This window comes from Mauremys mutica, chromosome 10 (assembly GCF_020497125.1).
Source record: "Mauremys mutica isolate MM-2020 ecotype Southern chromosome 10, ASM2049712v1, whole genome shotgun sequence".
NCBI classification, from domain to species: domain Eukaryota; kingdom Metazoa; phylum Chordata; order Testudines; family Geoemydidae; genus Mauremys; species Mauremys mutica.
In genome coordinates this window covers 46,188,370-46,476,727 of record NC_059081.1, presented here as the reverse complement: position 1 = coordinate 46,476,727, position 288,358 = coordinate 46,188,370, and the positions used below count along the sequence as shown (strand labels likewise).

Below are 288,358 nucleotides of genomic sequence, written 5' to 3'. Positions count from 1 at the left end.
ATGGTTAGTGGTATTCCCCACTGAACTCAACTCCTGTGATGGAGGGACACAATGATTTTTCGAGCAATTAGATAATGCTGTCCATAACTGTTTGTAAAGAGTTAAAGTAGCACTGGTGAAAGTTTTGCAAATGAAAAGTTTTCTAAACAGAATATGAAAATAAAAAATGTTATTGAAAGCATTTCTGGAAATATTTCCTTTAATGAAAACCAGGTTCCAGAAAACTCAGTTTTTATCACCTTTTCAATGAAGGTTTTGATAATGGTTGTGATCAAGAATATACCTAAGAAATAGGTCATGAAAATTTTTTGGGAACAAAACCATGGACTTCTCTGAGCCCTGTAATACAGAAAGAACTCTGATTTTTTTAAAGTGTCCTTTATGTTTTAATTTTTCAACCAGCTCTAAGCTACAGATGTTATCAGTTATTCTAACTGGCTTGAAATGTCTAAACATTAACAGAAAAAAGCACAGAAAAGTAAAGGTTGGTTGGTTTGTACCCATTACTGCTTCTCTGTGATGTGTAAAGATCACCTAATGAAAAGATTCCCAAACGCTGCTATCTGCATGCCTTTGCACAGTAGGTATGGGGGCTTTACGTCCCAGTTTTGCTGGAAGACCTTAAAGGGAAGCACAGGTTGTATCTTTCACAGATTTTTCTCCCAATTATTTATTGTCCGGAGTATGAATTAAACTGATTTTTATAAACACCAACCAAGGGATTTTAAGAGAGACTGAAAACCTGGTTCTGATCTCACTTCCCCAGGTTTACACACTAGTGCAATTCCGCTGACTTCGGTTGACTTATTCCTGATTTTAACCATTAGAAGGGAGAGGATCATCCTTTTCCCCACTCAGAGGACTGGGAAAGCTGTAGCTCAGGTTTCTGCCTATTGTAAGTCACATTCCAATGCAATTCCTCACAGCATGGTCCAGTGGATAGGACCAAGTCTGGAGATCTGAATTCCATTCCTGGCTCTGCCATTTAGCAACTGTGTGACCTTGGGCAAGTCATTTCCGCTCTGCTCCACTTCCATTCTGTGTCTGTCTGGGCTCCTTGGATTGTAAACTCCTTGAAGCACCATGGGCTCTTACAATGTGTTTATATACTACCTAGCTTAACAAGGCCAGTCACACACATGAATATTAATTACTAATAAATAATTAATACTTAATGATTCTAGCATTTACTTTGCTCTCCACCCAACTAAATGCAAGGTACAAAGGAATTACGTAAATTTGTTCTTGTCATTAAAATATTCTAAAATCATCAAAACTCTGATTTGAATCTACATTGTACCAATATACAGAGCACCTGCTGAATTCACTAGTAAATTAGTTTAATTAGCAAGGAACACAGTTTTTATCGTTAGCCCTAAAATTATTATTATTGTCCTTGTCAGTTTTAAAACAATGTGTTGACAGCATTCTGTGAAACCAAAGAAGAAGCTGACTTTGATATGCCAAAAACTGGCCTCAATTATCTAGACTCCTGTTGATTTTTATGGTGTTGTCTGGGACTCTTCGTGTGTATAAAATTTTGCAGCTCAGTTGACAGTATAAATTAGGCAGCATAAGGAGATACAATGATGCTTCAGGACAAACCAAGTTTAGACGTTAATTTTTAGTCCAATCTAACTGCAAGGGGATAAAAACAGTGCATGAGAATTGTTTTAACTTGTGAAAGCCATGAAATTATAGTAAACTGACTACATGCCTTATTCAGTTCTACATGCATTGATCAGGATATGTAAGTGAATAAAGACATACACAGGGATGGATTTTAAGTGGCAGGGTGCTACTTTGTTAAAATTTAACATCAAAGAGGGGCACTATCTACCCATCTCCCCATACCACACATCTAGGTGGATTCAGAGTCGGGTTTACAGGGCATCTATCATCTAGCCCATAACTCAGGGTAGATGCTTCACTGCCCAGCCCAAGTATTCAGCTTGCTCTGCTGAATCCTCTCGCCTTCCCCCCGCAAAGGGGACACACGGTACCAAAGAGAGATCCAGTGTTCTAGAACTTCAAGTCTCCCGTTTGCCATAGACCTGCGGTCCATCAGCAAAATCCCATGTCTTTTATTTTCTGGTCACTGGCCCTTTAAACCACACTGTATACCAGCCACAAGTTGTGATTAACTAACACTCATACAATTCTTAACATTAAATTCCTAAATCCTATCCTTCTTTAACCTAAGTGACTCCATGATGCTATGAGGAAAGCAAAAAACTGACTAGGCCACAGCCAATTTGCCCCCAATGGAAAAAAAATATCTTCCTGACCCCATGAACAGATGGGCCTACCCAAAACAGCCTGAAAAGATGGTTCCTACACTACATAACTATAAGGAGGGAGATTTACACAGTTACACTAGTACAAGTGTGGGCTTCACTGGAGTAACTCTGGATTTGGTAACTGAGATCATAATCTAGCCCAGCATGATTGATTTACTTTAGAATTTCACTGGTTTGACAGAGAGTGAAATCTGACCCATAGCAGACAATAATACAAAAAGAAAGACTGAATACATATACAGTATCACAGGAACTTCAAGTATGAACTTGACAGTGGCAGTTACCCCACTCCTTTATTATACAATTCAGGGGTGTCATATTTTGATCATCCTCATCTTTACAATTTAGACAAGACTTAACTCTCTAAGTTAGCTAGTTCACCAGGAGCAAGGTACCACTCTCATTTAAGTTTCCTGGCTGTTACTCAATATTTACCACTTAGTCTTTTGGCAAGTGTGTTGAGTTCCAATTAAAATAGCTCATGCAATTTACTACTGCAGGAAAGGTTTCCTATTTATTTGCAATGAAAGCCTCATGGGATCGGCATGTGAGGAGTCTACATTAAAAATTATGATGCATTGCTACAGTGGAACCCTCCCTGCAGCATGCTACCATGTATGGCAAGCAGTGGGGAGGTTACCGTACATCAGGTTTTGAAATCTTCACTGGGCAGCGTTATATTGAGTAAAATTGTAATTCAGAGTAATTTTAACTGTCAGTGAAAACACTTCCTCCCCTCACCTCCTACAGCCAATAACTTATTTCCCCACCACCAAAGAAATAATATCTGTGCTTTCACAACCAGCACAAACCTTTTAGGATTATGGCCTCAATCCTGCAACATAGCATGTTCCATTTTTCCTGGATCTGGGCTCGGTGTCTCGGTTTAAATGTAGCTAAAATGTGGGCTGTAGTCCAAGGATTAAAGAAGAAATCCTGACACACATTTGGCACATCTTTGTTTCCCATCATTTTAATCAGATTCATTTAAAACAAAGATTTACTCTGAAGTTGGTGGCTTTGTTCTAATCTGTCAGCCTGTAAAGAGATATCCGCTCAAGACAGTTTATTCTATGTATTTATTTATTTTTAAATTTGTACAAAATTATTTACTAATGATTAAAATTAAAAACAGCAACATACTTATTCTGGAGATTGATATAGGACAGGGGTGGGCAAACTTTTTGGCCTGAGGGCCACATCGGGTTTCCAAAATTGTATGGAGGACCAGTTAGGGGAGGCTGTGCCTCCCCAAACAGTCAGGCGTGGTCCGGCCCCCGCCCGTCCGCTATCTGCCCCCCCCTTCTTGCCCCCTGACAGCCCCCCTGGGACTCCTGCCCCATCCACCCCTCCCTATCTCCTGACTGCCCCTGGACACCCCCCATCTCTGCCATCCTCTCATTCCTGATGGCCCCCCCCAGGATCCCTGCCCCATCCAACCACCCCTTCTCCCTGTCCTCTGACTTCCCCCGGAACCCCTGCCTCTGACTGCCCTCGACCATCCTATCCAATCCCCCCTCCTTCCTGAACGCCCCCCCGGAACCTCTGCCCCCATTCAACCCTCCTGTTCCATGCCCTCTGATTGCCCCAACACCTATCCACACCCCCACCCCCTGACCACCACCCCGAACTCCCCTGCCCTCTATCCAACCCCCCTGCTCCCTCCCCCCTTACCACGCTGCCTGGAGCACCGGTGGCTGGCGGCACTACAGCCGCAGCACCCAGAGCACCAGGACAGTCAGCCGTGCCACCCGGCTGGAGCCAGCCACGCCACCGCACAGTACAGAGCACCGGGTCAGGCCACGGCTCTGCAGCTGCGCTGCCCAGCAAGAGCTCGCAGCCCTGCCACCCAGATCCTTGCACCAGTGGCACAGTGAGCTGAGGCTGCGAGGGAGGGGGAACAGCAGTGGAGGGGCCGGGGACGAGCTTCCCAGGCCAGGAGCTTGCAGGCTGGGCAGGAGGGTCCCACGGGCTGGATGTGGCCCGCGGGCCGTAGTTTGCCCACCTCTGATGTAGGAGGTTGTTTTATTAGCTACTATGGAGTGTTTCTCCAGAAATCTGCTGCACTCTTTACCAGTCAATTTCTGTATGGGTGGTGGAGACTCGATGTAATTTCCTTTAAATTCTACTGTATTCCAAAAGCTTGGCATTCAGAGCTAGTATGCAGCAGTCCATTGTCAGTGGTATCTCTTCCGGAATACCAAAGGAGAGAAGATACCTTTTAACTTTCTACAAACTGTTGACTTGTGAATCTAGTAAGAAGCAAACTTTCAACAAATGTATAAAAATAGGCCAAAGCTACCAGTTAGTAAGCTACTTTTCTTTACACTGACTTAGTCTGTTCTTTCCAAGGCCTAACAAGTAAAAACATGAGTAGAAGATGTACATTCAATTGTTTCTCTATAATCATTTACAAGACTTGCATGATTCCAAACTGCATTTTAGGAGGCCCAACTCAGCACTTAGGGTTCTCTCTGGGAGGTTATTTTCACTGGTTACATAATGTCCAGGTAATCAAACATGTACCTCGTCATTGTAGCTAGTACATGCTTTGAACTGACTCAGGTGACTTATGTCACTATAGGCTATTAGATTTCTTCATTTTAGATGCTCAGTTCCTTAAAATCACTTAGTCACCACTTAGTCAAATCACTTGACTCCCCTGATTTTAAATTTGACAACAGTACTGAAAAGCTGGAGATTATAAATCAGATTCTTATCTCTGTGCAAGTTCTGCCCAGTAGCAGTGAGAGGCCCAACCTCACTGTAAGCTAAAGGAGAAACTCTAACCTACTTCCCACATCTGACCACTGAGATGAGGTGGTGGCTGGCATAGGAGGCATCTACACTGTATCTGACAAAAGACGCATGCAGTGGAAAATACAGTAGGAAGATATAGAGAGAGAGAGAGAGAGAGAACATAAGAAACGGGTGTTGCCATACCAACTCTAACAAGACTAATCAATTAAGGTGGGCTATTATCAACAGGAGAAAAAAAACTTTTGTAATGATAATCAGAATGGCCCATTTCAAACAGTTGACAAGGAGGTGTGAGTAACAGTAGGGGGGAAATTAGCATGGGGAAATAGTTTTTACGTTGTGTAATGACCCATCCACTCCCAGTCCTTATTCAAGCCTAATTTAATGGTGTCCAGTTTGCAAATTAATTCCAGTTCTGCAGTTTCTCGTTGGAGTCTGTTTTTTCTGATGAAGTGGACTTTAGCCCATGAAAGCTTATGCCCAAATAATCTGTTAGTCTCTAAGGTGCCACAAGTACTCCTGTTCTTTTTGCTGATACAGACTAACACGGCTACCACTCTGAAACTGTATGAGACAGTTTTTTCACCAATTGATATTTTATTGGTACATGGAAATTCTCTTCTGGCTATGATGGTGATTTGTCATCCACTGCACAAAGTGGAGGTAGTAGACTGAAGATTCCAGCCCTACCAGTCTATGCTAGTTGATTAACTCCATCTTGGAAACAAATTCCAGGAAACAGATGTCACTCACTTTTAGAGCTTGTCTACACAGTGACTTAGGGTGTGGCTCAGTAGCCTGGCATGCACTAAATCATCATGTGGACCACTTATGCTGTCTCCCTGCTTCTTTTTCTTCAACAGCCATGGCCCCCAATCTCCTTTTGCTCTTACTTGTCCTGGCTGTGCAGACTTCCTCTCTCCTGTTTTCTCCCTTGCCACATCTAGCACATTTCTGTCCTGAAAACCCAAGAAAAAAGGAAGCACCATTACAAATGCCTCTGTGTTTTTTTGCAAGGTGACTTGCCTTTCCATAGTTCAGACAGTGTTTTCTGAAAGTTCCTCAGTTCAAAGATGATATCACATGTATCCTTTCCTATGACACCAAAGACACAGTGCTCTGCCTGTTCATTTATGGCCCTTTAAAGACTCCCACACTTTCTCTGGGCTCCTGCTCTGCCATTGACATATCACATTCCGTTTTGGAATGAAACGGCCAAATTTTTAAAAAAATATTGCATAGATTAATGGGCTGACTTGGCCTTCGCTGCTCTTGCAATTAAGCCTTATTCACTTGCAGAAGAGTGAACTTTGGCCTTTCCTTTCCCCCACAAAATGAGTCAGTTTCTGACAGCTGTAAAGAATCAGAGAAAGTGTCACTTTTTTCTAACACTGAAAAAAGTTTACTAGGATAAGAAAAATTGTATTAACCCAAGAGTTTCTGCTTAGCTCCTTCCTCAGCCCCTCCTGCCTGGCTTCCTGCAACAGATTTAAAGAGACAATATATATATCCTCACATAAGGGGGGGAAGAAATGAACCAAATTTGCTACCTTTCCCCCAATATATTTTTGCCAAGAAAAATCTCAGAAATAAAGCATTTACTGTGCAGAAATTTCTCAACTTGCTTAGTGACCTTAAAAGCAGCAAAAAGTCTTGTGGCACCTTATAGACTAACAGACGTTTGGGAGCATGAGCTTTCGTGGGTGAATACCAACTGCACCCGACGAAGTGGGTATTCACCCACAAAAGCTCATGCTCCCAAACGTCTGTTAGTCTATAAGGTGCCACAAGACTCTTCGCTGCTTTTACAGATCCAGACTAACACAGCTACCCCTCTGATTAGTGACCTTAATTAAACTTGCCCTCATCCTGTAAATTCGATACACAGAGACAGCTCCCTAAACATCCCAGGTGGATGGGGAGACCTCAAGGAGCTCCTCTCAATCTCCCCAACCAACCAGCTACAAACCAGTTCTAGGGACTCTTATTTAAATTTTAATTTTATGGAGGTCTGTGAAAAACAAACAAAATTATTATTTGGTAGAATATATGCAAACATGCTGTCAAATGCTGCTGCATTTCAGATTTCAAAGCACGTATGTTCTCGTGCTTCTTGTCACATAATCTAGTCTCAAATAAAGGCATCAGTAATTTTGACTTGATTACACTATAATTATTCAAATAACTTTATTTTATGTTCTGGACTAATTTCCATATCTGTTGTTATCATTAAAAGAGATTGTTATAGATAATGTACCTAAAGTATTTCCCCTAATTGAACATTTTAATTCTTGAACAATAGCTGTTGTAACAACAACAATCCAGTTTAAAGGCTACTTTGGTAATATAACTGTAATTATTACAAATAAACTAAGGCAAGCCACAATAATAGCAGAACAGAAAGATGAGCTGCAGACAGCTAACTTTGGCCTTTTCTTTCCTCCCCATTCCCTGCTATTTCCTCACTATGAGCCAATAGGCAGTGTTGGAACTTAGCCAGGTTAGCTCATGAAGTAGACTTGATGTTTTATAAAAACTATATCTCCAGGGCTATAGCACAAGAGGCCTTGGTCTAATTGTCCGTTGTACTGCTGCACTTCATTGAAGATGGACTCCCAGCTGGACCTCCCATCAATCAGTGACAGGGAGCACTGCCCTGCATCCTGATGCAACATTTCCTCCTCTGTTTAAAGTGGTGCTGTGTGCAGCTAGGCTATTTCAGGGATATGCTGCAGCAGGACAGACAGATGGAAAATATAGAGATAGGTGGAGCAACTCACAAGAGAAAATGTGAATAGGTTAAGGAAGAGGAGGGTGGGAAAAAACACAACAAGGATTTAGGAGAAGACAGACAATCTGGAGAGGGTCAGAGAAGACTGAATGTGAGATGAGAAGAGAAAACAGAGAATGGGAGGGGTAAAGATAATTTAGTAGAGGAGGGCTGAGATAATGGAATAGACAGGGCAAAATAGAGGAGAAGAGGAGACAGGAGAAGAGGACAAACAAAGATGGGAAAGGGAAGCAGATAGAGAAAAGAAAATTTTTAAAAGAGGCAGAACTACAAGAAAAGAACAAAACCATCCCAGCCAGAATAGCACATCACCACCATCACTGTCATTATGCAAGGCACTGCATTTGTCTCTAGGAAGGAAATTCAGGCACCTGATGCCGGAGTGCAGGAGAGGATGGACACACTTGAATCAACTGACGAAAGGCAAGAGAATGAAATACAATGGAAGTAAAAGGGGGCAGGTTATTGTACTTCCTTGATATTTAAACTATGAGCTTTTTAGGGGAGGGACTGTCTTTTTCTTGTATGCTGATATAGGGTTCAGCACAAAGGGACACAAAGCTGACGTGGTCTCTAAGCACTACTGAATACAAATAATGCAAGTAAAAGGATTTCATATTACATCTGTTTTGCAAACAACTCACTTGGGGAACTATTCCATTCCCTCAACTTCCTATACAAAGCCCCCAGCAAATCTAACTGCTTCCCTTAACAGTTTTTCATCTTATCTCACTTTCCCCTTTCCATGTTTCTGTGTGAATTATGGACCAATTAGTACACTTTCCCAGTTAGGCTGCAGAAACTCCACGTGTATCTCAATGCTGAAACTGTGTGGTGCTGAATTTATAATGAACACCTTTCCCCTGGCACTTAGTGTTACCGTTTTTGACTCATCCTCAGGACAAAGGAATGTTGGCAGGAACCATAATCTGCCATCAAGACTGTAGCTTCCGATTACTGTGCTATGACGTAAAAATCTGTTTTATATTTGACTTTTAGAAAAATATAAAACAAAAAAGTGAGCAGAAAAAAGTGAGCAGTTCCTCCAGTCATATTTTATCCCTAGCTCTACTTTAGAAAAAATGGATCAAGTCCAGAAGGGCCCGCTCAGTCCTTCATTTATTCGACAAAGCACATTAGCCATAGCCAAGGATTGGCCCTAACTACATAGATCACAGGTCAAGTGTATGGGCTCATTGGCAAATCTGTGCTCCCACCCCCACCCCCACCCCCCACACTTTAAATAGCACTCTGGAGACCCTGCAGACTGAACACGAACTTCAGATTCTTGCATTGAAATCACTTCTTTAGCACATAATAATAAGCTCGTTGCTGCCATTTCTAGTTTTGCTCCCAAAATCACTAGTGCCCTTTTTGTTTCCCAGCAGAATTTTATTCACCATTATGACTTTTCCCAGCAATGTAACATTTCTGAATAATTCAGCATGCTCTGCTGCAACACACTAGTGTGTTATCAGACATACCTAACACTGGAGCCCAGAATATCTCTTCTGACCCCAACACCTATACTATACATTTGTCTTCCTGTAGCACCTAGCACAACGAGTATGTCTTCATTGCCATTAAACACCCACAGCTGTTCCGTGTAAGCTGACTCAGGCTTGGGCTATGGGGCTGTTTAATTGTGGTGCAGATCTTTGGGCTTTCTTCATAGGTCTCTACAAATGCAAATACTTAGAAGAGAACTAACAGAGAGAGATCCCTCCAGCCTTTGTTACTAACCATTTTTGTTACTCTTCTCTGACCTCCCTCTGTGTTGTTAATATCTTTCTGGTAACGAAATGCCCAGAAGTTAACGCATATTCCAGGTGCAACTTCATCAAAAATGTAGAGAGGGTATCCTTTATCTTTCACAGAAAGGGCCTGATCTAAATGGAATGGAACTACTCCCAGTGACTACAATGGATTTTGGATCAGAAATACTGCATGTCTATACATATGAATGTGTCCCTAGGTAAAGTTGTTCATTTTTACCTATCAAGTCTTAAATGGTTGAGATCTGACCCACCTTACTCTCCATGCAGTACTACTGCAATTCACACTAGTGAAGATACTTGAGCTGGAGTGCCCTTATCTTAAAAGAGAGAGAGGCTGCTGGCAGGATGTTCTTTATAAGGGGTCTATGACTTTAGTTTGAAATAGACAAAAAAATGTACCTGGAGAGCACGCTGCAAAGCCAGCTATTTTCATGGGCTCTGTGCGAGGGAGAAGGCACCCAAGGTTTGTATTTAAAGGAGAATCAGTACTTTTGTTTGCTTAACTTATGGGCTGAGAGGGGAGTGCTGGTTTATGTCCAGCTTCTGCAGGAAATGTATGTTTAATGTATATAAACGGCACTGGGCATAGGATAGGCACTTTAAAAAAAATTATTATAAATCCAAACAAATAAATAGGCAGCATGAAATTGCATTGGCCTTTTATGCTACCATATCATGTGGCAAACTCACCTACTCTCAAACCAAAGGCCTCTTGCAGCATCCTGCTTTCCCAGCGTCTGCCTCTGAGTTTGATTACTAGTAGATTTTCCAAGTTAAATCTCTTTTTTTCTGCCTATACATTAACTTACAAGGTCCCTTTATACTATTCTGTCCTCTCTGCTGTTCACCACAATTCTTATTGTAGCATCTTTTGGAAATTAATTAAATGTGCTGTTTATTCTCCTTCTAGCCCATTAATCAAGAAGTGAAATAAAACCAGACATAAAATTAATCCCTGGAGCACCCTACTAAATGCATCTCCTCAGCTCCACCCATTGTCATTTACCATTCATTACTTTTTGTATGTGGTTAGCCAATTATCAAGCCATATAATAATATCTGGAAGCAGAATGTATATGAAGTGAGGGAGGAAATGCCAGTGAGAGTTCTACCCACCTATGCAAAGGGCTAAATTTGATATCCAATTTCTATTCTTGGAATACTCAGTGGCTCACAGTGTTGCCTTGGGTGAATCATTCAACCTCTCCATCCCTCAGTTTACCCATCTGTAATATGGGTATGGGGCGCATGGATCAGCATTCACATCGCACTCCCCGTCAGTACCCAGCCCAGGTCAGAGAAGCTAATGATCCAACCGATGGACCAAATTCAGTGATGAATCCTGATCACATGCCACCTGAGGCACGTTGTGCATATGCTAAGAAGAAGAATATGGCAATAATAATTCTTAATTACTGTGAGGCTTAATTGGTTAATGTTCAAAAAGTACTTTGAGATCCTTGGGTAAAAGGTGCTATATAAATTCAAAGTGGTACTACAACACTCATAACGAGTCTTGTTTATTTTTAATCTGAATCTCTCCTTGCTCAAGTTCATGTTATGCCTTTATCTTTAGCCTGAACAGAATTATTCCAAGCTCACTATATGCTTTGCTAAGTTCTTTGTGTACCATAATTTGGTCTCTATAGTCTGTTTTTCAGGAGTAAATTTATTCCATTCTCAATGACTATGGCTTCTGGACTCTTTCCAACACTAAAATGTCCTTTCTTCAGCCTGGTGACCAAAACTGTACACGTTAGTACAAAGGAATCCTAACAAGGGCCTTATGTAATGGGATCAGCAATCAATAGTTTATTTCCTTGTGACTGAATCCTCTGCTTACATAATTCGACAAGCTTGCACTCCATAGAAGGATGGCTGCATTGCTTTTACTGGCCAGATACTGAGCTGATGCAAATAAGCACAATGCCTCTGAAGGCAATAGAGATGTGTCCATTAACGTGAACTGAGGATTCAGACATTCACAGAGTCTCAAGCCAGAAGGACCATTAGATCATCTAGTCTGACCTTCTATATATCACAGGTCACCATAACCACCCAGCTACTAAACCCAACAATCAAAATAGACCAAAGTATTACAATCTTCAGGAGACTAAGGGAATGACTTTTAGCTGGAAAAATAAATTAGTTGTCCTTGGGATACACCATAATGCAGAGAATCATTTGCACAGTGCAGAAGATAACTGAAACACACCACTTTGTTTAATTCATTCAGGATTGTACTGTCCCTCCCTCCCCCTCTCTCTCCCTTCATTTGGTTATGTAACTGTTGCTTTCCCTCTGTTACTTTAAGGTCAATTAGAGATCAGCTCTGTGACTGCCTGGTGAAACAGACAAGCGTAACTAGGGCAGCTAGTCCAGGTGATATTACTCCGTAACTGGAAATAGTGGGGTTGAGCAGAACTTGATAAAAATGCTCGGAGTTCACAATTCAGAGCTCAGAGTGCTATCTTGATTTGGGTGGCAATGAAAGTGCTATCAGGAAAATATTTACAAGGACATTGTAATATGTTAGCAACACAAGCTCTGGATTTACCTGTCTTAGCAGTCACACATCCCTAATCAAATCCCCTTAGCAATGGCTGTGTAGTACTAACACATTTGCCAAACACTGCCTTCTGCCATTGTTACAGTCCAAGGCTCCACCTCACTCAATCATCAGTGATGATCATGAGGAAGCAGTTCACCAGCACAGTGCTACCCTGGCTCTTGGTGGGTGGGACTGGTCTTCCTGGGAGAGACAGTGACTTTCGTATCTTTACCCACACATATCCCTATTCAGCAAATTACATAACCATTAACCACTATGGAATTAAGCATATGCTTAAGCTTTGCCTATGCTTCTATCTTCATGGAAGATATTGATATCTATGGGCAGGCATGGATACCAGATATTGCAATAGCTACACCATCAAGTATTGAATCTGTATGCTGATGCCTTAAAAATCCAGTACTATCTTAGAGAATTTTGAAAAAAGATTTCACTGGGGACAATTTGCTTATCCATCATGTATTTTCCAAATTCTGCTTTGGTATTGCTAAACACTTTGTATGGAAACAATTTTTTTAGAAAATTCTGTATGCAATGTTGCATTTGATTGGTTTGGCTGAGCCACGAGCCTGAAGCTGTGCACGGAACTCTCCCTGCAGTCACCTGTAGTTCTGAGTATGGACTGATCAGAGAAGCGAGCCCTAGAAAGCATGATGCCACAAATACATTAGGCAAATTAACAAATTAACTTCTAAATCTAGTGAACGCAAACAAAATTAACTCTCAGAAACAAAGATTCTGTTTCAAAGTAAATATCACCTTTTGGGTTTTTTTAATTAGAAAGTAGAAATACTGATATTTTGCATCCTTCCTGCAGAGTAAAATATTACACAAGAACCAGGACAGAAGGAAATTTTGAAGGAAAAAAAAATCCTTCTCTGAAAAACCTCAGACCAGTTTAAGAAAACATTACTGAGATTACTGACAGCCCTAGTGACTGCTTAGTTACAGTGTATTGGTTGACAGTTCTTCCTGAAACAAGCCACAAGCTAGAAGAATATTTTAAGATATTGCACTAGCAGACCGGGAAGTCAGATCTACCGAACAAGCAAATAAAGACCTTCTGCAAGGTCCCCTTTTCTTTAGACAGCTTGATCTCATCTGCGGTCAGATTCAGCAATGCTTACTCATGCTGAATAGTCCTGATCGTGATGAACAGCCCCACTAGCATTGCTGTTCATTCGGGGCTTCCATGAGACAACTCATGTGAGGAAAGGCTACTCAATAATTATAATTTTCTGATGAGAACAGGAACAGGGGAGGATTTACTGATACAAACTGTCACCAGTTTTGCTTGGAATGTAGGCATAGTGCACAGGTCTCTACAATGAAAGACAGGTTTTGCCTGAGAAAAACTGCTCATTACCCTAGAGACAAAACACACTAACACATAGACCAAAAAATGAGCTCGGGACAACAAACTAGTATAACCCCTTCCCTAAACAGCAACAGCCACACAATGGTCAGCAGCATCGATCCCAGGAAAAACAATGCCCTACTGAAGTGAGAAGAACAAAGGAGAGAGAAGTGCAGATCAGAATCCTTTATAAGACAAATAAGCTTCCTATTTTTCCTACATTGAGGGAAACGGTGATTTGTGGCTGCTTTTAACAAAATTGTAAGCATGAACTAATACAGCTTTATTCAGCTAAGAATTTAGCTAAACTGGAACAACTGTTCGGAAAGCACTTTTCAACGACGAGGAAGAATTCATCAGTTTGAGGAATGTTCTTGGAACTAGGCCCACTTTCTCACTTCATTGTTTAAAAGCCAACTTCTGAGCTAAAATTCACATATGCAATATGGTCTGAAGTGAAGACCAGCAATCCTTAGCAATCCCAGCTAGCCCAAGAGTATTCCACATAAAGCAAGTTGCTGTCAGCTCTTTAGAGGTGTAACAATTAATAATAACTTTTACTATGCAATATTTACAACTGTAATAATAAAGCCCACAAAAACAACAATATAAGTAAGAAACACATTCATGAAACATAAAGGAACAACTAGTTTCTGAAAAGGAACATTAAGGAAGTTAATAGGTGAAGAGTATAATACACTAGAGTCTACTATAAGACAAGACAGGGTGAGATTGGAGGAGAAACAGGGAAGGACAACACTTTAATTGCCTGCTCCTCATCAGAAATCGAGTGCAGGATTTAGTAGGTTGCTATGCTACTTTGAAACCAAACAAAGAGATTTCTGACTTTACTAGACAAAACTACACACTCCAACACACTCCAAATCCACTAGCACATCACAAGCCCCCGCCCCTTACCACTGAAATGTTATCAAACTTGGCATATACCCAATATCCCACCACCATTGAACAGGAAAGTGTGGGAGGATACTGAGGCAAAAGCTTGGCCTCAGAATGGCCCATTGACACTAGCAGGACCCATACATGGCCATCTAGCCCCAAAGAAAAGCCCAAGAGGGAAAGAACCACCAACTAGGGCCATAAAGCACCTTCTGTTTGGTTTTTTAATTGTAATTTTTATTAACAGTTTGTTTTATCTGCACTTGTTAAATGAAGTGAGATGGAACTGAGAGCAGCCCCATATATGTTGCTGTTGGGCTTGCTGATGAATGGCAGGAGGTAGGGGACATGATGATGTTCACTTCTGTTGTCACCTAGAGCCTGGTCCAGTCAGGTTCTGAGCACTTCTTTATGGGAGCTGAGGGCATCAGCACCTCCTAACTTGAACACTAAGCAGGGTCTGTCCTTTACAAGGACACCATATGTGTACACAGACTGTGGCTTCCAATCACACATCTGCAGATACAAACTGGCGCTTTTGAAAATGTAGCCCTGTGTATCACTTCACTTCATGACAGAGCTCCGCTGTGTATTCTGCACTTCTTTTACACATACAACTGCCACTGGGAATTACTCAAGCAGCACAAATGCAGAGTAGAATGCAGCAGAGATCGGGAGTTGGCATGCACATTGGAAAGGAGAAACGTACCTGGTTGTTTCCTTGATGTTCGTTGAGCGTTTGTTTCTAAGGATGCTGTTGCTTAATTATATCAGCACTTACATGGCTCTAATTGGGCTGTGGATTTAACCCTTCTCCAGGCAGAGTGAATGAGTTACACATGCATTTTGAAAAATCAAACCAGGAGACTCCTACCTTCACTTCATGATCCAATGCTATTTTGATTAAATGTTTGCTCTTTTCTCTAAATACCATAGTGCACCATTTTTATAACAATTATTACTCTAATCTTTGTAGTCACAATAGTAAGCTTTATCTATAAGTATGTTCTGCTCTGTTTTATTCAGGTTCTGATAACATGCCCATCAGCCTGGTATCTGAACACCTAAGAGAAGACTTAGGGCTTGGCTACACTTACAAATTTGCAGCGCTACAAAGCGCCAGTGTAGTCAAAGCCCCAGCGCTGGGAGCCGCGCTCCCAGCGCTGTCCGTTATTCCCCACAGGGAGGTGAAGTACGGACAGCGCTGGGAGAGTTTTCTCACAGCGCTGGCGCTTTGACTACACTTGAGTCTGAACCCCTATGACCACTTGGCCATCCTAACACTGGAAACAGGTTGGCTGTGCCCAGGAGTCTCTCTCAGTGCAATGCTGGGATTCAGATAACAGAAAGGCCCCTGTCTCAAAGGGTTTACAAATGTCTCTGAAACCCACACAAAGTGAATTAAGGTCTTAATAATATAAGGAAAATGCTAGTTTCCCCTCCTCCGGCCTTCCCAGTATATCTTGTCTACTCTCTCTCTCTCTCTCTCTCTTTATATTGTGAGCTATTCATGGTAAATGATGTTTTACAGGGGGTGAGTACACAGTCAGTACTTAAAAAAATGTATTATTAACAATCATTACTAATTAATTAATAGACAACTAATTTGCAAGCAATGTGGAGATGGTTTCTTTGTTACATCCTAAGATGAGAGTGTTGAAATTTGGCATGTATCTTGTTACTTGCACAATTTGTATTGAGAGATTTTAGTAAAATATTAGTTACCACTTCATTATTTAGCTTTGCTACCTCATAATCTATTATGCTCATTTTTCATTTGAGAAAGAATAGGGTTTGTAGGCCTTGCTGAGTAAGTTTTAAGGTGGGACTCAAAGGAGAATAGCGTGCAGGTATGGCATACTCCGTCAGGGCATAAATGATGTGGAAGATGACAGTGACATGTAAGTAAGAGTGAAAGGATGACACAGAGTGGGGAGAGGATTGGGTTGGTCATGCAAATTGGGCAGAGTGAAAGGGACAAAGGGAGAAAGGGAAAATATGAGAGCAGAAGAATGGACAGGAGCTAAGTTTTGCAGAGCCTTGGAGGCAAAGATAAGAGTCCAGCTTCTCACCTGGTGTAAATCCACTGAATGGAGTTACATCCATTTACATCAGCTCAGAATCTGGCCCAAAGAACTTACATTTTATGTGGATGGTGATGCCAGAGTAGTGAAGGAGTTTGTCCCTGGTTGTCTGTTAGAACTGTCTGAAATGTGAACCATGTAAAATATGTTCAGACTTTTAAGGCCTGGGGAAGGATCAAGATATAGTTCAGACCTTTGCTGTTGCTATTGTTTAGCTGGGGACAGTTTTCTGCATCATTGGGTTTACAGTGTAGCAGTGTATTAATGTAGAGACATAAAGGTTACCTTTGCAACAGTGACATATTGCGGTTTCCTTTGCTACAGAAAGGGTGAGACGCCTCTTGTTATTTGTTGGGGGCTTTTAAGGAAAGTTTTGACATTACAGAAAAAAAACCAAAATCTATGGAAAGATCCTAACAATTACAACAAACATGGGTTTCAATTCCTGGGAGTTCTCTAGTCCCCTGGCAGTTACTAACGTTAACCAAAGTGTGTGACAATGGGAACAAAGTGGGCAATTATACAGAGGAAATTTGGCAGGTAGCGTAATAAAATGTTTTTATGTCAACAGCCCTGTGTACCTTTTTTCCATTAATATGAGCCACAACAAGAGCCTTTCTGGAAGGAGACAGACAATGTCCAAATGTTATCTAGCAGATTGAAATCCTGCTATAATCATATCCCCTTGGCCCCAGCAAAAATAAAAAAATATTAACTTTGTGTTCAAGGTGCTGAATTGCATAAGCCACCAATGCACTCTGTAAAAAAATAAAAAAGGCAAGGAAATGAGCAATTACATCATTCAACAGCCTAACACTCTACTCATCAGTTCCCCTTCTCAACCTCAGCTACCTGCCTTCTACCCCCGATATGTCCACCTGCATTCTGAGCAAGGAGTGGCCCCCCTTGGACTCCAATCATCTTTACATGGTGGATGTATTCTTCTGTTTGGATGGTTAATAGAGGGCTTGTGCGGCTTTCATAACGTCCACTCCTGAGGCATGTTTAGCAGCAAGTTTCCCCCTGTTATGGTGGGAGAGGACAGGGATAGGGAGACTTACAGCTGAAGGGCTTTCAGAAAAAGAGTTTCCAGCTCCACTCCTCAGGTAGCCTCTCCCTCCTGTTTCCCTAGCAGGACCAGCTCTAGGCACCAGCAAACCAAGCATGTGCTTGGGGCGGCACATTTTCAGGGGCGGCATTCCAGCCTTTTTTTTTCTTTTGCTTTGGGCGGCAAAAGCCTAGAGCCAGCCCTGGCAGCAGCAGTGTGTCGTGCGTGGGGGGCACCATGGGGCCACTGAAGTTTGCGCCGTGGGGGAGCAGTGCCCGCACCTCGTGGCTGGGCCGGGCAGGCTCCGAGCGGGGGACACTCGGGCTGGAGGCTGCCCCGCAGGGCACATGGAGCTGCCTGCAGGTGCCACAGGGTGGCTGCCCCCCAGCACCCCAGGGGGGGACTGTGGCAGGGTGGCCAGAAGCAGCAGCAGCAGCGGGGCCGTAGAGGGCGGGGCGCTGCCGCTCTCCAGGGCTCCGCTCCCTCTGGGGCTATCCTGCCCCGGCTCCTCAGCCCCCTGCCGGGGCAGTCCTCCAGCTCTGCCCTCCCAGGTCCCGGCCGGTCCTGGAGGCGGGAGCCCTGCCTGGAGGGACCCTGGGCTGAGGCGCGACTCAAGAGCCTCGCTGTTTACCCGGACACGCCAGCCCCGGACTGGCTGGAGGCGAGGAGGGAGCGGGCAGATTCAGCACTGGTTGGGGGAGCCCAGCACTGGGGCAGCAGGGGGTACAGATGGGGGAGGGCTCCGGTCGGGGGGGTGAGAGCCCAGAGCTGGGGTGGGGGAGCAGCCAACATTTTTTTGCTTGGGGCAGTAAAAAATCTAGAGCCGGCCCTGTTCCCTACAGGGGAGTTCTGGCCTAACACATGCCACCTGAGCAGGTCTGTCACATTCGAACTACAGCTGTGAAGGGTAAAAACCTCCCAGAGAGGTAGTGGGAATATATATGATGCACAATACAGCACTGTTGTGGGGAGCCCAGGCTGTATGTGCTGAGGCAGCAATGTATACAGACTGGGCTCCTCCCTTGCTCTGCTGGTCTGCCCTCCAAACCCCTTTATTCCTCTGTACTCTCACAACTCCTCTCAAGACCCTCATTTTCTCCAGACAGCCCCATCTCTCCTTCATGCCTCTCCAAGCTCCCTGTTTCACACCTCCTGCTGGCCAACCTGCCTCCCTGGCTCACGGTGAGCGGATCTAGTGAGTCAGGAAGGAAGGTTGAAGCAAAAGTAGCGGCTGGAGCCTGACAGCTCTGTCAGCTTATCTTGGCAAATCTCATTCCAGTTACGCTAGTAAGGGGAATGACACTTTAAGTGCACTGTGGCTACTTTGAGCCATTCCAGTGATGCAAGAGCTGTAAACCCAGGTTATGTGGCCATTACAGCCAGGATGATGGCTGCTTTGTGTTGCCAGAATGGCCCAAAGCAGTGGAAAGGTGGAGTTTGTGAGGACTATGTATGTTTAGCTAGAAGTACTCGAAGAAATATAAGGAAACATGGCAAAACTTCACAATGAACATTTTTAAACATTCCCTCTACAAAAAGTTAGTTCATATTCACTTTAAAAATTATAATGCCACCTCGATTGTCCTCTGAAGAGTTTTTATGCCAAATTTAAATACAAAATTCAATCATTCAAGTATGAAACAAAGGACTTTTATTCCTGCTTGAGGAGCAAATTTCAATGCATCCTTGACTATGGAGTCATTGCTGATGCCTCCATAATTAAAACTAAAAGGGTAAATATATAGTAATGCTAATTTTTGGTATGCACAGTTTTCTAGCATAATAAGTCAATTGTTTCAGGCTGACAACTATAACCAAATGGGACAATTTTAAATAAATTCTCTCTCATCTAAGTAAGAAGTCAGTCACATCTAAGATGATGTTTTTATCTGTTATACTGGGGGGTAGAGGGCAGGGGGAAGGATTGCGGGTTATCTGCCAGGCTTGGCAAAGTAAACTTAAAATGTTCCATAGACACCAAACCTACTAGAAAATAATGGGTTTTGTGCACATGCTTCCTATTCACTCAATACACACAGCAGCAACATTATTTTATAAACCTTTAAATCAAACAGGCAAATAATCTGATTATATTTATGAAAATAACAGTGGCTTTAATGTAAGAGATTAAAAGATACTGACTATTTATTTAAGACCATTAGGACTACTACTGAATAGACAACCCCAAACACTGACTAAAAATTGAATACTGTAACATATTCCATTTCGGTTTTTTGCCACAAGAAAAGTGGCAGGTCTGTTGGGATCCCCCATCCTCACCCACTCATAAGGCCTGTGGCATAGTGCGAATGCTTCCAATGAGGATACCTCTCTCTGAGTAGCTTATCAGTTATAGCAAAGGGAGCTGGATTGGGCCCCTAATCAGCCACAGAAGGTTTCTGGAAAATGACAGTAAGAGCTATGTTTCCTCCTAGAAACACTAAGCATCCTGACTCTACAGTCTTCCCCTTGGGAAGTTAGTTTTTGATTTCAGGATTTGGTCTTGATACTTGCATTCATATTTTACCAGTAAGAAGCCGGTCCGTGATGCACTACAAAAAACCAAAAGATATAGGCAAGCAGTGCAGGTATTAAATTGAATCTGATTGCATTTTCCTGGGTTTCCCAGAAGCACTTCACCCCCATTAGTGCTGTGTCTGGGAGCTCACAATGGGGAGTTAGAAAACACAACATTTTAAAAGGATTTAATAAAATATTTATAGACTTGTTTCAGGATTATAAAAAAATGTATTGCCCTTTACATTGCACAATTGATCTCCATTGTCCAATCCTTTGGTTCTATCAGGAATTTTCTGTATTATCAAGGGATGGGCTGGATGATCTAATGGGTCTTTTAAATGTGCTGGGCAAAATTCAGCGATGAGTCTAAGTGTAGCAAGGAATGTTTGTTGCACTAACTTAGACTCGCACCCACCAACCAATATATAATTTACATTCCCATCTCTTTACATATCACCCCTGATTTGCCTCACTGAGCTCAAAGAAATCTAAGGGCTTCTCAACACTTACAGCATTGCAATGGCACAGCTGCAGTGCTTAATGAAGATGCTTCCTGTGCCAACAAGAGAGCTTCTCCCATCGGTGAAGATACTCCACCTCCCTGAGAGGCGGTAGCTATGTCGACAGGAGAAGCCCTCCCATAGATATAGTGCTGTCTACACTGGGGGTTAGGTCAGTATAACTATGTCGCTCGGGGGTGTGGATTTGATGTACATCAATTTAAAGGAGTCTAAAATGTAAGGGAGTCTCATATATCTATGGTTTCAGAGTAGCAGCCGTGTTAGTCTGTATCAGCAAAAAGAACAGGAGTACTTGTTAATTTTGTTAACTTATTAATTTTGTTAAATTTGTTAGTCTCTAAGGTTCCACAAGTACTCCTGCTCTTTTTGCTCATATATCTATCTGTCCCAAAAATTCCATGTTTCTGCTATAAAACGTAGCTACAATATATGCATGGGTGTACAGAGCAGGGATAGGGAGAATAGAACAGCAGGCAGTGGCTTGCATCAAAAGCAATCTTGCATTCTTGTATGACAATCCTTATTCCCCAGCTCAGAAAGCTCTTGGTGGGAACTGATGTTTATAGGACACTATTGCCCTGTGGGTTGAAAGAGTGGCCAGTACTAAACCCCCATTATTGTATTCTGTTAGGAACCAGTTCATTCGATGGATTCAATGCATCCCCTGGACAGTCTCTTCAGATCAGTGCCCACACAGAGAATAAAGCAGCCTTCCCCAGCAGATCTCTGGAGGGGCAGCAGATTCCCTGGAGGGAAAGCACTTCTGTGGGTGCAGCCCAGAGGTACAGGTGGTTACAAATTGCAGTTCCTGCACCCACAGTGGTGAATCAAACTCATGGCCTTTCCAGGGCTTCAGATGCCATGATTTCAGAAGTATTTATAATACTAAGGCCTTTTTAAAATAGATCCAAACTGAATTAAATTTGCTTGCAAAAAAAGCACAAATTGTTTACATTTATATTCACTAATATGATTACAAATCATTCAAATAAATTCTTTAGAATGGTACACTTAGAGCTGACTATGTAAGATAACTGCAGTAGAAAGGAAATCTCCTCATGACTTCTGTGGGAGGGGGTGGTCAGAGAGGTTGAAGAGAATGATAAAGTAAATTGCACCATCTGCTGGACATTTCTTCAGCTGGGATATAGAAACTAACTCATCATACCCACAAATATGCTCGGCCCTCTTCTCTGTATCCAGAAGTCAGACACCAGCACTCTCCTGAAATACAGTATTTGTGATCTTCTGAGAGAAATCTGAGATCAATCTGAGAGGAAAATTGTTCCCTTTGTTTTGGGATTCATGTAGTTAGCACTGCCACAAATAGACTTAAAGCTAAGCAATCATGCACAGGTGTTACTCCTCTCAAGACTCAGTCTGGTATAGCCTGGTATAGGTAAGGCTAGGCAAATGGTACAACCCATGCTCACTGGTAACATCTTGGTACAGCAGGAGCCTATGAGGCCCATCCACAGCTGGCCAGTTAACCTTTCTGTTCAGCAGTTGTATTTTGTAGTGGTTCCGTTCCCCACATCCACCACCAGTGCTTCTCTAGCTCCTTCTTTAACAGGTTCATGACTGCTACTCTTACTGCTGCCTTTGGGTGTCCTTTTGACAAACAGTTATAAGCAAAACTTTGGCTATGAAACCTGAAACCATTCAACCCTTCCTCTGGTTTTATAACAGATTCAAAACTTTGCTCAAGTTTACCAAAAGTTTTGCTAGAGTTTGCAGACACTGAATAGAGATGGGCTCCAAACACAGACCTGATAAAGCTTTAAACAACTTGGCTCTCAGCTGCTCAAAAAACACTTATTTTCCGGTTCAGCCATCAAGTTCATCTGAGGTGCTCAATCACCCAGTTTTAAATAAGGCAGAATGGAAATGGATTGTTATTTTCAACTTGTTTGGCTGTTACATCAGTTGTAGGTCTGGCCCCAGTACACAAACTTTTAACAGAAATACAAGTCGCCGTAGCGCCTCTAACTCTGAAAAATGCATCTCTAAGTGCCTGTGCATTTTGTCACCTCCCCATTACCACGGCTAAAATGCTTTCTCATTGGGTCTGAAAAGACTCAAAAATGGGATGCCAGCTTGGCATGAATAAGCTACTCATACTGTGTCCTCCTTTCTTATATTGCCACATGCTTTTGGGAAGCAGATACTACAGGAAACTTTTAACCAAGGAGGCAGAGACAATTGGTGCACGCCAATAGTGGGGGGTGGGGAGCAGAGTGAGGGCAGCCAGCTTCAGCAGTGTTTCTGAACATTGGCAGTCCATGTGAGCATGCTCAGTACAAGCCAAGCAGCAAATGGGGGCACGTGACCCCCGCATGCATCCCACCCCCACCCTCATTGCCTCTGCAAGGAGGGAACAGCAGGGTGTCCTGTAACCAAGGATGGTAAGAGGAGCAGAAAACTCCATAAAAAGAACAGGAGTACTTGTGGCACCTTAGAGACTAATCCACCAAGACATCACCGTGTAGATTTAGTTTACCTGGAAAGTGCTTCAGCACTACAGTGACAAGTGCTATAAAAACCTAAGGCAGATTATAGATTGTTGAGAGGTTAGGGGTTTTCTGTAATTTTTTTCCCCATTTACTTTTCTTGTTCCAAGCCAGAATCATTTTTCTTGTCCTATTATAGAGTATTAAAGTAGTTTGTATCTTGTTAAGGGAAAATAAACTCATCTTTCAAAAATTCCAACTTTAATGCTGGCTGTGAAATCCCATAGCGGTGACTTAACTGCGAGTAACAATCCTGGACAAATGCGTTTGTCAATGAATGTTGGCAAACCTGCTTAATCTCTCAGGAACCAAAGTACTTTAAGATGCCTGACTTGTTATCTGTAGAGTAAAATTTTTATTTTAGTTTTCTAGTTCCTTTTACCTGAGAATGTCTCAAACCCTTTATTTTCCCTGTCCTACTGTCTCTGCTTGTGGTTACTCACTAATGTCCCTGACTAAAATGCCAAACTGTCAAGTGACCATACAGACTGCAGCAGGGGTGTCAAAGAGCACAGCCCACGGCCAAAACTCCATAAAGTATTCATCCAGCCTCTGCACTCTGCAAAATGCAAAGTTTCTGTTTAGAGGCAATTCTAGCTCTAGTTCCAAAGAAACCCTTCCAAATATATACAGCTGTACTTGTGACTTAGAGCCTGAAACACCAGCTCTAAGGGAGGCGTGAATGTTCCCATTTTATATTAATGAAGTGTTAACTCTAATGACCAATGGTGATGTTTCAAACCAACCTGATAGCTTTCTTTGACAGGGTAACAAGCCTTGTGATAGACGTGGTATTTCTTGACTTCAGTAAAGCTTTTGATACTGTCTCTCTTGACCTTCTCATAAACAAACTAGGGAAATTCAACCTAGATGAAGCTACTGTACGGTGAGTGTATAACTGGTTGGAAAACCATTCTCAGAGAAACAACAAGGAGTCCGGTGGCACCTTAAAGACTAGCAGATTTATTTGGGCAGAAGCTTTCGTGAGTAAAAAATCTCACTTCTTCAGATGCATCACTTTGTTTTAGGATGACCAGACAGCAAGCATGAAAAATCGGGATGGGGGTGGGGAGTAACAGGAGCCCATATAAGAAAAAGACCCAAAAATCGGGGCTGTCCCTATAAAATCGGGACATCTGGTCACCCTACTTTGTTCCCAGAGAGTAATCAGTGGTTCACAGTCATGCTGGAAGGGCATAACAAGGGGGGTCCTGCAGGGATCAGTTCTGGGTCCAATTCTGTTCAATATCTTCATCAATGATTTAGATAATGGCATAGAGAGTACACTTATAAAGTTTGCAGACGATACCAAGATGGGAGGGGTTGCAAGTGCTTTGGAGGATAGGATTATAATTCAAAATGATCTGGACAAACTGGAGAAATGGTCTGCAGTAAATAGGATGAAATTCAATAACGACAAATGCAAAGTATTCCACTTAGGAAGCAGGGCCGGTGCAACCATTTAGGTGACCTAGGCAGTCACCTAGGTCACTGGCATTTGGGGGGCGGCATTTTCTTCGGCAGCGACCGCAGCGGCCGGATCTTCGGTTGCTGCTGGCATTGAGGCGGAGGGAGCTGGGGAAGGGGAGCGCGGGGAGGGCCATCTGCAGCAAGTAAGGGGGGGGGGCGGCATGTTGTGGAACTCCCTGCCCCAGCTCACCCCTGCTCTGCCTCCTCCCCGAGCACGCCGTGGTTGCTTCACTTCTCCAGCCTCCCAGGCTTGCGGCGCCTAAGCTGGGAGAAGTGAAGCAGCCACGGTGTGCTCAGGGAGGAGGCGGGGCAGGGGTGGGGGCGGGGCAGGACAGGGGTGAGCTGCTTCACTTCTCCCGCCTCCCAGGCTTGCAGAGCCAATCCGCTTAGGAGCCGCAAACCTGGGAGGCGGGAGAAGTGAAACAGCGATGACGTGCTCGGGGTGCTCGTGCTCAGAGCAGGGGTGAGCTGGGGCGGGGGGGGCCTCAGGGCAGAGGGTGGGGAGCTGCCGCAAGGGGGCACCTCAGGGCAGAGGGGGGGAGCTGCCGTGGGGGGGGCACCTCAGGGCGGGGGCGCGGAGGGGGAGGGCACAAGGTGGAAGTTTCGCCTAGGGCGTGAAACATCCTTGCACCGGCCCTGTTAGGAAGGAACAATTAGTTGCACACATAGAAAATGGGAAATACTTCCTAGGAAGGAATATAGCTGAAAAGGATCTGGGGATCATAGTGGACCACAAGCTAAATATAAGTCAACAGTTTAACACTATTGCAAAAAAAGCAAACATCATTCTGGGATGTATTAGCAGGAGTGTTGTAAGCAAGACATACAAAGTAATTCTTCCACTCTGCACCGTGCTGATTAGGCCTCATCTGGAGTATTGTGTCCAGTTCTGGGCACTACATTTCAGGAAAGATGTGGACAAACTGGAGAAAGTCCAGAGAAGAGCAACAAAAATAATTAAAGGTCTAGAAAACATGACCTGTGAGGGAAGATTGAAAAAATTGAGTTTGTTTAGTCTGGAAAAGAGAAGACTGAGAGGGGACATGATAACAGTTTTCAAGTACATAAAAAGTTGTTACAAGGAGGAGAGAGAAAAATTGTTCTTCTTAATCTCTGAGGATAGGAAAAGAAGCAATGCTCTTAAATTGCAGCAAGGGAGGTTTAGGTTGGACATTAGGAAAAGCTTCCTGTCAGGATGGTTAAGCACTGGAATAAATTGCCTAGGGAGGTTGTAGAATTTCCATCAATGGAGATTATTAAGAGCAGGTTGGACAAACATCTGTCAGGGATGGTCTAGATAATACTTAGCCCTGCCATGAGTGCAGGGGACTGGACTAGATGACCTCACAAAGTCCCTTCCAGTCTTATGATTCCATGTCTCCATGCGCACTGCCTGGGCACCAGAGACACTGGGGGACAGAGAACTAAAAGGGGAGATATTTTAGTTTAGGAACATTGGGGGAGTGTGCTACCTAGTATGCTTGCCAGTATAGCCTTTAGTCATTAACAGGCATTGTTAATATTGCTAATCATTTTAATTGTTTATATTTTTACAGATTGTCTATTTTTAATCAAATCCTTACAAAGGGTTCACTCAAGGGACTGGGAAAGGGTCTCAGAAGGGGCAGCCTGCCCAGCAACTGTGACACCAACCAATGCCAAGCAATGCCTGGTAACATAGGTTTGCAAATATATTTCCATACTTTAAAAAAATGCACCCATCCAAAATATTTCTCTCTTATACCTGCCTTAGAGAACAAGAAATTGCTTTTGTTGGCTGAGTTCTCCTTCAAAGGAAAAAAAAAAATCGTGTTTTCCAAGGGACCCAACACTCACTGAAATCACAGAAAACCTCAAACTGACTTAAACTGGTGCTGGATCAGGACCCAAGGTGCTGCGGGGAATAACAGACTTGGACTGTATTGCATTACTATCTACACTCCTTGGAACGTACCTCTATTTCTGAGTGTATGTTTACACTACCTGCCAGATTGGTGGGCAGCAATCAATCCAGCGGGGGTCAATTTATCATGTCTAGTCCAGACGCAATAAATCGACCCCCGAGCAGTCTCCTGTCGACTCCTGTACTCCACCACTGTGAGAGGCACGGGCAGAGGTGATGGGGGAGCGGCAGCAGTTGACTCACCACAGTGAAGACATTGCGGTGAGTAGGTCTAAGTACATCAACTTCAGCTGCATTATTCACATAGCTTAAGTTGCGTAACTTAGATCGATCCCCCTCCCTAATGTAGACCTGGCCCTTGTTACAGACAAATGTTCTACAATCAAAGGCCATATTTAGGACCCTTTCGGTCACACTTTGGTTGTCCCTAGGGTAAGATAAACTTATTGTGATAAATCTAGGGTTCCCACAAGAGAAAATTCTATATATCAATACACTAATGAAAAAGTCATGAACTCAGATTCTGCTCTAAGTTACACCAGTGTAACTCTGGAGTAACTCTAGCTTACCAAATGGTAGGTAATTCTTGTAAACCAGAATAAAAACGGTATAAAAACTGTTGTTCTGTCTCATAACATTGCACCAATTCTAACCATTTACCCATAAAAATGTGGTTAAACAGCTGATGTGACAAAATTCATTATCTTGTTATCATGCAAAACATGATGAACGTTGTAGAATTTTGGTTTTAGTTTAAAAGTACTGAAGACAAGCTAATCGAGAATCATCTCTGGGATGGTAAAAACTTCCTCTCAGTCAAGGGCCTGGTACAGGGCAAAAAGGTAATAAACCAAATGACTTTTTTTTTTAAATGTATTCCCAAACTTCTATTATTTAATATTCAACGTGACCTAGTTTTGGCTGAGAGTGCCTACAGATTACCAGGAGGTAAGAATAAAAATAACTCAGATATGGGACATGCTGTTATCCTGAGACTGACTCATGGACATTAAGGACAAGGACAGACTATTGCTGGCAGATCAAGCAAAAGGAAACAAAACAAAAAGGTAAATGAATCCAATCTCACTACCCTGCCCCAGAGTGCTGTGCACAAAGTAATTTCCCTCTCTCCCCTTAGCAGAAAGAGTTTCTCACTGTATTAGAAACACCTACTGTTTCCAGCTAAACTACAGATTAAATAATGTGATAATGCCTATGATTTTTGTGAAGAGTGTGCTAGGGATGATAAATCAGTTCAGAAATTCCCAGAGCAGTTTAATTAACCATCATGTTCAAACGTTTCTTATCCAGAAGTAGACCAGGGTAACAAATAAAAAAAACTCATAGTCTCACTTGCTGAGGTTATATTTTTAGAGGAACCAACACAATCTCTTCACAACATACTGTACGTCTGTATTCTCTAGCTCCCTTCTTTAGTGTTTTAAATGACCCAGTGAAAACTATCCTAGCTGCTGAACATTTCTGAAGCTGTGTGAGTTGATTTGGGCTCATTTGCACCTGCCAAACAGTGTTTAAAATTCTCAGTTTTCAAATGGAGTTGTTGATGCAATTGACAGGCAATGGTTTTGTAACTATAGTTAACATTTGGTTTGTTACAACATTTGGAAGACTGCCCTTCCTGTGGGAACACAAGGGGGGAAAGGGAATACCAGAAGCCCTGTGCAGACCACAATTGGAAATGCTGTGTTTGTGTTCCTTGTATAGCATCAGAGTCATAGAGTTTAAGGCCAGAAGGGACCACTAGATCATCTAGTCTGTCCTCCTGTATATCATAGGTTACCAACATCTGCACACTAAACCCAACAACCAAAATGAGACCAAAGTATCACAGCCCACTGGAGACTAGATTGTGTGCCACAGGCAGAGAATAGGAGGGACCAAGATGCACCAGTGCTCAAGGCCCCTGCAATGGCAGGGAAATGATTAAGTGAGATATACCCAGATAAGCCTGGCAAATGACCGCACCCACATACTGTAGAGGCACTATGCAGCCAGAGAGTCATGACTTGACCTCGAGAATATGGCTGAGGCCCAGCCTTCTACTCCCTCACCCTTGCATCAGCTGAAGGTCAACAGCACAGGAGTGCACGATGAACCACAAACCTCAAAAAGGAGCCAATGGAGTTGCTGTATGTTTACAGTAGTGACATTGAAATTGGAGTCTGACCCTTGGCACTCTAGATTAGTTACCAGCCAGAACTTCCTTTGGGGCCCAGTACTGTTCCCACTGACATCAATAGGAACTTCTCATTGACTTCAGTGGAATCAGCATCAGCCCCACTGTGAATCCATGCACTGGCTTGGCAGTTCCATTAATGTCAATGAGAATTATCTGGAAATATTTTAGGGAGGTGAGCTTAAACGTCTAAGGCCTTAATGTAAGCAAGTGCAGCTCCACTGATTCTGTGTTGCATTTGGCCCTTCATCTTTAAACAGCACGATGGAGCTCTTTCATATGTAGAAGAAACTCTGGAAGCTGGCTTCCCTCCAGGACACTTCCTTGTTGATCACACTTCATACACTATTCTGAGTGAACAAAAACAGAGATTCAATATTGTCTTACAACAGAGGGTTTGTTTGATTGGTGGTGACAATGGTTCCAATATAAAGAAGGCATTGACAGATGGGAGCTTGTTGTGCACATACATTGCTCTGCCTACTGCTTGAACTTGATTATATCGTTCCCTCATTGAGGAAGACAAAAGAATATGCACGCTAACTTTAGTTATTGCTGCAAAGTACGGCAAACTCATACAAAATGTAGAAGGAACATCTTTCTGTAGATATCCACAGAGTTATCTTGAAGTGAAACTACCCTTTACACATTAAAGGTTATTAGCATTTTATATACAGTTAGTGTGTATAGCAGCACTTGCTAGCCAATAAAGCAGCACTTGCTACCTCTTTAATCATGGAAATGTCTTTCTTCCTTTCCACAGTACTTTAACATAAATAAATACATAAAAAATCAGTCATATAGTCTGTGATGGGGCAGGTGACACCTGCAACAGCCGGGCAAAGGTTAAGGAATTCCTATGGTCACAATCAGCACCAATAAGCCACACCTGTGAGGCTTGTCAGGCATGGAGGCAGGCCCTTAAAAAAAAAAGGAGGAACTATGTGCCAATGGATATAGCCCTCAGAAACAGTCAAGGCTCTCAGACTGAGGGTTCTGTGGCATTAATTGACCTATGGCTTGTAAACACCACCTGTCCCTAAGCCCCATGAGGAAGAAGACAGGCTGGGCTAATTCTCTTTTGTGGAAGTTCACCTAGGCTTAAGCCCCAACCTTTACTTGCATTAAGGAGAGGAAATTGAGACTGCCTGTGGGGCTTGAGAGACTGCTTCCCTCTCCCTAGCCCAAGGAATAGGAGGTGAAGTATTTTTGTTTTGTTTAGGTTACTTTATATTCCCCCAAAGGAGGTGGACTCATTAAAAAGTACAGCCAGAGGGTTCTATTCTGTATCCCAGAACCAGACCACAGAGTTGTGCCTAGAAGATGACATAAGATGTAAGTGAGGTACCTACTCTCACCCCGAGGACATGATCTTGAATTGTTAACCTTTGACGGTCTTTTGAGTAAGTACTGTATCTAGAAACTGAGCACAGATATGGACACCGTAAGGATCTAGTCTGTCTTCATATATACAGGGGCAGCTCTAGGAATTGCGCCGCCCTAAGCAGGGCGTCACGCCGCGGGAGGCGCTCTGGCGGTCACCGGTCCCGCGGCTCCGGTGGACCTCCCGCAGGCATGCCTGCAGATGCTCCACGGAAGCCGCGGGACTAGCGGACCCTCCGCAGGCACGTCTGCGGGAGGTCCACCGGAGCCGCGGGACCAGCGGACCCTCCGCAGGCATGCCTGCGGGAGGTCCACCGGAGCCACCTGCCGCCCTCCCGTGGCACGCTGCCCCAAGCGCGCGCTTGGCCGCTGGGGTCTGGAGCCAGCCCTGCATATATGTACACGCTGCTCCTACTGACTTGATGTCTATGCATTGATCTGTGGGCAGAAATTGGCCCCTAGTTGCAGTGTGAGATCACAGAAAAGCCAGTTTTGAGGTATGCTTTATTCAGATAGCAGGACTGATTCTGTTCTAATTTACAACTGTGTAAACAGAGAGCAACTCCACTAAAATCAATCTCTTTTAGCTGGGTGTAAATCCAGTGGAACTCTAGTGATTTGTAGTGGAATAATGAAGGGCAGAATTTGGCCCTTAATTACAAGAACGATAGCAAAGTCAAAGTGGCTGAGAGTTTTGTACTATGAAGAAACAGACATTTACATTAACCTGTTGATTCGTGCATGGAACTTTGCAGGTGAATAAAACCCAGACTGTTGTACTGCAGCCAAGCATGCACAAGGAGTAGAAAGGACACAGCCTGAAGGATTAAATTCAGAGCAGGGCCCCCTAGAGCAAAACCTTTTTCCACTCAACTGGCTTAAATGGTCAAGGATAGAAAAAAGAACACAAAATAGGATTGTCTTATTTGAACTACCACTTGCTCCTCCTTCTCTGACCCAGTCCTGAGGCTTAGAACAAAATGGAACCCTGATCTAACTGCCATCCAAAACCTGACCAACAAGCCTTTGAAATACCACATAACAGCTTCTTTAATCACTTTCTTTCTGGTTCCTATCATGTCTGCCTCATATTACCATCAGAACCATGCTGGGTGGAACATGCCATCATCACATTCACAACAGTCTCCATTTGGGGGCCCTTAGAAAGGAAATGTGGTCTAGTGAATAAGGCACTGGCCTGGGACTTAAGAGACATGGGTACTAGTCTTGGCTTTGCCACTGATCTGTTGTATAACCTTGGGCAAGTCACTTCATCTCAATGTCTTTGTTTCCTGTTCCTACCTTGTCACTGGCATTCCTTTTGCCTCTAAGCTCTCTGAGGAGAGACATCTCTCATTACTTGTTTGTACAGTGCTTACCACAATGGGCACCCACTCCCAGCTGGAGCCTTTAGGCACTACTGTAATACATAAACTATCAATAATAAAAACTATGCAAACACCAAAATGAATTACTAGCCCAGGAAGGAAAGGAGGACATCTGTATATAAAATATTGTTACCACAAAACCCAGAAAGTATATCATCCTAAATCATATTGTTTGATCAAACTGCCAACAGAGAGCCCACAGCTACAAACTGTCTGTGCACGGAGCTCCCATTGAAAAGTCAGCTCCTGAAGCTTATAACAGCTCCTGAAGCTTATAGCTTGTACCAGAAACAAGCTTCCTGAGAGAACAGCTTATTAGCAGGAATGAGATTCTCAGTCAGGCTTTCATTAGGCATTTCTAAGAATTCGCATCAGTTCATAGTTTTGGATGCAGTTAACTTTCAGGGTGGTTACAGTGTCCATTCATTCACATTTCTATTAGTCAGAGGCACCAGTAATTGCTTCATTTACTTTCTGAATGCATTATAATCATTTTCTGTCCAAAAACCTGTTTGAGCCTCAGATGAGTGACCACAATGGCCACTGGGTATTATGGCTACATATCTGAGAGCAGAATTCCACCAGGGCATTTGTCCCCATATTAAACCCTCTCTTTTAAGGGCTCTAGTACTGAGTCCTTAGTAGTGACAAAATGTTTTTTGTTTTTTTTTATTGAGAGGATTCCCCTTCACTAAACAGTATTACATTCACAGCACAACACAGAGTGGTTTCCCCAAAGATACCCCTGTGCGTTTTCCTGATTTCAAAATCAGAGAGGGGGTGGGGGGTGGGAACCTCATTCTGACCCAGGCAATGGCTAGTGTGTCTTTTTCCTTACATATACATAGAAGCAAAAAGAAATGGGTTACTGGCTGGTAATTGTCTTCCTCTAGAACTCACAGCTACTAATATGTCACTTTCAAAAGAAAGAGACTGAAGCTTCAGGCTCTTTAAATACACAGTAAATGACCCAGTTTCTTCTCAGATTTTGCTAAGAGGCCAGTCTGACACTCTCTGTTTCTCTCTCCTTGTTTTTAAACACTCATAAATAAATATGATTATTATTATCCTGTCCTGAAGGGGCAAGAGACTTAATATAAACCATTCCAAGATCTCCTTTAAACACAAAACGAGGGGAATATATTCCAGTTTGCCAATGATTGCTTTCTCCTGCAGTCTCTCAGTAGTCAATGCCTCTTTTTTCCCTTAAATAGGTGCAGAAACACATGGTCTCACTGGCAACTAAGGCCTTGTCTCCACTACAAAGCTTTGTCGGCAAAAGCTGCCTTTAGTGGACAAAACAGGGGAGGGGTACACACTACAAAGCTACTTTTGGTGGAAACAAAACCACCTCAACAAGAGGTATACAGCTTATTGCAGCAAAGTTAAAGCAACAAAGTGCAGACACTGCTGTTTGTTCTGTTGACATAACTGGTCCCACCAGTATCCCACAATGCCTGCCATGACCGCTCTGCTCACAGTTTTGATCTCTGCTGCCCTGCAGGCATGCGCCCCTCCGCTTTCAAATCTCCCTGAACTATCTGGCAGCTGAGCTTGCTGCTCCTGGCACCTGAGGAGGCTGTGGGAGAACTCGGAGGGAATCACAGAACCATACACAGAACATGGAGGGAATCAGGCAGGCAGAGTGGGCTGCTTTAGGAGAGACTGCTGTGCCGAGCAGAGCTGGGGGGCTGACCCCCCTGCCTCAGGATCAGTCAGTCAGCCTGCTGTCTCCCCCGCCCCAGGCACACCACTCTCCTCTCCTTCCCCCACCCCCTCCCCCACGCACACACTGACAATCTACTAGGATGCCCCTGGAACTCATGAGATGCTGAACCTGCCCAATGAGGCATTGCAAACCCTGCCCAAAGCACCCTGTGGCCAGTTGCACAGTGCACTGCTCTCGGTGTCGATACAAGAGCTGTTCATGTGAATGCACTCTGCTGACACAAGGAGCTAGTGTGGACATGCAACAGCGGTTTTAATTAAAGCGCTCTAATTAGGCACCATAACTTTTGCCGACAAAACTTTGTAGTGTACACAAGGCCCTAGTGCAGTGGTGGGCAACCTGCAGCCCGCGGGCAGCATGTGGCCCATCAGGGTAAGCTGATTGCAGCCGCAGGACATTCTGCGGACTTTGACTGTCCGCAGGCACAGTCCCCCTCAGCTCACAGTGGCTGCAGTTCACCATTCCCAGCCAATGGGAACTGCAGGAAGCAGCAGGCCTGGGATGGACAGCAGCATTCAAGCAGCACATCACACAGCACTGAGGAGAGGAATAATCCCTTGCCAAGGACATTGGGACAGATCCTTCATTTTACCAAAGTGCCATAGGGGATGCCTCTCACATTTCTCAAACTGCTGCCTCTGCTGCTGCGTTTATTAACAAGGCCCTGTATAGTCCATGGTAAACGGGAGACAATTCTGCAGCATGGGGAATCCAGACTATATGGGGCCCTGCTCAGTAAGCAAAGTAGTGTCCCAAACTGCTTGACTAGTTGTTAAGCACATGGGAATGATGCAACTGGAGTTATGAACTGAAGAAGAAGATGGAGGCTAGGGATCTGTTTGGTAACAGGCACAGCACTTTCAATTGCAGCATAGCAATAGTTCTTCCAGGCATAGATTAACGGAAACGTTAGCAGCCTGTATATTTCCCACACAATACAGGGTGAATCAACTAGTCTTCATCAAACATCAAATGATCCAAGAAGCAAGAGAGCACAGGGCCCCAGTTTTAAAATGGATTGTTCCCCTGGCCCCAATACTTATACAGGCGAGTCTCATCTTACGCGGGGGTTCCGTTCCGTGGTTAGCGCATAAAGCAAAAACTGTGTATAATCAAAATTACATTGAGCTGATTGGCGGGCGGAATTGTCCGCACTACATATACATTATTAAAATTGTTGTTTTTCTCTTTTTGTTTTGTTTTTGCCAACCACTTAAAGCTGAAATTGCGCATGTTAAATGCGCGTAAGATGCGACAGATCTATAAACTAATCACTTTAGTCTAGAAAATCACCTCTGTTGTTTTGCCTCAGACAAGTACAGTACAGTACAGTACACCTTTGTCAGAAAATGACAATTTGTCAAAACAGAACTTTTTACAGAGATTTATTTGTCCAGTAAGAGAGACCCTCCCCCAGCCCTGAATAGGCCACAGCCTGATAGTTAAGCTACTTGCTTCAGATGTGGGAGATCCAGCTTCAAGTCCACTAAGCTGCTGGCTATTCTGGGGTGGGACTCTTGTTTTTTCCTCAAAAGGTCTCATTTTCGTTCCAGTGCAGAACAGAAACAAATTTCAAAATTGCAACATATTTCACCTCATTTTTTTGCAATATTTTCCACTTTTTTGAAATGGAAACTTTATTTTCCAGCAGCCCTAATGTGAAGTGAGCATTATAGTCTCAGTTCAGTTTACAGCTAAGAAGTATGTACACTACAAGAACCTTCCACAAAATTGGTATTCTCAGCAGAGACACCACAGATGGAAATGGTCATAAAGACTGAACTATCCACTCTCCTCTAGTCCTTGCAGAACAATGCTGACATACCTCATCAGGGATGCACTAAGAGGTTTGCACTGCTGCTGCTCATACTATATCTGTTCTGAGAACAGAGGATTTCATCATCCATGAATGGCAATGCAGCACAAAATTCACTAAAATAATTAGGTCACTCACATGTGAATCTTTTTTCTCATACAGTGCCATCTTTCAGTCACCATTAGGGCTCTATCCTCCTCTCAAATACATGGCAGCTCATGGCCATATCAAGGTTTTTGTTTCTCATGAGCATCTTCAGAGAAATACGGTGATCAGTCCTGTTTGTTTTCTGTTTCTAATTTGTGTTTCCATAACATTCTAAGAAGTTTGCTCTATTATTTAAAACAAAAAGAGGGTTTCCCCCCTCTCATCCCTCATTTACAACAGGAATCTTTTGGCCAGATTCTCAGCTGGTGTATATCAGCATAATTCCAGTCAATTCAATGAGGTTACCTTGATTCCCACCAGCTGAGGATCTGGCCATTAACCTCCAATATCTAACAACATGCCTGATGTCCCTTCATTATGATCTACTTTAACTTCTCTTCATTTTGCCAAGAGTATATGTACCAATGGGTGGTATGAAGTGAGAGGTCTTTCACATGTATGTGAGGAGGAAAGTGACCTTAACTCTTGTAAGTTTTACAATACATATTCAACTTTCTTTTTCTTTCTTTCACAGCCCAAAGAAAAGGAATGATGTTCGTAGGATTTGTGTGTTTCCAATTCAGCCTATCGTTGAATCCATTCATAATACTAACACATCCTCCAGTTTGATAGTGGTACTTCCATTTATTTTGAGTTCTTCCATAAAGTAAGCACTGCCAACCAAAGACCATATGAGCATGGAGATAATAATCTATTTATCCTATTGGCTTGTAGGAGACACCATTTCTAAATCGAAGTGCATTAGATCATGGGGCAGGAATAGTTACTGAAATGATTTAAGAGTGAAATGTTGGAGGTTTATAATCACTCAGTCATTAATATTTTTCTCTATTGATATAATCTGTGTGTGCTTCTGAGGCATAACTCTGCTAATATATTTGATTTCTAATATATAATCAAATTATTTGTAGTCAGCTGGCAACAGAAATTAAATGTGGAGTTTTCATGGTAGTTTTTTTGAGCCCCTACGAAGTGTTCCTCAGCTGACAGCCAACAGAGCGTGCTCTTAAATTATGCACGGGCACAAAGAAGGAAAGAAGCAAAACAGAACCTTACAAGTTTCTGCTTCATTAGAAATAAAAGACATTAATGATTGTTAGCCCAAAAGCTGAGTACACTGATTAACTTTTAATCATCTTCAAAAATTCCAATGACATCCAGGGTCCAATTTTTAAAATGTGGGTCCTAAGCCTTACCCACAGGTTTCTTTGTTAACTGTTGCAACAGATCCGCAAGAGCAGAAAATTGTACATTGTTTTCTTGCACTGTATTTTTATTATAACTAAACTAGCAACTTTTCTTTCTCAGAGTCCCTTTAAAACATAACAAATGGGAACACTCCATGCTGCTGAGTGTGACATTTTAAATCAAACCTGCGTGCAAGTAAAATGGCACAATGAAACACTTCTCAGCATTTAGAAGATATTTATCATAATTTAGGCCCTGATGCAGAAAAGGCACTAAAGCATGTGAATAATCCAAGGATTTTAAGATACGTATGTGTTTAAGTGTTTTGCTGGATCCAGGTATTGATTGTGAAGTGTGGCTTCACATTGTTTGCTTACATTAATGCCAATTTTGGGTTGTTTGAAAGACCATGAAAATTATAATAAATTTGTATTTGTTAAAAAACAACAAAAGTGCTTATAATGACACACTGCACCAGGCCTGGGGTGCTAGTATAGCCTCGAGCAGCAATAGAAGGCATCACTCCGATACAATTAAAAAATAAACATACTGACAATTCATCTTCAGCTTTGTTTTCAGGTTGATCAATGCAGTCCATTCGTTATTCATGAAGTAGGCCACACATTTTTTCCATGGAACAGAGCTTAATAGACAGTTAATTTATGACTGCCATGAAGGCTTATCTATCAATAATGTGTCTGGTTATGAAGGTCACAGGACAGGAATATTCTTGCAGAAGCTGTAATAAAGCTATTTTATTCCATAGATGTCTTTTTTTTCCCCTCACTCTTATTATTAACACCGGGTGTCTGGCTGGTGAGTCTTGCCCACATGCTCAGGGTTTAGCTGATCACCATATTTAGGGTCAGGAAGGAATTTTCCTCCAGGGCAGATTGGGAGAGGCCCTGGGGGGTTTTCACCTTCCTCTGCAGCGTGTGGCCTGCTGGAGGATTCTCTCCACCTTGAAGTCTTTAAACCACGATTTAAGGACTTCAGTAGCTCAGACATAGGTTAGGGGTTTGATACAGGAGTGGGTGGGTGAGATTCTGTGGCCTGCATTGTGCAGGAGGTCGGACTAGACAATCATAATTGTCCCTTCTGACCTTAAAGTCTATGATTCTTTTATTAATTATTTGTTTGTGATAGAGGTGGGTTAGGAAGACATGGTCAATGATTTTTCCTTGTAATATAGCGTTTAAATATCTAATCATTAGATACTACATGGGACTCATAACTTTTGTTCGTAGTTGAAATGCACTCTGAAATGCTCTTCCTTGACACAGTCCATTGTGCTTCCATTTTCTCTTTCCAGGTCCTCCTCAAAACACAGTTCTTCCCATAAAAGATGTGTCCATAAATTAACAACAATTAAAACAGTAATAAATGTGGAACTCACAAAAGGTGATACATTTTGCAACTAGTTCTTGTGTTCTTTAGTGCATCCCATCCTTCTCTTCTTATATATGTGATCTGTTTAGATAACTAGATCTTCAAAGCAGGCATTTTTTTTTCTTTTATTTGTCTGTAAAACAAAATCTAGTATCATTTGGCACTCCATAAATAATAATAATAATGAAAAAGAATACAAATTGTTAAAAATGCTAAACCTGAATCCAAAAGATGGAGATCCACTAAGTGTGGGAAGCACCACTCTACTTGCATGTAGAGCAAGTGTTTGTTACCAGACCCAAAAAAATAGCTGCAGAAAGCTTTGAGTTAGGTGACTTGTAACAGAGAGGGGAAGAGGGGGAGAGAGAAATTGAATAGGCCTGATCCTGATTTCATTTACACCAGAATAACTCTTGATTTTTACAGGGGTGTGGGTATGATGTTATTGACATGAACTGTGACCGTATAGATCATTGTTGCAACCAAGGTCATATAGTTGCACAAAGGAGGTCAGGTAAGGTGTCTATAGAAAGGTTGTAATTTGCTGGTTATGATTATGCTGTCTGTATGCGATTCATTTTTGTATTTGAAGTTATGAATATTGGCTATGTACTTGTATCTCAATGCGTTTGATTCAAAGTAGCCTCAGTGCAGCATTTGGTCAGCTTCTTGAGAAAGGACTATTCTCAGTAAGTGCCCAACCAAGAAATACTTAACTGACAATGGACTTTGGGAGATGCCAATCCACATCTGAGCTTTCCTGGGACTGTTCAAACCAACATATAAACAATGGTGTCGGCCTGCAAAAGGCTGAATCATTCATGGACATGTGACTTGCCCAGGTGGCTACAAATTCCATCTTGTTGCTGTGATTTTGCACAGAAGAACAAAGGGGTTTGCATCCACAAGAGAGAGAATATAAAAGGCCCTGAAAGCCCCTCCATTTTGTCTTCAGCTGGCTCAAGAGATGGTCTCTCCACCCCAAAGAGATGCCTGAAAGAAACTGGAATAAAGGATTGTAACTATGGGGGTGTGAGTGATTGCTGGACCCAGGCCATAAGCTACAATGTTGGTCTGAAAAGGAGTGGGCCCAGACTAGGAAGGAGTCTAGTTTGTGAAAGAAGTTTATTGGAACATCTCTGAGGGTGAGATTTCATCTGTAATCAGTTTCTTAATGTATTAGGCTTAGACTTGCGTGTTTTGTTTTATTTTGCTTGGTAAAACTTACGTTGTTCTGTCTGTTATTACTTGGAACCACTTAAATCCTACTTTTTATATTTAATAAAATCACTTTTGCTTATTAATTAACCCAAAGAAATTAATACCTGGGGGGGAGGCAAACAGCTGTGCATATCTCTCTATCAGTGTTATAGAGGGTGGACAATTTATGAGTTTACCCTGTATAAACTTTATACAGAGTAAAACGAATTTATTCTGGGTTTAGGCTCCCAGAAAGACTGAATACTGGGTGCTGGGAAAGTCCCTGTTAACTAAGAGCTGAGTGAATCTCAGTTTCAGTGAAGTGAAGAGGAATGCAGAGAGGGGTCTGTGCTGAAGCTGACTGAAGTGTCTAACTCAGCAAAACAGGAGTGGAGGGAAGGCTCTTCTGGTAGGGGGGTTTGTTCGCAGTGGTATCCCAGCACATCTAGTGACAGTCTTGAAGGAGTTTCTGTGACCCAACCCATCACAGTGGGTGAATGCAAAATCTGGCCTAATACCTTTAATTTTCCATGTTTTGAATTATGGGGCAAATTCTGTCTTCATTCCATTTCCACCTTTGGAATTACACAGATTTAACTGTAAGCAAAATATACTGTGAGGTAGTTCACTATGGTCACTCTTACAGAGTGAGACACCCTCTGCTCTCAATGGAGACTTTGTTTGTTCTTTCTTTGTTTGGTGGTTTCTTTAATCAATAATAAAAGTTATCCAGGATGAAATTAATTGTTTGGTGTTTGTATGTGGAAACACAAAATAATCACCACTCATGGAGCATTTGGGGCTCAGTTTAGAAGAAGACTTACCTGTGTAAAGCCCTGCAGGATCATGTAATAGCACCTTGATAATTGACTTTGTGCTCTTTGTTACCATGTTTAGGGCCAGAGTTATCTGTCTCCCATGCCTACAAATATCAGAATGTTATGACTGAATATACAATTGTCTTTAGATGTATTTCCCAAATAATAACTTCTTCCCATTCCTATATCCATTAAACATTTTGGAATTATATCATTTTACTTGTCTGTCTATGTCTGTTTTACTGAATAACTTGCCATCTTGAATCCGTTCTATATTTAGGGGTTTCCATGGACTTTTAGAGATATTGAAGGTGAAACTCTGCACCTAGTTTAGGGGTCTAAGGACAGGTCACACTTAAAACACTGCATCAGGGCAGCCGCACTGATACAGCTGCGTCGCTGTAGCGCTTAAGTGAAGACGCTCCTACACTGATGGGTGAGCTTCTCCCTTGGGCGTAGTAAATCCCCCTCTGCAAGAGGCAGTAGTTATGTTGATAGGAGAAGCCTTCCTGCTGACATAGTGCTGTCTACACCAGGAGTTATGTCATTATAAGGGGTGGATTTGGGGCACCCCTAAGCGACATAGTTGCACCACTATAAGTCTGTAGTGTAGACCTGGCCTGAGTCTCCACTCTGTAACAGTGTAACAGAGTGGAGGCTCAGTCCAAAGGAATGGAACCTTGGCCCCGTTAAAGTCAATATCAAACTTCCCATTTATTTCAATGGGGCCAGGATTTTAAGAACAGCTGAGAAGTAGTTTGAGAACCGCCACGTTCTGAGAGATAAATATGTTGGAATCCTTTGAATATGTTCAGAAGTCTCTCTCTCTCTCTTTCTCCCTCTCCCTTCTATGGATTATATCTGCCCCCTTTCCGTGCCCCCCCTCCCCCCATGACATCAATACACTTGCAAGGAAACCATGGCTAAAACCAGTAGAATTCATCTGAGGCCACATTATCCATAACTTAGCTGGTGAAAACAGAAAAACTTAGTCTGAAGAGATACATTGAGAAAATCTTAACATTGTATTCCATATTGACCTGTTATACAGCACAAATTATTCTTTGAATGATTGTCAGCTTCCTACATAATACACAGTAGAGCCATTGCTTTGTATTTTGAAAAACACAAGAGACTTTTCTTTGGAGATCAGTTTTCATTATAGCATCATAAATGAAGCCTGCCACTTTTCTAAATGGGTAATTGTTGACAAGAGCCATTTAAGCTGTCACACATTCTAATAAATAGCCATGCACTCTGCAGGCTCTTGGAAAAAGAAAAAACCCAACAACAAAGACAAGAAAGCTTTTAGGCTATGGAGGAAGCCGAGCTGTCTAACTAGGAATAGCTTGTTTCAAGGAACAGGCCAGTGCTCTAAATAAGAGTAATGCCAGCCCACAAACACAGTGGGACAATTATGCGCTGCAGTGAAAAAGAGATAAGTTCAAAGTGTGCATCAAGCTCACAAGGACAACTGGAACTTTGCTGATACAACTCTCTTAGCTATAAAGCACATTCTACAAAACTGACCTACAGGAGTTCTTTGAACAGCTAGTAGGACTGAAAATTTTCTATCCACTTTTATTGTCTGCTGCTGCCAAGGAGTGCATCAGCTCAAAATAAAAATGTCACACAATATGTCCTTCAGCATCAGATCACCAAACTGTTCTGTGTCTCCCATGCCTACAAATATCAGAATGTCATGACTGAATATACAATTGTCTTTAGATGTATTTCCCAAATAATAACTTCTTCCCATTCCAATACCCATTAAACATTTTGGAATTATATCATGCATCCAACGAAGCGGGTATTCACGCATGAAAGCTCATGCTCCAATACGTCTGTTAGTCTATAAGGTGCCAAAGGACTCTTTGCTGCTTTTACAGATCCAGACTGACACAGCTGGATCTGTTCTGTGATACTAGCAACAAGCACCCTTATTATTCACAGAGATCAGTGCTTTCAAACTGAAGAGGGTTTACTCACTCAACAGTGGCCTCAGCTTATTGTTTAACTTTAAAGCTCAGGACATTTCCAAGTGAAGAATACAGTAATAGCTTTCATTTTCAGAATCAACATTAGTTTACTGCACCATTGGGTGAAATCCAAGCATTTAGTCAGGCTTGTTTCCCTTGCTGCCTGGCTTAGCACATGTAATGAGAATTATGTCTTTCACGTCCATGCCAACTTGAATACATTAGATGCAAGAATAACAGAGTCAGCACTATATCAAAAGAGACAGCACTGCAAAAAATAATCTAATGCATTCTTACCCAGGTGGCATTCAACTTCCAAATGTTAGGGCTAATGAACCATAAAGAGCTAATGATAGACTAGATTTTTACAGTCATAAAGCTTGTTTGGTTTAAACTGTCACCCAACACATTTTTTAAATTTTCCTTGAGAACGCACCCTATTCTGTATACACTGGGTCTTGTCATCACATCACTTTGATAACACAATTATATCATAGCTTCTCTCTGTTACAGTATGTTCAGTTTGCAAAAGGAGACAAGTGAAGTGCTACATGAAATAAATTTATGTTCAGATGGATTTTCAGTGATCTTTCAACTCCATCTCTGCATATGTAATTTTGCATACACACATCATCCCACACTTACAAAGCACTAACACCTCTATGCATAGGAGATAACATTTTCACAAGTGGGTTTGGCACATAAAAATTCTATTACCTGCACATACACAGGTGTTGGAATCTATCCTCAGCACCTGGATGTGTTATTGCAGGAAAAACACACATGTAGGTTCATGCACATGTAAGAATGCATGCACACAAGAAGCTAACATCTGAAGATCAAGTCCTTTTTTTTATGGCTGGCAATAGGAAAACAAAAATGGAAATAGAAAAAAAAGGTTTTATTTTATTTATATTCTATGTTGCAAAAAAATCTTTGTTTCCGTTTTTAGAAAACCCCAAGCTCTAGCCTTGATTTTAAAAACTGCACTCATTTCATGTTTTCACTATTCTTACATGGTCTGATCCAGTCTCCCATTGATTTCAATGGTAGCTGAGTCAGGCACAACATCCTCAGTTCAGAAAAAGGCACGGTCTAGTAGTCTTAGCATAGGACTGGTGTCAGGAATTTATGCATTCCAATAACGGCTGTGAAATGGACTTGTTTTGTGACCTTGGACAAGTCACTTAACTTCTGTGCCTGTTGCTTTAATGGCCGATCTTCAGCCAGTGAAGAATTCCCTATGGCCTTTGTGCTGTTTTAGGTTACACGGTGGCCATTTTGGCCCCGACCAGGATCAAGAGAATGGAAAGATATCTCAGAACCACCTTTTCCCAGCCCTACCTCAGCTATCCTAAATATAAACTCAACACTACGTGTAAAAGCAGTTCAGCCAACAAGATCTAAGCCCTGATTCAGCAAAGCATTGCCATGCAGCAAAGACAATGGGACTTAAGCACATAGCTGAAGTGAAGCATGTACAGAAATGTTTTGCTGAACAGGGTTGGATTTAACCATGTATTTATTTGCTTCCCTAAATTAGGGCCCTTGTCCCCAGAGTGGCTGCTTATAGTTGAACACAAATCCCAATTGGTTATAATACCGGTGGTCACCAAGACAATGTTATTTAGTGACATTGTCAGACTATTCTATAACATTAGTGACATTTAAAGTCTTTTATGTAGGAAATAAACTACAGTAGCCAACAATTCATTTCAAGGGAGCTGAGTGATAAAATACACCAATTTTTTATTCATTAATATTAAAATACAGTAGGAGAAAATCTAGAAAGTATTCAAAATATGAAGACATAAAAAGTGCTGCTGTTTTTTTAAAAGCTGTAGTTTGACTTTTTTAAATACAAGTGACCTTCTGTAGATATTATACAGACTCATGTCCTGCTGAATGAGGACAGTTTGCTGCCTTTATATGGCATTGCCTGTTCTGATACGCTCTGTCAGCATATGAGTGTCATCTTTCCCTTGTTTTCTAAAGCTTGTTTCTCTTTTCTCTTTGCTTTGGTTCCTTTCCCCTGATTTTTCTCGCATAAATCTGAGCACAAATATAAAATATGATTGTGCAATGTGCTGTTGGCATTATATTCCACTTACCATGGTAATTTTTATATTGTAATGCATAGGTCTGTTGATTTTTCTGCATACAATAGAAACATTTAATCAAAAGAAAGTACCTATTTATTTTATTTTAAACATAGCTGATATCCACATAAGCAGGATGATGCTATGTGTTCCAATTAATAATTAGTTTCTCTGACTCTTGCAGTCTAAAATGAGGGAAGAGGGAAAGAAGAAATAAAAGAGACAGATTACTGGGCAAGAGCCAGCATTGTTTAAAGACTCTATGAGGACAAGTTTCCCAGCAGATGTGACACAAACCTTCCATATCACTGACACATGCTACAAAATAGGGCAATCCCACACTCAGCCTACACCCACCCCATATACTGCAAAAGAAAGAAAAACCTCCCTGTTCACAAAATTTCCTCTTGCAGTGTCACAGAACTGAAGTGCTTGTTGAAGCTGTGTAATAGTCAATGTTATATTTTGAAAACTAGTACTTATTTCAGTTATACTTATTTCAGTTATGCTTATGTAAGCAACGTTAGAATAAGGCCTGTTGAGAACTGAATATGTACTTAGGATTCCAAGCAAACACCTGGTATAGGAAGCAAACTTGTTTTTTAACTGACATGCAAGACAAGGAACTGTAACAACTGTATGAATCAAGAAAGACAATGGGTCAGATTCCAACCTCCAGTACACCAGTAGATATCTAAAGTAATTTTCTACTTTGATGTAACTAAGATCAGAATCTGTCCCATTTTGTCAACGGTTTGAAAATTCTGCTTCTTCTAGGACCCAGCACAGAGGAAAGCAAAATGTTCTTCTAATGCTTACAGGAGTTTTCCTTGAAAAAGAAATAGCTTTGACTGTTCAATATTTTGCACCACTCAATGAGCCATAGGGTCACGCCTTGCAAGCAATGATGCACAGAGTCCTATTAAAGTCAATGGGATTATACACCCAGAGAAAGCATATGCATAGGAGTAAATAATTGCAGGATTTGGCTCATAATGGTGAAGGATATATATCTAGGAACCGTAATCAGCACAACAATTGATGATAAATTCACCATGGATGGCTAGACTCTGATTTGGACCAATATACTCTATAAACAATAATGGATTTTCTGTTTCCAAAGAGACACCATCTATTTTGTACTTCAGTTTCCAGTAATACTGTAACTGTTTCACTAAGACAATATGCCTGGACTTTTCTAAGAAGCAGCAAAAATAGTGAATGTCATTGTGAGTTGCTGAGGACTAAAGCAAATTGAATATTTTTTTTTACTAGCCTCAAATGTCAGAGTTTAGTGAAGACAGTTTTGTGATTTGATTTCATAGATATTTGTTCCCTATGAGATACTGATTGGGAGATTTATATTTTCTATTGCACTCTTACTGGGGGCCTGATCCTGTGAAATGCTCAGTGTCTTGAAGAATTCGGTCCTGAGTCCCCCTCATGGCCTTGGATAAGCAAAGGAAGAATACACACTGCTAAAATCTAACGAGAGGAAATATAAAGCTGAGTTTCATTATCATACTGATTACATTATAGAGTGTTATGTGTATACATAGTGAATGATTAATGCATTCTGTGAGTAAATAAGAACCATTAAAGGCTCTATTGGAACAATAGCAGGCATACTAATTATGTTTGCCTATATCCTTACTACACTATCCAAACTTTTTACCACCAAATTCTGACCTGTTTGTTTCAATCTTTTTTACTTCTGCCTAAACAGTGGATGATCAGCCAACTGAATATCAATTTAATACCACTGCTGTAACTTCTGAAGTCAGTGGAGGAAGCCTGGAGTTAGTGAGGTCAGGATCAGTCAGAAAGTGACGGGTCTTCCACATTCTTAACAGAGAGAGGTTAGATGGGGTCATATAGTGACCGAAAAGGGCGAGGGCAAACACCCAAATTTAGGCAACCACTTTATAAAGAACCTATTCCAGTCACTGCTGGAATTCCATGCTTTCACCTTGCATTTACCTTTGTCAATACCCATTTTGCCCCTGAGAATCTCGTTTTCATTTTCTTAGGTCTGTGATCAAAACCAAATTGCCACCAAGCATAATTCGAAACCTGGCAAATTTCTCATCTGCAGCAGACACTTGAGATATAAAATACTACAGATTTTTGATCAATATCCAAGACAGTCTCCTGCAAAGCATCAAAACCTTGGGTCATGAGCTCATTACTCTTTGCAATCATCTTTGCCAACTTTTCAAAATGCAAGTCCCCTCCAGCGATCAAGTCCTGCAAAGTCTTTGATGCGATAAACTTTCCTCAGGTACAGATGGTACAAAAGAGAAGATTTGCTCTTGTCAGCTGCTGCTGCTTTACTTTAAGCATCATCCCAGGGAGAGAGATGGTAAATATATAAAATGATCCCTAGAGAGTGTTGTAAAAAGGTGAGAGGAATGCAAAAATGTTAATGGAATTTCATTTCTGCTTTTCACTGAAATTTCAGTTCATCAAAATATTCTGACCAAATACAAATATGGACCTTAGACATTTAAATCTAAGACTGGGAATACCTGGATTCTCTGGAACAATTGACTCCCCTCAGACATTTTCTGATAAACTGTTGATAACTGAGTATCATGTGGTTTACTGGGGGTTGGGTAAGACCTTAACCACTGAGATTCTTTCTCTATTTTGTGAACTTTAAAAAGCCCTGTGGCACTTTTCATAAGAGTGGGCGTTTGCCCCTGTGTCCTGGATCAATAATGACATTATTGTGCAGTGTGCTGAGCACCACCTGGCTACTATTCTTCTGCATTTTCAGTGGTGCTATATGTATATAGCTCATGATTTCTCTAAGTTAAAAGATGCTATATCAATGTATGACTATTGGACTAGACTTGTGTACAGAACCCCCCCACCCCACACAGAAGGGACTTAAGTCCCACTCCCCACACTCCATGACTCCTGTGAGCTGCAAACAGGGAGTGAGTAGAAGCGCAATGGGGGTATATACATCCCACCTCCCTCTCTACATACAGCAGCTAAAGGATAAATAGGATGCTTACTATAGCCATATGCCACATTAACTTTTCAGGCTTGTCTGCACTGAGGAATTCCCTAAGAGAGGGAAATGCCAATTGGAGAGATGCACTAGCAGGGAGCTGGGACAGAACCAAGGAAGAGGAAGGATAGTTGTGTAATTACTGGACTGTAATTCTGAGAAGTGGGATGTAATTCTGAGCTCTACTGCAGAGTCCCTGTGTGCCCTTGCACAAGTCACTTAAGCTGTCTGTGTCTTAGTTCCCCATCTGTAAAATGAGGTTATATTATTATCCCTTCTCTCATCCTCTGTCTTGTGTATTTAGATTGCAAGCTTTTCAGGGCAGTATCTGCCTCTTGTTATGTGTTTGTACAGTGCCTTGCACAATGGAGCCCTGATCTTGGTGAAGTCTTCTAGGTACTCCCATAATATTAATAATAATAATGGGGACCTAGAGGCAATCTGGAAGCACTGAGCCTTTACACAAGTACCCATGCGCCCCAGTAGGGCACTGAGCTCCATGCAGTTCAGAGATTCCAAGGCCAGAAGGCACCACTGTGATCCTCTAGTCTGACCTCCTGCATAAACACAGGCCAGAGAACCCTGGCAGGCCGGGCCAGTTTGTTTACCTGCCACATCTGCATGTTCGGCCGATCGCAGCTCCCACTGGCCGCGATTCACTGAGCCAGGCCAATGGGGGCTGCTGGAAGCAGCGCGGCCGAGGGATGTGCCGCATGCCAAAAGTTGCCATTCCCTGCCATAGAACTTTCCTAGAATAATTCCTAGAGTTAATTCCTAGAATTTTCCTAGAGAAAAAAATATCCAATCCTGATTTTAAAATTGCCAGTGATGGAGACTCCACCATGGCCACTGGTAAATTGTTCCAATGTCAATCAACTGTTCAACTCTGCCAGACACACAGTAGTCTGTCAGGGCGGGACTGGAGTGTGTGAAAAGTCATTGGTTTACGTGCTGCTTAGCACCAATGCAACTAGCAATAAAAGTATTTAAATAGTTTCAGCTGGATTGAGAGATGCAGCTAGACTGTGCAGGAGAATCTTTCAAAATATTTTAGTCAAAACAGTTTTCCTTCAGAAAATGCCATTCTGATTAAACTGAAATCTAATCAATTTTAATGACCGTTCATCTCGAAACAAAATGGAGACAAATTTCAGAAATATCAGTATAGGATGTTTGAACATTTTCAGAGTGGAAAGTTTTGATTTTTTATTTCTGTGGTGTATTGAGGACTGTTCTAGAGAGATCTGCATGGGTTGTGGAATGCAGTCCTGGTTTCTTTTGTTGGGAGGGAGAACCCCTAGATCACAGAAGATTGAATCTATTTCCCTATGTTAAGTTCTCCTCACACCTTCTATGGGCCATCTTAATTATCACTTCAAAAAGTTTTTTTTTTTCCTCCTGCTGACGATAGCTCATCTCAATTGATTAGACTCTGCCTGTTGGTATGCATACTTCCACCTTTTCATGTTCTCTGTATGTATAAATATCCCCTGTCTGTGTGTTCCATTCTATGCATCCGAAGAAGTGAGCTGCAGCTCACGAAAGCTCATGCTAAAATAAATTTGTTAGTCTTTAAGGTGCCACAAGTACTCCTGTTCTCTTTCCACAAGAAGAGTTTTCTGGTCCCTACATCGATATTTCCATATAGAGATAAGATCTGACCTATTATTAAAAATTATAAGTCCTCAGGATATAATGAAAAAGAAATGTATCTGCACTCCTCATTGGCCAGACAGATTCCCCAAATCATCATGTTTGTATATGATGTGCTGCTTATGTACACTCTTTTCTTTACATCTGTTGTAAAGGTCATGTAGCATCTTCTTACCTTTACCGGCCCCTTATTGGCTTGATCATATATCTACCATAATTCAGTGATATAGGATGAAAATAGTCTGACATTCCATTTATAGGTACTGATCCCTTTAAATAGCAAGATAGGCTTTGCTTACTATTCCAAAGTCAGCCTGAGACATAATGGAAGTGGATGTGATCAGTGAAGGTCCGTGAATACTCTGACACAATACAAAGGGGAAAACTTTACATGCACATTGAAACACCCTTGTGAAAGGCCATGAAAAGGGCAGTAACAGTCAGTGCCTTGGTGGTTGGCTTCTTCTATTTTGAGTACTATAAATAAACACTTGTTCCAGTAAGTAAAACTGTTTCTTTCCAGCGTTAATCGAGACCAAGTTGTGAAAGAAATCACTAAGTACAGTGGAAAATTCATAAGGCATCCAAAGTTGCAAGCCAGAGGTGACAGACACAGCTGCTCATTAGTCTGGATTGTACCCTGATATGTCACAAAAAAGATTTAAAATATTAAAAGAAAGATATCTGCTGCCAACCCATGTACCATGTATCTGCTGCCAACTCCGCTGTACCTAGTGAGACAGACCTGTTTGCCAACCTCAGTTTAGAATGTGTTAACACCATGCAGTGGAATCTTACAACTTCACATACAGTGTTGCCACACATATTTTATCAATACACCAATCAGCAAATTATGAATTTTCAAATGATACATTTAAAGGCATACTATGTACAAAGATTATTACAACAGAGTATAAGATGTGAATACAGGGGTACACTCTGTCACACCTTTGCCTTACTGCAGCTCTTTTCAGTTCTAAGATTTCATAGATATATATGTGTCAAAGACTGAGACCTAACTGATTGAAGCAAATTCTGATTGGACTTCATGTGCAAGAATGTGTTGCTGCAGAATTTTCAACACTTTAGCTGATTCACTCCTGTCAGGTTTTGCTTTTAAATAGCTACCAATTGGTACTCTTCTTTGTTTGTTTCCAATAATATAAGGAAAGTTTGCTATATTAGGTTCAGTGGTGCCAGACTCTTTTTGCAGCTGGTGAAATTATGTGTCAGTGCTAAAGCTAAAATTAAGTTCCCAGATTTACAGCTAAAAATGGTGTGCCTTTTTTTTCCATTAGATTGTGAACTGCAATAAAAGCCTATGCTTTACTTATTGAATTTTTCCTTTGAAAGCATTTAAACTTTTGCTTATTAGCTGGTTATTGAACTAACAACTTTCCTCAGTTATATACATTCCCAATTCATTTTAAATTTCCTACAAAGTTCACAAACGCTAGCTATTTTGGGCCCTGATCCAAAGCCATTGAAGTCAAAGAGAGTCTTTCCATTGACTTCTCCAATGGGATTTAGATCAGGCCTATGGTGAGTGGACAAAAACAATTTAGCCTTTCTAGAGACCAGCCTTTAAAGGAAAGCCAGTCCCCTAATTAAATTCATGATAGGTGAGTAATCAATCCATAACAATAGACATTATTAAACACCTGAAAATTATTTCATTACTTCAATGTAGGAATTAATTTGGTTTACGTATTGAAATCAAATGCTTTTTTCATCACAAAGAAATTTTCTGGTTCTTAAATGCTTCAAAATATAGTCACAAATAATAGTAGTAGTTATAGTTTCTATTGTAATTAAAATGTAATGACACCAATCAGGGATCAGGGCCCCATCTTATAGGCACTGCACAAACAAACAATACAAGATATAGTATATCTATAAACAAAATGGTCTGCATGCTCTGCATTTGCAAAAATTAAAGCTGAGTCACCATGGTTGCCCTCTCCCAAGAATGGAACAGTTCCGTGGCACATGTACTAAACATCCTATCTCTGTTCCTTCAAATCCTTCCTTAAGGCACTTACCTTCAAGAACACTTTCCTTTCATCAGCAATATAACTGCCACTCCTGATGTCTTGTCCTCTGTCTTGTCTATCTTAGAGCGTAAGTTCCTCAAGACAGAGAACATCTTTTAATCCATGTCTGTAAATTGCTGTATACACTTCTGGCACTATATAAGTGTTTCCTAATAGCAATATTTTATTCAAGAAAAAATTGTGCTTCATTACATGATTATTAGCTCCTAGGAACTGATCTTCAGAACTGGCATCTGAAGACAAGACGTAACTAGCAACAGATATTAAGCAGATCTATATCCCAACCTTTGGTGGTTAAAATACTGCTCACAGAAAGCACTGCTACCAAGAGACTTTGTAAAGCCTTTGTCTAAGGCTGCTCTCCTTGGGAAAATGTGGTGCTTCCTTCCCTAAACAACTAAACCCCAGATGTATTTTCTTTTTTAATAAAATTTACCTTTTTTTAAGAACAGGATTGGTTTTTTGTGTCCTAAGAGGTTTGTGCATATGTTGTTTAATTAGCTGGTGGCAATAGCTGATTTCCTGTTTTCTTCCCTGGAGTGCGGGTGAAAGGGCTTGAGGGTACCCCACAGGGAGGAATTCCCAAGTGCGCCTTCCTGGGTTCAAAGGGGTTTTTTGCGTTTGGGTGGTGGCAGCATCTACCCATCCAAGGTCAGAGAAAAGCTGTAACCTTAGGAGTTTAAAACCAGCCTGGAGTGGCCAGTATTAATTTTTAGAATCCTTGTGGGCCCCACCTTCTGCACTCAAAGCCTTGACAGCTATCTTCAAAAGGAAAAGGACTAGATGCTGTTTGCTTTTGTTATATGAAAGCTGAAACTCTCTTTTCTGGATGCCAAAGACTGGCTGTGCTGCCATGCCCCTCCAGTTCATCACTAGGCAGAACGGGGATTTTTCTCCTATCAGAGAGAAAATTGGGAAGGAGGAAAGCAGTGGTACCATTCCAGGCAATATAATTTGTAACACTCTGATTGCCAACAGTTCCCATTTGGCACAACACAGACAGTGCTTCAGTGATTGAATCATGTTGTGGTTCTGATTGCACATGAAGCAGAGTAATGAGGATAGAGAGAAAGTTGGGGGGGGGATACAGTTATGTCATGTTTGTCCGCTTAGAACATTACTCTCTTTCAGCCGATGGCAGGTCTGAAAGCAGATAAAATGTTGTCCAACCCCAATCATTATATGTATTATGGTACAATGATAGCTGTCATTATATGTATTAATGGTAGCTGTATCATAGTTAAAGTTTAATTACAAAGTTAAATTTTAACAGAAGCATTAAACCTTTATTTGTAAAAATCGTACTGAAATGCCAAAAAAACAAAATGGAATATAAACTCAGAGCGCTATTTGAATTTTTCATGGCGGTTTGATGATAAATGAATTGATACAGAGAGAATGAGAGAGAGAACGGAACCTATCCTTTGGCCATATTGTTGCAGCTCATGTGCTGATTCCTAGAATATCACACCAATATAGAAGGGCAGTCTTTGTCTATAGAGAATTTTATAACTTTTCATCATAATGGAAAATATGCCCACCAAGCTTACCCTGCCATAGTACAAACACCCTCACTAGCTTCCAGGAGCCCAAAAAAACAAGAGAGGCACTTTTGTCAAATACTCCAGTAAGTTTGGGGAAAGTTCCTTGAGCTAGAATAGAGGAAACTAAGAGCTCAAATATCACCTCTTCTTAATGGAGTTTAAATTCTCATGCAACGCTTCTTCACCCATATTATTATGATAAACCCAAGCTTATTCACTACTACACCACATTGCCTTTCAGAACAACAAGCCGGTTAGATTATCACATCTTTAAACCCGATGCAGCTCACTCTTCTCCCAAAGCCAGGGATAGAATCCAGATTCCTGATCACTTATAGTCTACTGCTAACTAGTAAATAGTTGTGTGATGTACAGGAAAAGCATCTGTCAAGACTTCCTGCAGGGGCTGGTATATAGCAGGGCTAGCAATTACTCCAGCAGCTCAGCTAGTACAGAACTGAGCTAAAGTGGAAGAAGATAAACCCTGCTGATGATGTTTGTGCAGGGAATGATATGGTGGATGTGAGTTGCATAGTGAGAAGACCTCTTCAAAAGAGGTTCTGTTACTGAAAAGCAATGATAATCTGTAAATTGTGCTATAAATCACCAAAATGACAATATGAAGGTGGAAAGGCATGCCTAAGTCTTTCCCCTTCATTCTTATTTCATTTCTGGCAAGATTTGGGGTGTGTGGAGTGAATCTGCCACTAGCCCTTGTTTTTGTTTTTTTAATTTTTCCCTGTCTTGATGATCTTTGGACAGGGACTGTCCTCTTCTGTGGTTGAAAAGGGGGTGGCACATTTTGGGTTCATTGCCATATGGTCACATTTTGGTCTAAATAAATAAATTGTACTATTTCTAATAATAATTGCATAGCTATTAAGACAAACTAGTTGCTTCATAGTTAAACTTCCTGCGTAATTTTACCTATACATTATCATGATAGTGTATATGGATTTAATCAACATACAAAATCTAGATTTCTAGATTTGTGCCTGCCTTCCCCTAGATTCACCTTTAGAAATATGCTGTAGGCCTAGATGTGTTGGGTTGTTTGTTTGTTTTGTTGTTGTGTTGCGCGCCCCGCGCCCGCACACACTACACCTTGAGTGAGAAAACAACAATTTCAAACCTCAGGGTTTGATATTTCTTCCTAGCCTAAATGAGAATTGCACTTGCTGGAAGTAGTCATAAAGCTTGACAGAAATGTGAATTTGCTGTATATGAATAACATAAAAATAAATGTGTGGATTTGAATGAGTGTAAGAAGGTGTCTAATTTGGCATTAGTAAGCATGAAGTAATGTCCCATTCAATATGCATGGAAATTCCATTTTTAATAATGTAGTCATTTGAAAACAATAGGGCAATTAATGTTTATTTGACTGTTCTCTAGCCTGTGCATAATGAGGCTGACCCTATGTGCAATTTTCACTTCACTATCTTCAACCTGCAAATGAACATGTTCTTATGTTCATGAGCACAATTCAATTACAAAGAAATAGAAAATGGTCCCTAAAATCAATAGCCTATTACAGTACCACTATGATGGGTAATTTCAGCTCCCTTTAATGTACTGAAATATGAGACTACGTGCTGTTGTACTATGTGCTTGGAAATTCATATGGGCTTCAGCCTGCTCCTACTGAAATCTATGACAATACTCTTGTTCACTGCAAAGGGAGCAAGATAAAACCCCAGGGGACAAATCCAGTGCGACACTGATCATCCTGAATTCTCCTTGCCCTTACATTTAGTTTAGGATGTTTAGTTTGGATCCTAAGTATGGAGGACATGTATTTAGCACTCAGGGGCTTAGAATATAGAGGCAGATGGTTAGAATGCAGAGGATGGAGATAAAATCATGTAAAACTCAAAAGAAGTGAGAGACACAATATAAAAATAATAGAGTTAAAAATATTGACGATATTTTTAAATATAATTGTAGGATGAGCTATAATCATAATGAAAACACTATTGGAGGAAAATGTCCAGTTAGATTTCAAACATTATTTCTATTTTATTCAAAATGACAAAGAGAAGAATATGCACATTCATGTAATCTCATCATTTAACTCAAAACAGATGTACATTTCCAATTATATATTTTTTCATAACTCAGTTTGCTGATCAAATTTGATGTTTTACATACCTATTTAGTAGATTTAGTGCCAAAAAGATTTTTTGAGTCTGGGTTTCTTGAAGACTTTTAGAGTTCCAGTGGGAAATTATAGGATGGTCTTATGAAAATCAATTTTGATCAGATACAGTAAGTAATATTTAAGACTTCTGGAAAAAAGATGCCTCATTTAATTCTTCTTTAAGGTAAGATAGGAAGCCGCAGAGCTTTTTTAAAAATAGGTATATCAGGCTTGGGGAAAACTGAATATCTTACTGAAACTGAAAGAGAAGTGCAACAAGGGAGCACTGAAAAGAGGAGGTTGCCTAGTGATCAGAGCAAGCCTGCTGTCACTGAAATCAGTGGCAAAACTTCCACTGATTTTAGTGGAAGCAGGAGGAGGCTCCAGGTTTATTCTACCTAGATTCTTTGAAGCCAGGATTTTCAATTCTACCAAGTTTAACTTAGCCCTTCATCTTTCTGTGGAAAATACAGTTTACGGCAGTTTGCTGTGTGGGGGTCTTCAAGATGTAACTAAAATCCAAGTTCCTTTCTTCCCTGCAATGACATTAAAGATCACATGACACTTTTCATAAAAGTAAGAAAGGAAGAAAACAGTAAGCCAACATGTTTCCTCTCCAACTAGCATATTGTGCACCAAAAAACCAAAAGACTACATTTTATTACTCATAGTTTGTCAAAAGTTTTTGAAAAATTGGAAAAATGAAAATATCTAATTGCTTTTGTGAAAATGAATTTTCCAAACAGGCCATTTTGCAACCATAATGTCAACCAGCTGTAATCATAGTGAGGTGCCATGCATTCCACAGTAAAGTGGACCTAACCTCTGTAACAGTCTTTGGAATGCATGGAGCAGACTAGAAATTCTGTAGTATTATTTAATTTTAAAAATGCAGCTTTATAATAAACTAAAAATGAAAATGAGAGGTAGGACTCTGAAGAGTAGCTGTGTTGTTTGCAGATTAAATTCAATTAATTTTACCTTGCCCAACATTATTCGCATTCAGTGTACTACAGATTTCGTAGAGACAGTGCATAGTTGCACTCTAGAAGTTGTAAGGAAGAAACTGGTGGCACTGGCATTTGTGCAGGAAGGTTGGGTTTGTGAGAAGTGCATTAGTGGAATGTTTCTACTAAAATGAGCAGCAGTTAAATAGTTAATATTGATCGATATAGTGCCATCGTTAGGTTTCAGAGTAAATAACCAATTTCGATTAATGGGGTGGTTCACACATCCGAGCTATTATTTTAGGCCTTCTACAGGCTCCGACAAATATCAGTGCATCAGTTTATCCTTGGTTCATGTTTGCAAGGTTATCTTTGCAACCATATGGGCTGGAAGGCCTTTTTTTTTTTCTTTTTTTTTTAATTTACAAAGGAAGCTGAGATTCTGGAACACAATTCTGCAGCAAGGAATGGATTTTGACAGAATATACGAGGCTGTGGTGGTCGCTGGCAAGATGTTAATTAAATGGCAGACACACAGGAAAAAGATAATGTCCTTGCAAAGGAGGATTCTTCCTACTAAGGATAAAATTCACCCCTACTATGAACAAAGCCTGAGTAAATGGGTTTCTGTGGAGAACTACACTGGAGTTGTTGGGAAGTGAAAACAACCCTAAGCCTGAATGTAAGAAAAGACAGCAGGATGAAACTAAAAACTGCTCAAAGTGGCAGTCCCCATGGAGTAGAGTCAAAACTATTCCTGGACTGCTGTGGAGACAGCATAATTGCAATAGGGGTTTTTTTTCCTAAAAAAAAAAAAAAAGATATCTGAAGATTTAAAGAAAAAGGGTCTTTTCTTGCTATAAAAAAAATATATTTCATCTACAAAAAGCCAAATTTGCAAATCCACTTACTTCATTGTCTTTGTATCATTATGCCAGGAGTGAATTTGTCTTATTTGAGGTAAAAGTCCATTTATATATTTATGAAACAATGACAAAACCCCTCTCTGGTGGCTTTCAAATAATATCAGGATATAGTCTGCTGAGGGCATTTTATAAGGTCGGATTCTGATGTCCTTTCTCAGGCAAAACTGCCGCTGGCTTCAGTATGAGTTTTGCCTCTTGCATGGTGGTAGATTTAGCTTTATCTGAGGAAGCACGGTACATATGCATCAGGCGATGATATACTTTAGTTGCGTTTAGCAGGAGACTGAAAATGTTTTACAAACTGATTATGTTGATATTATTTATGCATTCATTTTTAAAGGTCACTTCACTAAACTAAAGACTTTCTATCAGACTGTTGTTGCCAGTACTTGGCTCATCATTGTTGAACTTGTAACAACTTGTTTTCCTCTTGGGAGGCAAAAACCTCATTCATAAACATTAATACCTACAAGCCTGACAGCCAGTGCTGTTAGTACTTCAATGCTTATTAATAGTTATGTACTACAATCGAAGGCAGGCCTTTTTCTCTTGTCTGATCGTCTAAAAATACAGCTTTACCAAAGATGCACAAATTTGCCTGAGGGCTAACATTTGTACTTTATGGATGAAGAATGCTTACTCCATTGACTGTTCCCATTCAATTCAAGGTTTATAACCTGGTTCATTAATCTTGTGGTAAAGTTTGTAAGTAGTTCAATTCATTTTACTTAAATCTGAGCAGCATGGTGAGGAATCCTGGGATTTTTCCCTGTTAACTGTAAATACGTCTCACTGCTATATGTTGTGATGGCGATAACAATTGCTTTGTACACATTCAGTTTGGTCTTGAGGGAGATGTTTTTGAGTTGCCAGATGTTTCTGAGTCTTCCAAATGCAGTGTTTACCTTTCCGATTCTTCTTCTTATTTCCTCGGAACTAGTACCATCTTGGCTGATGGTACTTCCAAGATATGTACTTCCAAGATTCTCCAATTTTAATTTCTGTCCCTGTAGTCCCCATTAACATGACTTTACACTTCTTTGCATTATATCTCAAACTTATACATGGCAATTTACCAAGAAAGATTTGCAAAAGCTGGATGCATTTCATCACAAATGTCTGATAAGAATATTGGGAATAACATATTGAGATAGGAAGACGAATGAAGAAGTCAGAAAAATTATTGGACAAGGCACCCTCTAACAAACAATCTACAAAAGAATACATCAGTGGCTGAGACGTGCTGAGAATGGAAAAAGAACACTTAGTCAATACCACCCTTGAATGGAAGCCCGAAAATGCAAGAAGAAAGAAAGGAAGACCATGAATAACATGGAAACTAACAGTTCTGAACAATATCAAGCACCTCAACATGAAATGGGAAGATTTGGAGAGAAGGGCAGTTGACAGGCAAGGATGGCAAATGTGGGTAGCCCAATGTGCAGCTAAGCATAGGCTGGACTAAAGTCTAAAGTAAGGTCTAACTGTAAATATATTTGGATGCTAAGTAACTCAGCATGTCTGCAAACTTGTCTTTCTCCTCTGGACATCTGGTATCAAATCAGACTTTTTTATGATGCAGTTGGTCTGAAGTCCAATCCTGTGTGGCTACTTTACATACATAATTATGACTTAAGTTTATAGAGCATTATTCATCCAGAAGGATCACAACGCATTTTACAAATTGATTTACAAAGCACTGCATAGGCCAAATCTAACCTTGGTCTTTATTCTAAACTTACGCTGTTTGCAATGGAAATTCTACATGAAAAACAATGGAAGAATATGGTGACGTGTGCATGTGTGTATATATTACTTCATGTACCGCTGAAACACAGCTACCACCTGTAGGAATGATTGCAAACTAAGAGCACACAGAAACACTTCACGACTATTTAGGAGAGGATATGAAGAATATCTTATATAACAGAAACTACAAAGAGAACATTTGGAGGATATGGACTACCCACACTGGAATTTTCCGGGATACTGAGGTTAACACATCCCTAGGGCTTTGAAAAATTAAAAACAAAACAAACAAACAACTCTATGGGATCTTCAATTACCACAGGTGCTCAGGAGCTTGGTTTTAGCGCTCACCCAAAAAACAGCACCAGTTGCACAGGGCTCCCTAGGACATTAATTTGATACTGCCTAGGAGAGAAAACTGCCACTTGCTTAATCACCAACACTACTTCCTGCAGAAACTAGGTGATTTTCGGAGGTCTCCCATCCACTTATTAACCAAGTTTCCCCTGCTTAGCATATGAGATCTGGAGAGATCACATTCCAAGATAGAATAACTGCTGCCTATTAAAAAAAAACCCAAAACACAACAACAGTGGAATAGCAAGGGCATTACAGGTCATGTCTAAGGTGCTTTCGTAGCACTAATCGGAGAGGCCTACCTTGCCCAGCTAATGCTGTTTACTTTATCTAGCCAGAGCTATCTGTACCTTGCATCACAGGCACAGAAAATCCAAATTTTTTGGAGAGCACATAATCTATGGCCTAATGGCAGCCTGTATGAAAAAATAAACATCCTGATGGCATTTCTTGTTTCTTCTTCCATTACTAATCTCGTAGTATAGCACAGGTGCCATCTATGCTTTAATGTAGTTTTTCTACACACATAGGCCATGGCTACACTTGCAAATTTGCAGCGCTGCAGCAGGGTGTGAAAACACACCCTCTCCAGCGCTGCAAATTGCGGCGCTGCAAAGCGCCAGTGTGGTCAAAGCCCCAGCGCTGGGAGCGCGGCTCCCAGCGCTGTACGTTATTCCCCACAGGGAGGTGGAGTACGGACAGCGCTGGGAGAGCTCTCTCCCAGCGCTGGCGCTTTGACTACACTTAGCGCTTCAAAGCACTGCCGCGGTAGCGCTTTGAAGTGCAAGTATAGCCATAGCCAAAGTTGTACTGCTTGAATTGTTACAGGAGGTCCAACACCCCCCTCCCCCGCCCCCCACACACACCAGTATGCATGCAATTTTATTGGTATAAATGTGCTTATACTGGTATAGCCATTCCTATACCAGCATTCCTGGTATAACAGCATCACTGTGTTCACATTAGGGGTTGTACTGGCATAACTATATCAGTAAAAATATAAATCACACCGCTAACTGGAATAGTTACAGATTACAAAAACTGTGTAGATCAGACCTTACTTTGAAACTTGGAATATAAATTCGCAGACTAGAAGTAGTAGTTTAATTTTTTTCTTCAAATAAGATTGGCCTATTTTTACCTACTCCTAGGTAGATAGCATATAAAATTCCTCTTAGTAAAAAGTTTTACTCCATTTTAATAGCGAACATTTGCATGCTACTAATCAATAATGTGTGCACAAAGGTATACATTTGAACAGCACTTATCCACATTAGGGCAGCACTAACTGCTAATGCACAGCAGTACTTTTCAATACACTCTATATTGCGAGGCAGTCATAAAATTATAATGGATCCACAACACTCATTGCAGGTTATTATGTATGTTGTCAATGCTTAACAGCTGTGCAAAACTGCTACATTGAATGGGGGACAAAAGAATCACCAGAATGGGCCTACTCACTTATCAAATCAAAAAATTCTATAGATATTTCAAAAGGTATTGGGGGAGGCAGGAGGGTTGGTTGTTGTTACACTTGTTTAGTGCTGTTAACAATATTTTAAAAAATAAATTACATGTAAGAAACATATTAAGATTTTATTTAAACCCAAAAAATTCCAAACTTAAACCTTATCTTGGAATTTCCTCATTCTTCATTGTCAGTTCTTGAACAGTGGTTTTTAAATTGTATTTTCGTACGTAACAAACAAAACAGTTCAGGCTAAGCTATCCAGACCTATAACCATATCAATAATGATATTCAACAGCCTCCCCATCACACAAACTAGCAATTTCAGTGTCATATTCAGGCAGTCCCTCTTTCTAGGCTCTTACCTGACCTGGTCACTTCATCCTATGTGTCATCTCTAAAATTTGTTCTTTACTTTCCAACTCTATCATTAAAATACATGCCCTTGCCTTTGCCACCTCTAATCTACTGAAACTTTGTCTTCACATCTCATCTTGCCCTAATCCACATCATACAAAATGCTGCTGTTAAATTATCTTCCCCTCCTGCTGTTCTGACTTTGTCATTGCTGTTAGAGGGCTTTCCCTCCCACTTCCCTGGTTCTTGTCACGCAGACAGCAAGCAGCAAAAGACCAGAAGTCCAAAGTGCAGACAATGCGATGTTTATTGGGGTTAATTTCATGCAAGTATGATTCCAATTTTTTTTCCACCCACTTCCTGATTGCCCTCAATTTATATAGTAATCTCAGCTATACCTTACCCAATCATTTTACTGAAATTTAACTAACCAACCCTAACATATTGCAACATAATTATCTAACCATTTATACACCACTACCCTAATTAACTTACACGTCACAAAATTAATTATACAGCAGACAGAAACAATTAGAGAACCAGACAGATGAACAATAGAAAAGTGGGGGCCATAAAGATAAAACAATACACAAATGAGGGTTTCACAACCACAACCACTGATAAGTGATTTCTTGCCAGACAGGATGCTATCAAACTAAGTTTTCTTTAACCCTCTGAAGATCTCTTTCTTTATCTAGTGGTGGTGATGGGCACTATCAGGACAGGATCATCTTCTTAACAGCCCAATATCACCTTATTTCAATGTGACTGGTTTGGGATGTGAGGATGTGACGGTTCGCTTCCCAGCTTATGGCTTCCCCTGCTGCTTAGCCAAAGGCCTTAGCCTAAGAACAAGGCCCATACACAGGCGGACTGTGATTTTGATTCTTTGTTTTTTATACCCCTGTAACTAGCTAAGTCAGAGGTGGGCAAACTACAGCACGTGGGCCAGAACTGGCCCGTCAGAGCTTTGAATCCGGCCCACGGGATTGCCACCCCCTTGGCGCCGTGGGCCCTGCACCGCTCCCGGAAGCGGACGGCACCATGTCCCTGCGGCCCCTGGGCGGGGAGGGGGGCCAGAGGGCTCCGCGTGCTGCCCTCGCCTGTGGGTACTTCCCTCAAACCTCTCATGGGGAACCATGGCCAATGGGAGCTTCGGGGAGGTGCCCACAGGCGAGAGCAGCGCATGGAGTCCTCTGCCCCCTCTCCCCCAGGGACCATAGGGACGTGGTGCAGGCTGCTTGCAGGAGCAGCGCAGGGCCAGGGCAGGCAGGCAGAGAGCCCGCCCTGGTCCCAGTGCATGCCGCTGCCACCCCGGAGCCACTACAGGTAAGCGGCGCCAGGCCGGAGCCTGCACCCCAACCCCCTGCCGCACCCCACACTCCTGCACCCAACCCCCTGCCCTGAGCCTCCTCCTACACCCTTCCCCCCAATTCCCTGCCGGACCCTTCCTGCACCCCAACTGCACCTCGCACCCCCCTGCACCCAACCACCCTGAGCACCCTGCTGTACCCTGTACTCCTCCTGCACCCCAACCCTCTTCCCTGAGCCCCCTCATACACCCCACACCTCTCCTCTGCCCCAACCTTGCCAGGAGCCCCTTCCTGCACCCCAACCCCCTGCCCCCACCCTACATTCATGGCCCTGCATGCAATTTCCCCACCCAGATGAGGCCCTCAGGCCAAAAAGTTTGCCCACCCCTGAGCTAAGTGATAAAAATACATCTAAATTCTTAAAGCATAGGCCTTTGCAGGCAGGCCTGAATATCTATGTTCCAACAATTGCCCCTCTGAATCCTTTCACTGAGGTCCACTCACTATAGGTATTTATGTTTCCCATCCTCACCTTCAAGGCTCTACTAGATCTGCCATGGCTATATTTCTGCTTGGGTGGAATTCCTCCTCCTCCTCCTGTTGTTGCCTATGCTTGTCTCATTCCCTCTTCTGAGTGCCCTTTTGTATTCGTTCCCCTCATTTTTGTGCCTCCTCCCATGCATCTCCCTCCCTTGTGCACCAAACAGCTTCCCTCTCATCATTCAAATCACTGCACGCACACTTCTTGTGTGAGGCCATCAGTTCTAATTTGTGGGACACTGTTAGTGTCTTTCTTAATTGGTTGCAGCTACTATGAGGGCAGGTAAAAGCACTCAAGGTGCATTTGTACACCTGATGAATGTTATTTCTCTCTTGGCACCTGCTGGCAAAATCTGTATTAATGGCCTTTCTAGTACTTTAAACACAATTTTATAGAACTAAAAGGCTTTTTACCAAGAACTGTGCTTATACTATTTTAGATTATCTAAAAACTCTTTGCCCAAGGCACTTTACAAGCTACCCATATACACTACCACAAAGGCAGTTTATTTTATTGAGCTAGAGAGGTACGGAGGAGGGAAAAGAAAGGACTAGAAGTGGACAACCCCTTACCCTTACAAAAAGGAATCATGGGAGCGCTGATGTGTTTGAACAGTGCCTAGCACAATGCGGCCCTGGGTGGTAGCTGTAGGCACTCCTACAATACAAATAAATAATGTTCACTAGACAAAAACAGCATCTGAGCATAAGAATCTCTCTGGAAAATTAATAAATGAGTAAACTTAAGTGAGGTTCCAGACACAGTATAGTTCAAGCCTAATATTTAGACACATAAGCCATCCCTTGTAATTTGTTTGCTACTTGGGGTAAGAACATTTCTGTTATATATACACTGGCTCTGTACTTTCCTTCTCTTTTGGCCACGCCATTGCTGGTCTAGAGGAAAACTTATTACATTTCTTTTGTAAAAGATGTGCTTTTTTCTTCTGGTATTGTTTACGCACATAAGGTTAACAGGACATATACATTGGTACATCAAGATTAACTGCTGTTGTGTGAAGTTTAACCTCCAATTCAATTATAAAACTTGCAAACCAGACAGTTCTAAAAAGCTGCCACAAGGTGGAGATAGTCTACAACATGAAGTAGAAATTGTATTTTCAGTTAGAGAAATAAACACATACATACTACAGTTAAAATAACTTTTGATCATTCACATTTGTGTTCTATAGTTGTTCATCTGGGCAAAAAGTTACCAAAATTGAAAGTTACCTAAAAGCAGGTTGTAAATTTTGGGATGAGAGGTGGTTACGATCTCATCTATTACCCAGGAATGAACTTGCCTGCAAAAAGGACACTGCCAACTAAATTGTTCATGAAATGGATATGAAATAGCAGAGGCTACAGGACTCTACTAATGAAGAGTTTAAAACTGTATAGAATTAGGACATAATAGTAGATATGACAATCAAGCCTTTGACTAAGCTGACTCAGTTGTAGCAGGAAAGATTAAACAATACGTTGAATATTTATGAAAAAAAATGTTTAAAATTATGGCCTTGGTCCCACGTGGGTAGATCTCCCAGTCAGCACAAAGCCCCATTGAAGTCAATTGAGCCAAATACATTTCAGTTTGCAGGATTGGGGCCTAGGGGAACCTGACATTGAATAAGAACAGATTTTTAAAATGTATTAAAGCTAATGTTAACATTTTAAGGAGAGAGTGTCTGTACATCTGGGTATAATGCTTAAGTTACCCAAAAGTACAAAGTGTGGTTTAAAAATTATAAGATACCTATAGTACATAATCCACAATATCCAAGATTAAGGTTAATAAATTCAGTAGTTCAGTTAAAGTATTAGCATCCGAATTATTCAAGTACATCACTCATAAAAGGTCATACTAAGAGTAGCTTGTAGTAGTTTTACAAAATGGCCCCTTAATTCCAGGTACAATGCAAGTCAGCTATCTGTACCTATACTTTTCCATTATAAAGCAGTAGTACTAAGTGCACAGGACAGGAACAACTCCTAAATTTCTAATGCCAGTTCTCCTGTAACTCACCCTCTGGCCTTGACAAAAGAAGGCTGGAGATTTTCAAAAGCACCTATGGGATTTAGGAGCACAAGTCCCCAGAAGTCTCTAAATACTTGAGAGAGAAGGTGGGTGAGGTACTCTCTCTTATTGGACCAATTTCTGTTGGTGAAAGACAAGCTTTTAAGCTTACACACAGCTCTTCAGGTCAGTCTTCAGAATGTCACAGCTAAACACAAGGTGGAACAGAATATTTAGTGTAAGTAGTTAACACACATATTCAAGGTACAATGGCCCATTAACATCCCTGCAGGACAAAAATAGAAACCAAAAAAGAGGAGCTAGTGGGTTAAAGATTCTTTTAATAAGCCATAAATTCTGTTTTATACTAAGACCATGACTTTCAGAATCTAGCAAAGTTACCAATTTAAGCTCCCAGGCTCATTTTTTGAAGTTGGTGTTCAGGTTTCCTTTGAGGAAGAGGACTGAGAGGTCAGATATGGAGTAATTGTTTTGTGAAAAGTGTTCACCCACAGGTAATATGGTGGGTTTTGTTTTTTATTTTTCTGTGAGTTCATTCAAGAATGTGATGATTGTTGGGGCATTTAGTGCACACATGTAGTGATAGGCATGTACGGGACCCATCGATATCAAAAGCTTGTATCTTTCAGCAACAGAAGCTGGTCCAGAAAAAGATTATCTCACCACCGTCTCTCTAACATCCTGGAACCAACAGGGCTACAATACTCTAAATGTTCTAGGCATTTTTGATCCTCCCCTTGCATTTCATGCAGTGTTTTGAGTGTGTAAGACATTAGATAATTCTTACTATATTCATGATGAGCATTCCATTTTAAGTGAGCTAGTCTACAAATAAAATGAATACAGCTACTCAGCACACCATTAGACACTATCTGGAGAAACATATTGTAACAAGCGTGTGATACAACTCCTAGTCAGTCCAGGAAGAACCTAGACCAGCAACAGAACAGCAGAAGTTAGACAGTAGAAGCAAAGTGTATTGATCCTGAGCATGTTTTCTCCCTGCCTACAAAGAGAAGTGAACCAATATCCAACATTCCTAAGCAGTTTTAATGTACAGACAGCATCAATGGGGGATGGAGGGTGGGGGAGTGTGTGAAGGTGCCAGTCTGGGCAGAAAAGTCATCCTAAACTCCATGAGAAATAAGACAAAAGAATAGCAGCAGTCAAGAAGCTAAAATCTGGTACTTGGAACAGTGTGAGCCATCAAATTGTTCAGCAGTTTAGTTAGTGAACAAATGATCTTGAGCTCTAAGTTCAGTGAAGGGAGGGTGAGCAAGAAAGGAGATAGAGCCGAGTGGAACACTGGAGATCAAAAGTGAGCAGCTAAATACAGTACACCAAGAATTCTGTGGAAGTCATGGGAGTCTATAGGAGGAAAGATTGTACTTTACCAGTTGTCACAAAAAAGTTTCCTTACCTGTTTTCTGTATGGGCTCATCTGTTTAACAGGCTGTTTGGAAGCTGGGGCCAGAGAGAAGGTATTGCATTTTGAGCAGGTGTATTGGGGACTGCAATTAAGGAGCAACTGGAACCCAACATACTGATTAATAGACAACAGGTGATTGCTTGCCCCTTTTGTTTAGATTCCAACAAAAGGACAGCTCTTTACTAGGCACCAGCTATTATACACAATACAATGGCTCAAAAGGAGCACAGGGCTGGTCTAGTTAAGCAGATGAAACTGCTTGTATAAAGGTTATTTAAAACTAGCTTTGTGCACTAGTTTAACTATATGTTGGCACTTCAATCAAATTAGCTTGAGTCAATTAAGAACAAGTTTAAGCTAAACCACCATAAGCTACTCCTAAACTACTAGTGTCTCTGCTGTGTTTTGCACTGGTTTAAGTCAGTTTAAAAGCCAATTTATCTTAAACTGGTGCAATACATATTTAGACAAGGCTTAAGACTGCATATGTTCCACATGGTTTTATGTTCCCAATTTTGCGTAAGCTCTAGGATGTACCATGTATAGTTGGTTTCTATTTGGGAGTAAGGACACATGCACCTACTTTGATATACTCTGGAACCAAGTACAAACTGCTGAGATACAAGTATCAGTGGTGCACTGAGCCACATCCTTCCCCAAGATAAAGGAGTTGCCATCAGCTGTAGAACTGAATTCTGAGGAGCTATTACTAGAGCCCAATACTAATTGAAACATGTTAAGCTTATTGAGGGGAAAGAAATTTCCTCTAAAGCACCTTGAGAAAGGGAAATTTACAGAGTCAGGATGAAGTTTGTAACTGTGTGCAGGAGTAGTAGTGTATGGAGGCAAGATTTTTCCCTTTGAGTAAACGTAGAAAAAATAAACTGTATTTAACCACATCTCAATCTATGATCATGGATCTCATGTAATGTAGGGTGAAGCCTCCTCAGTACCAAATAGGCCACCTCTCAGGAAAGTCCTAGGTACAGAAGGAAAGTATGTTGGTAATTCAAAAGACAGCATTCTACCCTTTGATTCACTACTCTGCCAACATACCAGAAATACCTTCTTCATTAGAAAGTCTTATCATGAAAAAGGCTCTGGCCCCATGCAGTACTTAGTTTAGTCCTTGTTCTGGCCAAGTTACAGTTTAGGAATTTTTTCCACTTGCCATTGCAGTTGGATATTTTTAACTGCTTGCTTCAAACGGTAGTGTGCTGAACATGGTGAGAAGCAGGCATGTCTTGTGCACTCCAGGGGAGGATGTAATTTAATCCTGGTGAAACATACAAGTTTGTGTAGCATATTTTTTATCTTTTCTAAATAAAGCATAAGGTATTAATAAGTGGTACAGTGCACTACTATATTAGTTTCTTAGTAGCTGCCAATTTAAATCTTAATAGTGTTACTAATTCCAATTTACGCAAATTAAATTCACTCATTTGGTTTACTGGCTACCTCAACCCTGATACAGTGCCATGTAAGTTCAGGTGGTACATGCAATATGCCTGGCTCAAATCTGTGAGACAAATGGGAAGTTCATGAACACATGGGTCACGCAAGCTTTTAAAAGAACTCAACTTGGCAAACTCTTAATTAAATTTTATTAGGAAAATGTAAGTTAAAAAGTTTAAAAGGCTGTTATGAACATTTAGAATGGGATTCCCAGATGAACTTTATATAAACAGAGAAGTATTAAACAGCATCCAAATTAAAATTTAACATTCATTTTAAAATTGGTAGCCCAAGAAAAATCCCTTATTTTACTAGAATACATAGTGTTCATCCTGCAAAACACTTACCATCTTTCCAGAAAAGATTAAGAAACATTGTTACATTATTGGGAAACAGTGAACTGAGTTGTCATTTATACATTCTCACTTTACTGGAAAGTATAATTAACACAATTCCATAACTTATAGCAAATCAGTACTGACTTTTTTCCTGAAGTCATGCAATCACTAGAGCACAAACAGCAAGAGACCACTTGTATTTACACTGATTAGTTTAAGATTAACATCTTAAAACGCTGTGTACATTGCCATCATTTAAAGTGCAAACAATGAATGCTGAATTCTCCTCTCAGAAGGCATAACTGGTATGAAGGGAAGCTGAAATACTGCCATGAGTGGTTATACAACTAACCAGGAAGCTGGCAGTTTATTCGTAGCCCTGTGTTTTAGTGTAATACTTTCCATTGCTTATTACCAGCCAAACATGTATTCCATAGCTTTAGATACAATACTTTCATCTTTCCTTGGGGTTTGTCTGTCAGAAACCACCTAGAAGAAACAGAAAACACTTGGTCAGCCAGCATGCATTCATTCTATTGACACACCCGAGCCCTTAGAATTACTATGACTGTAAAGCTGGGCATCTATTGGTCTCAACACAAATTCAACTTCTTGGAATGAACAGATGAGGTAAGAAGCTGGCCTTCTTAAAAAAAAAAGTCATTCTGAAAGCCTATCCATCTGTCAAAAAGCTATGTAGGCAAGTTTGAAAAAAACTGCCTTGACAAGTGGGAAAGGAGCAAAGTACAGGTGGAGATGAAAAATGAGTTACGTCTAGAACGATGTGCTGATGTCCCCACTACTCAGTACAGAAACTACAAACATGCATTCAGTGTGTCTTTTCGCTTGGTTGTTTCTGTTGCAGTTTACCTTGAGAAAGTCAAGAAAAATACAAATTCCTTTTTTGGAAATCTGCTTAAGTATTTTGTAACCTTTGTCGCTCTCTACCCTCTCAGAATACCTGATAGTCACTAGTGGAAGCTTTATATGCTGTTGCAAGAGGTCTCATTGTAGAAATCCTTGGAGTACTTGCAGGCTGCATCAGTGTGCCTAAGGTTTTTGTCGGTGGCGTGAAGACTGAAGACATGGAGGATGCAGAGCCTCTGTCAAAACTTTCCATCACACTCTTGAAAGAGAGGGGGAAATAGGCTATTTAAATGTCAATAAACTGTAAGCAAATACTAGGTGCATATCAGTTTAATTCCAGTTAATGCAGTAACTGGATTTGATCTGACAAAAAGTAATAACCCAGTAGCTCAAGTTGGACCAGGACTCTAATAAAGTTGCCATTATGTATTCAATGAAGAGTATGTAAGATATTTACAGACAGTGTACCAGACACTGAACTACCAGTACATGTTCTACAATGAACATTAATGCACAGAGCAGCAGTAAGAAAAATGCTCATTTAAAAGAACTGAATGATGCTAGTATAAGCTAGTGGTGAACTAATGATTTACTAGCCTTCGAGATAACATCATGACCAAATCTGAAAACAGTACAGACAACAACATGATTTTAGTGATTTATAAATAAACTAAAAGCAAGTCTCAACAAGCTTGTAGTGGGTCCAATTTTGGGTGTTAAATACCTAAATGTTATGATTCAAACCTGGGTAGTGTCAACTCAACCCTTCATCCTTCCATGAGTCTACTGCCAAACAATCCTGGGTTATCTGTAGAGTTAGTGATCCGATGGCTTTTTCCAGAACAGAGGTTTATATTTTGTCTTTCCAAAGATTTTTTTTTTCCTCCTTTTATTTTTTGATTCTGCAACACAAGACAAGCTTCTTGACAGCCAGCCCATTAGAGCTGGGGCAAGAATAGGTCTCAGTCCTGTTTAGAGGATTTTCTGAGCAGAATCGTTCGTTCGCCTACTCCCATTCAGTTGTATTTCCCCAGTCCTACAGTATTCCTGCTCATCCCTCACCCCCTTTAATCTGGTATGTAGGTTAACTCTTCGCTTTAGATGGTTTACAGCCACACTTGAACCCCATTACATCTGACAGCACAGTCAGCTCAAGCAAGTATATAGATAAGACTGCCAAGATAGCCAGAGTGCTGCAGGAATTGACATTTAAACAGGTAGGCGTGCTTTCCTCTTAGTGTAGAGGAGACAATTACAAAGTGTGTCTGTACTGTTTTGGATGGGGATATATATAGTTGCCAAAGTATATATGCTAGCCAAAGACTCAAAAAGAATAGTAAAAAAAAAAAATGTTAAGTACATCAGAAGCAGGAAGCCTGCTAAACAACTAGTGGGGCCACTGGATGATCCAGATGCTAAAGCAGCGCTCAAGGACAATAAGGCCATTGTGGAGAAACTAAATGAATTCTTTGCATCGGTCTTCATGGCTGAGGATATGAGGGAGATTCCCAAACCTGAGCCATTCTTTTTAGGTGACAAATCAGAGGAACTGTCCCAGATTGAGGTATCATTTAGCGAAGGTTTTGGAACAAACTGATAAACTAAAAAGTTGTAAGTCACCAGGACCAAATGGTATTCACCCAAGAGTACTGAAGGAACTCAAATGTGAAATTGCAGAACTACTAAATGTAGTAGTTAGTAACCAGCAAAGTGTTAATCCTAGTGAATCAAATTCCAACTCGGGTAAATGCATTCTACTCAGCTACATTTCCCCTGCAGTTTTAGATGAATTAATATACCCACTTCACAGCCTTAAGTGTGGTGTAACACTGCTGTACACCGTTCTAGTTTCCATGTTAAGTACTCAGATAACAAAGGACTCTACTACTGCAAATTACTGATGTATGCCACCTGATTTAACATATGAACCCTAACCCCCCCCCCCCACCCATCTACATGCTTCTGGAAAAGAAAAAGCAAGGAAGAGACCAAAACAAAGATGCCTTGTAATTTAATTTGTCATTCCAAACAGAATGGATGGCTAACTTACTTTATCTATACAAGGCTTGACTCCGATCATGATAGATTCACCAAAAATCCTTCCGTCTTTGCTTAAGGCTTTCCGGGCTTGCAGTTTGGACTGATACCGAATATGCATCCAGTTTCCTGTATTGGACATCTGTCTCGGTTTTGGTTGGAAGTAGTGAAATTTAGTATTTGAAGAATGAACAAATTACCATATGTTTTTAGGAGATAGTCAACATAAGACTTACCACATGCTTTAATATGTTTCCATACTGTGCAAACTGTAGTAGAATATAGGAAGCAGATGCTTGAGGAAACCTGAAAGCAACAGACAAGATACTCAAAATGCTGTTCAGTGAGAAACTATTATAAAACACACCAAATATTCTATAATGTTTTGCTGAAATATATATCCTTGGCAGAATTCCCAAAAGTACATCATCAGCCGAACTGTTCTGAAACAGTATTTAAGATAACAGAATGTTCTAGATCTTATTGGCTCATCATCATCTACACTTTTGCATGAAGAGAATGATGTGCAGATTTCCTAAGGAAGCCACTTTACTGTTTAGCAGATGTATTCACTTGCTGTCTCCTGGCTTTGAGGATCGAGTCCTGTGATTGCTAGTACTCCAACACAATGTCCTACTGCTGCTTCTTTCTGGCCTTGCACTCCCCACTCTCACCCACTTCCTAAGAAGCAAGTTAAATTTCAGTGTACTGTAGTGTAGAAAATTAAAGTAATTAAAACTCATACATCACTGAATACTATATGTATAGTTTGTACATCTATATGTACTGGTACTCAAACAGAATAGCCAAATAAGGACTTTGCCATTAGATTTCTTAGAAAAATGCTGCAGATCACTCACCCAAATACAGTTACCCAGGTATCATCGAGATGGTCTTCTGAGGTTAAAGAATCCCCTTGAGTGTAGAAAGGATCCAGCTGAGCAGGAGACAGTGTAGTCTTTCTGGGCTGTCCAATACTTGCAGGACTAAATACACCTGTGGCTGTTAAATTGAAATAGGATTGGTTTCAATAAATTGCTATTGTAACTAAGCTAGTCAGAGTAGTGTAGAAAGCTAGGCACCTAAGAGTATAAATTTGATATCAAGATTATTTTAGTAGGAAAAATTAGGTGATTTATTTTCATAAACACAGTAGAACAACATTAACTCACGCTTCAGACTAGTGAAATTTGAAAACACGTTGCTAAGCTCTGTGACTGAGCTACTTACCACACCTTCGTTGGCTGCTGCTAGAAATGGGGCCAAATCCTGATCCTGCATCTACTGTGCAGAGGCTACTGTGGGAACAAAGAACCCAGCAGAAAGCTTTACAAGACGCCGCTGGGTTCATACAAGGAAATGAGGAGGCTTTAGAATGGTGGCACCAAGTCTCATCCTCCATAGTATTGCTTAAAAGCAGCCACTTCTGCCTCTGTGTTCAATACAGCAGAAGGAGTTCTACCGCATAGTTCTTGTTCTGGCTGCAGTATTGTAACAACAAACAAGGCAGTACTTTCCTGCTCACATTTATCGCCTGCAAGCGGAAAGAATGCTACTTATTTGCAAGGCAAATTTACAAAAAAAGTGAAAGAGTTCAGACAGAGTTGGCCCTCTACCATGCTAACAGAAGTATAGCAAGCAATTTGACAGGATGTCTACCTGTTCCAGGGGTTGCTGGCATAGTTCCAACCAATGGACTCTGCGTTACAGAATAGCTGGGCTGCATTAAAATACAGAAAAGTAACAAATCATAGTTGCAGGTACATACTGACTATGAAAAGAAAAGACCAGTTTTCAACCCAATTGTTAAAAATCAGGAGAAAAGGTTAAATTTTTGCCCCAATATCAATTTAAACCAAATATTCTTCTGCTTGCAGCTAGTGAAACAATTGTGCAAACCCATTAAGCGGATCCTAACATGCTATAATTCATATAACCTAGTAAATTCCTTGTATATCCAAATAACCCTCAATTGGTAGATAATGAATGAATGTTTATCCTTGTGGAATAAAGTGCAATTGACTACAGGTCTTCTGACTAAGTATCTAACTCCTATTCTTTTACACAGTGAACTCCCCTAGTAACTATTTCACATTGGGGAAACATTGTGAATAGTACACTGCTTATAAATTTGTTCATAAGGCAGTTGCCATCTAGACAGCAACCAATTATCATAAAATAGGGACATTTATGCACACCACAGATTGAGGGGCCTCTGAACTACTCAAGTAAAAGTCAGCTCTCCTATAAACAGCGATGTTTTGCTAAGAATGAATAAGTATTTTGCATCTATACCCAAAGACCTTTCATTATTTTGAAGAGTTAAGTAAACATAACTCACTGCAACAGCTTAATAAATATTCACAAAACATATCAAATGAGAGGCCTCACTTGTGTCTATCAGTTCTTTAAGTTAGTATGTCCCCTTCCCTTCACTCAGTTGTAAGCTTCGGCAACATCTGTGGTATGACGAGAACACTCAGTTGGATTACCGACCCCTGAATGACTTTTACCCTATGCTAGCTATTCTCTTCTTTACCCTCTTCCAAATTGAAAGAGAGGATTCAGAAGTTTGACATTTCCTTTTGAGACACCTAGTTTTTTAAGTAAGGGCTTCAACAATGCACTTTCAACATTAAAGGCAGCATGTTTTTTCTTAAATACAAAATATGATTAAGAAAACAGAAGTACTTTTAAATTTAACAGGCGCTATTAACTATAGTGAAAGAACTGGTATGCATTCTGGGAAGTCTCCAGCCCTTCAGTCTACATTAGTGGCTTCTCCCCTTCATAAAATAACTTATTTTCAATTTAAGATCCTTATGCCAGAAAACATGCCTATGTTCTATGCAGAATCAAGTACAAATCAATAGAGTTAAGTCAGTTCTCTTTAACAGAAGAGTTTTCTAGTGAAAGTATTTGCTCTCTTATTACGAATCAAGAGGCTGAGTGACAGGTTACTGAATTGACCTTCCAGAAATCTTACTTCTGGCCTGTTGATGATGGCCTACTTCAGAAACTGAAAGTTTAACCAGGCATTTCACTCAATAGAATTTAACTGAAAAGCATGAAGATGACTTGCTATTGCTGGCAGTGCCCCATTGCTGCGACAGAATGCTGCCATCTCATTTATGCTAATTTTTTGTTGCATTATTGATACCCAAAAAAAATTAGAAATATTTTGTCTTCCTGTATTTTAAGTCTTAATTAAAGTGTGACAAACATGTAAAGATATGTAACTTCTGGTCTGATGGAAGACACGTGACTGTTTTGTTTCAAGAGAAATTCCTTGATTTCATATTTCACCTTCCAAAGTCATATGGAGGAAGAGAGAAAAAACTAAAGGAGATACATGCTAATATTGCAGTGCTTGTCTGTCAGATTAAGGTAACCAGACTAAAGTGAAAATTGAGTTAAGTTAAGATTCAGGAGCTGAAGCCCCTCACTAACCAGAGCATGAGAGGCATTAAACACTGAAATAAAAATTGTATGAATCAAATGCCTGCACTCAACCTGGGAAGTAAAGACATTCACTACCTAAGTTAACTCAAGTTTCAGTTTAGCTTTGCAACTAACCTTTAAGATTACCACTTACTGGTTTTCTTGAGGTTAGAGGTGTAGATCCAAGTCCTGGACTAGATAATTCATCATATATACTTCTAACAGGGGGAGCACCACTTTTATCCTTATGTGTAGGAACTACTGGTTGTGGAGGAGATCCACCTGCAACGGAAAGGAGCAAGTAGAAAGCCTATCATTTCCATTTACTCCACCAGATTAATTTTGAAACTCTAGCCTTTTGACATTCAAACACTTAGCAATCATCTGATCACAGACTGTCCAGTTAGTTTAATTGTCCGCCCCACCCCTCCCTCGACACCTAATTTCTGTAAATTAAGAACAGACTGTTCAACCACTTGTACACTTGTTTCAGAATCGGCTAGATCAAAGGGCCAGATTTTGACACTATCACTCACTCTGAGTAGCACTAACTCCTTCAGTTGTCCCATTGAAGTAAATGGGGCATTTTACAGAGTACTACTCAACATGAGGAAGGATATCAAAACCCAGTCCCTAATAATTACCCAATGGTCTTCCAGTGGCAATGCATTTGCTGCTTATAACATTTAAAGTTATACAGAACACAGCATGAAAAAAATACTGTATGGCACAACACTACAGCAATAGGGGAATATATCCAATAACTACAAAGATTATATGACACGAGTTTTGATTACTACTATCCACTCACAGAAAGTGAAGTGACTTTAAATTGTGAGTTCTGTTTTGCATTTCTGTGGACATTGTCAGAGTGTGGTCTATGTACTTTGTCAGAAAAATAGTATTAATGTACAAGTGTTAATATTAAGCTCGTAATACAAACATCCCAACCCTAATTTGTCACTTGGTTTCATTGTTGATGCTTGGACAACATATGAAATGCTAGATGCCTAATGTATCTGGATATAGTACAATAGCAGGATTTGAGGACTGTTTGCACTAAGATTACCATAGTATGAATGTACAACAGGATAATCACAGATTTTTTTTATTTTTTTTTAAATAGTCATGAACTACACTACCTAAAGACGTAAGACTACTCTCTAGGATCAGTTTATAACAACTGCACTGATTTTTGCAATGTCAAAGTTAGAGGAACTTCTAAACCGAAGGCGGCACTCGAGCTGATTTTAAGTGGCACTCACACTGCCCGGGTCCTGGCCACCGGTCCAGGGGACGCTGTATTTTAATTTAAAATAAAGCTTCTTAAACATTTTGAAAACCTTATTTACTTTAAATACAACAATAGTTTAGTTATATATTATAGACTTATAGAAAGAGACCTTCTAAAAATGTTAAAATGTATTACCGGCACACGAAACCTTAAATTAGAGTGAATAAATGAAGACTCGGCACTTCTGAAAGGTTGCCGACCCCTGTTCTAAACCCATCTAACCCAAATCATTTAGATGTTCCTTTTCATTTTCTAATTTCTCATGTTATTTAACAACTATATTTCCAGTTACCTCTTGCTGTTTTATGGCAGAGTAACAATGTAGTATTCGCAACAGTCATTTTATGTTAACCAACTGCACTACAGCATGAAACAGAACACATCATGAGAGCTTAATCAACAACAAAGGGCCACGGGAGATTAAGACATCTATATGAGTAATCATCAAGGATTTTGAAATGTTTAACTGCATGCACACCTTACCTATCTCATTATCATTGCTCAAATTATCTCTTCCCTCCAATTGGTAACATTTGTGTTAGGTCATAAATTAGACTGTAAGCTCTTTGGGGCAAAGACTAACTGCCTATGAATTTATACAGCATCAACCAAAACAGGACCACAAATCTGACTGGAGCCTCTGGGTGCCACCACAACACACGGATATAGTAAGAGCAGCTCAAGAAATTAAACTGATTTAAAGAACCTTGATGCACCCAAGAGAACATTTACATGGGCATGCTCAAGAGAATAGCTGTGCATGTGGAACTCGGTAAGTCAATAATATCTAAACTAAACTTCTATTGCTATCCAATTCAAATATATTTCTCAATCCTGCACTACAAGACTCCCTATGAATGAATTATTTGTGAGCTGCAGAAAGCAGTGGGTATATCTATACATCAATTGAGGGGTTTGATGAGGTGTGTTCCCTCAACAGATAGCCAGCCACGCATGCTCTGAGGACATCAGGCAGGATTGTACTTGGGCAGCTAGTTCAAGACTCTGCTTGTACTGTTGCAGCCACCTTTTTTTTTTTTTAGGTGCTTGTTCAAGCAGAGCTAGCACATATACATCTACCTGAGCTGGGAATCACACTTCCCAGCTTCTGGTTAGACATACTCCGAAAGTCCTCCAATCATTTATACTTTAATAGCTCAAAATGTCCAGAAGTTGCTATAAAGAACAAATTAATGCCTCCAGATTACTCATCTCTTAAATTAACCCAAATTTAAGATGACATGTTCAATCTTGCCCCATTTTGGGTCTTCCAGTTAGACTATCTGATGGCTTGCCTCCAACCATCCCTCAAGACTTAGATGGAAGCCCTACTTTCACTGTCTTGTTGGGTGTCAAATTTGTGGCAATTTATTCTCTATTGCAGTAACTCCTAATTTTGGAGGATTAAATTAAATCTACATTGTTATTCTAAATTTGTTTTGGTAATTTTCTGAAGAGTTTGTATTTTAAGAAAATCAGGAGCCCCAAGTCCTTAACAGACAATGCAACATAAACTGCTGAAATTTCTATTTATGAACACTTTAAAAAAGCTAATCAATTAGTTCATTAGCTGAAAGTTACAGCACATTTCAGTCCAAAGTGATATTTAGACCAGTTATACTGAAATATTGACACAATAGCTCAAAGGGGACAGAACATGTCAGTACTGCATTCTGCACCTTTAACCCCCTCCTCCATAATGGAACCTTTGCCCAGTGGCACTAGCGTGCTACTCACACTATACCCATGCAGTTGATTCAGTGAAACAAATATTTCCTACTTCATCTGGGACATTGAATACATTGATTTAGAGATGTAGAAGCTGGTAAGTGTGTCTAAGGAAGGAAGAAAAGCTGACATAGTATTGCATTCCTCTGGGTAAGAGCAGAGAGAGGGGTAAAGCCTCTTCCACCCACCCAGATGTCAGGATGGAGAACAGAATCATACAATTTTCCCAGTAGCCAGGAGGGAAAACAGTAGATATACATTACTCACTACATGCCTATGTAATCAGTAATGCCTATGTAATCAATAATTTTCCCATATATGCCCAATTTAACTTGACAGCCTTCATCTAATGGAGCTAACAGGCACCTCACAAAAACAAACAGTCAGAGACCCCGACATATTCTGAAAAGGATTTTTAGTTCTTCCCCAATGACAGTTTTATCTATGTACAATTTCTCAAGCAGATTTACTAGTAATGTCTTCCTTAAAAATATAGTATTTTAAAATCAAGAGTTTCCAAAAGCTTCATTTTATTTGTGCTAGCACAACAGATCACTGCTTTGATCAAACAACTTCCCAACTAGCAGAGCAGCTACTTTTACCAGCAATCTACCTGTGGGAAACCAAACTCCCTTTAGTATAGATTGAATTAGGGATGTAAACAATATAATTTTAATTGTTTAACTGGTTAACCAGTTAACCGAGGCCGCTCCAGCTGGCCCAGCTCTGGCCAGCCTGACGTAGGCAGTAGAACTACCTTTTTGACTGCATGATGGTGCCATCTGTAAGAAGCCTGCTTAAGGTCTTGATCACTCATACCTGGTCTGCAATTAAAATTTAGGTTAACATAGCTATGGTGCTTAGTGTTGTGATAAATCCACCTCCAATGCTGACCGGCATAGTTACCTAACCTCTGGTGATGGAGATGCTTCCATCAACCTAGCTACTGTCACTTGGAGAGATGGTGTTCCTAAAACTACAGAAAATCCGTGTCACTGTAAGCGGTGTCTACACTACCACAGCATGCCAGCATAGCCATAGCTATATCACTGTAGTCCCCACAGTGTAGACATACTTAAAGGAGTATGGGAAAAAGTGAACTAACTGACAGCTGAGCATCTTGATTTACTGGAATCTTCTAGAACAAATACTCTATGTATATCTTTACTTGTGTACCACACCATCAATCCACATGACTGTTTACAATGTACATTAAAACAAGATAAATATATGGTTACTTTCCTGAAGATTTTACACTCTAAACAAATTTACAGAAATTAAAAAGGGAATATGGGAGGGAGCATCCACTCATTAAACCTCCTTCCTCAGAGGAAAGATCCTCAGCCATGTAAGCCTCTCCCTTAAACAAAAGTATCATACCTATTAACACTTTCCACAACACTTCCCCCACCTTCAACAAAGCAAACAACCAACCCTCATTAAATACTTGTGTAAATAAACCCCCACTTTTTTCTTTTCTGAAAGTCAAGCTAATTCCATTTCTTCATCCTCTAATAAGATTTTTGCTACTCTAGCTGGCTGAGCATTGAAAACTCCTACTCCTAGAAAGGCTTCAGATGTTTGTCAAATCAGTTATTGGGTTTTTTTGGATAATGTACCCTCTGACCAGGAAAGCAAATTTGATCATACTTTGCTAGAGCTATTTATGCCAGCAGTATACTATTTCATATCGACAAAAATCCCTATGTGCTATAATTTTTATTTCTCAAGTTGCTTTCACTTTACCAGTTACATTAATTAGCACTTTAAAATATTTGACCATTTATGACCACTTAACTGACCAATTATTTTTGACAAGTCAAATGTCCAACCTCAGATTGAACCTATGCCAGCAGAAACTCACATTATACTTCTTGAGGAAATTTTGTTAGATTGAAACAGTCATAGTTAAATCACCATGAAACTTGTTCAAAACTTATTTGCAATAATTGGCTATTCAAATTAATTTGAGTATGTCTAGGGCCATCTTTAGCAACTACAGTTTGGAAAATGATGGAGACTCAAATTTGTAACAAAAAATCACTGGACTGGTAAATCAAAGCTAGCCTTTTTTTAAATAAAAAAAATACACAGCTACTTCTACAAAAGGCTTCATAGTAAAATGTATTCACCTGTAAGTAAAGGAGACCTCATTTCCATCACACCAACAGAAGGGCCACTTAAAGAGCGAGGTTGTGGAGTCATTGGAGCTGGTAAATCGCCCATTAAAAATCCAGGTAGGAACTGAGCACCAGCTCCTGGCTTTGGAGAGGTGGGGGAACCAAGAGTCATTGGTTCAGCTCCTGTATTAGTAAAACAAAATTTAAGAATCTAGAAATGTTCGTGATTCAACATACCGCAGTTCCTAAGGATAAAGAATTTGTCTGATGGAAAATTACAAGAAAGTTAAAATTAGTTCTGTGAAATTGATATGAAAGAACTTTCCTCATTACGGATTTACTTTTATAATCAGAAACAATACCAGCTAAACCTGCATGTTCAGTGACCATAGCAGCTGTTATTTCTTATCACTTTAAAGAAATAATAAGCAACTTTACATATTACTTTCCTCCTGCTCCTCGTTTCATTTTGCAGCACAGAGCGCTCACACTGCAGGGAGGGACCCAGGAACTTCCAGGGCCTAATGCCAGCCCCGCTCCCGGCCTCGGTGCGTCGCCCGGCCCAGTCACGTCACTGCACAAGAGACAGTCGCTGGGGGCCGGCGCTGCTGTAGCTTGTGTGCAGCTTCCAGCCACGAGGGAAGCGCTCCTCGGCGCTGCGATCCCGCAGCCACGATGGGACCTGCCCAGGCCAGCCCCGCAGCCGCTCTCGCACCGGGGAGCCACAGGCGCTGCCAGGCCTGTAGGCAGCCGCACGGCAGCGCTAAACGCCGGGACACGGGAGAGCCGGTGCGGCCTTGCGATACCGTCACGGGCCAGGCGGAGAGCGCGGCCGGGGCCGTGCAGCGCCGCACACGGCGGGGAGCCAGGCCGCTGACACGCCGGCCCCTCCCCGGCCGCGACTTGCCCCGCACCACCCGCCGCGGTAACAGCCGGAGCCGCCCCCAGCCCCGCGACACCCTGTTTACCGGCCGGCGGCAGCTCCAGGGCGAAGGCGGCCATCACGCTGAGGGCCCGGAACCGCGGGAAACAATAGCAGCAGCCACCGCCGCCGCGGCGAACACTTTCAAATAGAGCGGAAATTCGGCCCGCCGCGGGGCGCGCTAGGTGCGTCACTTCCTGCCGTGCCCAGCAGCCATCTTGGGGAGCGTGACGTAGGGGCAGGAAGAGGCGTGGTGACGGTGGCGCGCTCAGACATTCGCCTCGTCCCTAGCCACGCCCCTATCCCTGCCTCTGCCTCGTGCCCTGCCCTGACCCTGGCCCCTCGGCCGCGTTACACCGGCGAGATGCCCCCTGCTCCGAGGTGGTGAGACCCAGCTCGCCCCCATCACCCCTTGAAACTGTACCACACCCAACAACCACCCCATGGCCACCGTGAGACTGTACCACACCCAACAACCACCCCATGGCCACCGTGAGACTACCACACCCAACCACCACCCCATCGCCACCGTGAGACTGTACCACACCCAACAACCACCCCATCGCCACCGTGAGACTGTACCACACCCAACAACCACCACATGGCCACCGTGAGACTGTACCACACCCAACCACCACCCCATGGCCACCGTGAGATTGTACCACACCCAACAACCACCCCATCGCCACCGTGAGACTGTACCACACCCAACAACCACCCCATCGCCACCGTGAGACTGTACCACACCCAACAACCACCCCATGGCCACCGTGAGACTGTACCACACCCAACAACCACCCCATGGCCACCGTGAGACTGTACCACACCCAACAACCACCCCATGGCCACCGTGAGACTGTACCACACCCAACAACCACCCCATGGCCACCGTGAGACTGTACCACACCCAACAACCACCCCATCGCCACCGTGAGACTGTACCACACCCAACAACCACCACATGGCCACCGTGAGACTGTAGCACACCCAACAACCACCCAGGGGCGGCTCCAGGCCCCAGCACGCCAAGCACGTGCTTGGGGCGGCATGCCGCGGGGGGGCGCTCTGCCAGTTGCTGGGAGGGCGGCAGGCGGCTCTGGTGGACCTCCCGCAGGTGTCCCTGCGGAGGGTCCTCTGGTCCCGCAGCTCCGGTGGAGCATCCGCAGGCACGCCTGCGGGAGGTCCACCGGAGCCGCGGGACCGGCAACCAGCAGAGCGCCCCCCCGTGGTGTGCCACCGTGCTTGGGGCGGCAAAATGGCTAGAGCCACCCCTGCAACCACCCCATGGCCACCGTGAGACTGTACCACACCCAACAACCACCCCATCGCCACCGTGAGACTGTACCACACCCAACAACCACCCCATGGCCACCGTGAGACTGTACCACACCCAACCACCACCCCATGGCCACCGTGAGACTGTACCACACCCAACCACCACCCCATGGCCACCGTGAGACTGTACCACACCCAACAACCACCCCATCGCCACCGTGAGACTGTACCACACCCAACAACCACCCCATGGCCACCGTGAGACTGTACCACACCCAACAACCACCCCATGGCCACCGTGAGACTGTACCACACCCAACAACCACCCCATCGCCACCGTGAGACTGTACCACACCCAACAACCACCCCATGGCCGTGAGACTGTACCACACCCAACAACCACCCCATCGCCACCGTGAGACTGTACCACACCCAACAACCACCCCATCGCCACCGTGAGACTGTACCACACCCAACAACCACCCCATCGCCACCGTGAGACTGTACCACACACAACAACCACCCCATCGCCACCGTGAGACTGTACCACACCCAACAACCACCCCTTGGCCACCGTGAGACTGTACCACACCCAACCACCACCACATGGCCACCGTGAGACTGTACCACACCCAACCACCACCCCATGGCCACCGTGAGATTGTACCACACCCAACAACCACCCCACCGTCACCGTGAGACTGTACCACACCCAACAACCACCCCATCGCCACCATGAGACTGTAACACACCCAACAACCACCCCATCGTCACCGTGAGACTGTACCACACCCAACAACCACCACATGGCCACCGTGAGACTGTAAAACACCCAACAACCACCACATGGCCACCGTGAGACTAACACACCCAACAACCACCACATGGCCACCGTGAGACTGTAACACACCCAACCACCACCCCATGGCCACCGTGAGACTGTAACACACCCAACAACCACCCCATGGCCACCGTGAGACTGTAACACACCCAACCACCACCCCATGGCCACCGTGAGACTGTAACACACCCAACAACCACCACATGGCCACCGTGAGACTGTAAGGGAGAGGGGATGTGTGTGTTAGTCTCACAGGTGTATGAGGTCATGCAGGTTTCTGTGTGTCTGTTACAGTCTCACAGGATTCAAGAGAGTGCTCTGTGTGTGTGTGTGTGTGTGTGTTACAATCTCATGGAACGTGGGGTTATTGGGTTGCTGTGTGTGTGTTAGTCTTCTGGGATTGCTGGAGGTTACCATCTCAGAGGAGGAAGCAACAGTTGCTGGCTGCATTACAGTGTCACAGAGGTTACTGGGGTTTGCTGGGTGTGCAGTTGGGATGATGGGGGTAGTCAGGCGTGTTACAGTCTCACAGAGGGTGATGGGGTAGCTGGATGTGTTATTCTCATGGGGGTGATGGGTGATGATGGGGGAGTGTTGCTGGGTGTGTTTGTCTCACAGGGTGCTGGGTGCATTACAATCTCACTAGGATGATGGGGGGGCTGCTGAGTGTGTTACAGTCTCACAGGAGGTGAGGGTAGGTTGCCTGGTGTGTTTCAGTCTCACGTGGGCCATGGGGAGGTTACTGGGTGTGTTACAGTCTCACGGTGGCCATGTGGTGGTTGCTGGGTATGTTACAGTCTCATAGGGGTGATAAGGGTTGTTGGGTGTGTCACAGTCTCATGGTGGCCAAGTGGCGGTTGTTGGGTGTGTTGTGAGGCTGTAACACACAGAGCAAACTCTACCGAGACTGTAACACACATACAGCAACCTCTCTCATGTATACCCTGTGAGAGTGTAACGCACACAAATACCCCCATCCCATGAGACTGTAACACACACACAGCAACATACACCACATTCAATGATGTTATCAATCTTATATATGTGACTAGATACTGTAAGTGACTGTTGAAGGGGGAGTTGCGAAGTTGCCTTGTGGTTGGGATTACATCTGGCTTACCTTGTGTGGGGGCGGAAGGGTAACCCTACCTACACCCCCTCCCCCAGGAGATGAACATCCACAACAGCCTCTCCCATACCCAAGACTAACATGCACAGCAAACTGTCACCTCTGCCCTGGAAACTGTAACACACACACGACAAACACTGTGAGTAGGGTGACCAACCCTCCAGGATTGTCCTGGAGTCTCCAGGAATTAACAGATATAGACTCAGATCTTGCAAGTGAGTCCACTCTTGAACCCATGTGAAGCATCACTGCCTTCAGTAAAACGTCACATGGGCCCAGGGTTCCACTCATGTAGATCTGCTTGCAGGATCAGGACCATGGACGTTTAGGACAAAATAAATCCTACTGAGCTGCGAGAACATTGCTGACATTACTGATAATATGCTTGAGATACACTTTCTGGTTTAGCTTTTGATAAAAGCTCCTACTTAGATTAGTTTGCCAAAAATATACATACTAATACTGAGACACTAATACAATGGCCACCTTTTAAAAATACCAATACCTACTGCTTAATATAATTAAATTTACTGTGGCATTTCCTAAACCCATTGTAGGAAATACTGCAAGTCAAGTTGCCGGTGCCCAAAGGCAGGCATGTTATATATTTATAACAAATCTCCCAGCTGTCCCTCATTTTACATACACATTTATACTTGACCCACCCAAATCCTGTGTTATTTCATTTCTACTGCAAATTAAGAGATCAGAAATGTTGAATCATGAAACCAACAATACTGCCTATGGTAAATAAATTAATCTTTTAAAGCCTTTCACACCTATTTATTCTTGAATTTCTCACTTTGAGTGGTTTGTCAATTATGAGAGCTGGCAGGATAATGACGAGATGAAGAACTTTCAAGAAAAAATTACTTATTGTTCCACCATCCTGTCTCTTTTAGGTATCTCAGCTTTAAACTTCTGTTTTTGGCACTGCTTCTTTATGTCATCTCCATCTTCAGTTTTAAACCAGTTTATATTACTGGTTAGAAGGGGTGTAAATGAGGGCAGTATTTTGTCCTTGTTCTGTGAGGAAGTGTACATAACATTGTAGGTTTTAAGTCTTTAGCCATATTCTGGGGCTTACAGAGTGGACAGCTTCAGGGGAGTGCACATTAGAACAGCACTCTTTGAAAAAGTAAACTCTTTTTTGAGCAAGCCTACCTATACCATGTGTTGCAAGAGATAAAGAGGAAGAGGTAAGTTTCCCCCTCCTGCTTTGGAGACTAGTATCATTGAAAGCTCCAGCAGGAAGCACTTCCTTTATTCTTAAGGAGGCTTGTGGCTGACCCCTGAACAGGATGCGAGGGAAGAGAAGGCTCCTTACTGTCTGGCCACCCCACAGAATTCAATAAAAACCTGTTTACCTTGCAAAGTCAACTTAAGGAAAAAAAAACAGAGGCAGTTTGTTATAAGAACAGTTTATTATCTAGATTTTATAACCCGCTAGACTGGATAAAGGTTGGACTTGGTATTAAAGTAGATGGGGCCACTTTATTATGAAAGCCTGCATTTTATTTTCTTTTTCTATTGCTACCTCCACAGACAGTTCAATGAAAACCTACCATTCTGTTCCACCTGATGTTTCAAACAAATCAGAACTTGTTTGATCATTTTCTCACCACTCTGGGAAAAATGTGTCCTTGGGCCAAATCATCTCTGAAGTCAATGGAAGACTATCAGGGAAAAAGCCGGTCTCTTAGCAACTGAATGTCTGGACCAACTACTGTAACAGTCTATTTAGACTAAAAAGCTGAAGAATGAACTGTGGGGGAAAGGAATTTAACCTCCCCTCATACATAGATATTTAAATTCAGAAATGACCATTTAAGGTATGCTATGCCAGCACATTTGTTACAGAATAACCACACAGATAGTTGCATGCATCTCTCTTATTTTATCATTTGTGATCATCTATGCTTCCATTTGCCTTTTTACTGCACTCTTGATACTTGTGAAGCTGCTCCATGAAGCCAGGATTCGGACAGATAGCAGGTCTTGCATTTTTCACCCAAGAAAATGCCCTAGCAAAATTGAGTCTTTCTGAATTAATTAAAAAACCAATGATGATTGCGGCAGCACGAGAAACTCCTGCATTACAGTGAACCAGCACCACTCCATCCTTCAAGAGAAAAATGAAACACATTAGTAATTTGAGATACTGTTTTACTACTGTCTATTATACAGGCAGTGATATATTAAATCTGTCATTTCCTACTGTTTATTTAGGTTTATTAAAAGCACCTAGCTCTAAGCAATTGTATAAATATCAATACCTACAAACAAGGATAAAGTGCCCTAAACATCTTGCAGTATAGAAATATTATTACCACCATGAAAGGCTTTATAAGAATACTTCTGATTATAGAGAAGTAACTGGAAAATTAACTTCTGAAGTGGAGCAAGTATCATGCAGTAAGCTGGCAAGTATCATTTAGGAATGAAGTGGAAATCGTAACTGGAAACCTGAAGGAGGTCATTAAGTGACACCCCGTTTCAGGTAACTTGTAAATGATATGTCAGAAAGAAAGAACACTATGTGACACAAAAGCGGATGGGGCAATGTTACCTTCCTTTATCCTAAGCTATGTAAATAATTAACATGATAGATCTGGTGGAATAAGCCAGAACCAGGTTTGACTATCAAGGCATTTTCTCTTCTTGCACTGTTAAAGTCAATTACTATATTTTATACAGGCCATTCAACATATAACAATTAGAGAGGACTTTGATTATCTGTAGAGCCTGCCAAGCTTTTTAATAATTCTCGCATGAGATGTGACATCTTTTTTCCCCCCCTCTCTACCCTGACATTGCCTTAATTCTTGTAGAAAAAGGAATCAACCTAAACCAGAGCAAAATTCTGTTCCTAGACTTGCTATGTAGATCTCAGTTCTGATTTCCTGGTCTCACACTTCTGGAGAAATGAGATCAGTCCAGTGCATGTACACAGAACAGAATATCAGAAATGAAAGCTGCCTATTTCTCCTATTTCCTACTTTTGTTCTTTTACAGGAATTTTGACATGCAGTTAGGCACTGATTCAGCAAAGCAGTTAAACACAAAACTTATGTCTATCCCTGTTCAGTAAATATTTGCTGAATGGGGATGGTTTGCTGAATCAGGACCTTTGGTTACAGTTACTAACGTGTGCTCTATTTTTATGCTGAATTCATAGTTTACTGTGTTTCACTTTTAAGGGAGGGTTCAAGGGACAGTAGCAGGCTGAGGTATCCCTGACAACTGGAGGAAGCCAGCAAAAATCCCACTGATTTCCAGGGGCACTGCCAAACTCCCTGTTTCTTCTCTGGTATGTCAAAACTCTGCCTCCCTAATAGATGAATTCTGGAAGCTTATAGAGCTTTCCTTTTCCCCTGCAGGTTTTACTCCTGGAAGAGGGATCTGGACCCATGTTAAGACTTGCTTATCAAGAAGTCACTCATTGCTCTAGATCGAATTAAGAAATACTGCACTAAAAAAAAAAATCTAGTAGATAATAGTAAACAATATTTGATCACTCTAAGAAAAGCATGATTGATGTGTTTTTGTTTTTTTAACCAGAGGAAACTGTTTTAAGTTATTGCCACATACCCAGGATAACTAATAGTATGAAATGTTGATTTACCAGCATCTTAGCTTGCTCAATAAATTCAAAACATTCCGGGAAATACGATGTGATGTCAGTCTCAGGGAGATCCAGTATAGAAATATTCTTGTATATAAAGTCATTGGGGAAGGCATTTTCAATTCCATATGCCACATTTAGGATATGAGTAACCTAAGCCAAAAAAAAGGTAGTTTATGACAACAACAAGCAAAATGGACAAGAACAAAAATAGCATTATCCATTAAGCAGACATCAATTGGAACATCAAATAGTAGTACTCAATTTTATTCAGACATTCTGTCTGTGTTTCTGATTTGACTATCTTTTTGAATCCACTTAAGATTTTATATATAGTGTTAAAATGTATAAAGCAGCATTTCAGTTTTCTTCAGTCCATCTTAACAAAAGAAGAATTAAGCATTAGGGTAATGATGATTTTTCAAGAAGTTAACTTCTGAAAATGAATCTTTGAGAAGTTGTTGTTGCTACAGGTTAAAGTCTGCATCTTAGGTTATCTAGTTCCTTTCATAAAGAAGGCACCCAAAATCCTTTGCAAACTACTTATAGGAATTCCCTCACTTATCACTGAAACATAGCCACCTCAGGGGTGGAAATGAACCTACTATTTAATAGTGCATAGCCAGAGTATGTAACAGATAATGAAAGAGTATGAAGAATTCCATATCCAATAAACTACTAAGGGAATTTTTAGGCTGGTCGAATCTGATTAACCAAATTGAATTTGTCAAGACTGACACCTTGTAGAAAGGAGCCATGGGATCTTGAATGACTATGAGTAGGCAAAAACATCCCAGCTGAATTTGGAGGGGGCCCAAATTAAATTAAGACTGTGAGGGTCTTCTGCTCTCTGGGTGTGCTGACTGGTCCCCTACCAGACCTTTGCCTGCTAGCAGTATTAGGCACTCTGGGGAAAGATCTGGCCAATGGGCCTTCACCCTCATGCTGAATCATATGATGGAAGAGCTACTGCTTCCCCTCACAGGGATGAAGAGAGAATATCTGTTGGGCAGGGGATGAAGAGAGAATATCTGTTGCCCACACCCTAACTACACCAGCTAGCATAAGGGTTTTAAACAGAAGAGGGGGACAGCAGAGCACAGGAGAAGAATAGAAGAGAAAATTAGCTGCAATATATTAGCCAGCCCTACAGCTGAGGAGGCAACACCTCTATCAGCAAAATGTCCCCTAGCATTATGCTGGGACATTGGAGAACTGGTTAACAGTGTACTTATTGAGTCACCAGCATTGCTTACTGGAGCATGGGGCCTCATGGTGCAGCAGGTGCAGACTAGGCAGGACAGGGAAAAGATGGCCTTATGCCATTTTTGCGCTGTCTGAATTCTGGCCTGGCTGGAGACTACTGTAAGTTATGGCAAGGTGGCACAAGGCTATCCATAAAGTCCCTATACTGCCAGAGTATTGGCCTGCAGCAGGGGAATCCCCCTGGAGTACATTCCACTCTCATTAGATCACCAGTGATCTAGAAAGGGACCAAAGTTGGGGAAAGACTCAGGACCATGTCGTCCCCCACCCTTGAATATCTCCCATTCAAACACTGAGCAGGCTCATTGACCCTGCTTAGTATCTGAGGACTGATGAATACACGGTTTGAAATGCATATAATCTGTTCTATAATAAAGCAAACTTTAAACCACAGCTAATCTTGAAATTTCATATTTCTTGTGAAACCCACAAACACCCATCACATTGTGTGCATGGATCAGATGCAAGCTTTGGAGTAGCAACATTAAATTAGATATAAAATATAGCTCTTTTTAAAGGGAAAAGTCAGAAAACTAACATTCTCTAATGATTAAAAAAGCATTCTCACTAGCAAATGCTAAATATAAGACAGTCTATAGTCATTGTTAGGCAGTTTCTTACCCCATATTTTTTCATTGTCTCCAGATCCTGAGCAGCATCTTGTGATCCTATAAAGAGAAGGGGCTCATTATTGCATTATTTGCACAGAGCTGTCAAAATATAAACAAAGCAAATACCCTACTTAATTTTAAAAGAAGTTAGCTATTTGTTTTTCCCTGGGGACAATGAGTTATTTTTAATAATGCAATCTAAATATGTTTACATTGTGTATAGTAACTTCTCATCTGAGTTTAATAAATCCAACTTTCCATCTGCTTAACTGGATAAAAACAACGTGAGCAAGAACGCAAGAGGGCAAGCATGAAGAAAGTCATATTATGAATGCCAAGACAGCAATCTCTTGGAAGGAACTTGATCCTGAATGGTGCGGTGCTGAGCACTTTATGAAAGATGTGTATCGGCGCCACCTCCAGTTGACTTTCGTGGGAGCTAAGCACCCCCCTGGTTGGTACTCAGACCCTTCCAGGAACAGGCATTTAACAGGGATGCAAATTTAAATTCAAATACGGACTCACCTAGCAGCAACCAGGGCTTAATAACGCCAACCTGCAGGTCCAAGCTAAGGTCTTGTACGTAACCACAACCGAACCCATCACTTGGCTCTGCTTCTTCCACCACCTGCATTCGGGCATCTTTCCATGTCTCTATCATTCTCTTCCCCGTTAAAGTTGTTACCCTTGTGCATTGCTTCTTAAGATTCTTCCTAGAGAAGCTTCTGATTTCCTGAGTGAGTGAGTGCATTACATGAGCAGGCACCTTAGTTCCAGCTAGCACCTAACGCAGGCAAACCTAGCAGCCTGCAATTCTTCTCAGTGAAGCCAAACTCCTTCTCTTTAGCCTCTGGCACAGTCTGCACCGAGCGAGCAAGCGAGCAAGCGCCTTGCTGCTTGGAGCGGGCAGGCAGCAGACAAGGCAACCACCCTAAGCCTCATTGTTCTAAACCGGCTGTGCAAGACAGCTTTTGATTGGCCATAGAGAAGCGTTCCCCGATTGGTTTACAATCTCTTCTTCCTGCTAGCTGGCTTTCCAGCTGTAGCACTCCAGGCACCAAGGAAAAAGAGCTCTGGGCAATCATGTTTTGATCTGACCACGCGTGTTATTTGTCTGTATTCTAGTTGTGTTGGTTTAGCTGATTGTGTCGACTGCTACAGAATTGTTATTTGTAAAATAATTGGGGAAGCTGTAAAACTGGATTGTGATTTATAATGTTTTAATTTAAAATATTTTCAGATGAAGTCAGGGCTTGTCAACATTGCAAGTCAACACGCTTGGGGACTGAACTCCGTTATTTACCTGTGTTACAGAAAGGTGGGCAACAGCTAGTTGGGAAGTGATTTTTTTTCCGTGAAAAATGTTGACAAGCATAGGGGAGGAGATCATTGTGTTGACATTTTCCTACAAAATTGTTTTTTGGAAAACTCTTTTCTCCCCCCTCCAGGTTTTGGCAACAGAAATCTATTGTTAACAAATCAGTTTTCAGCAACATAAAGCCAAAAACTTTTGGGCAGTCAAGCAACATTTTTTTATTTGAGTGGAAACTTTAGTCTGACTAACTGGTTGCTGGAGTTGCAGTTCTTTGTTTTCCAAGAGAAACTCAACCAATTTCTTCAAAAATAGCCATTTCACGTGGAAATTTCCTTTTTGACAAAAGCCCCATTTTTTGTCCAATGAAAAATTTTGACCAGCTATGTATGTGAACTTCCCCATACTGCCCCACCAGTCTGTAATCTGCCTGTCTTTAGAATATCATTATGTTTAATTTGTTGTTGTTGTAAATGGTTGGCTGGAGCTATATTTTTTGCTTGTATGCCCTGACTGCTAAGATGTGTGTTCAGGTAATTTGTATAATTTAGGGGAGAAGTTCTTTATGACAGTGTGTGGCCAAGGATGGTGCAAAAAAAGAAAAAAAAAAGCTTGCAGAAACTACTAGTGTTAATTTGCAGAGTAACCTGGTGTCAACCATAATAATTTAAACAGAGTCTTCACTGCAGCTCCAACTATAGTAATTGGAAAAATCCCATGCCTACAGGAAAGAAACCTTTAAGCACCAAAATGGAATAGTTATGAAGACTGATTTTATATCTCAGTATTTCTCTCCAGAATCTTATGGAGCAAACACCAAAAACTTGAGCAGGATGGGACTCTCTTGCTTACAGCACTGGTGTAATCATAATGAGAGATAGAAATGGGAGCGGTAAGGATGTTCTCATCTCTGATCTCCCCCTCACTCACTCTCATACGCACACACTTTCAGGCATTCTGATTGGAGGGTATGTTTGTGGAGCTGTTCTTCTCCCAGACAAGGTTCCACACCATTGTTTTACCCATGTATTTTAGTTGGGCGAAGGTAGCATTTCAAATTCCAAACTGATTCAGGAAATAGGGACCTAATTCGGCAATGCATACTCAAGCAGGCCCTTTGAAATTAATGGAGATCCAGGAGTAGGGCTGGAGCTGGACATTGTCTGTCCTAGGAACCCCTATCTCCAAAAGCTCTGCTGGGGGGGGGGGGCTGGGTTGGAGCTGCATTGGTGTTTTGGCCCCTGGTCACAGCTTATGTTGTGAGGTGCCTTTAAAGGGATAGAAAAAAAACCTTTGGTGAAAGGGGTTGGGCCAGAAGTGCCCCTAAAAAAAATCAACCCATGTGACCTATGACATCTGCCTTGTGTGCGTGTAAGGCCTATTTATGTGAGTTAGAGTCTGCAATATTGGGCCCTAAATCTTTTAAGCCTCCATCTTTCTGACAGAACTAAACAAAAACTGTGCAAGTGTTTACCATCCAGGCTTAACATCTGATTCAGAGTCTCCATTTTGAGTAAAGGTGTTTGAGGCGGGGTTAACATAAAATCAGCTAATCCCTAGCTGACTAATTGAAGGCATATATCTATGTACTGAGGAATGTGTATAATTGCTGCAGCTGCTTTAGCCACCAGATGTCAGCACTACACATGAAATTGTTTGCTGTTTTTAGTTTACCGAAAGGGATGAATGTGCTGCAAAGTGTATGTATGTGAACAATATATTTGTCATGCTCTGGGATCTGCATCATGAGCACTGGAGTCATACAAGATGTGGTTGTCCCTATGGTAACTATTTCAGCATTGAATGCATCTGTGAACAGAAGTCCATAAATAATCCAGTAATCCATACCCAGTTTTTGCAGACAGATGATCTAATCCTTTGAGGTGCAGAGTACTTTCTGCAAGATGATAAATGCCTTCAACTCCCATTGAAGTCAGTGGGTGTTGCAAGCATCTTGCAAGATTAGTCAGTTATTGTGACAGAGAGAAAAACAGATTTCAAAAAAGCCATCTTGATGTCTTGGCAGATCCACAAAATTGATAATGGACTTGTGTAAACCTGCAAAGAGAAAAACATATCAACAATGAGTATTGTTGGCAATTGTGTAATTCATATTTGTTTCATTTTCATATAGGTGGCTCAGTTTCACTGTTACATTTTCTAATGGTGGATTTTCTGTCTGTGTGTTTATAATGACATTAAATCGATTCTATCTACCTGGTTCAGTAGATCAGTGAAGCAGAAAAGACAGTTTACAGAATTGTATAGAGTAATTGCACATCTAATGCTAGGGCAATATTGAGGGAAATTCAGATAATAAAGAATTAGAAGGAATTCATCCCCTTCTAATTTTTTGAACTGTGGCTTGCCCAATGTGCTGTTTGACCCAAGACAAACTGTTAAGACAGAAATGTTAAAACACAGATTAAAAACAATCAAAATATATTAAAACATCTTAATTTACCTCAAATTCAATGTATATTTTTGCAATATTAGATGGCTTTGTACTTTGTCTAAAAATAAACAAATCATGTAACTACTCCTTTCACTGCAGAAATACTATTTGAGTTTTCAACCCCATGAATGTTTCTGACTCATGCAGGCTAAAGATTAATGACTGTGTTTGAATATTTTCACCTAATGGTAGGTTTTTATGTTCATCATAGGTACAGGCTCTACTTCCCTTTGCATGATGGGACATAGTATTTTATAAAGCTGATGAATGTGTAAAATTTTGTAACAGCTGAAAAGTTTGTGAAGTTTTATAAATTGTACTAAATTTATATAATAAAACCCTTAACATTGTCATCATTAGCTATTTAAATGGCAGTGTTTCTAGCCCATCATTTACTGGCCAGAGTATGAAGGGTATTGGAGCAGGTTGTTTTTTAAAGCCCATGGTGGTCCAAAACTTTCAAATAAATTGTCTACTTCAAGAGAGCTCTCTCTGGAAAGAAAACCATTTTTTAAGGCTCAGTAGCCAGCCCCTGCTCCTGGTGGCAGATTAAGGTATACACTGTAGAAAACCCAGTTTCAGAGGTCAAATTTAAAAGGAGTACTCAAATTTAGTAAAATGGAGCACTGAAAACCAAGTGTCTACCCTCCGGTGAGCCATCATGTCTCAGTCCTGAATGCACCAGTTGGCATTCAGCTCTCTTTTCCTGAGAGCAGAAACAGTTCATTAACATCAGTAATGTGGATTTTTGGAATATTTGGGCCTTGCTATCTAAGTGGAAAATCATAAGGACAGAAGAGTCTACTTCATTGTTAGTAAATTCACAGAGTGAAAAAGGACCTGTACAAACAAAGGGGCATATGTTAGATATTAGTCTCTATTTAAAAAAAAAAAGGCAAATAAAACTTCTCTAGATGACCATATGATCTTATTATTATCACGCTGATACTTCCCTCCCTCAGCTATTCCCTGTGGTTTTCATCTCCTCCTGTGATCCATGTCTTCATTTAGGGCCAGATTCTCCTGCCTTTACTCATTATGAATAGTATCCCATCAGTGTGAATAAAGGGGGCAGAATCTGAGCCTGGGATTGTAAATTCTTCTAGACAGAGACTCTGCACATGATTCTTATCTCACACTGGTGTAAATCAGAAGTAACTCCCCTGAAGTTAATAGAGCTATACTGATGTAAAACTAGAATAAGGGACATCATCATGAGACTTTCCAAGTAGCTGACTTGGAAAAACCAGCTATGCAGTCTGAAGAATCAATATGGTAGATGATTAAAGTTTTCTGTACACACAGAATTAAAGAGCTGATTCTCCTCTCACTTATGACAGTGTAACTCCATTGAAGACAAGAGGGAAATCAAGCCTAACTGATGATTTGCCTATTTGAAATCTTATCTCTTGTTATAGGTCCTGAGGAAGGACCATTCCCCATGGAAAATCCTTTTATGTATTTTTAGGGAAGTGGAAGGAGTGGATTAAGACTAAATAGGTCCTACAATCACATGTATGGTATGGTATGTTTAGTCTTGAGAAAAGAAGACTCTGATGGGGGACCTGATAATCATCTTCAAATACGTTAAGTGCTGTTATAAGGGATGGTGATCAGGTGTTCTCCATGTCCACAGAAGGTAGGACAAGAAGTAATCAGCTTACTCTGCAGCAAGAGAGATTTAGGTTAGATATTGGAAACTTGCTAACTATAAGGATAGATAAGCACCAGAATATGCTTCAAAGGAAGCTTGTTGAATCCCTGTTGTTGGAGGTTTTTAAGAACAGGTTACACCAACACCTTTCAGGGATGATCTAGGGTTGCTTGATCCTGCCTCAGCACAAAGGGCTGGACTTGATGACTGATTGAGGTCCCTTCCAGCCCTACATTTTGCCCATCAAAATCAATTAAAAGGCTCCCATCAACTTCAATGTGTTTTGGATCAGGCCCTTACTGAGTGCTGACAACATGTTCAGTGCTGTACAGGCCACCCATTAGACAGAGCCCTTCCCAGAAAAAAATACAATCTAATTATTTTGGTCTTCTTTCACCACTTTCCACAGTACACTAGTTTACTTCTAAACGCTCCAATGACACGGTCTCTGTGTTCTGCTAGATACTTTCATCTCACCACAGGTAAGTGAGCACCAGTACATCGTCTTGGGGCTGGGGAGCAGTTCCTGTATCTGTCTCTCCACTGTTACTTAGCATGATGTCATTCAGGTTTGGCCCTTTGGTGTGATGGAGGGGCCACTGGGTCAAATTTCATTGAGTGGCACTGCGACCTAGAGCACAGGGTCGCAGAACCACTTGGTTTGAAGGGCCCAAGGCAAACTGCTTCCCACCCCCCAGTGACTCTCCCCCCTGCCAATGTGCATACATTAGACATGCACCATGTGTAATATGTGCATGGTTGTGGGCACCATTGTATGCAGAAACATTTCAAGTGCGATTTAAAGTATTTGGAAAGATTTCAAACCATTAAAGGAGTGAAGTCCTGGAACTGCCTTCCAAGGGGAGTAGTGGGGGCAAAAGACATATCTGGCTTCAAGACTAAGCTTGATAAGTTTATGGAGGGGATGGTATAATGCGATAGCCTAATTTTAGCAATTAATTGATCTTTGATTATTAGCAGGTAAATATGCCCAATGGTCTGTGATGGGATGGGATCTGAGTTACTACAGAGAATTCTTTCCTGGGTGCTGGTTGGTGTGTCTTGCCCACATGCTCAGGGTTTAACTGATCGCCGTATTTGGGGTCAGGAAGAAATTTTCCTCCAGGGAAGACTGGCCGAGGCCCTGGAGGTTTTTCACCTTCCTCTGCAGCCTTGGGCATGGGGCACTTGCTGGAGGATTCTCTGCACCTTGAGCTCTTTAAACCACGATTTGAGGACTTCAGTAACTCAGACATAGATTAGGGGTTTGTTACAGGAGTGGGTGGGTGAGATTCTGTGGCCTGCATTGTGCAGGAGGTCAGACTAGATGACCATAATGGTCCCTTCTGACCTTAAGTCTATGAATCTATGAATGAATCTATGAAAGCAAGATTTCCATAAAGTTTAATAAAGTTGTCAAAGCACATGGGACACTTGAAGAAAATCAGGTGATGTGGCAGATGGTGATCAGAACACCTACATCCACCATAAGAACAGTGATCTGTGTACAATGACATATATGGTGAGTCAAATTGTGAAGTCCTGGCTCTCACAAAAGTCAGTGATTTCAATGAGAGTTTTGCCTAGGGCCTAAGAAAGGATTTTAGAATTTGGTCTTTTATTTTTGCTAATACTGTAAAAGTTTATGCATCATAATAAATACTTATAAAGTTCTGTGAAGTGAGAAGGCACAGCCTTTCAACAGCTACAGTCCTGGGTTCAGTTCATGACATGGGTCAAAGATGATGTAAAATATTTTAGCCTTACACTAGTATTTTTCTGAACACTATACACAGAACCTGCTGATGACTGGGTACTAGACTTCTATATCAGACGATCTATATCTCATGAATGGAAAAGCTAAGATCTTGCAAGTTGGGTCTGTTAGGTCACATATGATCCCATCCTTCCTGTACAGGAATGATCCATATCAGAGAGTGGAGACACCATGTGATTCAACTCACAGAATTTCTTTACCATTTTTCCATTGGGGGAAGGAGCAGGTGTACAGATGCTGATCCTGAGGTCTCAGGTTCCATTAGTCTAACGGCAACTCCTTCACACCCAATATATTATAAATAACACACACGGTTTTTCACAGTGTTACACCTGCAGGCCATCAATTTTGTAAATTATACAAGACTATTCAATTGTCTTTCCAAATAAAAAGTGAACATTACAAATTGTAAGGCCAAAGATGAAAGGTTTCTGAAAAGTCTAGATCCAGCAGAAAGAATCAGTTTCAGAAGATCATCCACTTGTAACAGTTAAAAACAAAATGGTATAAATCTCATAATTAATTATTTTAGTTTCTTTACAAAATAATAAAATATGTATTTCCATTTCACACATTGCTTTTTATCCAACTGTGAATTTTGATGCAAAAAAATCAGCCGTTCAATTAAATTTATGAAAGCAGCATTAAATTTAGTTCTTCAGTATCTAGTGCTCTATTTAATATACCCATGTATGCAATCATATAACATTCCTCCAGGGAATAAACCACTAGAATATCAGCACTTTTTAAAATTAGAAACTCAGTCTCTCTGCAGTATAATTACAGTAGTTAGATTACCAATAGCAATAGTTTCTGCAGCTTATTGGAGAGAAAGGTTATCTAAGATTCTTGACTAACAAAGATGATGTATCAGGAAAAAAAACCAAACTGTGCATGGTGAACTAGCTTTTTTCTTTTAACACAAAATACTGTGTTTAAAAGTAAATAATAAAGCGTGTAAAATCAGCAAAAATTATGTTAGAATTATTACAAAGTAAATCTTAGTAAAATAGAAACTTAGAGTAGAATATAATTGTTTAAAGCAGGGGTCGGCAACCTTTCAGAAGTGGTGTGCCAAGTCTTCATTTATTCACTCCCAGCTTTTTAAAAATATTTCAAATGGTTGCTATATTATTGGCCTGAGTCCACAGAGATCTGGTCAATTCCCTCTTCTTGCAGAGGAAACAACCCAGGCTTTCTGTTGTGCTAATCTAATGGCAGCCCCTTGTGAGCAATACATGCTGGAGGATTTATCCAAACCACAGGACGCAGCCTGTAGAATAAACCCCAAAATCTAATCAATACCACAGTCTCAAACAGGGGTCCCACAAATTTCCTCCTGCCAGTGTATAATTCTTGGTTTCTACACCAGGGTCAGTCCTTTATGTCCTTTTTGGTCAGGAAATCCTGGATTCTGACACTGCACAACGCTGTTGGTGGTCACCAGGACTTAATAAGGGTCTTTCCAGCATAGAGCCAAAACAGTCTTTCGCTGGTGGAGCTTTACATTAATCCAGTTTCCTGGTTCCAAGAAGTGGCAGGCCTCCTAGGGTCTTTGTGTAGTTTGTCTTTACCTGTGAAAAAAAGAAACCTAACACATTTCATTAGTGCCTGTCAGCGATTTGCAGACTTTACAGCTGTGTGGGAACATTTAAGCCCCCCCCCTTGTCTTGGTTGTTAGCTAAGTCTTAGCTGAGAGCAGTGTCCTGAAATGGGGCTAATGCCCTATCTTTAAACTCAGCATGTTAGCTATTTTTCCTCAGTTAACTCGTTCTTCTTCCTTTTTCCTGTTTGGCTTCTTTTAACCTACAAAGGAAACTTAGCCTTCACTTATACATCTTTTTCTAACAATGAACACATATACATTGCCTTTATACAGTACATTAGTCTTATTATTTAAAGTTTGTCACATCTATCCTTTTACTAAAATAACTTTCGTCAAAGCTTTGGGACAACAAGCTAGGACAAGCACACCCACTTTGATGAGTTTATTTCATAGAGCCTCTAGTCCAATAGTTTCCCACCATCCCCAGCCCTCTGGCTAGAAATCTGAGATAGCCAGAAGGATCCAAATATAATATGGGGAGTGGGTTAACTTTCCATGTCCTTGCTTCCAAAAACTATTAGTATGCAAGTTTTATTAACAATTTTCAATTAAAAGATTTGGCCAATAAAGTTTCTCTTTCTCTTACTTAAGGAGATGTATTAGACTTTAGTATATCACATTTTTCCCAATTTATCCAAGCACTTTGTATTCCAAGTTGAACAAAACAAGTATCTGTATTCCAATCCAGACCATCCCATAAACAAAACAATTTTGGCCACCAGACAGACACCACAAGACAGAACATAAAACAAAACATAATTTTTACTGTGCCATCAAAGGCATGGTATGTTGAATGCTGTTCAGCTAGCATCAGTTTTCTCTGATTATCTGAAAGACAAAAACAGAAGTCTACCCTTTCTGGGCAATCAATCATCACTGAAAATATACAAATACCTTAGTTGATTTCAGGCAAAACAGGGGAATTACCCCATATTTTCATATATATGTTTCATAGGCAGCTTAAGTCTCAGTGACTTCTACTTTATCAGTTAGATAACTTGCATCAATACAGATGCTTCCTGACTTGCTTTGTACTTTTAACTCCTGCTTTTAAACACTGAAAGAAAACATCATCACTTATAGTGCCTTTAGAACCTAATAAGATTTCAATTACATAGCACTATATAAACATTTTTTAGATAATTCAACTAAATGGGTCATAACCAAATGATTGCAATCTAATAATTTCTTTGCCTGAATTTATTTACAAACATTTCAAAGACACCAAGAATTTTTCTCTTTAGCATTTTTACAAAGTTCAACTGCTGTTCCCTCCAGCAACTACGGAGTTAACTTTTCACACTGCCTTAAATCACTCACTTGTTTTCTCCAACAACCACTTTTCTCAACTTAAATCACTATTACAAGTATCCTCCTGGATATTTGAAATCCCCATGTTTATACCTATTTACTCCTTTCTTCCACTAGACCCTCAAAAGTTTCCAACCCGTTTTCCAATCTCTCCGTCTGTTGTTTGCCTGCCTGGGCCCGATCCTTCTTTTCTAGCTGAACCGTTCTTTCCCTAGACACCAATTTGCTCCACTGCCAGTTTTAACTAAGGGGGGGTTGGCTTCTCAACTAGCCCCCACCCTTCTGGTCTTTTTCCCTAAAACATTTTAACTCACAAGACTACCTAAGTCTTCCCTTGTGAGGCTTGCCACCTGGGCAAAACACATGGCCCACTGGTGTTTAATTATTTAATCTCCCCTTGTAGCAAACACACTACTATTACGGTGTATGCTGAGCACAAATAGTTAAATTTTGGCAAGTCCCTGAAGGACTGGTACTTGCTTAACCAGGGCTTCCTTTTCTAACTAGAAATCCTGTCTCAAAGCCTGCAACTTGCCCTGAGCGCAGGTTTGAGTTGCTGTCTGGGTCATGATCTATGCTCTTAATTGCTCAATTCTAGTTATCAAGTACATATTTGTTCTTTTTCTCCAACTACTCTATTGCCCAGTCCTGCTGCAACTGGGGGTAGAACCCCTTTCTAGTTCTCAGACTTACTGCAGCTGAGAGTAGGCTCACCTTTAATCATGCAATCCTCAACATATAACACCAACAGTTCCAAACAAAAGAAACACAACATAACAAAGGTAAAACAAATAGATGGTGTAAATTCTATAGGGCTCCCCCATTCTCAATTACTCACCAAACTGTGACAAATCTGTTACCAATTTATCTACTGCAGGACGTTGGGGGAGGATAAAACACACCATATAACCAAACCCCAAAGCTTCCCCAAGCCTTAAGCCACTTTAATACTCACACATATCCAGACTGGCCACGTCTGTATATAACATTCAGAGAAGGGGAATAGGTGGACAGGAGATTATTCTGTATACAGCTTATCCAGTATTTCCAACATGCTTCCACTCTTGGGAGAGCTGTTCTTTTACACCCTGGAATCTCCTGCAGTGTCTCTTTCAGAGATCCCAGTTCAGGTCACCAAGCCATACCAGCTCTGGGATTGCAAAGACTGTTAAATCTCACTGAACAGTTAAGCTTTGCAAATGCAATCTCAGTTCTGTAACTTATATTACCTTTAATTTACCTCTGTCTATATTTTCCCACAGCCAGCTGGGGCTAAAAGCAATTTTTCTTTGTACTTAACATAGTCTGACCTAATACACAGAGCAGCTCTCTCTTTATCTCTGGGCTTAGCAGAGTTTCAAATTAACCCATTCCTAGACGAATTGCTCACACCGTGTCAGAGGCTTTTCCTTTGGTAATTAAAAGCTCCTCTGAGATATATGATCTTATCTAGATTGAAGGTACCTTCTAATGGACATTGTTTAGATGGATTTTTACGCGTGTAAAGATTCCAATTCTCTAAATACCTGCAGGTTTCAGGACCATAATGTACGTACATGTACTATGACTTACACACACAAAGAGGGGGGCTGTCCGCGCTAGCGGCTCATAAACTAAGAATCTCTCCCTACAGGTGGGGGGAGGGAAGATGGGTTCACACATTCCTAGACCCAGGCAGCTTCCTCGCCGGACGATGCCCAGGGCTTGCGTTAGACTACTCCTGATCATTAGCATTTGCTTCACAGGTTAATTTGCTAACAAAACAAAAGTAATTGAAGGATCATGTTGTAATTAAGTGATCCTTCTGGTGGCCACCTTTCTGGCTCTCTAGTTGATATTGAGGCCAGTCAACTGTACAGAACTTTTTAGTTTACCCTTAATCATTGGATCCAAACCAAACACTTTCCAATTTGCTAGAATGCATTCTGGGGGCATACACCATGCCCTGCCTGTACTCCATCCCTGCCCCATACCTATGGGAAGACACTGGGCGTCCCCAGGTCTTAACAGGCAAACAAAAGGTTAACAGCACTGAACTGTTCCTACCTTTTCCACAGGACCGGTTCCTCACCGTCGCCCGCAGCTGCTTCTCCACTATCTGAGCGCGTTGCACCGTTGTGTCCTCCAAGGTCAGCCTGACGCGTCTCTGCCGAGGCCCCCGGTAAAAGCACCGGTGCGCGCTGGGCATCGGCTGTGACTGTCGTCCACCGGCCATTGGAGGAGTCCGGGCAAGGCATAATTTTGCCTCGAGCCCACCCAGGGACGCCAAGACTGTTGCCGGCCCAAAAAGGCCTGAGGCAGCAAACAGTGGTTCGTTGCCCGGTGTGCGTCGCACTAATTATCACACCAGGGTGGAGAATGCAGAAAAAGTTTATTTGAGCTCAAGTAAGGTGCCAGGGAGATATTTACCATCTCAAATCCTGCACACACAGATACAAGCTGTGTGTGTCTTCTTATACATGATTTCAACAAGGCATCCTCATTACCCCCACTAGTCTCCTCCCCACTCCTATACAGTGTATAGTTAACAATTAAATCATCCTTGACAGCAGACAATTCATCTCGTAACTTTTCAAGGCTGTTACCTTGGTTTACTTCTGAATTTATTACCTTGTCTCCCCTCCCCTCTTTCTAAACTAAACAGGAGATAGTAAAAAGGGGCCCTATCTTCTGGTGTCTTACACTGATAAGAAGCTGTTACACATTCCATTCTCAATACTAGCCTGGGAGTTCAATTAGAGTTTAATATGGAAGCACTTTGGACAAGCATAAAATAACTTTGGTCCATTCAGGCCTGGTACAGAAAAGCTTCATTAATACTGTGGTTTTCTACCCTCCTGAGTTATCTAGGGATATGCCTAATGGCACCAACACTCTGATTTAAGATTTTGCGTGCCAGTAATACATGTTAACATTTTTAGAAGACCTCTTTCTGTAAGTCTATACTATGTAACTAAACTATTGTATGTAAAGTAAATAAGGTTTTTAAAATGTTTAAGAAGCTTCATTTAAAATTAAATTAAAATGCAGAGCCCTCCAGACCAGTGGCCAGGACATGGCAGTGTGAGTGACACTGAAAATCAGCTCACGTGCCACCTTCAGCACATGTGGCATAGGTTGCCTACGCCTGGTTTAAAGTTCAAGTTCATGTTTGTCTTCGTTCACAGTACTGAGCAGCTCCAGGTTGAGTTATTACTCATAATAGGATGAGCTAGTAATAGAACTATACGTATTAAGGATGCGAGCCTGTTTTCAGCTCTATTACCACAGTCCTCTGTGCTGTGTGGAGCACATCAACTTCAGGGCCGGTGCAACCATTTAGGTGACCTAGGCGGTCGCCTAGGGCGCTAAGATTTGGGGGCGGCATTTTCTTCGGCAGCAACTGCGGTGGCCGGATCTTTAGGCAGAGGGAGCTGGGGCAGGGGAGCACGGGGAGGGCCGCCTGCAGCAAGTAAGGGGGGGGTGGTACACAGGGGAACTCCCACCCCAGCTCACTCCTGCCCCGCCTCCTCCCCGAGCACGCTGTGGCTGCTTCACTTCTCCCACCTTCCAGGCTTGCAGCACCTAAGCTGATTGGCGCCGCAAGCCTGGGAGGCGGGAGAAGTGAAGCAGCGACGGCGTGCTCAGGGTGCTTGTGCTCGTGCGCGGAGCAGGGGTGAGCTGGGGCGGGGGGTGTGCCTCAGGGTGGAGGGGGGGGATGGGTAGCTGCCGCAGGGGGGGCGCCTCAGGGCGGAGTGGGGGATGGGTAGCTGCCTCGGGGGGCGCCTCAGGGCGGGGGGGGGACGGGGGAGGGCGCAAGGTGGAAGTTTCGCCTAGGGCGCAAAACATCCTTGCAGCGGACCTGATCAACTTCAGTGATGCTGTAGTAGGGTTGAATCTGGCAACACTTGAATGGGATGCTGCAGGAAGCAGCGTTGGAGACTTAGTAGATGTCCTCTCCAACACATTGCTGAGGAAGAAGATGGGAAACTGGTGTGTTCTAACTGCTGCTGTAGGTTCTATCTTACCAATGAGATATAGAATCATAGAATCATAAAATCTCAGGGTTGGAAGGGACCTCAGGAGGTCATCTAGTCCAACCCCCTGCTCAAAGCAGGACCAAACCCAACTAAATCATCCCAGTCAGGGCTTTGTCAAGCCTGACCTTAAAAACCTCTAAGGAAGGAGATTCCACCACCTCCCTAGGTAACCCATTCCAGTTCTTCACCACCCTACTAGTGAAAAAGTTTTTCCTAATGTCCAACCTAAACCTCCCCCTCTGCAACTTGAGACCATTACTCCTTGTTCTGTCATCTTCTACCACTGAGAACAGTCTAGATCCATCCTCTTTGGAACCCCCTTTCAGGTATGAAGTGACCTAAACCAGAGGTCCTGAACACTTATAGTCATTACTTGTGGGTAGGGTTGCCAACCCTCCAGGTTTTGCTGGGAGTCTCCTGGAATCGGGCTCTATCTCCCAGAGGCAACTGAAGCCAATCTGGGAGATTTCAGGCTGCTAAAAATCCGGTGGTGCAGTGGGGCTAAGGCAGGCTCCCTGCCTGCCCTGACCCCATGCCACTACCAGAAGCAGCCAGCACATTCCTGCAGCCCCCTGGGGGGGCAGAGGTCTCCATGCGCTGCCTGCACGCCGAGCACTGACTCTGCAGCTCTCATTGGCCGGGAAATACAGCCAATGGGAGCTGTGGGGACAGTGCCTGCAGGCGGGGCAGGGGTGGGCTGGGGCGCACAGAGCCCCCTAGCCCCCCACCCTCCCCCAGGACATGCTGGCCGCTTCCGGGAGTGGCACGCGGAGGGGACAGCGCGCGTAGCCCCCTGGCCTCGCTTACCTTGGGTGGCTCCCAGTTGGTGGGGCTAAGGCAGGCTCCGCCCCAGCAGCTCCCATTGGTCGCAGTTCCTTTTAAATTTGGGGTAAGTTAGACAATAGGGGCCTGTTCACTGGCTTTGGCTAAAACTCTTTTGGACCATTCCAGTGGTGCAATGGGACTTAAAGTTAACTTAGAGAAACAGCTGAGGATTCCTCAGAAATAGGGAAATTCCTTGGTTGTCCAAAGCATGTGTAGTTAGTTCTAAGTGATCCATTTCTCCCCACTCTCACCACATCCATGTACGAGATGTTCCGTCGTGGGAAGAGGGTTATTACAGAGGTTGAAGGGGCTGAGCTGGAGTATACTGTTCTCCTCTGTGCTAGCAGAATTGTCTCTAGGAAGTTTGATCCAGCTACTGTAGGTTAGAATGGCTCTGTGGCATCTCTAACTAGTTCCAGCCAATCGTGAGACTAGGAGAGGTGGAAAGATGATTTCTGCTCCCCCCGACCCAGGCTTTGCCAAGCATTGGCTTGGTGCAGTGAGGATCCGGTCCTGGATGTCTAAGGATAAATGGAAAGTAATTTTGTAAATGCAGGTCCCAATTTGAAAAAAACAAGCAAAACAACACACACAGCCACAACAATGTGGATTTTGTGGTTGTGAAAGGTGCTAGCTTGATCGTTATGAAACTTGAAATCCTCCATAGAACCACAAAACAGGTACAGCATGGTTAGCTCCAGTTAGATTGTAAGCTCTTCAAGGCAAGGATCCTGTCTTTGTACACATATCTACATTTATGGAGCTATGTTAATAATAATAAAATAATAATAATGGTAATATGATAGTAAATGCTTGCCTATGCTGACTTGGCCTGGAAGGACCAGCTCTGTCGGTGAGAGGATAGGTCACCCTCCATGCTCATCCTTGGCTTCTCTGCCAATCCTGCCAACATAGTGGACATTGTTGGTGGTGCTTTTGTGCAGTGGTCACTTGTCCTCTAAAAACTTAACAGAAACTAACAAGAGGCCACCAAGCAGCTTTCAGATGGTAATAACTGTCAGTCACCACCAACTTGGACTAGATACACTAAGGCTACCAGCATGGGCAGAAGTGGCTGGAATGTTTTTGTAAAATCCCTAGTATAGTCGTGACTTTAAAGGGTCCTACCCTTACAATAGCAGGGGCTTAACAAAACAGAGAGTGTGTATTTGTATACTATGATCTGCCTTTTTGGAAAAGGATAAAAATAATATGGCATTCTGCCATTTTGGGGGGTGTTTATTTATGCTTGCAGTTTTGTATTTGTGACTGCATGTATCTGGTCTCTGCCATTTCCTAGAGAAAGCCCAACGATCCTACTACATCTAACCCTAGGAATCAGCAATGTGGGACAAAAGGAACAGGAAAAATGAGTCCTCCCAGCCTGCCTAGAGAGGCCTTTCTGGAGCAGCCATCTTGGAAACTAAACAGACCTGGTATTCCAAGGGCTAGAAGGGCTAGCAACACCCAATCAGAGCCAAGAAGGCGCAGATAAAGGGAGTTGCAGGGCCTTAGCAGGGCAGTCCTGGCTGGGACCAGAAGAGTCTGGATGGATGCTCCCTCTTTAGCCAAAGGAGTGTGAGGCTTAGTCATAGTTTATCTCTAGCCGCACTTGCATAGCTAAATTAGCAGGAAGAGAGGTACCTGAGACCGTTGTCCCCGGAATAAGGATGAAGATAGAGGAGCCCAGGAAAGTAGCAGCAAGAAACTGAATTGAGCTGCTGTTTATAGTGCCCCTGGGCTGGACCCCGGAGTAAGAGGTGGGCTCGGGCTCTTCTCAGGCCACAGGTAAAGTGATGTAAACACAAAGAAGGACACAGGGCTTGTCTGGAAGTCCAAGTGAAGGACTGAATTTAAATAACACAGAGCCAGGGATGAAGATCTTAGTGAGGGCAGGTAGACTATTCATTTGTTAGACTCTTTGCTACTCTAGAAGAGGTTGATTTTGACCATGTGATGGCTGAGCCACTGAAGATGAAGGAAGCAAGATCAACAACTTACAGAATTTCCAAGAGCAGGAAAAGGACTGCAACAGCACACCCAGCTGCAAGGAGGCTTTCAGCAGGTGAGCATCCCCTTCACAGTATTTGTAACAGACATTTAGTTTTGAAAAGTACTTTTAGCTGAACCATGTCATTGATGTAACATTTGTAGACTGTGCCAAAGTGGGGATTTTCTTAATGCTTTGCATGAATACTGTGTGGGCCTCAGTTTCCCCTGTGTATCGCACAAGTATTTAGGTGGTGGGTGTGACGGGTGTCCCTCCAGGGTGCCACCTGGAACTGGGGTACCACTGAGCCCCTTGACCCACCAGCCTGGGCTCCCTCTCACACTCTACTGTTGTGACAAGCTACAAAGCCCTCCAGCCTGCACTTTCACCAGCATACATACAGATAGGGACACACCCAGCTGCAGTTACATGCAGGCTCTCTGACCAGCATAGGAAGGCTACAGCTAAGGCAACTCCCAGCTCAGGCATGCACCCCTCTTGAGTGTAAACCCAAAATTATACCATCTTGCAGTGCACAGGGAACTGTACAGCGTAAGCTCATAAAATTCGCCCCCTCAATTCGCCGGCTCAATGTGGAGAGGCATATGCAACAGCCTTTGCTCCTGAGTTATGATTCCCACACACTTCACTCCGACTCCTGGTTTAGCTAAAGCAAAAACAAGTTTATTATCTACAAAAGATAGAGCCGCCTCTGGCTGTCACTTATAATCACTTAAAATCTATGGGTTTTGCTGCCCCAAGCATGGCAGTCAGGCAGCCTTCGGCGGTGTTTCTGCGGGAGGTCCGCTGATCACGCGGATTCAGCGGCATTTCTGCGGGTGATCTGCCAGTCCCGCGCCTTCATCATACCTGCCGCCAAATTACCGCCGAAACCATGGGACCGGCGGACCTCCGCAGAAACGCCACTGAAGGCTGCCTGACTGCCACCCTCACAGCGACCAGGTGACAAACAGATCAAAGCAGATTACCTAGCAAAGTAAGCGTAATATACTAAATAGATTGGATATGAATAGCAGATTCTCACCCTAAGAGATCCAAGCAGGCTGCAGATTCTTAAGGGGAAAGCTGCACTTGCTTTACAACTTGGAATCCCAGGTATTTCATTCACAGGCTAAACATCTCTTTAGCCTGGGTCCAGCATTTCCCCCAGTTCAGTCTTTGTTCCTCGGGTGTTTCCAGGAGTCTCCCTGTGTGGATAGTGAAGAATCCCAGATAAAGTCACTTCTTGCCTTTTACAGCTTTTGCATATGGTGGGGACCCTTTGTTCCCAAAGCTTGGTTCCCAGACCAGTCTGTGGAAAAATACTGACATCCCAAGATGGAGTCTAGAGACATGTGATCTCATCACATTAGCAGCCATTACCAGGGCTGCCCGAGGGGAGTGAGCGGGGGACGGGACAAGTGGGGCAATTTGCACCAGGCCTCAGGCCCCGCAGAGGCCCCCCATGAGAATATAGTATTCTATAGTATTGCAACTTTTTTTTTATGGAAGGGACCCCTGAAATTGCTTTGCCCCAGGCCCCCTGAATCCTCTGGGCGGCCTTGGCCATTACTTGGAGGCTGTCTGTAGCATTCTCAGGAAGGCTCACCAGGTGGGAGATAAGCTCCTCCTAAGGCCTATTGTTTTTTCCTAATGGCCCATTTTTCCTAATAGGCCCTTCTAGATCCACTATCTAGAATGAAAGCATCTTGTCTAGTGGGTGTTACCCAGGTGTAACTACATTTGAAATACAGTTACATAGTCAACATTCATAACTTCAGACACAAAAATGATACATGCATACAAATAGGAAAATCATATCAGCAAATCATAACTTTTGCAATGACACCTCACATGACTCATCTTGCATCAAAATACATCATAATTGTGCCATACTCATATCATATCATAATAGTATCACTGTGAAGAATATGGGGTACAGTGTCACAGTGGGACAAGGGTGTGTGATCATTGCAGAGACCCTAAAGGGCAGATCTGACTGCCTCTAGCTGCCTGCACACAGATAATAACTGGACACTGTATCTTGGCAACTGATGGCCAGGGCTCCTCTGCAAAAGCCAGCCAGCTGAGAGTTGGAGAAAAGAAAAAGGTGAAGACCAGGTGACCTGTTTGTCTGGGAAAGAGACAGGGTAACGGGACATGACTGAGGGTGGGCTGCTGGAGGCTAGTCAGTCTTTTAGTTTGGGACTCAAGAGAGAGAGCCTAGGGCTCTGGATCCCCCTTCAAGATGGACTTTGCTGAATGTTCCTACTTTCTGTGCTAACAAGAACTGGTCTAGCTATGTTCCAGATGACTAATATATCCTTCTGTTTTACAACACTGGCTCACTGCTGACTATGAAATTGGGAGTTTATGGTCCCCATGGCCGGGGAGCACGTAAGTCTTCTCCAAGTGTCCTATTCAGATAGACTCACTCTGAGGAGCTCATGGTGTGAAAAAAGGGTGCTGACTGCTCTGAGGTCAGACTCTCGAGGTACTGAAGCCAAGGAGGTTTGCTGTAATGAGAGTGTGCCCTGAGGGGAGACACACTACAAGAGGGTCCTGTGTGAACTTCATTCAGAGCTGTTCCAGAGCACCCAGCCTGTGCACCTGTGACATAGACACACACTGGTAACTGACCACCCAGCTATAACAAGGACAGCAGTCTAAATGCCAGGAAGTTTTTGTTATTATATTTCAAATCAGTTCTTGGCTACATAATACAATTAGATCATAATTACCATTTCCTATATGGAAGAGTGAAACTGGTGTTTTTCCTCTTGCTACATTAAAATGTCATTATATTCTATGCAAGTGCTCTGTCAAAACACCAGGAGAATCAGTTTGAAAACCTGTTATTTCTGCAAAACTGATTAAGATACAATGGTTTTTGTTCTTGCTGCTGATATCCTGCCCCTCCCCTGATGTTATGACTTTCCTACAAACAGGAAAACAGATAAAAATGATAAAGCATATGTCTTATATGCTTTATTTATATATATTTAAAAGGAAGCTTACCCTTACCATTGATCATGCACAGCTTCTGTAGCATTAAAGATGTTAAGGTTTAGCCATTGTTAGCATTTTTTAAATGTTTATTAAGAAAACATGGGAAGCAACCGATGGCCCTTTCCAAGATTCCTGAAAATAAGAAGTTATCTAACATTTAAATTAGGTCTTAAGTTACAAGCAGAATAGAATCTATTGGCAGACAAAATATCTGGATGGTAAGAAGGAACTTTCCAAAGACTTGATATAATTATTAATATACACAAAACACTGACTTTCAGTTTATCATGGATATAACTGTGACTGTGAGCAACTGGTATTGACTGAAGAATTACTTTATGAAGGTTCCTAGACAAAGTGGGAAACTGGAGAGACTGTAGAGGAGAACTGAGGCACACACAGAATAACCAAAGAGGAGACTGGAGACTCAAATAAAGGTCAATGAGGAGAGGTCCAGATTAGCTGATGAATACAATGAATGAGAAGAGTGGAGGTGGACAGCTAGATAACTCCCACAGTATCATTGCAGAAAAAACCAGGAGATGACCACAGCATCTAAGGACTTATCTGTACTGTAACGTTACATTGAATTAACTTTAGTTTTTTCACATTAAAGTTCCTTGCATGCACAATTTTTTAAAAATAGAATTATTTGGCATTGCGTCACGGTAATTAATCTTCTTTGGAAGAGAAGTAATTCTATTTTGCAGTGAGTTTGTATGGATGCATTCCTAACTATTCTGATTCTAGTAGTCCTCCCACTGCTATTCCATACTGCATTGCTTCACACCTGAATTGTCTCCAGCTGAAGTACCTGAAGGCAAGGAATAAGAACCGGACATCCAGTAATGCTTTCACTACCTGTCCATACTATGAGCATCTGGACTGAATTTTTGCATCTGATGAAGTGGGTTTTAGCCCACAAAAGCTTATGCCCAAATAAATTTGTTAGTCTCGAAGGTGCCACAAGGACTCTTCGTAGTTTTCTACAAAGCATCCCAGACACCATGACAAGTACATTAGAATCCATGTATTGGATCTGACCAGGAGGAGATTTTTCTGGGCAGCCATGAACTGTAGATTTGAGATTACCCGAAAGCCCCCTACATACAGCCATATTGAAAATGATGTGAAGGAAAGGTCTACCAACAGCCAGCCTCAAAATGCCACAGAAGGAAACTCTACCATTAAGTCTTATTCACTGTGTTATAATACAGCTGTAAATCTCCCTATTTAAACAACTTTTTTCTGGGTACCAGCTCTCTTCTGACACCTGCTCAGTTTTTAACACTCCCCACCCAGTGTACTAAAAATGGTGTCTATGCTGGAGCCTTAGCATGGTATTATTTTCTAAAGTATCAAATCCCACAACCATCAGCCAGCTACATGTGTAGCCCCAGTCCACTGTGGCTCCCCCTCACCCACTTCCCACTCAACATGTTGGCACTATGTGGGTTAAAAATCAGTCACATTCTATAGCAGGCATGTTTATTATAGCAGCAGTGTCAGAAACAGAAAAAGCAGTAGAAAAATGTACTTTAGGTTATAGCTGTAGCAGTGCACTAAGATTTTAGGTATAATTAAATTTTACGGTAAATTGCCAAAATCAGGAGACAGAGGCATTCCAAAATTCATAGAGATTGCAAATCATTTTTAGTTATCTCCTCAGAATTGTTAATTCTTTTTCTTCAAACCAATTACTGCAAACATTTGTTTATTTTTTTAGTGCACTTTGTGCTAATCTAGAGGTATTATAAAAGAGAATTGAAGGCAAAGACAGTGCTCTATTTTGGCACACACATTGCCTGGCAATGCAGCTTTCTTGGGGCCACTCATTTAGCTAGTGATTCCTTTCCACTCCTACAAAGGCTGCAAGAGGATACCATCCTGGTAAATAGCAATATTGTATATCTTCAGGGTTTGCTCATTAACTTTGGTCTCCCTGGAGATGGAGGAGAACAGACTAGAAAGACTTCCAGTGCACCATGTACTGAAAAGTCTCTTTGCAAGCAGCCATGTGTGACACTTTCATCATTACTGGAATCGGAGCCTCCTAAATGCAAGGACTCTCCAAAGATCAAGGATCCTCAAATAAGTCATCTTTGGTACCATTTTATTTAGGGTTCCAGAAAAAAGCATACTGATCACCCATAAGTACCACCCTTAGTACCACTAGACATACTTACCCCTTAGGAACAGTACCCACATTCATCAATTCTGACCAGGTTTTTCTCCTATTAGAATCTTTGTATCATGGAAGAGCCCAAATTCCCTCTGCTAAGGGGTACCAAGAGGTATTTTTTGCTAGTACCAATATACCCTCTGGAACCAGCTTACCCTCAAATCATGACTCAGATGCTGGTCCTGACATGGTTGCCATCCCCTCTGGGCTAATGATCCCTGGCACCGACACCTGTAGCTCCATTGCTCGACACAAGAAGAGACACTTCCTCAGAGTCCAAAGCTGCTGTCCAGGATGCCACCAACTTTCTGCCTTCTTCCCTCAACATATTTCCAGGGGACAAGTAGACAACGTATTTCCCCCCCAGTAGACAACTGACCATCAGTCTTGGAAGTAGCACTCCTGGATTCTTGCCCCTTTCCCTTATGTACCACCACAATGGGCTTTTGGGAAACATTGGGCCCCTTATGATGACCCATTCTATAGGGTGCCCTCACATAAGACCACCCATCAGGACCAGCAGCCACTGCCACCTAGAGACCCTCTTCCTCAAGAACAGCTTCCAGAAGAACAGGAGCTTGGACTAAAGGAGACCATCTAAAAGAATCTTCTTTTTACCAAACAAGTATGATGCAGCAGTCAGATGGCTGAACAATCTAGGTATTGATATGTGACACATACGAAAGCTGAAGACCAGATGAGACAGTTATGCCCTATAGTGAGGCAGTGTGGCCTCCCTCTGAGCCAGAGCTGGAGATACCACACTCTGTGCCCAGATGTGCAGAATCAGGCCGGCTCACCCCTCCCACCAGAAGTTGAGAGGCAGGACAGAAAGTATAAAAGGTGGAGCCTCCAGCTCAGTTGGAGCCCAGCCAGGGAAGGAGGCAGATGTACTTTGCTTGCTGCAGGCCACTGCTCTGCTGCCAAGTCAAGACCACAGAAGAGCTGTTGAGACTGCTGCTGGCAATCTACCTCAGTGAGCCAGCGGACACCCATGGAGCTGAGGTACCAAACAGTGGTGGTTTCATTGTTCCCTGAAGTCAGGTCAGCGTGTTTCGGGCAGATCCCTGCTGACCCAGTGGTGGAACACTCCGCCACTGTTAGGGCCCTAGGCTGGGATTTGGTGGAGTAGAGTGGGCCCAGGTCTCCTTACCCCATGCTGTCAACTCCACCCCTAGGGTGGCAGTCTCCCCACTATGGGCCCAAAGACCTGCATTGTCTGCCATCTGCCAACACTAAGACGACAGGCTGCTTGCTTGCTCTGCCCCTGCCTGAGGGCCAGAGCCCATAGGCTGTTTGGTGCTCCACGCCACAGAGAGGACAGACCACGAGCATCTGACTTGCTAATTGCCCCTGATATTAGGCAGTGACCCTGGTGACATAGTGAGGTAGTATGGCCTCCCTCTGACCCAGAGGGAAAGGAGAACTGCCACCGCACTACATGTCCCCTCTGCCATCCTTCAGTTCAAGGCCTTTCAAGACCTCATGAAAAGGATAGCAGAGGCCTTGCGGATTCCATCAGAGGAAATACAAGATCCTCAGCACTCCCTGCTGGATATCTTACATATCTCCCCACAGGACGAGACTGTCTTGCACACTGTCAGGGTTCCCTACCCACTCTGAACTCTAGGGTACGGATGTGGGGACCCGCATGAAAGACCCCCTAAGCTTATTTCTACCAGCTTAGGTTAAAAACTCCCCAGGGCACAAATTCTCCCTTGTACCTTGGATTAGGTAACGCTGCCACCACCAAGTGATTAGACAAAACTCAGGGAAAGGACCACTTGGAGTTCCTACTTTCCCCATAATATTCCCCCAAGCCCTACACCCCCTTTCCTGGGGAGGCTTGAGAATAAACAAGATGAGCACAAACCAACCTTGGGTTTTTTTAGACCACTAAAAAACCAATCAGATTAAAAAAAACAGAAGTTTATTAGAAAGAAAAAAGTTAAAAGAAGCACCTCTGTGAAATTAGAATGGAAGATAATCTCACAGGGCAGTCAGATTCAAAACACAGAGGATTTTCCATTGGGCAAAACTTTAAAGTTACAAAAAGAAAACCAGTAATACACCTCCCTCTCAGCACAGAGAAAATCACAACCCAAAATAAAAGTAAGCTAACGCATTCCTTTGCTAGTATTTACTAATCCTAATGGAGTTGGATTGCTTGCTTTCTTGATCTGTCTATGGCAAGCACATAGAACAGACAGACAAAGAACAGATCAAACAAAGCCTCCCCCACTCCCCCCAGATTTGAAAGTATCTTGTCCCCTTATTGGTCCTTTTGGTCAGGTGCCAGCTAGGTTACCTGAGCTTCTTAACCCTTTACAGGTAATAGGATTTTGTGCCTCTGGCCAGGAGGGATTTTATAGTACTGTATACAGGAAGGTTGTTACCCTTCCCTTTATATTTATGACACACACTAATGATGTTCTATTGCCACCAGCCTGTATTGTACAGCAAGCGCTAGTAACCATACCACCCACATGTAAATAGGCTGATAAGAAGTACTGTGTCTGGCCAAGAGTTCAGGGTAACTTTTCTCCTATCCCTAACTCCTTGGTTGTTGATGCTGTCAACAAGAGAAATAGACAATATCATTCTAGATCAGGGGTCTGCAACCTTTCAGAAGTGGTGTGCCGAGTCTTCATTTATTCACTCTAATTTAAGGTTTCACATGCCAGTAATACATTTTAACATTTTTAGAAGGTCTCTTTCTATAAGTCTATAATATATAACTAAACTATTGTTGTATGTAAAGTAAATAAAGTTTTTAAAATATTTAAGAAGCTTCATCTAAAATTAAATTAAAATGCAGAGCTGCCCGGACGGGTGGCCAGGACCCAGGCACTGTGAGTGCTGCTGAAAATCAGCTTGCGTGCCGCCTTTGGCATGTGTGCCATAGGTTGCCTACCCCTGTTCTAGATCAACCCTCTCCAACAAAGACCTTAAGTGTTTGGACTTGGTTGCCACAAAAGCTATTCTTCAGCTGCTCTACCGTTCAGAGTAGCCAACTATCAGCCTTGATGGCAAAATATGAATTTACAAATTATACAATTTTTTTTTAACATATGCTTCAAGTCCAGAGGAAGCAGATTCAAGCTCTCATTGCAGAAGGCCAGATGATTGCAAAGGATTCTCTTCAGGCTTCTCCTGATGAGGTGAACACAGCTTTGCACTCTCTGGTAACTGCTGTAGTCATGCATCAAGCATCATATCTGCAATCCTCTGGCCTTACAAAACTCTATGGAAGACCAGGGTGGGGACATGGGCTGCAGGCTTCTCTCAGGCACCCCACTCAGGACAACTGGAGGGTCCATGGCTGCCCACAGTGGCCTGGGCTCCATGAGCGGCTCTTACCACAGCCCAGCTCCGGCTTCCAACCTGGCCAGGGGGCAGGACCTTGGGCAGAAGAGAAGAAGCAGGGGGCAGGGCCATAATTCTAGCACCAGTAGGCCCCCTGCTTCTACACAGGTTCTGGCGCTTCTGTGGGGGCTCCCCATGGGCCAGGCATTAATCCATGACTGGCTCTCGCCCTTTTCACTGCCAGATCTCCCTGAAACTGACCGAAACACCGAGCAAGAGATCCACATTTCCTAAGAAGGGATCGTAATCTACAGTGTCCTCTCAGTTGTCCACTTCTTTTAAGCAACCATTTTGACCCTTTGGTGGAAGGTCACAAATCGCTCTCTGCTCTGGATCATTTGCTGCATCTTTCATCCACCCTAGGGAGAGTCTCCAATTTCTTGCGTTCCTGGGAGCTCCTCACCTTGGACAGATGAATCCTAGAGGTGGTTTCGACAAGCTATTCAATCCAGTTCACCTCCAGCTTTCCCTCCCACCCCATCACGCCATTCTTTTTACAGACCCTTCTCACTGGGGTCTCTTAAGTCAGGAGATACAATCTCTCCTGCTTTTAGGGGCCATCAAACTTGTTCCACTTGACTTCATCGGAAAAGCGTTCTATTCCAAATACTTCCTGGTTCCCAAGAAAAAAAGAGAGTGGAGACCAATTCTGGATCTCAGGACTTTGAACACCTTTGTCCTCTAACAGTGATTCAGGATGGTAACCCTGGCAACAATAATTGCATTAATAGATTCTGGGAATAAGCTTTATACAGGGTAAAATGGATTTATTTGGTGTTTAGACCTCATTAGGAGTAGAGCATCTGAGTGTTAAAGACAGGAATACTTCTGTAAATTGCTTTCAGTTAAGTCTGCAGCTTTGGAGCACATGGTTCAGACCCCGAGTCTGTAATGGAACAGACTGGAGTGTCTGGCTCAGTAAGATGGGGTGCTGGAGTCTCAAGCTGGCAGAAGCAGAAATAGACTTGGCACATCAATTTTCAGTTCCCAAGGGGGTTTCTGTGATCCAACCTATCACAGTGACCCAAGCATGTCTTGATGACATCTAGCAGAAGGCACAGAGGTATATAGAAGTACAGAGACCTCATAGGTTCACCAAAAGAGGTCATATAAGATTCCTTCTGAAAGCTTATGTTACATTGGTCATTATAATTGTTGTGATAGATTAGATTAGACAGCTATCTGTCTTGATGATCAATGTAATATATATATATAACGCCTCACATATTTTCCATGTATTAGGTATGTAAAATGTTAACTGGTTAACCAATAAGTGTTAGTCTTACCGGTAATGCATTCAGTTACCATTTAAATGCCTAATGTGCACATTAAAAACACTGCAGCAATACCATTTCATAATGTATGTGGAACTAGGTTCTGCATTGTTAGGAGTCGGCAACTGACATCACACTTTGGTAGTGATAAACCTTCAAACAACATAATGTAGGTTATCACAATTTTGGTAACTACTGTTCCATAGTGAAGATGGAGCAATTGAAAAAAAGTAATGCCTGGAATCATTTCACAAAAATAACAAAAGACACCGTTAAATGTAAACAGTAATACAGAGCTGAGGTATTATAAAGGGTAAACTCATAAATTGTTCACCCTCTATAACACTGATAGAGAGATATGCACAGCTGTTTGCCCCCCCCCAGGTATTAATACATACTCTGGGTTAATTAACAAACAGCACCGGAGCAATGCTGAACCATCTGAAGCTGAAACATCCCTCTGTGAAAAAGAAGGCAAAAATCAAACAACACTGACAGCATTTGTTTCTGGCAATTCAAGAAAATACAACACACAACATGATGAAAAACTAACGGAGTTGTTGAGCACCTTGATCGCTACAGATATGCTGCCTGTAAGTATTGTTGAGGGTATAGGTTTTCGTGCATTGATGAGTTTTGTAGAACCTGAATACCATGTGCCTATGAGACAGACTATAACCTCGCAACTAGAGAGAAGTGCTATGAAGACTGTGTGAAGTCAGTCTGGGAAAAATTGGAAAATGCCATTAAAGTAGCTTTCACCACTGACTGCTGGACATCATTAACTACAGAATGGTACATGACTGTCACTTGCCATTATATTGAAAATTGGGAGCTTCAATCCGCAGTTCTACAAACTGAAAGTATGGTAGAACAACATACAGTGGAAAACCTTACTGAAAAATTAAATGCTACAGTGGAAAGATGGGGTCTGGCAGGCCGTGTCTTGCTGTGCGTACATGATAATGCAAACAACATCGTGCTCACCAACACCTCAAGATATGTTACATGGGAATCTGTCAATTGTTTTGCCCATACTTTTCAGCTAGCCCTAAATGATGAGTTTTCTTCAAGTAGTGTGGATCGTGCTGTTGCAGCTGCAAGTAGACTAGTTGCACACTTTCACCACAGCACCATGGCTGCAAAAGCACTCGAAAGAAAACAAACACAGCTTCACCGACACCGTCTGATCCAGTCATGTACAAGCGACACCGTCTGATCCAGTCATGTAAAACATGCTGGAATTCAGTATATGACATGTTCGAAAGACTCAGTGAGCAAAGGTGGGCTGTAACAGCTGTGCTTTCAGATAGCTCTGTAACAAAACAATCTGATGCCCAAGTGCTTCAACTGCAAGTTGAGCACTGGCAATTAATAGAGGACATCTTGCCACTATTTTCCACTTTAAAATGCGCTACAGCTGCCATGTCTGCTGAACAGTCAGTGTCAATTTCAAATATTTATGCAATTTGCAAGTCTTCTCCAAACTGACCTCAGAAGCAAAGCTCCTGTCAAAAATGGAAAAGTTATTGATTTCAAGGCTGCTGTTCATCACTCTCTAGATTATTGCATGAAACCCAACGATCCTGCCAAATCTGCATTATTGCCTCCTTGTTAGAGCCACACCATAAACACATGCAGTTTCTTTCACCTGTTGTCAGATCGCTGCTAAATCAAAGCTTCTGCAACTTGCATCGATGTCAGAAATAGAAGAACCTCTGAGTGCTAGGGCTGAACCGAGAAACAGAGCCGAAAAAAATGCGTGAAAATGAGAAGAGTGCTTTAGTGATGCTTTTAGGTGAAGATTATACCAAATAGGAGAATCCTGTAAAAAATGAATTGGAAAATTACTTTAGGTAGCCTTGTTCTTCATTGGAATACAGTCCATTGGAAAGGTGGAAGGCATTTCTCAAGGCTTGGAAAACTGGTAAAGAGTTACCAGTGCATTCCAGGAGCGGCTGTGCCTGCAGAATGTGTGTTTTTCAACACTGGCCTTACTGTTAATTGGCTGTGCATAAGACTGACACCAGAGCATGTAAACATGTTAATTTTTCTTAACAAAAATCAGCAGTAGAATTGAAATTCTAATCGGACCTTTTGTGGTTTTGGACGGCTCAGGGATATTATGTAAAAAGTTAAACGAAAAAAAAGTGGGTCTTACACATCAGACAGGCTGTTTTTGTTGTTAATAAGGGCATTTGACAAAGAAAATATATATGTGTGGTAGATTCATTGTGAACTTGTTAACTGTTAAACATTTAACTGATACAATTTTAATAGGGCTGTCAAGCAATTAAAAAAAGTAATGGTGATTAATCGTGTGACTAAAAAAATGAATTGTGATTAATCGTACTGTTAATAATAGAATACCATTTATTTAAATATTTTGGATGTTTTTCTACATTTTCAAATATATTGATTTCAATTACAACACAGAATACAAAGTGTACTGTGCTCACTTTATATTTATTTTGGATTACAAATATTTGCACTGTAAAAATGATAAACAAAAGAAATAGTATTTTTCAATTCACCTCATACAAGTACTGTAGTGCAATCTCTTTATCGTGAAAGTTGAACTTACAAATGTTGAATTATGTACAAAAAAAACTGCATTCAAAAATAAAACAATGTAAAACTTTAGAGCCTACAAGTCCACTCAGTCCTATTTCAGCCAATCGCTCAGACAAACAAGTTTGATTACATTTGCAGGAGATAATGGTGCCCACTTCTCGTTTACAGTTTCACCTGAAAGTGAGAACAGGAGTTCACATGGCACTGTTGTAGCTGGTGTTGCAAGATATTTACATGCCAGATGCGCTAAAGATTCATATGTCCCTTCATGCTTCAACCACCATACCAGAGGATATGCATCCATGCTAATGACAGGTTCTGCTCGATAACGATCCAAAGCAGAGCGGACCGATGCATATTCATTTTCATCATTTGAGTTAGATGCCACTAGCAGAAGGTTGATTTTCTTTTTTTGGTGGTTCAGATTCTGTAGCGTCTGCATCTGAATGGTGCTGTTTTAAGACTTCTGAAAGCATGCTCCACTCCTCATCCCTCTGAGATTTTGGATGGCACTTCAGATTCTGTAACCTTGGGTCGAGTGCTATTGATAGCTATTGGTAGCTATTTTTAGAAATCTCACATTGGTACTGTCTTTGCATTTTGTCAAATCTGCGGTGACAGTGTTTGTAAATCAAACAACATGTGCTGAGTCATCATCCGAGCCTGCTATAACATGAAATATATGGCAAATGTTGGTAAAACAGAGCAGGGGACAAACAATTCTCTCCCAAGGAGTTCATTCACAAATTTAATTAACACACTATTTTTTTTTTTAACAAACATCATCCACATGGAAGCATTATTGTCCAGAATGGTGGCATGAAGCATGAAGGGGCATATGAATGTTTAGCGTATCAGGCATGTAAATACCTTGCAACGCAGCTACAAAAGTGCCATGCAAATGACTGTTCTCACTTTCAGGTGACATTGTAAATAAGAAGCAGGCAGCAGTATCTCCCATAAATATAAACAAACTTGTTTGTCTTAGCAATTAGCCGAACAAGAAGTAGGACTGAGTGAACTTGTAGGCTCTAAAGTTTTACATTGTTCTGTTTTTGAGTGAGCACTTTGTATTCTGTGTTGTATTGAAATCAATATATTTGAAAATGTAGAAAAACATCCAAAATATTTAATAAATTTCAATTGGTATTCTATTGTTTAAGAGTGTGGGTTAATTGCAATTAATTTTTTTAATCACAGTTAATTTTTTTGGAGTTAATCGCGTGAGTTAACTGCAATTAATTGACAGCCCTAAATGTTAATAGTTTTAATGGTCACTTTTTAAAAGCACTATTTACATCTCTACTGTGTGTGTGTGTGTGTGTGTGTGTGTGTGTGTGTGTGTGTGTGTGTGGTGACAAAGTTCCTCCTCTACCTTGGTGGGTCCTGAGCTTATTGGTGGATTTGCTCACCTCACAGATTCACCCTGTGGCTTGGGAAACAGCCCAGAGACCTTCCTCTCTGGTAGAAGCCACAGTCCAGGTTAATTCCTCCTGTGTTTGATCAGGAGTTGGGAGGTTTGGGGGGAACCTGGGCTTGCCCTCTACTCTGGGTTCCAGCCTAAGGCTCTGAGGACTGCAGCTGTCTAGAGTGCCTCCTGGGATACAACTCCCTGGGCTACTTCTCTATGGCCTTCTCCCAACACCTTCTTTGCCCTCATCACCGGACCTTCCTCCTGATGTCTGTAACCTTGTACTTGTAATGCTTGTACTTCTCAGTCCTCCAGCAGTATGTCTACTCACTCTCAGCTTCTTGCACACCTCTTGCTCCCAGTTCCTCACACACACTTCCTCTCCTCTGGCTCCCTGGCTCTCTTTGGCCTGACTGGAGTGAGCCCTTTTACAGCATCAGAGGGGCCTTAACTAGAGTCAGGTGCTTAACAGCCTCAAATAACTCTTAGCAGGTTAATTGGAGTCAGGTGTTCTCATTAGCCTGGAGCAGCCCCTGCTCTTGTCACTCAGGGAACAAAAAACTGCTTATCCAGTGGCCAGTATATCTCCCTTCGACTACTCTGCTGTTCCCAACTGGCCTGGGTCTATCACAAATATATTTTCTAGGTCTGTAGTTAAAAAAAGGTCACCCGAAGATAGCGTGTCTTGAGACAAACTCCTCCATGCACCTTCCTCTATGATGGATCATGCTGCATTTGCTTCTGGGGGAATATTGAACCAAAAAAAATTAAAAATTCTGCACACAATATTTTAAAATTTTGCAGACACCCTGGCATCCTTTACCTAGGAAGTAAACTGACAGTGGGCTTCCTTCATCAAAATGGAATCTCAGCCAGACTTGGCTGAAAGAACTTTGTGTACGATAGAATTCTTTTGGATAGGAGGAGAACTTGTTAATTAAGTTCAAACTCGAGAATGCATGTTATGATTTTGTTTTATAGGTAACCATTTGTTCCCACCTCTCACACTGGTTTTTTGTTTGAATCTTTATTCTTTCTTAAACACATTTCCTTTTGTTCCTCTGGGCGGCCCTGGGCCAATGCCAGGTGGTTCAAAGAAAATTAACAGAAAAGGGCAATTATCAAGTGATCTATCCCCTGTCGTCCACTCCCATTTCTGGCAAGCAGAGGCTCTCAGAGCATGGTGTTGCATACCTGCCCATCCTGGCTAATAGCCATTGATGGACATATCCTCCATGAACTTATCTAGTTCTTTTTTGAACCCTGTTATTGTTTTCGCCTTAACAACATCCCCTGGCAAAAAGTTCTACAGGTTGAGTGTGTGTTGTGTGAAGAAGTACTTCCTTTTGTTTGTTTTGTTGCTGCCTATTAATTTCATTGGATGACCCCTAGTTCTTGTGTTATGTGAAGGAGCTTACTTACTTTTTCCATATCAGTTAAGATTATATAGACTCTATCATATCCCATCTTAGTCCTCTCTTTTCCAAGCTGAAAAGTCCCAGTCTTTTTAATCTCTCCTCATATGGAAGCTGTTCCATATCCCTAATCATTTTAGTTGCCCTTCTCTGTATCTTTTTCAACTCCAATATGTCTTTTTTGAGATGGGGTGACTAGAACTGCTTGCAGTATTCAAGATGTGAGCATATCTAGGGTGACCAGACGTCCTGATTTTATTGGGACTGTCCCGATATTTACTTGTTTGTCCCACGTCCTGACCGATGTTCGGTCGGGACGTGAATTGTCCCGATATTTTGCACTCCGGCGCACAGGCGGAGGGGGCTCGTGCCCCCAACTCAGCCCTGGCCCCACCCCGACTCTGCTCCCTCCCTGCCCCATTGGATCCCTCCCCAAATCCCCGCCCTGGCCCTGCCTGTTCCCCAAGCATGCCGCATTCCTCCTCCTCCCCCCTCTCTCCCAGGCTTGCACGAATCAGCTGTATGGCGGTGCAAGTGCTGGGAGGGAGGGGGGAGAAGCAGGACGTGGCAGCTTGCTCAGGAGTGGCGGAGGTGAGCTGGTGCGGTGGAGGGCGGGGCAGGGAGCTGCTGGTGGGTGCTCAGTCCCCACCAATTTTTCCTATGCTCTGGCGGCAGCGATCCCCCCCACCCTCCCCATGTCCCGATATTTCATGTCTCTCATCTGGTCACCCTAGAGCATATCATGGATTTATATAGTAAAAGTGGAGGAGCTTGGTTTGCCAGACTGATCAGCAAAGCCAATGCTGACGAACTCTGAAAAGGCTGCAAAACACCAATCCTCTGGACTGTATTGACATGCAGAAAGCCGTATAAGCCAGTCATTGTCAAAGCCAATTTTAGAAGTACTTAATGAGGCTGTAAAAAATGCTGGAGACACAAGACAGTTTATTCAAACAAACATGGCTGTCACATCATACTTTCTCTTTAAGCAAGAGATACCACATGCTACAAACTGGAGGCTAATGTGAAGTGCATTATCATTTGTTAATCCTGAAGTTGGACATTGGTTCAGACCAAGATCAGCAAATGCTCGCTATTTTTCTGCAAGACACTCAACTGACTGCTTAGAAGCATGCAGTGCAACAGTGAAAGACACAGCAGTTGAAAAAGTGAAGAACTCTCTCACCGCATTCAGAAAATGATGTGCATATATGGCTCATGAATGAACCAATGTAAATGGGTGTCTAGTATTAAGTCACTGCATACATTATCTTGATGTCAGTGGTAGGCCAGTAGATGACTTTCTAGATGTTCAGTTTATAGAAGACACATTGGCTGCATCTCTGACAACCCATATCTTAGAAGAGTTAAATGTTTATCAATTGGACCCCAAAGAATTGGCTGCTTGTGCATTTGATAGAGCTGCAAACTTCTCTGGAAGACAATGGAGTACAAGCTTTGATCAGAGAAAAGTGTAACTCTAAACTCTCCTATACACACTGCAGAGGCCAGCTATTCCAACTAGCACTAGTACGAGCTGCAGAATCTTCAAAAGGAATTTAAAAAGCTCTACATTTAATGTCTTCATTATACTCTTTTTTCAGCAAGAGTCCAAAAGGACTGAATGTCTTGTAAAATATAGAAGGTACACTGGGACTGAAGTTCAAATTAGTCCAACTTGGGAAAACCCGACGGCTTTCTCATGAGCGATCCTTGGGTGTTGTCTTAAAATTACAACAACCATTATTATTGGCTTTGGAAAATATCTACCGAGATGGGACGGATCTAAGTAGTGAGGCCGTTGGACTACTTTTGCTACTAAGCTCAGAGAAGACAATCACCATTATCTCTTGTAATTCTACTGTTGAAACCACTTTGGCCATTGTAGCAGATGCCCAGATGGCATTGTTTAACAGTAGTAGATCTCTGTCCAGCAATGGAAGCTACACTTGGATCAATCAGAGAGATATTCATTGAAAACGTACTGGAAGAAGCAAAGACTTCAGAAGTTGACTAATTAAGGCACTTATATTGACTCCTTAAATGAAGAGGACAAGAAGTGTTTGTTAAGCCAGCTGAAAAAGTAAAGTACACAGACTTGATTCTTATTGCTCTACAACAGCAATTTCTGGATTCTATCAGTCTCTACATAGCTTTTACAGATGGCTGTTTTATAAAATGCCTAGTTGAGCGGATTGAGGCATTGCCAGTAGGGTGACCAGATGGCTTGATTTTATAGGGACAGTCCCAATTTTTTTTTCCCTTATATAGGCTCCTATTACCCCCCACCCCCATTTTTCACATTTGCTGTCTGGTCACCCTAATTATTAGCAATGGGGCTGTGATGTGATCAGGACAAAATAGAGAATTTGAACACAAAGTAGAATACCATATGATGAACAAATTAAGATTTGACTTCAACTTCTTCTTTATCCTCACTAGTGGTTTGACCCAATTTTTGTACTGTTTCCTGGGATATTTTTTTTAAATAATAGGAGATATACCTATCTCCTAGCACTGGAATGGACCTTGAAAGGTCATTGAGTCCAGCCCCCTGCCTTCACTAGCAGGACCAAGTACTGATTTTTGCCCCAGGTGCCTAAGTGGCCCCCTTAAGGATTGAACTCACAATGCTGGGTTTAGTAGACCAATGCTCAAACCACTGAGCTATCCCTCCCCCCTATAAAAGAAAGGGGATGAAAGAAGTAGGAATTCATCTCTTTCTAGTCCCACTCACAACAGCTACAGTTGAGTGTTCTTTTTCCTCATTGAATAGAATTTTGGGTTCTGAAAGAAGTCACCTTCCGCACAATCATGAGCCTGTCATGAAGGCCTGGAATTACCAGACAGATGAGAAGCCACCAAAAATGAATGCACTGCATTTGAGAACTTCATTAACAGCATTGTGCAAAATTATAACAAGAAACCAAGAAGGATGTAGATATAGTGCTTCATAGTAGGCTTGTGTAGCCAGTTTTAATTTGTGTGATGATTTAAAAACATGAGTTAAATCTAATAAAATGGTCATGAAACATTTTTCAGTTTTTACTAGGGTGCCATACAGTCCCCTTCACCCTAATAGTCTCACCTCTCATTGGTCCGCCCTCCTCCCCCCAGTATTTTTGAACACCTCCCTTCCCTAATTTCAGTCCCCTTGGGCAACAGTGGCCTGGAGGGAAGGATGAGCAATTTATTTTATGTGCACTTGTGAGTATTCTTTTTGCCCTCGGGCTACCATTGCTGGTCCCCTAATGGCAGCCACCTCCATCTGCAATTTAAACCCGTAACTAAAACCTGTGCAGCCGTGTGCTGTGTCAAAGACCACTCCTGCTGGGTAGCTCTGGTGTATTTTATAATCATTCCCCATGGGGGCCCACGGGTATGTTTGGAGCCTGGCCCACAAAAAGTTACTCCGGCCCGTCAAGCGCTGGGCTGGGCGGGGACCGTGGAGCAGGACTCCGGCTAAGCAGGACCCGCCAATCCCGCCCTGTCCAGGCGGCCGCGTCTCCCCGTGGTGGCCACAGGGGGCGGCAGAGAGAGGCGCGTCATGTGATGCGGAGGCAGAGCCCGGCCTGGCGGTGGGCAGCGGGCAGAGCCGCCGCCGCCACCACGCCTAGCGGAGCCTGCGAGCGAGGCCGGGCGGAGGGGCAGCGCGGGGGCCGGCGGGCGATGGAGGCGCTGTGAGCGCAGCTTGGCAGGGAGGTGGCGGCGGCGGAGCCTGGGCCGGGAGCGCGGGGCGGCGGCGGCGGCAGCGGCAGGATGTCGCGCTCGGTGCTGCAGCCCAGTCAGCAGAAGCTGGCGGAGAAGCTGACCATCCTCAACGACCGGGGCATCGGCATGCTCACCCGCCTCTACAACATCAAGAAGGTGCGGGGCCCCGCGGCGGGCGGAATCGCGGCCGCCGCGATCACTCCTGGGCCCTGGCGGCCCCCGCCGCCTCCCTCCTGCGCCGGATCCGGCCGCCGCTGCTCCCGCGGCGGGACCCTGGCGGCTCCGCCGCGGCCTAGCTGCGGGGCCCGGGGCGCAGCCGCTCCCCAGCGGAGCTTTCCTGAGCGGCGAGCGCTCCGGCCCCCGCACGGGCTCGGCCCGCGGCTGCGGCGCTGGGCGGGAGCTGCGGGGTCGGGGCTTCCTGCGGGGGAAGCGGGGTCGCGATGGGAAAACTTCCCGTCTGGCGTCGGCCTCGGCACTGGGGTGAGATCGCCGCGGGGAGGGACCCCTCCGCTCCCCGGGGCCGCCGCCGCCGGGATGGAGGCCGATCGGACAGGACTGTGGAGTCCGGGAGTGGGTGTTTCTCCCCCAGGAGGTGCAAAGGGGGGGGGCAGGTTTGCGAGACCACCCACAATCCCAAGGGAAGCGGGCAGCGAGCCGCCCGCACCGTGAAATGAAATGATGGTCTCCCGTCTGACCACGGCACTTCTTGGGAAGAGCCCAACAGGGTGTAAAGCAGGCATTTCCCCTCAGGTGTTTTTTGCTTGTGAGTCATGACACCAGGAGAGTATGGGTCAGCTTCCCAGCCCAACCTGCCAGAGGTTCCCGGCTACCTAAGAGAAAAGGGCTCATTAAAAGTAATACACTTTGATCTCAACAAGTTTGAGGCAGGTCAGGTGGTTGCTTAGGAAGATTGCTGCTGGTTTCAGTTGTAACAGATGTTTTGAGTTCTGGTTAGTAACAGCTAGTCTCCACGTTGGTTTTACTTTTATTAGAACAATAAAGGAAAGAAAATAGTGTTTTTGATAAAGGAAAATGGTTCAGAGATGCAGGAAGTAAACATACGTTATGATTTATCATGTAGGGAAAAATCACCACTCCCTCTTCGGAAAGGTTTCTCAAATTTAGTTTGTTTAGTTTTGAAGCAAGGTTTTTTGTGTTTATCGACTGTTTAGTGAACATTTTTAGTCAGCTGTTAGTTGCATTGAGTTCTTGTTGACATATTCTAAATTTGTTGTTAGCTTAATTTCTTCAACAATGACATACTGACACTAGGTAGAACTTGAGGTTTCTAATGAATCCAGTTGAAAGGGTGAATTTTGGTTAACTAAGATTTTACTACAACTCCTATTTTATTCTGCTTTATCTAATTAGTGTATTCTAGAAGGCATAGTTTGATTGCACTTCATTTGATTTAGTCTTTATATTTTGAGGATGTGCAAATGTGTGCAGGATTGAGGCCTTACATTCCCCAAGCTATTCTGAGTTTGTAATTCTGCACACTCAGATTTTGTACTCATTATTTAAAAAATACTTCAGGTTTGTTACATGAAAAAAGAATCACCCTGAAGGATTTAACAAGTATTGAGTGACTGAACTGAGTGATTCCTGGTTAAACTATGAGCTGCAACACACTTCCTGTCAGATAGCTTCTGAAGTAAAAATGCTTCCTATAATGTAGAAGTTATATTGTGTACATTGTTAAATTTTAATGTGCCACAGTAGCTTTCTAATAGTTTTGTAATGTGAGAATAAGGGTATGTCTACATGCAGACATATCAATTTTGCTGAAGCTGTGGGGTTCTTGTTTTTTGTAACTGATTTAGTTAAACTGGTGCAAAAAGGCTGTGTTGGACATGCTTAGTTAGGACTTATTTAGTTTGTCAATTTAGGAGCAGATTTTCACTTGAAACATAAGAGAGAACACCCTGGTCACTTCCCAATATACAAAACTGTAAGCTAAGAGCACCTATATCTATATAAAGGTGCTCTTAGCTTACAGTTTTGTATATTGGGAAGTGACCAGGGTGTTCGCTCTTATATTTATACTGCTATTAAATTGAAACATAACAATATAAAGTTATAGTAAAACAGAGAAACCTTGTGTTCAGGGGAAATGACTTCAAGATACTTATTAAATCTTTCTTATCTACACTTCTATGAAGTCTAAAAGCTTGCAGGTGTAGGTATACTGGCAAAACCCTCCTAGTGTAGACAGTTATATTGGCAATAATCTTTTGACAGTATATTTTATGCTAGTTTGGTGAGTGAAATACATTATACAGGTAAAAGCACTTTTTTTTTTGCGCTATTATAACGGTGTTAAGTCAAGGCTTTTGCCCATATACATATGTTGTCTTATTAGAAAAAAAATTCAACCTGAAAATAATATATATATATTATTTTATATATATATACAGGCAAAAGTGTTAAGGGTAGGTCTGGCTTTAGTCACCAACAGTGAGTGACTCACGGACTGGGTCTGCTTGGCCCTTTTGGGGATAAGATGCTCGCCCTTCAAGGCTCTAAAGTTGCATCTGCTCCAGATGACATGATGGTAAAAGTGCTTAACTGTCGATTGTGTTCAAAATTCCCAGTGTTGATGCACCTTTAGGGAGGACAGGACTCCAGTCATGCCCTGCAGATATCCCATGTTCAAACATTAGATAGTTTAGTAGTATGTAGGTAGTTCAGCTCTATGTTGCATACTCCACTGCCATGTTGGTACAGTAATTCCTCACTTAACGTTGTAGTTATGTTCCTGAAAAATGAGACTTTAAGTGAAACGATGTTAAGTGAATCCAATTTCCCCATAAGAATTAATGTAAACAGAGGGGGTTAGGTTCCAGGGCAGCTTGCCCTACTCTGCAAGCACCAGGCGCGGGGGGCTCAACCCTCAGCCTGCCCACTCCACCCCTTCCCTCAAGCCTCCACCCTTAACCCGCCTCTTCTCCCCCACCCCTTTTACTTCACACGCTGCATCCTGGCTCCTCCCCTCCCTCCCTTCTAAACGCTGCAAGCCAGCTGATTGCTGCATTCGGGAGGCAGGGGAGGGAGGAGGCAAGCCAAGTCCTTGCTCCTCCCCCCCTCCCTCCTGCCCAGGGCAGTTAGCTGGCTTGCAGTGTTTAGGAGGCAGGAGAGAGGGGGGAGGAGTGAGGACTTAGCTCAGGCTCCCCCACTGTCGCCTCCTGCACGAGGCAATCAGCTGGCTTGCGGCATTCGGGAAGCAGGGAAGGGAGGGGGACCCTGTGCGCCGAGTCCTTGCTCCTCCTCCTCCCCCCTCTCTCCTGCCTCCAGAATGCCGCAAGCCAGCTGATTGCCGCGGGCAGGGAGAGGAGGGGGAAGGTGCTGATCCGTGGGGTCTGCTGGCGGGTGGGAGGCACGAGGGTGGGGTGAGGGGGGGTGTAGGGAGGCTGCCAACTGTGGAGAAAGCAGGCAGCCAAATAAGGTAAGAGTGGAGCATTGCACAACTTTAAATGAGTATGTTCCCTAATTGATCAGCAACGTAACAACGTTAAGCGGGATGACTTTAAGTGAGGAGTTACTGTAGAGTCCCAGATAGAAATCTGTGTGGGAGTTCGTGTAGCTGCTTGTTTTTCTACCTAAGTTTTTTTTTTTTTTTTAATTTTATTTTTAAACAGCATTCATCACTGTGGTAACTGAATGGCAACATGGTGTCTGAGTGAGGAGGGGGGGCTTCCAGCACAGAGCTGAGGAGTTGGGCTTCCATAGGGTTGGACCAAGAGTTTCCCATGAATCTTGGGCTTGAAGTGCACATCCCCTGAGCTCTTTGTGACTACAGACCTCTCCTCAAAGAGGAGACTGTGTCTGAAACCAAGCTGAAACTTGCTGAATTTTCAGAGAACTCTGCAGGAGGAAAGAATCATAGGCTTTGGCTACACTTACACTTCAAAGCGCTGCCGCGGCAGCGCTTTGAAGCGCTAAGTGTAGCCAAAGCACCAGCGCTGGGAGAAAGCTCTCCCAGCGCTGTCCGTACTCCACCTCCCTGTGGGGAATAACGGACAGCGCTGGGAGCCGCGCTCCCAGCGCTGGGGCTTTGACTACACTGGCGCTTTGCAGTGCCGCAATTTGCAGCGCTGGAGAGGGTGTGTTTTCACACCCTGCTGCAGCGCTGCAAATTTGTAAGTGTAGCCAAGCCCTTAGTGTGTTTAGTTTTGAAACTCCCTTTAAATATTGAAAAGGAGAATTGGAATTTCAAATTTGCAACTAAATAAGTCAATATGTGGTATACTGCGGTTAAAGGAAATGGTTAAGATGGTTTTTATAAGAGGAAGTGATAGTAGATCAAGTGATAAGACTGACTGAAATTGCTGTAATCATTGTTTAGAGAATACGGATGTTTAAAAGATGGTTAAGAAGTTTCTTGCCTTTTTAAGTGCACTAAACAAAATATTCACACCAAAGTAATTTTAGAAGTTATCAGGAATGGTTAAAACCTGAGTTTGTACTTCATCTTTGCATGTAAACATCTCAGTTTTTATGTTGATTGCTCTTCAGTTCCTGTCTGCAGAAACTTCCTGCTGTTAAATTTAATGAATTCCAAAAAACAATGTAACAACTTGAGCTGATATTGTCTATCTTGAATAGCACAAACTTTAATAAATGAAGAAGGTCACAGGTTCTTCAGTGTTTTTTAGATGTAATACACAGCATGTGCTTTACACAAAACTTGATTATCATTCATCTTTCTTGCTAATGTTCTTATTTTTTTTAATACTGCGTATGAGTGAACAGTTTTAATTGATTTATCTGGAAATCTTAATGCTCTTAAATGAGTTTGCACAGAAGCAGTGGTTGTGGGATCCACTAGACTTCTTCTTCCCCTTCTCTGCTGCCAATACACCGTGTCTGCTACTCTACTCTCTCCAATCTTGTGGCACTGAAAGGATCTATCTTCCTCTGTACATAGTTCTCTCCAGCAGCAGAGTTAAACTAATGTAATTCCCATTGGTTTCACTACTGCCCACAGGATTCTGATTAGCAACAGTGATTTGGGGACAAGAACAAAATGAAGTAAGGAAGACTACCTGGTGAATGGTTCACTCCCCCCTATGGTGAGAGCTCAGGGCATGCGTAGTATGAAGAGTGGTTAGTAAAGTGGTGTATGTTGCAGTAAGACACTGCTAGTATGTTGCTAGTGGACCATCTGTTTTATGTCTAGTCTGTACCAGGAGTGGATTTCTGCAGGATCGCAACTGTCTTCACAGTGGTCCCAACCCTTCTTGATACTGGGACCAATCTTAATTTTGAATTTGAATGTGCTGCCTCTACACTTGCTCTCTTCCCTTGTTCCTTCCCATCATTTGAGCCTGCCTCTTTCTTCATCTCTTCAAAGAATTATATTGATGATGATGCTTTTCACACAGAACTTCCTTAGCTACTATGCTTGTAGGTGAGTAACTTTTCTTAGTGCTCTCCCCCAACCTCTGTTCTACTGAAAGCGTGCTTCACGAGTAAAAGCTTTCCTGCTTGTGACTTTGCCTCTAGTAAGAGCAGCAAAGATAAACTGATTAGACTGTAAATTTCTCTGTCAATGCTCCTATGTTTCTAGGTAGCAGTGACACAGGAACAATTCTTTTCAGTGGGGGGTATTTCTTTTTAGAGACTTTTTTTTTTTAAAGTGTGTGGTTGCCAGGTAGTATTTGCTACAAGATTCTATGGTGAATTTAAACACCTGGAATAGCTAACTGAACCAAGACAGGAATTTATGATGGAAGCCAGTGTTGGTGTTAAAGTTCTTGTGGTTTTTGAATAAATTATTTTAATGAGTGTCAGAGCAACATGATAAAGTTAAGGTCACAGAATAATACTCCAAAAATAAGGAATCAGAAATCAGTATTTTTAATATTTTAATTGCATTTGTTGTCATTGTGCTATCAATATCCAATTCCAAAGCACAGCTTTTGTGTCTGTGTACAGAATTTGCAAAATTCTTCTTAAGATATTGTCAAAAGATGTTGTATTTAACTTAGAAGGAAAAAATGGGCACAGGTTAAAGCTGTTACATGACCTTGTAGCTTTCCAAAATTAAACCGTTTTAAACAAGGCTCCGCATTTGGTACATAGTGACTTCATTCTGTTTGGTAACATGGCAAATGTACCATTTAAAATCTTTGAAACCTTTTATTAAAGATACAGGAAATGAAAAAACAGTTAAAGCATTTAAAATGCAAGGTATTAAACAGGGTTCTCATTTTAATGACATCCTTTGTTCCATGGTATTGAAGATGGTAGTAGCTGCCCTTTTTGGGGAAAAGAGAAGAAGTTAGTTGAGATGAAATGGAGATGTGGTTGCTGAAGTCCGATCCCATTTCCCACACAGACAGACCCACACAGAAGGGGAAAGAAAAAAACAGCAAAGACATAAAATGAAATTTCTGTCCCTGGTGTTATTTTCACTTGCAGCCTTGCTGTTGGAAAAACACAGGCACTGCACATGTTCTTAACCACCACTCTGAGACCTGGCAAAGTTTTACCAAGGGACATTGGTCTGGTTAAGGCATTGCATTTAGCTGCTGTTCTGGTCACAGACTTACATTAATGTTGCAAAATATACAGTCTTGGCTGGTGTAGCCAGACTCTCTATTAGATTGAAGAAAAAAGGAGAGAGATAGGAAAGAAAAGAAATGAGGTAGGAAAGGAGAGGGACACATGGTGGGATATATGTGACACAGACTCCCATTCCAGGTGGTGGTGGCAATGGTGGCGGCCTCATCTCTGGTCAGGATATCTCTCAGGGTTAGGGCAAAAAAGGTTTGAGGTTCCAGGAGATGGTGGGAATGGCAGCCGAGCCTCCTTCCCCTTCTTTTGTCTTCAAATCAGCCAGCGTTGCTGTAGCCAACTGTTCTCCAAAGTCTTTTATGTTAAGGACCCAAAAAGGGAGTGGTAGGTGAAATAGCCCAGTGGCTCTTTACTTTTCTAGGCTACTGTATCCCTTTCAGGAGTCTGATTTGTCTTGCATACCCCAAGTTTCACCTCACTTAAAAACTACTTGCTTACAAAATCAGACACAAATATACATAAGTGTCACAGTGCACTATACTGAAGAATTGCTCACTTTCTGATTTACCATATCATTCTAAAATAAATCAATTGAAATATAAATATTGTACTTACATTTCAATGTATAGTATATAGTGCCGTATAAACAAGAAATTGTATGACATTTTAGTTTGTACTGACTTCGCTAGTGCTTTTTATGTAGCCTGTTGTAAAACTAAGCAAATATCTAGATGAGTTGATGTACCCCCTAGAAGACCTCTGCATACCCCTGGTTGAGAACCACTGGAATAACGCTTTCCCTCCTGGTTTTGTTCACCAATTACGCCTAATTTCCATCACACCAATTTTGGTTCATTGAGTTCTGGTCCCACACTTCTCCTATGTACCAGGCATGGTCTTAACTCAGTCCTTGAGTTAGATCACTAGGTCTTCTTTTTTGTAGACTAATTTAGTCTTTGTCTTCACTTTGCCCCTTTTCCCATCAACATTTGTTATAGTTATTCTGACAATTTACACATTTTTAACCACTTTCCACAGTTAGACTCATAGGTGGAATAAACTTGTAGGCCTAATTATTACAACTGATCAGTCGTAGGAGTTGAAATATTGGTATCTGCTTAACTTCTGTTAAATTTCCTTGTAGGTCGGTAAGGGCCATCTTGGAAAATAAAGTTAGATATGTAGTTTAATGTACAAAACTAGCAGAACATAATAGTATTAAAATGTATTTACCTAATAGGAATATTGAATGTGAAAAGCATAACCAAACTAAGCCTGAGGATCAACAAAGAACAAATTGTTTTACATAGTCTAACTTAAGACTACTTTTAGCTTTCTAAACTGATGACTTGGCTCCTGATCCCACAGTGAGCAGCATGCAGATGAAGGGACATCCCGTATAGAGCTTACTGTGAAATCAGAGCTTAAAGCCTTGTGTAGCAAATTACATCCTCCATTTTGCAATCTCAAAATCAGGGTTGTTAAAGCTTTGCTTTTAAATTATATTAGCAGATATAGTACCACTTGTCAAATTTCCAGCACTTACTCATAAGTCAGGTGTGTGCTTTTTCACTTATTTAACTTTTGCCATAATTACAGGTACACATTATTTCAGAAGAGTAATATATGGCATAAAAATGGTGCTGAAGGAGGAATAGTCTCTAAGGAGGAACACCATTGCGGACAGTGGGTGAGGTTCTCACTTCTCCTCCAGCCCCTTTACACTTGATATAAGGGCAGAGTCCCTGAAATCCCCAGTTCTGGCTGGGGAAGGGTTTCAGTCAGCATAGGTACTACAGAAGACAGCTGTAATACTGCCTTCAGAAAATTCCTTCCCAACTCTTGGGCAGTGACTGCCTTGCCTACACTAAAGGGAAAAGTCAATCTAAGCTACGTAATTTGAACTATGTGAATAGCGTAACTCAAATAGACGTAGCTTAGCTCTACTTACCATGGGGTCCACACTGTGCAACGTTGATGGGAGACACTCTCCCATCGACTCCCCTTACTCGTCTTGATCAGGTGGAGATCTAGAGACCAGCTAAATCGACTGCCGACCCATTGATCGCCGCAGTGTCGATCCTCCGGTAAGTGTAGACAAGGCCTCAGGCTGGGGACAGGAGTGGCATATCTGGGGTAGGGCCACAGCAAGCAGTGCTGCAGGATTCATTTGAGTATTCTGTGTCAGCTATGGGTTTTAGAAATATTGAGGAGAACTTTGAAATCCTGTTGTTACAAAACTGCAGATTGCCTATTCATTTCCACACCCTGTTCATTATTCAGTCTGTCATGTGATGCTACAAAAGTGACTAATTTAAGTTACTGTAAAGATAAGGTTATTTTAATGTTCAGAGGATGATCAGGTGCAGCTGAAGAGGCTAGTGCGCCTCTTTTGATTTACACGTTAAATTGAAAATCATCCCAAAAGAGCTGGTCTATGTTTTGTGAACGAAAGAGAAAGTTTTAACAACGTTTTTGCTTCTCGGGCAGATCACAAGTCACTTAAATTAAGATATTGAAATTTTGTAGCAATTTAAGCCCATTATTTTGTCTTCGCATTACCTGTCACACTGCCCTCATACTTAATTAGTAGAATCAACCTTTTCTATTTGATCAGTTCTGATATTTACAAACATTATACATTTTATATGGTTAGCTCTGAAAAGTTATTAGGTTTCTGTGATGTGCTGTATTAGATTTAGAATTAAGTGTAACGTGTCTGATTTTGTAGCCATTCTTGACACAAAAATGCCATTGATGTAAGTATCTGTGCCTGAGAAACACATGCTCTGTCTTGGTCTAGTTCTAGAAGACATTAGGTTGGACTTCAATTGCTGCATCAGAAATGACAGGTGGTAGATTTAATTTTAGTATTCAGGAAATATTTTGAACAGTTGAACCTGCCTACACTACAAATATGGCTGTCTGAGCCTGTTAAAACATTAAAATTTGTCACATGGATGACACCTCTATCCTCATTGCAAGGCCTTCAGTGACTTCACTAAGGAAGTCCAAAGCTTGATCTTATGTACCTGATCCAGTTACAGAATGGAGGGGTTTGGTCCATGCTAAAAATTGTAACTAGATGAAGGGGATAACTGTGTAACAGAGTCCCTTGGCATGGTTGTATCTGTAGGTTAGTTGGTGGAACTTTTGATTGTACACAATACAAATAACTCATGGAACTTCTGTGACACAGAATTAAGCATGTGCTTTTGTAGGAGGAAGTTTGTCAAAGCTCTTAAGAAACATCAAAGCATTCAAAGCTTTACTGTGAGAAATAATTTGCCGATGTACTACAGACTACTTTTCACAGCAACTTGTTTAGTTCTTGTATGAAAGCCCTCATTCACGTCGGCTTTTTAGCAAACAAGCCAGTTGATTAATCAACTGTAGACTTCCACACAGTATGGAAAATTTAAGAGAATGAGTCAGCTGCGGCAGCCTTCACCAGCTATGTTAAGGCAATCACTTTTTAATCTTACACTATTCATTTATAGTGTACAGAGTTTCTTTATACGTTGAACTTCCAGTACAGCTTTTCAATAGAATAGCTGTTATTTCCTCTCCCCCTTCCCCCCAGGGTTTTGTCTTTTTTAAAATTAGACATTAATAACTGATAATTAGCTTTAAATAAATGGCAAACAAAGGTTAAGTAACTGACAAACCTAGGGAAATTCAGAGGTATGATGCAACTCTATCTCTGAATTACCTTTTTGCCTAACTTTTAAATTAGTCACTTTCAGGCCACTCATACATAAAAGGCAACTTACTGTCCCTAAAGAAGTTTGACTGAACTGTTTGTTTTTTTCCCCTCCATATTGTAAGCACCACACTGTAAGAACGCTTGCCCATGATTTTCTTATGTGGCAAGTGAATTTACCATACAGCAGAATGCAATGGCTCTAGAGTTTCTACATCTCTTATTAGGGTATCTCGTAATTAGCATTGTGTAAGTTAGTTGTAAATTTTGGGGAATGTCATAGAAATCTAATGCAAATTACTAAAAACATACCCTAAATTTTGGAAAGCTATATGGATGTTTTGCAATACTGTACCACCTTTGCAGAACCAGACCTTAATGTCATTTTTCTGTGTTGGATCATTTCATGGTTTCCTGTGTTTTTCCATATGATCTTAGTATTTTCCGAATTCCAGCCTTCCCTTTCTCATATAAATCCATGGTACGCCCACATCTTGAATACTTCATGCAGATGCGGTCTCCCCATCTCAAAAAGAGATATATTAGAATTGGAAAAGGTTGAGAAAAGGGCAACAAAAATGATTAGGGGCATGGAACAGCTTCCGTATGAGGAGAGATTAATAAAACTGGGACTTCTCAGCAGGGAAAAGAGACGGCTAAGGGGAGATATGATTGAAGTCTATACAATCATGACTGGTGTAGAGAAAGTAGGGAGTGTTGTTTACTAGTTTTCATAACACAAGAACTAAGGGTCACCGAATGAAATTAATAGGCAGCAGGTTTAAAACAAATAAAAGTATTTCTTCACATCACGCACAGTCAACCTGTGGAACTCTTTCCAGAGGATGTTGTGATAACAGGGTTCAAAAAAGAACTAGATAAATTAATGGAGGATAGAGTCCATCAATGGCTATTAGCCAGGATGGGCAGGGTTGGTGTCCCTAGCCTCTGTTTGCCAGAAGCTGGGAATGAGCAACAGGAGATAGATCACTTGATGATTACCTGTTCTTTTCATTCCCTCTGGGGCTCTTGGCACTGGCCACTGTTGGCAGACAGGATACCGGGCTAGATGGGTGTTTGGTCTGACCCAGTATGGCCATCTTTATATTCTTATAAATGCCTGAGAAACTAACTCCTCTGGTCATGTCTTGCGCTAATACAGGGGTTGGCAACCTTTCAGAAGTGGTGTGCCAGGTCTTCATTTATTCACTCTGATTTAAGGTTTGGCATGCCAGTAATACATGTTAACATTTTTGAAGGTCTCTTTCTATAAGTCTATAATATATAACTAAACTATTGTTGTATGTAAAGTAAATAAGCTTTTTAAAATGTTTAAAAAGCTTCATTTAAAATTAAATTAAAATGCAGAGCCCCCCCCCCCAGACCGGTGGCCAGGACCTGGGCAGTGTGAGTGCCACTGAAAATCAGCTCATGTGCCACCTTTGGCACACATGCCATAGGTTGCCTACCCCTGCGCTAATAGTTTCAATGAATTCCCAGTCTGGCTTTCACTATGGTCACAAACTTCAGTTCTCCATCTGATGAGTCTTCCTTTCTGCTCATTGGTCTTTCTTTGTCAGTGTAGCTTTTGACATGGTGAACAGTTCTGTCCTCCTAGATAGCGTCCATAGTTATTTAGTAATCTTCATGCCAGCTGTTATAGAATCTAACAACTTTTTCCGAAGGTAGTTCATTTACACCAGGACACCGCCGTGAAGTTTCATTGGGTGGGGAATTTTGCAGGGCAATTTTTTAAGATTATCGCTTTTTCAGCACTTAGTTTGTTTGGCATTTGGCATATGGATTTAACTGATTTGTGTATAAAGTTGATTTACCTGGGCACTTGGACTCAATAGATTTATTTAAAGGGAAACTATTAAAACTGGCAGTCAAGAAATATGACCAGGCTGTGTTTTGGATTGTGAGCATCCTTGTGTACGCAGCAGCCAGCAGAGGAAGAATACTAAGAGCTAGATCCACAAAAGGACTTGTGTGCTAAAGTCCAATATTTAGGTGGCACTGAGATCCTGAAAACCACTACTCAACTGCCACCTAACTCTGGGGGCACCAAAAGTCCCTATGCACATAAATTTCCACCATTAAAGTTCCCTAGGTACTTAAGCTTTGCCTTTGAGAATGCACACAGCTGCCTCAGTCTAGTGCTTGGGTACGTAGCTCATGCCGAAACCCTAGTGGGATGCTCAAACAAGGCATTCGCCGTGCTTGTCTCACATGTGGGTCCTGATCATGTGATCTAAATACTCCTAATCCCACACAAAACAGGAAAAGGGTGTGTTGGTCATGTACCCCAAAAGTTTTAGTTCGGTGATTAAAGCAGTCACCCAGGTTCTGTTCTCCTCTGCCTAATGTGGAGAAGGAATTTCTGGGATAGTGCCCTGACCGGTAGCCTATCGGGTATTCTGGAGCAGCAGGTCTTTCTTAAGCTCTCCTGTTGAAGCCATTCCACTGTATAAATAATTTTAATATGCATTGGAGAAGGCGGACTGGATCCTGTGTCACCCACTTCCCAGCTGAATGCCCTAATCACTGGGCTTACAGAGTCATCACATTCTCTGATCCAGTGATTATTTATACAAAGCGGAACAGCTTTAACAGGAGAGTGTTGGAATAGGTACCATACCTGCCCCAGAATACCCAGTAGCCCCGTGGGTAGAGGGTCCTCCTGAGAGGGGTGAGACACAAGTTTAAATATGTTCTTTCTATCAGGCTGAAAGGGGAATTGAACCTGGTTCTCTCATAATGGGTGAGTGCTCTAGTAGTTACCACAGGGATAAAAGTTACGAAGGGGGCTCTATGACCATCTCCTCCTCTGGCATTTCTTGCTAAAAATGTCTTTGGTGCCTAACTCCAGGAGAGAATTCATGGCTGAGAATCCCAAGCAGAGACAGGTGCTTCCCTCTGACCCATCAGCTCCTAACTTCCTTTGAGTAATGGGGCTTAGCCATACCCCTCTCCTTGGCATTTCCTATTGACTAGCTTAGGTTGCCTCCTGCTCAGCATGTTTGCTTTTGTGGATCTCTTTCTTAGGCACCTGTCTCTCCCCTGGTGTTGTATTGGGAGCATAGAAGTCTAGCTCAGGGCTGTGGTTACCACTGGGTGACAAGATTCCTTTCAGGTAGGTATTGCAACACTGAGTGGTGCAGCATCTAAATCTCTGTGGATCTAGCCCTAAATGTCTATGAGCAATCAGTATAAATGTACAAAAGTCTCGCTTTGAATGCTGTTTCTTAAATGTTCATTTTAAGATATGCAGGGTTTTAGGTGTAACAACCTGTCACTCTGTGTTCCGTATTTTTTAATAAAAGATAGTGGAGCCTTTCTGTAATTTTCCCAACAATTACTAGATCAAAGGTTAAATCAGGGATCGGCAGCCTTTGGCCCACAGCCTTTCAGAGTAAGCCCCCTGGTGGGCCAGGCTGGTTTGTTTACCTGCCACGTCCGCAGGTTCGGCCGATCGTGGCTCCCACTGGCTGCGGCTCGCCACTCCAGGCCAATGGGGGCTGTGGGAAGTGGCGTGGGCCGAGGGATGTGACTTCCCCCCCACCCCCCATTGGGAGCCGCGATTGGCTGAACATGAGGATGGTGGCAGGTAAACATAGCAGCCTGGCCTGCCAGGGGCTTACCCTGGCGGGCTGTGTGCCAAAGATTGCCAATCCCTGGGTTAAATCAACATGTGATTAATCTACTGGTTCTGACACAGGCTACAGATCCTAAGTGCAGAGTGATACTGTCAGTCCAATTCTTTACTTTCACATTTTAATCATTTCTGTCATTTTATGCCATTTTTACATAATTTTAAACATAGAACTTAGTTCCTGTTTATTTTACACAAGTGATTTCTCTAGCAAATGAAGCTTTTTTTTATAAAGGCAGCTTCAGTGGATGGCAAGTATTCTGTTGTCGCTAAAATACAATAACGTATGTATAGTTCATTATTTCGGAGTGCAAATTACTCCATGCATTGTTGTGATTTCTTTATATAGGTGAGATAATTACTTATCTGATTAAAAGATAATTTTAGGTTTTGGGGATCAGTGTAGTTACGGTCAATAGCAATATTTTTCCTTTAAAATTGCATTAAAAAAGAAAAGTAAGAATGTGTTTTGGTGGCTTACGTAGGAGCGAGAACGTGCTGTACTTCTAAGCATGACCCTTTAATTCAGGAACATTCACAGATGTGTAGGTTCTGTTGGAGAATAGAAGTGTATACTGATGCAATTTCCCACTGTCTTCTGGCCAGCTGAAAGTTGCACCTTCATTACTAATACAAAGGTTCTGTTTTGGGGATGTTTCCCTTCTACATCATTTGGAGCAAGGGGAATGGGCTGGACTAAGGTAGCCGAAAGGAGGCGAAGGGGATAGTAGGGTAAAAAAAGTATTTCTGACTTGTAGAAACAACATAATATAAATTTGCTATACCTTTGCTCTGATGTATCCTCTATGCCAGGGGTCCCCAACCTTTTCAGGACCAGGGACCGGTCATGCCTGCGGAGGGAGCGCTCGTCCCGCGGCTCGGGTAGACCTCCCGCAGGCGTGCCTGCGGGAGGTCCACCGGCTCCGGTTGAGCTGCCGCAGGCATGACTGCGGACGGTTCGCTGGTCGCGCGGCTCAGCTGGACCGCCCGCAGGCATGCCTGCGGCAGCTCAACCGGAGCCGGTGGACCTCCCGCAGGCGTGCCTGCGGGCGGTCCAGCTGAGCCGCGCGACCAGCGAACCGTCCGCAGTCATGCCTGCGGCAGCTCAACCGGAGCCCCGGGAGCAGCGGACCTCCCGCAGGCATGACTGCGGAGGGAGCGCTCGTCCCGCAGCTCAGGTAGACCTCCCGCAGGCACGCCTGCGGGAGGTCCACTGGGTCGGTTCGCGGCCCGGTTTGTAAGAGGCCGCGGACCGGTACCAGGCCGCGGACCGGGGGTTGGGGACCCCTGCTCTATGCATTTATCTCCTTGTTCACAATTATGCATTTTTCTCAAATTGCACTGGAATATTTTAAAACTCAGTGTTTTTCATTGTAAAATGTTATTTGTTAGGGTATCCCCTAGAGGCTCCAACCTAGATTTAGAGTCTGTGCTAGAGACTGAACAAACATATTAAGAGTTGGGCTGTGCCCTGAGATGCTTACATTTACAGTCTAAATTAGCAAGGCAGGGGAAGAGGGGGAGACAGATTCAGAGAGGGTGAGTGGTCTGCTCAGGGTCACGCAGCAGATCCAGAGATGCCACGGGTTGGCTGTCCTTAAGAGTGAGATTTACAGCTCCAAAGGGTGAGAGTCAAAGCCAAAGGGGTGAGACTTTCCAGGTCATGTGTTAGATGATTGCTTAAGACATGGACTCTCATCTTTGGTCATTGGCGACATCCAATAGTCCAGGTTTTCAATCCAACCAGCTATTTAATAGTTTGTTTAATATGTACGCTGGTTACTATTGCATATGAAACCCTTAAATGTCCTAATTCATATTAGGGCAGACTTTGCGGTGCGCCCCTCTGGGGGGTGGTGTGGAGGAACATTGGGGGGATGTAGCTGGGGCCTAGGTCAGCCCCCATTGAGGGTGGGGAGGGAGCGCCACCCAGCTCCATTCCTGGCCCCGGCCCCACCCCCAGCTGTGGCCCCAGCCTCGGGCCCCTTACCCTTGTCCGCATCCCCCTCTCTCCTGGAGCCGTGGCCCTGCTCCCTGCCTTGTCTCGGGAAGGGGTGTGTAGACAGGAGCAAGGAGGGCACGAGGTAAAAAGTTTGGGGACAACTAGGGCATGTGAAAATTCTATAAGCAATGTAAACCAGTGGATTTTCATAAAAAACAATTATTTGTTGATTGGAACAAAAACCTGGATGGTTGGAGATTGCTGAGGACCAGAGTTGTTAACCCTTGGTTTAGGCACAGAGTCAGTGGACAGAATAAGAGAAATATTCAAAACTAAACTCTTTTTATATAAACCCAGCAAAAAAACCTCTTATCAATACACTGTTTATTTTGCCTGTTGCCTTGTCATAATGATCATCCATTTGAAAAACACTCTACAGTACAAATATTCGGTTTGTATATGATTGCTCATATTACATTTACAACAAAACTTAATCAGATTCCAAAATAAATTAAATTAAAATTAAATACAATAATACATTAAATGACTGTAAAAACAATTAAATTGACTTTATTTAATTTGAAACTAACAAACCGTAGATAAAGGATTCAGGTTCCACATTTCTTTTAATGTCTAATTACCTTTCACATTTTATTCATGTGCTTTTTATGTTGCATGTGGCCTCCTTTGTGGTTTATATAACTACTTTTGGTGGCTCAAACTTGAAACATGGCTTAGGATTTGCCAGCTTCACTTGGATAATAGAGGACCGTGTCGCATCTAGTCAGAGGTTTGGTCTGAATGGTGTCTTACTCTTTAGAACAAGACTGAACACTCTCTTCTCATGCATTTGAGTCAGATAAAACTAAAACAGGCCTGGCAACCCTGGACAGAAATGGGAATTTGAGAAAAGCACAATTAAGTAGTACATTTAAAAGAAAAAAAAAAAAGTCTGGTGTGCTGCCGGGACCATGGCCATGAATTTGTCCACTGTGATTTAAATTTTGAACTATATTTTGCAGAACCTGCAAACTTTCGATCACGTCCTGCTTGTTTTGTGGGTGAACTCATATTTTTTTTGACACCCCTCCCCCCAAACCCCTTTCAGAATGCGGCCCTGCGAACATGGGCGGAGGACTCAGGAGGAGCAGGGGCAGCCGGAGAGAAGCGGTGTTTTCCCCTTCAAAGCGATTTCTCTCCAGCCGGCTGCGTGGCTGCCCGGTGTTCCTCTGAGTCCTCCGCCCGCGTTTGCCGTGCTCCCGCCACCTGCACTGCCCACCTGCTCCCCTGAGGCAGCAGGTGAGCCTCCCTTCCTGTTCTCCCCTGCCCCCGCAGTGCAGCTCCCTCCCACACTGGCGTTGCATCGCACTGAGGCTGCAGGGGAGGGGGGACAGCAGGGGAGGGGCCAGGGGCGAGCCTCCCCGTACATGAGCTCAAGGGCCGGGCAGGACGGTCCCACGGGCCGTACCTTGCCCATGTCTGCACTAGACCATGTTGTCATATCTTAATGACTGATAGTGTCTCTTATATGTGAGCTCCTTTGATCCTGTCTGATTATGACCTGATCGTGTGACCTGTATGGCCACACATAGTAATTTGGTTGATCTTTTCAGTAGAGTAAAATACATTAGGTTTTGTGTTTTGCTGTAACCAAATTAACTCTTATTGTAATGGTGCAATTATACCAGACAAAAGAGCCTCTCCCTGGATATATCCTTGCAGTGTTGCTACCCAAATATTGCGGTATTGTCCTAGTGGATGTGAACCAGAAAGTGAAACTACCTAGATTGTTTTCCTTATCCAGACTGAGATACCTTATTCCATGTTACTTGATTCCTTTTATTACTGTAAGTTCTTCAAAACTGTCTAAGCTTTTCTTAACAAATAAGGAAACACATTTTAAAAAGACAGTGTCTCTTTATTCACTAAAACAAACTCCATTTGACAAATTGTGCTTATACAGAACTTGGTCAGACTATCTGACATCAAATTAAAATTATCTGCTTTTACTTTCATAAGCACACATTAACTAGGAATGAAAATGTAGCAACTAAAATCCTATGGTTCTTTGATATAATTTTTGACTCTGTTCCAGATTTGTGTTTGATGTTATTTCATCATGGGGAAAAATCTTCATCTTAAGGTGAGGACACGAACTGTAGCAAGCTACCATCCTAGTATAGATTGCTGAGGAAACAAATGCTCTGTAACGTGATAGGAATCTAATGTCTCTATTATTTTAATGAGACTTTATTTCTAAAATAGCAATTCCATGTATTGATCTTGATGCTTGTGTTGCATCATCTTTCCCAGCATAGTTATGTTACATCTGTCAAGTAGCATAGAAGAGAATTTGGAAATGACTTGGAGAAGATTCCTTGAGCATAGTATTCTAGCTCTGAAGCAGCTGGAAGCTCATAGCTTCTGAATGATGTATTCCAGGAATGCTGCTTTAGTCGTAATATTTTTTTTAAGGTCTTGATTTGATTTTTTGGAAGTGTTGGAAAGTCACCATTGCATTCTGTGGCCATAGATCAGAAATAAAAATACATAATTACATCAACCCACTTAGTTAAGAATGGGGCATCTGCATTTAGCCAGGTATCAAGCCTGAAGAGCATCTAAAGATACTGAATCTTTAAAAAAAAAATCAAGTGCTTTTGATTTAATAGCAAAATGTTTAATTTTTATTGGACTCTATTCTCAGCACCATACACCACACAGTCAAATGGGTGATTGAAAAATTTTACATCCAACTTTTATTTGACTGGTATCTAAAAATCTTACTTTTCCTCTAAAATTATTGTTCACTTTTTTTCACTTCCTCTTTACTCCAGTTGTTTTTATCTGTCTCATAACCTTTCTTCTCTTGCTTTTGATTTCCCTCTTTTGAGTAGTTAGGGGGAGAAAAGATGTCTGTGTGGTGTTGTGGTTACTGTTAAGCAGACTAACCCTTACTCCTATGAAAATCTATTAATGTTGCTTTTTTAGTTCACCTAAGTTGAATTCTAGAGTGCAAAGTGAGGCAAATTGTCTCAGACTGGGCATACGCTGCACCATAGTGTCCCTGGTTGCTGCAGTGGGGAAAAGAGGAGTTAAATTTGGTTCTTAACACTGCACTTGTATTAGCCAACAAACACTACCCACTATTTACTTGGACTTTTATTCTGAGTGCTGTTTTCATCATCCCTGTCTTTTCTCTCTTTACTACCCCACCCAGATAATATTATACCATTAATTCTGCTACTGACTCCTCAGTAGCACCAGCAGAGGACACTAGCATAGGACTGCTCAGTTTCACTCTTTTTTTCCTGGGTAGTGGAGTGAATGTTCTGGGCATGAGCTGCATACGTGCAGTCCTTTGACAACTTTGGGAGTGTGACAAGAGGTCTAGTGTGGGAAGGGTACAGAAATGAAGTTGCATGCGGTGTCACACAAATGGATGAAAGATATGTTGGTGTAGCAGTAGCTGGCCTGGTAACCAAGCTTGGTTCCTTGCTCCATCTGCCAACAGTGGTCTGGGAACTGTGCTGAGACTTTGCTTTTGCCCAGTGGAAGAGTGGTGGTTGTTGTCATCCTGTGAAAACCATTTCTGAATGAAAGCAGGATTAGTAGATCAGTTACTGAGCAATGACCATGATGCATGGAAGAAAGGAAGGAAAAGTATATGATAAAGGGAGAAGGATCCTGATGCTTTAAGCATTGACACACTCCTTTAGTCAGGTGCATTGCATTTCCTTGAATTGGGTGAACATTAGTCTTTGATTCGGTCTAAATAAAAACTTCAGTTTTAGAAATATATGAATCTGAGGTATTACCGTATTGGTTACTTTTTATATCTTCTGGATGTATTGTTACCCAATTAAGCCAAGTTTTGTTTATCTGTATCTCTGTATTCATCTTGCAGATCTTATCAATGACAGTACTGGTCACCTAAACAGATGGGTTAACATAGGTAAACATAAGTTCTGAAATGTTGAATCAGTGCTCTAATCTTGAGGAAACTTCAGTTTTATGATGATTTGGGAAAAGTAGTCAGAAGTTGTGTGTTTTCAGGCCTCTTTCCCTGCAGGGTGAGGTCTCGCTGTAATGCTTCACATAGTAAGCTTTCATACTGAAAACTGAGTTCTGACTCAAACCTGTCTCGTATTAGAAGAAAATGATATCTGTTTTTCTCACTACAAGAGTAAGAAATAGTATATGTGAAAGTAATGTTTAAATTAAAACTGATAATAGTGAACTTGGTGTTAGTGGACAGTATTTAGATTGATGGTGTCATGTGTGTCACTTTAATCTAGATGCATTGTGGAAGCCCACTTGAAGATTCCATATCTTTTGCCTGCTTTCATATGATCTTCTAAAATGTGTCTACGCTCCAAAAATCACTTGCTAAATCTGTGTAGTCCAACACTCTTCTAGTACAATTTTTTTTTAAGTTTTGTGTATTTATTTTCTTTCCAGAAACTAAACTTGTTTCCTGTTCCTCCTGATTGATTGGGGATTCCTTAGTGGTGAGGACTTTGGAGCAAGAACCTGTGAAATGTAGAACAGGCGCAGAGTAACTTAAAGATAGCTTTACATCTTACATTTCTGCTTGCTAGAACAGTGCTGGAAGTTATAGGATATTCACCAGGCTACCTCATCCAAGGACTCCATCTCAGGGAGACTGATGAACCTGGGAATGCCCTAGTTAAGAACAATTTGTTCATGTGGGCAGGAAAAGGCAGCTCTCCCTATAAACTTCCTGAAAGCCCTAACTCTGAGGAAGGAGGCAGTAGTAAAGAAGCTAGTGCCTCTTCTGACTCGATACACAGTCCCCACAACTTGTGTGTGAGCTGCAATATCAGTGGAGTTTACATACATGCTAACTTGACTGATATGTAGAGGATGTCTAGGCTGAACTGTTGGCTGGTATTGATCCCTTCTTGGCCAATGCATCTGCTGTTACTCTTGATTTCCACCCAAAATAAGAGCTGCTTCCCCACCAGCTGGCCTAGAAATCTTCCCTGATACTTCCCCTTTCCTTCTGGTAGGCTTCTGAGGAATTGCTGCTGGTACAGACACTAGATGGGCCCTAAGCCAGCTAAGTGTTGATGCACTGCAGTTAGGCTGCTGTGCCAGCTGCCTAAGGAGTAGTCACATCAGCCAGTCTCGTAACTCCAAATCAAATGCTAGGGCTCTTAGGTGGACATTCAGGTGGATCCCTGGAATATTGGAAAAGGAGGTAGGGAGTAAAATATCATGTTACCCGTTGAAGTGTTCAGCAAGCACGTGGTGTAGTTGAAATGCTCTCAAAACTGCTATGTTCTACCCTCTTCTGAACATCACAGATTCTGTGTCTCATCGTCACCAGAGCACCCCATGTACCTCTCTTCAGAAAGTGAAGGCAAGCTTCTGGAAAGAAAATGTGGAAAACTTTGAAATTGAAGCACTTTTAAAAAAAATTGTTGTTAGTCTTCAAAGGAATCATTCAGATTTGAAAAGTTTTTTGTGTATCTAACCACAGATTTAATATTGAACATTCTAAGCAAAATGTTTCCAAAATAAGCTTACAATTCATATTTTGATGATGAACCAACATATAAATACTTGCTAGCTGGGTTACAAAATGTGTTTACCCTTCTCTGCCTCAAGGTTCCAACAACAATTTTTAAAAGGCTAATGGTACGATCCAAAGCCCATTGGTGTAAGTGGGAGTTGTGACATTGACTTCAGGTGGGCTTTGGTTCAGGCCCTAAATTATGTGATTAAGCTGCAGTGTATACATAGGGAGAAATTTTGAGGTTACTTTCAGGTTATGCCACTAAGTAAAAGCACTACACATTTTTTCTTTCTGAATCTATCAAATTTTAAATTGACATTGGTATTGTGTATTTTATAATTTTGGTTGAGATCTCAGCCAGTAGCTGAAGAAAAGGCTCTTAGTCTCTGGCCCTGTCTTCAGAGAGGAAAGAATATGAATGTGAAATGGTTATAAGTAGAACTCATAAATTAAATTGAGATGATTTTACATAGAGATGAAGATGAACCCATGACAACCTCTAAGGTTTTGAATCCTAAATTTGAAAGCTTGAATTTTTTACTTTCTTGACTCTCTTGCATACAATAATGCAATAGCTTTCACTTTTTTGAAAATGGAAAAATAACTTTAAAACTAAAGGAAGTGTACAGTATGGACTGATTCTCTGTATGCTTAAATAAATTTCAACTTGTAGTGCTTGCTTGTGAGACTATTGAAGCAAAAATTATTGTTCCTAATTAAAAATGTGGGCATTCAATTTTTTAGTTTTATTGTAACTACTTTTTGAAGTATTGTAGAGAGTTAGAGGTGACAGTTCAAGAAAGGTTAGTATTGAATTTGTTCTCCACAGGACAACTAGCAGCTGTGGTGCTCAGGTGTTAGATATATTTGCATAGTCTGTGGTTTTCCGGAAAGTCTATGTAATATGAGCAGGAGTTTTAGAATTATACTATAATGACTTTTTTTTTATTCTTGGCTACCATTTCTTTTTCAGGTATGTAAAATTCACTGACAGTCTTTCTCCTGTTTTTTATAGTTGCATGTGCTGTCTCTTGTTAACCCCACTCCCTCCCCAAACTTGGTTTGAAAAGAATATGAGGGGAACTGACGTGATGCAACATGTATTGCACTCAGAACATTGTTGTACAGTAGTCTAATTGTAATAACTAAATGTAATAGTTTGTGTATATTTAGAATGGCAGTCCAGCAGAAAGTATGTTAAATATAGCCATAACCTTAATTTGTTGAATATAGATAAGTGCATTAATTCATTTAAAAGTAATGATGCCAGAGTTTGAGAATATTTTGTTTATGTGTAATTTTTTCTCTCTTTGTTACAATGCTTTCCCAGCAAGGACAAGTTTGGAAGGTTTGCAAAGCTTTTCACCTTCCCTCTGCCCGCTTGCCCGCTTTCAGATCAGTCTCATACTCCATGACTTCTGTCTCTATAATCCACGACAGCCATAGAAATCAGTATAGAAAAGTATTGAAACGAACTATCATCCTAGGTCACTATCCTGTGTAGAAGCACATAGCATGTGATTTAGTTTGCATGAGACACAGATGTTATATTAATTCCTATGGGGAATATGAAACTGTAAATATTTGAATGGAAGTACAGTTTGAGCACAATATTTTGTCTTGTAGATAACACTCCTTTAATTACACTTCTCACACACTTAAACAGTACAGCATTGCTCAGTGGTCTATCCAGTTTGTCACTGAAGTTCATAATAGTAAGTTTCTAAAGAAACATTCACTTAGGTTTGCAAGGATCACCATCATCTGATGAAGATGGTTGATTAGTTGGTTGCCCAGAGAACTCTGTACTGCTGATGTGGCCAAATCAGTTACTTCAGAGTTAACATTTTCTCTTAAGAACCATGTATTATATCATATTTTGTATAATTGCTTGAAGTGCTGTTTTTAAAGTACAGCCGACAGCAGTACTGTAATTTTGCTTAGGGTCAGGGGAACAATTAAAATTTAATTTACAATCAGAGTAGATTTAACATGCTTCTAACTATTGGAAATAGTCCTTTTCTTTAGATGAGGTAAATATTGGTAGCTTAATTTCAGGAGGGAGAGCTGTCTTGCAGAATACAATGAAGGAGAAAAACTTAAATACAGGTTGTTTCCTATTTTTCCTCACATAGGATACACTAATCATTTAATATGCCCAGCACTCTCCTCTATGGATGATTATATGATTGGATTTTCCAACAGTTTATTAGCGTCCGATGAATACAACCCTACCTCAAACCATGAATAGAAGTAAAATATCTTTTTCTTCTTTTAGGATTGAGCTTTTCCCCTCACTGCTGTTCTGCACTAACTGCTTTGAAACTTCCATGCATTTTTTTCAGTAGAAGAGCATCTCTGTACTGTCTCCCATTGCATATTCCAGCTGTGACAATCCCTGCACTTTGCCTACTCATTTTATCACCTGCTCACTAAAACCCAATAAGTCTTTCTAGTTTCTGACTGAAGACTTGCTACAATTACTTAATTTTAGCAAGATGAATGAATGTATTTTTAGTTCACTTCCTTTTTTTTTCTTTTTTTTTTTTTGTAGGCATGTGGGGACCCCAAAGCAAAACCATCATATCTTATCGACAAAAACCTGGAATCTGCTGTCAAATTTATAGTCAGAAAGTTTCCAGCTGTAGAAACACGCAACAACAATGTAAGTAACCCAAATGACTCTGTAAATATGCAATCTGCTTAAAAAACCTTTTGCATTTGATGCATAACTCTGCTTTGTAGCGGTTTTACACATTCGTCTAAAGGATTTGTTGTTGACGACTATTGGAGACAGATTACCTATCTAGATGGACTGTTGGTCCAACTAGCGTGACAATGCGTTTGTTTGTTTAAGCAGGGAAAGACAAGAATATATTAATCTGTATTTCTAGGTTTATTTTTTATTGCAATAGACGTGCCGTCCCTGCTTTAACTAGTTTCTTTAACTAGTGTGGCTGGCCCTGGGGACTGCCCGAGTCCCCCAGTGCGGCCAGAGCAGCCGCTGTCGGCAGCCCCCAGCAGCAGTCCCCAGGTGACACTCTCCCCAACTCCCCTCCATTTCCCCCCCACTCCCCCCAATCCCCAAGATTTAGTCACAGGTACTTTTAGTAAAAATCATGGACAGGTCATGGGGCGTGAATTTTTGTTTGTTGCCCGTGATCTGTCCATGATTTTTACTAAAAGTACCCGTGACTAAATCAGGCCTTACTTATATGAGAGAACTGGCCAGCATAACTGAGACAACTCTTAGATGGGAGTTATGACAGTTTAGTTGCTCTGCACAGATACTCATGCTAGTAGAATGTATATGGGGAGTCCCTGTGTGAATTAAAGATGCTTCGACACGCTCAGTAGAAATCCCTATTGAGTGCAACAGGAGGAACCCAAGTTTTCTTCCAAAGGAAGGGTTCTTCCCCCTCCAGCTTTTACATACAGTGAGCTTACTGATACAAGGAAGTATATTTTAGATCACTCTACCAGCATTGCTGAATTTAGCTTGTAACCTTTTAGAGAGACTAATATATGATTGCTATGATTTCTGTTAGGAGCAGAAAGATCTACACACATTGGTTGCTCTGTTACTGTTTAGAATTGTAAAGTGAAGGGGAAGATTTCTTTACATGCTTATTTTTCTTTCCAAAAGAGGAAAGGAAGGTAGGTAATGGGTTTGCATGTTTCATGCATGCAACTATTTGATGACTGCTTGAGAACTCCCATTTTCAAGACAATTATTTAGGCTCACTTAGAGCATTCTTCTGTTTCTGCAGTTTCCATTTTGGCAGCCTTAAGCTGCATCTAGTTCTTTCCTTTTATGGTTTGTGCTAACAGTAGCTCTTAGTGGTCCCAAGTAGTATCTCTAGCAAAGCCAACAAAAACCTATAAAAGTGCATTTTCTTTTTAAATAAGGAAACTTTTTTATTTAAGCACAGCAATGCATTCTTATGTATTCTTAGTATCAGAGGGGTAGCCGTGTTAGTCTGGATCTGTAAAAGCAGCAGAGTGTCTTGTGGCACCTTATAGACTAACAGACATTGGAGCATGAGCTTTCGTGGGTGAATACATGCATCCGACGAAGTGGATATTCACCCACGAAAGCTCATGCTCCAATGTCTGTTAGTCTATAAGGTGCCACAAGACTCTTTGCTGCTTTTGTATTCTTGAATATGTTTGCATTGTTTACCATTCTTAAGATTGCTTATCTTCATGTATTGAATTTTTGTCTTTCAGTAACATATATGAAAACATCTGTCTTAGACTTATGTAAAAAGTAAAAATATACCTACATTTTTCTTAAACCAGGTCCAGTGAAACCTCTATAATTCTCAACGTTTTATTACAGCTCATCGCCTATTAAAAATAAAATGGCACATTGCTAGGTATTGAGCACAAGAAATGAACTTCAGTTAAAACACTCTTGCAAATAGCCTCTGTGGATTGTCATACCTGGGTATATTTGAATTAGATTTTAGATAGTTATACACTCAAGAAGTTGGTTCTCTGAAGATCAAATATGTAGATTAGAGCTGGCTGAAATATTTTAACAAGCACAGTTTTGTAAAAAACTTGAGCTTGTTGACTTTCCATTTTGTGACAATCTCTATAATGATTTTAGGGTGAGGTCATTATATCATCCTGGCTGTATATGGAGAGAGTAAATTCTTCATCCTTTTCTCATTATCCTTGAAAGAAAATTACATTATTTACAATATATCCTCCTCACATCTTCTAAAGATGAATCTGTATTCTAGTGCTTAAGGATATTTAACTGTTGTTCTCGCAGTAGTTTGCACTTTTTCTCATCTTCAGAAGTTCTGCCTCTATGATCAGAACACCAGACAGTTACCTACCTAAAATTAATTTTGGAGGGTGTTTTTAATTGATATTTTAGCATCTGTGTGATATAGAAACTTCAGAGTTGCAGAAAGGAGGTTTTTACCACAAAGACACGGACCTAAGAAGGCCAAAATCAAGTTTCTGTGTTGGATGCAATGCATCCCTTATTTTGAAGGAACTATTTTTTTGTTCACAAATGAAACCTCTTTAAAATTTAAGAATGTCTGACTCAGTGGGAAGCCGGAAGGGGCCAGATTTCCCTCCTTCCTCTTCCTCCTCCCAACTCAAGGACCAGTGGACGTTACAGTAGCAGAGCACACTGACGAGGTTCTCTGCTAAGGAAGCAGATGTTCAAAGACCCGCAAGGGACAAGGAGTTTACTGGCACAGAAGAATCATTAAGTAAAATTCTATTGAGCATTATTAGAGGGACAACAGTTAAGTGATCTTAACATATGTAACAAGAGCTCCTACCAGCTTTTCATAGAGACTTGAATTTTTCCAGTTTCAAGCGTAGCAATTACCACTGTTCAGTGCAATGCATCCAGACCTTTGAATTTGATACTACTATTGTCTGTCAGCAGATGAAATTGCCATTTGAGTAAGTTTGTGTAGTCAGAAAATCATGAGCATTCAGTTCGTGTTGGCAGTTTTGTTTTCACAATCTGAGGGGGAAAAAAACCACTTTTAGACTCCTAAACTTTAAGGCCAGAATAGACCACCATGATCATCTAGTCTGACCTCTTGCACATTGCAGGCCACAGAACCACACCCTCCCATTCCTATAATTCAGATTAAAGACAAAATGAGAAATTGAAAAACCCACAAATTTAATTAAACAAATACAATATGAATCTTGAATCATCATATAATTTGATTCACTGTTTATTCTTCACCCTTAATTCAAAATAATAGCATATAATTCTCAGTAAAATTTAAGAATTTGATAGTCTCAGTCCAGTAACTAGTAAGGCCTACCACTTTTTCTGTCTGCCCTAAGATATTAATCACTTACCAACTTGTTTTCATTTTAGTACCTACCATAATGTATGTAAAGTTTTAACCAAGTCAGTTGAAGTGTACTAAAAATACTCAATTGATGCTGAACTGCGGATGGACAGCAGTATGGGGTCTTAAAACTCATGATTCTGAATTCAGTTTTTTCGCACCATCTTGATGCAGTAAACTATGACACAGCCTCCTTTAGAAACATGCTTTAGGTATAGAAATCTAGATCTTCACTTTGAAATGCTTGAAATATAGGAACCCGCATTTTCTTATACAATGGAAAAGATCATCTTTCTCTTCTTTGCATGTGTCTCTGGCATTTTCAGCTATTTGGTCACAATATTCTATGCCTTTCTTTTTACACATAGAATTAATAGCAGTAAGTGGAAACACTCTTTCCTTGGCATTTTTCATGTTCAGCCAGTCACCTCACTTCAGTGTTATTGCGTCTTTTAATTAGTTGTTGCTCTTTCTTCACTTGCAGCGTCAAGTGGATACGAGAGTTAAAATCTTTCTAGATTAGTGGAGCGAAGGTGAAATGCTGCAATCATTGCTTTATAAATTCCTCGCTGTGTGCTATATTGAAGGCAAGGATAGAATAAGAAGGTTGCAACTCAAGTTTGTCTGCCTTTCAGTTGTTTTTAATGGCATAGTCTCTGAATTATCTTTGCCATTTTTTGGTGTCAAAGATGAACAGACAAGGTTTCTGAAGAGCTGCTGGAAGGCCTGGAATCTGACTTAAATTGTCATCATTGCAAAGTTTTGATAAAGTTAGCAGCATTGAAAATGTCTCACTCAGTGTTCTGCTCTTGAATCTCACTAGACTTAATTTTATTGATGGGAATGTCTTGAAGAATACAAGACTAAATTTTTGCAGCCACTGAAATGATTGTGAATCTTTATTTTTCAACTTGATTGTTGACAACGTTTACATTTTTATTCAGACCCTTCTTTATTCATTCGCTGGTTTCGTACCACTTCCTTAAACTTTAGGCAGGCTGTGTTAAATAATTCATACGCTGTCAGGTATCACTAAATGCTAATCACGCATTTCAGTATGAGTTAACAACTTCATATTTACTAGAATTAGAATGAGGAAAAAAAAGCCTAATTAATCCAATATTATGAAAGTCAAAAAATAAAGTGTGGCAGCAGGTTTTCTGAAGAACCAAATTACCAGGTGCCCTGCCTAGCTTCCAAAATAATTCTAGATTATAACAAACCAAACACCCCCCCAATACATAACTCCACATGCTCCCTTCTTAAGAATCCAGTGACATTTGTTTCTACCCTTTAGCCATACTCTCATCAATCACAAACATCACACCCATTCTTTCTCATTTCTAAACTTTTTTATGGTTTATTACGTTAGACATAAGTCTTGATGTTCTCATCACTTTGCTTTCTACTTTTTAGAATAGTTTGATATCAATCTGCCAATGAAAATTGAGCATGACATATCTAGTATGAAAAGTCTTTGACTGCATTATCATGTAAATAACAGTGGTTGGTACAGAAATTGAAATGCTAGCCTTATAAACCCTCTAGGCTGGGATTTTTCTGAGGTGTTTCACATTCACAAAAAGAGAATACAGGAAATGGCAAAAAACTATAAGCAACTTAACCCTCCTTCTTCATCTGAAGAAGTGATAACCTGTAACCAAGTGAGGATGATTAGGGAAAGATTTTATTCCAGTGCGTCTGAAATTTTTTTTTGGATCTCTCTACTAGGGCATATTTCGCAAGATTACTGGTGAGACTAGCTAGGTGGTGAGAATAGCAATACACCTGTACCCTCTCTTGCATGACATTCATTACAGAGAGCTTACAGAAGGGGGTGGTGGATGATATTTAGTAGCTGAGTACGCAGTAGTCTTCATTTTTTTAAGCAAGCTGACACCTACTTGGAACTAGGAGATAGATATGAGTCAAAATCCTTGGACAGACTTGGGCAACATTTGGAAGCTATTGTTAGTTTGCTGAAAAATCAATGCTCATTGGGCATGCTTTTAAAAAGGATACACCAATTATAAAATTGTTCTTCTGCCTGAACACCTTTCATCTTTTTTATATATATAACAGACTATAATAAAGATTAGTGAGAATTATTTTTTATTCCCACATTTTGTGCATTTGACAGCACCTTTAAGTAGTCTAATAATTTTGCCTTTATGGTCACATTCCTATTGGCATTTTACACAGCAATAGATAAAAGAAATATGATTTAAAAACATTAACTGGGAGAGGGAGTCTGAGGTATGTGTAATATATGTGTAGTCTTAACTTATTTTTTTTAAATTACAGACTTTCTAGTTTATGTCCCTTTTAAGACTGGCAGTAATGATGCACTACGAACTCTAGCAGTGGGTAGTTAGGCTAGCCTGCATATGACACTTGTTTCCTAGTGGAAATATAGGTAAGGGGTTCTGGTGGTGAGAAGCTTCAAATGACTGCCCAGTTACTGATATCTGAGCGAGAACCTAAAGCTGTAATTTCTGTACCATTCCAAAGCCATGCAAGAGTGACAGTTATACAGGACCTGATGTACGATTGGGAACCTTACTTGTTGCATTTGATCTGAACAAGCAAATTCATACTCTTGAGTCTCTAGATGTTAGAGCCATAACTAGTCATTATGATTTTTATCATCATGTATTGGAGTAGTGCTATCAGGTGTCACAGTAGTCTCTCTTTTATAAACAAGCCTATCTTTCTTACTTTAACTGCTGTTGTATATCAAGCTGATAACTAATGCCATTTTCTGATTGAATAAAATTCAGTTTTTCTGTTTTCCTGTGTCTTGATTGAAATTACAAATATTTAAAAAATTCATTGGACTAGATAGACCTTCAGGTGAAATCCTGGCTGCATTGAATTCAATAGCAAAATTCCACTGTAGTGGGACTTGGTATTTTTGGGCCAGATTTTCGAAAGAGCTAAGCACTCAACATCTTGGGTGTTTAAATGAGGGATATTTTTTTTTAAGTTAGCCCTGTATATTTTTACACCTCCTCCCCTCCCCCACCAAAAAAATAAAAAGTATAGCAGTTTCTGGCTCTATTTTTACCTATCCTCTTTACTTCCTTAGTGCTGGTTGAAGACCTGCCACCAAACTGATGAAATTGGAAAATGAACCTACTGAAGCTTAGCTTCCTTTTGACAACTTCTCCCCAAGTTCTTGTGGAGTCAAGGTGGGATCTGAATGATCCTCCTACCTCCAAGGATATCCCTTTTAATTCTGCATCTGATTGTGTGTAATGGATCCAACCTCCATGCCGTTCTGCTAAACTCCATAGGGGAGATCCTTATAATTACTCACATCTTTCACATTGTTTCTCAAATTGAGGAAACTGAAGGGATCTCAAAGTGGATAACAGTTTCCTATTGATTATATTGGAAAGTCTTTTATAGAGAAAGTGTGTCCTTATTTCAGTACGCATTGAGATTTTAGCCAGTAACTAGTGAAGCGAGCAGCTTAGTAAACTGTTACACAACTTTTATTTAATTGATGCATTAGAAATGCCAAGGATAGAAATACCTGTGTAATTTTCAATGGTTCCTATGGGTTTGAATAGCTGTGAGCATGTGTCTTTTCAGCCATCTTGCATGACTGGAAAATTAAGTTAATATCTGTCTCACCCCCTTGGCGTTGTTCTTGGCACACACCTAACTTCCTAGAAGGCAATGTTTCACAGCTTGCTTCTGCTGTTCCTCTGTTTACCCTTTTTACGTAACACAGTAGAGGAGGCAGGGCTTACCAGAACCACAGGGTAAAGTCTTTTGAGATTCAAGGCCAAGCAAGAAAAGATTTTCAGCCTGAATGGGATAGGGCCGCTTTCTTGAAATGTGTGGAATATAACCTGATGAGGATAGTGTGTGTCTGTTTCTGTGTCTGTGTGTGTCTAATTTATTTCAGGATGTGTGAGTGGGTGCTAAAAATGTTGCTATATTTTCTCTTCTTCAAAATGGTAGTTGCCATGTATTAGATAAGCTTTACATTTAACTTTAAATTTAATTATTTTAATTGATTCAGTAATTTAAAACAGTTGAGATGTAGTGTTCCTGAAACCTGTTAAATACTGACCTGAATAAGTAAGCAGGATTTCAATATGCTGACTATTACTGATGTATATCATTCATTTTCTTATCATGTTCTTGTTACACTATAGTAGTGGTGGTGTTAATAATGAATAATGACCGTGTGCCTTGAACAGGCCCATTTCTGACAATAGATACAAAATATTGAAAGATGTCCCACTTCCTTTGTCACCACTACTGATTTTTCTTCCAGTTGTAGTTCAGTGCATATGTTGTTGTTCGGGCAGCTAGGTCAGTGGCTCTCAACCTTTCCAGACTACTGTACCTCGTTCAGAAGTCTGATTTGTCTTGCCTACCCCTCAAGTTTCACATCACTTAAAAACTACTTGCTTATAATCAGACATAAAAATGCAAAGGTGTCACAGCATAGTACTACTGAAAAATTGTTTAGGTTCTAATTTTTACCAAATAATTATAAAATAAATCAATTGGAATATAAACATTGTACTTACATTTCAGTATATAGTGTATATAGAACAGTACAAACAAGTCATTGTCTGTATGAAATTTTAGTTTGTACTGACTTTGCTAGTGCTTTTTATGTAGCCTGTTGTAAATATCTAGATGAGTTGATGGCCCCCCGAAGAACTCTGCTTACCCCCAGGGGTACACTTAACCCTGGTTGAGAACTACTGAGCTAGGTGATTCTCTTCTCTTCTATTCCACTTCATGACCTACTGGTTTGATAGCAATGATCATCCTGAGACAAAAGGCCAAGGCCCTAGCATAAGACATCCAGAGATCTAACTTAGTTGAAGACTTTATCACACTGTACTGATAAACCACTTACATGCTTCCATGTTCAATGCAGTACTTAAAACAACATTGTATAGTTGCCAAGTAGCCATTATGTTAACTGAACTTCTTGAGGTATAGATACTTTTAATAAACACATCTTTCTTGTACAAAATACTTACCTGAATAATATGTATCACTTCAGCCCTTCATTTGCTTTTCAGATTTACCACTAAGATTCCCTGAAGGCAATGCAATGCATAAAGAGAAATTTTGAAATCGGTGAAATTTTTTAGTACTTTAGCATATATAATGGTAATTCAAATATCATTAAAAAAAATTGGGTTATGGGTGAGAGGCTCAGAGCGTAACTTACCTAGCTGCTTCACATACTGGCAAATTCCAAGAAGTGTGTGTGTGTGTGTTTGGTTTTTTTGTTTGTTTTTTTGGTGGTACTTGTTTTTGTTTTATGTTTTTAAGAAAAGTTGCTTGCTCGTGAGGAAACAATCAATATGCACACACAACATAAACACTGGGGCAAGCTGCTCTCTAGGAAAGAAGCAATTCCAGTTTGAAATGTCAAAAGGATTAACATTAAGTTTACCAAAAACTTGCTTTTCTTTCCCCATTTTCTGTGGAGTGTTGTATCTCTCGCAGCTATGAGAAACCCTCTTTCCCAGACTGATCATTGCGGCCTTATAACTGCAAAGAGCTTGGCATTGTACTACATAAATTGCTACTAGATCAGGAATGGTCTAAAACTCCTTTTCCAGGATGAAGCCCTGCCTTGGGGCATATCATTCCTTCCTCAGACATGTAACTAAATAGTTTGTCTCTTATGCTTGGACAAACTTATGTAGATTGTAGTGCCAAATTAGTATTGAATTGGAATTGATATTCTAAAGTCCATTGATGCAGCACTCCCCTCATAGAGGGAATTTGCTGCAGATTAAAGTGACATGATTGTTATCCTACCACCACCCATGATTTGTAATGCTCTTCCTCTGCAGTACTAAGAAGATGCATCAGTCTTGGATACCTGAACTAATTTCTACGTAGGTGCCAGCTATCTAGATTGCCCGTCGCTGTTGGGAGTAGAATGTGCTTATGTTCATTATGCCATTGCAGTTGAATAGCAAAGTTCTTGCTACAGCTGAAACTTATTTCAGTGTAGTTAGTAAATACATTTCTTATCGTACTTAAATGGCCATTTACACCAAAAATCACATTTATCACTAAGTCCAGCTTGCCTGGGTGGCAAGATGGGGGAGAATCTAAGGGGACTATGATTCCATGCTAAGACTGTTACAGTGATCCAAGAGTTCCCATTTGTCACTGGCTTGGTGAAATCTAGTTATGGAACATACCACCAAAGCTTGAGGTGTCTGCCCAGAGGTAGGCACTCATGGTTGTGAGCCACTCCAGACACTGTGGTCCAGTAAAAGATACTACATAACCTACCTTCTGTCTAATATCCTGGGACCTACATGGCTATGACTACACTGCATAATCCAACATTGTAATTCTAACTGTTCAGGTATCCAGAGACATATGTCTAAAACATGAGCGTACCATCTTACCCCAACTAAATTGACGGTTCCTAAACAAGTTTGGTTGAATAGAAGTTTTGCATCAACTGGGGAGAATTTGGGAGCTATGGGGCCTTCCACTGAAAATACCTTCTGCCTACTTCCTGTATGTCCTTTACTTCATTAAATGTCTTTTGTATTTTTGACTTAAGGGAGAACCTTAAGAAAGCTCTTGGATAAACTAAAAAGTTTGCAGAGGTTAAGAGGGACCTTGAATTGCGGTGTCTGTCACACTGTCACAGTTTTGGGGTAACTGCACCTTTGACTCCACGGTGGTTTCCTCAAGCATTGCCACCTTTATGTCTCAAGTATCAAGCCAGTGCCTGTATGAGGAAAGTCCCATGACTCTCTCCCTCCAGACTGGGGATTTAGCTTGCTCTTTCTCTTGCTATGCACTGTGTATTTCCCAACAGGTCTGATCTAGCTCAGCACCTGCGTTTTCACTGTTTCTCCAGGGACAATGATAGTGGCTTACCAACAGCTTTCAAAAAATAGAGCAAATTTATGTAAGGACCAAAGCATTACAGAAATCATATAATAAAACAAAGTCAAAACACATATTAAACTTACAAGAGGTCCCCCATCTTCCATGTTGGGGATCTGGTAGGTGTCAAAGTCCTTCAAACCCTTAGCAGAGTGTACATTCTTGGTTAAAGTTTCATGTCAGTTTTCTGATCAAAAGCCTACGCAGTCAGTTTAGGCTGGCCCTTTATACCAAAAGCCTTTCTTACTCCCCTCAGGCTCAGTCTTACCTAATACATGCACAGATCTCCAAATGGTGGTACCTCATTAGAGTTTTATACTGGTCCCAGGGTTTGCAGTAATTGTTTCTCACTGATTATAGTTCAGCAAACCTCCCTCATGGAGTTGCAATTCAGTCTGACTCACAGAGGTGAAGATAACATTTATAAAGTTGATGCAATAGTCTAAAATATATGCCTGTGTTGGTCATATCTGTCACACCTACGGCGGGGAAGGATTTCTGATAGTAGATGGCTGCTTATTCTAGCAGAAAGAGGCATAGCAAGTTCCAATAGTTGGGAGCTAAAGCTAGATAAATTCAAACTAGAAAAAGGCACAAACTTTTAACATGAGGATAAATAAACATTGGAGCAAATTACTCAGGATGCGGTACTCAGGACTTCACTTGAAGTCTTTGAATCAAGATTGGTCTTTCTAAGAAATACCTTCCTGGTGCTTTGACCTTGTCACCCTGTTCTTTGCATCCCTTCACTGGCTTCCCCTTCTCTTTCACACCAAACATAAGCTGCTTTTATTCATTTTCAAGGCCCTTCCTGGCCTTTCATGGCCAACTTTACCAGTCATTTCTGGTTCACTGTCAGAATATTGGCTCCTGCCTCAGATTGGTTCATGATGTCAGCCTCCATTGCCTGCTTGTTAAATCTTCAGACAAGTACCTTAATGCTTTCCCCCCAGGCTTGGAGGTCCCTGTAAACATCCACTAAGTTACCTTATTGTCATCTTTGAAATTTTTCCTTAAAAGTCTCCTTTACCATGATACCACTAAAAAATTGGAAAATGGTTCAATTGTTGGTGTGTTTAGACCATTGTCTGTCATCCTGACCAATATTGTCTCATTAGTTTCTTGTACTCTCTTGTCTTTCTATCTGTATCAGTCTGTTGTCTTTTGTCTTATACTCAGATTGTGAGTTCTTTGGGGCAGGAACAGTCTCTTCTGTTTTTGTACAGCATCTAGCACGTTGGGGACCTGGTCCGTGACTAGGGTTTCTGAGTGCTGCAGAAATGCAGATAATAAACAGAAGTTATGGCCTTCCTGCAGAAATTCCTGGGAGAGGTTCTGTGGCCTGTTATGCAGGAGGTCAGAGTAGATAATCATAATGATCCCTTCTGGATTTTAAAACTATTAATTTGACCATGGAGACTTAGTAGGACCAGTCTAGCTGATCTAGTGCCCTAACAAAGCATTTTGGAGAGGAAAAGAGTGATTTTTTTTTTTTGTATCCTGGGTTAGTTGCTTGAAGTGAGAGGGAGGAAAAGAGAGGTCAGGAAAATGTTTTCTTATGACTAGCTAGTCATTTAGCATATGAAGATGAATCACGCTATCACGAAAAGAAGTTCCTAGTGTAGAACAAATCAAGGAGCACAAATGTTCCATCAGACTTCTAAGTGGACAATCAAATCGTGAATAGCTATTAAAGAATAAAGGATGCCGTTCCCCAAAACTTTCAGCATTGACCTTACTTTGATAGCATTGAAATCAGTGCCAGTGGCTAACTGCTTCAAAGCTCTTCCTCCAACATGATTGTAGATCAGATGAAGACTTTAGGTAACAGATGCAGGTGACTTTTTCTTGATTTTTTTTTTTTGTGTTCAAACTTCTGTACTAAAATCCTTGCATTTTTCTTCTTACTATTGAACCCTAGTATAGTCTCTTACTTCACATGTTCTCTGTTCCTCAAGAATACTTTCTCTCCTGGTTTATATATTTTGAACTATTTTAAAATATTTTGAAATACAGTGTTTTGTAGTGTTTCAGTCAAGAAGCCATTATGATTATCTGTAGTTGGAATTGTTCTTTCTGAAGTTTTGAACTTATTCTGTTTCTGCTCTCCAAACTGTGTATGACTACACTATTTATTGGAAAGCAGAAATATTCAAAGCTTCCTAAATGAGCATTATGGGTTTGTGCAAATCAGCTACATTTGCAAAGTACAAAACTGACACTGAAGATGGCATTAAATATTGCTCTTCAGCAGCTGCTTAGAAATTAGTAGTGGAAAAACTTTGTTGCACGGGTGTGGAAAGAACTACACCCACATTCCTGAGTGCTGAAAACCCAAGTAAATGACTAAGACGCTACATAATATCAGCTTTGTTTTTTAGCTGTCTTCAAACTTCTGTTTTGAAAATTAAAGTTATCACCATTGTATTCTAGGCGATTTAGAGTACATATTTCTTGGCATCTTGTGCTTATTTAATATCCTGCTTTAAGTATATCCTAGAGCATCCCAAAGGGTTCCAGGGCATATTAGTCATCTTTATGTGTTGCTGAAATGAAACCAATGCTGGGATGAAAATGCTTCCATGACAATTTAGAGCTGTTCTGAAGAAGGAACTAATGTGTGCGGAATGTAACAGCCCCCAGCTTCTCTTCTTATGCAAAAAAGCACTATGGGATTTCCAATAACTCTGGAGGTTCCCATAGTTTGTCTCATCCCCATAGCACCTCCAGCTGTACTTAATCTTATCTTCTTTACACAGTATTGAGATATTGGCTCAGTAGAGTTAGAGGGAAAAGTAATTGCTGAATCACCAGTGCCACTTGCAGTAACACCTATGTATACCTTCGTAGCTTCAAACCCTGCTTAGTTTGAGATCTGATGGAATTGCAGCAAAAGCGCGCTCGCTCGAGGTGTCTCTCTCATATCTCTATATTAAAAAAACAAAATCACTGTTATTACAACAGAGCTGTTACATTTTGTGTGCCATCCCTATTAAGCATAATTATTATAATCTTCCGTCTCTTTGGTATTAAAAATGTGCTGATTAAAATTATGCTGTTTTGGATTTAGTGCTGATTTTTTTTATTAGATGAGGTGTGTTCTACTTGTACTTAAATTCTGGGTTGAAAAGTATTTGGTTTGATATCAATACATATATTTTAATTTGACATTCTTTAGGTGTTTGTTTCTGGTAATGCAATGCGATACATGATATGCAACTTAAGTTTCTTTAAATAACTATCTTTAATGCTTCACAAAGTTGGTCAGTATGAGAGATCGGGTTCTTTTTAAGAACATAAGAACAGCCATACTGGGTCAGACCAAAGGTCCATCTAGCCTAGTATCCTGTCTTCCAACAGTGGCCAATGCCAGGTACCCCAAAGGGAATGAACAGAAAAGGTAATCATCAAGTGATCCATTCCCTGTCGCCCATTCCCTGCTTTTGGCAGACAGAGGCTAGGGACACCATCCGTGCCCATCCTGGCTAATAGCCATTGATGGACCTATCCTTCTAGGAGTTATCTAGTTTTTTTGTTGTTGTTTTGTTTTTCTTTTTAAACCCTGTTATAGTCTTGGCCTTCACAACATCCTCTGGCAAGGAGTTCCACTGGTTGACTGCATTGTGCAGAAAAATACTTCCTTTTGTTTGTTTAAAACCTGCTGCCTATTAATTTCATTTGGTGACCCCCTGTTGTGTTATGAGAAGGTGTAAATAACACTTGCTTATTTTCGTTCTCTACACCAGTCATGATTTTTAGACCTCTATCATATTCTCCCCCTTAGTCATCTCTTTTCCAAGCTGAAAAGTTCCAGTTTTATTAATCTCTCCTCAGACGGCAGCTATTCCATACACCCAATCATTTTTGTTGCCCTTTTCTGAATTCCAATGTATCTTTTTGAGATCACATCTGCACACAGTATTCATGGATTTATATAGAGGCTATATGATATTTTCTGTCTTATTATCTATCCCTTAATGATTCTCAACAGTCTGTTTGCTTTTTTGACGGCTGCTGCATATTGAGTGGATGTTTTCAGAGAACTATCCACAGTGACTCCAAGATCTTTCTTGAGTTGTAACAGCTAATTTAGACCTCATCATTTTCTACATATAGTTGGGATTGTTTTCCAATGTACATTACTTTGCATTTATCAATATTGAATTTCATCTGCCATTTTGTTGCCCAGTCACCCTGTTTTGAGAGATCCTTTTGTAGCTCTTCACAATCTACCTGGGACATAACTATCTTGAGTAGTTTTGTATCATCTGCAAATTTTGCCACCTCACTGTTTACCCCTTTTTCCAGATCATTTATGAGTATGTTAAATAGGACTGGGCCCAGTACTGACCCTTGGGGCCAGTTTGGATCTGTTTTGGACGATTGGATCTGTTTTCCAATCTGTCTGACTCTATCCTTCCCTTCCCCCCACACCGTCCGAGGAGGGGAGAATGCAGTTGTTGGTGCAATGTATAGTGTACACTTATTTCTGAATTGCAGCTTTCCTAGTCAAGATTCATGTAGCTTGCGGTCATTGAAATGAGATGAAGTGACTTCTCAAGCATATCCACTCAGACGTGTATCCTGCGATAGTTAAAGCGACAACAGAAACAAATCTTTTTTGGTTCAGTCATTTGTACACTTTGTTAAAAAGGGAGGTTTTTAAAAATCAAGTTAGCTATTTAAAAAAATTGTGATGTCAGGAGGAGGAATAAAACCAAATAACTTTGATATGGGATTTTCATGTTATGACAACTGTGGCCTACGAAAGCAGTGCCGAAAATCCTAAGGGGTTGTTTCTTTGGAGAAGATGGCTGAGCTAAGCCATTAGAATTTATGATTATATTTTTAATGGAGAAATGAGGAGACCCACATGAGCTTGTGAAACTGCATGAATGATTGCTGGTGCTCATGTACCTTTTAAACATGAGGCTGGGATGGTTTTGAGTATTTGTATGAGAAGTAAGCAGAGAATTCAAGCTGAGGATTGAAGGAGAACACTTCTCTTCAGGTGTGTGTTTGGGAAACTGATTCTGTTCCACATCAGTCTCATGAAATTGAAAAGAACAGCAAGGACAAAAGATAGACATACAATATGCCAGTCACATAAAAAATTGGTTATTTGTAGTAGCTATTCTTTGTCTAATCTTCGAGTGGGTGATGTAAAAGAAATTGAAAAACCACCTTGGGCAAACATTGCAGGCTCAGGCCTTACAGGCTAAAGCTTGTGCATGAGCTTAAATTTAAGTATGTGCAAAAGTCTTTCAGGATTGGGGGATTTAGGCCTTGAAGTAGTTGATAGGAGGAAACATGGATAAAAATTCCTACTGACTGTAATTGGAATCTTGTGGCTAATGACCAGTGCCTCACTTTAAAATGCAGAGAAAAGAGACTTATCTTCGATGAAGCAAAGTTCAAAAATAAATTGCCAGATATATGTGGGGGACTATACCATACAATGTGTATGTGTGAGTAAGTGGTGTAGTGTGCACCTTTGTGGAATGAGTAGATGGTCTTCCCTAGTCTGACTGTGCAACATCTAAAAAAAAGAGTAAAAGTAGTGAGGGTGTTAAGTTCTCATTCTCTATATCAGTTCAAGACGTATTAGCCAATCTTGAAGTGATCTTTCCCCTCCCTTTTAAAGATTAGTTTACACCAAGGAGGAAAATATAATGGTGCTGGGTTACCTTAAATGGTAATTTAAGCTGTCTTTATTTTCAAATGTTATGGATTTTTTGAGTTTTTTTTTTGAGTCTCAAGATTGCTTTGGTGTATTTAAAATTCAAGTCACAACTTAAACTATGATTAATTGGAATTCTGATGTCATAACATAACTGGACCCAGAAATGCGATGAGAGGCTGTAATATGGGAGAACAGAGCATCTGCTAAGTAACTGACGACAAGTTTTGTTATACTTGTGAGCTACAGTTATTTATTATGATCATTACTAGAGTTAATTTTGACAAGCCTGAAAATCATTTTAAAAAAATTCTGTGAAAATACAGCTAGCTGTCATTGTCTCAATTAAAAAAAATCAGTTAACGTGAATTACTTTTATGCCTTTGTATTCACATTTGCCTCTTCCATTTATCCACCAGTGTCTAATGCTAGTGTTTTGCTTCTTTTTCATTTCTTTGGGGTTTTTTTGTTGCGTTCGTTTTAATGTATTGTGTTTCTATGGAACTAGTCAAAGAACCGTTACTGTATTTTATGTTTGTATCTACATTTTATTTTGCATGCTTAACGTGGCTTTGCCTGGATATTCTTTTTGGTAAGTTCAGAATTTAAAAGCAAATTGTTTTTTCTGTAGTAAAACTTGTAAATTCTGCCACCTTTCCTCCCACCTCAAGTAATCTGTCATTATTTTTGTCATACTGACTTGTGCTCATGTACTGTTGTGCCTTTGCTAATTACACATGTTAACACTTCTTAACATTTCCCAATTTTGTCTCAAGCTGCACTAAACAATGACTTCAATACTAATGTGTACTAATTTGGCTTTAATCTTAAAATTAATGATAGCTAGTGGCTATTAAAGTGGTCAGTCTTTAGAGTTTTGTATTACTCTGTCTACAAAAAAACCTAACAAATGCAAAAGAACCTCAGTCATAGAAAAAAACCATTTTCTTGCATAGCAACCTTAGTAGTTCATCTGCGCCTCACAGGTATTTTATTGCTGTCATTTTTTTCTAGCTAGTTTTTTTAATAATCTGGTGAGAACAGCATACATGCATTTGTGTTTTCTTTTACAGCAACAGCTTGCTCAGCTACAGAAGGAAAAATCAGAGATTCTGAAGAATCTGGCTTTGTATTACTTCACATTTGTTGATGTTATGGAATTTAAGGTAGGGCTTGGCAAATGCAACTCAGATGACTATTAGGATTGATTTTGCAGTAATTCATGTGTCCTATCAAATAGGTCTCTTATCAAACCTATTTTTGCAGTAGTATATCACGTATAATGAAATAGCTGCTTTTCTAGTTTTGTGTTTTATAGACTCAAAATGTGTTCTATTTCTTTGGCAATATATATTGACATAGTTGTTTAAGATTTCTAAACTAAAATAAAGGATTTTTCTTTTGTAAGGACCACGTTTGTGAGCTGCTGAATACTGTTGATGTTTGCCAAGTCTTCTTTGATATTGTAAGTTTCTGATTTTTACAAAATATTTTAAATAAGATTTCAAATACCATTAGAAACTAAAAATGGTAGCTACATATAGAAAACAAGAAATATTTTTGCGTTCACTCAGTTTCTGCAAAATCCTTCACCATTTTCATACATTTATAAGTATAACTAACTTTTTAGAATTTTAATATGCTTTAGAATAGTTACAAAAGCTAGAAAATTGATATATTAACAAAAACATTTGTTAGATAATTATAGCATGGTTTTATGACTGTAGGCTTGTGTATGACCTAGTCAGGCTAATTTTATTTTAAATCATGGATCTTTATTATGCCCCCAGCTTAACTGCGAAGGTATTTAAGACTAGCTTACTTTTTAACAAGACCACTTTGGAGTAGTAGCTACAGCATTGTCAGCCACTAATACATAGCTGCATATCTCTTGTCATGCTGATTCTACAAGTTCATTGTCTGCTGTGGATACTTGGTTAATTGTCAGCTGAAGGCTTAGAGCTGCACACACAATATAAGTTTTTTAAACAATTTAATACTGGTACACAGGGATGATGATTGTGAAGCTTGTTTGAGGTCATGAAGTGGGTGGGATATTTTCCAGGGAATGCCTTACTGCTAAAAGATGAACTAGCAATTGGCTGAGCCCTCAAGGGTTAACTCGTTGTTAATGTAGCCTTACACTCTACAAGTCAGCACAAATGGAGGGAGGGGGAGACAGCATGGCGCGCGCGCACACACACCCCCTGTGTGCGAGAGATGTGCATTGCCCCTTTAAGTACGCTGACCTCACTCCAAGTACATTGCCTTTGACCACCAAAGGCTCTTAAGCAAAGTAAGCAGTCATGGAATAAGCCAAAACGTCCTCTCATGGATCAGTAACTTATTAAAAGATGGGAAGCAAAGGGTAGGAATATACATGATCAGTTTTCACAATGGTGAGCAGTATATAGTGGGGTCCATCAAGAGTCTGCACTGATCAACATATTCGTAAATAATATGGAAAAGAGGGTGAATAGTGAGATGGCATAATTTCCAAATGGTACAATATTACTCAAAATAATTAAATCCAAAGTTGACTAGGAAGAGTTACCAAGGGATCTCACAAAACTGGATGGCTGGGGAACAAAAAGGGAGATGATATTCAGTGTTGATCAGTGCAAAATAATGCACATTGGAAAAAAGAATCCCAACTATACATACAAAATGATGGCATCAAAATTAGCTGTTACCACTCAATAAAGAGATGTGGGCATTATTGTGGATAGTTTTCTGTAAATGTCTGCTCAATGTGCAGCAGCCGTCAAAAAAGCTAACAATATTAGGAACCATTATGGTAGATAATAAGACAAAAATATCATAATGTCACTATATCAATCCATGGTACGCCCACACCTTGAGTACCTCACACCGTTCTGGTTGCCACATCTCAAAAAAGATATATTACAATTGGAAAAGGTACAGAGAAGGCCAGCAAAAATTATTAGTGGTATGGAAGGATTAAAAAGAATGGGACTGTTCAGTTTGGGAAAGAGACAACTTGGGGGCGGGGGGGAGGCATGATAGAGGCCTATAAAATCATGAATGGTATGGAGAAAGTGAATAGGGAAGTGTTGTTGTTTTACCTGTTCACATAACACAAGAACTAGCAGTCACCTGATAAAATTAATAGGCAGCAGGTTTAAAACAAACATTAGGAAATGCATCTTCACACAATGCACAGTCAGCCTGAGGAACTCATTGCCACGACATGTTGTGAATGTCCGAAGTATAACTGAGTTATACTAGCTATTACTAGGAAGGCAGTAATAGTAATAGTAAAAAAAGAATGAGAGAAGTTAATGGAGGATAGGTCCATTGATGGCTGTTAGGCCAGGGACACACACCCATACACTGGGTGTCCCTAAGCCACCAGCTGTCAGAAGCTGGGACAGGACAACAGGGGGTGATCAGGTGAAATTGCATGTTCTGTTCATTCCCTCTGAAGCTTCTGGCACTCATTGCTGTCAGAAGACAGGATATTGGCTAGATGGACCATTGATCTGACCCAGTATGGCTGTTCTTAATTTTGGCTTTCATTCTTGACATTTATAATGTTGTCATTTCACTAGTTCGATAGTCATTAGTCTTTTAGGACTGGCAAACTTGGATATATAATGAAACAAAGAAGCACAGATGAACCCCTTCAGGGGATCTTTATATGTCATTAAGAATCAAAATGGTAGTAGAAGCCCAATTTTTGTCCTTTGCAGGCCATCTTTTAAAATGCAATAAAGTTTATAGACAAAACACATTCACATTTTGATTGTTTTGTAATTTCAGATAAATTATTTTCCAGTTATTTTTCATTCCTTACACAGCATTTAACAGGTATTCACTAACACCCTGATGCTGCAAAGATGTATATGCTTATCTTCAAGCATTTTGAGTTGTCCCACTGATTTAAGTGCTTGAATTAAGCCTGTGCATAAGTGTTCAAGAAAAATAAGACCTGCAATTTTGGCATAAAAAATTAATTGATGATAATTCTTGAGTATGATTTAGGCTTTTTCACCAATGTGTGTGTGTGTGTGTGTATGTATATATTAATATTTTTGCTACTGAAAGGTCTTCAGAATGGGGAAAAAACCTGTAACCATTTGTACTTTATCTCTAGACTGTAAACTTTGATTTAACAAAGAACTACCTAGATTTGATTATAACCTACACAACACTAATGATACTGCTGTCTCGAATTGAGGAAAGGAAGGCAATCATTGGATTGTACAATTATGCTCATGAAATGACACATGGAGCAAGGTAAAAATCCATTGTATATTTTTTAAAAAATAGTATTTTTTACATGATTTTGTCTGCAGTGGGGTAAATTATTTATTGCACTTTTTAGTGATAGAGAATATCCACGTCTTGGACAGATGATTGTGGATTATGAGAATCCTTTAAAGAAGATGATGGAAGAATTTGTACCTCACAGCAAGGTATGTTTGAATATTTTTCACAGGTTCATAGTCATTGCTGGTTGAAAGAAGCATGTATGTGAAAGCAAATGTACAGTTTATAAGACTACTATTTAAAAAAAAAAAACTCTACAGAATTAAATTGTTGATTTAGCAGATATATGAACAGAGAGAGACAATTTATAAAGTTTGCCCAACCGCCCCTCTGCCTCACAGAAGAAAAACTAAACCAAAACTGGTTATGCTTTTTGACTGTGTCATAGATATATACAACTTACTGTTCATTTGTAGTATGGTAGCCTAGAGGCCCCATTCAGGTTTAGTACCCCAGTGTGCTGCCTTCAGACATCTTCACAGTAAGACCATAGAATTTATAATTAATTTTTAGATGAGATGGAAAAAGTGAGCTTAATCTATGGGGGGAGAATTGGCTGGCAGGACAAGTGTAACTGGCTGCATAGGTGAACTAATGAACAACTTGATGCGTCCAATTTCATTTTTGTTCACTCATGGATTACCGTAAATACTCGTTGATAAGGGGAATTTTTTTAGTAAAAAAAAGGGAAGCATTAGAGAAGGTGGTCGTCTTATGAACGGGTATAGAGAGGGAGAGGTGGGACACAGCCCCTCCCCCCAACAGAGGGAGCAAGGAGAGGCAGCACAGCCAGCAGAGCCAGAAGGGAAGAGGCGGAGCCAGAGTCTCTCCCCTTCTGGCCACGCTGCTCTTCCTCCAGCCTCCGAAGCAGCTGCAGCTCCGACAGGCTGCAGCCATGCCACTTGGCCCTGCCCCCCAGAGCAGGCTGTGGCCGCTGGAGCGCGCTGTGGCTATGTCACCCGGCCCAGCCCACTGGAACATGCTGCGGCTACACCGCCCAGCTTGGCCCGCCGGAGCAGGCTGCGGCCACACTGCCCAGCCTGCTGGAGCAGCTCCAGCCAGGCCAGAGACATCCTCCCCTGACCCGCCACGGATAAGGTGGGAAGGGATGGGATGGGGGAGAGTGTGGGGTCATGTGGGGGGTAGTCAAAGGGGTTGCTTCTCCCTCCTCCCTCCCCCCAAAAAAATTTCCCCACCAGTTGCTGTCCCGGCCCATCAGGGTAAGCAGCTGGCGCGCCGGGACACTGTTAACTTAGATTTACCTCTGTGCCTGCGGATGCTCGAGGTAAACAAACCATCTCGGACCATTAGCGGCTTATCCTGATGGCCCGGGAGCCAAAGTTTGCTGACCCCTGAGTTATAGGGTCAGCTTATGAACGGGTCATAAACATTTTCCATTTTTAGTTATCCATCTTGAGGGGGCGGGTTATAAACGAACGGGCTTATGATTGAGTATATACGGTATATATAAAATAAAAATCTTCTGCCCTTGTCTTTTCATTTTATTTTAATGTTGTACCCTAATTCCTTGTACACCTCTACCTCGATAGAACGCTGTCCTTGGGAGCCAAAAAATCTTACTGTATTATAGGTGAAACCACATTATATTGAACTTGCTTTGATCCACCTGAGAGCGCAGGCCCTCCTTCCTCCCCAACCCCCAGAACACTGCTTTACCGCGTTATATCCGAATTTGTGTTATAGCGGGTCGTGTTATATCGAGGTAGCGGTGTATTTTTAAAACAGTTTTCTAGTTTTCCATTATTAAAAAAACAGTATCTTGTTTCTTCTACGTGAGCAACAGGCTTTAGTTTAATTCAAGGCTTAGTGTAGTATTTAGCCTCAAATATTTTAGTAGACAATTGTGATTATTGCAAGAATGGACATAAACTAACTAATCTCTAACAATTTGGTACTTTTTATGCTAGGTTACATCAAGGCTTGAATGCCAGTGTTAGTCATTAGCTATTTAAGCTGCTGAAAATAGCAACTATTTGGCTGATTGCTATTAGAACAGAATACTATGCTAATGAAGTAGAATAGTTTCTAACAACTGTGTCTAGATATTATTAATGTACAAGAAGACTTCAAATGAAGTACATATCTTGGATATTTGCTAAATTAAAGCGTTTGGTCTTGCAGAGTTCTTCTAACTAAATATTGTTTTTCTTACTTCCTAGTCCCTTTCAGATGCTCTAATTTCACTCCAGATGGTCTATCCCCGCAGAAATCTGTCAGCTGACCAGTGGAGGAATGCACAACTATTGAGCCTCATCAGTGCCCCGAGTACAATGCTTAATCCTGCACAGTCAGACACAGTATGACATTTTACCTTGAGTAATACAGTAGTATTAAATGAGTTTTTCTGTGAAATAATTTAATTGTGTGTGTGTGTATATATTTGATATAGGCTTACATATTATTGGACTTAACTGTTTAATTCGCTGTCTAGAATTCAGTTTTTCTGGGCCATTTTTGAACCAATAATCACTTTGGTAACACTTGAGTATTTATACCTGCAGTGCAGAATGGAATTAATTACCTATTTAATTGTAAGACATCCTTTGTCTTAACATATACCTCTATCCCCAGTTCTTGGTAATTGTGGACTTTATTGGGTGGGGAGGGCAGGAGATAGAATTCTGTATAGTATTTAGGGTGTTGATAGGGAAACAGACGGGACATCAGGCTCAAGATTTTTATCAAAAGTGAGACGTGACTTTGAATGCTTCCGTTTTTGGGTGCACATTTAGTACTTTGTTTAAAAAAAAAAATCGGCCCCTTCTAGGTGTCAAGTTGGGCACTCAAAAATAGTCACCCAAAGTTACTAGTCACTGTTGAAAATCTTAGAAATATTAGTTAGATATTCTTATAAAGGGTTCTGCATTGCTTTGTTTAATTTTCCGCATTACCTTGTGCACTGGAAATTTAACTTACTAAATTGTATGTGGTTTTTTGAGATTATAAAAAATTGACAATTGTTTATCATTTTGCTCAAGAGACTGGAGACATAAATAAGTGTATGTCAAACTTACCAGGAATTAGAAACTGATTTTAGACTGAGTAGGCTTTTTGTACTTGAAAAGAGTTCAGGCTCTCTAAAGTATATGACTATTGATGCTTAAGCATCAGCTAAGCTAAAAGCAATTTAGTAAACATAAGCAATCTTCTTTGTTCTTGATATTAGGGTAATATGTCCTGACAGCCTTTGTGAGGAAAAACTTATTAAATTGTTGCTTTTGTGTAAAAAGCTATGTTCTGTAAAATGTATTCATTAGAAATTTTTTTTTTACTATGTATCATTAGTTTATTACAAATTATTCTTTCAAATAGATGCCATGTGAATACCTCTCTCTGGATGCAATGGAAAAATGGATTATTTGTAAGTACAGCTTTAAGAGATTGTGCCTTTTTAATTGTTTTACTTCTATAAAGTGCCTATTAACTTTTCATAATGCTGTACTAAAGCAGTTGTATTCTGTAGAATGTGGCTTGACTAGACCCTGTAGATCCTTTCATTTATACAGTATATCATGCTTTTGTATGTCTTTAAAAAATTAGTTTATAGCATATATTACGCTTGAATTTTATGAGTTTCAGATTCTTTGTGACCGTAATTTGTGTTCGAGTTATTCTTATTAGTGATAATTTAAGCAGTGCCATTAATTAATTCATACCAATGACATTTTGGTTATTCATTGCTGTACTAGAAAATAAGGTGCGTATACTGTCACGCTATCTAGAGTGGCTCACAACTGAGAGTGCCTATCTCAGGTCAGACTGTCAGAAAACAGGGCCAACACCCCAAACTGGTGGTATATTCTGTAATTAGATTTCACCAAACCAGCAACAAATGTGAACTCCTTGAGCGCTATATCAGTCTTACTGTGGAGTCACAGACAGTCCCCTTAAGCTCTCCTGCCCATCTTGCCACCCAGACAAACTGGACTTAGTAATAATGGTCACATAAACTAAAAATCACATCACATCAGGTTACTCCCAATCCCAAAGGATCAGTTGCTTACCCCAAATCAGTTTGGTACTCTGGATGTCACATCAAAGACAATGCTGGCAGCCAATTCTCTAGTAAACTACTTTAAGATTTATTAGCTAAGAAAAGAAATGAGTTATTGATAGTTTAAAGCAGGAAAAATACATTAACAGGTGAGACAAAGTTTGTAAATCCAAAATGATAGCAGAGATGTAGTAATCTGCTGGTTTCCCAAAAGTCTTTCAGGGTTACCTAGAATAACTCTGGGGATCTTTGTCTTCTTATCCAGATATTCTACTCTGTTAGAATACAAGCAGTCCAGAGATGATGAATCATTCCTCTGAATCAGTATTTGTATTTTCTTTCCTCAGATAACACTCTGACAAGTGTTTTTACTCACTGCCTGGCTCCTTGCTTTGGAATTAGCGTTTCCTGTTACAGCCATTAAGTCTTTCATTAACTTTTTACAAGGTTTCTCTGAGAAGTAATTTTAGTTACAGGGTTATACATGAATGGAAATGTTAGTAATAGCAAACAACAGTCCTTCATTAGTTTGCATGAAGTTTACACATTAAGTACATTTTCATCTTTACACTAACACACTTTTGATGTAGGGTTAATTAGTTACATGGGTATACATAGTGTAATACGATAGCAATCAGCAGGTTATAGATAAGTGAAGACAATACCATTAACATTTCTTTTGAGCTAAACTATTTACACAAGTGAATTGGCCTGAGTACACTACAATACCTTTTGACACTCCTTTGATTTCTTTTAGCATATGTGTGAATTAGCCTGCAGCCCTGTCCTGAGCTGGCAATGGGGTAGACCGCATCACACATACAACTATACATGAAATCAGTATATTAAAAACTATTGGTATGGCAGTTGGCCACAGTAGTTCAGGTTCTCATGTTGTCTTTGTATTTCTGCTCTGTGATATTTTACATCCATCTTGAATTTTCTTTTGAAGTTGGGTTTATTTTGTGCCATGGAATCCTGAATAGTGATGCTACAGCTTTGAACCTTTGGAAACTCGCTCTTCAAAGCAGTTCTTGCCTGTCTCTATTTCGAGATGAAGTTTTCCATATTCACAAAGCTGCAGAAGACTTGTTTGTGAACATAAGAGGGTATGGTATTTTCATGAATGTATTGTGTTAGCAAACTGTCTTCATTGCTGATAATGGAGTTAGAAATTGTTATTCTAGCCCTGTGCTGTGTCAGGATGAGAATTATATTACAGCTTTGATTGATGGTTTTAGAATATGGAAATACTGTTGGAGGGGAAGTAGGAGGTTAGATTCTCATGGCCGTTTCATTATCACCATTATGATAAAAGATTAACACATTTTTATGTCGAAGCTTGTAAGTTTTCATGACTTGGCTATGTTTGGAAAGTCTTGAAATAGAAACATTTTCCTTTTTTTCAGAATGTATTTTTCTAATCCCTCATTGTTTAGAATGCTACATATATTTTAAGATCATGTTAGTAGTATTGAAAATACAATGAAATGTAGAGCTATTTTGTATAAAAAAGGCACTTTTTGAAAACATATTATATATACACGTCGATATTTTTTGATAATATTTGATAATTTGTTCCATACGCTTTTTGCCATAGGTACTCATCTTTCAGAGATATTAGCAATGAAAAAACAAAACAAGCCCCTCCCCTCCCCCCTCCCCCGGTTTCCCCAACTGTGCTTTAGTTCCTAAATTGAGCACTTGTTTGTGGATTGCTTTTAGTCCTTGTACATAGATCTGTAGAGCGCTGGGTCAAAACTGCAAAGTGTGTTCCAGGGATTTTGTTGGTTAGAAAATTATGCATCTACCTGTTAGATGAAAGTTCTGCATGCAGATTTTCAGTATTTACAACATTTAGGCTACACTACAGCTCAGGTCGGTATAAGCTGTGTTACTCAGAAGTGTGAATATGCCACCCCCCTTAGCGATGTATGTTACACTGACCGTGGGAAAGCTGCCCCCAATATAGCTACTGCTGCTCATAGGAGTAAGTCAACAGGAGAGCTCTCTCGTTGGCTTAGAGCATCTGAACTAGCATTGGTGCTGCTGTAAGCTTTGTAGTGTAGCCATAGCCTCAGCGTAAACCATTGACTGCTGCTTTTCAGCAGGGGCGGCTCCAGGCACCAGCGCTCCAAGCGCGTGCCTGCGGCGGCAAGCCGCAAGGGGCGCTCTGGCAGTCACCGCTAGGGCGGCAGGCAGGGTGCCTTTGGCGGCTTGCCTGCGGAGGGTCCGCTGGTCCCGTGGCTTCGGTGGACCTCCCGCAGGCTTGCCTGCGGAGGGTCTGCTGGTCCCACGGCTTGCCTGCGGGAGGTCCGCCGAAGCCGCGGGGACCCTCCGTGCTTGGCGTGGCAAAATGTCTAGAGCTGCCCCTGCTTTTCAGTGCATGAACTGAAGGATTCCTATTCTGAGTATTGCGTTCTTTATTTTCATGTCAATTCAGACATGATTTGGCAGCTGATCTGTCAAGCAGCAAGAGTTAATGTAACTGTATTCTGTGGGTTTTCAAAAGGTGTCAGAGGATCATGATCACCGTGCCTTATCCATATTAATAAACAGGAGAGATTCTGGTGGTGGTGTGGGGGGAAGGGGTAGAGGAAGAACAATCTGTGTTATCTGAAAGCTACAGCTATCTGCAACAATTTTTGCAAGATCAACCACTAAAATATTGAAATTCAGTATTTCGCAGTGAGGAAGGAAGCATCACAATACATTTTAATGATTTTTAAAGGTCTGTCAAATAATCAAGGCTAAAAATATAAATATAAAATATGTAAAAACACAGGAAACTCAGATCTCGATCAAGGATGGGTATTTTCTGTTACTGTCCAGTGGCTCATCTCATTAACCAGAGCAAGGTAGTCTTTATCCAGAGGCTGTTTGCTAAAGGCAAATTCCCTTTGCTGTGGAACTACAGGAAATATAGGGCCCTAGCTCTTGCTAAGGCTGTTACCAATACTTGTTGACATTTCACCTTATTTTTCTCGCAGCTACAATAAACGGATTAATGACATTAGAGAGTGCAAAGAAGCTGCTGTATCACATGCGTAAGTATCTTATATAGAACCACAGCATGCTGTGATTTTTCAGACTTGAGTACTGCTTACTTTTGTAAAAAGCTTAAAACCAACAACAGTCTTAACTGGAATTTTTTTATATCATGAGTGCATTTAAATGGAACTTTATACTGAGCTATCCTGTCATACTAAGCTTATTGTTCTTGGCTTTGTTTTCTTTTTCCTGCTTGAGAGCGGTATCTTCTTGTGTACTGCTGTTTAAAAAACAAACCAAACCCTTACTTGAACGAAGTCTGAATTGACATTTTTGTGCATGAAGTTTTCCTGAATTCAGAATCAGTCATGGGAATTGAGTTTTTCATCTTCATATTAAGTCAGATCAAAATATACAGCTCTACCTCGATATAACGCTGAGCCAAAAAATCGGGAGCCAAAAAATCTTAACGTGTGTTAGGTGAAACCGCGTTTATATCGAACTTGATTTGATCCGCTGGAGCATGCAGCAGCGCCCCCTCCCCCTCCCCGGAGTGCTGCTTTACCGCGTTATATCCGAAGTCATGTTATATCGGGTGGCATTATATCACGGTAGAGGTGTATTTGTATTCATTATTTCATCAAGCTTCTTCAAGAGTAAAACTATTGTAAATAAAATGTGGAACGTGAAGTTTTAATTTTTGATTAGTTGTAGCTGTGTAAACAACAGTGGCACAGGAGCAGTACTATAGTTAAGGTTGTGTCATGACATCTTCAGAGATGGACCTCTCTGAGTCCTTTAAAACTGACGTGTTTAGTTGGATTTCTGAGAAATTTGGTGTACCTTAGGAGGTGCAAGGTAAAGTTTGTGATCCAAAATTGGAGCCATTTGAGCCAGGAGTCCTGAGGATATAATTCCTGGAAAATACTAGCCATTTAAATTTTTATTTATTTATTCATTTATTTGGGGCCTAACACTGGAGATGTGATGTGGGTCAAAATAGTCTCAATCTGTAATGTTTTACCCAGGGTAGTGCATGACCTCCATTCTATATTTGGAGGACCCAAATAGAAAACCGTATTTAAGAAAATGTATATTTTTTGCAACACACACACACACCCCCCCAATGCCAAAAAATAGCTAGAGGGTTTCCATTCCCACAATTTTATGTTTTAAATTCAACTTTTGTAAGTGCTCTAAAATCCAAATGGCTACTCAGATTGCTGTGAAATTTGATGTGCCTCATGGTGGCTCATGATAGTGTTAGTGATTCAAATTTGGGGTTATTTGACTGAGGGGTTCCAGAGTTACAGCTCCCCCCAAAAGCATCAGGTGCCTTGTGCTGTTAAAAAGAGAGATACTAATGACTGGATGAATCACAGACCTCTTGGTTGCTGTGATCTCACCTTTTAGTTAACACATCTAAAGATAAATTAATCACAAACCCCCATCTAATACAAAAGGATTTGGCTTCGAGTTACTGTAATTTGAGAGTCGTGGGTGGCAGTTTTGTTTTGGGGGGAATTATAAGCAAAGTATTTGGGGTGGGGGGGAATATTATACATGAATGCTTCCTGGGAATGGAGAGGTGTTGGGGGATAGAAGTGTGGGGAAATATGGGGGAGTGGTGTTGAGGTCATATGGAGAGACAAATAAATGTGGATGGATGGTAGTGGAGTTGAGAGAGGCTGGGGTGTCGGGAGACATGTACAGCAGCCCCTAGCTTGGCCAGAGTACCCCAGGGGAGGGATAGCTCAATGGTTTGAGCATTGGCCTACTAAACCCAGGGTTGTGAGTTCAGTCCTTGAGGGGGCCACTTAGGGATCTGGGGCAAAATCAGCACTTGGTCCTGCTAGTGAAGGTAGGGGGCTGGACTCAATGACCTTTCAAGGTCCCTTCCGGTTCTAGGAGATAAGATATCTCCATTAATTTATTTTATTTTGTCTTCCTGCACCCTCCAGCTGTGTCATTGCACTCCTACCTTCCTGCACTCCACAGCTCTGCTAGTGCACCCTACCGTTTGCACCCCCCATGTTAACTAGTGCACCTCAACCCTCTGCCCCCCACCTGTGCCAGTTCTCCCCAGCCTCCCACTCAGCTAGTGCATCATAACCTTCTGGCATCCCAGTCATCCTTCACCCCCCACCCGCAGCTCTCCAGTGCACCTCAACCTGTGTGCACTGCATAGCTCTGCCTGAAGGAATTAGGAATTTTTAAGAACACTTTTGTAGACGTCCAAAAAGCCAGAATTCAGGAGGAAAGCCGTATTGGTTTAAAAAAAGGTGGTTTAGAGCAGAAATGAAGGCAGCTATAAAACGTGTGAGAGAGAGAGAGATAGACAGACACATGGAAGAACGGTGAAGTTGATAGTCATGAATATAAATCAGATGGTAAGAACTGTAGAAAATTGATAAGAGAAGCAAAGGGACACAAGGAGCAATCTGTGGCCAGCTGAGTTAAGGACAAAAAGGAGTTTTTAAAGTATATTAGGAACAAAAATAATCCTAACAATAGTATTGGTCCATTACTAGATGGAAATGGTAAAATTATTACTAATACTACAAAAAACACAGATGTTAAATATTTCTGTTCTATATTGGGGGGGGAGGGAGATGAAGTAGTCTAATCATATAACTCTTTCCATTTCACTAGTATCTTAGGAGAATGTTAAACAGCAGCTACTAAAGTAGCATCAGCTGGTCTAGGTAACTTGCATCCAAGAGTGTGTTTTTTTGTTTGGTTGTTTTTTTCTTTTCTTTTTAAAAAGCTGTATGAGGAGCACACTGGACCATTAATGTTGATTTTCATTAAGTCTTGGAGACCTGGGGGTGTTTCAGAAGACTAGAAGAAAGCAATATTGTGTCAATATTTAAAAAGAGTAAACAGGATGACCTCTTTAATTGTATGCCTGTCAGCCTGACATTGATCCCAGGCAAGATAATGGAGTGGCTGATACAGGAGTTGATTAATAAATATTTAAGAGGCTAATATAATGTCAGTCAGCTTGGACATGAGGAAAATATATCCTGTGAAACTAACTTGATGATTTTTTTAAGGAGATTTCAGGTTTGGTTGATAAGATAATATACTTAGACTTCTGTAAGGCCTTTCCCCTGGTACTGCTGTGACGTTCCCCAGGATACAGTCTGGACTGTTGAACCACTGTGTCCCCCGTAGCCCCGAGTACCTTTTACACTGCTTTGCTAGTGACAAGCAGCCTCTCAAGGCTCTGCTCACACACAGCCATTAGCAGAGTTACATCAGTGTTCTCCCAGCTACTCATGAACAAGGAAACACCCACAAATGCCCCAGCCTTGCACGCCAGGAATGTGTCTCTTACACTGCTAATCTCATTAAAAGTCCATCATTTCATCAAAGGGAAAGATTATGCACCAGCCTTTTTAACCTGAGTAGAGATTCTTCAAACCCTTAAATCAAAACACACAAAGAATAAAAGAAGTTTATTAACTAGAGAGAGATTTTAAGTGATAAGTAGTAAAGGAATAAAAGCCAGAATTGATTACAAAAGATAAACATGCAGGCTATTTTCTAAACTTTACTAATCTAAATAATAATTGAAAGCAAAAGGATTTCTCACCCAAAACGTTCAGCAGTCCATATTAACTGCAAAGCCATCCAGTTAGGACCACTCCCCCCTAGTTCAGTGATAGTTCTCTGTCTTTCAAACAGTCCTGCTGCTGTGAGTAGAGGAGGAGAGGTAATATATAGGTCTTATTTTATACCCTCCTCTCTTTGAGGAATACTTCACGAAACCCTACAACCAGGGGCATCCCTCCTAAGAACAGAGCGGATGGGGGGTCTCTGGGGGTCCATGTCCAGCCACAGATGGTCAGAGGCAGCCTGAGGACCCAGATAGTCACAGAGCAGGTGGTGGGGTACGTGTAGGGGGAGGGACAGAGTGCTGCCATTGGCTCATAGCCCAGAAGGGCAACAATAGAAGCCAATTGAGTAAAGCGGCACCCCGAGTGATTCTTTGAGCCTTCCACTCTTAGCTGTGCTTTGACCTTTTCTGCCTCCCAGTCTGCAGCTAAAGTCTACCTCAAAATACCACTCTGTTTATCTGAACCCCAGGTTAGCCAAAAATTAGATGTTCCCCATGGCCATTCCGATACATAGAAGCATATCATACTTAAGACCCGTACACTGGTTACCCTAATAGCCATCTACAGGTTTGGCTTTTAACGGCAAATTAGACTTCTAAAAACTCAACTTTTTTTTCATTTTAAGATGCAAATACCTGAAAATAATTTCCTGCTACTTTTCCGTGAACCACAAAATTCAGTGGGGGTGTAAGACTTTATAAATAATACATCATCAAGAAAACCATGGCAGTTAGTTTATACCCCAAATTTAGGTTTATTTAACAAAAATAAATGTTCCAATTTCCAAGGGACAATTTTTTAAATTTATGCATTCCCCCAGCATTTTTTGAAATCTCCACAATAGAGCATTGCTATGCTAATGCATGAGAACTCAAAGTAACTAGCTAGAAACTTGAGTGAAATATAAATTGAAAAGTATGAGTTGTGAAGAGTAGATTGTTGTTAAACTTCTTAGTGATTTAAAGTGTTAGTAATTGAGGTGACATTTTTAGTCTGACCTGTGTTCTTTCAATTACTGAATTGTCTTTGAAGTTGGTGAAATATGAGCTTTAAATATTAAGACCAAGACACGTAATTTAAAAATAAAAATCTTTCCCCAAACCCATTTTTATAGTGACTCAGAGTAGATATTGATAATTAATGATTTTCAATCTTTGTTTTTTTAATACAGTGGATCAATGCATAGAGAAAGACGCAAGTTTTTACGGTCTGCACTGAAAGAACTAGCTACCGTCCTGTCTGATCAGCCAGGCTTGTTAGGTCCCAAGGTAATTGCAGTAGTTATTTTTGATGGGTATGTAGTCTATTACATTTTCTTTCAAACTTCTTACAATAAGCTAATTTTTAACGTCTTGGAAAAAATGCTACTTTAAAAAAGGTAAAATCTGGTAAAAAGGTAAACATATAAGGTGTTTATTTTAGGAACTAATTCATATTTTTTCTCTTCCAGGCACTTTTTGTATTTATGGCGTTATCATTTGCTCGTGATGAAATTATTTGGCTTCTTCGTCATGCAGATAACATGCCTAAAAAGAGTGCAGATGACTTCATAGATAAGTAGGTTAATGATATTTAGTGGGGTACTTTAAATCTTTATGCAGAATTAACAGGGAAAATATATTTGAATGTAAGATGACCTGTGCAGGAATCATTGTGGCTATATGCATGAATTAGGGCTGTTCAGAAAAGTGGAAATTTCAACTTTTCATTGAAATACTAAAACCTGAAATTTTAGCCAAAAACTGGAACTTTTTGATGATAACTTAAAACTTTTGTGCAGAAAGCTGACACTTTTCATGAAAAATTTAGTCAAAACCCCAATTTATCTGGGAAACAGTTCAGATGGAATTTTTTTTACTAGCCTTGGTTTGTGTAAACCAGCTGCTTATACTTTTTGTTGAAGCAATGTAACAGAAAATTATATAGATATAAATTAGTTTTAAATTTACCTTGCATTGTAAAATTACTAATACCCCAATCCTATGGAGAAGTTCAAGTGACTAATGTTAAATCAGACAGCGCTAATCCAGTTGTACAAAGTGCCATATATGAACAAGCAAGGTGGCTGCAGGATACCTGGATAAAGAAATGATTCTGGTGGACTGTGGGGGGAACAGCGCCAGCTCACTTTAGTAGCCAATCCAGGAACTTCTCTCAGTCTTCAAATAGACCAGCTACACTGTGAATCTCTTCTCCTATGAGAGTAAAAACTGAATGTTAAGTTCCTTGAAGGTCTGCTATCAGTAGAGCAAGCTAACCATGAATCTCTTCACACCAGTGAAGATTGAGCTTTCTGTGCTCTACAACTGGAATAGGAAACCCTGTGATTCAACCAGTGATCTATTCTCCATCCACTGGGGAGAGTCAGCTGATACATCCCATTCACTTGATTCCATAGGTTTTGAGAGAGAAAACTGGACAAAATCTGATCCTAATTACACCATGCTGGTACCATTTGCTGTTAATCCTAATATTTTTCCTTCAACAAATTTTATATGCTGACTCTGTATAGTACTAGAAAAACTACATGTAAAGGATTGGTTTATGAAAAGAAAACTAAAAAATCAAGTCTATCCAGGTCTATCACTTGGGGAACATTGAGTGACGGATAAGACGATCTGATTTTCCGGGGTAGGCAGTGCTAGGTTGACAGAAGAATTTTTCCATTGATTTACCTACTGCCTTTTAGGGAGGTGAATTAACTATGTTCATGAGAGAACCCCTCCCATGGCTGTAATGAGTCTCTATAATGAAGCGCTACAGTGGTGCATCTGCGGTGCTGCAACTGTGCCGTTGTAGTGTTTCAAGTGTAGACAGGCCCTGAGATGGTGCTGCTCCTTCTTTGTATAGTATCACTCGTTGTGGGAACGGCTTGGCATAGCCTGTTTCCAGTCCAGTGAGCATCCAGCAGATAAGGAAACTTTGATCTTATCTTGTAAACAGATTTATTTTTTAGTAGGGAGAAATTCCAGTATGAAAGCCTCACCATTGTAATTATTGTTTAAGTTGTATTTCACAGAATTAATCAGTTTGATTAAAAGAACAGGAGTACTTGTGGCACCTTAGAGAGGAACAAATTTATGCTCAAATAAATTTGTTCGTCTCTAAGGTGCCACAAGTACTCCTGTTCTTTTTGCAGATACAGACTAACAAGGCTGCTACTCTGAAACCATACGGACATTTCAATTGGGGTGCTAGTGGGAGAGGGAGAGCTTCTTTGGAGAATAGAGTTTGATCTAAAAGCATTCCTTTGGGACCAGAGCTTCATGTTTTTTGCCCTTTGGCCTCTTGGTGTCCCTTCTTACAGAAACTCAGATCTACAAGGTGAGACCAATAGTTTCTTTGGTTTTCCCTGCTCACTGAAAGACTCTAGTAAATAATGTTTTTTAAAAGAAAACAGTGAAAGCTTAAAGCCAATAAACTATTCTAAATCCTTTGTAAACAAGTGTTTCTAGTGGAAAGGGATCTATCTTAACCTCTTTCACAAGGGGTATGTTTTTGTATTTGTAAACTTTTCCTTTTTTTTTTTGCTTCCTAAGGCACATAGCTGAACTGATATTCTACATGGAAGAGCTCAGAGCTCATGTGCGAAAATATGGACCGGTGATGCAGAGATATTATGTGCAGTATCTCTCAGGTTTTGATGCTGTGGTCTTAAATGAACTTGTGCAGGTGAGGTTGTTTGTTCATTTGTTTTTATAAACACATGTGCAGGTTTGCCAAAGAGCTTGTTTAGCTGTTGTCTCTGATGTGGTATTTAGAAATGCATCTCACTTTGTATAAAACTTTGATTGCTGCGTTTGTGCTGCTTAAATAATAAATATTTCAAAATAAAACAAACCAAATTAGTTCATGGTTCAGCTTCATGCTATAGAGATTGGACTTTGATTACGTTGTTAATGTAAAAAAAAAATGTAAATTCTGTTGCATTTGGTGGAAAAAAAATCTATATTCACCTAAAGGTACTAACTGAAATAGGTTAAGATTCCTGGCTGTCTTCTTTCACCAACTGACTGGCAAGAACGCCTGTAGCTTCAGAGTTGTAAATCTGTTGAACCACCTAACCAGTGCATAGTACGTTCCTGCTTCTATCAGTGTGAAAAAGGAAGTGACAGGATCTAGACTATGCAAATACTTACGGTTTTTCAGCTGTATTTTCAGCATTTCTCAACAGTTCCCTTGACTGTTTTCCTCAGGAATAATATTCTTTTGTGCCTTATTGCTTCTGATCTCACTTTAAAATGTTTATATGTATTTATTTGTCCACACAGAGCAATAAAGCTTGATGTCTCTAGTAGCACTAAGAGAATCTTTTTTCTTTTGTGATATTTCTTCTTTATAAGATCTCTGGGAAGCAGCACAGTGCCCTCAATTGCTGCCCTGAGAGTAGTCATAAGATGTAGTTTATCAGCATAATGGAGACTCCTTGGCCCATACTACTTCACAAACATGCTGAATAGGAGGGAGAGACTGACTGACTGGAGCCCTCTGGCACCCCTTATAAGCTTGCATCCATCCATCCACCCACCGATAGGTACCATAACTACGCTAGCATCATTTCATGATCAACAGTATCAAAGACAGTTGACAGATCTAATAATCTTTGTGGATTCTTGGGTCTTGTCCATTATCAGCAAGAAGCTTGCAAATTATGCTGGTGGACTCTCTCACTCACACGCTTACCACTAGATTGGCCAATGTGAAGGAAATCTGAGGACTGTAGGTATTGTTAGAAGTTGCTTTGCCACAATCTTCTCTATTCCGCTTCCCCTCACAAGAGATGAGGTGATAAGGATTAGTGAGAGGTGTGTGTGTGTGGTGGTTGGGGTTTTTTTTGAGCAAGGGCCTGATGTTATGCTTTTGTATTAGCTTGAGGGTCATTTACAGCAGGGGGAAAGGACTTCACAGTTGCTGTAAATATGGAAGCACTCACTATGAAGTGGAAAGTACAGGCAGAGAGATTCAGCGCTTATGTCACTAGTAATCCCTCTTCACAAAACCGTTCCCCAAAAAGATCTTGTATATTCTTTGGACACTAACAGACCCGGTATTCTAATATGTGGTTACAGTTCAAGTATAGTGAAATCCTGGCCCCGTCTATATCAACAGCAAAACTCCGATTGACTACAGTGGGTTCTGAGTGTCATACCAATGTTCTACTTCAGAGAGCAAGGAGAGACATTTTGTCGTCTTTGTTGGGAAATTTTAGGTGTGGAACTGCAGATGTCTCAAAAGAAATTTCTGACTGCAAAGGAGAACACGCTCACAAATGTCACTGATTCCTTACCATCTCGGGGGGGGTGGTTGGGGCCACCTTCAATGTATGGACCTCTTTGCAATACCTCTACCTACTAAGTTGCTGTTTTTTTACATGACAGACAGCCCTGTACCATGGAGATGGACATTGAGATCCATGGATATCTTTGCTATTTCATAGGGAAGGACTTTTACATACACCTTGCACGGTTTCATAGATAAGAAGCCTGGCCAATCTGAGGATAAATGTGTGTTCCAAGATGCTGATGATGCCTTATTATCTGAGAGAGATCTGTTTCTCATCCCCACTGGATGTGATAGTGTTCAGCCCATTAGGTTGAAGGTTTCTCCACATTTGATATCATAGCACCTGGGCACATCATCTCCCAAGTCAAGTCCCTGTCTTCACTAGCTCCTGAAAGGGTAGAAACAAAGAGGTTCAGTGCTTCAAGGCAGGTGCCTCAAGTTCTCCCATCTGCTCAAAAGGAGTTTGTTGAAGTATATGTAACTGGAGATGAGGTTCTTCACTAGTGTCATATCTCTTGCCTGTAAGGACAAGCCAGTAGGGCAGAGAATGCAGAGATATCACAAGAAAATTCCATTTATTTTGTCAGAGTAGCTATACCTAAAATACGAGTGGCCATGCCTGCAAACCAGAATGGTAGAGCATGGATGGCTCAAAACTCAGATCAAAGAAGCCACTGACTCTCTCTCTCTCTCTCTCTCTCTCTCTATATATATATAATAGTGTGTGTTTATACTTGGAAAGTGACTTTCACTCATCATTGCCAAGGGCATGGGGAGATGAAGCAACAGAACTCAGAATCAGACTTCACTATGTGATTCTTGAAGGCTAGGACCCTGTCTCTTTTGGATAGTATTAAATATGCTGATAACATTCAGCAAATGATATTTCCAAAGCAAAAGGCAAAGCAGACGAGTTTTGAGTTTATGTAAAATAACTTGCCAGGAATAAAATTGGTATCGTGTGAAAATTGTTTTGTTTTTAAAGCTCAAAGAAATTGGACATTAGTATGACTAATACAATATTAGTCAAATTATTTTCTTCACCTAGAGCATGACAAAGGTGTATGTAATGGTGATCTACTGTATTTAGACTATACTCTTGTGTGACCAGTAGATGGAGCTCACATTTTGCTAATCTGTACTTCTGTCCTCATGAATGCATTTATTTCTTATTTAATTAGATTGTTACTTAGTGTGTATTAGATTGTAGATTTATAGTTAGGTTGAATGTGTTGTAAATTCTCTTTTAATTATTGAACTTAATACCGTAAAACAATAAAAATAACTCTCGTTTACATTTTAATTTTTTTTATATTGTGTTATTTAAAACTAAGTGAATACTTGGAGTTACTGATTTGGAATGATTTATTTGCTTCTAGCAATTAAATACCTGCTTTTTGCTGCTTATGTATGTTCCACCTGTCATCAGATCATCCTTCTCTATTATCTGGAAAAGTTATGACTATAAAAGTTGTACTCTTATTTCTTCACATCTGCATGCTCCAGAGTGATGGTATAGATTATATTTTTCTGAATTTGGCATCAGTGACCCTGGAGAGATGATATCCTAGATGCAGTAAATGACATTTGAGCTCCTTGTACAAATGTACATTAAGATGAACCATGAAATAAGGAAATGATCATAATAGCAGGTTGAGTCCTTGGGCTAACTACTTTTTAGTACCAGAAACACAGGGATAGGTTGAAATCATTAAGTGGTGAGATCCAGTATCTTTTGAAACTCCAGGTCTGGAAGAAAACCCAAGAATATTGACCATAATCAGAACTATACAAAATGACTATTGTGGTTTAGTAGTCTTCCATTGCAATATGGTCTTAGTGTTTACAACAACTGCTATCTCTGTGAAACAATACTTTTTATATTGTCTGAAAACGTCATATCTCATCTTCCAAATGGTATAAATCAGCGTTTTTTTACTTTTTTTGTTTCTGGACCCCTACAAAATTTCAAACGGAGGTGTGGACCGCTTTGGAAATCTTAGATGTAGTCTGTGGACCTCCAGGTTGAAAACTACTAGTATAAATCCCATCTAACTGTCAGTTCATGAACTGTTAGATGTGGAAATCATAGTTGAAGTGGGATTTAATGGGAAGCAAGGTGGTGAGCTAGTGTGATCATGTGTTTAATAGTCTGTCTTGCATCTTGCCTCGTCTGACTTTTGCATGCAGAGAGGTCAGGTGGCCATCTAGATCAGCAAAATACTAGGAACAGAAAAATGTGTAGTGACTATTGCATGAATGACTAGGCTGGAGAGTGTGGAGGCTTTACCTAGAAAGCTCATAACAGTGCACTGTTTACTAAAGCATTGCGTAATCCCTTTGCAGCTACATAGGGATTGTAATATTTTTTTCTCATCGCTGGCTGAGGACAGCTTGGAAAAGTTTACTGGTTCCAGAACCACTTGCACCAGTCTCCTAAATTAAGACTACCTCTAGAGATATTGTTATCTTGCTCTTAAAGTTAACTTTTTAAAAATAAGTTTAAAAAAAAACACTCTGGTGTGCATTTACTAAATTTGTGGATTTGATTATTCTTGATATTGTTTCTGTGAAGCAATTGATGTGTTTCCATTGTTGTTTTAGAATCTTTCAGTGTGCCCTGAAGATGAGTCAATCATCATGTCCTCCTTTGTAAACACTATGACTTCCCTGAGTGTGAAACAAGGTAAGGCTGTTCAGATGAAGAGCTCAAGCAAAAGTCAACTGAAGCTCAGTCTCTATTACCTTGAAGCTGCTCAGGCTTTCTGGTGTTTTAGGATCAGAGATATTTTCTCTTAATCTCATTCTGCATGATGGCTGCTTCTCTCCATTCTACTTCCTCCTGTTTGCTTCCTGTTGTCTTGTATAACCCCATCTGCTTGATACATCAGTGCACATTCAGCAAAGGGAAATTTACTGAAAGGAATCCTGCTCTCTGATTTTCAGAAATTAGTATTCAAGTAAGTTTCACATTGCTGTTGCTGACACATGGTAAATGGGAAAGACTGTACCTGGAATCTTAAGCAGGAGTGAAACACTTACATCAGGCAAAATGCACTTTCATTGCTGCTGCACATATGTTATGTCATGGTGTTCCACTGGTTTCAGTGAACAGAATTTGGAATGCCACAACAGAGCATCAAAGTGATTAAGTGAAAGAGGAGGAAGAAAAATGGTGGGATAATAGTGTTGAAAGTATTAAAAATTACTTTGTCTTCTCTGTAAAATGCACAGTGGGCAGAACATGATCTTTATTGCCCAGTGGGCATGTCAGGGCAATGCCATGTGGTGGTATGTCAAGTTTCATGTAGTGGTATGTCAAATTAGACTACAATAAATTCAGTTTCTGGTAGGCACATTGTTAACCTAAGGGACTCCTTCAGTTTAATCTTTAGTTACCATTGTCGGTGCATACAATCTAGGGTAACAGTGTATTGTATTACTGCTTTTCTTACTCTGAGGGGACTAGAGTCCATTCCTTGAGAGGCAACTTCACCTGCTAAGCTGTGAGGACGAGGTCTGCAAAGCAGCTGTGTGGTCCTTATCATATATTTACCAGGCTTAGGATAAACACACAAGCCTTTGTAGCTGCAGCTTTGACAAAACTGTTGTGTTTTTTCTTGTAGTAGTCCCACTTTTTCATTTAAAGTGCGTGTTTATTCATAACTCATACAGATAAATGCTTTATCCACTCAAAGGCAATTTTATTCCCACGATCGTATATGCTGGGTTGGAATAATTTTTAGTAAATTATCAGACCAAATCTAACCTTATTCTCCTAAAGAAAGTGGTCATTAAGAGACTTGTTATTAAAATTGTCCTTAGAAAAATGTGATTGAATTTTTGTGTTCATATTTACTCTTTAAAGATTTTATTTTACAGTCTGTATTTTTTTCTGATGCAGTTGAAGATGGGGAGGTGTTCGACTTCAGAGGAATGAGATTAGATTGGTTTAGATTGCAGGTAAGTTTTAAATATGTGTACTTTTGCAGGTATGTTGTAAGGAATAATTTGTTTTTAAATTATTGCCTATTTAACTGTGTTTATCTTGCAAATGAGTGACAGATATTCAAAGGAGGACAACTTAATATACTGATACAAAATAAAATTTAAGAGGATAATCCATTGGCATATTTTATTTTAATTCTTTTTATATTTTCTGTGTATGTCTTTGTAAATACCTAATACAGTTAATACTGTTTAGAAATCAAATATACTGAACACAACATGGTACGGACACCTGAATACACCACACAGTACACTGGTATTTGATTCAACCAAAGGAATTTATAGACTTTTTTTTTAATAGTGTGAGAAAATAATGCAATGTATTTCTATTTGATAAAACTGTTGCTTTACATTAAATTATATTACACAGTGCTTCACAAATGGAATAAGCCTTTTCCAGGCAGGAAATTTCTACTCTAGCTTTGAATTTGTTACAGATCAGAAAGAAAATCTTAGGATTTTTAACTAAGAATTAAAAAATGAACGCTCAAGTGTCTAAATACTTAATGCTGTAGTGTTGCCAGCTGTATTAACAAGGTGGCAGTGTATATAACTGTATTATGTTCCATTGCATTGATCATTGATTGCATTTGAGATAGTCAGTATAAATGGCATATCTAGTACTGTCTTCTTGGTTTTCACATAAATGTCAGCACTAGAAATTCAACCCTGGATCTGAAAGTTGTGGCTTTCTGGCTCTTGAATTATCACCAGTAATACAGATTCCTCAAGCTAAGTTCTGATCTTATTTACACTTGTACAATTTTTCTCTTACATGAGTCTGCACAGATGTAACTAATGGCAGAATTTAGCCCTACCATTAGAACTTAGTTAACAAATCTGGTGCTTGAACCAAAATAGAATACAGTGCTCTAATCCCAGTAATATTGGCTCTGCAGTGCTAACAGGATTAAGAAGTAATTAAAACTTTTTTATGTTTATAGAGTAAGTAGATGCAATTCTGAATACACACAGTGAAGCAATCTGTTGAATGACTGCTGTTTTTACATAGTCACTTGCCAATGTATGGCCTTACTTTTCATTGTCTTTTATCACACCCATAATTGTAGTAGACCCCAAAGTACTTTTAAAAATGTAAATTGAAACACACAGTTTGCATAGGTAGAGCTTTCCTTTCCCTGAAATGTGACATCTGTTTAAGCATCACATTGCAATACCACACAACCATTTAAGCAAGAAAGCAAAAAATACTGTGTATTGTTGACATGGAAGAATATTTAGATAGGTAAAATGAAATTTGGCATAGACATGAGTTTTTAACAAAATCACTGTAGACCTCCAAATATTGAGAAAAATATTCCAAACCGCCTGTTCTTGAGTTCTTTACAGTGCAAAGAATACTCAAGCAAGCTTTCCTGAGCAAGATTCCAGATTGTCAACTGGCAGGCCAATCATCTTTCTGGGAAAGTATTTTTAAGATACCATAAAGAGCCTGGTTTTCCTCAGCTGTGCAAAGAAGCTGTAAAAACAGGATTGGAAAAACATGATCTCCCTTTTCATGTAACTGTTTTTCACAAATAGAACACATGCTCAAAGTCCTTTTTGGACTTGGACCCAGGAAATCTTTGGCTACACATGTAATGTGACTGAAATTCTTAAGTTACCTTACTCGCATGTAACATCTGCAACAGTAGCAGAATAAATACATTTTTATTGGTAATTGCAGGGAGCTGCAGCAATATTTGTTTTAAAAAGAACTGGAAGGTCTCTTCAACAGAGAACATTAGTAGCCAAAGCTGAGGTATTAAATCCTCAAATGAACTATCTTTATTGTGATAGAAATAAGAAAACATCTATTTAAAAAAAATTAACTTTGAACAAAAATTGGTTTGGGGGGGGGGGGCGGGGAACCTAGATTTCGTTATTAGTTAAAATTAAGCATAAATCTGAATTCCATTACATATCAGACTCTTATCCTGTAGTGCATTAAATGGAAGGGTACAATTTATTTTTAAATATAAATTGAAGCTAATATAAGTCGTAATAACTTGTCAGCCATTGATGACAAATAGTTCTTGCCTTTAATTTTTTCAGCACTTTTCTGTAAATGAATTTCATACAGGCATACTGTAAATCCTGCTTTGTAACTCACCCTTTGCTGATATGAAAAAAGAGAATAACTGTGCTCAAGGGGGCACTGGCAACTTGAAATTTAGTAATGTCTAGTTAAAAAAAAAAAAGTTAGATTGTTACTACACCAGTTCCTGAATTTCCTTGTCAATTTTTATTTAATAATTTTTCTACATTTTACAGGTGTCTGTCTCTCCAATTGCTGTGTGAAAATACATACAAACACGCGGCTTATGATTCAAAAAGTGCTGTGGGCTGCACAGACTAAGGAAACTGAAAAATAAAGAAAGTTAATGTTTCTCTCATCTTAGTTATAGTAATCATTGTGTACTTTATAACAATAGCAAAAACAAAGCAGGATTTACCATTTCTTATTTTACTGTACTAAGATTAGACTACATGTATAGAGTTAAAATGGAAAGCAGAAAAGAGTGATTCAAGAGATTTTGTTGGGTATGGTGATTAGATACGCAGATTTTTCCTAAAGCCACTACCTATCAAATTTTCCATAAAACATCTAAGTTGAAATCTTGGCCCCATTGAACTTCATGGGAGCTCTGCCATTGACTTCAATAGCGTTAGACTATCACTACAAGCATGTTAAAAAGGACAGTACATGACATTTTGTCAAAGCTTTTAAACCTTTTTTTAAAACTCTGATTATAGCTACCACTTAGAAGCACAAAACTGAAGTATTTTTTGCCACCCATTTGTTTTTCATCCATTAGTCATTGATACGTTAGAAGACTGTTCATGAGTACTATGTCTTTTTGTTTTTAAGAAGTGAATTGAAGCATTTGTTTAAAAACTATATATCAAGAATTAGAAACAACAAAGAAATGCAGGAAAATTTATCAAGTTAAATTTTGGGTAAATTAGCCTTGTCTTGGCCCACCTATGCTTTTTTTAAAATGGGAAACTTACAATAGAATCCTAATTGGGATTTAAAACTGTAAGATTTATTTAATAGCCGGAGATGCAGGAGAGGATGATTGTCTCCCACCCTCTTGAGTCTTTGCAAAGTCAAGCTGCTTTTTTTGCTTCTTCAAAGCTGTTCATGCCTCCACCCATCCTTACATTTCTGCTTCCATCTCTTCCTACCTGCCCCTTCAAGCTTCTTGGCTGATTTCACATTGTTTCCTCACCTCACAGTACCACATGCACCTGGAGTGGCTTTGCAATAAAATGTGTGGCTGGATTCTTCCTTCTGCTCTTTCAGAATCTATGGAAACTATTATGCCATGAAGCGTTCTAAGTTGTGTTGTACTGTCATATTCACTCCTGCCTTTAGATTGCAATTTCTTCAGGGCAGGTATTTCTATTCAGCACAGACCGATCTTGGTATTGATGCTTTGATCCACTGTTGCATTTCTAGCTCCTACCTCCACTTCTTGATTGAAGGGAGGACCTGCAGGTGATACGCTAATGACATCCGGAAAGAGCAGAGCTCCTGGAATTAACGAAACACTGTCCAAAGACTAAGCTGAGATACTGTTTTGGCTGAGGTGTTCCCTCTTCTTCTACTAATAAGCTGGCTTTCAAATGGGCATTGTTCAGATTCTTATTACTTGGAAAAGATGGGTTTTGCAGAGCCTATCAGCCCAGGTAGCTGCTGGCTTATGCCCATGCATTGAGAGCAGGAAGTGAGGTTGAGCCTCTATGATTTTTTTTTGAACATCTTCAGTCAGGGACTGCTGGCAGATTTCGGTCCAGCTGTTCCTCATATCTATTCCTCTCCCTACATCTGCAAGAGAACATGTATAGTTAGTAGGAGAGAGTTTCTTGGTCTGTCAGAGGCTTCTCGTTTCCCATTCTCAGTGTGTCTGGATGAACCAGTCGTGTCAGTGTGGATCCTACTGTTAGGGTGACCAGACAGCAAATGTGAAAAATCGGAACAGAGGGTGAGGGGTAATAGGAGCCAATATAAAAAAAGACCCAAAAATCGGGACTGTCCCTATAATATCGGGACATCTGGTCACCCTGCCCACTGTAGGTGTGCATGTGCCTGATGTGTGCGAAGTGGGCTTTTTTGAATTGCAGTGTCCATCAGGGCTGTGCATGCAACCTGTGTCTTCTCGTGCAAAGGCATAAAGGGCAATTTGACTGCAACTCCTCCCTTAGTATCTTACCACCTGCAGCAACGAGACAAAACCCAGCAAGCATCTGACCTACTACTCCTACAGAGCTTCAGACTCAGCAGTTTCCAAACTGTTAGGTGAAGCAAGTTTATCTTCACCCTCCTTATTTTTGATTTGTAAATTTCCCCCTTTTCTCCCCTCCCCCCCCCCAAAAAAACCAACCTCCCATCCCCTTCATTCAGTTTTCAGTATTTATAGCAGGGATAGATGCCTTGGGCCTCCCACCATGGCAGACTGCAAACTATCAGGGTTTAAACCCTGCCCAACACAGGCTGGACTCATACCCCTGGTTAATGGCCATAGTTGGCGATTTTTCTGGTTCAGGGTGAATAAAAATTGATTATTGAAAAAAATTAAATTGAATGTTTTTAAATTTTAAATACAGGTATATTTTTAAAAATAAACCTATTTAAAATTAAATTTGAAATTGACAACCTGTGTGAAGGCGTGAATTTACTATAATCTCTTAAAATGATTTGAATTAAGGAAGAGATAATAACTATCAGGATTGTTTGCCAAATATAACTCTTTGGGAGCCACCATGCCTCATTCCATCCGGCTAGGTCTAATATCACTTCAGACAAATGGGTGTTGGATATCATCACCTATAGTTATCCCATCCATTTGTATATCCTCCTGGCTATTCACCTCCCTTTCCGATCCCTCTTCAGGGACCTCTCTCACAAGCCTTAAAAAAGTGCAATACTTTGCAAACTCTTCTACAGCTCCTGTGTAGAGTAATATAGAAGGAGAGGGTTTTATTCCCGGTAATTTCTTATTCCGAAGAAGAAAGGGAATCTTCATCCTATCCTAGACTCAGAAGACTGAACAGATATATATATATATATATGCCTCCTCAGATTCAGGATAGTAACACTTGCCTTCATCATTCCGTCCATGTCTACCCATACTTAGATAACTGGCTAATCAGAGGCAGATTACAGCAGGAGGCAGCAATGAGCCTTGAATATGCTGTATCCCTGTACATCTGGCTGGGCCACCTAATAAGCTAGGAAAAAATCACTCATGCCATAGCTGATGGTAGTTAGCAGGAGCCCGGATCAACTCCAGATCAGAAAAAAATATATCTGCCCAGGGATAGGTTCCAGTCATTACAAGCACTCATATTCCAGTTCATATCGGAATGAAGTACCATCAATGTCTTATGTCCACTAGGAATTTACTGTGTGATAGCTAATGTACGTTAGTTATGCTATAACACACGCACACTTTTTTTTTTTTCAGTAAAGACAAAGCCTGTCTTGAACCAATTGGCCATGCTATAGTCTCTCACCTACCCATGGGTGGAGATTGCGGGGGGGGGAGGGCATAGAGGGGCATCCCCCCCATACTGGATACATCTAAGAGGTGACACGTGGGGAGAGGCGGTGTCCAGATTTCGTGGAGGAGGCAGGGCGAGCAGTGACACAAGGCATTCTGTGCCTCCTGGTCACTGTGCCCACGTGGGCTGTGTAAGAGGATGGCAGGGAGCAGCTCCTGTTGACTCACCACACAACCCATGTAGGGAAACTGACCAGCAGGCACAGAGCACCTGGAGTTGCTGTTTGCCCCCGCACCCCCTCAGCCTAATGGGAGGCATAGAGGAATGTTGGGGCGGGGGGTCAGCCAGGCGTTCTCTGGTAGCAGGTCAGTTTCTCCCTCATGGGCTGTGTTAGGGGAGGGCAGGAAAGCTGTGACCTAGGAGAGGCGGGTGGCTGAACTGCTTCCCAAGCGTCTGTGCAGTGTACAGCCCAGGTGAGTGACAGTGAATTACTCCTGTGGGAACTGGAATTCTGCACCTGGTTCAGCTGCTGGGGGGTGAGGGAGAGGACAGGATTTCTTCTTCCCCTGGGATAGCAGGGTCTGGGTCAGACCCACCCCCAGGAACCTCCGTGGCTGCATGAAGCACCACACCCCTCCCCTGCTTCCTGCCTCCATCACTTAGCCGCAGCGAGGAAGGTCACTATGGGGAGCTTGGCCCCCGTCCACCCAACACCCTTGCATCCAGACCCCCCCCACACACACACACAGAACTTTCCCCACTGAGCCCCCTGCACCCAGACTCCCCTGTTGAGCCCCCTGCACTTGAATCTCTACCCTGCCGAACCTTACCGCTCCTCCCCCGCACCCCTTGAAACATACCTATTCAGCTACCTCCAATTCACTCTTGGTTTCTATGCACACCCCTCTTCCATACTTCTTGGCCCATGCTCTTTTTCCTGTGCAACTTGATATCTTCTCAGTCTAGACTCTCCTCTCCAAAAAATCTGGTTTGTTAAGGGAAGAGGCAGAGAAGTGGAAGGATACCATCTTGTAGCCAAAAGTATCTTAGCAGTGGCTATGTGGGAACACTCTATCCTCTGCTGTGAGAATACTGCTTTGGTCCAGAAACTTTACCCCAGTGTTGCTGTCATACCATGCCTTCAAACAGGAAATTAGGGCAACACCTTAATATGGAAATTTGATTGTAAAGTGTTATGGGTTCTAAATTTTAAAAAAAATGGGACGGAGGATGAAGACAGGTGTTTACTCCAAGCTTTGATATTTTTAAAAAGCATGGGTCATATACATGGTTCAACCACTCTTTAAAATTACACTGGGCTGAAGAGAAGTTTAAAGAAGCATTAATAACTTATATGCAACTACATATCCACATTATCTGAGTTAATTATAAATATAAGAATCTTAATATTACTAAACTATTGTCCTTATTCTATTATGTCCTTACAGGCTTACACCAGTGTGTCTAAGGCTTCACTTAGTCTTGCAGACCACAGAGAACTTGGAAAGATGATGAATACAATTATTTTCCATACAAAAATGGTAGATTCCTTGGTGGAGATGTTGGTGGAAACATCAGACCTTTCTATATTTTGGTATGTCATTAATTTGGCTCTAGAAGCTTTGTCTTTATAACTTTGGTTAATTTAAGCCTCTTACACGTGCAGTTTTTAAACAGCATATCCTCTAGGAAGATCCAGCAATGAGAGAGTGGATGATAGTTCCTGATTTTTTGCTTACAGTAACTTTCTCCAGCACTGATTGTGTGTGTGCGTGTGTGTGTTCCTCATTGAAAATCCATATAGCAGGCGTATGCTTTGATTCATTCAAAGGACAACAGCAGTCCCCATGATTATCCATCATTTGCCTAGTCGATATAGAGTTTGCCCTTCAACATGTAAGTTTCTCAAACAAAGCTGATAAGCAGGCAATAACTCTACTTTTTATTTACTTATTTATACATTTGCAGTACATTTATCATAAGGATCCTGGCTAATAAATATATTAAACTATATAAAATTCATCGATCTGTGTCAGCTAAAATAAAAATACCCTCTCCTCCCAAAGTAAGCTGTATTTAACCCCATAATACTTTATAGTATTTAAAAACAAAATCCTTTGTTCAGAACAGTAGTATATGTAAGTTGGAAAAAGGCTTTTCACCAGCTACAGATTGTAAATTATATTTCACCCTGTTTTAATTGAGAAACAGTGCTTGCTTCTTCATTATGGGAGCCAAATAGAAGACTGTAAATCATTTTTATTCCTGCCTTAACAGTTTCAACTTCAGGACTCAATTTTACCCTCCAGGTCCATTGGGAGCTAACTGGAGCAAATCTGGGGGGTGGTGTACAAGAGAAGGGGAAAACAAGGCATGTTTTCTCTCTGCTATAAAATCAGTCTGGAGTCAAGTGCCTGGTAAAGAATAAATTTTATCAGGTGTCCCAAACTTGGACTTGAACTGGTGCTTCAAACCTTGCATGTTATTCAGCAGTTCTTTTATTCACAGAGTGTTAATTAGCAATAGCTACGTTCAGTATTTATTTTTGTATCCCCCATCCCCTCCCCAAAAGCCAAAGTGCCTAGAATTAGCACTGAATCAAAGCTTTGCTTCAACTTCAATAGCAAAAGTTACATTAGAAATGCTTTATAGATTTTAGGGATGGAAGGAACCATAAGTCATTTTCTAGTCTGACCTGCATAACACAGGCCATAGAACTTCTGTGAATTAATCTCTGTTTCAAGCCCAATAGTTGTGCTTGAACTAGAGCATATGTTTGAGAAAATCTACTCCAGATTTTAAAATATCCAGCAATGGAGAATCCAGTACAACCAGTGGTAAGTTGTTCCATTGGTTAACTACCTTCACTGCTAAAAATGCGTGTGTGGTTTCTAGGCTGAATTTGTCCAGCTTCAACAGTCAGCCATTAGATCTTGTACCTTTGTTGGCTAGATTGAAAAACCCGCTGTTACCAAATTTCCATTCCCTATTTAAGTACTTATAGTCTTTGATCAAGTCATCCTTTAATATTATCTTTGATAAACTAAATAGAGTGAGATCCTTGAGACTATGTCTTCACTGCAAGTGGAGGTGTGATTGTAACATGAGTAGGCATACTTGTATTACCTTAAATCTAGCTAGCACCAGTAACAGACAATGCTATATTCCCCTCCTCTTTTGCCCAGTTAGTCCTTCCTAAATAGGTTATAACAAATTATTTTTAACATTCCAGTCTTGCAAATCTTTCTGCCAGGTTTCAGTAATTAACTAGATTGACTTTATGCTCATAGTTGAACAGTTCTTCTAGTTTATTACCAAAACTCCTAGCATTGGTGTATAGAATTTCTTCTTTTCATGTGCCTTGCTTAATTTTGTTCTTGACATCTAGAAATTTTGTGCTAAACTCTTTTCACCATTCCCTTTTGTTAGTTTAATGCCTTGAGGACCAAATTAGGTTAATATTATGCACTTCTGAATCACTCTGTTAACAAGGACATTTTATTTGATGGAACAAGCCTACATTAATGGGACAATAAAAACTAAACAAGAATCTCTCTGGAAATAAAATAATTTTTAGTCGATTCTATGGACAGTGGGGAAAATTATAGCAATTTTGAGGGATATGATGTAAGAGGGTACTATGCTTGATCACAAAATCAACATGGTACATTTAAATGGATTAAAAATTTGCTAGCCTGATAGGTCTCAAAATGTAATTAAAACAGGGAATCATTGAACAGGGTGTTTCCTAATGGGGTGTCTCAGGAATCGCTTCTTGTCCCCGGCACTATTTCATATTTTTATCTATGACCTGGGAGAAGACATAAAATCACTACAGATAAATTTTTCAGATGACATGTTGGGGAATGGTAAATGAAGAGAAGAGGTCACTGATACAGAATGATCTAGAATGCTTGGTAAACTGGGCATAAGCAAGTAATATGTGTTTCAGTATGGCCAAATGTAGGGTTGTACATCTCAGAACAACAAAAAAAAGCTGTTTGGTGCATTAAAAATCATACAGTATTTCATAGCTGAGAAGTACAGACTGAATACACCTCTACTCCGATATAACGCGACTTGATATAAGGTGGGTTCGCATACAAGTCGGTAAAGCTCTGACACGCTGCTCTGAGCAGCATGTTAAGGGTGCTGGGCCATGCCGGGCCGAGGGGTTCGATAAGGGGCAGAGGGTCTCAGGGGCGGAGTCTGGGGGGCAGGAGCTGTGGGAGGGTACTTTTGGGGGCCTCACAGTCCCAGAGTGGCTCGGGGGATTAGCGGGGGGCCGGGAGCAGCCTGCTCTGTTTCTCTCGCCCCGGCCCCAGCCGTGTCGCTTGGGGGAAGGGATCCCCCCGCACTCACCTGCAGCAGTGGAAGCGGAGCAGCCCGGCCCCAGCCCGCTCCACTCTGCCAGCTCCCAGCTGCAGCGCTTCGCTTCCTGCCGCAGGTGAGTACAGGGGCACCTTTCCCCAACCTCTCCACACTCACCTGCGGCGGGAAGCGGAGCAATGTGGCCCCAGCCTGCTCCGCTTTCCTTGCCCGGGCCCTAGCCGTGTCACTGGGGGGCGGCTAAGGAAAGGTCCTGCACTCACCTGCCCGGCAGGAAGTGGAGCGCCATGGCTGGGAGCTGGCGGAGTGGAGCTGGCTGGGGCTGGGCTGCTCCGCTTCCCACCGCTGATGAGTGTGGGGAGGTTGGGGCAAGGATGCCCCCCCTCACTCACCGGCGGCGGGAAGTGGAGCGACGCGGCCCCAGCCCGCTCCACTCTGCCACCTCCCAGCCCTAGGGGTGATTAGGGAGGGAGGTCATGGAACAAGGAACAGGGGGGCCAAAGCAAGTTTGATATAACCTGGTCTCACCTATAATTTGGTGAGATTTTTTAGTCTCCCGAGGACCGCGTTTTATCGGGGTAGAGGTGTGCATAGCTGTAAAGCCTTGCCGTGACATTTCTGGTGTCTGTGTGTGCGCGCGCACACACTCTCTTACCTGGCAGATGAACTATGTTTTGTGAGAAGTCTAACTGTAATCATTAGAGTTAATGTGAGTAAATGAAGACCGCATTACAGCCTCTGGCAGTGTTTACAATATTTGTTTGCTGAAAGGTAACCATCAGATTACATTAATACTAAATTTTAACTTCCATTTCTAAACAGTTTTTATAGTCGTGCTTTTGAGAAGATGTTTCAGCAGTGTTTGGAGCTACCTTCTCAGTCGAGGTATTCAATTGCATTCCCGCTGCTTTGCACCCACTTTATGAGTTGCACCCATGAGCTGTGTCCAGAAGAGGTAATTTCAAAATACTTCATGAGAATGTTCTTGTGGGATTTTAATTATCTATACTGCCTTGTTTAAAATATTTGCAGCTAATTAACGCTTAAAAAGTACACCGCACTGATGCATCACCGAAATGATGCATCTGGAATACCATTGTTAGTTTACAGAAATTCAGACTGAATGGGAATAAAGCAGAATATTACTGATGTTGATCACATGTTGGTTTATTAATAATTAGCAGTTATGTTAGTCCTCCTTTACCAAGATATATAAGCATTATTATTACCATTTCAACTAAAAGGAAACTAAGTCGCAGGGGTTAAATGTTCCTTGGGTTATTCAGTGGGTTAATGGTGGAGTTTTGAGTAATACTGAGATCTCTTCACTACTAGTCCATTGTCCTATCAGCTTCTGTAAAGTTCTCTTAAATAACTTAAGTTTTGGTAAAATAAAATATTTAAAGTTAAGTATTCATCTAAAAATATTTTGGTTTGGTTTGTGGTGAGGGGAATGGACTGAAGTGAATAGATTAATCGGTTTGGTTCCTGCATTATATATCAGTTGTATCTGGTTATGGATGCTAATTGGTGCCATATGTCCATTTAAAATGTAAAGACTGTTCTTATAAATGGTTTGTAAACATTTAAAAACTTGTATCCATATAATGAAAAAGGAAACAACAAGCTGATATCTGTGCCTATGTTATAAATTATAACAGTTTATCTGAACAATATTTGTAAGGTACTGACTCTGAACTATAGTATTATGCAAGTATTCATTACACTGTGGCCTACCTTTGCAGAATGATAAAGAAAAGCAAGGATTATTCTCACAGAATTGTTTACATTTTCATGCTATAATGAAATATATCCTTCAATACACTTGGTATAATTTCATTTACTTTGGAATTACACCAGGGATGAATCTGTCCCTCTTTGTTTGCAGCCAGTAGAAGTATTTCTTAGTACTGCTCAGAACTAATCTGAAAACATTTAAATGAATAAAAGAGATTTATTGAAATATGCATGGTTTGGATTTCCCTTATTTAAACATTGAACTCCTTCTCCCAGTATATCTATACCATTCTTTCCTCTTTTCACTCAGCTTTAAACAGCTGCAAACTTTATTTACATTGGAGAACCACAAAAAAGTTTCCAGGAAAATTTCCATTCAAGACAAGAAGTGTCTTTCAGAACAATTTATAGGAACAGTAAAGAGATTCAGTTGCTGTCTACTCTACAGTAGTTGTAAATTTAGCTATAATGAGAAAATGTTGCTACAGCTAACACACAGCTTGAATTTAGTGCATTAATTGAGTATTTTGGTCACAATTACCAATTTGAAAAATTAATCTTTATTATACTGTATAATGAATGGTAGTGTAAGTGTTAAAAAGTAAACATGACTAGTGAAAGAAGGGTTTTCATTGAGGCATAATGCTAGAGCTGTGCTGAGCAAAAACCAAATATGCTAAATCCTGCAAGCTGCATACAGCAGAGCTGCATGGTGGATCTGTTCAGTGGCTTGAGTGAAATTAAGCGTACATCTACACAGCAAGCAGGATCCCATGGCAGTGAGGCTGAGAGCTGGAGGTCTGCAGACTTGGAGTATTGCTACAGTGCTAAAAATAGCTGAGTAACTGTTGTGGCTTGGGCTCTGAAGCCTAGGGAGAGGTGTGAATTGGTTTACTAGTTTTAAAGTTGTGAATATTGTAAGTTTCTTTAGATATGCAGTAAGATTTTGTTTGATCTGTGGTTTAAATTGTGTTTGTGTACAAGCACAGTAGGTTTATCTTTCTGTTTTAATATACAACTGTTTCAAATGTTGAAGCCACTATGCAGTACTTTAGTGCACTCCAGACTTGTACAGGCTGTAGAAGTTCACCGGGCCTACCAAGTGCTGTGGTGATGGTTGTTCACTCCCTACTTCCCTAGCATCCCAACAGGTCACATGATCTAACATAACAAGCACAGGTCTGGGAACCCAGAACACCTGAGTTCTTCTCATCTCTCTTGTGGCTGGCATTGTTAACTTTACAGTGGTGTTCAGAGGCCTAACTAAATATTTGTAAAGTAGATTAATATCATTATCCACATATTACACATGAGGGAAACCAAGTGACTTTCTCAAGCATACCCAGCTAATCTGTGCCAGAACTATAAGGACTAAGGACTTATGATGTGCATACCCTTGACTAATCCACTAGACTGCAGTGATTCTGAGGCTAATCACTTAAAGATGATCTGCAAAAAGTAATGAGGAGGGGGCATATGTGCTGCTTTGATGTATGAAGGAGGGGCAGGAGCATTTAAATTAAAGTTTACTCTGCACTTTGGGAATTTTGACAAAAAATACCCACTGTTAGCAGTGCAGTTCCACTGGCATTGGCAACGTTGGTAGCCCATGGCTCGCTGGCTTTGACAGTGTTCAGCAACTATTGAGGATGGTGTATGTATCTGGGAAGAAATATCAGTGGATTACATGTGTTTCTGCATGCCTGAATGTTGACAGTAACTTTAAGCTCTGAACATGTGATATCTCAGATAAGTGTTGGATCCATCATTGCCCATGCTGGAATCTTCATTTGTTTTTAACAAATATTGGGGATTCGACAGTTTAAATATGTTTTATAGTGCTCTCTAGTGACAGTTGACCTACTTCAGAGGTATGTTATTGTGCATGTTTGTCTGTAAACATGTGTGACCTAACCCACTTTAAACTATGGCTATATTTTAAATAAATAGTCACAGAGTATTTTAATTGGGTGCCTTCTCTCCTGGCTTCAATAGCATTGATAATTCAGAGAGCATAATCTGTTTACCACAGGAAGTATCAGAGTAAAGCTTGTCACATTCTTTTTTCTTCCAGTATATCTTACATGTCAGCTACTCCTGGTTTATTTTTCAGCTCTAACAACCAGACATGGGTTGTTTCCCACCAATCAGTGATTAGTCTAGTGATTTGCACAGTACTGAAAATGCTTAAAATAAAATAAAAACTCTTTGCTGTTGGATGTGAACGAAAAGTAACAAAATGCAAAAGAAGAGAACAATTCCAGGAAGTTACTCAGTTTTTTCATGTTTTTGCATGCCCTTTGAAAATGTTTGAGATTTTTGTGTTTTGGCTTGTAATATCCAGCCTTTCAGTTAAGGAGGTGCTAACATTTAAATTAGCTGCTTAAAAACACTTTCTTTACCTTGATTGGTTTTTTTGTGGTGGACGAGGGAAAGAAGATATGGAGAATTTTTCTTTGACTAGTCTCCTTTATTAACCACACTCAAAATAACTGTTTTGTAGTACAGCCATATGTAATATACTGGTGGTATGTGTGCAAACATGGGAGTCATTGCCCTCTATTGGCTAGCTGGTTGAGAAGAAGATAAGGGTTGTGTTACTATTGCAGTAGCTAGGGAATATCTCCCCTTAGCTCAAGTGATGGAAGTTTTATTTTTGGAGCTAAAAGACCAGGAATTTTGTCCTAACTCCCCTATTTTCAGTACATAGACTTGTTGCAGGTATATTATAGGATTGGCAGAAATTTGGAAAACCATTTTTTTCTATTTTCTTTTTTGATAGCGACATCACATTGGAGATCGCAGTCTTTCCTTGTGTAACATGTTCTTGGATGAAATGGCTAAGCAGGCTCGAAATCTTATCACAGATATTTGCACAGAACAGTGTACGCTGAGTGACCAGGTGAGAATTAATTTTTTGTTAGAAATATGTTGTATTCATTTGAGACAGTTCTGAGAAGCTTGTAGTTCAATTCCACGTACACTGTAAATGTTGGATTTAAAATAAATATTATCCACCATTAATTTTTAAGCTATGATTTATGCTTAAGTATTGAATTAAGCCCTACCAAATTCACAGTCCATTTTGGTCAGTTTCACAGCCATAGAATTTTAAAAATTGTACATTTCATGATTTCATATATTTAAGTCTGAAATTTCACAGTGTTGTAACTGTAGGGGTCCTGCCCCAAAAGGGGGTTGTTGGGGGTGTTGCAGGGTTATTGTGTGTGGGTGGGTGTCACGGTATTGCCACTCTTATTTCTGCGCTACTGGTGGCAGTGGCGCTGCCTTCAGAGCTGGGCATCCAGAGAGCAGCAGTAAGGATGGCATGGTATGGTATTGCGACCCTTACTTCTGCACTGCTGCTTTCAGAACTGGGCCCTTGGCCAGCAACCGCCAATGTCTGGCTGCCCAGCTCTGAGGGTAGCAACGCAGAAGTAAGGGTGTCATGGCAGGGTATTGCCACCCTTACTTCTGTGCTGCTGCTGGCAAGGCACTGCCTTCAGAGCTGGGCACCTGGCCAGCAGCCACCGCTTTCCAGCCACCCAGCTCTGAAGGCAGTGCAGAAGTAAGGGTGGCAATATCATAACCCCCCTACAATAACCTTGTGACCCCCCTTTTGGGTCAGGACTCCCGTTTGAGAAATGCTGGTCTCCCCCCCTGAAGTCTGTATAGAATAGGGTAAAAGTACACACGAGCAGATTTCACGGTCTGTGATGCATTTTTCACGGCAGTGAATTTGGTAGAGCCCTATTTATAAACTGTGTTTTATGCAAAAAGAGGACTTATGCTGTCACAATAGGATTGGTGTTGCTTAAAAGGCTGTTGTGTGGTCTTTGTTCACTGTGGTGGTGGAGAAAAAGAGAAAGCGTTAATAGTAAAAGTTGCAGAGAAGCTTTCCAAAGATGGGGATCAACGGTGGAGGTTTGGGAGGCAATGAGTAATGAGAAGGAAGGTTTGTTTAAAAAAATCACCATTAAGAACAGGAATAATGGCATAATTGACACTAAAACCATGTCACGCCTTTATTTCCAAAAACTTGACTGACAACACATCTTTGAATGGATAGCAGTTTAAGCTTTGAGTAATTCACCAGACTAGAGACCAGTATTGCAAGTTTTGTGTATAATATGGACTTAGGGGTGTCAAGATCAGGGACAGGTTTATGTATGGAAGGGTTGTCAGACTGTTGCTTTGTTGATTGGGGAAGGAAGGTGCTTTAAGATTCTGAGGATCAGAATTTGGCAAGTAATTCTGAAGGGCTACATTTAAGAAGTATAGGAAGAGAGAAGAGATTTGGTCAAAGATTTGGTTAGGAAGAGGTGCCTTATGTGGGAAAGATAAGGTTGGCACTTTGGTGAAGAGGGTTTTGGTGGTGATGGAGAACATGAAAAGCAAATATCTGATCTTTGGTGTTGAAATCTACTAGGAATAAGATTATGCTATATTACAGGTTGGTTGCAACCTAAAATTTTCCACAGTCCTGTGCTAAGTGTTTTGAATATTCACTTCATTGTGTGTGTGTATATATATGTATGTGTGTGTGTGTGTATATATATGTATGTGTGTGTGTGTGTATATATATGTGTGTGTGTGTGTGTATGTACGTGCTATCTGCTGTTTATTTAACATGGGTTAATAGTTCATAATACATCTGAGAAATCTACAGAGCCCATCAAGAAACTTGTGGTTGTGTGCACCTCTATATACAAATAGAGCTGGATGACATTTTTTTGACTAATAATTTATTCACTGAAAAGCACAGCTTAGGTCAACGTGAAACTATTCATGAATTTGATAGCCAAAACATACTTTTTCTGGGACTTAAACTCGCTCTCCTCTGAAGTTGGGTCTCCCACCTCCCAGCCCTTCTCTAGGCAGAAGGGGGTTGGGGGTAATGTGGGCATCTCCCATACCCTGGGTAAGTGCCCTAAGCACCAGGCTGTACATTATAAGGGACGTGGCACCACCATCACCACTTCCTCCTTTGGCTGTTTTGTGAATCTAGCCCAGGCCAAACAAAATATTTTGTTCACCAGAAATGAATTTTTTGCTGACTTTCTGATTCATTGTTTTTTAATTTTCATTTTGTTTGACCCGACTTGAATTTTTTTTCAGAAATGCTAGCGAACCAAAACAAGTTATTTTCCCACCTCTTTATATAAATACACACAGATTTTTTTATATATATTATCAAATTACTCCCTGGCATTTATTCTCTTCTATTTATTTCTCTAAGTGTTCAGACACTCTGAGATCATTTTCATAGCTGTATTCCTAATCAGTTTTCCTTTTGGGCATATCTTGAAAGTGAATGAGAATGGGGTGGAGAACTTTCCTAAACTGGAATTGTACACTCAACTAAACATGTAAAGTGTGGATTTCTTTGTGATGAATACTCCACCTGAACCATAACTTTATTTTTAATCTAATAGTGGCTAAGATTTTTTTCCATCCTCTTTTAGCTGCTGCCAAAGCATTGTGCCAAAACAATCAGTCAAGCAGTGAACAAAAAGTCAAAAAAACAGACCGGAAAGAAAGGGGAACCGGAGAGGGAGAAACCCGGCGTAGAAAGCATGAGGAAAAACAGATTGGTGGTGACCAAGTAAGCACGTTCTCTTGCTATTTCTTCCTCCTCCTCCTACATTCTCCCCAATCCTTTTGTTTAAACATGGATATTTTCTTTGTGTTGGTTTACATGGTTAATTTTAGGACCAGTAATAATGGAATTTTCACTTTATCTTTTGAGTAAATTTACAGCCATGTAAATAAAGTGGTGGGGGTCTGTCTCTCTCTTCCCTCCTCCATTGGCTGTGTGGAGAAGGTGGAGTTTACACATCCTTTAATCTACCCCTTCAGCATTCTCTCTCTGGGCAGCACAATCCCACCTGGTGGTTCTGCCCCACTCAGAATTTTGGCTAGCCTGTGGGGCAGGAGAGCAGTGTCAGTTGCACATTGCCACCAAACTACCATCTGATTTGATGAAGCGCTAAATAAAGTGAGCTGAGACGCCTACAAGATTGTTGGTCTCCTTCAATCCTTTGCACCCCCATCTGTCAGGGAAGCTTCTCTGAATAGCAGCTGCCACAAGAGGTTGAAAACTATTAGGAAAACAATGTGATAGGAACACGGCAGGAGAAGAGTGCATATGGTAAAGGGGACAAAAACACCAGGATGAGGGGAAATGATGGAAAGGAAGTAGTAGTGCAGGGGTTCTCAAACTGGGACCGCTCAGGGGGTTGCGAGGTTATTACATGGGAAGTCGCAAGCTGTCAGCCTCCATCCCAAACCCCACTTTGCCTCCAGCATTTATAATGCTGTTAAATACTTTTTTTAATTTATTAGAGGGGTCGCACTCAGAAGCTTGCTATGTGGAAGGGTCACCAATACAAAAGTTTGAGAACCACTGTAATAGTGCTTACCATTACAGTTGGAAATGCTGAGTATGTGTGTGCACTTTGTGAAGGAAAGCTTGCTGCCACAGTCAGCAATGGGGCATCAGATGGCTAGCATGAGTGGAGTGGTTGAGGGAGAAGGCTTACTTAGAACTTGTGAAATTAGTTAGTTTTAATCTTAAGAATTTTTTAATAACTTTCAGTGGTTACGACATGTAGTTTCTTGAAGTGATTTTTGGATTACAAAACATAAGTTAAGCAACCCCCTAAAGAAATTTTTCATTTTGGTGAACTGTGCAACAATCTTTCTTCTCTTCTGCACAGTATAGAGCAACACACAACCGTAGCATCCTGCATTAGCCAGTTTTCTCCCAAAATCTGATTTTAAATTAACTAGGTGTGAAAAGCCTCCTCATATGATTACTGCACACTGCTAACTTGTTTTTAAAGGACAAAACTAGTTGATCTTACTTACATAAAAATTGTCAGCAACACTCCCCAATAATAATGTGTGCTTGTGTTTCTTTGAAATAGTTTTGTAATTTCTTATGTAATTTGTGTCAATTTTTTTTTAAGCCTGGACAAACTGCACACTGCACTTTCCGAGCTCTGCTTCTCAATCAATTACGTACCAAACATGGTTGTCTGGGAACATACATTTACCCCAAGGGAGTACTTAACATCTCACCTGGAAATCCGTTTTACCAAGTAAGAGACTGCAAAATTAAATTTTTACTTAACCAAGGAAAATAAATCATTTTTTGTTCTAACATTAAAAATACAGTGTGTATCTATTTCACAAGACTATTTTTAAAGATGAACTGCAAAGCTTTAAAATAGCAAATTCTAAGAACCAAGATTCCAGATCAATTAGAATAAATATGTAGGCATACAACATTTTTGAAATTGAAATTATATTTAAAACAAAATATTTGAAAATAAATTTCCTCTACTTACCTCCCAGAGTCTGAGTTCCATATTCTTCATAGGAGTCCATGACTACAAATCCTAATAGTACAGAGATTCTTTTCACACTGCCACATCCCTGCAGTGCTGAACCTTGTTTCCGGTGTTGGATTTTACCAGTGTTTGGAGGGGGGACTTAGAAATATGAACTCAAGACCTGGCAAGGAACCTAAAAGGAAACTTTTTAACATATTTGCTTTAAAATAAAAAGTGCTGTGGGCTGGTGTAATGGTTGCTTGATGCACTACTACGTGGGTTCTTGGCTTGGCTTTTCCCTGTAGTAAGTGGGTGCAGTAAAAGGTAAATTTCAACCTCTTGTGAGAATTTCTCATTGTAAAAGCCATCCCTGTTGATCATGCTGACAGTCAGCTTTGGTAGAGATTCGAACTATATCTTCTGTATTTCACATAAGGTTTTAGGGGGTCTCTAGTCAGGGCCGCCCAGAGGATTCAGGGGGCCTGGGGCAAGGCGGGGGAGCTGCAGCGCTTGTACTCACCCGGCGGTGGTCCGGGTCTTCGGCAGCACTGAAGGGCCCCCCGCCGCCATAATGCTGCCGAAGACCCGGACCGCCGGGCCAGGGCTCCCGGGGCAAATTGCCCCACTTGCCCCCTCCTCTGGGCGGCCCTGTCTCTAGTGATCAGGACATGATCTAGACTTTTGTCTAGAATGTTCTCTTGATACACTGAGAAGTGATGGTGACATAAAAAGGGTAAAAATTGTTGACTTTTCATTAAGTCCTGGGTTTAAGTCCCTAAACCACAGTGCTCTCTGTAATTTTATTTTTTGCCTTATGGGTGGGTAGCACATCCATAAAAATGCTGAGTGATGGTTTTGAGGGGGTACTCAGGGCAGCCCCAAGCTAGGAGTGGGATTTGCTATTCAAAGACTGCAATGTCTTAATTTTTTTTTCTATTTCTGATGTTAAGTGGTATTTCTTCCAGAGGTCTGCAGTTTATCTTTATTCAAAGGATTGATTTCCTATCCTATATAAACATGTTAGTTTTTACTACTTTAAGCTTGTATATTTCTTTTTGTGATTGAACTATTGCTTATATTGCTATGCCAGCTTTATTTTGTAATGTAGCACTTCCTGAAATAGGTTTAAAAAAGAAAGATGGCATCAGAGGCAAACTTGTAAAAATAAATAGTAAAACGTTTCAACAATAAATGTCACTTGCTTCAAAACAAACAAACAAAATTGCATTTGGTTTTAAACAAACTTCAATTCTGCTAAAACAGTCATTTCATGTCCAGCTCTTCTTGTCCTGCCTTCATAATGTGTATCACTATGAGCACAAACTTGAGTGTGTAATTATAATCTTTAAGTCCAAAATGATTACCAAAATACTGAATTACTTTTCAAGCTCTTTGATTCTATTTACTGTATAAAAGCCTAGTTCTTTGATGTACTGAGCACATTTTATGCCCACTAAAGTCAATAGGAGTGGAGAACGCTCAGCATCTTTCAGGATCAGGGTCTAAGCGGGCAGTTGTCCTCTAGAGGATTCAGCGTGGGACTGTGAATCAGTCTGATACATGGTTCATGCTTAGTATTGTTAACTTATTGTGTGAATTTGGGCAAATCAAGTTTTACTGCAGTTTCCCTGTCTGTAAATTAGGGCTAATGATTAAGATTAAGTTTCTGTCACGGGTATTTTTAGTAAAATATCAGGGTCAGGTTGCAGGCAATAAACAAAAATTCACAAAAGCCCACGAATTTACAGTGAGTTCTGGTGTGCCCCCCCCTCCGTAACCCCCCTCCGCCTTACCCGGCTGCTCTTCTGAAAGCCCTGGGATGACAGCTGCTGCAGACCTGCCCCAGAAGAACTCACAGAATCCGAGGAAGAATTGTTTCCTTAATAGTGATTACTTGGCTTATATAAAGCACTCTGAGATCTATGGATGGAAGGCACTATTTAAGTGTCATGTGTTTTTCAGACATTTTAGTAGGAAATAAAAATCACTTTTGTGGCTAAAATTGTATAACCAAGAAATGCTTGTGCAGAGTCCAGATGTGACGAACTGGGAATGTTCTTAATGTGTTCTTTGAATACTGGGTGGGGAGTATTGACCTGGGAAGGTTGCAGGGGAGTTTTTCTGGGACTGTCTGCATTAGGGATGGGAGACTTTCCTTGAGGGAGGATACCTGAGCACGTAACATGAGAACCAGGATGGGGGTTGGAGGTCAGGTGACACCTCTGCCCGGGAAACTGGACAAAGGGTTGGGGAGGATCCAGTGGGAGGCTGAGTAAGACTGCCTGAGGGAGTTTCAGTTTGGAGCTGGCTGGGGAAATGGAGGGGAGCCCAGATGGGGCTCTGGCCTCCCAGCGGGGCTCTGGCCTCCCTGCCCCCTAGGATGGACCTAACTGAGGGAGTCCTGTTGTGTGTACCTGCAAGACCTGTCTTGGACCGTGTTCCTGTCATCTAAATAAACCTTCTGTTTTCCTGGCTGGCTGAGAGTCATGATGAATCGCAGGAAGCCAGAGATGCAGGGCCTTGTCTCCCCCACACTCCGTGACACCACTGACAAATGCTTAGCACTAAAGTAATGAATGCTAACACAGTTGAAGGGAGCCCAGTAGGCTGACACTTCTTTATGTAGAAGTGGTATCTTTTAATCCATTTTTAAAAATGAATATCAGGAAAAGCTTCCTAACAGTGAGATGTGGTAATAATTTTCCAAGAGAAGTAGAAGTAGAAGATCCATTAAACAAGACAATTAAAATTAGATTTGACAGACTAATTATAGATATGTTCTAGTCTTGAGAACAATATTGCACTTGTCCAGAATGGACTAGCTTATTTACTAGGACTCCATTTCTAACATAATACATTGTGTTTTGATTCAGGAAATTAAATTGTCCATTCTTGATATGCTTGGTTGTCTTTGTTTTGCAGTGCATGTAAATTAGATCACAAGCTGATCTGAGGCCCCAGCATGAGTTAATTCTTTTACTTTCAATTTTATTGGTAATTAAATTTCCTTTTGTGCTTATTTTAATGATAAATTTTATTTTAAAACCATTAAAAATATATACCTTTGTACAAAGAATTTGTCCTAAATGGTGCTCCTGAGAATGATTATAGATTAACTGGCTGGTGCTTCCTTTTAAGCCCAAGTATGTGTTTGTGGTAGATAATTTACAGTTAGTTTCTCTCATGCAAATGTATTTTGGGAGTGTTTTCTTGACCAAATTGTTTGTGGTTTAAATCTTCTAGTTCATGGGTCATTCACTTGATGGTAGACCATACTTCCCTGGGTGTCTTCATAGGGTTCACTAAGTGTTTGTGTTAAGAATTCCCATGCAATTTTATCTAAGAACATAGATTATGAGTCAGTATTCCTGCTGAATTCTCTTTTTGAAAAGTGCTCCTATCATGTTTTAAATCTCATTGAGATATTCGTCTAAAAGTTTGAATACCCAATCCTTTATACAACCATGAAGAGTTAACTACTGCTTAACTTAATTAATGTACAAAGGTAACTCTCTTTTCTCTTTAAAAGGTCAATTGTTGGAATGACTATGTATAATCAAGCAACACAAGAGATTGCAAAACCTTCAGAGCTGTTAACGAGTGTAAGAGCCTACATGACAGTACTCCAGTCAATAGAAAATTATGTGCAGATTGACATAACAAGAGTATTTAACAATGTTCTTCTTCAGCAAACCCAGCATTTGGATAGTCACGGGGAGCCAACTATTACCAGTCTGTACACAAATTGGTAAGAACTTAACATATTATCTATTGTGAGCTCTTTGTTTTACGTTTAAATACACTTAAAATCTAATTAAACTGAATAGCCTGCATCAAGAAATTGGAATTGTGTATGGCATGAACACTTGCAAATTTGCAAGTTTCAAACAAGACAGATTTACTGTTTCTACCAATAGCTGTTTAAAAAAGAGTCCAAAAACTCACTGAAGGTGAAATTCTTCTTGTTGCAGAGGGCAATACAAAGTTGAAATGGAACTTAAGTGGTGTGTAGGCCTTATGCTATCCTTCTGCACAAGGATGAATTTCACCCTTGCAGAACAATGAAACTTTTTTAATGTTAAGAGTGGCATGGTATAATTCTCATTGAACTAATATTTTTACATTAATTTTTTTTCCTGCTAAGGTATTTGGAAACCTTGCTAAGGCAAGTCAGCAATGGGCATATAGCATATTTCCCAGCAATGAAGGCATTTGTGAACTTGCCCACAGAAAATGAGTTGACGTTTAATGCTGAAGAATACTCTGACATATCAGGTAAACTTTTTATGACATAATTCTAGATATTCCTTGTGAGGGCTGTTTTTCATGTGCTTGAGACTAAGACTTTTAGAGAGATTGTGGAATACCAGTACTGTTTTTAGGGAAGTATTCTATTATACAGAAGAATTTTGCCTTTCTCGTGTTCTCTCCTTGCTGTTTTTGTGTTATGCCTTTCTCGTGTTCTCTCCTTGCTGTTTTTGTGTTATGCCTTTCTCGTGTTCTCTCTTTGCTGAAACAAATTACTGGCTATGTACATGTGATTTGTTGTAAGTAAATGCAGTAGGTGAAGTTACTACCCCACTGTTGTTATAACTTAAGCTTTACTCTGTATCCAGTTTTGAGATTGCGTTGATAGAATGGTATTGCTACATGTGTTATGGTTGTTAAATCACTGCAAAATAAATGTCAACATAAAGACAATTGTTTTTTCTTCCTTAGAAATGAGGGCCCTCTCAGAACTACTAGGACCATATGGCATGAAGTTCTTAAGTGAAAGTCTTATGTGGCACATTTCCTCACAGGTTGCTGAACTTAAGGTAATTATATTTTGATTTTTTTTTCCCTAGGCACATTTTATTTATAGTGCCCAAGAGCTATGCTTTGCATGTTATTCACTGAGTATTACCATACCACACTAAAACTGAAAACATATGGGTATTTTTTTCTCATTCGTATCTGTCATCTGTGAACACATAGTACACTTGAGCATATCTCTGTATCATGTTCTCTCAGTGGTTGGACTGCGTCCAAAACACCTCATTTCTAAGAGCCCTTTCCTTTAAATTAAATTAACATTAAGAATCTGCTACTATATTAGCATATCTTGCTCACTTTGATTGCACTTAATTTCAAGTAGGCTTTATTTTCTGTTTTGCTATTTTTAGCTCTCTTTAATTTTTTGACAAAATTATCCTTTCCAGTTTGAATGGTTTTCCTTTAAAATAGATTCTGAGCTTTGTTCAAGGTGATGAAATACCTGTTCAAATGCAAGTTGTCCTCAGGGATTTGAATAGTTTGAGTGCTTTGGGACTGCATTATTACAGTGTTTTCCAACTGAACGTTAAGACCCAGTAGTACAGTGTATTCAAGTACAACTTGAAAGATTCTGTTCTAAAAAAATAGACCTACTATTACCATTTTATTTTACAAAGCTGGGGCAGCTTTAGTCAGGATTCATGGGAGTAATTGCATCCACAGAAACCCTTGCAGTGGTAGCACCTGTCCCAAGGGTCTGGGCCTGGCTCCCCGCTCCTGGCGTTTGCTCCCCGCTCCTGCCAGGCCAAACCTGAGCAGCACTGCAACCCTGTGCACCTTGTCATTATGCCTAGAGCAGGGAGCCAGGTCCAACCCTTTGGGACAGGACCCAGTGCTGCAGGAGTGAATGTATGGTGGGCTTTGTTCTCCAGCCCACTCTCCTTCCTCCGGCCCTCCCTTCCACAACTAGTGTTAGGATTGCAGTGCCAGGGCAGATGTGCTACTGCGGGTGATTGGTGCTTCCACCCCCCAGCAAGGCAAAGAGGAGTGCACCTATTAAAAAGGGAGGGTGCATCTGCTGCTGATACAAAGGCAATAAATCTAGTGTGGTGCTCTGCAAAAGTTGAATGGAAATTAACACTATAAGTGGGTATTCAAGGAGTTTCCTACATATGAAACCAAATTCACATACATTAACACTAATAGTGGAAAAGTACATTTCATACATATTTATACTAACTATTGTTAGGTGAACATTTTAAAATATCTAATAAGATTATTCCGGTATTTTTGCCAGACAGTAGCCTGTTTATGCAAATAGACTGTGGGCTATAAAATCTGTGCTATTCTTGTTATTAACCCCTCTAATATTGTAATTTATGGACTTAGTAGCAAGTTAGTAGCCATATTGAGTCCCACTCAATTTTTTTTCCCATTGCAGTTAGTGATGGGTTTGCATTTATTTGGAACATACTGCCTGATGATGGATGCTGACTTACTGTTTTTAAAAACAAACAGCTTAAAGTCTTTGAGAATTTTTGTTTTCCAGTTACATTTGTTCATGAAAAAATCCTTTTAGAATACCATAACCCTTTTAAAGTGTGTGCACATCTATATACATTCAGTCTCTCCACCCCCACCTCCACCCATATGCATTTTCCTTCATTTAAGTGAATTTCAGTGACATTGAATTGCCAGGGTTTATGATACCCTTGAAAATATGAAGTTAAGCAGAGATATTGCAAGCTTTCCCATTTCCCTAAACAGTGTGTATGACTGGTTGAGCCCCCTGGTGTGCTGGGATGCCACTGATTCAAACTATACTTCAGCATGTGTGGGGGATACTTCTTTTCTTTTCCCTTCTTCATGATGCATGGCTTGGGGAGGAGGGTAGGTTATTTCATGCTGGCTCAGGGCATTGGAGCCATTGCTGTTACAATAGGCAGTGAAGTTGGCAACATATTAGTTCCTATCTGAGGAACTGAAGTGGCTACTGCTTGTTGCCTAGCTGAGTAGCCATTTTGGGCTCCGTTTCAGACTTAACCTTCCCATCCTTGAATTGGGATACTAAATCCCTTGTGATGCCTAGGGGTAGGCTGATTGCCAATTATGGAATTTTACCCAGATGACAGAATTGGAAAACGACCTTTATGGGTTTACACCTTCCATCTGGAAGACCTCCAGGGTGGTTTAGGGGATTTACATTCCAATTGTCGCAACTTCGGCGGTTACAATGCAGTTGGTAGATTATAAGAGGTTCATTTGAGGTCCCTAACCCGTCAGTTATTTTAACATTGGTCCTGGGCACAGCATTGCATGGTTAAGGAGTATGCCTCAGTCTCTCACAGCTTGTAGGTGCCTTTCTGTTGTTTCTCCTGCCTTCAGTGTGGAGGAGGGGAGCCCAGAGTCTGTAGGCAGGCCTGAGGGCATAGGGGGCATGACCTTCACAAACACCTTGAGGTTTGTAGTACCCAGTCGTTGGTGCTAGTTGAAGTCCGCAGTGGAACAACATTGCCAGGTAGTTTGGGGGTGGGTAACAATTTTGTCAAGTTACATAGAGTAATACTATGGTATTTGTGTCTCATTGTGTTCACATTATTATTTTAATCTGTTGTTGAATTTCCATGCTTACAAATTAATGTTTCACCCTGTCTACTACATCTGTTGAAGACTTATAAGGCCTCTTGTAAAGATGTTTGCAAAAGTCACTACTTTAGTTGAGCCTTACATCCCCCTTCCCCAAATGTGCTTGGATACAACTTGTAGTCTCTTCATGAGCCTGCTTTGGTTGTAGGATCATGGAGTCCATCTCTTCTCTTTAGAGCAGGGGTCCCCAACCTTTTTAGGTCCAGGGACCGGTTTCGTTTGCCAGACCCTCCGCAGGCGTGCCTGCGGAAGCTCCAGCTGAGCCCCGGGAGCAGCGGACCTCCCGCAGGCACGACTGCGGAGGGAGCGCTTGTCCCGCGGCTCAGCTGGACCTCCCGCAGGCATGCCTGTGGAAGCTCCACTGGGTCGGTTCGCGGCCCGGTTTCTAAGAGGCCGCGGACCGCTACCGGGCCGCGGACCGGGGGTTGGGGACCCCTGCTTTAGAGTACAGATGAAAAGTCAAAGTTTTTATAGTTATATGTACTCCTGTTAATGAAGTATCATTTTTTCCTTCATGTTTTAGGCTGTGGCTTACTGCTACTTAGTAGCTGATCTGTATTGGCAGAAGTCTGCTCCAATAGGACACTTGTATTCCATGTTGGCTATTCTGAGACTGCTTATTATCTTCCAATCCAAAGTGTCCCTTCCTCTGTGTCCTGTTTTCTTCTTCCATCTTCCTTATGTATGTTCCAGCATTGGCCGTATTTTCAGGGGCATAAAGCACCAAACGAACTCTTAAAGAGTTAGTGTATGATGTCTAGGGAGAAGTAGGCATAATCTTTCCTCCACTTAGTAGTAAGCAGAGCTACATGGAGGTTGGCCTCTCCGTAAGAAGCTCAATTAACATGCGAGACAATAGTTCTATCTCTAAAGATAAACATTTGAATGGATTATCATTCATGTACTGTAGCTTCCCTTTTTATAAGAGTAAAATAACCTCTTCTTGCTTGTGGTTGGAGGACTTGAGGTAGCATAGGTGCCTTACCAGGTGTTACAAAACATTCCTTGTTGGATCCAACAGGTTCAACTTTATAGCTATGGTTATGCAGCTTCACAGTCCTTCAAATCCCTTATAATTTATATATTTGGAGAATAATTATTACACTTACGTACTTGCTACGGAGATCTCTAGCTCATGTGTGTTTATTTAAGGATCAAAGAAAAACACTTCCTTTACATATTGTTTCAGCCAAACTCTGTTTGACATGCAGAAGAATTCTGGCTTTCTTTTAAAGTTGACTTACTGCTTGAGACTAAATTGCATGGATTTAAATAAACAATTTCATATTCCTTTTTCTTTAATGCTCTGTTTCTGTGATTGGAGTCAAAGAAAATAATCTTAGGAAAGCTGCACTGATATTTAATGTTTGAATAATTTATGAGGACCAGATTATTTAAAAAAATAAAACCTCTCTTGTTTTACACTAAAATGTGAAGCAATCAAAATTTGTGAGAAGCACTGCTTTCCGGTTAAGGAGGCTTCCTAAATTCACTGCAATCCAACCATCACCCAAGCATACATCTAGTGAAAAGAGCAAGGGAAGGGCTGCTGTATGAAAAAAGCTATTGAGATGCGAATAAGAATATTATTGGAGTTAAAGATGCTTTATACTAATTAGATTTGTACAAGGTTTATTTTGTTAAGTTTTAGTCTAAGATCATTAAATTCATTTTGTGAAATTGCACATACTTCTGAAAATATAAACTGCATTCCCATCAGCAGTTTTTCTTCCTCTCTTGGTCATTCAGACCTCTCTTTGGTGTACAATCAGGATTTACCAGAATAATCCTGTAGTTCCTTCAGAAGAAAGATAGCGGGAACATCTGGATTTCATGAGCTTGATTTCCTGCTTGCCAGATTGAAATGTCCTAAAGCATGCACCTATCTTTTTAACACACTGAGATCTACGGCTGACCTGAGGTCTTGCTTCTCTTTAGAAACTTGTGGTGGAGAATGTTGAAGTGCTAACACAAATGAGGACCAGCTTTGACAAACCAGACCAGATGGCAGCACTCTTCAAAAGATTATCATGTGGGTAACTAGCAATATTGTTTTTCTTTTTCTTTTTGTTCCTGCAGTTGTCTGCATAAATAAAACATTGTGAAAACTATCCTCTCTGAATTTAATATACATGAACGTTGAAATGTACATTTCATTCACTAGAGTTTACTCATAATGTATGTGAACTGATTAAATTTTAAAACTTATCCAGCCTGTACATATATAAACAAAATGAGATTTCAGTGTAAATTAGTGCATAAACACTTGGATATAACAATGAAAAGCTGGGGTGGGGGTGTGTGCAAAAATATGATGCCTTTCTGCCAAGGATAGGGGCTGTCATGCATTGAGATGAAACAGGTCTTGTTGTCCACTTCTAATAGCCATAAATATAATTCTTCAGAGTATAGGCATGTAGAAGTACGTGCATGCAGAGCAGAAATTGAAAAGTGTTATGTGGATGCACCTGTTTCAAATATGATTCCATCATGATATATTGCTGCATTCTTTAGAAAAACGGGTGTTTAAAAGTAAGTATTAAACTGAGACATTGTAAACTATGCAGAGAGGAGTGTTTACAGACATTGACATCTGTGTGTAAAAAGCTCATTCTTTTGAAGTAGTCAACAGGAGTTTATACATTTATTGCCAAATACAAATATCAGCTGCATACAAAAAACAATTGTCAGGAATGTTTTAGTTCTCGTGATTTTTTTTTGCCTTTGTTAGAATGTCACATACTTTAAAGTTGTTTTTATATTTTTCTGCTGATATTAATTTGGAGTAGAATATTTGAAAAGGCTTGTTTTGTAAATCTTGGGATATATTCTAGTTCAGAGGTTCTTACATTTTTTTTTTGCTGGGACGCCGTTTGAAAATATTTCACAGTGTGATGATCCCCTTTCCCTTTTGGTACCGGACATAGCTTTCATGACATCAGTCCGGATCCCTACAGAGCTAAGTAACTATACCATGCCACCTTTACTTCTGTGCTGCTGCTGGTGGTAGCTTTGCCTTCAGAGCTGGTGCCCAGCCAGCAGCCTCGACTCTCTAGCCACCCAGCTCTGAAGGCAGTGCCACCACTAGCAGCAGTGCAGAAGCAAGGGTGGCATGGTATGGTATTGCCACCCTTACTTCTGTGTTGCTGCCTGCAGAGCTGAGTACCCGGCCAGCAGCCACCGCTGTCCGGCTGCCCAGCTCTGAAAGCAAGGAAAAAGGTGATCTCGTGATCCCCTTACAATAGCCTTGTGACCTCCATTTTGGGTCAGGACTTCAAGTTTAAGAAATGCTGTTCTAGTTCACTATTTTTCTTCTAATTCAGCTGTTGACAGTGTTCTGAAGAGGATGACCATTATTGGCGTAATCTTGTCATTTCGCTCATTGGCACAGGAAGCACTTAGAGATGTAAGAAATAACTAAATTTATTCTGTATGATGTTAAGATGAATTAACATTGTATTTAAATGTCTCAGCATTCAGGTGTCTTGTGTTTTAAAAATAAACCCAAACTTAAAATAAGTTGCCTTGTGGGTAAAAGGGGTATACGCAGAAACATACTGAACCCAAGATTCCCAGTTCTGCAAGATGAAATAGGCATTTACAGAGAATTCATTGGGTACTGTTCAAAACCATTTTGCTCACAATGTTAGAATCTGTTATATAGTTTTGACAGTGTGTCAGCATGTGTTTTTCAACTTTAATAATGTCTAAAAGTGCTTGTCCACTTGGTCAATGCTACGCTTAATTTTGAATGTATTATGCTTCCAAGTCTCTCATAGATTAAACTATCTGATACGCATAAAATAATAACTCATGACAAAGTAGAGTAAATCCAGTAATAAGTTAGTGTCTAAGATTATTTTTATTGAAAGAATTTTCTAGTTGCATATTTGTTTGTCTCTTAGGTCTTATCCTACCACATTCCTTTCCTTGTAAGTTCAATTGAAGACTTTAAGGATCACATTCCAAGGGAGACTGACATGAAGGTAATGTTTTTGGTTGAGTCGGTCATTTTTATGGCTTACTAAAAATAATGGGCAAAATCATTAACACTTGATGTGAAAAATCCAGAAACAAAGAATATACTGTGAATTTAGGCTATTGTGTTTATGTAACCTCTTGTATGTGACCCTTATTATCAAAAACTTAGAACACTAAGACTTTTATGGAAATATATAGCAAAGGGTTAAAAAGCAAAGTTTCGTCAAGAATTTAAATTGGTTAAGCAGCAGAAAAAGGACCATTTCTGTTTTATTAATGATTTGTTGATGCAACTTGTTGATGACACAAAGTTCTTTTGCCTAGAAAAAGGCGGAAACTTCTTTTGGGTTTAAACACATTAGGGGATTGAAGCCAAAGGGAAAATGCATAAATACATTAGTAAAATAGTCTGAATTTAGAGTTGATAGGAACATGTGAAGTTGTCAACAGTTTGAAGATTGCTGCCACAAACTGGGGGAATGTCAAAGCAAGTAGGATGTTTGATCTATTTAAAAGGATAAAAAAGTACAAAGCCTATTGTGATATTTGCAAATGATATGGCATCATTTGGAGAACTACATTTAGCTTGGTTTCCTCACTTTAAAAATGTAGCTGTAATTGAAAAGCCCCTGGGAAGGGCTAAAAAATGGCTTGAACTTAATGGGATTATGTGTACGAGAGCATGTAGGGTATAGTGAAAACTGATAAATCCCTGCTTTTTATGCTAATTTATTGTACAAGGACAAGGGGATAAGTCTGGTACTCTAGCTAGCTGTAAAAAGGAGCTGGATAATCCTGACCAAAGATACTTGTATTTGTTTTCTATAACAGGCACAATTAACTCTCATACTTCAAGGCATGAACAGGGTCAGGGTCCCTCAAATTTACCACATTGCACAATTGACTTCTCGTTATAGGGGATATTCTCCCACTTCTGACCTGGGGACCGATGTCAGTTATGCCTCGTTCTCTGAGCTTCAGGTCCTACCAGTTCAGGTCCTACCAATGCCGGTTAGTGTCCTGCACCCTGGCTGCCTTAAGTGCTTGGTGAGGGCTCACATTAGTGACAGGTGCAGTATCTGTAAGGGGTTTAAGCCCTGATCCTAAAAGGATAGGGCAGCTAAACTTAAGTACTTTCTATCTTCCATCGGAACCTTCCTCTTCAGTCTGGGTATCGAGCACTTCTGCATCGGTCAACAGTGCTCCTCCAGCTTCGGCAGAATTGAGAGATGGTTTCACCAGTGCCAAGAAGAGGTACCGCGGGTCATCTAAGCACTCTGTACTGGGTACCTCAAGATTGGAGGAGAAGAGGTTTGAGCTCTACCAAGGACTTGGAAGTGCACTCAGAAAAAAGGCACTTTGCAGAGCAAGCCTCAAAATTGGAATTTGTTGACTCCAAAGCCTAGTTCAGGCCAGGTGACACCGACCCCTGATGTGCCAGGTTCATCATTGTTGCCTCAGATTCCGGTGCCACAAAATCAGAATGCTTTCATGATACCATCTATGCCTGAGGAGTTTGTGGCTGTGAGAAAGTTGTTGAATCTCTTGGTACCATCTTCCTTGGCACTTCAAGATTCTCTTGGCATCAGCACTAACGGTCACAGCTTCAGCACTACACCATTGTGGAACCATCGGATTTGACAGTTAGCATACAGATTAAAATGGTACTGTCGAGGGAAAGCTGCAGATGATCTCACAGGTATCCTCTTCTCCAGAATCTGATTCTACCTCACCGGTACTGATGGGGGCAGCTCCTCCATGGTCTGAAGAATCAGATTCTTCTTCAGATTCTGAAGTGTGTTCATGTGTGTCTCAGCCTGGATATATGTCCAGTAACCTGTGTGCAGTGCCTACTCACCCTGCTTTCAGCTTCAATTCCAGCTGGGTGCAAACTGCAAGGACCCTTGGTCTATGCACAGTTGGGGGCCAAGGCCATATCAGCAGCCTTTATGGAACTTGTGGGGGTTCCCCCTCAATCAGGAGCATCCCCATCTCCTTCCCAACCTGCTTCCTCGGCTGATTGACAAGAACATTGATGTTATAAGCAGCCCACCCTATGTACTGGCCCCGGCACCAGGCAGGGACAGGACCCTTCTCAAGAGCTACCCCAAGAAGAGTTGGAAAAGAATCAACCCCAAGAGCCATTGGTATCCTCTTCCTTATCCCCTGATGAAGCTGTTGTGGTGGAACCAATTTTCCCACCGCTGGATGACAACAAAGTCCAGCAGGAGTTGTTGAGAATGATGGCTTTGGCTTTGGACATCCATCCAGAGGAGGTCCAGTAAAAGTCCCTCGGGCTTGTGGACATTTTAACATCAGTGGTTCCATTAAGGATAGCTCTGTCTATTAACAAGGCTATTGTAGATCCTACTAAGGTTCTTTGGCAGAGCCCATTGTCCCTGCCACCTATTGCAAAAAGAGTGGAGAGAATGTACTGTGTACCCTCTCAGGGGTTCGAACATTTTTACAGTCATCCCCCATCCTGGCTTCATGGTAGTATCTGCAGCAAATGAAAGTTGAGGGGGCAGGGTCACCAGGCACTGTTCCCCCTTCAAACCTCCCCCCAAAAAGCAAACCAAAAAAAACCCCCAGGAGGCTAAGAAACTTGACTTGTTCAGAAGGAAACTTTATTCCACAGGAGGTTATGGCTTTGTACTGTGAACCAGCAAGCTCTGTTGAGGAGCTACAGTTTTACCCTGTGGGATACAATTTTGATGTTTAAGGGAAAGCTCCCAGATGATATTAAACAATAATTTTCAGGCTATAGTGGAAGAGTGTAAGTTGTTTCTAGAACAGCTATGCAGGCTCGCTACATAGCCTGACCATCACTATGCAACAGTCTTCATGGTTGCAATCCTCTGGTCTCTCCCCAGACTGTTTCCACAGGTGCAGGATCCTGTTCCCCCATGGAGCTTGAATCTAGTCTTAGCAAAGTTGATGACTCCCTCCTTTGAGCCTCTAGTGACCTGCTCCCTATTGCTCTAGGAAAGTGGCATTTTTTATGGCTGTTACATTAGCCAGGAGATTGGGAGAATTGAGGGCATTAATATCAGATCCTCCATCTACAGTTTTCTACACAAAGTTTACCTTCGTCCGCACCCAAGGTTTCCTACTAAGGTGGTTTCCAGTCTTCATATTAACCACGTGATCTTCTTACTAGCCTTTTTCTCCAAAACTTGGTCATAAAGGTGAGGAAAGGCTTCATGCTCTAGAGACGTTAGAAGAACTTCATCTTTTTATCTGAACCGGACTAAACCTTTTAGGTCTTCGACACAGCTGTTCATCATGTTTGTGGATAGCATGAAAGGCTGCCAAGTATCCTGAGTCAAAGGAGCTCATCTTGGATATCCAGTTGAATTTGGTTAAGTTACCAATTGACTAACGTGATGCCTCCGGATACTGTTGGGTCATTCAACTAGCTCCAAAGCAGCTTTGCCGGCCTTTTTGGCTCACACGCTGTATTAGACATTTGCAAAGTGGCAACCTGGTCATCATGTCATATGTTCACCTCTCACTACTCAATCTCCCACCAGTCTAAAGATGATGCCAGCTTTGGACGAATGATCCTTCGATCCCTATTCAAATAGACTCCAAGCCCATCTCCAGTTTGGATTGCTTGTGAATCACCTTCAGTGGCATGAACGTGCAATCACTCGAAGAATAAGAAATGCTTACTAACCTTTCCATTATTGTTGTTCTTAGAGATGTGTTGCATGTCCTCTCTATCAGTCTTTCCAGTAGGAAGGAACTGAGGAGGATCAGGGGAAGCTCTGCTATATGCCTGCACACAGTATGTAAGGCAGCAGAGGGCACTCCTAAAAATACTGCTAAAAATAAAACTCGGAAACTGCACACTGGAGCTCACATACACCTTTGCAACACATCCTGAAGAACAACAGTTGCGGAAAGATTAGTAACTGTTTCTTCCATTTGACCCTTCAGAAAAGGTATATACAATATATGCCTTTCTTGAATATAGCAAGGGGTGTGAGGTGTGCCCCCCAAAGGGGGTGCAGAAGACTGTTTGCAGGAGGGCACAGCTTGGGCCCAGGCCAGCCCCCATTGGGGGAGGGGGACAGGGAAGGAAGCACCACCCAGCTCCGCTTCTGGCCCTGCCCCCAACCCCGTCCCCAGTTGTGGCCCCAGCCTTGACTGCCTTACCCCTGTCCATGTCCCCCTCTCAACTCCGGGACTGTCCCTGCTCCCACCCTGGCTAGGTGGGAGTGCGGACAGAGGTATTGGGTGGGGGGCAACCCTGAAAAATTTGGGGACCACTGAATTACGGGGATTCCATAGTCTCCCTTGGAAGCCTATTCCAGAGCTTAACTATCCTTTATAGTTAGCAGGTTTTTCCTACTATCTAACCTAAATCTCCCTTGCTGCAGATTAAGCCCATTTCTTCTCGTCCTACCTTCAGTGGAAATGGAGAGCAATTGATAATCATTCTCTTTATAACAGCCTTTAACATATTTGAAGACACTTATCAGGTTTCCCGTCAGTCGTCTTTTCTCAATACCGAACGTGTCCAGTTGTAACATTTCCTCAGAGGTCATTTTTTCTAAACCTGCTCTCTTCTGGGCTCTGTCAAGTTTGTCCACACACTGTGTCCGGAGCACCCAGAATTGGACACAGTACTTCAGCTGAGGCCTCACTGATGCCAAGTACAGCAGGACAGTTGTCTCCTGCGTCTTACATATGCCCTAGAATATTAGTCTTCTTTGTAACTGTATTCTATTGTTGACTCATTCAATTTGTAATAACCCCCAGATCCTTTTCAGGAGTTACCACTAACCAGTTACTTCACATTGTGTAGTTGTGCATTTGATTTTTCCTTATGTGAAGTATTTTGCACTTATTTTTATTGAATTTCATCTTGCTAATTTAAGACCAATTATCCAGTTTGTCAAAGTTGTTTCGAATTCTAATTCTGCCCTCCAAGAGCTTGCGACTTCTCCCAGCTTGGGGTCATCTGCCCATTTTATAAGCATACTTTCCACACCATTATCCAAGTCATTAATGAAAATATTAAATAATGCTGGACCCAGGACCAACACCTGCGGAACTCCACTAGATGTGCCATCCCAGTTTGACAGCAGACCATTGATAACTACTCTGAGTTTGGTCTTTCAACCAGTTGTACACCCACCTTATAGCGATTTCATCTAGACTGCATTTTGCTAGTTTACTTAGGGAGTGTCATGGGATTGTATCAAAAGCCTCACTAAAAATCAAATTTTATCTCTCCCCACCCTCTGTCCAATCCAGTAGGCCAGTAACCCTGTCAAAGAAGAAAATTAGATTGGTTTGGCATGATTTGTTTTTGAGAAATCAAAGTTGGCTATTCCTTATTAACCGTATTATCCTCTAGGTGCTTATAAATGATGTACTCTATTAATTGTATCTTCAGCCATAGACATTTCAGCATCAGAAGAATAAACTGGGTGTGGTTTTCTCTCTTATTCATATAGGAATAAGATGTGTAAGGCAAGTATGATTTATAGGAGTTCCCTGTAGTAGGAAACTTCATGCAGAACCCTGTGTCTGTTGGCTGAAGAAGCACCAAGTATTGTTTATCTAACCAAACTAGGATCAATTGAGGGTAAAAGTAAACACTAAGTTTTAGAGCTTAAGTGTGTTTTAAGGAGCACTATAAAAAGTGGCCACTTTATAGGGTAAGTTGCCAAACACGTGTTCTTTATTAATATACCAGCTTGTAACGAAAGGTATTTGTGCCACTTTATCGCCTTCCTTCAAACTGTACAAGTTTAGTAAACCATAAGTAAATCCTGTGATGTCAAGCCTTACAGCACCACATGTTTGTTTGTTTTTTTAAAAAGGCTTACAACAGAAATGTCAAAAGATATGTATACCAATAAACAACAACAAAAAGGAAGGCAAAGAAAAAATAACATGGTTTTATGTCAAGGTTATAGAGGTTATTCAAACCAGAGGTATCTATCAGAAAGTGGAGATGCAGTCCTCCACATGAAGCCAATAAAAGGAACATAAACTACTATGGCATGTAATATGTAAGGTTAAAAATTAGGAAGGCTAGAAGGGAAATAGAAGAGTGAATATTGAATGACATAAAAACAATATGAAATGCATTAAACAGATATTAAAAGCAGGAAGCTCCTGAGAAAAATGGTTGGCCTACTCAACTACCAGATCTTAAGGTGGCCATCCTCCAGCAAAAAAACTTTAGGACCAGACTTCTAAGAGAAACTGCTGAGCTTTAGTTCATTTGCAAATTTGACACCATCAGTTTAGGATTAAACAAAGACTGTGAATGGCTTGCCAACTACAGAACCAGTTTCTCCTCCCTTGGTTTTCACACCTCAACTGCTAGAACAGGGCCTCATCCTCCCTGATTGATCTAACCTCGTTATCTCTAGCTTGCTTCTTGCTTGCTTATATTTACCTGCCCCTGGAAATTTCCACTCTTGCATCCTACAAAGTGTGGGCATTCACCCACGAAAGCTCATGCTGCAAAATGTCTGTTAGGCTATAAGGTGCCACAGGATTCTTTGCTGCTTCAACTACCAGAGTAGATGGGCAATTAAAAAAGATAAGGAAAATTGCAATGAAGCTAAATGATTTCTTTGTATCAACCTTCACAACAGAGCATGTTAGGAAGATGCTTTCTCGTTTTAGGAAATAAAGATGAGGTACTTCCAGACGTTGAAATATCAAAAGAGGTGGTGCTGGAACAGGTAGATAAATGAGGGGAACAAACTAATAAGAGCAGGATTGTTTACTTACAGGAGTTCAGAAAGAACCTGAAAATGAAGTGGCTGAGCTTCTAACAAAAATATGCAATCTCTCCTGGGAGGCTGGAGACTTTCATACTGGATCAGACCAGAAGCAAATCTGATCCAGTGGCCTAAAACTAATACCAGATGCTTCAGAGTAGGATGCCAGGAACTCTGTAGTGGGCCTTTATGGAGTAGCCAGCCCAAAGGGAGAGTTTTTCCCATGTTGGCTATTGTTTGGCTTAAGCCAGAAGAATGAAAAATTGTCTTTCTGAGGGGGGAAAAAAATGTTTTTTAATGCTAAATTTAACTGTGAATATTCTCATTAAGCATCTAAAAGTCTAATTCTTTTTAAGTCTTACTAAGCTCTTAGCCTTAATGATAAAAAATTAGCTATTGTACAAGAGGCGTGAAGGGTAGTAAATCTACTTTTAAAGGGGTATTAAAGAACGAGAGCGAGAATGAACAGGAAAAAAGGCAAATATTTCAGAACATGATGTAAAAGAGTATGGAATCTGAGTGTTTACCTGTCAATCTGTCCCACAGGAGGTTTTCAACAAAAACAAAATTGTGAATCACTGGTTTTAATATAAAATGCATAGGATATACAACATTCTATGGCTAAGATTTTTCAAAAGTAACTAGTGAATTTTGGGTTCCTAACTTGACACCCTATGTGGACCTTATTTTTCAGAAAGTTCTGTACACCCATCCTCTGAAAATGAGGACCCTTTTAAGATGTCTTAGGTTGAGCACCCAAAATCCCTTGTCACTTTGAAAAAATGTTCACCCAATTTAATGTTGTTATTATAGGACCATTAACTTTTTCCTCACTCTTGTGCATTTAATTTGCAACACTGTATCAACATATGGTCTTAATTGGCTATATTTATGTTAAAATACTTTTAAAAACACTGTTTGACACTTCTGATCTGATTGCTTACATCTTTGTTAGTTTTACTTTCTGCATCTTTCCTTTCAGTTAGAAGAGCTAACTGGATGCTAAGATGTTTGTGCTGGAGGTAGTTGAGGAAAGTTACAAAACCTTCATTTGTCTTGACAGCAAGACATGATAACCTCCTAGCACACCAAGTACTGAACCAGGTGTTCAGTTTAGGTTAGACATAATACAAATCCAAAGGTTCTTTATCATATTTCAGAGACTGAAATTCCCTAGTGTTCTCAAACTCTGCAGTTTAAACATTTCAGTACAGCTGTGTTCAGAAATGAGATTTTTAGAAAACATTTGGTGTTTTTCACCCTGTAATAATTGCTATATTGTGTCTCAGGTGGCAATGAATGTATATGAACTGTCATCTGCTGCTGGATTGCCATGTGAGATTGATCCTGCCTTGGTTGTAGCACTGTCTTCCCAAAAATCAGGTAACAAGTCATATAATCTTTAAAAAGTATAGTTAGCAATGCACTTTGACTCTTTTTGATGTAAAAAAAATAATCTAGAAATGTGAGCAGATGTTTGCAGCAGTAAGCAAAGAGATGTAGGTGGATTTTTGGCGTTTCTTTATTGCCTCAGATGAGCCACGTATATTGCCAGGTGAATTTTCCTTTGGAACTTAAGCATTTGCTATGCGTGCTGCATAAAATGCACTGATATGTAGATGAGTTTTGTGAGCCAGCTGCATTGGGGAAACTGCTGTAGAAATGAATAATAGTTGAAACATGGATGAATGTAATGCCTTTGGGGAAAAAACTGGATTCATTTAAAGAGAGGAAAATATTGGGTTGTGTTGAGGATAACGGAAGGCAAATAGTCTATTTTTTGATGCACAGTAGCTATTAAATCCATTCCTCTCTACTTTTAATGTTTAAAATGTCAGTTTAGATTTTACAAAGCAGTTAACAAACCAATATTGTGAAGAATATGAAGGTTGTGTTTTATGCAAACATTAACATGAAGGCAGACAAAAACATTTTCAGCTATGCCTGTGAAAGCATCCAAGACATGTTGGGACAATTTCAGATTCTACGGCATTCATTTTAAAGGGCCATTGCAAATCCTTCGAGTTTTCCGAATGGCAGATATTCATTTTGTTCCCTATGTTTCTTATCAAACACTTTGATTATTCCGTACAAAAGAAAAAGCTGATGAAACAGTGGTAACACAAATCTATGAATACTTCTTATTTGCTTTGTTCTTGCTATTGGCTGGATGTCTATAGAGCATGAACCGTTAGAGATCCTACCTAAAGTTACTTTTTTCCATTTTCTCAGTAGGGGTAGAAAACACATTTAAGTTCCTGAAGACATTTGTCCCTCTTATTTTAATAGTAAATCACATATTGGGTTCAAACTACCTGAATGGCATTTTAAAATGTCATTAGTAAATATTATTTAACATTTGTGTGATTCTGATATCTCGTCCCTTGATAGTTCTAGCTACAACATATTCTAGTAACTATGATGGAGTTAAATTGTGTAAACAGGACATAGCATTTTATTTTAGCTCATTCCTTTTGGTGTTGGGGTCTCGTATTTTAATTCCCATCTATTTCTGCAGTTGGGTGGAGTGACTTACTATCATCAGTTAGTCAATACATGCTGACCATTAATAGTGTGCTAGATACTGTAATTCACTACTTGACTTTTTTAACTTTATAATCCCATTAAAGGTGGCCGCAATAATATTTTAGAAAATGTGACATGAATCATGACAGACCTAAAAAGGCAACTTTCTGCTCAGTTGTCATTGGATAAATCCCAGAGTAGCTTTTAAATTTAAGGAATTTCTTCTTCTTTTCAGAAAATATTAGTCCAGAAGAAGAATATAAAATCGCCTGCCTTCTCATGGTCTTTGTGGCAGTCTCCTTGCCAACTTTGGCCAGTAACGTGATGTCTCAATATAGCCCTGCCATTGAAGGTACTGTTTATTCGGTGGTGGTAAATTTTTAGTATGAATATTTTCTTGTTGAAATATCTCGATTATTAATCTTTTAAGTGTTTTTTCTCAAATATTTGCTCTTTGGAGTCACAGAATTTAGTTATATTTTATTATTATTATGCTTTATGGTGGATGGAGCTAACCGTCAGGGTGAACTGAATCTAAATCACGACAGAACCATGATTATAATTTTTAAAATCATTTACCTTAATCTTGTTTTGAAACATGATGTATTAAAAATGAATATAATCCACTTGAAATTTTGAAGACTAGACATTAGTCCTAGAATATGCACTTTAGGAGTTAGCTGATGACCTAAAACATATTTTCTACTTTGATTAATCTAAGAATTTAAATTGATTAGCATATGTGTTGTTTTAGTAACTGTTAATTTATTACTGCTACTTTGGATTTGTGCCTATTCATATGACTTGATAACTTTAATCTTAGTAGCTGAGATATTAAACTATTTTTTAAAAAATCTAGAAGGAATGAATTGTAAGTAGAATCATCTTCTAAGGAATCTTTTGCTACTTTCCTTTCCTATTAAAAGAAAAGATCTTTGCCTCAAGGAAATTCTTTGTTTGTAATCCACACAAAAAAATGTTTAGCTCTTTCACACAAAACTAAGTTTAACAGAAAAGATTGTCAGAACTGCTCCAACACACACACAAATCACTTTTCAACAGTTCAAACTTTCCTTCAGTGCTGTGTACCATGGTCCAGATAGGAATATGTGGAGTCTGTGTCCATTCACTTGACCCACAGAGTTTTCTTTATTGGTCTTTACCAGAATCTGCTCTGTATCCTGCACAGGACAAAGCTTAATTAACATAGGACATCTAGCTTGTCAATCATTTCCTTCCCCAGGTTTCCCAGAATTAGTAGAAGCAGCAAGGGAAAGGCCAAAATTTCTAAAGCTTTGAATATCAGATTTAAAGAAAACATAGTGTGTAATAATTTTAGATGCACGAGATCCCGTGTTTCAAATCTTTGTGTGCATAGCTGGCCACTTGTGCATACAACAATTAAGTCTGCAGACTAAGATTGCAATGGCCATGTATTATTAGGTACACACAATTTTTTGTGGAAATTTATATTTCAAGCTTCTATTTAATTCAACAATGTTAACTTCCTTGATGGGGACATATTTTCTTTAATCGTCAAGGTGTATAGGTATGTACACTGTAACTTTTAGTTAGTAAGTGTAGAGTAATAGTCTGAGCTCTGCACGTACATGCGTCTTTTCTGGCATTATCTGTAATGAACAGAAATTAAGTGTAGCTAATGACAAATTTAAATGTGAACATTTTACTTAGATGAATAGGGGGAACAATTCATAACCCTCAGAGCTATTGGTTCAGGCTGTCTGCAGATTTGGAAAGCCAGAAGTGCATTGCTTTCCATTTTTCAAAACCAGTAAGGGCTGGAAACTTTTTGCAGATTAAATGTCTAGGGGACAGGGAGGAGAGAGGACCAGAAAGTGTACTAGAGACAGCCCACGAACTAGAGAAGGGAACTGAGTCATGGTGACAGGCCTGACTCTCTCAGCTGCAGTCTAAGTCTTACTGCAGTGGAGTGGCTCATATGTAGTTTTGATCACTTTTCTCTTCAAGATGAACAGGACTTGTTTATATTTTGATAAATATATTGCATTAGAAAATACCCCCTGTCACCAGTTTCTCTTCCAATGGCAGTCTGACTCTTCCATTTAGCAGCTCTGAGAAGGAGTCAGGCAAAGGTGATGACCCTAAGAGGAACCCTTTAAAGTGGGGAAAGGTGGAAGTACATTAACTTTCCCAGACCCTTTAAGTGATCCTACCCAGAGCACAAAAAAATCTATATCAGGACTTGCCACTGACTGTACAAGATCAGAAGGATAAACACATCAAATTTGCTATAGGCTCGGGTGGATGCCTCAGTCTCGAGACTGAACAAAAAAGAGGTTTATTTTTGTCAGGGGGGCAAATCTTCTTTACCTGGTGGACAAGCAATCCTTGAAGAGAAGGACTCTGTCTCCATGGCCTGCCTTGGATATACAGGGCTTCCTTTTCTTGGGTGACTACATCTGAGTTAGTCAAAACTAAAAGCAGGACACTTAACCCTTTTTAGACGGCTTTTGTCCCTTCTTTTATCACTTTTTCCCCGTCTGTGTTCTACAATCCTGAAGTATAGCATTTGGCTTTGGATGTAAGCTAGAGATTCAGTCTCATTTGTGTTGTGCTCCTTTTAGCCCCATTCAGCTCTGGCAAGATCCTGGATCTGGCCTTCTAAAAGGTTTAGGCTTGAACTAGCTTCAGTTCCCAAGCCAAGCAAAAGAGGGAAAATGTTATCTCAAAAATACAGACTTCAAGATATTCTTGCCATATCTGAGTGCCTCCCATTTGTTTATTCAAGACCAAGGGCTCCTCCTATGTCTCCTGGCAGAGAGCCAGACCCAAAGTAACTTTCATATTTGCTCCTGCTAACAGAAGACAGAGATCTTGACAGGTAGCCAAATTTCAAACTAATTGCCAGAGATTAGTTTTTCCTTAAAACTTGGACCAGTCACCTGCTGACAGATGAGCAGAGATCATTCATGCCAGTTTCACAGTCAGATTCTCCTTCCCTGTCTACCACAATGCCTCTTCACATATTTCCCTCCAGTCAGAGAAAAAGCAATCTCTCTCGGTCTTGACATGCAAACTGTTCACGCCAAAAGCTGTTACTAGTGTTCACCCATCAGAGAATTATTGACAAAGTTTTAGAGGACGGACAGGCTGTTTTACACCCTATCCTGGACTGGTCTCCTCTCCAGATGTGTGTAAAATCCAGATTGAGAATGGAGGTCCTTCCCCTGCTTTATTCAAGAGATCTCCTTTGCTCCACAACCACCACATGGAAAATGAATAATCCTGTGCTCATTGAACCTGAAAGATGCCGTGTGTACATGCCCATATGCCCAACTAATTACAAAATCTTTCATTTTTGCAGAAACTTAAGTATTTTTCCAATACATGGCTGTTCCCTTCATTCCAAGAGTCTGAGATCTTTCCCAAGCATGGTGATAATCATAGCCCTTAGGAAGGAAGGGATTTGAATTTTTCATTACCTGTATGATTTCAAGTTCAATCCATATAATATTTAAACACTGAAATATCTGACCGTGTGATTTTTAATGACCCTTACAATTGCAGCATAAGGTGAACCTTTGTTGTAATAAATGTCTGTTATTTTTAGTATGCTACCTGGGGCTTACCTGCAATATGGGAGTAAAATAGTGTATTTCATTGTATTAATTCTAAACATGTTTCCTTTATAAGCTCTTTACTGAATGTGGTCCTGAGGTCCAAAGCACTCTCACAATTGCTAGCAGATTTCAAGTTAGTTCACTGCAAAACCTTCACCCTGTTGCAGTTATGAATTATGTTCCTGTTGGCTAAAACATTCAAAGAATCATTTGGTTTTGAGGAGTGTTGCTAAAGTAATAATGTGTCTGTGTTTTTGTTCAGGGCACTGCAACAACATACATTGTCTGGCAAAAGCTATCAACCAGATTGCTGCAGCTTTATTTACCATCCACAAGGGAAGCATTGAAGACCGTCTTAAAGAATTTTTGGCTGTATGTACAGTTTGATAACCAGAGTTGACTGCTACAAAAATCAGACTAAAAAACCAAACCAAAACCTTTGTTGCAATTCAAACTTGCCTTTTAGATGTACAATGGTCACTATTAAAATCTTCAACATTTTGCCTTTGCAAACAGATATTACTGTGGTATTCCCCATGCATAGAACAGAGTGCTACAGTAATCTTCATTGTAATAACATTTATAAAGATTTTAATAGAAGTGACTTCAATTGATCTGCAATATCTGTTTGCTTCTTATATAACAGTATATATGTATTTTGTTTAGTATTGGTAGTTATTTTCCCTTTGGTCTTAAGCTAAAGAGAAGAAGGCTAAATTATTCACAGTAGCGTTTTCATAGTTTTCATTTTCATTTGGAGAAAATCTGATATGGGGACACAATCAGTTAGTTAATCATTATAGCTGGGTGAAATTTTTCGAGTGAATGTTTTACGCACCGAAAAATGCCGTTTCGGTGCATCTGAAACCATTTTGCTAATTCAACCCAATAATTCTGGCTGGAAAAATGTTTTCCAGAGTCAGCAAAGTGAGTGTGTGCTTGCACCCTGCCACCCCTTCCCCCCATTAACTTTAGTCATGTGCGTAGGCCCTGGGATGTGGGAGACCCTGGTTTGAATCTCCACTCTGGAGCAGGGACTCAAAATCAGATTTCCTGCCTCCCTGGTGAGCATCCTAACCACCAGGCTATAGGCTAATCATCTTTTTGCCTGATTCAGAGGAGGGATTTGAATCTACATCTCTTACTTCCCAGGTGAGTGCCTTAATAACTAGGCTATAGAATCATCATCACACTCTCTCTTTGACCAGTGACTGTTTAAAAATGTGTACAAAGTGGAACAGTTTCAACAGGAGAGATTGAGAGTAACTTGCTCTAGAATAGCCAATAGCTGAGGGAGAGATCTAACTTCAAGTCCATGCTCTAGAGTGGGGATTCAAACCTGGGAGTTCCACATCCTGGGCAAAGGCCGTAACCTCTGGGCCAAAGGTTATAAAGGGACTCAGACATACGTGGGTGTGTTTGCTGACCCTGAAATGGGCTTTTCCAATTTGCTGACTTTTTTTTTCTTTTTTTTTGCTGGCCAAACCAAAAAATCAGTTATTTGCCCAGCTTTCTTAGTCATAAGTATTTCTTGAAGATCTAACCTTTTTATTAAACTTTGTGTCAGGAGTAGATAGTTGTACTTTATTCTTAAGAAATTAATCTCTGATTTAGTGGTCTACAGATACTTTCAAAATTCAGATTGAAAATGTAATTTTAAGGAGCTACCTATTTTACTCTTATTTATATTTAAACTTGTTATAAATTGTCTTAATTTTGATACACAGAATGCAAATGAATTGTACAGACTTAGATGTGTATAGATTAAATGTGTGATATTACAAGAGGTGGTTAAATATCGGTCAGTTGATATGCTATTACATGAAACGTAAACTTGAGCCTGAAACTCATGTAGCATTGGGGGGGGGAGGGGTGTGTGTGTGTGTGTGTGCACCAAGTCAGCTAAGGTTACTTGTTATGACAGACTAACATATAATAAATTGGAAGTACAATATATCTTGTGGAAAATCTCTTAGAGCTTCAGAAGGATATAAACTCTGTTTCCAATCTTGCATTACAATCTAGAAGATCATGTGTGTTCGTTCTCTCTCTCTCTCTCTCTCTCTCTCTCCACACATTACGCACGGGTGTGTGTGTATAGAGTACATGATCTTCTAGATTGTAATGCAAGATTGGAAACAGTTTATATCCTTCTGAAGCTCTAAGAGATTTTCCACAAGATATATTGTACTTCCAGTTTGTTATATGTTAGTCTGTCATAACAAGTAACCTTAGCTGACTTGGTGTAGCTTTTGGATTGTTCTTTTGAGGTTGAAGTTCTGTTTGTGCAGTAACCATAAGAAAACTTGTGTAAGAGAATTAGTGGTGTCTTCAGGGTGAATTGGAGATCCAGGTCTTATCTGTGATACGTAATGTTTTGGCTTAGTATATCTAGATTAATCCAGAACGACCTGACTCGCCATCATGCTCAAAAATCTGTCTCCAACATTTATCTGCTTTACGATCAGATCTTTGTAACTTGTCAAATACATACATCTGTGGTTTATGGTTTGGGGATTTTTTTGGTATGAGTTTTAGCATATTTCATTGTGTGTTTAAAATAGAAATTCATCTTGAAAATTGGCTCTCAGCACTTCCGAGGTACATAAGGTTAAAATGACAGACTGCCAAGTAGATAGTCTGGTCTAAATTTTCAAAAATAGCCAGTGATTTTGAGTGCCTTTGTTTTTTGGATGACCAGCTTTAAGAAATGTGGTCAGAAATGACAGCCTTACTTGGGCAAATTAAACATATTTTTGTGTGAATTTGGGGAGGCGGGAATCTGTCTTTATCTTTAACAGTTGGAGAGGTATAATGAGCAGTACTTTTTGCAAAAAATTTCTCACTTCTGGTAATACATTGTTACTTTGTGGAAGAAAAAAGCATCTTAACCCATTGACCTCATGAGTTGATATGGTCTGCCGCAGCTGCTGGTAGCAAAAGATGAAAAGAAAAATAGTCATGTCAAGTTGTATATGCTTGACAAGCAAAGGAAAGCAGTGCAGTTTCATGTGATATAAAAACATTTTTCCTACAAGAATTTCATTTTTGGTCATGTGATCTAGAAGGTACACCTGTTTTCTTTGACTGCTCAGACTGTAATTAAAGTAGTGTAGTCACTGACTTTATTTTATTCAACTTGGTGTCTTCCAAATTCTTATCTTTAAAGAATTTTTTTTTTCCACGGTTAGCCTGAGAAGGCCTGGAGCTCAAGAAAATATACTGTGGGAAATAATTATCTTCTGATAAAGGAATGTACTAGATAACCTAATTGCTCTTACCAATTGAAATTAAATATGGGAATGTTCTAAAAGATTTTTTGAAATGTGAATACTATCACCTTAGATTAAAAATAGACTTTTTTTCTTTTGGCAAATGTATTAACCTCTTTTTTTGTAAGGGATGGTGATTCAGTCTTCAAGAATATTTTAAAGTGAAAATTTCCAACCCAGAAACTTAGGTTTGTGAGCAGATATTAGACATGGGGCTGCTGCTTCATTGGCATGTACTATATCTTGAAAATTCTGCTTCTGGAAGTTGAACAAATTTTATTTCTTATTTGTGTATTCTACAGTTCATGAAAATAAAATTAACAGTTCATTTGTGATCAAAATATTTTACTGAAGTCTGTGACCCTGATCCTGCAAAGCAGGTGCTTTCATTTTTGCTGTATCTGGGCCTTTATCACTGAAACAAGTAGTTTAGTTTGCCTACACTTTAACCAGCAATTGTCATAAAATAATAATGTATGTATTTCTTTAATTATATGTAGTATTGGAGTTTTTAGCATTTGATTTTTTTTCTCTCCACCACATCATGACCCGGATAAGGAATGATAAATTTAAAAAAAATTATTTGTATTGATTATGCAACAAGAGTACATAAACTTGCATACATATTGGAAGGAAAAAGTTGGTCAGTGACAAAACTGCTGACTTTGTGAAAGTCAGGATTTCACCCAGAAATTCTGTGCAATGATAACCTTGTTTTTTCTCTCCTCAAATATACATGTCAAACACTGCTAATGATAAACTACTTCAATTTGTACAAAAAATGCACATGCCTAGCAGAGCAGAACACAATATGCAGAAAGCACGCTTGTAATGTAGTCATGGTATTTCCTTTCCATTATGTATTATGTTGTACTGATAACTACACTGGTTAGAGAGATTAGTTAAAAGAATTGTAACCAAAGTAGCAAAAACTGATCAACTTATAGAGCACAAAAATGATACGATATTTTAAAATGTTTGTTTTTCAATATTTTTCGTAGCTTGCATCATCTAGTCTACTGAAAATTGGTCAGGAGACAGACAAAACTACTACAAGGAACAGAGAATCTGTTTATTTACTGCTAGACATGGTAAGTTCTCATGCTCATTGTTACTCCTAACAACAAAGGCCTTTTTGACAGACACCCTTGCTGTTGTAACTGATCAACCAATAGAAATACTTTTTGACATCATGACAATAGAATGACATTAAGAACTGAAGTTCTTTTGATTTTTTTTCCTCCCATTCCTCCCCACAAGTACTTTACTATTGAGTATTATCTTTCTCTGTGTTGCCTAGAAATGCCAGAAAAAGTTATAGCAGTATTCAAGTAACTTTCACAATTGATTAGTGGATACAGCTTTATATTGATGTCATATTAAATTAGTGCAAATTAAACAGTGAAGATAACCCATGAGACAGTCTGCTCTGAGCATTTCTTTTAGTGTCACAAGCCTGTTTGAAGTATTTGCAACTAGCTTTGAAAAGCTTCGTATCTGTTTGCTTAAACTTTGTACGTGAAAGGACTTTGTGGGATGAGCATGCTGCAGTATTTGCCTTTTCCTTTTTAAGCCTAAGAAATATAAATGCTGTTGTGGTGCAGGTTGATAGTAATCAAATGGTGTAGATGGTTCTCATCAACTGATAGTTTATTTTTGAACATTAGAGAATTTTGATACATTTTTGGTATTTTTCAGATTGTACAGGAGTCTCCATTCCTGACAATGGACCTTTTGGAGTCTTGTTTCCCTTATGTCTTGCTGAGAAACGCATACCATGCTGTCTACAAACAAAGTGTCACATCCTCTGCATAAATATCTACTTACTAAAGACATAGCACGCATCTATGTTGCCTCAGTTTTACCTGTAAACTGTGGAGCTATTTTACTTTATGGCCTGACAAACAGTTTTGTGGATTATAAACTTTCTTCCATAAGGTTGTATTTCTGATCAGTGGTTTCTTAATATGGTTGTACTACAATATGAGCTTGATTGATTTTAGGTTGCACATTCATGGAAAATACTACGCTTTTTTTTTTTTTGAGTATCGGTTATCTCTAAAAGAAAAACACTACTTCTGCTATATGTTTTTGATATTTGATCATGCAAAACCATAATTGCTTGTTTATTTCCAAGAAGAAAAATGGATTTAGTGATTATTTTAGATAGTGTTCTAGTTTTCATCTGTGTGTAAATTATTTCATATAGGGAAAGTTATAATCTGTACCTATTGTTCTTATTGAAAACAAGAATTGGATGTGCATTTCTGTGAAGTAATTACAGCATTTCTACTTTCCTTTATTTTGAAACATTCACTAAACTAAGTACTATGACACTATATAACATTAAAAATGTTATAGGACTGCTTATCCTTAGACAGCAATCCTCTCCCGATATTCTTAAACAACAGCAAGTGGTGTTGTTTGTATAAAGCTAAGTGGGAAAAATTTTTAGACTAACTTCCATGGTGCCCTGTTGGCATTAACACTACCATTGTACCCTGCTGTATAATAAACATTCTTACACATTTATCAGATGTTGATAAAAAATGTTACCCCTTAACCACTTTTTATATGTTTTAAATTTTTGAAATTCAAGTGTACCTTCCATAACATACAATAAACACTAGACTGTATTACATGTTGGTGAATTATTTTTAATGTAAAATTACAATTAAAATCTTAATTTATCCTAGCACATTACGTTTTAACACTGATCTTGTGCATTGCTTTGCCATTCTCAGTTGATTAAATATCAGCCCTTAATCCTTCCAAGTGAAGACTTTTTAATATTCAGCTTTGTGTAGAGCTCTGCAGTAGAGTAGATAACTTATAAAAACTTCAGAGGAAGGAATTTTAAAAAACACATGAAACCTCTGTTGAATGCCACTGACCTTCAACTTTTCATTTTACAAGATACAACGAGAAAAGTGTATCTCTAGTGCATACCAACACCAATTGCACCTATAGGGGAAAAAATGCCCTTCTAAAGAGTAAAAATTAAAATAATTGTAGAATCTGAGAGAATGCTGCTAAAATCGTGACATCAAACATTACTGAACAAGACAGATATATAATAGATCTGTTTTTGTCAGTCATGCAAATTGGCATGCAGGATAGAGTTGGCTCATTTGGTTTTCCAGATGGTTTACTTTTTGATCAGCACCTTAAAGATTGTGGTTCTCAACAGCTCTGACTCTGGACATTGTATAGGGCCCCTGTTCTTGGATGCAACTTATATACACACTGCTAACTTTTTCTGTGATCAAAGAGCTGTTGTGGGCTCATCGGTTATAATGATTTCCTCTGTCCAAAGGAAAACAAGCCAGTGGGATGAAATAGAAATAATGAGTAGCACATTACATCCATATTAATTACTTATTCAATCTATTTTTAAAACTAGGGAAATAAAAATGTTGCTTTTTATATTGCTTATACAGTATCATTACGTAGATAAGTTAATTGGTTTATGAAGAAGCTAGATGGGAGATCTGATGCAGCTTATTAGTTCAGTACCCTAGTTTTAAGATGTCAAAATTTGTTCTAATATTAATTGAAATAGCTCTTGGTTGAAGTGCAGTATGTTTGTGGTAAAAGGGCTCCCATCTTCCAATTGACAACAGGTCCTGCATGTCTCAAGCTTTGCTGTCAAAATCTGCTAAGGAAGTAGCACAGCTGTGTATGGCGGGGAGGGGGAAGCTTTGCATGTTTAATGGTTGCTTTGATGTTAATTAGCCAATTCTCTACTGGTCTTTTGGCAACTTATCTTTGTCGATGGTATTTTAAATCCTAACATTCACTAGTCCTGATTACTGCACATGTCCCTTCTCCAGTGTAACCAGAGGTAGCTGAATTTTACTACCAGGAAATCATACCTGGTTTGGCCACACTCTTTCTAGTGGCTCTCCGACACACCTGCCAGCTGTAAACACTCAAACATCAAATTATTGAAAATTTTAATTGTTTTTTGGCAGGTAACAAGCTTGCTTTCTGTGTTAGATATGCCAACATCTGACCCTCAGGGCAGTATTCTGGTGTTTACACCTTGTCTGTGACTCTTGATGGAGCACTCCCTCACCACACTGCCTCAGCAAGGCAGCATTATTAGTTCAAGACTGGAAGGCTCACCCCATGTGAGACCACTCTCCCATCCACTGCTGAGAACAAGTTAACACTGAAAAATTTTCTTTGTTCCCCTGCCCTCTGAACTTCACAATGCGAAGGAAAAAGGACTCGGGCATGAAAGAGCATCATCCCATCACAGCACCCTGAATACTTCAACAGAATACAAGGAATGTGCTGAACAGACATCAAGTGAGGCAAAATACCACAAAGAAACACAGCAAAAACCTCTTCCTAACAAAGAAAATATGTTCAAAAGACCTTACCATATTATTAGTTAGACCTACCATAACATTGGGGAGGATGATTCTGAAAATAAGGAAGGAAACTTAATCAGTTATCATCATTACATCACGATGGCCCAAGCCACCAAAGAAATTCTAGATAGCAGTGGCAACAAAAAGGCCATTATTTCCACCACTCGGACATGAACATAGCCAAAGATGACTCCTGTTTCAAGAAACATAGTTCAACTTGATAGTTTGGAAATTGAAAGGAGAATGTTGGCTGAAAGAGATGATTTAGGCAGTTGCAGAAAATGTGATTTCATCCAAATGCCCTTCATCTAAAAAAATCTTTTTGCCACAGGTTTAACCTTTGATATAAGGAAAGAGGCTTCAACCCCAGGAGACCAAGTATTCCAACACTACAAGAATTACTCTAGGATGGTCTAGCACTCTAGTCTTTGAGCCAACCAGATGTGTCTCCTACACCAAATACTCTCTGCAAGAACTACATAAATTCTAATTGATTATTCCCCCAGCCAAATTTCTAAAAACAGAATAGCCACATCGAAGATTGATAAATGAGTTCTGGTGCTTCAAGCTGTTACAATCACATTTGAGTCCATGACTGCAACTTATTTGTCTCAAAGCATTTGTAACAATCGTGTGTGCAACGTGAGCTGTCTACACACAAATTGTTGTGTATGGCTCACAAGACTTACTCCAAACCCTTTTATAAACAAAGTAAATTGCTCTTTCAATGCAAACAACATTCTTTAACAAATTGTGGCACAAAGTCAGCAATATGAATGCAGCTGAATTGCACAGCAGCTGTGAGGCTTTCTGTTTGTGTTTTTTACTCAGTGCAAAGGGGCTAAATCTCCAAAGTATTCTCTGGCAAGCGGGATTAAATGCTGCATCAGAGACTTTTACGTGGCCTGTAACCAGACTGTTCCAGAAGGCACACTCAAGAACCACAGGTGCATCCTGGGGGTGGGGGGGAGGGGAATTACAGGCTACATCTAAGGAGACAGGTCTGTAAAGCCCCAACAATTTTTCTGTGCTAGAATTCATGTCTATTACACTTAATAAATGATCTGCCATTTATTCCATGATTCCTTTGGCAGGCTTTTTAAAGCAGTAAGACTGTTTTGTTCTAATTACCCTTGTACTTCATCCCTCCCTATGGGTCTTTACTGCTTGTTATTTCTGAATAGGCAGGACCATGGGAGCAGTTATGATTTTTTAATAGAAAATATACTTCCTAATCACTTCTCTATAAAATCTATTGTCACTCTTCTATCCCAACCACCTGCCTTTTGCTTTCTGAACCACATTTAAGGAAGTAGAGGATGGTGTGACTCATACAGGTACATGAATTGTGGCCAGTGCTGAAGCTGTTTTAGCCTAGTCTCTATGGCCCTGTGGATAGCATCCTGCACTTGAACCCAGGAGACTTAGATTTCATTTCCTGCTCTGCCACTGGTTTGCTGGATGATCCTGGGTGAGTCACTTTTTTTCCTGTGCCTCAGGTTCCCCAGTTGTAAAAGGGGGATCATTTTATTCCCTCCGAGGTCTATGGATGAAAAGTGCTCCGAAGTTAGTGTATTACAGAAGTTCTTACACTGCCCTCAACCTAGTATCTAAGTGCTTTCCAGTAATTTATTTAGCGATCTGCCTCGTGGTTAGTTCATTCTTTCTTCTCCCCCAGGGGGAGAATTGTGCATGCAGTGTAGTGTTTTGCTTTGGTAGGGTATTTTATATATGTACATGTGGCTAAGTGTTTGTTAGAGAAGGCAGTTCAGAGTACCACAGGCTAGCTTTACCCTTGTGTTAGTCTACATCTACTCTACACACCACTTTTGGCAGCATGTAGGGTACATGTAGCTGCATGCCACACGGAAAAGCAGGCTTCACCCCTGCTGCAGTGTGTAGCTACATGTGTCTGTGAAAGGCACTGGCAGGAGGCGAGGCAGCGGGGAAAGGCTTCACAGCAACCAGGGCCGGCTCCAGACCCCAGCGCGGCAAGCACGCGCGTGGGGCGGCCCTTTCCCGGGGGGGCGGCAGGCTGGGCCGGCGGACCTGCCGCAGTCATGCCTGCGGGAGGTCCACCGGTGCCCCGGGACGACCGGACCTGCCGCAGGCATGACTGCGGAGGGGGCGCTCGTCCCGCGGCTCCAGTGGACCTTCCGCAAGCATGACTGCGGCAGCTCCAGCGGAGCCGCCGGACCTGCGAACCGTCCGGAGGTCCAACCGAGCGACCAGCGGACCCTCCGCAGTTGTGCCTGCGGGAGGTCCGCTGCTCCCGCGGCTCCGGGGCGCCTCCCGGGCATGACTGCTTGGGGCGGCCAAAAACGTAGAGCCGCCCCTGACAGCAACTCCCTGCTGTCAGAGGCTTTCACTAAGACTTTCCCCATGCCAGGATTGTTACCTGCAGTGGGGAAAGGCTCTAGCAATGGAGAGCTGCTGGAGTCTTTTCCTCAGTGGTGAAAGGCTCTAGCTGCAGGGAGCTCGCAGATCCTTTCTCCGCTGCCAGGGCTGGAACCATCCCCCTCCCATGCCCATCTTTTCCTGCAGAGGGGAAAGGGTCCAGCAGCTAGGAGGCAGCAGGACATCACACTGCTAAAAATAGTGTAGATTTGAAGGCATGGCTTAGGCAAGTGGAGAACCGTGTAGGATATGTACTCAGGTACTGAGACCTTGAACTTGAGCCAGTAATCTATGGGAAGCCAGTGTGGAGAGCAGAGTAGCCTGTTTAGCTCTGCTTGTGTATAGCAATGTTATTTTAAAATATAAATTTAATTTCTTCAACAGAAGTAAAGTAACACATAATGTGTGTTTACAAAGCCATGGAAAAGCGAGAAGAGGAAAGACATGAATGTCGGTATTTCAAAGGTGTGCCTGCCATCTTGCCGTGTGTACTGTAAATATAACTTATGCCAGCTTGACATGAGAATTAAGAAAGAGAAACATAGGAAAAACTTGTGTGAGGAGTAGTGTGTGTTTGAAAGGTGAGATCATGGAAGGCTCCGTGGTGGAAGATAGGAGTAGCTAGGAAGGATCCAGATGTCCACAAGGTTTGGACCCATCTCATTATGGTGCTCCTTAGGTAGGCCCCACTTTGGTGTGAAGATATCTTACAGCACTTTTTGGAGAATTAGTCTAGATTGCCTCTCCTTGACTTAGCAATTGCATCTGCAGTCCTAGTGGAGATGATTTATGGTTTTCATGCCATAAGTGGGAAAGAGCTTTTTTCCAGTGTTTTAGGTTTACATATGAGAAAAGAGCTGAGAACACACATTTCTGAGGTATAATGGTTGGGAGCTGTGCTTGTCAAGACCAAGTAGGCAACTCTGTGGGATGTTAATATGGATCTAGTTACTGTCATCACCCAGAAACATGAAGATGGCTTATCCTGATTGGAACACAGTTCAATTTCTCTCCTTGAAATGCAAGTTGCTGTCAGCCATGTTTAGCGATACCCTCCACACAACCATCTGCCCTTATCAATCAGGATTAATTAAAGGGTATTTGGCATCATGTCAGAAGTTTAACTTAATCATTTCCCCAAATTCATCCTCCCAGAGTTCTTAAGTATGAGACACTCAGACTGTTCCTCTCTGGTTGGCATGAAACCAGCCCCCCAGTAATCAGTTCACTTTGAAGGACACACACCACAGTTTGCACACCAGAGATCTGCTTGGGAAAAGTATAGGCAAAATTTTTTAATAGAAAAACCAGAGATTCAAAGATGAAACATGGAAAGCAAATGTAGAAGTTACATAGCAAATACACATAAAGACGCAATCTCAGGCATCATGTTTCTCTAATAGATAAAATTCCTTTTCTAATACAAGTTATTGCCTTAAAACAGTTTCTCAGTGCACCCCTCCTCGCTATTGGAGCGATCCAAGTTTCACAGACAGCCTTCTGCCTCAAGACTGTCCCTCAAGTACTGGATAAAAACCTTCATCTCAAGCCTGTTTTTAAAAGACTTCCTCCCCCCCCACCCCGTCTCATTGTGACTAATGTTTATTAAAAGGAGGGGAAATTCCCTCTTGATAGCTGGGATGTCTCAATGTCTTTCTGTTAACTGTAATGGTCCATCATGATCTTTCCCTGGGCTGGACAATGAATATTTACTTGAAGCTCCTTGCATGTGAACAGCTGACTTGGGAGGTGCCTCTCCCTGGTTGACTGCTCACCATCCTGCTGTGAGGTGTAGCTGAAGTTGTGGTACAGGTTGAGCCCAGTTTTCTATACACATACAAATACATAGATTCATAATCATAGTGTGTGTACCAGCGATACTCGGGCTGAAGCTCGGGAGCTGCAAGTGGTTCTTTAATGTATCTCTGCAGCTCTTTGCAGCACATATTAAAACACTGTGTGATTTAACTGTTAACTAAGCTACATTATTATCCAATTTGGATGCTTTTACTATGTTCTTAACCAATTGTAGAATACTTTGTCAGTCATTTTGCTGTGAGAAATTTTATGAATATATATATATATGTAAATGAAACCATGAATTCACATCACTGTGGCTCTTTCAGGTAATGTTGATCACTAAGTTCTGTCCTGAATGACTGATGCCTGATTATCACTGCTGTATACATAGCTCATAATGACTATCGAGTGGAGAACATTACAAGCCTTCATATAAGAGCTTACTCAATATACCTTTAGCGTGCAGTATTACAATCAATTAGTTTTATTGCTCATTCTTGAGGCTTGAACCTTCTGTTTGCCCTTTGGGGTATCTGGACCTGCGTTGTCACAGCAGTATGCTAGTTTGCCTTCCAGTACAGATTATAGCAGCCTAAGATTGTATAATAGCCATTTGAAGCTTGTCTCATATTTTTTTGATTAGTATAACGTTGAGTCAGAATTAATTTGATACTGAAAACCATATCTTCAGCAGGTGCAAGTGGGTGCATCTCCTTTGACTTCAATGAAGCATTTGATCCACATGAACTGAGGATCAGGCCCAGAGTTTGATAAGATGGTCACCAGATCTCTTTCTAATTGAGTTCCTTGGACACTCCAATTAAGCACCAGGTTAGAATAATCCAAAAATGTAAATTTCTGCAGAAGGATTAATCATGATTGGTGTGGAGAAAGTAAATAAGGAAGTGTTATTTACTCCTTCTCATAACACACAAACTAGGGGTCACCAAATGAAATTAATAGGCAGCAGGTTTAAAACAAACAAAAGGAAGTATTTCTTCACACAATGCACAGTCAACCTGTGGAACTCTTTGCCAGAGGATGTTGTAAAGGCCAAACCACTAATGATTAAAAAAAGAACTAGATAAATTCATGGAGGATAGGACCATCAGTGGCTATTAGAGGCCCTAGCCTCTGCCAGAATCTGGGAATGGGTGACGGGATGGATCACTTGATGATTATCTGTTCTGTTCATTCCCTCTGGGGCACCTGGCATTGGCCACTGTCAGAAGACAGGATACTGGGCAAGATGGACCTTTGGGCTGACCCAGTATGGTCGTTCTTATGTTTAATGAAGAAAAGAGAAATCACCTACCAATATCCTTAATGTATTTTTGATGATCTACTGCACAAGTTACAAGTTTCTCCATTCTGACCATTTGCTAGAAAACTCATCTTGGACAGGTGAGATTGGAACTGAGAGCAGTCCAAGCACCAACCTTTAGATCATAATTTTATGGTTAGGTGCTTGTACCTCAGTGTTAATTTAACTGAAATGAACTACTCCTGTGTCTGTAGGCTGCTGATGTATCAAATCCTAAACTAGGAGGCAAAGTAAAATAAAAAATGACTAGCACTGCCAAGTAACTGTTATATTACAGTATAAATTATTTGAACCAAGTAGAATCGGGGGCATTGAGAGCACTGGCAGTTACCAGAAGCACTGGAGCTGAGGTGGGAGGCAGACAAAACCACAGGGAGAAGGCAGTCAAGGAAAAGTAGTCATCAAAAATCCTGTGGTGGTATTTTACAGCTTGGTAAAATATATTTGTATAAAGCTTTATCCTAATGACTCCAGCATAACGATGATTGACAGTATTGAGGACAGAGACCTGGATCGTTGTATGTTAGGTTAGGTTTTAGTGTGTAGATTAATTATATAGATAAGTAGTTTTAAGTCACGAACCTTGATCAAGTTTATTCCCATCCATTAGATTTGCAAATATTTGTATGTATGCTTGCTGGCTCTTCTGCTAAAAATGGTTGTTTCCAATTTTTGTAAACAAGCCTGTGGTTGCAGGGAGGAAAATAAACAAGCAAGCAATGTTCTATATACAGTATATAACTGTGGAAAAAATTAGGCTGGGGGAAAAAATTGTTCAGAGGTTAGATTTATAGATCTCGTAACAGAAATGTTAGGAATGATCAGAAAATTATCTACGTTTGTAATAATTGGAAATAGATGGTGAAAAACATGCCAGCTGAATTTTGCATTTTTTGTTTTTAACTGAACCAAGAAGGTTTGTTTATATATCAGTAAAGTAAGATAGTGTGCTTGGCAGCAATCGGCAAACTCCTCATCAAATTGTTTGCATTATAGTTTTAGATACACAATAATTATTACATTGTGAGAAACTTAGGTAAAAGGTAAACATGATTTTAAATAATTTCCTGGGTCTGATCTTTATTCTGCAAGCTTTTAAGTGTGTGCAGGATTGGGGCCCAAGACCTTAAAGTTATTAAGGTCTCAAATTACCTTAGAAACTCATTTTTGTTACAAGCACCAGCTGTGGCCTAAAGAGTAATTGTAAATCACCAGATATACTGAACATTGCAGACTCATGCAATAACCTGGGAGATCCAGTGAACAGGGACAAAACTCTATAGGAATGAGGAATTTAAAGAGACAAGGACCTTATTTTTAGATTGCTATTTAAAATATGTTCTGGAATGGTCCCAGCTGTGTATAGCTAGTAGTTTTTTAAATGGGTAATAGTCTTTTATCATCAGTTGTTACTGTACACAATCACTGTGTGCATCTAATTTTTGTGACCCTCCCTGAATTTACATCCCTTCCCCACTGTTTTCTCTATCAATAAATAAACTGCAAAAGGAAGGGCTTTGTTAATCCACATGAATGAGTGGAAACCCATCAATAATTTCATATTCAGTGCAGGTTCAGGGAGCAGCATCCATCTGGTGCACTGAATGAAACAGGGGCCCTGTGGAAAAAATGGTATGTGACAGTGTAATTTAGGACTGTATCATAATGCATATGCACAATGAGGACAAATTAAGGTTGCACAAGCCATCTTAATTCTGGCATTTCCTAACTTTGGAGAGCTTGACTCTGCAAACTTAATGTTCTTTTAATGTAGTTATTTTTATATAATTCTAATTATTTTAACAAACTGTAGTATAGTGGATATGTATAAACTTCATAATACACTTTATGGAAGTAATAGTCTTGGTAATAAGAGACCTTACTAGAGGATTCTACTATTAAGCATTTGCTGGTCAAAAGGGAGGGACTGTCTGTCTGTCTGTCTGTCTCAGAGAGAGAGACAGGGAGAGATTGAGAAAATTATAAGATTTCTGTAGTACATTTAAGTGAGGCTCTTTGTAGAGATTGAAAAGAGCAAAGTACATGAACAAATACTTACCGAACATATGTGAACGTTACGTGCTCATATTTAGACACAATGCTTGAGCCTGTGAGTGCTGAGCTATCAGCTCCCAATAAAGTCGATAGGACTTGAGGGTGCATAGCACTTTGCAAGATCATGCCCCTACAGTAAAATTTAACTGTATCATGAACTCTGATTTTAGAAATTGGATTGATCTGGCATAAAATGCTGCTCTGCTCTGATAATGGGGTGGTGCTGGTGCAAATGAGGGCAGAATTTGGCCCTGCCATTGGGTAGGGAATAAGTCTTAGTAATGGCCTGCAGTGGGTTTGGGTTTGGGTTTAGGTTTAATCTGAAATGAGCTCTACAGAGGGCACATGTGGAAAAGTTGCACAAGACATAACCATACAAGCTGGCCATCTTTGCCTTAAAATCCCTGTCCTGTTAGCAAGCAGGGGTTGATAATACTGACAAAGGGTTAAGTAGGTTCTGCTGGACTCTCTGAGCTTACTTACACTTGGGGGAAAGATGTATTTTTACATGTGCTAGCTAACATGTTGAAATCCTAGTGGAGACCAGGCACATTTTGGTATTAATATGTGTTAGCTAGTTGAGGTAAACCTAGTGGGGAGCCTAGGATTTACCTTGACCAGTTAATACATACTCATGCCTTGTCTACCGTAGGATTTTAACCTATGTTAGTTATCATGTGTTAGCTAAAATGCATCTTTTCCCTGCTAAAGATGTGGCTACTGAGGCAGATGGCTCATTACCCCGACCAGATGCAAAGGAGACGGGAGTAGTTCTCTGAAGGGAAAGAACCTAGAGTGTGAGCTGAGCAGCAATCCTTTGGTCAGGACCCCCAGGAAAGGGCAACCACAGAAGAAGGCTTCCTCTGAACTTCGTTGCCTTTTAGGGTGGCATTTTCAAAAGCATTTAATCATTTGACTTTCATGGTGATTTCTGTTTGTAAATCATGCAGGTGCCTTTGAAACCCCCTCCCCCCCTTAGTGTTCAGAGTCAGAGGCTCTACAAGGTGTGTGAACTCTGCTTTAGAGCAGTTTGGGAAAGGCACCTGCTCTAGCTCTTGGAAAACAGAACTCTCAGGTCCTTAGGAAAGGTCACTTGAGATTACAGAACTTCGTTTACTTTAAAACATGCAGCCAATTTACCATTACTCTCGGGAGGACTGCCCTCAGCTAGCCCGGATGGGTCCCAACTCAAGACAACAATAAACATTAGTTATGCAACTGAAAACATTTCAACTAATTGAATGCCACCTCACTAATGTGACTCTTTGATGTGCTGCAGATCTGTGTGAATTCTAATCTACTGCTTGGCTTTTATCTGTCTGCGTTTATTGGAATGACATGAAAGTTGATTTTTTTAACATTGTTAATTAACTCTGTATTTGGTTATATTGTTAAAGGAAATTGTTTCATCATGTGTTAATCACTGAGGCAACTGTTTTCTATTCCCCCTAAGGAAAAAGCTTAGGAAACCCTGAACTTTGTCCCCTTTTGTCAATGGAGATGCAGATCCTAAAGTATTTAAATTGTAAATGTGAATCAGATTCCAACAGAGCCCTTAGGGGTTTATGTACCTCAGTCAAGTTATCAGAGCAAGAATTGTGTTGATGACACTAATTAGACTGTAGTAAATACAGTTAGGGATTGTGGATTGTCCCTCTCTGACTTTGCACTGAAGAACTGCTATATTAGAACAGACCAATGAACTATTGGAGAGTAATAGTAGGAACTTAAAAATGGGAAAATTTAGAATATCAGGAAAATCTTCCAGTCTCTCAACTCTGTTGGCTTCCCATGGTACCCAACCTTGCAATTAGGACCCAAAGTTACATGCAAAGATGTTTTTGGTAGGGCACAAATTTTTTCACAGACTGAAGTCCTGATTCAGCAAATGTTTAAACATGTGTTACTTTACTCACCTTAGCAGTCCTACTGAACTAATTGGTGCTACTCATATAAATAAAGTTACACACAGGCTTGTGTTTGCAGAATCAGGGTCTAGGCATTCATATAAAGACTTCATTGCAGGTGCTCATCTCCTCTCAAAATCAGGCTGTTTTTTTAGGCATCTAATTTTAGGCACCAACATTTGAAATTTTTTCATTCACATTTCTAGACCTTGTGGTTGCAAAGATAATGATCCAAATGTAAACTGAATATAACTACTTTGGCATCAATGTAGATTGCACTGGGAAATGTTCTGTTCATATTACATTTTCAGCATGAACATATAAATAAGTTCTGATACACTTTTTAAGTGTGAAATTAAAAATGTCTGCCCTGAATGTAAATACATCTTTTGGCCAATTAAATTTGCATAAACCTACCTTCCCCCAATTTACCATTTACAATAATATAGGGAATTGTATAACTTTTTTTTTTAACCTGAAACAATGCAAAGGTTCTGAGCTATAAAGTAGTGGGAGAAAAATGTGACGGGTTTTAGGTCACGGCTGAAAATTTGGATGGTGTCAGAATCACAGACAGAATTTAACAACTTCTCTGTCAATTTATGGAATGCTCTCCCAGGTGAAACGGTCGAAGCACCATCAGTTGTCAGTTGCCACATTGAAAACTGTATTTAACAAGACACTGACGTGGCCTGGGATTTAGCAGGGTTTGGAGACTAAACCCCAGATTCCAGTATCAGTCAATGGGATTTAGGCTCCTAAGTGCCTAAATCACTTTTGAAAATGAGACTAAGGCTCAAGTTATTAGGCATTGCAGCGCTGAGCACTGTAATGCCTAAATACCTTTAAAAATCTGGGCCTTAATAAATTCCAGTTACACTGTAAAATGGAGCAATTCTATAACAATGTTGAGACACAATAGTGAAGTTATTGGGTCCCTGGCAGCTGTGTTTGGGATAAAGTCGGGCCAGTTGTCAAAGGAGTTCTACCATCCATTTGTCAAGCTTCTTATTCTTTGATGAAAGTTTCTTCTATGTGGCCAAATGCCACAAAAAGCATACATGCCACATAAAGACTCTTGCTGTCAAATTACACAGGCAAACCAAAACAGATCGCTGTGCCCACGCTGAAAAGCTGCATTACAGCTGGCAAACCCTACCAAGAGCTAAAATCCATATGTGGCTGTAAAATCTGGGAGAGTCGCAAGCACCTCACACTCTCAACCTGCCAAATTAGACATGTACTTGTGTGTATGTATGCCACGTACCTAGAATAGGCTAAAGTAGACTCTTTACCAGCATGTTCTATGCTCTTTTGGTGCACAGAACTGTTGTCGATGTCAATGAGCCTTTTCAATGTTTGTCAATTGTGTGTAGAGCTAAATGTAACTGGGCATGTTTCCAAACCCATAATATTAATTTCACTAGTAACAAAGGATATGGAGTTCTAGGGCAAATCATGTTCTTCCTGACTTCTCAAGGAGATAGATGTGAGCAAAAATTATGCATCACAGATTCAGATTTTTCATATTAAAGACCCAGAAGGCACAGGATGGTTAATAATGAACAGTATGAAAAATTATAGGTCTGAAAAAGATCATATGAAAAGGACCTTTCTTATTCCTTTCTATTTGTAAGTTGTCCAAAGAGAAGCTTGAAAGTTTATTAAAGTAAGTTAATAGTCTCCTGTGCTTTATCTACCTGAGGGAGCTGTAACAAAACCTTGGCTGGAACAGGAAATGTACAATAAATCCCCTTTTTATGACTCTGTAAGTCAATGATTTTATGGTTTTAGTAACAGCTATATAAAATATTTTGTTTTTTCTGGATACATAAGTAAATTAAATTGTAAGTAATACTAAGATCATTACAGAAAGGCTCAGGAAAGTGAAAACCTGTTCTGAATACATGCTGTTGATCTCAACATGACCTTTTCTTATTAACAGTCTGGGTCTGTGTACACATGGATATAGAAAATACTACACGGAGTAAAACAGAAATGGTTGGAATGGACAATTGGTTGTAGCAGATTTCTAAAAGCAAAAATATTGTATTGGATGTTTTCCTTAGCTAGCGCTTCACACAAAATGTGTTTAGCTCTTTAGAAATAGTAGCCCATTATCAAGACATTATGGGTCTCATATTACTAAAATAATCACAAATCAACAGAATATAACAGAAAACCATGATTGCTATCAAAACACCTTCACTAGCTAATATTTACAAGATTGATCATAGAATCTGACTCTAAAGGTAGAAAACACCTGGTATTGTCATGTTAGCACCAGGTCCTGCTACTGTAGGTTGTTCCTACAGAATGTTAAACAGTGTGGGTGTTTTGATCAATTTAAATATAAACATGTTAGGTAACTGGATTTTCATCCCTTCCCTTGGATAAGTATTCCACTGGCTAAAAGATTTCACTGTTGCACGTTTTTTTCCTGAAATCCAGTCTAAATTTTTCCTTTCTTGATTTCATCCCATTGCTCCTAATTGTATTCCAGTTAATTATGAAAAAGAACTCTCTTCCCTCTTTGGTGTTCACCTTCAGATATTTATAAACTATTACATCCAACCCTTAGTCAGTTCTTAGACAAGCTATAGCTATGTAGTAAATTTTTGTAGCTGTGTAGTATTTTTACAAGACATTTCTCACTTTCTAATTGCCTAAACTTTTTTTTACTGTTCAAGAGAAAGTGTAAAGATCCATCAAGCAAACATCTGGCCAAAAGAACAAGTCTTGCACAGGGTTCTTGGGCTGTGACTGACTATCAGATAGAGCAGGTTTCAGAGACGTGCTCCTTTACATCAACTCCAATCATATGTGCTCTAGTCTCTTCCTAGCCAGACGTAATAAGCCCCATATATGAAGAATTTAGTGCCTACACTTTGCCCACTTGATATCATTTAACTGCTTTGTTTTTGTCTGTTTCACATTCTTTGAAAATGTAGAGCCAGATCCTGTGATCCAGTTGAACAGTGCTCTGCTATCACGTAGTCACTAACACTCCTCCCCCCCCCCTTAATTCCCCTCTTCTGGTGTCAGAGCAGCCGCATGGTGGCTCTAATGTATACTTGACTGCCCACAACCTCAAGGCAAGTTCTGATTGCCAGGGCTCAGAAAGACACTGGCTACACTCCTTTTGTTTTGGCTAGACCCCTCAACTGGGAGGGGAAGTAGGAGGTGGTGGTGTAGGAACTGCTATTGTGGATCTTATGCTACCCAAGGATTTCCATAAGGAAAGGACACCTCACTGAAACTGAATCCACCATGTAAAACTCCATCTTGCCTCCATTGATGAGAGCAGGGAGTAACAAGTCCACATTTATGTGATAAAATTCTTATTTTGCATTAGCACTCCAAAACATTTTAGTGCATGTGATGCACTATAAACAGTTACACTAAGGCACAAGTAAACACACCAGTAATTCCTGCTGTCCCACTAATAGTTTGCATCATAACTTTGTTTCTGATCACATATTACTCATCCTCTCTTACCATTTACTCAGTGAAGTCTTTATGTGAAAGGGCAACAGTCTAAACTTTTTTTAATAATCTATTTTAAAAGCATGAGATTTTGCTAATTTACAGTTCTAAGAACTAAGATAAACACCATGACTCTGACCTTGGTTTTTAATCCAGTTACTGACTGATTGACTACTGTGAGAGAGAAGTAGAAGGGGGTGGGGAAGTGAAAGGGGAGAAAGTTAAACAAGGGAACAAATTAATTCCAGCCAGCTAGAGGCAGCTTCTTTCCTAGCCTCGCTTTGGTATGGCTATGAGAAGAATAAAGACATCAATCCCTTTTCACATTCTTGTCAAATCTGCACTATTGCTGTTACATCTGTATGCCCTAATCAACTTATTCAGACATCCACACAGCTCTGAACATTATCAGACAACTTACAGCTGAATTCTGTCCTCATGGCAGTGTGAGCTCACTGATTTCAGTGAGGTTGCACTAGTATAACTGAGGGCAGTTTGGTCTACAAGATATATTTTGCTTCACTGTAGATTACCCCAAATTTTGCAGGATATAATAATCCAACTTTTCCTTTAATTTCTATATAAACCACTCAAAGAACAAACCTACTTTGGCCTCAGCTCCACTAAGGGCTTTTATACTCTAGGAAATGACTTAGTGTGATAACAGTTGTTATATTATTCCTTAGATGTATAGATCCATACCAACTCCTTAAACCCCACCTGGAAATTCATAGGTAGCCAGTGCAGATCATGAAGCACTAACTGAACATGCTCATATTGAAGCACTCATGTAAAAATGGGAAATGACTGCCTAGGAAGGAGTACTGCAAAAATAGGGATGGGGTTGGGTGGTCAGAGTGGATCACAAGCTAAATATGAGTCAACAGTGTAATGCGGTTGCAAAAAAAGCAAACATGATTCTGGGATGTATTAGCAGGAGTGTTGTAAGCAAGACACAGTATGCAATCTTCTGCTCTACTCTGCACTCATTAGGCCTCAACTGGAGTATTGTGTCCAGTTCTGGGTGCCACATTTCAGGAAAGATATGAATAAATTGGAGAAAGTCCAAAGAACAGCAACAAAAATGACCTATGAGGGAAGACTGAAAAAATTGGGTTTGTTTTGTCTGTAGAAGATCAGCTTGAGGGGAGACATAACAGTTTTCATGTACATAAAAGGTTGTTCGAGGAAGAAGGGGAAAAATTGTTCTTGTTAGCCTCTGAGGCTAGAACAAGAAGCAATGATCTTAAATTTCAGGAGGGGCAGTTTAGGTTGGACACTAGGAAAAACTTCCTGACGGTCAGAGTGGTTAAGCACTAGAATAAATTGCCTAGGGAGACTGTGGAATCTCCACCATTGGAGATTTTAAAGAGCAGGTTAGATAAACACCTGTTAGGGATGATCTAGGTCAGAGGTGGGCAACCCACTTCCCGCAGCTCCCATTGGTTGGGAATGGTGAACTGCGGCCACTGGGAGCTGCGGGGGGCCGTGCCTGTGGATGGTCAATGTCAGCAAAATGTCTCACAGCCCACAATCAGATTACTCTGATTACCCATATGTGGCCCACCACTGATCAAGGTAATACTAAGTCCTGCCTTGAATGCAGGAGACTGGACTAGAAGACCTCTCAAAATTCCTTCCAGTCCTACGATTCTATGTCAGCTCATCATGTTTAACCCTATGATCCACCCTAGTGTTAACTAAGATGTTAAACATGGCTACTCTTGTCTCCTTTCAGTACCAATATGTTTAACACTTTGTTCACTAGTGTATGTTGTAACAGGATGGGGAGGGCATGGGTGGGCAGATCTTCAGCACCTGACCTGCCTAGTCCCCTGCAACTGTGTAGGGCATCCATATGAAAGTATGCACTCTGCAGAGAGGATGTGCATCTTCTGTGTGGTCTCCTCAAATTCATGCTGCTGTATGTGGCGTCCTGCAGACTGAGAGAGATGGAGGGGGGATTTGCCCCTGACGTTGCTCAGATATTGGTGGATCTCCCACTTAATGTAAATTGCCAGCCCTTATTTTGGGTGGTAATTGCTGGCTATGAGTTTATAGCCATTGATTTTGTAACAATGGGCTTTTTCTTTGTTTGCAATATGGATCTCCTGGAGGGTGAGGACATTGATATTGATTGTCTTCAGTATTTTCTCCAGATAATCACTCTTGGACCATGAGTCTTCAACATTCAACTGGCAGATCTTTAACGCAGGTCTGATCTGCCTAGTACATTGGCCTTGAAAAGGTAGGCTTATTTTGTTGCTCTTTTGACCAGGAGGTCGGCAGTCAGTGTTCAGTCGCTGGTTTGATGATGATAATTGTGGTTTCCCACTTATCAGTGTGGGCTGTGTGAAGGTCATCACCTTCCATCTCAGAACAGTTCTGCTAATGAGAGTCCCAAATCCATTCTAGCTTGAATATAGCTATCTCCAAATGTACTATTCAGAAGGGGAGTATTTATCTCAGCATGTCTCTATTTTCTTTTTTCCAACAATTCAGTGCTAACATTTCTCATGCCTAATTTATTTGTTGTTAAAAATACTAAACAGTTACACCAAAATAAGCTACTCCCTTTTTCAACTGAATTAATCCAAGTTTAGTGTCTGTTATTCTTTGTTCTCAAATTAACAAACTTTTCTTTGTTAATGTTTATGGTGCCATTGTCCAGAATTGGACAAAAATGTTTATGGTGCCATTGTCCAGAATTATTTCAGCAATAACAAAGCCATATAAACAGCAAGTGAATGTTACATTTTAAAACATCTTTCCTTCAAGTCAAATCCAGGGCCAGAAACAGATAGCCCACTGTGCGTGCTGGGGGAGGGGGTGGGAGCCAAGGGGATAAGTTTGGCTAAAAATGATCAGCTGTGAGAAATGACTGCGTTGAAACAAAGGCACATTTTAATGGTGCAGAGCAAAGGCGATTTCCTGTTATGTTGGGGGCTTTGTTGCCCCTCTGAGGGAGTTCTCTTTTTCTCTGGTAATTTAAACCCGTTTCTCTCTCCCCCCCCCTACACCCCCCCCCTCCAGTGCAGAGGGGAAGGTGGCTCTGTAGGTCACTTCATTTTAGACTATGCCCTGAACAGGAGGTTACGTTAGTTGGAGGGAGCAAGCTGCTAGGGGATGGATCTGCTTTATATTTTCTCCTCTAGATTAAATGCATCTGGACTGAAGGAGAGAAAGAACCACGTTCTGCCACCGTGGGGAAAGTTTCCCGCAGGACTCCGGCTGTGGAGGAGATGGGCAGTGACAGAATGAATGCAGCCCTCTTAGCAAGGGCTGCAATTCACAAAGGCTTCGGCTCCCGTGCAGCAAGGCAGATCAGAAACTCTACCCCTTATGTTTGAAAAGAAAGCCCCAGAGGTGATTGTTTACACCAGAACAGAGAGACTCGGGAAGGAAAAACCCGCCTCCTTGTGTCCAGCGGAGTGTCTGAAAGAGACTCTCCGTTTCTTTACCTCCGTGGTAGGGTGGGGAGGAGGGGTGTGTTTCTAAAGTGTAGATCTGGAGCGTGCAATCTTTAAACCAGGATCTGAGGACTTCAGCAACTCAGCCAGAGCCTAGGGGACTGGGTGGGCGAGGTTCTGAGGCCTGCAATGTGCAGGCGGTCAGACCATCATGCTGCTCCTTTCGGGCTTAAGAGTTTGAGGGTCTGTGAGCTCTTACAGGTCTGGTTCTGTCAGGGTTGGCTGGGCGCTTCTGCTGCCCCGCACTTTCCAGCCGCTTTACAAGGACTAGCTTGATTTGGCTTCCCCCTCTCTGCCTTGCTGCAGCTCCAGCGAAAACCGAGAGCTCGCAGCCTTCCCGAGGGATAAACAGGAGGCGGGGGGTGCGGGGACGGGACAAGCGGTGTCTTATACTGATGGAAGTTAATGCAGCCTCAGGTCATCTCGGCCCCCCTCCTCCCCGCCGCCGCCCCCCCCCCCCGAGGAGCGGGGTTAAGGAGGGCCGGGGGGAGGAGCTGGGGCTCTCTGCCCAGGAGGTGGGAAAGGGAAAAGGAGCTGGGCTGCAGACGGAGCCCGCATTGCAAAGCCGGCCCGGCCCTGCAGCCTGCGGAGCGGGGCCCGGCGAGTCCCGAGCGCTTCTCCGCCCTGGCCAAACTTTGCCGGGGCTGCGCCCACCGGCCTCCCTCGTGCTCGGCGCCGGCAGGAGCGGGGCGCACCCAGGCAGCTGCCCTCGATCCCCCCTGCGCCTTGCTCCGATCCCGCCGCGACCCCTAGCGCCTGCCCGGGGCAGGTGGGCAGCCGGAGCCGCTGTGGTCCGGGGAGCGCGCGTGTGAGGTCCCGACCCCCGAGCCCGGCGGGACCATGTTGTGCCGCGGCTCCGCCGCGCTCCTCCTGGCGCTGGCCGGGCTCTCCCTGAGCAGGGCGCCCGGGGCCCAGGGCGCCGCCTGCGAGCCGGTCCGCATCCCGCTGTGCAAGTCCCTGCCCTGGAACATGACCAAGATGCCCAACCACCTGCACCACAGCACCCAGGCCAACGCCATCCTGGCCATCGAGCAGTTCGAGGGGCTGCTGGGCACCCACTGCAGCGCCGACCTGCTCTTCTTCCTCTGCGCCATGTACGCGCCCATCTGCACCATCGACTTCCAGCACGAGCCCATCAAGCCCTGCAAGTCGGTGTGCGAGCGGGCCCGGGCCGGCTGCGAGCCCGTCCTCATCAAGTACCGCCACGCCTGGCCCGAGAGCCTGGCCTGCGAGGAGCTGCCCGTCTACGACCGCGGCGTCTGCATCTCCCCAGAGGCCATCGTGACCGCCGAGGGAGCCGGTGAGTGCAGCACCCCGCACTCCTCCCTGCCGGGAGCCCAGCCCGCAGCCCCCTATTCCCCTCCCTGCCGGGAGCCCAGCCCGCAGCCCCCTATTCCCCTCCCTGCCGGGAGCCCAGCCCGCCGCCCTCGGCTCCCCTCCCCGCCGGCACCCCCGGGAGTCCAGCCCGCCTCTCTCTCCCTCCCTCCCTCCCTCCCTCTGCTCCCCCGGGAGCCCAGCCCGCAGCCCCCTATTCCCCTCCCTGCCGGGAGCCCAGCCCGCCGCCCCCTATTCCCCTCCCTGCCGGGAGCCCAGCCCGCCGCCCTCGGCTCCCCTCCCCGCCGGCACCCCCGGGAGCCCAGCCCGCCCCCCTCTGCTCCTCTCCCTGCCGGGAGTCCAGCCCGATTCCCCTCTGCTCCCATCTCCGCCAGCACCCCCGGGAGCCCAGCCCGCCGCCCTCTGCTCCTCTCCCTGCCATCGCCCCCCGGGACTGCACCTCCTCTGTTCCCCTCCCTGCCAGCGCCCCCAGGAGCCTAGCCCACACCCCCTCTGTTCCCCTCTCTGCCATCGCCCCGGGAGCCCATCCTGCATCTCTCTCTGCTCCTTTCTCTGCTCGCACCCCCAGGAGCCCTGCCTGCACCCTTCTCTGCGCTCCCCCCGTGCCCTCATCCCTGTGAATCCAGCCCAGAACCCTCTTTGCCTCCTCCTGCGTGTGCCCAGCACACTGTGAATCCAGTCCCCGGTTCTCATCCTTTCTGATCCCAGTCAACTCCAGCCTACCCCGCTTGTGATCCCCCTCTGGTTCCAACTCCCAGCCCTCATGCCTTGCTGACCGTTAAGGAGATCACCTCTGATCTCAGTCAACCCTAGGTTTATGGGCCCCCAGCCAGCTCCATCTGCCATCCCTCTTCTTCTCCCCTCTGACCTTTTTCCCACACCTGAATCTCACTCTCCTCCCTTTCTCCTCTTCCCTTTGTAGCATCTTGCTCTCTCTTCCAGAACCTATCTCTGTCCCTCCTTCCCCTATCTAGCCCCTTCTCCCCCCCTTGCCTTCCCATCTCACTCCATGGATGCTGGTGACATCTGAGAGTGGGTAGGTGATGCTTGCATATAAAGGTGCAGAGACAATGGACAATAATGCCTTGCAGTAATGTTATTTCAAACAGGGTGGACACTGCATCCATGTGTGGTTGAACATCACCCTCCCCTGCCACCTGTTCCTCGAATTCTAAACTTGTCACTCGGATCCTGTCTCCCATTTCCAAACCCAGCTCTTGCCCTCACTCCCGTTGTCTCCTACCATAGGCTAAACTTACCTCTCATCTAACCCTCACCTCCATCCAACCCTACACCCTTCTGATAGTATCTTTATGCTCTTTTGTGTGAAATAGTTTCGACCACCTCTGACTTTTTACTCTTGTTTAGCATTTATGTGGAGCTGTTTGAGATTTTTGAGTGACATTTGTTGTTGAAATGGCCTTTTTCCAAAACTGAAAAATTCCATAAGAAATTCTTACTTTTTTGAAATTTTTAACTTCTTGTGATTTTTTTTAATTGACATTTTTCAGTCAAAATTTTTATCAATGCCATTGCCGGGTAATCAACATTTCTAGTTTACTGAAAAACAACAGATTCAGAAACATTCTCTCTTCAAAAAGTAGCTTAATTTTTTTGTAAAAACTGTTGAAAAAATGAAATCCTGTGAAATGGAAACAATTTCCCATTTTTTTAGCTCAGCGTTAGTATTTTGTAAATATAACTGTACTATAGTAGGGCTGTTGCCACACTATAAATGTACCCAATACTGTGTATACAATTCCCCATGCCCTCCACTCACTAAAACCATGTGTCCTTCCGGAATTGGCTGGACTCACTTTATTTTGCATAGACAAGAGCAGCTGCACATGTGTGCTTGTTGAACTTCATGCTGCAAGCTAGCTTGTGCTGATGGGAGCAAGGTGGCGGTGCCCCTATTTCCATGGCAGTGGCAACATGAGAGAGATTGTGGTGGCCACAGGAGGAGCGAGGCTCGAGGTAGGAGAAGCAGTTGCCCCTGCCTGTTCCCATGCCGGCAATAGCACAAGGACATGTGCAATGGCAGCTGGGGGAAGAGCGACAGAAAGTAATTGTTGCATATTTATTTTAAGATAAACTTAAAACAAATATTACTAGTTTTACGGCATGCATAGATACTGGGCCAGAACCTCAGCTGTATTAGGGTTCCAGGCAGTGTAGCTGAAGGATGAGTGTGGTAAAGATGGCTACGTGATAACATGTATATCTCCTGGTCCTGGGGTTAGATGAGGGTCAGTTTGGCCCCAGTTCAAAATAGAGTAGCCTCAGAGCTACTAAGCCTCAGAGCTACTACGTTGTATCTGGCTGCAGTGGCCTCCCAGGAGATCACTGGAGGCTTCTAGAGCACAGCAGCTCTCTGGCCCCATTCCCTTTCATTGGCCATGCTTGGAGCTGTAAAGGTAGTGTTGGTGGTTGTTTCAGTGCCATCTAGGTGTTCCTCTTACTGCAGGAGAATCCCCACGTGGCTGGTTAAGCTGGCTTTCCAGCTGCTTTGTGCTGCCAGATGACTGCAAAGCTCTCACTGGCTGGGCGCTGGCTTTTGTAATACAAAAAGATACAACTTCAACCATCCCTGAGCTGCTACCTCTGGGATGGAACATAGAGCCTGTTAAACATTGCACAGCAATACAGTGTACTAGGACAAGCAATGGAGAAATAAACCCATTTATTTCCGATTGAAAGAGCTGAGATAAGCCAAATTAGGCAATATGTAATTTGGGGATTTGGCTAGGACTGGAATTTGGTCAAGGCTCTGGCGCTAGAATCCTGCATATTTACAAAATGATCAATATCTCAGTGTTTATCTCATCAGAGAGAAATACATATCGCTGATCGCACTTGGAGATACCATAGGTGATGGTGTAAGTTAACTATTGGTACTGGTAACTATTTGACTTACATGCCAACGTTGGCAGAAGACGATGGTGTAGTGAGAAAAGGAAGTTTTAAGACAGCAGGCTTGCACCTGTGCTTTATCTTACACCTACTTACACTCTTCTGCTAGTTGCTCATTCTGTGGCAGCCCCATCTTTCAGCCCCTTTGATGTGTAAGTTACACCAGCTTGCACCAATTTGTTGATTCACTTATACCACTGTTGATGTCACCTCTGATTCTGACCCATAGCAAAGTGCTTTGGATGAAAGGTGCAGTATGGAACTCATTACTGTTGTCATCGTTCTGTTGTCCCTTACCTTTCATTCCACTCCATATAAACCAAACCCCATAATTCCTCCTCCAACGCTTTCTCCATTTCCAGTCACATCTTATGCCCTATTCCATTGCACTCTTCTCTTCATGTGCCCATTTAACCTTTCCCATCCATCATTTCTTTCCCCTACCCGTATATTTTTTTTATTTCCATACCAATCTAACTCTACTTCTCCATTTCAATTACCATTTCCACCCCTTCTAACTCTGAGATCCCCCTTAACCAATACCTCAAGCTAACTCTGTTCCTTATACTTCCATAACTAACCCTTCCCCTCATTCGTTTCTAACCTGTCCTTCCTCTTAATTGTACCCCACATCTAACTCCGCGTGTCTGTCTATAGATCTGTTGTTGCTGCTTCTCTGGGCTGCAGACCTGCTGGGAGGATTTCAGTGAGGCTGGTTTTGAATTCCAAAATTAGGAATAGGTTTGTGAATGTCTCATTTTGAAGCACATTTACAGACTCTTTCCTTAGCAGCATTGAGATACTTTCAAAACTGCTTTAAAAAATGGATCCAAACTGAGTGAGGCTTGGCAAGTCAACAGATATTTGAAAGCAGTGGCATTCAAAACTGAAGGGAGGAAGTTTCTCTAAAATTGCCCCCGAGTTACCTATTGCTGAGGACCACAGCAGCACAATAACCGCTTTGAATGATTCCAGTGTGAAATCCATGAACACTTCACTGTCTGGAAACCTGATGACGTTCTGATTTCTGGGATTTAAAAATTAAACCAGCATACTATCCATTGGACTGAAGGTATTCTTCTGGGGAGGGGGGAATAAATCCTCCCCTTTAAAAAATATAATGAAATATTCCTAATCTAAGAAAAGGTCAGAAGAAAACTGGTATCACCCTATTAGAGGATTGTACCCCAGTAGAAAACATCACTAATACAAAGAACAGACTAGTTAATGATTTGTATACAAGGCATTTCTCCTAAGTTTTTTCCTCTTAAGAATGCACTTTCTGCACCTAATATTGTTGGTAAAATGCACAGTCGATGGAAGTGTAAATTCACATTTATTACTGAAAAGGTTTTCATCATTCAAAATGAAAATATTACCCACAAAATAATAGGACTTTGCACTTTTATCATCTTTTGTCCAGGGATCACAGATTTCTTTCTAAACTTTGACTGACAAAGGTAAGTATTATTCAGTCCATTCTGTCGTAAAAGGGCAAATTAAGGATGGGGTTGTTAAATGACGTAACCAGCTCATAGTCAGTGACAGAGTCAGGAATAGAGCCCTGGAGCCCTGAGTCCAGTTCCTTTTCTCTGCTCACCAGACCATACCACCTCCCTAGTGAACAATTTACAGTACACGGACTCACAGTGTAAAATAACTTTATATTCTATCCCATTGTAGAAAATCTCAGTTTGCAGAGTTTCTCCAGTTAATTCACAACATAGCAAATAGTATTTTTAATTAAAATAAAATTTACTCATTTTTGTGCATGTGGATTGGCAGTCAGATCAAGTTGTTAGATTGCTAGGGTGAGATCTTCATCTGGCTCTGGCTGGGTAAAAGGACTGGACTGGTTTTCTGTTTATCTTCAGAAAAGATTTCTTTTTGTTTGCTTTCAGGAGACTGATGTTCATGCATCAGGTTTATAATTAGGACAAAGGGAGGAAAAATGCATAATACAAAGCAGTTTACATATAGGGAAACTGTGCACACTAATTAGCACCAACGTCCTCACCAAAAGAGAGTTAACTCTGGGCTCCATTCTCCCAGACTTGCACTTTTGCATAGTTTGAACTACAGTTGATGAAGTGCAGCATCTTGATACAGATTCTGAAAAATGCACATTCTTCCTCACAGAGTTTATGTTGCACATGTCGTCAGTGGTCAAGTATGTAAATCAGTGAGTGTCTGTGTCCCAAAAGGTCAGGGGAGTGGCCCTAATTAACAAGTAGATAAATCAGGTCTAACTGACCACTACATTAATGGGCATAGCAGCTTTGGCTTGTGCCAGTATCGTTTACGTAGTATATCACCGGGGACCTTTCTAAGCTTGTCACCCTAATAGGCCCCAAATATTTCCATGTGTGAACTGTCATTTGATCATTTCTCCACTCTGTGAAGAACAGAGAGGCTTTTCTTTAACACTGGTCTGGCAGGTCTGTCTTTCCCACCTATTTTTTCATTCCAGTAAACACATTCTAGCGGCCATTTTAAGGAGAACTGTAAAATTAAAGACTGAAAGAGCCCTATTAAATCATCTTGTCTAGCTCCCTGCTCGGTACAGGGTTCTCCCATAAGGCAAAGTCCAACTCCTTTGGTCCATTTGAGTTCCCATGAGCCTGCGTTACCAGAGCTTGAAATATAACCAGACACCCAACTACTAAATCTACTGGACATGACGGGTACAAAAGATAATGAGGCCAACTTGGGTGAGGGCTGGGGCAACACCCTAGCCAAAAGCCCATCCTTAGTTGCTGCATGGGAGAGGCTGTTGTGATTCCTACCGTGACCCTGCTTAGAGCTTCTGGCTTTCATATCCAGGCTATGATGTCAGACTGATTTAAAGGCCACTTCCCTGGAAGGAGCCAGGGCCGCCTGGGGGGGCGGGGTGGGGCAATTTTCCCCGGGCCCCACAGGGGCTCCATGAGCCCTGGCTCAGTGGCAGTCCGGGTCTTCGGCGGCATTTCAGCGGCGGGGGGCCCTTCAGTGCTGCTGAAGATGTGGAGCGACTGAAGCCCCCCCCCCGCTGCCGCTGCTGGGTGAGTACAAGCGCTGCAGCTCCCCTGCTTTGCCCCAGGCCCCCTGAATCCTCTGGGTGGCCCTGGAAGGAGCTGTCTGTGTCTTTTCTCTACTGTTACTCCAGAGCCCCCTACTTGTGGAAGGGATGATATGGCCACTACTGTACCATTCACTCAGCCTCATGACTGCTGTGAAGGGGAATCTCAGTTACTCTGTGCCACTCCCATCCTCTGCCATTAACAGCTATTGCCTCCTTTTCTGAAGGGAGAGAGGGGAGTCAAGGGTTTAACAGACCAGTCAGAGCAGAACACCCCTGTACAAATGGAATTAGGAGGCTGAAAGGGGATCACTCAGCCCCCTCACTGTTTCCTCAGCAGTCGCCCATCTGGGAGATCCCACCCTTAAATGGGGATATCGGGGGAGGGGGCACTACCTCCTCTGATATTACTCCCTGAAAACCTCATATGGGTTGGGCAGTAATGGTGTCCCTAGCCTCTGTTTGCCAGAAGCTGGGATTAGGCGACGGCGGATGGATCACTTGATGATTTCCTGTTCTATTCATTCCATCTGAAGCACCCAGTATTGGCCACTGTCGGAAGACAGGATACTGGGCTAGATGGACCTTTGGTCTGACCCAGTATGGCCATTCTTATGAGTCAGTGGAGAGGATGGAGTCCACTCTCCTTACGGAAGGAGCTAGATGGGCAGCCACAGAGCAGAGGGTCTCTGGCTAAGCTCTGTGTAAGCGCTGAGCAGATGAGCCAAAATTTGGCCCTTAAATTTGTGCTATTCCTTTATACTGTTGTAAAAGAGAAAATCTCCAAGTCTGTATTTAGAAGATACTGTAACTTTAAATACACCAATGTTTATAGCTGACTCTGGAGGCCAGTGTGAAATTGTATATCTTTGATTAGTCTTCAGGATCAACCAAATCAAGACAATCCTGGAAGGAGACGAAAATGATATTTGCAACGTGTTTGCATTCCAGTTGTCGGAACAGAGAGTGCTAAGGTCCAAATTTACATCTCTGGCCTTTGATTTTTGTCGCCAGCTTTTGCGCATGTAAGCGATTTTACCCACAGATGTGGGGGTGCACCATTTTGTATGTGCTAAATTGCTATTGTGTGCACAAGTGGCTCTACCATTCATGCCAGTCTTGTTATCCCATTTGCTTCCTCCACCCGTTGTTGTCTCTGTGTTGTTCCATGTTGACTTCCTGCTAGTCAAATGCTCTTCTCACCTCAGTTTACCAAACAGTCACCCTCTGTTCATTTAGGTCCCTCTTAAAACTCATTTATTCTGCAAAGCCTGCAAGATGTGAGTTTACAAACATTTAAAAACAAACAAACAAATGACCAGGTCCTCCCCACCACTGGATTACTCAGTGTGACCTGCCACCTGTGTGTCATGCTTTTTGGATTCCAAGGGCTTGAAGGCAGGAATTGTCTTTATTTTTGTATACAGTGCAGCATCAAATATGTTGTCAGTGCTAAAGACCTGACTGAAGAAAATACCTAAGGATGTGCTTATGTCTGTCCCTATGTATGACAGTGCTGAAGTCCCGAATAGGGATGCTTTTCTGAACGAATATTAACAATAGAACGACAGCAGATAGAAAGGGGCACTTGCAAAATAAGAGTTGGTTTAGGCTAGCTGAACATTTATCTCTGGAAACGTCCAGTTTATAAACTGGGAGATGTTTATGTGAAATGGCAGGAATGTAGTTGTTAAAAAAGAAAAATTCTGTGTCATGGTGCACCTGCAGGACATGGAAGTGTAACTTTGAAGATATGGATATTTTCTTTGCCGAGTCTTGAATTATGCTTCAGTCAAAACAGTTACTTTGATTATATGTGATTAGAGTAGGTTGATTGCTATGCTGTTTTTGAATATTTCAGAGAAATACTATATTTAATTCTTGGCTTTACTTGCATCCATCATGAAGGGGCAAGGTCCTTAAATTATTTTGGAGCATTCTTGTAGCATTCATAATATATTTTCCAGTTATACTCTACTTCGTTTCCATATGGAAGCTGAAACCATTCCCCTAAATGGTGGTCCATGTATTGCCTATCACATCAGTGGACTCTTGAGCAGTGTCAAGGTACGTGTGAATTTCTGCATTTGGAGAGGAGAGTAGACAAGAGTAGATCAAAGGAAGGGCTTCCCCAGGCTGATTAAACTTTGTCCATTTAGCCCAGAAGAGGAGCATTGTAGAATGGACACCCAGTAGTACAAGGAAATAAAAACATGGCTTGAAGGTTGTGATGCCCTTGGTGAGATTGGGTGTGGGGAGGAGGGAAGGAAACACAGAACGTAAAGCAAGTAAAACAAATGCTAGGATCAGTTTACTACGGCGCACCTGATTGGAAGTCTGAGACTCTTTGCTGTATTGCGCCTCCCACCCCCCTTTTTATTTTTTATTTTAGGGATTCTGTGGTCAGAGTAAAACATATTTTGTGTCTCATTGGCTAGGTGGAGAAACACTAGCTTCAGTTAAGTCTTCCTTCTCTCCTTCCTATGTCCCTCTAGGTGTGTAAACCCACACAAAGATATGTATCTAGCAGCAGTGGTGCTGCTGCACCCCCTGGCTTGAAGTAGTAACAACAAACACTAAATCCACGGTTCCAGCAGCAGCACCCCCACTACAAAAATTGTTCCATCACCCCGGTACTAGCAGCACTTAAAACATAAGTAAAAGCATTAACTGTTCGTGCTCATTATAACTATTTGCAAATGTTATTAGCTCTGTTATTTCCAATCCAATTGTTTCCAGATTTAAGGTCAAATTCAGCTCAGAACATACTTTGCACAGCTCCATGGACTTCAGTGAAATTGTACAAGTGTATAAGTTAGGGCAGTATTTTGCATGTAACAAACCACACATTTCTCAGGGAAGACTATGTACATGTCAGATTTGTCATTTTTAAGTTGTCATTTTTTTAGTCCTCTGCATAAAAAATGCAAGTAAACCATTTTCTTAGTTTCAGAAAAAATATTCACTTATAAGCTGAACATGTATATTTCCAGCCTTACAAGAGACATTTTGAGAAAGTTGTGAGCTAAAGAAGAGAGAATTCTAAACCTTACTAACAGTGTTGCTGCTGGTGACCGTATAGTGCCTCTCTCTAATATATCAATAGCATGAACTGTAGGAAAAATGGCTTTTGTGGTGTATGTATTGATAATCTATGTGCAAAGTCAAGATTTGTGGAGTTAAGTGCCACCTAAGGCTGTGATCATTTTAAGTGAATAAAGCTAGACATTTTTAATTTTCATATGAAATGCAAAATTCTTCTGTTGGATACTGCTGGTGGATCTTAACACATAGAACTGCCATTGACTCAGTGGAAGATCTAAGCAGAATACCGGAGTCAGGATTCACTGTGTGAATCTAAGGACAGATCTGTTACCTTGAAAGTTGTTCTGTCGTTTTTAGTTCAGAGATGACGTAATGCCCTATCCTGAAGTACTTGTACAATGCAAATATTTTGCAGTTAAAGAAGATACATTAAAGAACAATAAATATCTGAAGTAGATAATTAAAACTAAATTAATTCACATTGAGGGATTTCTTAGTCAGCAGTGCTGAGGAATGTTCCCATCTCATCAAAGGAACTGAAGAAAGTCCCCAGACAACAACCCCTCAGTTTGACTTTGCTGTTTCCAGCAGAGTTCCTGAAATGGCTTCTGTAAGGCTGCTCAATGTCATTTTAATTGCAATAATAATCAGGATCACATTATGCTTGGATTTTCCTGTAGCCATAACAGGTTGTTTATTCACAACAAAGTTTTCTACCAAATCACCTCTCTCTGTCTCCGCTTTTCAAACCTTTCCTCCCACTCTTTGGCCCTTGAATTGTTGTCTTATGTTATACTCTTTTTCAATTATTTTTGCAGTTTTCCGCTGAAAATGGATTTGGTAGAACGGGCTGTAGGAAAGATCAGGGATCCTTATAACAAGGCCGTTGTTTTTGAAAGCATAGCATTGTCGGTTTCTGGCAGTGATAAGAGTCTGCATTTGTTCAGAGAAGATTTGTGATTTGTCTGTGCTTTGCATGTCTCGAACATAAATGAGATTACACTTTTCCTTTGGAACTCATATAGTCTTCGTTTACTATCAAATGTTATTTCAAGACATGGTTCTGTTTATTACTATATTGTCTTATAGAGGCGCCTACTGGCTTGTGTTCTAAAACGGCCTTAAAATGGGGCATCAATTCTTGTTTTTCTCTAAAAGTTGTTAGCAGATTGATGTGAAATTTCACACAGAGTTAATTTTTAGGCCTTTGAATTTTTTATGCAGTTTTTATTTGGTGTTTCATAACAAATTTGTTAATAGCCTTTGAATTTGGGCTTGTGCTAAATTTTTCCCTTGGCAGGCCTGCTGTTTATCATTGTCAGAAGTCTGGACAAAACTTGGTAGAGAGGTAGATCCTGAGGGCCACAGGGAGAGTGTTTTTATTTATTTATTTTGGTTCTTTTTAACAAATGTTTTAAACCATTATTTGCATTATGAATAAAAGTTTGTGCACAGTGCACGTAAACTTAATGGATGCTAGGTGCAAACTAAATAGATTGGGTCAGGTTACACAGAAACCTGATTATTGGGGCTCAGTGTACTAAAGCTTGATTGACAGGGAATGCTGGGTGCACAGAAGTCTGACTGACTGGGCATCTCCAAGTGTGACTGGTTGACGGAGAGGTGGGAGAGCTGCATGCAAACCTATTGGATGAAGACCAGGAGCACATAAAGCCTTCTTTATGAGAAGCTAGACTGTTGTGTCAGAATGTATTCTACAACAGAGAAGGGATCAAATGTTCTCCCACTGTACTTTAAGCCGCACATATCATCCCCCCACTTGTCCAATGCCCACCCTAAATAAGCATTAAATAAATTGAGATGAATACACAAAAATCTTCCTTGTGAAGCAGTTGGGGTTGCTACACACACAACGTGCCTCTCTCAAACTCATCAAAACAAGGAAATGAAAAGTTAAGCCACCTAATAATGTACTGTATATCCTCTTCTCCTCCTCCCATAGACACACATCTATGGTGTGTGGTAATAGTAAGACCATACACTACAACCTTAACTCTGCCCATTAGGGTTGCCAGACTTTTACATCACCCCCTATAATTGCCTTTCTACACGTAACCCTTTCCCAAATTAACCTCTGCCAGCACAACAAACATCCATAACTACTAGCGCTGGGGGAGGAGAAAAATAAACTGGTAAACGAGAGCATGCCCAAGGCTGAAAATGGAGCTGAGTTAAGATGGCAGAGTATGACAGGTGTGGTCATGCTAAGGTGTACTGTGGGTGGAGGTGTTAGGTGGCTTAATTTTTCATTTATGTGGGTTTGGGCTTTGTGTTGGGGTTGCTATACACAACATGCATAACTGTTTCTCAACCCCAAAGTTTTTTTATATTTTACTAGATAATAGGGCCAGATCCTCAGCTTGTGTAAACTGGTGTAGCTCTACTGACTACACTGGAGCTAAACTGATATATCCCAGCTGTGCATTTGGTTCACAGTTCCTAAAGCTATTGAAAAATATTCCCATTCTGAAATTTATCCTACTTATAACACCACTGATGTCAATGGCACTTTGCTCAGCTGCAGGGAGGTGCTAGAGCAGATCCAGTAGCAGGATCTAAACTAGTGTCATATGAATTTACTGCATTGTGTAAATTATTAATAATAAAATTCTCTGGAATTTGTTTTTTGAGTGCAATTTAAATTTTAAGAGGGGTTCTTCCACTTCCATTTAAAAAGACTGAAGGAAGTGGAAGTGTTTGTAATCCAGAGGTGTCACTGCATATAAGCCTGTCACATGATCACTATAATAAAAAATGTTTTTAACGTGGAGATGGGCTCAAGCTAAAAATTCAGATCCAGATCTCAATGTGAAATGCAAGCACTCAAATGTTCAGGCGACGTTGGAGCTGGGGCTTTGGTTGGTTTAAGGAAATCTTCATTTCTTTACTTTGGAGAGTGTATTTTAGTGCTGCTTATTTTTTCTTCCATAACCCCTCCTTGGGAATGAAGATATGAAAAACGCTGCCCATGATGTTCCTTTTTTACTTTCTTTGCTGGCTAGATTCTCTCTCTCTCTTTTTCCTTCTCTTCGTCCCTCTTTTTGATTCTGTTTCTGTTCCCTTGTTACCCATTATGAAACAGACAAGTCTGCAGGGCTGGAAAAACCAACAGAGGTTACAGGGGTAAGCTATAGTTCAGGCTGCTGTGAATGTGTAAGAAAGATCCAGTTTATGGGCATTTTGTAGATTTCTTTAAGAGTTCACAGGATTTCTAGTAATGGAAATTGCTGAGGGGAGTATCAGACTGGTAGTAACAATAGGAGAGTCAGAAACAACTGCCACAGGTCCAAAGAGGCCACGATTCAACGTACTGAATAAGGAAGCACAGCTAGGTCCCAGACTATTTACTGGAGTTTGGAAAGGTGAAAAATAAGAGGAAATATGATAGCTCTATATAAGAAAATAACAAGCTTGAAGAAGGCCATATGGATTATACCTTTTATCCTGTCCTATAATAAAAGGTTAAGAAAATACTTGAGAAAATTAAAAGGACACAATTAAATTGGATAATAGGAAACACTTTTTAAAAAGCCATGTATAATCTGTAGAGTTCACACCTCTAGATGCTATTTGAAGTGAACAGCTTAGCAAGATTCAAGAAAAGTCTCAGATAACATGAATAAGAATAGTAGCTGAAATTTTACTGGTTGGAATAAAAATGACAAGTACTATGCTTCACAGCATAAGTTGTAGTTGAAGAATAAGCTAACATCAGGAAGAAATTTCTTCCCTACTGCAATACTGTAAAGTTAAATGCATTATGCGGGGGAGGTCAGTACTTCTGTATGTGGCAAACCGTTTTTGGCCATTGTCAAGGAGAGGATTCTGCCCTGGAATGCTAGGACATTTCCTGAACCCTTATGCATACTGCACTGATACAGATGTTTGATGCTGAAGTCTCGGGTTTGCCAAGTTTACTATTTTAGTGAAATAAACCAGTGATATTTGAAAATCTACATTCATCCTACATGTCTTTTATCCACCTATGTAAAGTATATTGCATGCTGTACAAGGTATAAATATACGCTAAGGAAATAAGATAGATACATATAGATAGAGATAGAGATATATACATACATACAAGACTTTTTTTTAAATGAGTGCCTAAAGTTAGGCTCTTAAATCCATATTTAGGCACATGCGCATGTGCACACAAACACGCACATATGTCATTTGTAAATAAAACGTATGGCCCTGATATTGCAGTTGAATTCACCATAATGGGACCCTTGCACCCATACTGAGCCTCATCAACTTCCATGGGGCTCCGTGCAAACAAAACCACATTGATCCAATTGCAAGGTTGGGTGGGTGTCTGTCTATGTTGCTATGTGTGTGTGTGTATGTGTGTATGTATATATATATATATATATATATATATATATATATATATATATATATTCCTTCAGTTTTTCTTCTTTGTAGAGAATAATATGCAACAGCTAATATATTTTTATTAACAAGACGTGCATATAAATCATGTAAACTTTGGTGGTGTTTAAAAATAATAGATTTGAAAATAAGAATCTTGATTTGGCACATATTCTCAATTTAGAATGTCCCCAAATGCAGTTCTTTGGAAATTGGGCATCATGACCTCCCCACTACCACTATTCCTTATCTCTCTCACAAAATAATCAGAACATTTTTAAGGGGGGAAAACTGAAATGCTTATCTCGGCTTTCCCTTCAGTGACAGGATTGTGATTGGTTTGTTTTTTGTTACTGAGGAAATCAAAGTTGAATTGTCCTCAGGCATCCAACTGAGTAGAGAAGCAGTATATGTACATTTCAGAATTGCCCTAAACTCATGTCTGAATTGACATGTATTTCCATTCTTGTATAGATCCTGCTACTCTGTGCACCATCACCAATGGAAATTCGACAGTTTCTATTGTGAACTATAAATAATGTAGAGGCCGCTTCAGCATGTAACATTAGGTGCCTGCTAAAAGACAAAATTCAGACTGATTTCAATAGGAACAGGAGAGGACTCTAAAACGATGCAACCTCTTTTTCATTAATAGGGTCTTACATTTTAATATACTAAATATTAGAGAAAAATTAAGCAATTTTAATGTGGCTGTATTGAAATAATCAATATTAAAAATACTAACATTTCTTTACATATTTTACGAATCCATACCAGATTTCCCTATGGATTCTAATAATGGCAACTGTAGAGGCTCCGGCAATGGTGAGTACATTTTTTATATATAACTGTTTTAATAAGTTATCTTCTTTCAAATTCTTTTAACTTTTAAATAAGACCAGTATTTAATGATGCATATATTGCTGTGTTGTCTCAATTTTTTGTACACTGTATGTTTGCTATGAGAGTTACATGTGCAATAAGACATTCAGGGAGGATGAAAGTTGGATTTAGGTGGTGAATTTCACTTTGAGTATTTTTCTAGGGTCTGATTCTGATGCTTTTATCCAGGCAAAACTTCCTTCAGGTCAAAAGGACTTTACTGATTTCAGGGGAGGTCCTGTCTGTGTTAGGATTGAGCCCTTATTGTGCTTTCCACTTTCATTGTGTCATTCCATACTATAGAAATATGATTTGGTTTGCTGCTCAGATACTGCAAATCTGGAAGTCATCTTCCTACTAATTATTTTTTCACACAAGCTGGAAATTCAGTGTTTAGAAGTACATTTGTTACTTCGAATCATTGGCCTGAACAGGTGAATGACATATTACATTACAGCATGCTAATGCAATGGACAACACTTCTCTTCACATTTTGGCATTGGAAAGAAAAATCAACAGTGCCACATATGTTAGACCCAGTGTGCATTGTTCAGCATGCAAATCTCTAGTGAATCAGATTCCTTACAAATTACTCTGATGCTTCTTTGTATTATATAGGGCCCAATTCACTACTGTGTCCAGTTTTATGTTGGAGGACCTCTATTAATTTACTGGAGTGAAACAGTGGTGAATCAAGCCCAGTGTATATAGCACTCTGCTGAAATGCCAGCAGTCTCTCTTTTCAGACCTTGAAACTGTAGAGCAAAGTGGTAGAATTTTTCTTGTACAGTATATAAAGCATATACCTGAGTAAATTATAATTTGAATTAGTCATGGGTACATGGAGGTCAGACTAGATGATCATGATGGTCCCTTCTGACCTGTAAATACTGTAAACTTTAATTTTTTTCTTTACTTCAGAAATTTCTAGAGTTGGAGCAAAGATCTAAAAAGTTGTTGTTGTTGTTTTAATGCATCTTTTTTTATTAACTGATTTATTAATTTCAGTCAAATGGGGTTAATCTTAAGTAGCCTGTTTGGGCTTTGTTAAGAAAAGAAAGGAAAATTTGTTTTGTTTTACTTTACAGCAAAATACATTACAAATCGCTGCAAATAATTTTTCTGTGTAATTTTCTTCTATTAAGTTTAATTAAATCTACCAGCAACCACCATTTTTGACATTACTCTGGAGGTCAGATGAGCTGATCATAATGGTCCCTTCTGGCCTTAAAACTTATGGGTGAAATACTGACCCCATTGAAGTCAAGAGAAAAACTCCCATTGACTTTAATAGGATCAGGATTTCACACTATGAATCCATGACTTTTCACTCCACTGAGCCTCCCATTGTCTTGTTTTTGTGTCAGAAGTGATTTAATCCCTTTGAGTTGACCACCATTCTTAGGTAATACAGGGAAAAAGAAAATTGAATTGCCCCATATGGATAGATTTGATATGGAAGTATTGCCTGAGAATTAGAGCTGGGGAATGACAGTCAGAGCTCCTGGATTCTATTAACATTTGTGCCAATAACTTCTTGTTGGCTGCTGGTCAAATCACATCGGCCAAAAGGTTCAGACTCGGGCATCTAAAGTTAGGCAGCTAAATCCACATTTAAGTTACTAACTGCACTTTTGTAAGAGGTGCTTATCAGCAGGTAAGTATGCCCAGTGGTCTGTGATGGGATGTTAGATGGGATGGGATCTGAGTTACTGCAGAGAATTCTTTTCTGGGTGCTGGCTGGTGAGTCTTGCCCACATGCTCAGGGTTTAACTGATCGCCATATTTGGGGTCGGGAAGGAATTTTCCTCCAGGGAAGATTGGCAGAGGCCCTGGAGGTTTTTCGCCTTCCTCTGCAGCGTGGGGCACGGGTCACTTGCTGGGGGATTCTCTGCAGCTTGAGGTCTTCAAACCACAATTTGAGGACTTCAGTAACTCAGACATAGGTTAGGGGTTTGTTACAGGAGTGGGTGGGTGAGATTCTGTGGCCTGCGTTGTGCAGGAAGTCAGACTAGATGATCATAATGGTCCCTTCTGACCTTAAAGTCTATAATAATCAGGCTGCTTTAAACACCTAACTCTGGATTTAGGTGAATAACTGTAGATGCCCAAATGTAAAATCACTTAACTCTAAAACAAGCAAAAATGATCTTTGCATAGTCTAAATGCAGTTTTGTGCTTACCAATTACTGTTAAAAGAACATTATATGATGCATGTTTGTTGTGTCTCACTGATTTTCATATCAGATATGCTCAGTTTATAAGTAAAAAGATTTTTTTTTTAAATAACGAGTCTTGCAAACTTGTGGGATCTGAAGGTCAAGCTGTTTACTTTCCTTGTCATGTTGCACCATCAGTAATGAAATATTTTGCTGGCCCTAAATTGCTTCAGTGCCAATCTCATTGTCTTCATTGTGGTCACCCAAATTTAACTGCTTGGAATTTAAACAGTTTTGTTGTGATGTGGCAAGAAAAAATAGAGTCCAGTTTAAATTATTTTAGCTGTGTTGGCTCTGTTGGACTAATAGGAGTGAAAAGCAATAAAAATATACATTACTAAAGAAAGCAGATATGATTGTGAAAACACCCAGGGAGCAGCTCTGAAGAATAAGCTGAATATTTTTTTAGTGTAGAATCACATTTTGAGTCTCAATATAGTACATTTTTTTTCAGTTGACAAATATAATTTAATCCCACGAGAAAAGAGCATTATTTTTTAATATTTGCTTTGTTTATATGTTCAGTAAAACAGCTTTTGTCCTTTCACCATTGTAAATAGACCCTTTGTAAGTTGTATTACAATGAAGTGTTTTAAAAAATTCAGGACTGGACATTCTGTATGATGATAAAGGATATTGCAAATAGTTGTGTGTATTGTTGCCTGTAAGTAATGTCAGCATGTTAAATCTACTCAAAGCAGCTCTTATCCCTGGCAAAGTCAATTGGCAAAATCTTGCCTCCAAGTCTGCATGTAAATAATTTTTTTCCCCTTCCTTGGCTAGAAACTACATTCTTGTCTATTTCATCAGATGCTCTTAAAGTTGCTTAGAAGTTTCTCCAGATTTTATTATTTTTTCAGTGAAACTTTTGCCAGCTTTGAGAACTTATATTAATCGGTAATACAACCAGGTTTTATGGGAGTGACATATTTTATATATTTTTATTTTTAAAAGCCCCTATATATTTGTAGGGGAACATTTTCACAGGCACAAATGGCACATAGGCCCCTAACTCCCACTGACTTTTTCTTAAAAATTGAATGTTTCATTGCTTTCCCAGTGGAGTTAGGGGTCTAGCTGCCCTTTGGTTCCCAGTGCCCTAGGTGTTAGAGGGAAGGTAGGCGGAGCATTGTCAGTAGCTCTAGCAGCTCCAGAGGAGAATGGCTAGATAGAGTGTGGGCAGGGTCACATCCCATACTCCTGCACAACAAGATGGGGGATAACTGTCTATTGCAGTTACACATGTATAGAAAGGGGTGTTTCCCTCTGTCATGGAGTGTGGGGAAGTCATGGCCCTGCACCCTCCACTTCCTGCAATTCACCGTGGCTCTCAGCCAGCCAGTAAAACAGAAGGTTTATTAGATAACAGGAACACAGTCCCAAGCAGGGCTTGTAGGTACAAACAGGACCGCTTAGCCAGGTCCCTCTGGGGGGCAAGGATCTTAGACCTCAGACTTGGGGTTCCCTGCCTCTTCCCAGCCAGCCCAAAACTGAAACCAAAAACCCCTTCAGCAGGCTCTCTCTCCCTCCTTCTCTCCCCGCTCCCTTTGTCCAGTTTCCCTGCAAAGGTGTCGACTCGCCCCACCCCCGTTCCTGGCTCAGGTTACAGGCTCAAGTACTGTCCCTCACCTAAAGTCATCCCCTGCTCTCCCATGCCCCATGCAGACAGTCCCAGTAAAACTAAATGACATTCCCAGGTCAGTCCACCCCGCTCCCTACTGCTTCACACCCTCCATGCTCCCCTAGAATCTAAGAGACATTATACCTTTCAATAGCATAATTCTTCTAGGTTCTCCTCCAGGGTGTGTGTGTGTATGTATATGCGTGCCTTTGATCTTTCCTCTCACATAGGTTCATCCCGGCAAGAGACATCAAATCAATCAAGTCTTTTTATACACACATCATTTTCCCACTGAAGGCAACATGATCCAGTGGATAGGGCACCATAATAGGAGTCAGGAGACCTGGGTTCTCATTCAAACTCTACTGATAACTTAATAACTGGCCTAACAAGTCACTTAACTTCTCTGTGCCTCAGCTTCTCCATTTCTAAAGGGGATACCAATGGCTCCTCTTTTGTAAAACTCTCTGAAATCTACAAATTGAAAGTGCTGATAAGTGATAGTATCTAATAACATTCAGTGAGATCAGGGAGAAGCCCATTGATTATATTCTAGGACAATAACAGTAAAATATTTTCCTTGGATTAAAGCAGTTTCTGAGATTGTTATTGTTTTAGGAGTGTAAACCCATAGGTGGCATTGCTATCAATTTCAATCACCTTGTGTTTTGCTAGTGTGGTGGAATAAAGTTCTGCAGAGAAGGGGAATTTTAAGGAATTGACATAGTGTGTTGTTAAGGTAACTCTCCTGGATACAGGTCTGACTCTGTTTGGATTTGAAATGTGAAACTAGCATGAATAAGGGTTACAGAACTGGTCCCTTTATGAGCACCTGTTTTGAGGCTGTTCACAAAATGAGCCATAATTTGGCCTAAGTGTCCATGAATTCACATAGGCTTAATGAAAACCCAAAATTACTTCTTTTCTGCCTTATTTTAAAACAGTAACATAGAAAAGCTCAACTCTGTAGCGCGCGCTCTCTCTCTCTCTCTCTCTGTGTGTATGTGTAGATATATATATTTCTGAGGATACATTTTGAAATTCAAGAGAAACAGTCTTCCTTTGAAATGTTCTTTTTTCCTGTATACACTATTTTCTGTTTTTAACTATAAGGATACATTGAAGCCAAAGTAAATGATAAACTGAGAACCCCAATAAATAACACAATAATTTCCTAATTTTTTCAAAGCACAAAAATACAAGTTTATTTTTTGGAACTGTTCTTTTCAGATTATACTGAAATATCTGAAATGGGCACTGTTGTTTTAGATCTTAAGTGTATATAAATCAGCTGTGTTGGGTTTTACTGTTTTTAATATTGAAGGATGCATACATGACTTGGGAGGCAGTGTTAGATGTTTAAAGCATGAGTGTGAGAGTCAAGGCACCTGGGTTCTGTTCCTAATTTGACTACTAATCTGCTGTGAATCATGTGCTGCTTCATCTAGAAGGCAAAACAGATCAATAACAGGATATGCCTATTTCTGGAACATGATGTTTCTAGTAAGAGTACTGATGCAGTTGTTACTTCATAGGATGTTCTTTATGTATTTCTGAATAGAAGTAGAATGTTGTGTGCTTAGCAAACATAATGGGGGAAATTCTCTATTGGGCACAGCAGAGCTGGGAGGGGAGAGGCTGGATGGGGGTGGGGGGAGCCAGCAGGGAGCTACCTCTGAGTATGGCTCTGGATGGTACTGTAAATTTGGTGGCGTGTGTGTGTGTGGGGGGGGTGTTTACCCCAGCAACTGTCAACAGCAATTAGCTGCTCCACTCTACCAAGTCTCAATAACTTTCACTACATCCAAAATAATGAAGTAGCTTGATTTTTTTCTGCTAAAATGATCAATAATTAACTCTTCAGATAGCAAAATTATGAGTAAAGGCTCCAGACTGAGTTAGCAACCTATTTGAAATGAATGAAGTGTACCCACCTGTATTATTGTTTCCAGCTTTCTGCAACCTCAGGCAGACAGCGCTGCATGGGTTTATATTTTGAATTATCTTCGCAACCAGAAGGGCTAGTAACCTCACTGTGATAATGAAAGCTTAGATTCTAGAGCACAGTTGTGTAGCAAATTCAGATAGAAGGGTAATTATGTGGCCACATATTCATTATTGTACACAGGGTTCTGCATATTCTCTATGAGCTGAATTATACCTTCCTTTTTGCTGGGTATCTAGAGAGGGGAATGATTACAAAGAGCCCTTCCCCAGGGTTCTTGCCAAAAAAAAATGTCGTCCTCACATCTCCCATCCCAAGCCAATGATCTGCAGTAGTGCATAGGGTAGTTATTTGTTATAGTTAGCACTCCACAATTACTTATTATAATTCATGCAATTTTCAAGTGTTAATTTACTTACAAGAGCCTTCCCTTATTCTTTCCCTGAATGAAGTAGAAACATAGGAACTGCTCTCACAAAAGTCAGTGTCAAAAACTCACATTAGATATCATGATCATACTGAGACAAGTAAAACACAGATTATAAATGGAAGAGTATCCAAACAAAGCTGATTGCCTTGTACATACCAATATTTATAGTATATACATACAAAATGTCATGTCTGTCTCATCCATGAGTAAGGTTTGCTGGATCAGCACCTTAATTTGCTCTTTGTTTTGCCTTTCTGGTGTGGGATGGGAAGTGAGATTGATTATATTTTAGCCATATATTTCTTTAGGGCACCTATTGAGAGAATTCTTTTTAGTACATGTTAGAATAAAAAGATCAAATGCAAAAATTTCAGTGATTAGAATTGTCTGAGCACTAGCCAAAATCTCCAGCTGGATCCTAGTTCAGTCCTTTGTAGCGTGTGTAGGCCAGTGAGTGGGCAGACGTGCCAACTAAGGAAGGTAAAATAAAGCCCAATTGATAGTTCAGTCCCAGGTCATTTCTTCAGTGCTGGCTTTAACTTCAAGGCGATTTCAAACCAGGATCAACATAATACAAGACACTTGCAACATCCAGACAAGACCTTTCAGCAAGATGGTAGGTGAGAAGACTGACTATTCCCCTGGGTAGCCTTCCTGGACATCTTCTAGGCCTCATATTACATGGCCACAGAACCAGCCTTCACAAGACTTTGCCAGAAGCATTCCTTTATACAGTAGCCACTAGGAAGTCACATGATGCTAAGTCATCTGACATTTCTTAATGATGTGCCTGGTCTGGAGGCTACAAATGCCATTAGCCCCTGAGCTTAAAGGGATTGTGTCCTTGTAACAAATGTGCTGGCCCTGCTTGTGCTTTCACGTTCATACTCTTCTAGAGAGAACTGTCATAGGGAGTCTACAACCTGCCCTCAGTTTTGCTGGTGCATTTATTCTGGGTTTGATGTAGTATAACTGAAAGCAGAATTTAGTCTGTGATTGATAGTTGATTGGGAATTTTCCATCAAAATGATTTCTTGATAGGAAATGCAATTTCTGCAAAATTTTTCAGTTTTCTGTTGGGGAAATCAAATATGAAATATCTCATTTTGAGTTGGTTTGTTGAACTGGCTGAAATGTATAGTTTCAAGTCCGTTCAACATTAAATTTCATTTCCCTAGTGTGGTGCATTGCCTCATGGGAGCTATAATTCCACCCCCCCCATTCTCTCCTATGGGCTAGGCTCCCTCACTGGACATCATCTCCCATGATATAATACAGTCTTTCGTCTGACTGGCTCAGCGGTGCATCATGGAAGTCCCACGACTGCAGATGCATCATGGGAGGTGTAGTTTGGGAGGGAGTCTGATCCACAGGGAAGAACGAGGCTATGTGACTCCTGAACTACAGTTCCCATGAGGCAATGTGCCACAATAGGAAAATACTGTTTAACATTGAACAGGCTCAAAAGAAAACATTTTGCCACTTCCAATTTTTAAAATATTTTCTTTCCTAAGAGTATTGCTATTTCAACTATTTGTTCAGATTTGGGATGAAAACCAATATTGAAACATCAGAATTTCCTGCAGGACAGAAATTCTGATTTTCTTTCGGCTCCACTCTGATCTTTTTGTAAATATCCTCAAATCAGCAATGTGATGCTCAGTTTCACTGTTTTTGTGCAGAGGAGATTAATAATACCCTAAGGTTTTTAATAAGACCTGAATGTATGTATACATTAATTATTGCCATCAATCTCTGTTTGATTGTTTTTAAAGGCAGTTGGGGTGGGCAGGAGGATGGGAGAGTTTGTCTTTGAATCAATTCTTTGTTCTTCTAAAGCAAAGGTTTTCTCTTTTGCAGAGCGTTGCAAATGCAAACCTATTAAAGCTACCCAGAAGACCTATCTTCGGAACAATTATAACTATGGTAAGGACAGCTGCATGGCTAGATATCAAACCTTTAAAGGAATAAATTAAGTTTTTCAGGGAACTCTAAATTTAGTAATGCAACAGGAAAAAATTCCACAATGATGGGCTATTGCCTAAGCGTGTCATCAGTTCACACTCATTTGTACTAAGAAAGCTGCTCGGCTTGATTGTATTGAGTTAATTCATTAGCAGTAACTACAAAAAGAGAAATTTTTTTTACTTCATGTTTTAAGATCAAAACTTGATTCACTCATAGAAGGATGAGGCAAGGGTGGGTCAGTATTGTAATAGGACATCATAGTTGTAGCTTTTGAGATTAAAATGTTCTGTAAACCGTTTTTTTAAAAACAATATTTAAACATTAACGTGCAAGCCCAGTGTATGTCATTGTACAATGTTACTGTGTTTCACCCTAAATCCCAGTCAGGTATGAGATGTGCCATTTCATTGGCTCCAGGAAAATACTAAGTGTTTATACATTGAAAAATGTCTCTAGGCTTAAAAGTGACTGGGTAAAAATGACATTGTGGGATTCTGTCTTTCATCTCTGTCTGATTTCTAGCTCAGTTTACAAACAAAAAGATGTTTTTACTAAGTATCATCCCCCCCAAACTCATCCTGGGATCTGACATTGAAGTTAGGTTCTTTCCTTCTCCTACATCATTGCCGGTAATGAGGCTCCTGTAGGCCAAGTTATGTCAGTAACACCTGTGTGACACATACACACCTCCCCCCGGTGTTCAGACTATGTCCTGAACTGTCCAGATTTCCCTATTCTTCAAACATCCCCTGGGTCCAACTCAGCAGCCGTTATTCAGACAAGTCTTTCTTACACAAATAAACCTGATGAGGTCAACAAGATTTCTTGCATAAGTAAGGATTACATGTAGGAGTCAGAAATGCAGAATTGGGCCCTTGAAGTCTTAATATGTTGATCTGCAACCTGTTACTCATGCGAGTAGCTACTATTAGTTTCACTGAATTCATGAAAAAGGGTTTACATGACCAGGACATAGTGAATACAATTTTATTGTTAAACCAGTGTTTTTAAGTATATATATGTATACAAATGACATCCACTAATTCGGCAATAAAATAAATCCTACTAAATGATATTAATGAACTCTCGTATTCATTGAAAAGCAGCAAGGTTATGATTTTCTGCCTCATTTAGTGGTTTTATATGTCGTGGTGGTTGGTGTGAGTATTCTCCAGTGGATAGTGCAGCTGCCTATGGCAGAGATTCACTGAGTGTGCTACAGCTACAGTTTGGGGGCTGTGTTGGAGAGAATGAAGATGACTTACCACAGGCTCTCTTTATATTCTGTTATACCATTCCTCTCTTTAGAATGTAAAGACCTCTAGAAACACATTAGAAAGAGTACCAAAGTAAAGTAGGCTTTTGTGGTAAAGTCTTAAGAAAGTGGATTAGTTTGGGTAAAATTTTTCCTCTGTATAACTCCTGTGAGTTGTTGAATAGTTGTGTTTAACTTAGCTGAGAGAATGCTGAGCATATCTGTGGGTAGAAAACCTGTGTGTGTGAGAGTGAGTGGGGATGGGTTAATGGATTTTCTCTATTTTTCATTACATCTCTTCCATTTTGCCTTTTTTGGGGGAGGAGGGGGGGCACTAGTTATAAGAGATTAAGAATCTGAGGAATTTGGATGTAAAATGGAGGAAGATTCTATGATTTGAAAACAGGGCAAGATGTAGTACTCCCTGGAGTATGACCTGTGGATTTGCATGCAGTGTCAGCTCATTGGTCGCCATGAGAGACCTGAAAAATTGCTGCCCTTGGACAGCAACTTTCCCTAGTATGCAGTTCATGGGAGAATGATAGGATCAGAGAAGAAACAATTAGACAGGTCATCAGGTCAAGATCAGGAGCATTGGCGTTCATGGAAAACAGAGCAGATTGGTGCTGGGTCACTGGAGGAAGAAGAGAAAAGGGAAGGCCCTGTCATCCAATAGGGATAATGATACAATAAAGCTTTCAAATATATTTTCCATTTTGTGAAAGGCTGTGGGTGTCTGTACTAAACCTAAATAAGAAAGAAGTTGTAGCATTAGATGAATGAACAAGGAGGAAATAATATGAAGTATGAACTACGTATTTAAAAAACAGAGGGAATAAAAGAAAAAAGCTAAAAAAATATATCCCAGAGAAAGTAAGGTGAAAGGCCCATTGCTAAATTATTCCCTGCACAGAGCACCTACATTGCTATTCTATACACTGAGCTACCTGAGATGTATATGTTACACTTGGTAGAAGAGAAAGTGAAGAAATAAGGGGAGAGAGGAATCTCTGGGTAAAATCTAGATGGAGTTCAGTTGAGCTTTTAATAAAGGAGCACACAAAAGACTAATCCACCAGGTCACAAAGGATGGCATAGGGGTGACCTACATTATTTGCTGCTGTTAACTACTCTGTTACTTTTCCCCAGTCATTCGGGCTAAAGTGAAGGAGGTGAAGACTAAATGTCATGATGTCACCGCAGTTGTTGAAGTAAAGGAGATACTAAAATCTTCCTTGGTGAATATTCCTAAGGACACTGTTAACCTTTACACAAACTCTGGCTGTCTATGCCCACCGCTCAGTGCCAATGAAGAATACATTATAATGGGCTATGAAGATGAGGAACGCTCCAGGTAATTTATTCTTTAAAATGTTCTTTAAAGAATTACTTTCCCTGCTCTACTCGCCCACCCATGAGACCTCATTTTGAAGCCACCATTGTTCCCTCTGAAGAAAATTGGGCAGAATTTTCTTCAGAACTCATGAGCAATGCTTTTGAGTTACCTAGTCTTGTCACTGCTGAGTGCCATGAGGTTCTCTCTCTCTCTTCTCCCTCTGAGCAGATCCCGTTAGCGTTGTGTATATTGCTATGTACAGCATACACATTCCTCAATAATAAAATAACCAGCTTATCTGAAATGTGTAGGTTACTCTTGGTAGAAGGCTCCATAGCTGAGAAGTGGAAGGATCGTCTTGGTAAAAAAGTAAAGGTAAGACAATGTTTCATGATCTTAGTAACAATTGACATTGGAAACAGTGTTTGTATCTCACCTTTAAGAAAAGAGAGAAAATACATGAGGCCCAATTCTACACCCATGAAAGTTAACATGTCAGATTCTGATTCCATTACACACAGGTAAATTTGGAGTAACATAACTGAAATCAATGGAGTTCCTCCAGATTTATACAAGTTTAGCAGCGATTAAAACCTGAATCACTTATTTCAATCAGCAGGATCTGAATTAAGCTCTACAGCCAAATTCTGCGTTTAGATGCATACATGCAGCTTTTATTCAGTTCAGTGGGAACCATCTACACACAGCCAAGGGCAGGACGTGGTTTCACAAGCCGCCGCCTTACCTCATTTACAAACTTGTGCGTCTCATATTTTAAATGTTTAAATACAGTTCTCATCTAAATTGTGCAGACTTGGTCTTGCTCCTAGACTTAGCTCTTCATCTAAGGAAACATTTGACATATGTGAGGGAGGAAAAGAACGTGGGAGGAATACAAGTGTGGGAGTTTCTATCTGAAAGAAAATAGAGAAATAGGGAGGAACTGGAGCAGACACAAAAATGATGTATGCTTCGCCCTAATATCTTGTAATTCCTGGAATGATTGATTGGGCAAGCTAAGCAGCCACACAGACTTTGGCCCCTGAGCGTTATCTTTCGTATCTGACACCCGTCAGACCTCAAATGGTTTTGGTGACCTTGGCACCATTACAAAACATCACTTTACATGGAAAGTGTTTATTTTAAAAACAATTTCTCCAACATGTTGATTTGACATAAATAAGGTTCCCCACATCTTTTTGCATGTGTGTGTTATAGAATCATAGACTTTAAGGTCAGAAGGGACCATTATGATCATCTAGTCTGACCTCCTGCACAATGCAGCCCACAGAATCTCACCCACTCACTCCTGTATCAAACCTGTGTCTGAGCCATTGAAGTCTTCAAATCATGGTTTAAAGACTTCAAGGTTCAGAGAACCTTCTAGCAAGTGACCCATGCCCCACACTGCAGAGAGAGGCGAAAAACCCCCAGGGTTTCTGCCAATCTGCCCTGGAGGAAAATTCCTTTCCAATCCCAAATATGGCGATCAGCTAAACCCTGAGCATGTGGGCAAGACTCACCAGCCAGACACAGGAAAGAATTCTCTGTAGTAACTCAGATCCCATCCCATCTAACATCCCACCACAAGCCATTGGGCATATTTACCGCCAGTAATCAAAGACGAATTAATTGCCAAAATTAGGCTATCCCGTTAGACCATCCCCTCCATAAACTTATCAAGCTTAGTCTTGAAGCCAGATGTGTCTTTTTTTCCCCCACTACTCCCCTTGGAAGGCTGTTCCAGAACTTCGGCCCTCTGATGGTTAGAAACCTTCATCTAATTTCAAGTCTAACTTCCTAGTGTCCAGTTTATATCCATTTGTTCTTGTGTCCACATTGGTACTGAGCTTAAATAATTCCTCTCCCTCCCTGGTATTTATTCCTCTGATATATATATAGTCCTCGGATCTTTTCTTCCATCAGCTCTATCAGGCGATACTTTATGGAGACAAAACTCTTTTCAGGTGCCCCATCCAGGATCATGTACATGTCGCAGCTTCCACATCCAGTCATCTTCATTGTGTCTTCCACTGCTTGGGTCACTACAACTGCTGCCTCTGTATCTGTCATAGGCTTCCCATCTAAATCCTGTAAATCTGGGAAACGCAAACCAACCCAAAACACCACCACCCACAGCAAAACAAACCCCCAACAAGCACGAAGACACTGCTAGAACACTGCACACTCCCCTTCCTCTGCCTGCCTCTTAGTCTTCCCCCAAACACCCCCTGTAAACTCTCCTGTTTACAGCTCTGTTTGCTGGCTCCTGGGCCACTGCAGCTGTCTATGCCGCTGCCTAACTGGCTGCCTTTATAGGACCCCTAGTCAGAGAAGCCCTGCCCCCTAATCAGGGCTCAGCTTCTCTCCCAGCACACTGCCCCTACCAGCCTCCACAGGTACAAATACAAATAGCTACAAATACCTTCTCCTCCAACAGAAGTCCCACTCAAACTCCCCTGTTTGCCGGCTCCTGTGCCGCTGCAGCTGTCTATCTCTGGTCTGTCTGTTTCCCCTTATTTTCTTCAGTTTTAGTGATCATTGCAGAGAAAATCCTACTTTTTTATACACATTGAAATTCTTCTCTGTCTAGCTGTCATCCATATGCCTTTTATTAGACGGGGTGACCTGTTTTAAATGCTCATCTGGTAGATCCTCCTCAACTCCAGTGCCAGAGAACATAATTCATGTTGTTCTCTGGTACTTTAGTTCTGGTTTCCTGATACTAGTGTAACTTCAGTTACTGGTGACTGTTACATCCCTGGTAGTTTCATTACCATCTATTACACCACACACAGTTCCCTCGTGCCAGCTCTGCTCTATGAATCACTTGATTGCTTTTCTATCATGGTTTCCTAAAAAGGTCCACAGGTGGCTTTACTTACATTTAAAAAAAAAAGCATAAGCTACGTTTGCTTGTCATTGTATCGTGGTGTCTGATCATTCATTTCCATGTTAATATGATCTCTTAGGCAGCCAGCAGTTCAAGTCAACTGTCAAGTTGTTTAAAAAAAACAAACCAAAAAAACCACACACTAGTTTAAAAACCCTTACGAACTGAAAAAAGATCCTTACTCAGGTTTCTAGTAAGACCTGAGGACAATAACCCTGCAAATAAATTATGTGCATAAGTTTGTTCTTAGGCTGCTGAGCACAAGCATGGCTTTGAGTTTGATGAAGCTAGTTTCATGAGTAAAGTTAAATATAAGATATTAAAATCTAATGTGCTTTTCACAGTGGTGTTTGATTACTACTTGTATTTCTTTCAGCTTGAACACGGACACAGTTTTACTATAGTTTATAGTCACTTTCTGATTCTCAACACGGCAGTGGTTGGGTTGCAAGCCTGTGGAGGGGAATGTTTAGGGACAATCTCGGGGTGGGGGGAACCAAGCTTGTTTCACTGAAAGAAAAATGCATTAACATTTTAAATCATTCATTTTGGTAAAATAACTTTTTCAAAGTCTATGTTTTGACCATAATCTACCCTGGCATTCATAACTTAGGTCTGTGTGTGTAATGTCACTCATCCCCTGTTTGTGTAAATAACATGCTATGCATTTGAAGGCATGATCCTGTGAGGTGCTGAGTGCCCTCAACTTCCAACTACTTCACTGAGAGTTGAGAGGGCTCAACACCTCTTAGGATTGGATCCTTATCCTCCAGGCTGAGTCGTGTAGGTTGACTACTTACTACAGAGCCCTGCTAAAGTAAAGAGGGTTTGTGCAAATCAGCTTGCAGAATCATAGCCTTAGTAAGTAGCTAACATTTGAGCCTTTAAAATGGCACATCTCTACCAAAAAACAGTTAAAGAAACAAAGGTTTAAGAAATATGGTCACTAGACCATGAGAACAAGGACCTGTTTTACCCTGTAATTTGTAGATTTCATACTGTAATATTATGTAGTTACACATTTAGGTAGCCACATTCCTGCCACTATGCTCTGCACTCTGGGGCAGAACTCCTTACTTCTGCTCATAATCTCAGGCTATGGCTACACTTGCACGTGGCAGCGCTTTGAAGCGCTAAGTGTAGTCAAAGCGCCAGCGCTGGGAGAGAGCTCTCCCAGCGCTGTCCGTACTCCACCTCCCTGTGGGGAATAACGTACAGCGCTGGGAGCCGCGCTCCCAGCGTTGGGGCTTTGACCACACTGGCGCTTTGCAGCGCCGCAATTTGCAGCGCTGGAGAGGGTGTGTTTTCACACCCTGCTGCAGCGCTGCAAATTTGCAAGTGTAGCCTAGGCCTCAGTCACATTCACTATTATTTTATAAAGTCTCTGGCATTTTCCTCTTCTGGTGGTGGTAACAGCATCTTTTCAAAATATTACCAGTACTTTGCAGCATTTGAGTGTAATTTGTGAACTAGTTTTGTAAAAATATCTGAGTTTAGGGTATTTTGAAACACATGCAGTTGTAGTTAAATTTTTTTCTTTCATTTATTAGTTTTGTTTGCTTACATTGTACAGCGCTGGGATCAGAAACTCCGTCACCCTGGAAAGGGCAAAAATGAGCCTGGACAAAGCGATTCTGCACAAAAGTCTGGCAAGAACAGTAATCCACGACAAACACGCAACTAAATGTGAAAAGCTATGTAAAAATCAATGGACTATATATTAAGACTTGCATTGTTGGAGCAGCAAGGGAGAAATTGCACTATTGCACGTTATATTCTATTGTTTACTACAAAATCATGTAGCTAATTAGTTATTTTCCCTCGTTTTCTGCCTTTTTTTTGGAGGGGGGGTGTAAATCCTGAAAATTTATATTTTTATCTCAGTAATAACTGCAGAAAACTGCCCTTATGAGGTAAAAATAGGAGGACGCATTTACTGAAGTTAAGACAGGGTGGTGGTTTTATCAGTGGGGCCATGTTGCTTAGAGAAAGACTTCAGCATAGGAATGGAATCTGGCCAGACCAGGACCTTTTAAAAGAAAAAAAAAAAAGTGACTTTAACCCAGCTTCTCTGAACCTGTCCCTTTTTCTCACATGCTTGATCATGGCTGCAGCGACTGGGTTATTTTAATGTATATGTATTAATCTGAAATATAATGGCCATAGCTACACATAAATTAAGAATTATATGGCACTTCTGGAAAGATGCTGAAGAGCAAAATTAATGGTTAGCAGCAGCAAAGTGGTAAGGGAAATTTTGACTGCTGAAAACCAGTTTAAATATTTAGCTCTGCAGTTATCTAATAAAAAAAAAACAAAAACCACCAAAACTAATCAGCATTAAGGAAGAGATTCATGTTAAAAGTGGTGGTCTAATCAGCACAACCCTTCAGTTTGCTTACTCTTAAATAAGCCACTATGTAAGTTTAAATCTTAACTTACATCTGTCACAACAAAAACACATGGGACTTCTTAAATGCTTTAATCCTTGTGGGAAATGTATAGTTCTGTTAACTCACAACATAATTTACAATATACTTGCTCTCGTAATGGCAGTTCCTTCCCCCTCCTCCCCTCACCCCATCGTAGGAGTAGACTGACTTACCAGGCCTGCTTCTCAGAATAGGTCTGCACTTTATCGTTTTGATTTTGTGGTGTTATTCTTATTTCTGTGCCTACATAAACAGCAGTGTTTAATGCTCAGTAAAATATGTTTAATAAAAGAATTATAGTTGTCAGAGACCTTATCCTGACTTTTGCACCAAATGAACGTTTAAAATCCATGATTTATTATCGTCCACAGTGTATGCCAGCGCGCCCAAAAAAAAAACAACAGCCCTTCATTTTCTTCCTTCAATAGAATTTTTTAGTCAGTGCCAACAAATTGAAATCATCATTTTTTTTTTAAAGTATAATGATGTAAGTAGAATACCAGGCTTCTGTGCTCTGGTGTACAGAAAATAAAACATTTATGATGCAAACTATTACTGCATTTTTAGTTGGAAGTACTGGAATTCTTTTCCCAGGACACCCATATACAGTATCTCCTGGTTGCTGTTCATCCACAGAAACACCACCACTGAGTTTAGGTAGTTAAACACCACTGAATTTAAATGCAAATAAAGCAGTAAAGATATGAACACTTTAGACATATTTTCTAATAATTTAATGTTTTCATTAGTAACCAAGAGTTAAGCTTAGAACTCCATTGTGCTAGATAATGTGCCAACACAGAGACAAGGTTTTGTATCTTTTAAAATGAAGAGTAACACTACAGATGGGGACTGGAAGTCACTGGAGATTAGCAATGGGATGCGAATAGAGCTGGCCAGGAAACTTGTGTCATCCCTTGACTATTTGGCTAAAATTAGGACAAAGTGGAAATCTGAATACCTAGGAGATGGTGGAGGTTGGAGGGGGGAAGCTTCCCTTTGGGTCAATTGAAATATATGATGCCTATATGCTTATTTCAATCCTTTATCTTCCCTTTTTAGGTTAATTAGCTACATTTCAAAATGAAAGATCAGTTTGAATTGGAAAACTAGAATTCTC

General features: G+C 41.0%; 4 protein-coding genes across 11 annotated transcripts; 2 read left to right on the top strand and 2 right to left on the bottom strand.

The window, feature by feature from the left end:
• Nucleotides 1-66,992: 66,992 nt before the first annotated feature.
• On the bottom strand, nucleotides 66,993-79,837 carry NUP35 (nucleoporin 35). Of its 4 annotated transcripts, XM_044978445.1 has the most exons (10): nucleotides 79,654-79,829; nucleotides 78,836-78,868; nucleotides 78,698-78,775; nucleotides 73,698-73,825; nucleotides 71,762-71,822; nucleotides 70,963-71,104; nucleotides 70,339-70,408; nucleotides 70,116-70,244; nucleotides 68,160-68,324; nucleotides 66,993-67,687 (listed from the first exon to the last, which is right to left on the bottom strand). In XM_044978445.1, the coding sequence occupies exons 1-10, from the start codon at nucleotides 79,685-79,687 to the stop codon at nucleotides 67,610-67,612; spliced, it is 918 nt and encodes a 305-aa protein (XP_044834380.1). In that variant the 5' UTR covers nucleotides 79,688-79,829; the 3' UTR covers nucleotides 66,993-67,609. The 4 variants fall into 4 exon arrangements, with proteins under 4 accessions (XP_044834380.1, XP_044834379.1, XP_044834382.1 ...); XM_044978444.1 differs by having other exon boundaries at nucleotides 78,698-78,868; XM_044978446.1 differs by lacking the exon at nucleotides 66,993-67,687 and adding an exon at nucleotides 68,810-68,967 and having other exon boundaries at nucleotides 68,195-68,324; nucleotides 78,698-78,868; nucleotides 79,654-79,837.
• A 4,420-nt stretch (nucleotides 79,838-84,257) lies between these two features.
• Nucleotides 84,258-89,306, bottom strand: DUSP19 (dual specificity phosphatase 19). Its single transcript, XM_045032738.1, has 4 exons — nucleotides 88,880-89,306; nucleotides 88,365-88,411; nucleotides 86,478-86,630; nucleotides 84,258-84,974 (listed from the first exon to the last, which is right to left on the bottom strand). Exons 1-4 carry the CDS (start codon nucleotides 89,103-89,105, stop codon nucleotides 84,753-84,755), a joined length of 648 nt encoding a protein of 215 aa, XP_044888673.1. The 5' UTR covers nucleotides 89,106-89,306; the 3' UTR covers nucleotides 84,258-84,752.
• Nucleotides 89,307-124,190: 34,884 nt separating this feature from the next.
• On the top strand, nucleotides 124,191-237,332 carry NCKAP1 (NCK associated protein 1). Of its 4 annotated transcripts, none has more exons than XM_045032660.1 (32): nucleotides 124,191-124,401; nucleotides 146,937-146,954; nucleotides 148,161-148,271; nucleotides 165,115-165,201; nucleotides 165,444-165,500; nucleotides 168,153-168,295; nucleotides 168,384-168,474; nucleotides 170,509-170,646; nucleotides 171,662-171,710; nucleotides 173,296-173,452; nucleotides 175,334-175,390; nucleotides 180,129-180,225; nucleotides 180,408-180,514; nucleotides 182,497-182,629; nucleotides 186,845-186,926; nucleotides 188,145-188,203; nucleotides 195,208-195,353; nucleotides 198,911-199,043; nucleotides 202,608-202,727; nucleotides 205,291-205,430; nucleotides 206,797-206,928; nucleotides 210,692-210,910; nucleotides 211,307-211,437; nucleotides 211,882-211,979; nucleotides 216,502-216,595; nucleotides 217,887-217,969; nucleotides 218,469-218,549; nucleotides 226,586-226,679; nucleotides 228,058-228,174; nucleotides 231,687-231,796; nucleotides 235,698-235,787; nucleotides 236,395-237,332. In XM_045032660.1, exons 1-32 carry the CDS (start codon nucleotides 124,294-124,296, stop codon nucleotides 236,509-236,511), a joined length of 3,399 nt encoding a protein of 1,132 aa, XP_044888595.1. In that variant the 5' UTR covers nucleotides 124,191-124,293; the 3' UTR covers nucleotides 236,512-237,332. The 4 variants fall into 4 exon arrangements, with proteins under 4 accessions (XP_044888595.1, XP_044888594.1, XP_044888597.1 ...); XM_045032659.1 differs by having other exon boundaries at nucleotides 165,109-165,201; XM_045032662.1 differs by lacking the exon at nucleotides 146,937-146,954.
• Nucleotides 237,333-255,974: 18,642 nt separating this feature from the next.
• On the top strand, nucleotides 255,975-287,749 carry FRZB (frizzled related protein). Of its 2 annotated transcripts, XM_044978484.1 has the most exons (6): nucleotides 255,976-256,814; nucleotides 271,035-271,082; nucleotides 279,215-279,280; nucleotides 281,727-281,931; nucleotides 282,225-282,288; nucleotides 286,380-287,749. In XM_044978484.1, exons 1-6 carry the CDS (start codon nucleotides 256,355-256,357, stop codon nucleotides 286,488-286,490), a joined length of 954 nt encoding a protein of 317 aa, XP_044834419.1. In that variant the 5' UTR covers nucleotides 255,976-256,354; the 3' UTR covers nucleotides 286,491-287,749. The 2 variants fall into 2 exon arrangements, with proteins under 2 accessions (XP_044834421.1, XP_044834419.1); XM_044978486.1 differs by lacking the exon at nucleotides 271,035-271,082 and having other exon boundaries at nucleotides 255,975-256,814.
• The last annotated feature ends 609 nt before the right edge of the window (nucleotides 287,750-288,358 follow it).

Excerpts from the sequence above, each read along its gene's own strand:
- NUP35 (XM_044978444.1), bottom strand. The coding sequence starts at position 79,687 with ATGGCCGCCTTCGCCCTGGAGCTGCCGCCGGCCG. Across the intron at positions 71,105-71,761 it reads GCCAGCAACCCCTGGAACAG|CCACAGGTGTATTTAGTCCT; the intron begins GTAGACATCCTG and ends TCAATTTAACAG. Across the intron at positions 68,325-70,115 it reads TCAAGCCTTGTATAGATAAA|AGTGTGATGGAAAGTTTTGA; the intron begins GTAAGTTAGCCA and ends CTCTCTTTCAAG.
- DUSP19 (XM_045032738.1), bottom strand. The coding sequence starts at position 89,105 with ATGCACTCACTCACTCAGGAAATCAGAAGCTTCTCTAGGAAGAATCTT. Across the intron at positions 88,412-88,879 it reads TAAGCCCTGGTTGCTGCTAG|GATCACAAGATGCTGCTCAG; the intron begins GTGAGTCCGTAT and ends TTCTCTTTATAG. Across the intron at positions 84,975-86,477 it reads TTGAGCAAGCTAAGATGCTG|GATGGAGTGGTGCTGGTTCA; the intron begins GTAAATCAACAT and ends TTTCTCTTGAAG.
- NCKAP1 (XM_045032659.1), top strand. The coding sequence starts at position 124,294 with ATGTCGCGCTCGGTGCTGCAGCCCAGTCAGCAGAAGCTGGCGGAGAAG. Across the intron at positions 175,391-180,128 it reads GAAGCTGCTGTATCACATGC|TGGATCAATGCATAGAGAAA; the intron begins GTAAGTATCTTA and ends TTTTTAATACAG. Across the intron at positions 199,044-202,607 it reads ATGAGCTGTGTCCAGAAGAG|CGACATCACATTGGAGATCG; the intron begins GTAATTTCAAAA and ends CTTTTTTGATAG.
- FRZB (XM_044978484.1), top strand. The coding sequence starts at position 256,355 with ATGTTGTGCCGCGGCTCCGCCGCGCTCCTCCTGGCGCTGGCCGGGCTC. Across the intron at positions 271,083-279,214 it reads CTGTAGAGGCTCCGGCAATG|AGCGTTGCAAATGCAAACCT; the intron begins GTGAGTACATTT and ends TCTCTTTTGCAG. Across the intron at positions 281,932-282,224 it reads GAAGATGAGGAACGCTCCAG|GTTACTCTTGGTAGAAGGCT; the intron begins GTAATTTATTCT and ends TGAAATGTGTAG.